Below are 243793 nucleotides of genomic sequence, written 5' to 3'. Positions count from 1 at the left end.
TTCTCCCACCCTGAACATTCCAGAGATGTATAAACCTCACTTGCCTAGTTTCAACAGGCCTCACAACCTCTGAGGATGCCTGCCACAGATGCAGGCGATATGTCAGGAAAGAATGTTTCTAGAACATGGCCATGCAGCCCAAAAAACCTACAACAACCCAGTGATTCTGTCCATAAAAGCCTTTGACAATACATTTAGATGATATTTTATCATGACAAACCAGTCTGCCTTACATTCAGAGAGCAGTAGGCAGTTTTAACAAATAATCTTTAAAAAATCAATATGAAATACAATTAATGAAACAATGCTTACAAATTAATACCACTGTAAAACGTTCCTATAATGTATATCAATGGGCACCCAGTGTTATTATCTATTTCAATCAAATGCATTATTTCATATATCACCATGAATGGTTGGTGCTTGATGGTTTTTTTGTTTTTGTTTTATTAATATAAGAAATAAATGCACACCAAGTAAAGTTACTTTTGCCCATGTCTTCATACAGTTTTTGATTCTTGGTGTTGATAGTTCCAATGGTGGTAAGCCTAAAATGTTTGCATACTATGAGACGATGCTCAGTGTTTCGTGATTTCCATGATATTAACTGTCTAGCTGCCAATAGCTTTTGATAGCTAATATGTAATAGATGAATTGTCTTATCAGTCTTCACAATACTAACATCCTTAGCTTCAGCTCCTCATTATTTACTATAGTTTAAATAGGGACAATGCTTAAGAACTTTCTATATGGACATAAATTGTCATTGAATTAATATTTAAATTATATATTTTTACTTGGTACAAATAAAACAGTTTACAGTGGTATAGTCTACATAATGTTTTCCAAAAAAGAGAATTAATCACACTCAGCAATGTAAATTAATAATGCATCACATTACCAATTCATATAGTATTGCAATATTTTATTGCAAAATTTGAAACTTTTCATAAATAATGTGTTTTTATACTTCCACATATTGAAGTCTAATAAATCCAGGACATTAGAATAAAAAAGAATACAAAATTAAGTAAATTGTTGCTTCAAATATGAATTCAGTATAAAAGTATTAAAGATAGTAACAACCTGAAGTTTCTTTCAACATTTACATAAATATATAGTTACTTTTAAACAAATCTGGTTATTCTGTGTTTTTTTGAGGTGTTACTTTATCAGTTACAGTTTGGTGCTGTTTCTTCACAGGAGATGATGAAACCCATTCTTCTGGACTACAAAGAAAATTACACAAGTCATTTAAAAATGAAAGTAATTCAAATTAGTTCTAAAGTACCATTTGCTGTTTTGCTATATACTGCACATACTGTTTATTAATAATTCAAAACAGCAATACTAACTCTTATATATAGAGAGGATTTTGAAGAACAAACAGAATATAAAGTCTGTTTGAAGATCATGGATCAAATCAAACTAACTTCTTGAAATTGGGAGGAAATTAACCAAGATTAAAGTACATATAATTGCCATCCACCATATTGTCAAAATATTGTTTTGCTTTGTATTTCGGTCTCTATCTAGAGGAAAGAAACTTTTTAAATGTGGAATTCCTTTCAGAAGCAAATGAGTCTAACAGTAATGTATCATGCAGTCCGTCCTACTTTTAACACAATCAGTTGTTTCAGAGTGTTTCCCAGATGTAACTATCTAAAGCCATTTTCTCTACACACAACTGAGATTCCTCAGAATTGCCTCCTACATGGCACGTTTTCCCTTGCATCAAAGATGGGAATCATCTGGGGGTCATTTTTTAAACCTCAGGATGATTTAAGGAGAGCTACATCAGCCCTTCCATGTGGAAAGTAAACTATTAGTGAGGCGGGAGAACCATTCTGTAAACATGTCTGTAAATATTCAAAACAAGAACAATCTGTTCAATCTACTTCAGGCATGGGCAAACTTCGGCCCACCAGGTGTTTTGGACTTCAACTCCCACAATTCCTAACAGCCGGTTGAAGTCCAAAATACCTGGAAGCCCCAAGTCCAAAATACCTGGAGGCCCAAAGCATGCCTGGTCTACTTTAATATGTATCTGAAAAACAAACCTATACAATCCTTTTGTTGCTTCTCTCCGCATTCTTTTTGGTGGACTTGGACTGTCCGTTGCATCATTTTCTTCTGGGGGAAGCGATGATGTGGTGCACTGAGCTGATGAAGTCATACCTATACAGATCATGAAAGTAATATTTCAAACACTACTCATTACAGAAAAAAAACCCCTACAACCCAACTCTGTTGCTGCTGTGTGTTTGTAAGATGCCCTGAGTCCCCTTCAGTTGTAAGTCGCCTTGAGCCCCCCTCGGGGTAGAGAAAGGCGGATATAAATAAGGTAAAGAAATAAATAATAAATAAACCGAACTTGGTTAATGTGCATCACAGTGAACATGTTTTCGGAAATAAAACTTATTCCACAATTTCTAAAAGTTAAGATTGCATGATAGCTAATGGATGTGCCACAATGGAGACAACCAATCCCTTCCAGATTTTAACCCAAATGTTTATGGCAGCTTGAAATTGAACAGGAGTTTTGGCAATGCTGACCCTAGTTTGGAACTAGCCCAATTCCTGCTCAACTCTGGTCAGTGGTAAAAGGAGTGGGATCCAAATGCACAAGCCATCATTGTTTTAATTTACCTTGCTGAATTTCTTTTAATCTGCCTTGCTGAATTTTCAATTCTGACAAAGCTCATGCTACTCTCTGCTGCCCACATGTCCTGGCAGTATGTATTATGAGGCCTTAGCACCTGCACATTTTTTAAGATCTACTAATTTCAAAACATTTCACATAATACAGTTACCTTGTTATACCATCTATTTCCAGATCTATACTCCTCCCATTCCTACCCAATCATTCACATCGTGTTATATACAATATAGCTGTCAGTTTTATTCTACTATTCTAGTTTCATCCATTACATTAATAGTTGTAATAAATTTCCTGATTGTATATCCACAGTCTTTCTTGATCATCTGGTGGTGTGAATTCATTTTACACATATAGCTAACCAATGGCTTCCATGTAATAACAAAAAGATCTTTTATTCCTCCTTTTGCTAATATTTGTTAGCTTTTCCAATAGTCTTAGAGCCCATACCCTATTTAATCAATTCTTTATTGTGAAATTCTCTAGCTTTTTCCAAGTTATGACTATTTTGAGCCTCACAGCATAAAACATGAGTGATAAAAGATTTTGGTATACCAAATCCTTATTCTTATTTTCATTTTTGAAAATGAAAATAAGCACCTGCTCATTTGTTGATGGAATTGTTCTCTCCCCATTCTTGAATATTTTTGTACATAGACAGAGGATTACCACATGTAAGGTTCTTTTGCTGCCCTGTTCTGCCTATCATTAAATCTCACACGAACAACTCACTTGAGAAATATTGGTTATGTTAGTTAGAAAAAGGTATTGATTTAATATCACAAATCAAAATATATTGAAAAAAATGTGTTGTTCAAAAAATACAACACATTAGTAATCAGCATGCAATTTAATTGCATGCTGATAACTATACCAAACAAGTATGTCTATAACAATATTTTCTTAATCACAGCAACTGCAGCTACGGATTGGATCCAGACCGGTAGGTTACATACCTGTGACCATCTTTCTTCGAGTGGTGCTCTGTGAATTCACACACGTGGAGTGTCTGTGTCTGCGTAGGCCCCAACGGAAACTTCCCAGGTGTAAAACTTTCAAGTTTTGGCGGTAACCCTGCCCAGCTCGCTGCAGGGCATAAAAGGCGCCCTGTGCGCAAACTCTGCAGTTCCTATGCCACAAGGCAGCGAGAAAGGAGGTGGTTTGTAAGAGGGGAGGCTGGGCGGGTTTGTGTGAATTCACAGAGCACCACTTGAAGAAACATGGTCACAGGTATGTAACCTAACATTTTTCTTCGTGGTTTCTGAATGTACACATGTGGAAACTAGCAAGCTAAGGTGCCGGAAGCGGGAAAGACAAACCGATCCCTTTTTGAAAAAATCAACAATAAGGACTACCAGTCCATGAAAACAGTAGATAGAAAAAAACCTCAAGCCCAAAGGGCTGTACAGTTCAAGCATGAGTGTAAGCATAAGCACACACATTACAGAACGAAGTCCAGCAACAATCCACTGGATACGGTATTGAGATATAAAGAACATCAAGAAGAACATCACAATGTCATACATAACAACATTGGGCACTCATGAGAAAAACTGTTGCATAACACAAACAGTGAAACGACCCTGAAAGAGCATAAAGCAGGCATAAGGCATAGCATTCGAGAGCAATATATGACAGAATGACGTAGTTCGCCATTCTGGCAAGAAGAAGGGCCCCAGAGTAGAGCTTTCTACCGACTGCATCAAATCTTTTTCCCTCTCGAGCAGCTGGGGTCGACGACTGTCTGCCTTAAGACTGTGCCGCTTTCACGAGCACCGAGTTTGGGTCGGGTTGGTGTTTCAGCCACTCCAAGCCTTCATCATCTGTACAATGACAGGCCTTTATTATATTAGAGGTGGGCGGTATCGATGATGGAGTTTTCCATGATGCCTGAATAACGTCGAACAAGTATGGAAGGAATGGCAAGTGAGGAGCTGGCAGAGCTTCTGACGGGACCCTTTTGAAGACAGGGTCAGTAACCACCTTTGACGTTTGTTTGATTTCAAGTCCCAGAGTGTCCGCCATGTGGACCATCTGATTGGCAAATGCCCTCACATTATCAGTTGGCAAAGGAGGGTCAGTCTCATAGGCGTCATGGGTTGGTGATAGGTCGATGCCGAGCGACAAGACCGAGCCAGAGTGAACAGATTCTGGGGCATCTTTGTCCTGTTCTTCATCCTCTGATTGAATAGGTGAAGAGAAGGACGGTGGAGGAGGTGGGCGAGGCGAAGATGGCAGTGGTGGCTGCTTTGACGCCGAGGCTCGAGCCAAACAGGCAGTCTGCCTCCCTTTTTCTGGAGTAGAGGTTGCTGGAAAGAGCTCTTGTCTGACAAAAGGTTGAGCAGACGAGAGCTGCTGTGCGACCCGGACCATGGTAGGTACCGACTGAACCGGAGATTCTGGAAGCTTCTGAAGAACAGGTTCGGCAGGGTCCTCCTCCAGAGAGGGTTGCGATGGATGAAGAGATTGAGCCGGAGGGACCAGGGAAGAATGACCGGACGAGGTGGCCGAAGAGGCTGTTGTGGTCTCTGAGGATGTTGAAGAAGATGACTGGGGAAGAGTTTTCATTTTTGCTGGAGGCTGAGAAGAGGCTGGCCCCAAGAGACTTCCCTGGAGTCGGTGGGACAAGGGGTGAGGAAGAGGCCGCTTCTGCTAGGTGGTATTCCTCATGGGCCCTTTTGAAGGCAATCTGCACGGCTGTAGAAGATGGTGGTGTTGCAATAGTCGACCTCGTGGAGCTAGCAGATGCTACCGAACTTGCAGCCGATGATTATTGAGGCTGCATGGTCGCCGTTGTAAAGAGTGCATGGCTGCTTCAACTGCCTCGTCTGCCTTGAGGATTTTGAAGTCCCTGACATCGCTGAGCGAGGTTTTGTTGGTGGCTACGCTCTCGCTGAAATTGAGGGCATAGAAGAAGAAGGCTCAATGCCGAAGGAGCCAAAGTTTGTTGGTAAAGAAGATATCTCAGACGAGCAGAAATTGATTCTTCCTAGTTTGAGCCGTCAACGATTGGCAATGACGACAGGAAGAGATGATGTGGGCTTTGCCGAGACAAGAAAGGCATTTCAAGTGCTTATCAGAGTCAGGAATCGTCTTAGAACACTGTGAGCAGAGCTTAAACCGCGTTGTAGACATAGTGAGGAAGTTCTGATGCGAGCTTTGCGGCGGAAAAACAGGAACTGCTGAGCGTGCACGCGGGGGGCGCATTTTATGCCCTGCAAGGGACTGGGCGGGGTTACCGTCAAAACTTGAACGTTTTAAACTTGGGAAGTTTCCGTTGGGGCCTGCGCAGGCGCAGACACTCCACATGTGTGCATTCACAGAGACCACGAAGAAAAACAAAACTTTACAGACCGGATGATCATTTAAGCAGAAATTGTGTGTGTTTATTAACTAATCCCACCACCTTCCTGCATCCGACATGGTCCTAAAACTGTTCGAGAGGACATTCTAAAACAGCATGGGAGACTAGGGTGGGAGGTGCCGAGAGAAAGGGAGATTGACATACTGTGAAACACCCCTTTCTGTCCTTAAGAACAACTAGTTGATGGATCGGGGGCAGGTATGTTTAAAAGCTGACATTCCATTACATTTCAAATACTGTGTTGTGCTAAAATACCAAATCAGGCAGTATATAGCTGCGTTTTTTTTTCTAAGAGCAAATGATTTTAAAGGATTCTATTGCAAATTTCTAAACTTACTGTAATGGGTTCCCCTTTTATATAGATAATTAAGATAACAATGTTGGCCTAAATCTGAATGTTAATCATAATGAGAGGAGACCCATTGAATCAATAGTGTTTAATTAAGGACTTACTTTCCAGAAATTGATTCAGTAGGTTTACTCTAGCTAAAACTAACAATAAGATTTAGCAGAGAAGTCACCCTCCAGCTGCTTGGGACTCCAAGTTTACTTATTTATTTACAGTATTTATATACCGCCTTTCTCACCCCTGGGGGGACTCAGAGTTCCAGAAGCCCTAATCAGCTTGTCTTAATCGTCATGTATTCTGGGAGCTGAAGTCCAAAACAGCCGAAGGGCCATAAGTTTGATACCACTGATTTAGGGCATTCTGATTTTATACTCTTTGCATTTATGAGATGAATATAATAATCATATACCTAATTCCTGCTCTATTGACTTGAGCTTCTTCTCTTGATCAGCAAGCTGTTCTTTCTTTCTTTGCATTTCTGGAGTATTCATGGTTTTTTCTTGTTTTTCAAGTTCTGTTTTTACTTTATGAAGTCTCAAAATAGATGTACGGTATTGCTGAAGGAGATCTAAAAAAGTAAATAAATAGAATATGGAACTAATATAAAAGGTACACATACTTTTATTCTAAAAATAGAATAATAAATATTTTATATGATATAGTTTAAAATATTACTAAAAACGACTTCAAGTGTAAACAAACAGTTAAGTTTACATCTCAGATTCCTAGAGACACATGAACTCCTGTTGAGGTCCTCCCACACATCTGTATATATTGTATGTGACCGGGCTTGAATGCAAAGCAGTGGGAGAAAGACTGGACATCAATGAAGTAATTAAACAAATCTTTGAACACACCTATATGCTCAGAGAGAGTATTGTAACGTTGTGGGAGTGGTTCTCCAAAAACCATCCCTCGAAGTTTATCCATGGGAGGGGCTTTATTTTGAAGGCCTCCAAACTTGCCATTGCTGCGAATTCTGTCTCCCTCTCTTGTCAGTAAAGTTGGGCAATGTGAAATTTTCACAACCTATATGCATAGAAATAAAATCCAATTAATCAAACAGTGACAAAAGGATGTAGATATCCTTTATAGGATTAATACTGCTTCCTGTTGAAAGGTAGTTATCTAAAGCTATTGCCTCAAATTAGTTATTAATATTTCAAATATCCCTCAAGAATATACATTTCACAGTGTTAGGGTATGATCAGGAAATGTTGCCTACTACACTGGAGAAAACAGGTAATGCATCTTTAAAAATTAATTCTGCTAGTCAAAAATGGTCACACATCCTGAAAGTATTAAACCCATTTCTTGAAATTAAAAAGATAGGAATGAAATGGAACACTGCATACCAACCATGAATTTTTATTCTAGATTGGTAGTGAGGAGGAATCAGGTTTACACAACTCATTGCTTAGTGAGTTGCCTCCTCTGGCTCCTTCTTTCAGTTTCCCTTCAAAGCTAAGCTAAAGAATTGAATAAGTAGAGAAAGTATGGGGTTGTGGGTCGGTGATCAATCGATACTGAGAGACAACACCAAGCCAGAGTAGATCAATTTTGGGGCATTTTGTCCTTTTCTTCATCTTCAGATTGAGCAGGAGAGGAAGAAGACAGTGAAGGAGGAGGCGGAGGAGGACAAGGTGAAGATGGTGGCAGCGGCGGTTGCTTCGACACTGAGGCCTGAGCTGCTCAAGCCAAATGAGCAGTCCGCCTCCCTTTCTCCGGAGTAGAAGTTGCCAGGAAGAGCTCTTGACTGGCAGAAGGTTGAGTTGGAGGCTGCTGCTCAACTTGAACCATGGTATCCACCGACAGCACCAGAGACTCCGGGAGCTCCTGGAGAACAGGCTCGGCAGAGGCTACCGCCTGGGAGACTTGCACTGGAGGAGGCGGTTGAGCAGGAGGGACCGGGGAGGAGCGGCCAGATGAGGTGGCCGAGGAGGCTGTCATGGTCTTCCTCGAGGATGTCGAGGATGAAGACTGAGGCAGGGTTTTCTTTTTTGTTGGCGGCTGAGAAGAGGCTGGCCTTGAAAGAGACTTTCCTGGTGTCGGCAAGACCGGAGGCGAAGTCGAAGCCGTTCTCGCTTGGTGGGATTTTTCATGTGCTCTCTTAAAAGCAATGTGCATAGCTGTGGAATATGGTGCCATTACAGCTGCCAATCTCTTGGAGAAAGCCGAGGGAGCAGATGCTACCAAGCTCGCGGCTGACGACTGTTGAGCCTGCATGGTTTCTGTCTTCATGGAGCAAGGCTGCTTCAATTGCCTCATCTGCCTCAAAGATTTTGAGGTCCCCGATGTCGCAGAGTGAGGTTTTGTTGGTGACTTCGCTCTTGCCGAAGTTGAGGACACAGAAGAAGGCCCCACCGAGGTCGATGCCGAAGGACCCAAAGTTTGTTGATACAGAAGATATCTCAAACAAGCAGCCCAATTCTTTTGAGACTGAGCTGTCAACGCTTGACAATGACGGCAGGAATAGGTGATATGGGTTTCACCGAGACAAAGAAGACACTTAAAGTGCTTATCAGAGTCAGGAATCTTCTTAGAACACTGCGAGCAGTGCTTAAAAAGCGTTGTGGACATAGCAAGGAAGTCCAAATGTGAGCCTTGCAGCAGAAAAACAGGAACTGTGGAGTGTACACACGGGGCGCCAGTCCAGCCAGTGGACTGGGCGGGATTACTGCCAAAACTTGGAGGTTTCCAATTTGGGAAGTTTCTGTTGGGGCCTGCGCAGGCACAGACACTCCACGTGTGTGCATCCACAGAGACCACAAAGAAAAAGCAAGCTACTCAGATGACAATAAAAGCAGGATGTTGCTCATTAAGAACTGGAACTAAATCTTGAAACTTAAATTCTGTCAAAGCAGCATCACTGACATTTACTTGTTTACTTCTTTGTGTGAATTAACTGAGCACCCTTACAAATGTTTAGCAACATTTGCAAAAACGTGTTGTAAGTATACCAAGCTATCAGACGATAAGAATGCTTTATGCTGCATAACACTGGAGAAAACAAGTGTGACATGCTCCTGTTTTCCAAATGCAAAAGACTGAATATCTCTTGTTGGAATACTTGGGACTCGAAGTGTTTTGGATTTTAGATTTATTTGGATTTTGAAATATTTGTATATACACAATGGGACTCAAATTTAATCATGAATTTAACTTGTTTTATATACAACTTATACACATAACCCGAAAGTAATTTAAACAATACTTTAAATAATTTTGTGTATGAAACGAAGTTGACACATATTGCAGAATTGTTTGATCTATTGTAGATATTTTGATTAGTGAACATAACCACAGTGAGAGGATGAGTATGGATGAATCTGACTGAATTCTATGTTGGTTCCATCTGTTGTGCGCAATAAATACATTGATCACGGTCAGACTTGATCTAATCTTCTAGAGGAAAGTGATTCCTACAGACAGCTGTAGGCCATCAAAACTGCAGCCTTCATCGGATACAACTGTGATTTTTTTACATGAGGAAATATTTTATTGGGTTAGAAGCATGACTACCTAGAATGAAACTTCTAAGATAGGAACTGAAGAAAAAAGTATTTTATAATGGGTTAAACACAAAGCTGGCCCTAATATTCAACATTTCAAAGACTCCTAGATTAGTTATTATAGTTCTCCTGTTAGTTCACTTTTTTCTAATTCATCAAAAATTCCTTACTCTGGAGACATGGCAAAGAGATCTTGCTCCTCTGTCTATATCTAGATATCTACAAGATACTGTCCAAACAGGCAAACAGCTGAATTCCCTGTTTTCTGAAGACTATCATATGGACTAGAAACTTGGTGAAAACCTTGGAAATGGTAATACCTGCTTTGTCATTAAACCATAAGACAGTAAAAAAACGGTGAATTTCTGACTGGATAAGACGTATTCTGTTGCTCCATAATTTCGTTCTGAAATGTCAAGAAGGAAATTCCAATGACTAATGATCATTGTCAATACCCATGACAAATGATCTTTGGCATTGTCAGATCTTTGGCATTGTCAGATCAATGCCAAAATGCTGCTGAAACACATTACACCACAATTAGTTTCACCCTTGCTGAATGGTACAACACAAAACACCTTATGTTGCAAATGGTTCCAAATTTGATTTTAAGTGGTCACACTGAAGATAAATCAATCTGTATATGTCTTTTTCATTCTATCCCTTAAATTGATTTTATTTACAGTATTCTTCATGTTTAAATAAGGAGTGTTCTTGGAATAAGAAGAGGAGTTCTGGTGCTAGCAACATTTTGAAAATAAATCAAGTTTCTTGTTAAGTCAAAAGTGAAATTTGATCACAACTTATAATACGCACCTCTGTTCTATAATGATTTGCAGCATCCAGATTGTCAATAATGATGGTATCTCCTAAGAGCATCCCAAACACTATAAAAGTAATGAAAGAAGGAGACTTCAAAACAAGATTCAAACCATTGTATAAATGAGTTTCTTTTGACATTCGTGCACTGTGAAGCTGAACATCAATATTAAAAGAAAAGTTGGTACTTACTATGAATAATCATTCTTGGAAGCACAGAGGAATAAATCCATGAACCCATGGATTATTTCTTGAATGAAGACTGATGATCTAGGAGTCCAGAGTTCTTTTCATTTGTTAATTTATTTATCGTGTCAGAAGCGAATTGAGAATACAATTATAATACACAAAAAACCACAAAGTAAGTTAAAAACTTGGCATTATACTAAAATTCCTTTTTACCAGAAACTGGTCACTTTGATTGCCACTGGTATTGCTGTAAGAAGGTCCTCCATTGTGCATGTGGCAGGGCAAAGACTGCACTGCAAGTGGTCGGTGGTTTTTTCTTCTCCACACTAGCATGTCGTGGACTCCACTTTGTAGCCTCATTTCTTAAGATTGGCTCTGCATCTCGTGGTACCAGAGTGCAGTCTGTTCAGTTCCTTCCAAGTTGCTCAGTCTTCTGTGGGCCCAGGAGGGAGTTTTTTTCATTCAGTATCAGCTACTGTTTGAGGTTCCAAAAGTAGCTCTCACTTTTGGACTCTCACTAGCTGAGATGTACCTGTGAGAATCTCTGTAGATGTTAGAAAACTATTTCTTGATTTAAATTGTTGGCATGCTGGCTGATATCCAAACAGGATGGGCCAGAGATATCAATGCCTTGGACCTTCCTTTACTAGCTGCTACTTCCCGGTGGACCTCAGATGGTGCAGTATCGGCTAAACAGAATAATTCCTCCAGCAGCGTAGGCCACAGACATTCTGTGATAATGTGACATGTTTCATTAAGAGCCACATCCACTGTTTTAATGTGGTGAAGTGTATTCCACACTGGGGCATGTGTATTCAGCAGCACAGTAGCAAAGTGCAAGGGAAGATGTCTTCACTGTGATTGGTTGTGATCCCCAGGTTGTGCCAGTCAACTTTCGTATGATATTATTACTAACACCCACTTTTTGCTTGACAATCAAGCAATGCTTCTTGTAAGTCAGAATACGGTCCAGAGTAACTCCCAGGTATTTTGGTGTGCTGCAATGCTCCAGTGGGATTCCTTCCCAGGTAATCCTCAGAGCTCGAGATGCTTGTCTGTTCTTAAGATGAAAAGCATACATCTGCATTTTAGATGGATTAGAAATCAGTTAGTTTTCCCTGTAATAGGCAGTAGGAGCACCCAATGCTTCAGAGAGCTTCTGTTAAACCATTTCAAAGCTCCCTGCTTGAGTGGTGATGGCACAATCATCAGCATAGATGAAACTCTCTGTCCCTTCTGGCAGTGGCTGATCATTTGTGTAAATGTTAAACACTGATGGAGCAAACACGCTCCCCGAGGCAGGACATTCTTCTGTCTTTGCCATCTGCTTCTCTGGCCCTGGAACTCAAGAAAAGAGCTCCTGTTTTGTAGCAGATTTCCTATGAAGCAGGTAAGGTGGTAATCCTTTGTTATATTATAATTTTTTCTCAGAAGGGGGTGATGGTTTACAGTATCATAAGCTGTTGACAGATCTGTGAAGAAAGCTCCTATAATCTACTGCTTTTCAAAACCATCTTCTATGTGCTGAGTCAGATTCAATACTTGTGATGTGCAGCTTTTCCCTTTCCTGAAACCAGCTTGTTGTGGAATCATAAATGGGACTATTTTTTTCATAATTCTATGCAGAATAAGTCTCTCCAGAACCTTATAAAGATGGCACAACAAGGAGGTTGGTCTATAGCCTTTTGGATCATTGCGGTCTTTGCCTGGTTTTAAAATGGCTATGAATCTTGCTTTCCTACAGATTTTAGTGATCCGACAGGATGCAATGCAGTTGTTCAGCAGCTTAAGCAGCTAGCACCTTGCTTTTGGGCCAGAGTTCTTAATTTGTTCCATCTGTAGATAATCCAGGCCAGTTGTTTTGCCATGTTTACATTTATTGAGAGCCATTTCCAATTCAGTGGATGTAAAAGGTTCATAAAAGTTATTGTTCTCATTATCTAGTTGTCTGACTATTGGTTTTCCCCCATTTGGGGTTCAAGACTAAAAAGGTTTAAGAACCACTTAGATAATATTCTTTTCCTCCCTTTTTGATGTGACAAGACTTCAATTATCTATTGCAACTAAATTTATTTTTTGAATAATGCAGCTCAATATTTTGACCACTTAGTGGTATTTACCTGTCTCGCAGTTCTCTGTGTGTTCTGGAAATGTTAGCAAGTTCCTGGCAAATACAGGTCTTCCCATAGGCCTAAAACAGTTTTTTCCATTTCGTAGGTGAGGTAAAGGCCTGGTTAGAGGATTAAAAAATAATTTCATTTCTTACATCTGTTGTTAGTTTTAAAATATGAAATAAAATCTGGTCAGCATGTGGATATCTCACTGCTGAATTTTAAGATTTCCATGACCAACCATAATTTAAACAAAAAGCATACAAAACAAAGACAAATGAAAAAGCTGAAAAAAAGGCACAAGGATTGTGATGATGCAGGCCATGGCAAGTTATTCTTGTCCAGTTCTTATTCCTTTTGAAAGAGAGAGGGACACTGGGACTGAGATATGATAAGGCTATATTATCTTAATTCTACGTTGCAAGATACCTTGAAATGCATATTGGGAGATAAATAGTATTAGAAAGCTGCTCTGAGTCCCCTTTGGGGTGAGAAGGGTGGCATATAAATGCCATAAAGAAATAATAAATAAATAGATAAGGTAAGATAAAATAAAATAAACAGTTGGTTTATTGGTGATAAAGCATTACCGGAGACACCTTTCTCCCATGATCACTCTTTCAGGAGTGAATTTTGTTGCGATAAGTCCTTGCAGGACTAAGTATATGTCTGAAGGAAAACCTCATGAGTGGTACCGTATATTCCGGGCTACAAGACGACTTTTTAAACCTTGAAAACCCTTTTAAAAGTTGGGGGTCGTCTTGTCTTCCGGATATACCAGAGGACGATGACGAATGGCAGCGACAGCAGAGCCTACAGGCGAGCCCAGACTTCGTCTTCAGTCTCTGGCAGATGAAGTATTTTAACTGGAAAGTTGGGGGTCGTCTTATATGCCCAGTCGTCTCATAAGTCGGAATATACGGTAATTATCTTGTTCAGCTGGATAAGTAGGTCAATCAGCAATCTTGTGCCACACCCAAGGGGCGATAACTGTTTGAGTTTCTTTGAATACATTCTGGTGGAGTCCTGGAATGCTGGTGGCATTCTGCAGGGGCAGCAGGAGATGCTGAAGGAGAGATCCAGAGGGAGAGCTTCTGGAGAGCCTTTTCTCTGAGGAGACCTATGGACAAAGGCTTGGCTCTGAGGAGCAGTTTGAAGAAGCTACTCCTTGGAGGCTATGGTGAAATAGCTATTTACTTCAGGTTTATTTTGATCTCTCATTTGCTGTAAGATGAAGATGCCTTATTTTATGTTTCTGACAAAGACTGTGTAAATATGTTGCACTGCTTCATATTTTTTGTATGCAACATAAAGAGTAAAGATTTTCCTGTTCACTTTTACTATTGGTTTGTGAATCTTTTGCATTTGGGCTTTGGGCGCTAGGACATATGGCTAAAACGCACGCTGCATAACAAATTTCCCTTTCTAGGGGTAGATTTCTCTTACTTCCTGATGTCTCTCTCCTGTTCTTAACTATGAGTTGCTTGTTAGTCTGATGTTTTTTTGGGTCCAAAAAATCACCCTCTAAAACCTGGGTCAACTTAGACACGGACCAATGCTGAAATAGGGACTAATTGCAAAGGCAGCAAAATGGATGCAGGGAAAAGCACTCCCACCTCCTTAGCTCTTCCTTTCCTGAATCAGAGAAAGAAAGGTGCCACTCCCTCCTTCCCAAGTTTCTTTTTCAGCCTGAATGAAATTAATTAGTAATGTGGAGTGAACACTATGGTGGCTTTATATGAAGCAGAACTCTGGCTATTTTTAATACGGGATTTCCATATAACTTTCTCTATGGACAGACTGTGGCAGCCATTTTTAATAGGACGAGACTGGCTTTTACAGTACGTACCTATTAAAAATGGCTACCATTTCTAAAAAGACTGGGCCACAAGCAATTTCAGGATTATGGGGATACTTTCTTTCAAAGGACTTCTGGTATGTTTCCATGCATATGGATTAATGTGCAAAACAAAAAGCAATACAGAGAAATAGATATTTTTGCCCAGTGTGCTTTTGCATTCAACCCAAGCCTTTTGCCATGTGACACAGGAGGTCTTCCTTAAGAGACAAGAGTTTTAGGCCTAACTAGGTTAACAGGTGAAGAGCAAAAAAAGAGGAACAGATGACAAAGATAAGTAATAATATCCAAGTTCTCAAATGGTAGCTTTTCCCACAGACTGTCTTTCATTCAGATGCTGGCTGTGAAGAGTGAGGTTTTAGAACGGCTGCATTGGACACTGTTATGGGTATGGTAGAAATGTTTTCTCCCATGTGTTGCAGTATAAATGAAAATTTACATTTACACAAGTAACTGATGTATGCATGCCAAGAGAGGTACCAAAAGGGTTGATACTGATGGTTGTATTGGAGCTGTAGGTTGTCTCAAAGCTTGTGACATTCGTGGCACAGGAATCCTTTATAAATCTGGGGTAGATGAATACCTTATTGTAGTCAGTTGTGGGTAGTCATGATATGGATTCTGAGAAATGACTACTGTTGGAACCATGCCAAACAGCAGGCCATGCTGGAAGGGGAGCTCTATGTAACTGTCTATCCCAATCCCCACTTACACTTAGGATATGGATTGTGTGATGGATAGCAAAGGCACTGCTGACGGCACAATTAGATTACTGATCTCTCCAGTGCAGGAGAGGGGTAAATATTCCTATGTTGGACAAATGGTTCTGTGTGAAGATGTTCTGGACATCCTGGAAGCCAGCAATTAATTTTTGTATCAAGATAGGTATTGCACCAAGTAAGAGCACTAAGTTGGAGATCTAGCTTTTAAACTACAAACTGCAGACTAAACATATAACTGGCTCCTTTTAGACTAAACGGTCAACATAAGTGATCAGTCTCAAGAAGTACCTCTATGGGAAGGTAAGTTACAAAAATAGACGACAATAAATCAAACATTTAAGAATAAGCACCAGCATGTTCCAGAGATTCCATGACCCTTTCAAATGTGGGCTACATTTAAGTGTTTTAGTGGCAGCCGAGACATTTCTGGATTTTTAAGAGGGGACATGTAGCCAAGCCTAAGTATTTGAAAAGTTTGAGTCCAAGGTTGATCTCAGTAATCTGGTACAAGTAACTGAATGCATTTATTTTTATAGGCAGAGATAACTGCTGTAACAGATGAAAAGTGCCTGTCAGAATAAGAGATTTTGCTTCCACAATCAATGCTCTTTTAGAAAGGTTGTTTAGAAGCCATAAAAACAGGGTTATTGGATGCCATGGGCTCACAGGCCCATAAAACCCAAGAGAGAAATAGTTTATGGTGTGAAGAAAGAAATAAAAATTAGAGGATAACCCTGCTCTAACAGGTGAACAGAGATTTTGCTTCCACAATAAGTGTAACCTAGAAGAATTCTACGGATGAAAAACATCAGGAAATTGACTGCAATATGTAGCACGAAACATCAAAGTCAAATGGATAGAGAATTTTCGGCAGTAGATGAAAAGAAAAAGAGGGTGGGAACTACTGTATTCTCACCTTCAGGTGATTTTGATAGCTATGTGGTGGCATAGAAGAAACCCATCTCTGGGTCACAGAGACTATAGATCAGGGGTCCTCAAAGTTTTTAAACAGAGAACCAGGTCATAGTCCCTCAAACCGTTGGAGGGCCGGATTATAATTTGAAAAAAGCATGAAAGAATTCCTATTCATACTGTACATATTTTATTTGTAGTGCAAAACCCCCCACTTAAAATCAATACAATAATTAAAATGAAGAACAATTTTAACAAATTTTAACTAATATAAACTTATTATTATTTCAATGGGAAGTGTGGGCCTGCTTTTGGCTGATAGGATAGGATTGTTGTTGTTGTTGTGTGCTTTCAAGTCATTTCAGACTTAGGTTGACCCTGAGTGAGGGCCGGGTAAATGACCTTGGAGGGCCATATTCGGCCCTTGGGCCTTAGTTTGAGGACCCCATCTATAGATAAAAGCTAAGATTGCAATTGTATGCACATTTGTGTGGAAATGAACATGGCACATCATTTATAGCCTGACAGGATAGAACTGTCAGTATGTAAAATAAGCAAGTGACTTTATCTGCCCTGAGTCCCTTCGGCGAGATAGGGCAGATTATAATAAAGTTTTATTATTTATTATTATTACTTTGATTTCCCAGCTACACAAAAACTGCCATATTTAAGAAAGGAACCTTAAAATATCAGAAACATAACATGACAGTGTAATTTTTGAAATTAGGAAGGAACACACAAATTTACCTGTTCCAGTCTGGCAGACTTTTCTTATAAATAGAATCAAGTGGCAATACTTGCTGCCGGCCTTGGGTTTCATCAAAGATACGGCGGGCAGCAGAAGTAGTGAGAGTGACGACACAGTCCATATCACTCGCCAGATGCCAAGAGATGACCTTTGCGACTTCATTATCTTCAATCTGCGCCAAGTGTGAAATCTGACACAAAATTCAAATAATGCATTTGAGTGGAGGGAGAGTTTAGTATCTCCTTTCCCTTAGCTCAGTGGCTCCCACCTTTTTTTTTGACCAGGAATCCCTTGACCAGGGACTACTCTCCAACATTAGTACCAAAACGGTTAGGAATCAGTTTTTGGTCAACTGTAGATTCAGTTTGATTATTTGATCCAGAAAATTGCATTGGATAGACCACATCAGTGCTAGTTTCTGATACAGAACATATGCCATCCAATAGTCACCATGTACTTGCCCACAGAAAACCATATTTAATAAACTAGAGCTGATCTGGTAGTAGTAATCTTTCGTGGGTAGTCAGCCTCTCCCTTTCCGACATCCCTGTTGCATCGACACTGTAAGAGGGTTTTGCGAGACCAGTTGTTCTTGTTGCCGCATAGTCTTGAGGCAACAGTTTAGTAATGGTGAGGCCACGGACCATAATTTCGTTCTTGTGGACCACTGGTTGGGAACCACTGCCTTAGCTGAACTGAATGTACAACCCATCTCTTCTAATCCTGAGACATAGCTATCTCCTGTAGAAGAATTATGTTTTAGGGTATTACAAACAGGAACACTGAGGCAAAATTCCATCTGAACCTGCCCTTTTCTTGTCCCCACCAGTTTTTCATGTAGATTTCCTGGGAACATAAAAGAAGGGCATTTTGTTGGCTGCTTCCGAGCTGTGGAATTCTCTTTCATGAAAGGCTAGGCTGGCTTCCTATGTAGTCTCCTGTCAGTGCAGGATGAAAATGCTTTTGTTTCAACAAGCATTTGGAAAATGGCTGCTCATGGGAAAATGCTTTTTTAAAATATGCTATTTTTTCCTTTTTCAATTGATATATTTTACATGGCTTTTAATTTTATTGCTAATGTAACTATATTTTTGTATGGTTTTGGGATGTAAACTTTTCACTTAGTCAGTTTCTTGGAAAAAAGTGGGATAACAACAGCAACACCACTTATAAAGGAAAGTAGTTGTGTGAATTAATCGAACTGGGTAGAAGAATGTAAGAGGATGCCTTGTCAGTTGCTCCTTAACACAATATTAGCAGATTATTCTTATGGAAGTTTTGATTCACAATCATCTTTTTAATCTTCTATATGCAGGCGAATGACACTTTTTCAGTATCACTAGTGTTGTCGAAAACTTTGAAAAAAGATTCTAAATAACATCGCATAGCCTAAATTTCAAGCTGTTCTGCTGCAATTACAAACTGTAGATGTCATATAAGGATAAAAAATAAAGCAGGGAAAACCACGCAAACAGAAAGGGGAAAATGGGTAAGGGAAAATACTGATCCATGATGAATAGACTTACCTTGCCCAACACATCTTGACTACTTCTGGGATAATTGCTAATTGCGCACATTCTTCTAGGTATTTTCATTATTCTTTCCTGCTCAGACCTTTTCTGCATTGTTAAAGAATCAACATATTGCAGCTGGAGAGGAATAAAGAGAGCATCACCATTATTTATTGCAGATTTCACATTTTCTTTCTTTCATTTTGGTACTGACATAAACATGACAGCTGTCCTGATTTTATCTGTAAACAATGTGATTGGGAATGCTCTCCTTTCCTATTAGCAGGCTTTATTCTAGAAAATGAAATGTAAAAACACTTCTGTTCTCTTTTCTTGGGGTAGCTAAAGGACTACAACAAAAGGTATCTCAATGGTGACAAATGAAAGAAAGCTCATACAGTATTCATTTGAGGTATGTCAATCTGACATCTTTTCAGACTGTTCTTCAGCTGAGCCTCCTTTTTTTCCGTTTCCAGGATTTGACCTATAACAATATAATAAATTAACAGAAATCAGTTAAACCTTGACTCATACTGAATTCACATGGCACCCTTATTATTCAATGAAATACCAAGTTATAATTGACATTCTAGTAAGTGTTTCAAGTCATAAAATATTCCCAGAAGAGGAATATATCAAATATTTGTGAACTAATTCATATTAGAATTTTCTAAATAGAAAAAAGCCAAGCAATACACATAACAAGACGGCTGCAAACTCCTAATTGCAGCTGCACTCTTTTCTCATCAGCTGTAATAATAAAACTATCCATCTACTGAGAAGTTGAGTATTTTGTGTGAGGAAATTTATCACAGGGAATTACTATAAGGTATATCATGTGTGGGTCCCCTGGTGGCACAGCGGGTTAAACTGCGCAGCTGCTGAACTTTCTGACTGAAAGGTTGGTGGTTCAAATCCGGGGAATGGGGTGAGCACCTGCTGTTAGGCCCACCTTCTGTCAAACTACTAGTTCGAAAACATGCAAACATGACTAGATCAATAGGCACCGCCTCTAAGGGAAGGTAACGGTGCTCCATGCAGTCAAGTTGACTACATGACCTTGGAGGTGCCTACGGACAAAGCCGGCTCTTCGTCTTAGAAATAGAGATTAGCATCAACACCCAGAGTTGCACAACTAGAGTTAATGTCAGAGGAAAGCTTTACCTTTTTATCATGTGAATGTGGCTGCATGCCACAAACAACTGATATATGATATAAGAAAGTAGCTTTCTAAGCATTTTGACATGCCAATGTTATATTCACAAGGGAATAAGAGATGTATCCATAACAGCTTTAATATCTGAACTTATTCTAATTACTAAAATTATAGCAGACATTCTAGTTTTTTAAAAAAGAACCATACATATAAAATCAAAAGATAACTTTGAAAGAAAGAGCTGAAAATTACTCCTCTAAGAAAAATTGAGTGACCAATAATGTATCTAAATCTGTATCTATCTATACATACATATGTGGCATTCTTACATTACTTACTCTTTAGTTCATCGAGAAGCTGATTAGTGGTGTCAAACCAACTTCTATATGCATGTATTGACTGAGATAGTTCGTCCCTCCTTTTAGTAAGTGTTGCCATCTGCTGTTGCTTTTTGTAACCTAAAAAAATATTTTAGTCCTATCACTTTCAATCATTCCTCAAAATGCCAGAAAATTGTAGTGAGAAATGGTATACAGATGTTTACCAAAATCAAAAGAAAACAATAAAAGTAGATGTATATGCTATATGGAGAGTATAGGTTAATAGGGGCAGCACTGAATCTTACCATCGTAAAACAAAAAAGAGAGACAGTAAGGTTTCAAAGGTCTTTTCAAAGTTGGTATTGCTGGCTCAAATTCCAGAATATATTTCGTACTGTCTCTCCCTGGACTATTTTCTGCAAGTACAAGAGCCTGAAAAACACCGAATGTATTTGTCATCTATATAATCTCTTTAATAAAGCTTTTCTTAATTGTAGTTGTGCAAAAATATTTAGCTACACCTTCATTCTATATTGATATTTTCTAACAGAACTTGAATTTTATTTTGAAGATATATTCTGTTAAAAATGCCTATTACCTCACAGGCTGTTATATGAGATTAAAAACAGCTTTAACCTTCTCAGCAATAATACTTTCAGTAACATATTTAAAAGTACAAGATATTATATTTAATTTGTATTCTATCTCTTGATTGGATTTTAATTCGTGTCCACTATTTTTCTTTATTTAAAACAGAACAATGTTCAATGAATCCAAGGTTCAGTAAACTCAAAATCAATAATTCTGAATTTCTTCAGTTGTAAAATGCCATCAATTGTAAGATGAACTCTAATTTCTATACTACTACTACCATCAAAAATACATAAGTTACAGCTATGCTTCTCAGACACGGCCCATTTTCAGAGCTGTCTATATAGGAAAAAAGTGCATCCTAGAATTGAAGAAATACAGTATGCAATAAAAGAAAGAATTTGGTTCTCCCCAAAGACTTAAATGACTTCTATTGCCATGAAAGCAGATAGGAAATTGCCATAAATTACAGGTTTTCCAGGAAACAGGAGATACAATTTTAATTACAACAGCAATGTGAAGATAACCACTGAGCATGATCAATATAAACTAATATAAAAACAGTAGAATCTCTGTATCCACAGGCTCTGGATTAAACCTACTGTAGACTGAAAATAATATTAAAATATACAGTATTTGAAGAGCAAATAATGATAAAAAATACTGTCCTCTAATTTAAAAAATAGTACTATGGGGATATTGTATCTATTTCTCTCTCGCCCTGCCCAATGGCCTGTACGAGGCCCATGGTGGAAATTCTTCTGTGATGCGCTCCTGTTGGCGGTAGGGCAAAGGGGAGGAGAGGCTGGGATAATTGCACAGTTGCCTCCAGGATTGTGCTGACCAAGAGTTTGGGTTATGATGAGGGGGTGCAGGTGGACAGGGTGGAGAGGTGAGGTTAAGGCTTGCTTGAATGCATGCACAACAGCTTTGGGATCAGCTTTCCTTCTCATCTTTTTCTATAAGGGATTTGAGCTTGTGTGTTCTTTGGTGATGGTGGTGGTGGTGGGCAGAATCAATCCTCTGCAGATAAGGAAAGCTCACTGTATAAATCAAGGTCTATTGATTTTAATAATTTCATTGAACTATCAGAACAAAAATTAGAACCACTGGAATCACGCAGTTCTTCAGATTTTGTTGGATTACAGCTTCAAACATTCCTAAACACTGGCTAAGCTAGCTAAGGCTGCAGGGAGTTGCCGTCCAACATCTGCAGGGCTATATAATTTCCATTCCCAATTATACATACTTGATTTGTTGCAGTCACACTTATAGCTAAGGGATAGAAAAAGCTCTAAAATATAAAGAATATAAAATAATAACTGATATAAGTACATAAAGATTAGAGTCCAATAGTGCGTTTTCTTTGAATCCACCTTTTTCCACTGGAAATTACCATCTAGTTCCCTTCTGTATCCTAATACCTGTTCTTAAGAAACACTATGGGACACATTTTTGATGGGAGAAACTTTCGGGTTCACTGGTATTTAATACTAAAGTATACCATTGGATTTTGGCAGTAAAACACTATTATTTTTTCAGTTGAGACATATTACTTGCAATTATACATTTATATAATTATTTTTAGAAAACTCACCTCAATTTCAACAATTCCTCTGTGAAGAGGAAATTCAACTGTATTTGTTTTTCCTTGGAACATGGGAATGTCTGTATCATTCTCAATTGAACTTTTAATTTTAGCTATGATTTTTCCATCTAAATCATTACCGGTGCAGTTTTTGTATTCATCCTTAAGTCAAGAAGACACCAAAATTAGAATAGTAATCCTTGCACATGATGTTTTCACATTGGGACCAAATTAGGTTTGTGTGTGTGTGTGTGTTAGTTCTTTTCTTTTTTTTAAGTTTTTGATATTTTGTTTCTTTTTTAAACAGGAAAGTTGAGATATAAATAAATATCAAATTTCTAGAGGTAATTGAAAATTTACAGGTACCTTTTTGGAAAATTACAATTAGGCATAAAATGTATTTGAACAATGGGGAAGAAAGGGCTTTAGGTAAAATTAAATATGGAGGTTATACAATTTTCACAGACAATGGGATTTTTATTATTACATAATTCAACTTAATTACCATCATAATGAGGGTCAAGTCCTTGACAAGAGTCCGACTGCCAACAGCCCAAACATTAGTAACAGCAGGAGTATTTGGCAAATTTCTTGGGATCAGCTGTGTTGGTTCATTAGGCACCACTTCAATTAGAATCTTGATAAAAGATCATGACAATGCATAGATAATAAATGTATAGATTGAAAGATCAAAAGCACATTGCAAATAAATATTAGGGACATATTCAATTTTTGAAGAACATTTCATATTTACTCTTGATGTCATGTTCTGCTTCCATGTAGCGGGGAGTATCTACAGTTGGCAATTTTTGTGTAATATCTAGACCTATATTACTGGCAGACTAAAGCAGAAACCAACTTGGGCCAAACTAATGTTCCTACTTTCTTGGGTCAAATTCGTCTTAGATCTGGTGCTCACATTTTTTTTTAGCCATAATTGATAGTTGGAAACAATATCAGCTGCCATAGCTAAGGTGGCAATTAAATTCAGACTGGCATTTGTTATAATGAAGCCTTTGCCAACCCACAAACTCTTGTTTGAATCAGTTTGGGTATCAGTGGCAGTAGCAGTTCTGGCAAATGATGAAGCAGCTGCCAAAGCCAGAGCAGTTGCCTCATGAGAGCTGCAGGAAAGCCTCCAAACTTATAACTTCAAAATGTTTTGGCATTTTCACTTGCATCTTTAGAGAAAATGGTTTCCAAAATGAACCCTGTCACAAGGGCATCAGTGAGAGGGCTAATTTAAATCCCTCCATGATTTCCTGAATTAAAAGAAAATAGCAATGTTTAGTGTAGACAGGGGTCACCCTAGCCACGCCTGGATTAGTTCTCTTCTTTTCCATAACATAAGCAATAACAGCTAGAAAAGGTATAACAACCCACTCCTGCTTAGTTTTAGATCTGATTTCTACTATCTCTTTTAAGAGTCACCTTGCTCTTAAAACTCAAACTCAATCGTTTCATTCACCTTCCTGAGAAAGACTGGAAACTTAACCAATTAAAAAGCAAATAGAAACATAGTACCACTGTCCCTTTCCTTTATCTGAAGCCATTGGCGAGTCTGACGACTCAAAGTCCCTCACTGAAGAGACAAGCAAAAAACACTTTCCCTTCAGAAGAAATGAAATAAAATGAAAAAAGAATCAGAATAGTGTCACTTTGCACACTTTCAAACCTAGAATGCTTAAGGAAGGAAGTTGGAAAAAAGAACAGATTTCTCTTAAAAGAGAAAAAAGGAGAAAAATCTCTTTACAAATCTCATACAAAACAGCCAACCTTCAGACTGAAACTGACTAGCCCCATTAGGGTCATTCTGCTAAGTAGTCACCCTAAAGACTTTTACTTTATTCTATTTAGCTGGAGTGTTAAAACCCTTCAACAGAGGAAGAACAGAAATGTGATGATAGGACTGGCTAGCTCCTTGGACTGGTTAAGCATGATGGACAGACTGTAAATCCTGGCTGTGAAGCACAAAGAAGCCAGACACAGCAGAAAGGACTGCTTCCCCAGAACACAGTAAGGGAGGGAAAATCTTTGCATTATGTTTCTTCAAAAACAAACCTGTTCACTGTTAAGAGTATTTGCTTTGTCGATGGCAAACAAAAACTGGATGCTGTATGTGCCCGCTTTTTCTGGAACAATTTTGTCCCTAAAGTACAAACACTGAGATTTAGTAATAATAAATAACTTAGTAATTAAAACATACAGCCTTTATATTCTCTAACAGACAGATATTCTCCTACCAGATGAATAAAATCGTTGGATTTAACCTGAAATTTCTTCTACATGAAGATTTTACCTTCATTATCTATGTGTGTATGACAGATAAAAAACATTGTTTCATGCTCAAAATTATTTAAAATATTGTCTAAAATTACTTTCAGGCTATGTGTAAAAGTAGAATATGAAGCATAATTAAATTTTGTGTTTAGACTTAGATCCCATCTCAAATATAGCTCATTGTTTATGGATGTATTTTAATTTGATTTATGTCTAACTGTAATTGTACAATTGTAATTGTTTGTGCTGGCATTGAATTTGCCATTACCTATGTGGAAACCGCTTTGAGTCCCCTTCGGGGTGAGAAAAGAGGTATACAAATACTGTAAATAAATAAATAAATAATATGAAATTACTCGTATATGCAATTTCCAAACTTTGAAAATATTCAAAATCCACTCCTGGCACCAAGACTTTCAGATAAGGAATACTAATTTCTTGATATTAAATTTGTAGTCTTTTAAAAACGCATTAATTAGAGATGGTTAAAATGGTTATATCACATATTGTTTTTGTGAAATATTAAAATTAAAAGGATAATTTTCATTTAGTGAGGGGTTGCTGCCAAGGGATTTTGACAAATAAAAGCCGTGTATTCCTTTTCTTTTCAGAACCATGTACTAAAATATTGTTTGAAATATTACAACTTAAAAATATTTTTACCTGAAGTAGAAAAAGCCTTCGTCCTTGACATCTTTTTTTTGGGAGCAGCCAAATGTTGTAATCTAAAAAAAAAAAAAAAGCTTGCTTATGACAATATTTTAAAATAATTTTGTGAAATACTGTGGCTCTGAAACGTTAACATATAAGGTAAGTAAATAGAATTGAGTCGCAAAGAAAAGCACTTCATTATTTAACAATGTACCATATATTTTAAAAAGTATTTAACACATATTCTTTTAACAATACAATAAGGTAAGACTGTAAAAAAACAACAACCATGAATTACACTAATGTATCATATCATAAAAACAAGAAAGGAGAAAACAAATATGGAGCTTGTTTCCAAAAGGTACCAAATCTATCTGAACATGTTTGACAGAACTGAAAAATGTCCTAATTATATGCATTCTTTTGCTGTAAAATGTAGTTTTCCAAGCAAAGTCTACTTCTATCCAACAATGTGCTGCTACCTGTAATTCATTTTTTAGGTTTTTTGGATTTGGTACCTTTTGGAAACAAGCTCTACAAATTATTTCCAACTTTCTCGCTAATGCTTGAAAACACTTTACAGATACCTTACTTCTTCTAAAATATATTTAAAATAAACTTACAGATTTTATTCAGCCCTAGGTAGAGGTAAAAGTTTCCCCTGACTTCAAGTCTAGTTGTGTCCAACTCTGGGGATGGTGCTCATCTCCATTTCTAAGTCGAAGAGCCAGCACCTTCAAGGTCATGTGGCCAGCATGACTGCATGAAGCATCGATACTTTCCCACAGAAGTGGTACCTATTGATCTATTCACATTTGCATGTTTTCAAACTGCTAGGTTGGCAGAAGCTGAAGCTAACAGTGGGAGCTCACACCACTCCCAGGATTTGAACTGCCAAGCTTTTGGTCAGCAAGTTCAGCAGCTCAGCGGTTTAGCCCACTGTACCACAAGGGGCCCACACATGATATACCATACAGTAATTCCCTGTGATAAATTTCCTCACATAAAATACTCAACTTCTCAGTAGACAGGTAGTTTTATTATTACAGCTGATGAAAAAATGTGCAGCTGCAATCAGGAGTTTGCAGCCACCTTGTTATGTGTATTGCCACGCTTTTTCTTATTTAGAAAATTCTAATATGAATTGTCTCAGAAATATTTGATTATTCTTAAAAGAATGTGTGATATATTCCTCTTCTTGGAATATTTGATTTACGTTTATAATAAAAAAAATTAATTTGAAACACTAAAATATCAATCATCACTTGATATTTCATTGAATAATGAGTGTGTGATGTGAATTCAGTATGAGTCAAGATTTAACTGATTTCTGCTAATTTATTATATTGTTATAAATCAAATCTCTGTCCAGCTTCTGGAGTTCCTCCAGGTCTTTTTATGCTGGAGGGTTTATATGTGCAATTCTAATGCACACCTCAATTTTGGCAATGTAATTTTGGCAAAAAAAGATGAGCATTAGTCACGAGTAAATATGGGATATATGGTAATTACTCATGGTGAGCTTTGATAGTTTCCATGCACCATAACTTAAAATGAGACAGACGTGGCAATCACATTTTCCCACTTCATCAAATATTGATTTTTTCTTCTAACTTACATTTTGCGATAAAGTTGCACTACTTTGTCCTTCCCACATTTTCATGCAAATTCTTCCTGGATTTATATTTACAATAATGTTGTTAGCTTCAGAAATAATACTAACAATGAAATCTGCATAGAAAAAAGAGAAGACACTCCACACCAAAAATGTGGAAGTAAAATATTAGTTAGAAAAATGTGTAAGCAAAAAACTGTAAGGTGCTTACAAAATTAAATGCATTTAATTTTATTTTGCATTTTTATAAATCATCCTCAACTGAAAGAGGACTATAAAGCAAATGTTTCCCCTTCGGGATAAGTGGGATATAAATAATAAAGCAATTAAAACAAATGGCAGTAAGATTACAAAACAAGAAACACCAATTAGAAACAAACAATTACATTAAGATAAATCAAATCTCTGTGCAGTTTTCTTTGCTTGCTCTGCCGGCCTAGTTGCTGAATGTGAGTCAGCTAAGTCACAGAGAACTTACAAATACAATATGTTGGCCCGAAGTGCCATGAGATTTCTCTGTTGACATGTCTTAAGAAAAACAGTTCTATTCCTCTTGGTAACTCTGGATTTTTATGTTTAATCATTATTCTATAGGGTGTTTTTTTTTTTTTTTGGCCTTAACTGCCTTTTTGAACTGTGGATCTTTTCTCCTAGGTTGCTCTTGCTGTGACTGAAATGACACTGGAAGCCCCTCTGAGTCACTTTTACTTGCAGAAATAACTTTTCAATTGTCTTCTCAATCATTTCAGAGACCAGCTAAAAACAGCTGGTCTTGTTGTAGTCATGACTCCTGATTTACTGGATGTCAGTTCGTAACGTGATACTATGAAGTGTATCTTGCACCAGAAGCAGAAAGAGTCAAGTGAACAGTTTCTGCTTTAGGTAAAAGACACTTGAACAAAATAAATGTTCATGATCTGCAGCCTACAGTGGTACAGAGTGAGCTCTTTAGTCAAGTATTTGTTCTAAAATCATGTCTTCAAATGGCAATGAGAAACTCCTGCTTGAAAAGCAAACATCAAGTATGATAATCTAATTCACTGCTTAGATTTAAAGAAGTGGTTATTAAGAAAGAATCCCCAAATGTTAATTGAACCAAAGCTCCCAGAATCCCTGACTACTACACTCACTAGTTGAAGAGGAACGAGTTATCAGGACCAAGTCTAGGAACTACTGGGTTGGACAATGTAAAAATAGAAAGAAAAGAAAAGAAAGACCTTCACATTTGCTTCATTAAAATGTCAAAAAGTACTTACCAGGAAAGGTACTTCCAGCTGTAAAGGTAGCATCCTTGTCATACTTGACATTCAAACATATAGGTTTCTCAGGATCAGGCAGAACATTTAATTTAATTACAGGGCAGTTCAATGTGTTTCTATTATACAAGGCTTTAAACTGCAACACATGCTCTCCTCTGAAACATAGAAGCATAGCCAAACCTTACTAAATCTTTCATTTAAAAACCCTCTCAAAATCTTCTAACAGAAGTATATGAAGTTACTTCTATCAGTGTTACTCAAAGCAGTGGTCTCTGTACTAGTGTCAGTCCCTGGATGATGATGATAAGAATAACAATCTTTATTTATATCTTGCCTTTCTCCCCATGGGTACTCAAGGCAGCTAACATCTATCCACACTAAACAGTCTGAAAAGAGCAATACAAAAGTTAAAAAACTATTAAATAATAATGTCACCTGGACATGCCCAGCATTTTTAGAATTTTAACCATTACATTTGGCCCTGCCACAGGTTTTTAACAGTGTCGGGCTTTTGTTATTGTTTTATTGCTTGCTTATTTATTGTTGCATTGTATTGTTGTCTATTGTGTTTTGTTAATGATGTACTTTGGGCTCGGCCTCTTGTAAGCCGCACCGAGTTCTGCGGGAGATGGTAGCGGGGTACAAATAAAGGATTATTATTATTATTATTATTATTATTATTATTATTATAGTGTAGTAAAAACAGAATAAAAATACAGCAAATGCATTAAATGGCCTTTAAAACTCCTATCTCCCCCAATACCACACATCCTTCCCAGAGCCTTCCCTTACGCTTCCCCAAAAGCCTGCTGACAGAGGAAGGTCTTGACCTGCTTGTGGAAGGCCAGCAGGGATGGGGCCATTCTGGTTTCTCTTGGGAGGAATTTCCATAGCCTGGGAGCAGCCACCAAAAAAGGCTCTTCTCTCCCATGTTCCCACCAAGCATGCTTGAATGTGTGGTGGGAAAGAGAAGGACCTCCCGAGTAGATTGTAGATGTCTCCCAGATCTGGGAAAATCCTTCAGATAACCTGGATCAGAGCCATATAGGGCTTTGTAGGTCAAAACCAGAGCTTTGAATTGTGCTTGGAAACATATTAGCAGACAGTGGAGCTGTCGCAATAGAGGGGTTCTATGCTCCCTGTAGCAAGCCCATTAGCAGTGTGGCCACTGCTCTTTAGATCAACTGCAATTTCCAAGCACTTTTCAAAGACAACCCCATGTAGAACGCATGACAGCGGTCCAACTGGAATGTACCACCATGGCTAGATCTGACTTCTAAAAGACCCCATAGGCCAATGGCCAAAGAGTCCAACGGAAGTCCTCCAGCACCATCTTCTGAGAATGTCCCTCCAGGAAGAAATGGAGCCACTGAAGAACAGTACCCCCAAGCCCCATCCCAGAAAGGTGACCCAGAAGGATACCATGGCCGATGGTATCAAAAGCCATTGAAAGGAGAAGCAATAGGGACACATTCCCTCTGTATGTCATCCACCAAGCGACCAAAGCTGTCTCTATCTTATAACCAGGCTTGAAATGAGAGTGAAATGGATATAGATAATCTGCTTCATCCAAGAACCCTGGGAGTTGTGAAGCCACCATACACTCCAGAACCTTGCCTAAAATGGGAGGTTGGAGACTGGCCTGTAGTCGTCCAGTACAGAGAGGTCTAAGGAAGGTTTTTCAAAAAATGGCTTTACTACTGCTCCTTGAGGCATGCGGGGACCCTGTCCTGATGTACGGAGACGTTAATCGCTTTCCTGACCCACTCCACCAGTTCGGATGGATTGCGTGGGGCCTGGCAGTGCCTGCAGCTGAGCACAGAGTAAGGATCAGTCCTAGGCGTTTTGGGCCTCTGGGTGCAGGCTTTGGACCTATGCACATGAGTCTGCAGTTGAGACCCAAGTAAAGATCACTCTTTACTCGGTGCTTGGTGGAGGCACCCTGGTGCTTTGGGACTACTTGCCTGGGTCTGGCAGGGTCTGCAGCCGAGTGCCGAATAAGTAGCACGTAGGCCGGGAAGCCTACACCCATAGGGCCAAAGCGTCTGGGCCTACGGGTGCAGGCTTTGGGCCTATGCATCCGGGCCTCACAGGTCCTGCAGCTTAGTGCCGAGTAAGGAGCGTTCCTTACTTGGTGCTTGGCTGCAGGCCCGGCCAGGCTTGGGTACATAGGCCCAAAGCCTGCACGTCCAGACATGGGCGCCTTAGGCCTATGGGTGAAGTCTCCCCCCACCCCAATTTAAATGAAACAAAAATGGAAAACAACTATCTGATCTCCCGATTTCAGGATGTTCAGACAAAAACGGATTAGGGCCCCCACCGAAAGCCGAACATGAAACGGATCAATGTAAGTCCCGAATGGACAAGTCTACTACTGGGCTATGACCTTGGCTATTGTCTCTTGTCTCATCATTATTGCGTTTGTGTTTTTGCAATTTTGTTTTATTGAACAGACCTTGAAAGAATTAAGATTTTAGTTTTCTTTATAAATGAAAGGTGGTCTTTGGCTCATCTCTGCTTCAGCCCTGATACCAGTACCCTTGAACAAGGAACATTAAAAAGTTATATAAATAGCATTATAATAATACCTTACATTGAATCTATCACTTTGTCTCATAATCTAAGCCCCACATTCAACTGAGAAATCCCAACCACCAGTGTGAGTCTGAGTTCTGCCTCTCTTTATCTTGATTTTATAAAGGAGAAAGCCTCGCTTCTGGTACACAGCTTCTTGGGCCTAGAAGCTAAACCTAGCAGTTTCTCATTGTTAAACTGGTATTGGCATGTGTGTCAATGGCAAGACAGCTATTTCTAAAGTTAAATATACATCAATATTTTCTATTTTATTTTAGAATAGTGTCAGAAATTTAAATGTGTATCTCTAACATATCTGATTTAAAATGAAATGTTTTAAGCACTCACCTTGGGGCATGAATAGTAACAGTTCCAAAATTTGCTCTACCATTTTCGTCTGTTTTAAGAAGCAGGTTTGAAGGTGTAATCTGTCAACAAAATTGTATTTTTCTTAATGTCAAAGAAGCATGGTAACAGTCACTGAAAAGCAGACTTTTTTCTCTGTTTTCTCAAATTAGATATTTTGCTTATCTTAGATGTTTGCCTATGTAGCTTAAGTACAAGAACTGGTAAAGTTGTAACTTTTTATATTAACATGGCACTGATCCTGGGAAAGAAATACTAGAGAATAAATGAAAAACAAATACATTTTGTTCTTTTTTTTTACTCCTGAAGCCAAACTGATGATATTTGGCTCAACATAAGCAAACAACTAAAATATTATTATTGGGTGAACGGATTCTGTATAATTTGAAGAACCTGACTTTGCATTCCCTCTATTAAGATATTGGTTCTATAATTATGTAATATATAGCTTGCAAAAAACTAGTTGTTGTCAAATCTTTCAAATGTGTACTTTGATCATCCTTTCATTATTATTCAACAATCCACATATACTCCTGATATTTTGTAAGGTTACATACAGCGGGATTGCTGTATGTAAAAAGATGAAATGTAAATATTAACAATTATATTTTTAAATGTTCATATTTTAATATAGGCTCTGCTCCTAATTTCAACATAAGCTCCATCATCCTTACTTTCAAATTTCTGTATATCTTGTCCTCCTTAATTTTCCCCTATCTGAATGTGTTCTGCTCTCTCAAAATAACCTGTCCTTTCTCCCCTATAGTATTCCCTCTCAAAATACTTCATGATACCTCCTCTCTTTCTTCGAGTCCCTCAATGTCTACCACCCTATCTGTAGATGCATCTTTTGTCTTGTGTAATAGTTTTATAAGTTTTACCTGTTTTTCCCTTGCCTTGGCTTGCCTTTTGATGGCACTACATATATCAATGGACAGTTCTAAAAATTATATATTTTGAATTCCTTAAAAAATGATACAACTACAGTTCCAAAGCATATAATATGAGATGTAATAAGGAAGTGTGTGACAGTCAGACTCAAAGTACCTTTACACTGGAAGCTTTTAAAAGGTTGATTTTGACATTAGGTTCAGAAGATGGGTTATTCCAATGATCACAGACTTGCAGTATAAAAGGTTTGTGTAGTTCTTTGCCATTAATCACTGACACAGGCTAGAAACAGAAAAAGAAACTATTTGAGCTCTGCATCCTGCAAAAAATATATTCAGCACTATGTAATCTACTATCAAACTACAGCAAAGAGACAGCTGAGAAAAGACATATACTTCCTAATCCTAATAGATATTTTGATATACATTATTCCTTTTGGACCAGTGTTTCTTTTTATGCTTTAGAATATGTTAAGTATTTCATATTAATCAAATATTAATAACTTATATTCAACATGGAGTACTAACCAAATGGTATACTTAAATCAAGCACATGACACAGACCCACCTCTTCTAAGTCTGTCCAATCTATAAGCAGCAATTTAGCTGGAGGTCCTGCCACCAAATTTAATCTCACAAAATGAGAAAATTTATGCCAAGCAAAGCACAGTTCTTTGATTCCAGGTGGACATATCTGAAATCTGATACCCGTGACACAAATAGTTTGGGCATCTTCCTACAAAGGAACATAAAATCAAGATAAGGAAAGAAAATAGCACAGAATTTTTTTCTCAGTCAAAATACGATTACAAATATTTCACAGTAATGAATAAACATATGTATCTATTTAAACAATCAGAGTTCAAAATTTTATAAATAAAAGATAATGATTCCTTAACCAAAATGCTTGGATCCAGAAGTCTATTGATTTTTTTTAAATTGGAATACCTATGGTGTATTTGCATATAAGTATACAAAGAGATATTCTGCAAATGGGACTAATCTAAAAACAAATTTCATTGAAGCTTCATATACGTTTTATATACAAAGTTTGAAGGTAATTTTATACTCAAAATTTGTAATAATTTTGTGCATGAAATAAAGCTTTCTAAACCACCAGAAACCAAAAGGGTCTTTATCCCAGTCATTCATGTGAACAATTTTGAAGGTTTTTGGAATTCGGGATAAGAGATATTCAGCCTGTATTATGTATTTTGTCGCTAAAGCAAAGCTGATCTGGGAAGGAAAGAAAAACCTTATTCTCAAAATGGAACCCTGCTTACAGAAAACAAAAATGGAGGAAATTTCCCAAATGGTTTAGAAAGTTATCTGGGAGTTTGAGGAAAAATGGATAAATATATTAACATACCGAAAATACCAAGGCATGGAAAATACCCTCAATCCTGCTTTCAATGAATAAATGTGGATTTTGGGGGCTGAAAGACCCCAGGATTCAGAATTGTGATCACTGAGAAGCAGTGAACAAAGACAACAACTGGAACAATAAAAAAGAAAGGCCATCACCACCATGATTATGAGAATAGGATAGGCAGAAAAAAGGGCAGCAACAATGCTTGAGAAGAATCCAAATAGTGGCGGGAATAGCTGGAGAGAGCATGAAAAAAGAAATAACGTGATACCTGGCCTCTTGGTAAAGAAGATGACATGAATGGCATGTAGATGCCTTTCATCTCTGTGCCTTTTTAAAACCTCTTTGCATGCCACATATCTCCTGAGAAAATGTGAGTGTGTACTTGACTGGAGAAGCACGAATCACAAAACAATACATGAATTCAGTACCGACTAAAGCCATCATGAACATGATGATTTAGAAAGTTGACAAAAGCTGGCGTCAGAAAGATAATTCTTCCTGAGAATAACAACCTGTTTTAACTTCATGTGGGATTATCTTTACAGAACTGGCTATTTTCTTAGACCGTTACTACAATAAGCTATTGTTCAAACCACATTGTGGTGTGTTCTGTAAAACTAAGACATGAGATATTTTTCATTATGTTTACATATCTCTCTATAAAGAACAAAGAGAATTTTTTTGGTCTAATTTTAGGTTCTGGAATACTTTTTCTACATTTTCTGAATCCACTTGCTGCATTCCTTGATAATGAAAAAAAAAAGTCATCTTACGTGTTTCCATATTTCTGTTTCTATATTTGCCCCTCAATTCAAATCAATACAAATCTTTTTATATACGTAAAAACTTTATTGTGATATACCTGCCAAATTGTTTTCAGATCTGACTTATCCAAATCATTCCCAGAAATTCCCAATGAAGTAACACAAGATGATGTCAGGTTTTGAACGTGATTTCCATGCTGATCTGTAATCATTACCTCTAAAAAATGAAAATTTAAACATTCTGAGTGCATACCTTGTAAAATAAAATTAAAATATAACATTATAGCAAAGGACCAGAGTTGGGCTCTACTCCCCCACAATACATTGCACTTCTGACTCTGTAGTTTCACATCAAAAGATCAAAAGAATGCACACAGAAGCATGAAAAAGTGAGAGGATATCGATACTGTAACGGCTAAAGAAATAAGTAAGGTGCAAACTCCCATAGGTTCAGAATTCCTACCATCATTTATGTCCGATACGTTCTATAGATTACAGCATTGCACTTGTATTGAACATGAATCACACCCATAACCCTTTTTGGCATTACAGTGTTCTCTCACTTATCATGGGGGTTACGTTCCAGGACCACCCATGATAAGTGAAACACCATGAAAAAGGGAGGAGGAGGAGGAGGAGGGGAGGGGGAGCCAGACGCTGAGACTTACCCTAGGGCTTGTCTCCAGGCTGGGCCTCCACTGCTCCCTGCTCCTTCCTTGGAGGCTCCTTGGGCGCTGAGGCCCAGCCGGGAGACTGCCACACTGGGCTTGAGGCCTGGTCTTCCCTCTTCATTGGCGGCCTCCTGGGCCGGGCCTCGGTGCGGCCTCTCTTGGGACCGAGCCAGGAGCCCTTTCCCATGCTGCCAACCCCTTGGAAGGCCTTCCCCAGCCGGCTTCCTAAGGGCGCCTCCTTGGGCAGTGACATGTCAAGGCCATCGGCCCAGAAGATCAGTGGCGCATCATCGGCTTGCTCACCCATGGCCAGCTATAGCGCTCAGTGAGGAGGGTGGTGCTTGGCCGGGGTGAAGGACAATGACGCCACTCCTCTCTCTTTGGCAAAGGCCTCCCGGAGACAAGCCCCAAGCCTCCGAGGAAGAGGAGGAGGAAAGCCAGGCGCTAACCCCCCCCCTGCACCTCTCCCTGAAAAGAGCCCCCTCTCACCACTCCCTTTCACAGGTTACCGTCCTTCAGCATCAGCTTGGGGAGGGGGCACAAAGGCTGAGGAGAGAGGGGGGGAAAGACATGGCAACAGCATTGCAGATGAAGGGTAGCAGGGGAAGGGCCTGAACAAACCGCCCATTTAGCGGCAACACGGCAGCTGGTGATGATGGTGGTGTGGGCTGACGGTGGGATGGTTGGGTGTGTGTGTGTGTGGGGGGGAAGGAAGTGTGCATGCGATGGTGTGCAAGTGATTGATAGGCGGAAAGAGGATGGATGCGTGTGAGAGAGGGAGTGTTGGAGTTCAGTCTGTGATTGTGTTTAAGGATCAAGGTGCTTTGGATGTGGGGAATTATGACAATGAGGTTCATGTGGGTAATGGTATTTCCAATGATATTTGTGCAGAGAATGACCAGGAGATCCCTGTTAAGAATGTATTTTCTCATGAGAATGTTCCTGAATGGTGTGGCGATGATGGTGTGCTCCCTGAATTGCTACCAGAGAATTCCCATAGTTTAGAGCCTGAGAATGGCTTGAGACCTGGCCCAGCTGCAGAAATTAATGAGCAAATAGATATATGGGATGTTATTAATCAGACCAGAAAAATAGACCAGCCGCTTAGGTGTTCTGCCAGGGTCAAAGAAAGAATGATAAGGGATTCAAGGCTAAAATGAAACCCATTTCTGGCCACTTGGGACATAGCACAATGAGGAGATAAAAGTCCCAAGTACAGGATCTGTAGTCAGATGAAGCATTGTTTAGAATCAAGTCAAGATCTCGTTCCTGTTCCTTGGAAGCCTTGCTTTGGAAATATTCATGTGCTAAGTGTCTTTGATTCATGTTTTTAATTCTTGGATTTTATGATTATGTGCCAAGTCCCTTGGATTCATGTCTCCAGTTTTATTGGATTTTACTATAGAAGTTTCTGCCTTTGTTTTTCATGAACTTTGATGGACAAACTTCCTGGACTATTTGTTCCGGCTTATCTTCATACTTAATTGGATTTACCTATTCCTTTAAAGTCAGAGGGCTTTTTCTGGTCTGGAGAGCAACAGGGAGGGCAGGAAGGAAGGAAGGAGGGAAGGGAGAGAAAAAGAGAAGGGAGCGTGTCTGCCTGCTTGTGGCACATTGGGCTCCTTTCCTCCACCACTTGGCGCCTTCGTGCTTGCCCCGTTTTAGCCTCTGCACCTGTCACAGGTGCCTCTTTGAAAGAGGGAGTGGTGAGCCCGTGGCATGGGGCCGGGTGATGTGTTGGAAGGAATGTGTCGCTGCCGTCTGGCTCCGGGAGCTGATGGGGCACCCTCCTCTTCTCCTCCCCATGCCGACAGAGCCTTTCCCCACTTCTCTCACCAGGAAGCAGCAGCAGAGCCGTGGGGACCGTCATGCCTCCTCGCCCCTGGGAGCCATGCCGACCGCCACGAGAGCCCTTCCCACCTCTAGAGTGCCCAGAAGACCTCTCTCTCCCCCTCTCGTCGCCTAGTTAGATGCAGATGCCATCGCTGTATTCGCACCTCCTCCTTCTCCTCCCTCCCCTGCAGCTCGGGGGGAGGGGGGGGAGGAAAAACCTGTGAAACAGCGAGTCCGCAATAAGTGAACCACGAAGTAGCAGGAGAACACTGTATATAGAGATAATATCTGTTTACATCTCTAGACAACATGGGTACAGACAAGATGGCTCTCACAAACCCTTCAAATTTTATTTCTCTGTCATAAACACATCTCACAATGTTTATGGAGTTGTATTTCCAGGCAAGTGAGCACAGCACCTTAATTATCAAAGGGTATCTTATGTATCTTAGCTCTAAAGGCTTCTATAGCCTTAAAATATCTTAAATCTTGGTAAGCACAATCTTAAAGTCAGCAAACCAAAGATTTTCTTCCTCATTCCTTAGTTACATTTATATCTTGCCTTTACTCCAAAGTAGCCTAGCCTTCCTATCCTCCCTCAAAACAACCATGGGTGCACCTACACTGTAGAATGACTGCTGTTTGACACCACTTTAACTGCCATGGCTGAATGCTATAGAATCCTAGGAGTTATCATTTGCTGAGGCACCAGCACACTGTGGAAGATGAGGCTAAAGACCTCATAAAACTGCAGCTGCCCTGATTCCATAGCACTGAATCACAGCAATTGAAGTGGCGTCAAACTTATTTTACAGTGTAGATGCACCTCCTGGGAGAACATGGCCAAGGCTACCCAATGATGATCTTGACCAAGCAAACCTGGATTTGCCAATCCTGACCTGACATTCTAACCACAACATCTCAAAACATAAGGTCACAGAACTAAGTATTCAACTTAAAAAAGGAAAATAATGATTCCACATCAAAATTTGTGCACATGCACCTGTTGTTCTGGTCAAACAAGAGTCCACTCCTTTTCAAACAGTTTGTTTACCATACAGTGCCTTGTCATACAACACATTGTGAAAAAAATACTACTATGAATATCAAAAATATGTCAGTTCACTTCCAAAAGCATGCAGTAACATGGTTGATGAGAACTGATAACAATTATATATACAATGGCTACACAAAATTAGTTTGTAGGAAGCCTGCTCAGACATGACCCACCAGCTCTAATGTCTTAAAAACATAGCTGTCATGAGGATCTACAATACTATTGACTTTCCATAAGCACTAAATTATGAACTATAGTAAAAGCAACATAATTCATTCTAAGCTATGTCGACATTTTCCCAAGACTTTTGTGGTGAATAAGAAAAGACAGTAGAATGAGAAACTTTTCCATTTATTGACTATACACTGTTGCTATAGCTTAGAAGCCACTCTGTGTTCCATCCAAGATATGAATATTATACAGAACTGGAAGCCACAATACAAAAAATTAAGTTACTTAGGTATGAATAATACATTTATTTAGTGCTTAAGTAAACACATTTATGTTTCCAGAAATCTATATAAACTGGAGTTTAATTCTACGGTGATAGTCATATCTTTCAAAATTTTACAATACACTTTAAACACCAATATAAAATAGGTATAATATCAAAAACTGCATAAAATGATTGACTTTTTGATAAAAGTATGTCAAATGTACAGTGGGGAAAAAGTATTTAGTCAGATAATACTTATTTTCCACTATAATTTGCAAATAAATTTGATAAGAATTAGACAATGTGATTTTATGGATGTGTTTTCTCATGTTGTCTCTCATAGTTGAAGTCTACCAATGATGTCAATTACAGGCTTCTCTCATCTTTTTAAGTGGGAGAACTTGTACAATTGGTATCTGACTAAATACCCCCCCCCCCACATGTTAAGATAGATGAGCATGGAGGATCAACAGATGGAAGGAAACGAAAGATGGAAAAACAAGGAAACAATCAAACCTACAGATTCACTCTTTCCTAATTGCAATTACTTACCTATTTGACCTTGTAATGTTTCACACATTTGTAATTTATCTGAGCCTTTGATTGTGCATTTTATATGCTTTGGTTCATCAGCATGTGGTCTAAAAGAAACAGTAAGTTCTTAATAGATATCCACCTCAGAGCAATCAGACCATCTGCTAACATTCAGCAAAGCAGTGAACTCACTTAAAAATATAATTCATTAGGCAATACGAGATATGAAAGTGTAAAACACATCCCCAGAATATATTGACTGAGAATATAGTAAGATTATATGAAAGATTGGTGTTACAATACCAACAATCTTCTATATAAGGACAATATATGGGTATGTAGTATTGATGTCTTAAACAGTTTAAGACGTAGTAATTTTATTAGACCATTTAGACAGACTTTTCTTGCAGCAGGCTAAACTCAGCTGTCACAGGTGTTCTTCATCATGTGAGAGACAACTGTGCTGAGGGATCATGACTGGAGAACTTAACAGTCCCAACCTACTTACTCCCTCCACCATGTTGCTGCTTCTGACCAGGCATGTAGCCGGGGGGGGGGGGGGGGCTCGGGGGGCTTCAGGCCTTATTGGGGCATTATTTAAACTGTTATGTTTATTCATATCATGATCTGATCACCATACTCAATATAATCCATATGCATGGGGGTATTGGGGTAATGATACAAAAAGTTTGCTAGGCTAGACCCTCTTTCACTCAGACTCAGCCCCCCCCCCCGAAACCCCCCCTGAAAAAAAATTCAGCCCCCCCCCCCCGAAATGAAATCCTGGCTACGGGCCTGCTTCTGACCTTTTTGAATGACTGGGCTTGAAATTGTTGGTGGTAACAAATCTTAGATGCTTCCCCTCAAAGGCACTTCAAGAATGTAGAGGGGGAAAGTCAGTGGTTTTTTTAGGTTCTCCTGGGAGGGACCATCAAAAAAAAAGAAAAAAAGAAAAGAAAAGAAAAGTCCCCTTATCTGAGTAGAGTGACAAGTATATGGTGCAGCAAAAGGCTATGTGCGCACAGCTGTGAGATATGAAAACCATATGGGTATGTGGTTTTAGGCTGAGCTGAGTATCATTAAATGCAGACAAGGTTCCCTCTGAATAGCTACTGAAAGTAACCTTCAGTTCATTCTTTGATGATCAACCTGACCTTGCTGTTTTTATCTTGGGATTTATGACCTGGGACTGCTCATCAACTTTTCCATTTGATCTTTGTTCTGATTTAGAGTTTCTTGACTTTGGACTTGTTATTTGTCAATCATCTTCACTATCATAAAAAGAGACCCAAAAATAAACAGTATAGCAAGCTGTGCCACTCCCTCCCACAACCGCTGGAAAATTCAAGTTATTATTTTGTTTTGTAATCATAGCTTGCTGTATTGTTTGCATTCAGAACCGTGGCTAAATTCAACCATGGATAATTTAAACAAAATGATCTTCAGTAAACAGAATTTGAAGTTGGTTTTCTTAAAAACAACTAACCATAGTTAGTGTTGGTCTGCACAACATCATAAGCTATTTTAAAGCAAAAACATCTACACTTTTCCTCTCTCCCATGGAAGACCTGAATGTAAATCCTTGCAGCTCATTGTCACTTGTTTTTGCTTGTTAAACCAACTATAGCATGATGTACAAACAGTTATTATGTTCTGCAATATACCTACTTAAATAAGTTAATGTATCATATATGCTGTATTAAGGATTTACCTACTTAAAATGTTTAAATGAAATGACAATTAAAAACGCCTTTGTCTGCTATAATCAAGAGAAACAGCTGTTGAACAATTTAAACAAACTAAACAAAAACCAATAACATTTGAATAAAAATTACAAACCTGACCGTAAAACCACTTCCCAGTGATACATGTTCATCATGGAATGTCACCTGGTAATAGTGCGGCTCTTTTACAGACATTGGCACTTTCACATCAGGTAAGAAACCATTAAGTAATTGCTCTCGATTAATTGTTGGAGTCCAGTTTACCTAAGAAATAAAATATTTTCAATTGTGACAAGTGCAATTGAAAGCAACTTCTTCTATCCACTGCCATTTGATCTATTAAAGGGGGGCAAAGGACCTCTTTAAAAATACTTGCTGGAAATTAAGTTAATGATGTATTTTGATTGCAGATTTCTAGTTTAACGTGAATAAATAGGTTTTATTGGTATCACCTTCTAGAAGTAGAGACCAATACAGAACCTTTTCAAGTACACTGCATTCAACCATCTGAACATTTCTCCCAATATAATGACTCAGTTTTGGATCCTTTGAAAAACTTAGAACATCTTTAAAAGTTAACTGAGTGACTTCATACTTTATAGACTCTCCTGAAGCCAAGTCATTTTTACAGCAGTGTCCCCCCAAGGGCTCCCTTTAAGAATGAACATGTTCAAGATTTATTTTTACATTTCACATTGAGGCAAGGATCTCAATAAGATAATGCATAATATCCACTTGAAAATCTCCCAAATATTCAGAAAGCCATTGTATTTCATGAATGTCCAAGGGTAGACCTAGCTGGATTAACCTGCTGTTGTTAATGCAAACGTTTCCTGTCATTGGGTTGACATACAATAAAAACGACATCAAGTCTCAACATAACAATGAAAAAACCTTTCAAATTTCTAATTTCTGGACTGCACACTCAGCCCAATGCTATAAACTGTACAAAGCTCCAGCAAAATACATACTGAATAAGGGCTAGACATATGAATAAAGCTTATTTTGCTACAGGTGTCTGTTCTGGAATTGTATGCATCTATTATTCTCCTGAAATTTCTGTACCCCAGGGTAACTTAGTTAATTGTCTGATGTTCTTATATTATCCCTTCTGAAAAAGCCTAGGAATATATATTACTTTCTACCAAATTAAAAATATGAAATTACCTTTGCAAGTAATTTTGCTAGTAATGTAGGCTGGACTTCTTCAGTCACCAATGGATATAAAGCAACTATTTAAAAGGCACTTCTTTTTACACATGTTTTGTACTCTCTCTAACATATTAGTGTAAAACTATCTTTACTTTAAATCAATGTTTTGGTTTACAGAAAATACCTACCTTAATCTTTTCAGCCAAATTTTGAGTTATTATAATATCTCTTTCCCCTTCATCATACATTCGGAAAATAAGATTTTGCATCACATGACCTGCAATCTGTTTAATTTCATCCTGGTCCTTAATATGAATTGCTTTTTCTCCCTCGACACTAAATATCTGTAGTTTTGCAACACGACTGCTGGGAAGTATTTCAATTGTCTTCTCCAGTGGCGGCACATTTTTACAACTCTAATAATAAAAAAGAAGAACAAACAAGTGAGAATACTAACAGTGACACTCTAAACTCACACATAATATTTACTCTAAAGCTTTGAAAACACACATTTATTAACAATTGGTACATCTTTAATAATTTTGTTTTTATTAACAGAAAAAAACATGAGTTAGAACCACAAAAGTTAATTTAAATCAAGCAACTGTGCATTCTTTCATTTTGTTCCATGCTATATAATATTTTTAAACTGGTTAAAGACCAAGAGGCTAAATAGAAGAGTAAGAAATCTTGCAGAGGCCCTCATTTGAGCAGGGGCAACCTAATTACTTGCTCTTGAAATGCCTTATTTATGGGCTAGTTGGTTGGAACATCACTATGCAAAGGATCTTATAGAACCTTAAGGATGAAATGAAAGAACCAAGATGGATAAGCCTTCATAGACTAAGTCTGCTTCCTTAGTTCATCTCTAAGGTGATACAAGATCCCTTTACATAGTGATGTTTGAGATGAACACATTGATAAGGTTAGACATGGCTCCTTTTCAACTCAAAAGACATTGCTTCTAAAAACAACCATATTTGACAAAAACATTTACTGCTTCCTCGCAACCACACAGCACAGTATCCAAGTGTCCCACACCTCTAAATGGAAAAATGAGGTACTGCTTTGAATACATAGTTAACTTACTGGTATTTCAATCTTTGCATTAATGATCTGCTCCTTCTTTATATTTTGTACATGCAGAACATTCCCAGTTAAGATATTCGAACCAGTACTGCTGCAGTCCACAGTATACACAGGAAGATCTGGAGCTCCTGAAAACTAATATGATGAAATATAATAGCAATTACTTACTGATTTACTATTAGATCCTGCCTTTCTATTAAACAGCAGCAGGAACTAAAATCAAATTTAAACATTTAAAAGTATTACAATCATCCTCATCAAACCAATTCAGAAGTCCAGACTAAAATAAAAATATGTGTTTTCATGTCCGTCTTAAAAGGAAAGCAAGAGTAGGCACTCATAAAAGTTCTGAGGCTGATGCCTTCAATAATTTGGGGCAACACAGGAGAATGGATTCTTCTGCCTGCTGATCATGTGGGCCCCTGCATTTTCAAGAGAGCCTCTCAGTATTTGGCCATAATAATACAACTGGTTCCGGAAACAACAAGAGCTTTAAAACTTTGAATGTCATAAATCCATCAACACATTGAATTGTGCTTGGAAAACAACTAGCAACCAGGGAAGTATAATTGAAGATATGCTCAAAGGTTAAACTATTAACAAGAAAAAAACTATTAATATGAATTACACTATATCTAGTAAAACATTTTGAACACAGTAATATATCATTTTAAGATATATTTTTGCATCTTCAGCAAAAATACAAAGCTAACTAGGGTCCTGTCTCAACCAAGAACAAAGCATATGTGCAAGAAAACATCACCAAGTATGTCTCAGCAAGTGCAAATTGGTGCCTCTCTAGGAGATGTATGCATACATCTTCACGAGCATCTACATTTTCACGAGGATGGCAGCAGTGAAGATGTTCAAACAGAGAACAGTCAACACGGGATACTACACACAAAGTGAGGTGTCAACGTAATTGCCAACCACAACAAGATAAAATGAAAGGTGCTGGAAATTGGGGACTCATTGATCAGTAGGAACAGAGGCACCAGTGTGCCAGCCTGACAAGATGAATTGACAAGCGTTCTGTCTTTCTGGTGCACAAATCCAGAATATCACTTATTATTTAGTAACTGGCTTGTGGTTTATGGGAGTGTTTTTGCATATGGTTTTAGATCCTTGTCATGGGCCCACACATAACTTGTTCATTGGGCAACCTTACGTCTACCCTTGAACTTCTGGATATTGAACTTGCAAATGTATTTTAAAGAAAAGTAACATAAGCCATTGACCTACCTTGCAATGGACAATTAGTTTGGGCTGTGCGGTTAGGTTTCCTGCTTTATCCAGCACTTTAACATGAAAAGGAAATGCTGCTCCATTCTCAGTTTTCAAGATGTCAGAATTTGGTTGGACTTCTAATTTACAAGGGGGACCTATTCAATTTAGAAATTAGACTTCAGTTTCTGGTTTCTGGTAAAAAATCAGACAACTACAAAGAGAACAATGAAACATCAAGAGGCACAATATTTCAAAATGTATAGGCAAGAAATTATGAAAGGGGTTTTTCACGTCTTCAATACAAATAACAAATATGGTATTACTTTTCTCTCAAGGAATTTAACTGTTAAAGAGAACAGATAAAACAACTAAAAAGAACACATAAAATTTCCAAATCACTGTAGTTTTTTTCAATAGTCTGCAAATACAAATCAGTTTAAGCTAACCATCGGTTTAAGAGAAACCAACAGTTCAGGATACACCATGAGCATAATGACCCACTTCTATTGAGATGACAATGGCAATTCATGAGATACAGTATTTCACTGCATTCTATTATGGTTTAAAATTGTATTTTTTTTAAAAAGAATCAGGCATTATAATACTTTTTCTCAGGAAATGCTTTTAAAGCATTAAAATACTTCTCTTACCTGGAAGAAGTTTAATTTTCAAAACCTGGGATTCTTCCTTCAGACCTGGAAGAGTGATCTTCAAAGAAAAGTTCTATCAAAATGCAATAATTTTGAAATTAATTACGAACAGTGATCACCGCATTAGTCATTCAGTTTTTGGAATGAAAATAATTACTATATATACTTATGCATAAGTCTAGAAATTTTAGATAAAAACCCAGTCTCAAAAACCTGGGTTGAGTTATCCATGAGTCAATGTAAGTACTATACCTTAACTCTTATTTAAAAAGGAATCATTTCCCTCTCTTATTGGTGAAAGGTGAGAGCTTGGTGCATAAAAGAAACAGAAATCCTCTCTAGTCTCTTTGCTATAGCACTACTTCTGGCCTTTCTAAATGTCTGGGTGGATAAATGGCAGTCTTGATACTTTCTCCTCTCTGCAGAATGACCCTTGATTTGTGTAATAACAAAATCCAAAATTTTGACCCCCAAACCTGCTCTTATGAAGTTGAGTATGTACAATACTTAGATAAACAATAACAGTACTTAGATAAACAATAACAAATATTTAGAAGTTTTTTTCTTGTGGAAAAGGACTTTAAATGTTCAGGTTTGTATATTTCCTTGCATAGCATTTGTCTGAACACTCTCATCTACAAAACTGTGACTTCTCAAAACATACACCTCCTCACTAATTCAATCATTACTGGGAAGTATCTGATCAACTACTACAGTATAATTAAGAATCACCAAAGAACCAACTGAACTGAGTAGGTTTACAGTTGTCTGTCAGTGCATCAATTATTATCTATATAAATAAAAATGTAATGTTAGTGGGATTAACATAACTCAAAAACCACTGGATGAATTGACACCAAATTTGGGCACAATACATGTATCAGGCCAACAAGTGACCATCACTCATAAAAACACTAAAATACAACAAAAGAAACTTAAAACGCCAAAAACCAAAAAATGTATTATTTTTAATGGTACATTTCAACCTACCTTGCCCTGCAAACTGTTTACAAGGCCGCTAGCTGTTATTCCTTTAATGGCACAGTTTGGTCCTCTTTTTACTTCTTCATAGTGTAATGTTAAACCACTATATAATCAAAAATAAAATAATTTAGCAACTGATCTGACCACCTTAGGGAAGAAAAGGTCTTAACTGTAACTATGGGTCTTCACAGAAATATAGAATATTTGCGTTGAAAGTGACTATAAGGACAGTCTCATCCAACTATCTGCCATGTAGGTATACCCACCTAAAATGCTTCTGGAAGATGTCCACCCAATTTCTATTTTAAAACCACAAAAGATGGCGAGTTTGAATCAAACCCTGCATTTGGAATGGGATCTTTGAACTATCTTTGCTTTTTAATTCTTTTATTACACCTTAAAAAAATCCTAAATCTAAATGGTCAGAAGAGATTCCACTGTCACCACAAAGTCAGATCCCATGTCTGCAACCATGCTAGAGGGAATTTTACCCTCAGAAAGTCAGAAACCTATGTTTCAGTTGCAAGGCTTGGATGTAAAAGGTTCATTTCTTTCTGAAGTCAGAGGTTTGGCGATGCCTGTCTGGTTGCCCAGCAATACACACACTTGTGGATTGAATGAATCACACTGTCCTCTCCCTTCTGTATAGAATCCTAACTCAAGATGATGCCATGAAGACGCATCCATGCTAACTTTCAGGAGATTCCTTTTCTCCTCCCGAGGAGACTGGGTTGATAAGTTTTGCCTTTACTTTTATCTATTTTAATCTTCCTAGATAAAAATTATTTAGATCTTACTGCTGCCACTTTGGGATCAAAAATTGATTCTACAGCCTGTTCTCCTTCCTCATTGGCCACAATATTTTTCTCTTCTTTCTAACTAAGTCTCCTTGGGTGCTAAGTAGCTATGCTCTATAAATGCTACCATAAATTATTGTATTGCGATGAGATAAAAATAAATAAAAAATTATCCTCAATCAGCTGACAAAGAAGGAGAACAAAACTGAAGGAAGGAGAGAAGGAAGCAATAGAAATAGCAGTTCAGAATTTGGGTTTCCTGCCTTGATTAGCTGACAGGAGTGATTAATACAATTGGTTGAGGAATCCCTCTTTTGCCTTTCTGAGTAGGAGATTTTAGAAAACTTCAGTCTTTCACTATGAATAAACATCTAAGCAAAGGTGATCCATAATGCTAGTACTTCTGTTTTTTCAAAGCCTTACAGGTAAATCCATATTTTGATTGGTATTCAGTTGCTGTAATTTTCCTTGTAAGATCCCAACTTTCAACTCCACAGTTTAGAAATGCGGCACAGAATTAAATGAAACATTGCTGTAGCGATGATGCGAATTCATGCAGCCAATACCAATGTACATGGAAAAGATTAGCAGTTGCCTTGAACATATTTCAAGGATGGGCACGTGTCTGAATTGCTGTGCTAAAATATGTATTTGTGATAAGGAACATAAATTTCAATAAACCACTGTACACATCTTTTAATAACCTCTTCAAATATAGGTTTCAACTTCATTTCTCTCTGCAACCTTATCTTAATAAAAACTATACAAAATCTGATTTCTAAATTGGAAATGGAGGCAAAAATGAAATCTGCTCAGTGGGAAAGTAGAAAATATCCAGGAGCCATTTCCCCTCCTAATGGTGTTTCCAAAAGCCTGATTTATTATTTATTTATTTAAAACTTTTATATCCCGATCTTCAATACCTCCGTAGAGGGATTCAGACCGTAGCTTGTTCACATTGCAGGATACAGATCACCTACTTTATTAAGTAAAGATCACCCAGCTGTATCCATGCATTTTAAAGTGAATGGTAGATAAACTGGCTGGTCCATAAGTCTTTCGTTTAAAAGCAATATAACGACAAAATGTAACACTGACAGTTACCTGGCCTCTAGGTTAGGGACAATATCTTCTCTCAGACACGTCGAATGACCAAATTCATCCTGGACATCTAGAGGAATGTTGAATGGAAGCCCAACTCTAAATGGAGGATCCAGAAGACCTATTGAAAACTTCTGAGGCTTACCCTCTGAGACACAGAAAAAAAAATAATTTTATGATTTTTAGAGGTATTATTTTAATTACTCTCATTTCCTGTTGTCTCACCCCCATTCTTAACAGTGATTTTGGATTTTATAAAAGTAACCAAATATGGCTGTTACAAATGATAACCTTTCCCCCTGCGAGTTCATTTAGATCATTCCCCAAATCATGAATTGGAGTATGGTAGAGAATCATGTCAGGCTTCTTGATCAGCCAGTACTTTTAATCACTGGCTGAGAATTAGCATCTTAGCATGCTGTCCATCCTCTTTATTGGGTGGTAAAGCAGCACAATGGGAAATCTCCAAAAGATAATTAATTAATTTCCCCCCACCAAGTGAAGACTTCCAGTGGGTCAGATTTTGACCTGCTCACAAGCCTCTGAATTAAAAGCATCAAGAATCAGCAACAGGCAATATATGTTTTTATGCCCCAATTTTTCTTCTTATTTTTACATAACTATGGTCTAATATAAACCATTTAGTTAGCAACCTCAATCAGATTAGATTACAGTCTATACTATAAACTGATAAGAACATAATGATTCAAGGTTTACACATAAATTGAGAAGGAAGACTGTAGTTTGAAAGACCACCTATTTTATTAATGAATTAAAGAATGCTTTCAGGTGAAATCCAATTCCAAAGAGAAAACCAACATTTTATTTTATGCATCACACTTTTATTGCATAGGCAAAACACAGGCATAAGATGCTTAGAGTAGAACCAAGCTTACCTATGATATTAAATTTAAAAGTTTTAGATGGAAGAGATCGTCCTGCGTAAATATCTGCATTGCTTTCGTTCAACACCACTTGAAGTTTCAGTGTGTAGGCCCCAAGTTTGTTAATATTTTCTGCATATAAATAAATACAAACTTTAAAATTAGATAACCAAATATTGATCAATTGTAGTATATAATTAAAGCAAAATATACTCACCCATTTTTTTGAACCAGAAAGGCCATTTATTTCCATGTTGACTAATATGAGAAATAATTTCCTTATTTCCAGTAGGAGCTTAAAAAGGGATGGGAGAAGACAACAGTTACATAAAAAATGGAGCCAGAATCTCTACAAACACATTAAAGTTCAAATAAATTATATAGAAAACTAATTAAGGATACAGTTATTTTTATGCAGACTGGAATTACATCGTCATAATTAATAAACAGTATGCTATACAAGTCTTTTAATGTATACTTTATTCTTCATATAAAGCTTTTGCCATTATAACTTAAATCTTTTTTATAGGTAAATTCGATATTTATTATTTATAATACTTCTATATCATCCTATATCCGACTAACAGGACACAGTAATAGACAATAAAACTACAGTATTAATACCATTTAAGCTACTTGAGCATTTAAACAAAATAAACCTACAAAACTGGGCACTTGGAACAAAACAAAAGGATTCACCAATTTAATTATTTTCTGTAGCTAAACAAACAATGAAGATTGCCAGGACTTGCCTTCCTCTTGATCTGGTGTAATACCACTCCAAAAAGTCAGACATTTATTTACTACTCTTTTCCCCAACTCCAGTTTTGGAACTGGGGCAAGGCAGCAAACACTGTCTCTGGTAATATGTTGCTTTCCATAGTCCAAGTCTACTTTAATGGATATCATTTACATCATGTTTTCCCAGCCCAAACAAACAAAATGAGTACTAACAAGGATAAATCAAAGGTTGATATGGTGCTTAAATAGACCATAAGAGAAACACAATTTAATAGTGAAGCAAGAAATAATGGTCAAAAAGTTAACACAATTCTAGAATGCATCAGCATGAGTATAATTTGAAGGTCAAGAAAAGTAATCCTATAAATTGTGATTTGATCAGATTTCATATGCAATACTAAATACAGTTCTGGGATACACAGATTAAGAAGCGTATTCATGACCTGAATATATGTCTGCAGAGGGGAAATTAATCTGGAAACAAAGAACTGTGAGGAATGCCTAAAGAAGGGTGGGATATGTTTAGTTTGGAAGAGGGAAGATTGGCATATTTAAATATATGATAGGATATCATGTAGAAGATAGAGCAAATTTATTTTCTACCATTCCAGAGACTAGGGCATGAATCAATGGAGACAAATTAAAAGATATCTCACTTAAACATTTGGAAAAAAAATCTGCTGTTCAGCTGTGAAAGAGAACATTCAAAAAGCAAGTGGATTTTCCATTCTCTGCATGTGGATAGCCATATCTCAAGACTGCCTTATTTTTAGATTCTTGCAGTGAAGGCTGTTGGACCAAATGTTCTTTGGGACCCATACCACTCTCATTAATCTATGATTCTGTATACATTTCACCAGTTTAAATGTTCCTCCAGCAACAGCAATAATATCCTTCTGGGCAGCAAAATCAAGCAATTCCAACTCGATGCCCCCCCCCCCCCTTGAGGGTTTTCCTCCTCGGGCAGACCAAGAATGGGCAACTTGGAAGTCCCTGAACAGACTCAGAAGCAGAGTTGACAGATAAAAAGACAACCTGGCAAAAATGGCACTACCTAGAAGAATCCTCCACCTTGTGCAACTGGAGCAAAACAAACAACTCAGTATGCTGACCCACAATGCCCTTCCTCATACACAGAGGAAGAAGTTTAAACCTACAGACAATGCAGTTGCTGTTTCCTGTTTTTGATTTAGCTGCTTGTGCTCCCTTTATTTTATAAGTTTTAAATTTATTTATTTATGCAATGCTTTTGGCATGAAATAAAAATAAATAAATAAATAAATCAGTTTCTAGGTTAAGTCCAGACCCTGTGACTTCAATACTTCTCAAAAGCAAGGAAATATGTCAACATACTTTAAAAAGATTCGGACTCTAAAACTTCAGTGTGTTCTGTCTGTGGAAAACAATTTTAATACACATATATGAAGTTTTTTAATAAGCTGGGGAAATATAGAGATACTTACAATGCAAAATAACCTTCAGTTCCACAAGCAATTTCTTCGATCCTCCGTGTCTTGAACCTGGAAGTTTTTGCATGGGCTCTCCTTTTTTATTCAAAATTTCAACTTTTAATGCACCTGCAAAAAAAAAGTCACAAAACACATCAAAACATCTACAGTTCAGTATAATTTACAAGTTAGATGCCAATCATGGAGTTTAATGCCTGTACATATTTTGAGATTTCTACATGTCCCGGAACTCTGTGGTTTGGGTTGTATAAAGCCCACCCTATATGAAGTTGCATATGTTAAATATTTATTTTTGTAGAATTTCATGCTGTATTGTAGTGATTAGGAGAAATGTACTATGCCATGGTAAGAACTACTCAGCACAAGTCTGCTCTTTGTTTGTACATTTTGATAAGCAGAGTAACAGCTGAATTGGGCTTTAAATTAAACCATGTCTGAATTTAATAAATACCTATAGTTGCCCCAGCAAGTTTTGTTTCATCTGGTAACAATTCATCTCCTTCAGGCCATGTGACTGACAACCTATCAGGAAGCCTAATAAGAGAAAGAAACTGTGATCAATTCAATCAATTGTATTAATTCAGTTCAATGAGGAAAAATCTATCATTGGTGAATCAGTTTTTTTTAAAAAAAACAACACAATTCATTTTAATATAAATGTACTCAGTTCTTGTGGGTTTTTTCGGGCTATATGGCCATGTTCTAGAGGCATTTCTCCTCTAGAAATGCCTCTAGAACATGGCCATATAGCCCGAAAAAACCCACAAGAACTGAGTGATTCCAGCCATGAAAGCCTTCGACAATACAATATAAATGTACTCAGTTCTTGTGGGTTTTTTCGGGCTATATGGCCATGTTCTAGAGGCATTTCTCCTGACGTTTCGCCTGCATCTATGGCAAGCATCCTCAGAGGTCTGTTGGAATTAGGACAAATGGGTTTATATATCTGTGGAATGGCTGGGGTGGGGCAAGGAGCTCTTCCCTGCTGCAATTAGGTGTGAGTGTTTGGCTAATCACCTTCATTAGCATTTGAAGGCCTGCTTGAACCTGGGAAAACCTGTTGCTGGGAGGTGTTAATCTGTGCCTGGTTTCTTCCTCTCTGTTGTTTAGCTGTTATAATTTTAGAGTTTTTTAATACTGGGAGCCAGATTTTGTTCATTTTCATGGTCTCTTCCTTTCTGTTGAAATTGTCCACATGCTTGTGGATTTCAATGGCTTCTCTGTGTAGTCTGACATGGTGGTTGTTGGTGTGGTCCAGCATTTCTGTGTTTTCAAATAAAACCAGCCTGGACACAGCATATTATTTGAAAACACAGAAATGCTGGACCACACCAACAACCACCATGTCAGACTACACAGAGAAGCCATTGAAATCCACAAGCATGTGGACAATTTCAACAGAAAGGAAGAGACCATGAAAATGAACAAAATCTGGCTCCCAGTATTAAAAAACTCTAAAATTATAACAACTAAACAACAGAGAGGAAGAAACCAGGCACAGATTAACACCTCCCAGCAACAGGTTTTCCCAGGTTCAAGCAGGCCTTCAAATGCTAATGAAGGTGATTAGCCAAACACTCACACCTAATTGCAGCAGGGAAGAGCTCCTTGCCCCACCCCAGCCATTCCACAGATATATAAACCCATTTGTCCTAATTCCAACAGACCTCTGAGGATGCTTGCCATAGATGCAGGCGAAACGTCAGGAGAAATGCCTCTAGAACATGGCCATATAGCCCGAAAAAACCCACAAGAACTGAGTGATTCCGGCCATGAAAGCCTTCGACAATACAATATAAATGTAGTTTAAGGACTGTAGAGGGTATCATATTTATTCAAATGTAATGCACACCTTTTGGGGTTAAATAACCAATGTCAAAATTGGGGAGTGCATTAGATTTCATGACATTACAATCGCTCGCCAAAGGGGGATTCCCAACTGGCCTCATTCAGGCTATGAGTGAGGCCAGCTGGGACGCCACACCCCTCCGGCAAGCCAAGCCTGACGAGTTCTTCAGTCTTGGCATGGGGGGAGGCACTACTTTTCCCTCAGCCAGCTTCTCCTCTCAGCTGGGAGAAGCAGCAGAAAGCCCCCTTCCCTTCCCCTGGCTATCTGGTGCTTTTCTATCTGGAAGAAATGACAGAAAGCCCCTCCTCCCTTCAAACCCTGGCTGTCACTTCTCCAAAATGGGGAAGTGCCAGAAAGCTCCCCTCTCTTCAAACCCTGGCTTTCTGTCGCTTCTCTGAATTGGGGAGGTGCCAGAAAACTCTCCTTCCTTCAAACCCTGGCTCTCTATCACTTCTCCGAACTGGGGAGATGCCAGAAAGCCCCCTTCCCTCCCATCCCCCACTTTTTGTCCCTTCTCTAGCTAGGAGAAGCATAGAAAGACCCCCTCTCTCTTCCCAGCTGGCTTCACTCTAGTCAGCTGAGAGGCAAAGAAGAAGAAGTGCCTCCCCTTCCATTCAAAAGAAGGCTGAGGAAGGATGTTATGAAAGTGGAGCTAAGGAAGGACCATATTCAAATATTATCCAGAGCAAGGACACAGTCACATAGTCCAAGTGATGTTTTTTAAGGATGTCAAGTATCCCATGCAAGGAGGTATTTGGATTTAGAACAGCAAGTGCTAGCCATCTCTCCAATTGGGATTGCATTCTTAATTCATTAATTGACTGATAAATGATTAAAACCCATGAAATTAATTCACTAATAGTGGCCTTTTAATTCCAAACTAAAGGACCTAAATTTATAAGTTGCTTACCTGTAACTGTAGTTTCCTGAGTAGTCACCTGTGAATTCATACATGTGGTATCTCTGCGCTTGCGCAGTGCAACTTACGGAACCTTCTAGAAAGTAAAAGTAACATTTAGCCCTCTGCTAGGCCCCCCCCCCGAGTATATATAGCCAGAGGGCGGGACTAGCCGTCAGTTCTCTTAGCCGCAAAAAACAGCTAAACGGCATGGCATGATACTCGAGGGGAGGAAGGGCGGGTATGTATGAATTCACAGGTGACTACTCAGGAAACTACAGTTACAGGTAAGCAACTTATAATTTCCTGTCGTAGTCACTGTGAATCATACATGTGGTAGATTAGCGAGTAATCCACTCCGGCTGGCGGGATCATGCCACCACCGAAGAGAGAACCGCTCTACCAAACTCCATCTCCCTGTTAACAACCGAATCCATCTTATAGTGGGATACAAACGTCAAGGGAGATGCCCATACAGCTGCCCGACAAATGGCTTCCAACGGCACTCCTTTCAGGAAAGCCGTAGATGTTGCCATCGACCTTGTGGAATGCCCCCTTATCTGTGCAGGTACCTCTTTGCCCACCAACCGATAACACAACCGTATAACTGAAACTATCCAAGAGGAAAATCTCTGGGACGATATAGGGAGACCCAGCTCATCATTACGATATTTGACAAACAATCTCGGCGTTTTCCTAACACACGCCGTCCTTTCAACATAAAAAGCGAGCGCCCTGCGCACATCAAGCAAATGGAGAGAGCGCTCCCTGGGTGTGCTTGGGTTTTGGAAAAAACCTGGTAATATTAACTCCTGGGACATGTGGAAACGCGTAGCGACTTTCGGCAGAAAAGCTACATCCGTCCGCAGGACTGCCCTATCTCTGTGAAATTTGAGATACGGAGGATCTACCCTAAGAGCGCACAACTCGCTCGACCGTCTGGCAGATGTTATCGCCACCAGGAAGGCAGTTTTCCAGGACAGAAAGGATAGATCAACCCTCGCCATGGGCTCGAACGGCGGTTTAGCGAGGCAGGAGAGCACAATTTCTAAACTCCACGATGGGGCAATTGGGGCCACCGACGGCCTGATGTTAGCAAAACCCCTCAGAAATGTCTTAACTAATGGGTCCGTGAAACATGAAGGTAAACCGGACTTGCGTCGAAACCACGAAATGGCAGCTAAATAACATTTTAGAGAGGAAAGGGACAAACCCTTGTCCGCTAAAGATACTAGAAAGTCCAATACAACAGATGTGGAAACAGTAACTGGGTCCAAACCCTTGGAACGCACAAAAGAACTAAATCTAGACCATTTATACAAGTAAGAACGCTTTGTCGAGTCCCTGTGGGCAGCCTCAATAATAGTCAGAACTGGGGCTGATAATGTCCCAAAAGGAGTTACGGAATCAGTCCTATTCTCCATGCCGTAAGCTTCAGCTTGTGGACCTCTGGGTATAACACCCTGTTGTCCTGTGATGTTAGTAGGTCCACTCTGTTCGGCAACCGGAAGAACACTCCTCTCGCCAATTGGTGTAGGGGAGAGAACCATGGCTGTCGAGGCCACCAGGGGGTTATTAAAATGCACCGAGCGCCTTCCCTCTGCAATTTTGCTACCACCCGTAGAAGGAGAGGGAAGGGGGGAAACGCGTACGAGGTGTGGGTCGACCAATCTTGAAGAAATGCGTCCCCCAAGCACCCTGTCTCGATGGAGGCATGGGTCCGGGCGCAAAATAGAGCGCACTTCGCATTGCTGCGAGTCGCAAACAGGTCCAGTTGTGGAAAACCCCATGCCCGAAATAGTCTCAGGACTTCCCACTGATTGAGGGCCCACTCGTGGTGTGTTAGCGGACTCCTGCTGAGTGCGTCCGCTAACTGGTTTTGCTCCCCCGGAAGATGCGTCACTAATAGGTGTACATCCCTGGCCAGGCACCAGTCCCAGATTTGAATGGTCAGGTCCAGTAGGGACCGGGAGTGAGTGCCTCCCTGCTTGTTGAGATAGTACATCACCGTGGTGTTGTCGGTGAGTACTTGCACCACTCGACCTGCGATGACTCTTTCGAAAGACATAAGGGCCCTTTGAACTGCTATGAGTTCGAGAATGTTTATGTGAAGGGCGCTTTCTTCTTCTGTCCAGATGCCCTGGGCGACAAGACCCTGGGAGTGCGCCCCCCAGCCCAAAAGGGAAGAGTCCGTGGTAACAATGCAGGTAGGGGACGGGGGATGAAATGGAAGTCCCGCACAAACCCAGCGTGCATCCTTCCAGCAGCGGAGGGATTCGCGGATATCGACAGGCAGTAGAAGCTGGGCAGAAGGGCTGTCCGTGATGGGGTTGAATACTGACACAAACCACGCCTGGAGGGGACGCATACGCAGTCTGGCATAGGGCGTGACAGCCGTGGTAGAAGCCATATGTCCCAATAGGACCTGCACCTGTCTGGCCGTCATGTACCGAGAGCGCATGGCTTGTAGGCCAAGTTCCCTCAGATTGGTAAAGCGGTCTCCCGGTAGGGAGGCCCTCTGGGCAACAGAGTCCAGCGTGGCACCGATGAAATCGATCTTCTGAGAGGGGTGTAGCGAAGACTTGTCGACGTTGACCACGAGGCCAAGGAGCTGGAGAAGGGACAGAACACAAGAAATTTGAGTCTGGAGCTGGTCGCGAGATCTCGAAACGATCAGCCAATCGTCAATGTACGGATAAACCGTCACCCCTTTTGTGCGAAGGTAGGCGGCCACCACCGACATGCACTTTGTGAAGACCCTGGGTGCTGTAGACAGCCCGAAGGGGAGGACGTTAAAACAATAAGCCTGTTCCCCTACCATAAAGGCGAGGAATCTGCGGTGATGGTGTGCAATGGACAAATGGAAATACGCATCTTTTAAGTCGATGGTAGCGAACCACGCACCTCTGAACAGAAGGGGCAGGATTGAAGCGAGAGTGACCATCCTAAACTTTTTTGGTTTGATATGTTTATTCAGGTGTCTAAGGTCGAGGATGGGGCGCAACCCACCTCCCCTTTTGGAGACCAAGAAGTAGCGGGAGAAAAAACAATAAGGAAACGTAGAAGGGTCCAATGGAGCTATTGCCCCTTTATTAAGTAACATATTAATTTCATCCAACAAAGGACCTGACGGTAGGGTACACTTGATGTGGCCCACTCTTGGTTGATCAACAAACTCAATGTTATAACCCTCAGCAACAATGGCCAACACCCACTTATCTGTCGTGATGGTAGACCAGGCTTGGTAAAAGAAGGAGAGTCTATTTTCAAACTGGGGAAAACCTGGGGTTGAACAACTTTGAAAACCAAGAGGAGTGTCCCTTGCAACAGGCAAAGGGACAGTGCGAGGCTCACATGGGCTCCCAGGGGCCTGCGCGTCAAAGACGCTTCTTGGGGCCCGTCTGGTTTTTGGTTTTGTTTCCAAAAAATTGGTTACGGGCCTTGGAAAAATAGGGAGTCCTCCTCCCACCCTGAAACCTGGAAGAGGAGTTGTTCCTATTTCGGAAGGGGCCTCCGCTGGAATTTCCATAATTCCTGCGGGAGGTGGTGTTGGGCAAGCTCCATTTTTGGCGTTGTTGTGGGTAAGGTTGCCACGAGTAGCCGAATTTCCCTGCCGCCTGTCTCACATCTTGCTTTTGTTTGAGCCTATCATCCGTCTGTGGGTTGAAAAGGCCATCCTCATGGAAGGGAAGGTCCTCCGCGAGGGCCTTCCCTTCCTCTGATAGGTTTGAGGCACGTAGCCAAGCATGCCTCCTCAGCGAGGTAGCAGCAGAGAAGAGATTGCCAGCAGCCTCGGCGAGATGCTTGGCGAAATCTTTCTGCATCTTAGATAGTATAAGGGCTTCGGTTTGTATTGCCCTAGGGAATCGTTGCTGATCTGCTGGTAGTAGCTCAATATATTCTAGCATTTTGCCCCACAGAAAAGTCTGGTATCCACTGGCGTAGGTGGCGTAGTGCGCCATCCTTGTGAATAATCCTGCTGAGAGGTGGGCCTTCCTTCCCAGAGTGTCGATCTTTCTGCCCTCTCTATCTGGGGGAGCAGTGAGAGAATTTTTGGGGCGTTTCGTCTTCGCCACTTCGGCCACCACCGTATTGGGTTTCGGTGGGGTCGTAACCCACTTAGCTGGTGAAACATCAATTTTGTAAAGCGAGTCCAAACGACGAGGAATCGCTGGGACAAAAGCAGGGGAAGAGTCTGACACCCTAGCTAGTTTGAGTAGGTATGGCAGGACGGGTAGTGGGGAAGCGGGGGTCACCACCTGCTCGTCTGAGGGGAACATGGGGTCCTCCACATGTTCGGGAGGTTTGGGGGCGGGGATGTTCAGAGCTTTTATCATCCTGTCAATAAGGGCAGCGAATTTATTGACTTCAGATGGATGGATAAATGAAGAGCCAGCGTCTTCCCCATGCTGAGCATCAGTAGGCTCTTGCTCTGAATCAGAGCTATTCAACTCTCCCACCTCACGCCCCGGATTATCATGTCCCCCAGGAGTAGAGTCACCTCGTAATTGAGTCTGAGATGCAGTCGTGACATCAGAGGTGTCAGCATGTCGGTTAGTCAGTTCATTGGCAGGCAACGCAGTCTGGCGTTGGGATGAAGAAGGCACAACAATAGAGCCACACAAGTCTGGGCTAACATTGTTCAGTGCAGTAATAGGTCCACACAAGGCAGCCCTTCCTGGAGCAACCTGGGTTGATGTGGAAGGCCCCTGGATAGATGGCAATGGAGCAGTAGCAGCAGCAGGGGCAGCTGGGGCCATGGGAGGGGGCGGGGCCGTCAGCCGGGGCATCGGTAACGCAGGCAAGGGGGCCTGTACAAAAATCATCTGGCCCGTCGGGCCCATTTGCCAGAAGCCAGGGCAGGGTGGGGGCCCCATTGGAGTGGGGTGCCATCTGGATGGTCTTGAGGATCTCGATCTCCTGCTGCGCCGGGAGTATCCCGAGGAGGAGGAGGAGGACGACGAAGAGGAGGAGGCTGAGGACGAACGTGCGCGCCTGGACGTCGATCTGCGGCTGTGGCGGCGCGACCTTCTGCTCCTCCGAGAGGGCGATCTCGAGCGCCTCCGTCTCCTGCTGCCCCCAGGTTGAGGCCATTGGCAGGGGGGAGGAGCCGGTACCGAAAGGGAGGCGTCCCCGACAGCGGGAGGCTCTCCCGTATCGCAGGGTGCTTCCTGGATGGGCGGATCGGGCTGGGCACCGCCCCCGACGTCGTCGTCAGGCTGCCTCGGCAAGGGGGTGGAGTCGGTTCCTTGAGGTCCTCCCCCTTGCGAGAGAGGAGGCATCCGTGGGGGTGCCGATGCCGAAGAGGCATCAGGCGGGTTCGCCGGCATCGGTGAGCCCCGAACCCTGCTTAAGGGTGGGGGCGAGAAGAGAGGGAAGGCCACTGGAGGCGGAGTGAGGCCGGGTGACTTCCTCGCGGGGCCAGCAGCCATCGGCGTCGATGTCGAGAGGCCCGTAGAGACAGCGCTATCAGCCTGTAGAGGGAGCACTTCCTCTGGCTGGGTGCCCGGTATCGCTAGGGAAGCGGCATTTTGGCGGGCGTCCGGGGCTCTTCCCGCCCTTTTCTCGGCCGGTTTCTCCTGAGCGGAGGCCTGGCGGCCATCTTGAGCCCCTTTTTCTTTGGGCTTCTTGGCCTTCTTTTTCGTGAGGCCTGAGGATGTCTGCAGAAAGGGTAAGTCCGGGCTTTTCGCGGGTTGCCCTGATGCGACGGGCGGGAGGAGAGCCCTTTCGTAGAGCGCTGCCCGGAGCCTAGAAATCCTGTTCTTCCTCGTCTGAGGAGTGAACGACAGGCAGACGGAACAAGACTGTGTCAAATGGGCTTCCCCCAGGCATGTAAGGCAGAGGGTATGCCCATCAGTGTCCGGTAGGATGTTAGGACACTTAGAACACTTCTTAAACGAAGTGGTCGCCATGACAGTAGGGGTCGATCGGCGAGAGTTAGTCAGGGCAGTCCGGTCAAAGTACCTCAAAATCGGTCCGATAAGAAGACCAAAGCAGTAGGATATAGCAGAGGGATCGTCAAGAATCAGTCCAATGTCAAAAACCAATATAAGCAATAATCAGTAGAGGATCGAAGTCAACAGAAGGTTCTCCAAGCTGCAAAGCATGCGAGCGGATTAAGAGAACTGACGGCTAGTCCCGCCCTCTGGCTATATATACTCGGGGGGGGGGGCGGGCCTAGCAGAGGGCTAAATGTTACTTTTACTTTCTAGAAGGTTCCGTAAGTTGCACTGCGCAAGCGCAGAGATACCACATGTATGATTCACAGTGACTACGACAGGAAATTAATTTAACAATCAACAAAAAGAAGATTTCTAAATTAGTTTGTCTAAAGAAGCTTACCTGGCCATTTCTTCTTCAATGTATTTTTTCAGTGCTGTGTCAGATGCTGAACGATCAAGTTTGTGTATTGGAATAACCTTTATTTCATCATATAGTGCTTGCGGTTCCTAAAATTTGAAACTTACTGTTTAAAATGAAGGAGGACACACATATGCTATTAAAAGTAAATATGGTATGTACATTATTTTTTATTTGCTGACACACCTCTTAATTTTTTAGATCTGTATAATTTAAATTAGAGTTGTAAATATTATATCTGTTAACTGGTTAATTAAATAAAATATGTGTCCATTAACAAGGTATTAGCTTAATAAAGGATGAGCCTGAGGAGCACACTTCTTGTTTTAAAGAAGAATCATGCCCCCGAGAAGCTATTCATCTTATAGGCAAGATGCCTACTTTCACGCACCTATTTTTTTTTTTACTGCTGTTGAATAATTCAGAGTAAGAACTACAAAAATGGTTAGGAAGGACATATGTTACCTAACTTGTTCTGCATCTGTTGCATGATTCACAGAGCAATCAAAATAGTGTTTTTTTTCTGCTCCGCTGTTAGCAGAACCACCTTTTTTCACCTGCGGCAGGCTAGACAGCTGGCCCCCTACCTGTCCAGGGACGACCTAGCTATGGTGATCCAGGCCACGGTCATCTCAAGACTGGACTACTGTAACACCCTCTACATTGGCCTTCCTCTGTCGGTGATCCGGAAGCTCAAGTTGGTACAAAATGCAGCTGCTCGGCTTCTTGCGGGAATTCCGATGAGATGCCACATAACACCAATCTTACTACAGCTGCATTGGTTACCAATTGAGCACCGGATCACTTTCAAAGTGATGGTACTCACCTTTAAGGCCTTGCATGGTCTGGGGCCGATGTACCTGAGGGACGGTCTCACCCCCTACCAACCCCAGAGATCCCTCCATTCTGAGGACCAAGATCTATTGGAAATTCCCAGTGTCAAGACCTTGTGTCTAACAGCAACCAGACGCAGAGCCTTCACAGCAGTGGCACCATCACTCTGGAATACTCTGCCACCTGAAGTCCGTGCCTTGCAGGACTTACCAGCTTTCCGCAGGGCATGTAAGACATACCTGTTTCGACAGGCTTTTAATGTTTGATATTCCTGTTTTTAAATTGTTTTAAATTGCTTTTAAATTTTGTTAGATTTTAGCCATTCTTGTAAGCCGCTCCGAGCCCCAGGGGAGTGGCGGGATATAAGTTCCAATAATAAATAAATAAATAAATAAATAAATAAAATACTTGTTAAAAAAGAACCCACAGGTGGAAAACAAAGACTTTCATATGGAAACTATATTGGGTTCAGCAAAAACAAAGTTGGGGAAATGATGGCCTGTAGGCTGTTTTGTGATTGGATCCTCCTAAGAATTCCCATGCCCTCACTTCCATTTTTTGCAAAAACCTTTTTTGTTCCATTCACAATACAACTGATAGAGTTATAGAGTGCTACTGATACTTTGCTGTGTTTTGGGGACCTGAGGATTAGAGTCTAACTGAACTTTTTTTAAACTGGACGCACAAGAAAAATTTGGAGGAAGCCCCCAAATGTGTCAGCAGAAGTACACCAGAGAATGTTGGGACACTGTAAGTCACAGGAGAGAGGAGCTGCACATGCGTCAAACAAGATAAGACAACCCCCTCCCAGAAAGTTAAGAGTTATAGCTATAGCCCATAAAAAAGTAGAAACACGAAATAAAAATAACAGATAACAAACTAATAAGCATGGCTGACCAGAACTGGAACAAAGCTCGACTGACAATCTCAGAGTGAGTATCTCTTTAAATAAATCTGGGAGGCTAAGATAAACAGTCGGATAAAAGAAAATGGAGAGAAAAAGAGCTGAAAGAAATTTTCTTTAGTATGGAAAAATATAAGGGGAGATATCAAATCTCTTCAGGAGAAGTTAAAACAAGTCTGTATTGAAATGAAATCTGTTAACAAAACTGCTGACAATGCACAAGAGAAAGAGGACACAAATGAAATGAAAATAAAGCAACTTTCCAAACAGCTAGTTCAGCAGAGTGATAGACAGAGGAGGAGGAATTTAAGATTATCAAGAATCTCGAATGAGGTCCCCTCTGCAGTCCTGGAAAAAAACTCTAATGAGCTGGCTAAGGAAAGTAACAAAATTGGAAATTTGAGATGATGATTTTGAAAGAATACACACACTGTTTAACCCTATAACCACGACTGGTACTCCCTGAGAATCAGTAATAGCTTTTGCCATGGAAAGAAAATGTCCTTAAAACATTGAAATTATAGTATATGTAATTTGGGAGGATATATAGGAGGATAAAACAGAAGAAATTAAAAATAAATGGAAGACATATATAGAATGGATAGAAAGAGCTAAAGCCAATGTAAATATTGTACAGAAATTAAGGAAACTGTGCATGGTTAAAGATAAAGATATAGGGTAAATATGTAGTCAGGAGGGAAGGGTGACCATGGGTGGGGATGAGAGGTGTTAACAATAATAATGTTATTGAAGAGAAGGATGTATTTAAAAAAGAAGGTGCAGACAAAAATTACATGAAAATGAAACGTGTATAAGCATGAGTACCAATGAAATCGAAGTGCAAGCAAGATGTTGTAACAATAATTAAAAATATTGCGCCGGGGGGGGGGGGGGGGAGTCATGAGAGAGAATGTCTTACATCCATTTTATTGGGAAATGTAAGGTGATTAAAGGGAAGGGGCAGGGCCCCATGCAGCAGTGCAATCCCTTGCCTTTGCCTAACCTTAATTTAAAATTTGAACTATTCACTTACCAAAGCTAATTGAACAAATCCTCCTGGAGCATATACATCTCCATCATGATCTCCATACAGAAAAAAGTTTTGTATACTTCCATGGTATATTGGAGCTGTTTTAATTGATTTTACCTAAGAGATTAAGACAAAAGCATCTGTAGTGGGTTTTTTTTTTTTAAAAAAAATCAATACTGGAATGTTTCAATTGACTGTAGGCCTTTAATAGTAAAAAGCAATTTTTGATAAAGTATGCAGAATTTGGCTCTCATAAGCTCTTCCCTTAATTTTAATCTTACAAAGAAATATATTAGCTCTCCTACTGGAGAACATCCTGAAGGACCTGTGGGAAGTTTCATGTATATGCCACACATACTTTATAGTTCAATTCATTGTCTGTAAAAATGTCTCTTGTCTATTGGATGAGCTGGTACAATGGCACAGAATGTCATCCCTCTTTTGGAAAAAATAGAAAAAATGTTATTCTGGCTAAAATTAAAATCTTATTCAAAACTTCACGTCATTTCTGTCCCTGCATCTACTATGGCAATGTCACAAGCAAATGCAGAGCGGAGAAATGTCACCAATAACATCGGGGCTTCATTCATCTTCTCATGTCCCAATATGATATGTGCCACCTTCTCTTATCAATACATCTTTGCATTCTACACAGGGATTAACAGGACGATTTCTATCAAAAATAATTCAGAAGCACAAATCTGAGATCAAGAATCGTATCAGAACTAGAGATTTCCATTGAACTTTGGCAATTTAGGGACACAACATTTATTTTGTACTATATGAAGTAATTATAAAATATTGTTTTGTATAAAATTAACATCTTTATCATCAGTAAAAAAATGTAACATTATTTTCCTCAACTTTTTTATAGTGTGAAGCATTAATTCCACCCAGGAGTCTATAATTTTCTTATCATTTTTGTTCTTCAGATTTAAGTGTAAATAATATAATTTTTGGTTTTTTTGATGTATAGTGAAGAAGATTTACAACACTTTTAAAGTTTACAATGATTTAAAAAATAATAAAGTGGAAAGTCGAAGTTGTTTTTTTTACACTCAGCAGATTTTGGGATCTAGTAGTGTCACGTTATCAAGTGCCTTTTTCATTATATTTCAAAATATTCTGATTTCACCTCCTTCCCACCTGATTTTTGAAACATCTTGCTTTATGAAGATCTTTGGAGATCTTTAAAATGTACACGTTTTGTTGGCCTATTAAAGTATGACTAAAAAACACAGGGTGGCCAAAAATATATGCATTCATAATGGCTCATAATTCTCAAAATGCATTGAAAAGTACATATGTTCTTAATAGGACTAAATACTTCAAGAATAGATAGATGTCACAAAATTACAAGAGAGACTTTAAGAAAAAAAAACACACACCATAATTCTGTGCTTTGTCAATGCAAAGAGTGCATTGCTCAACAGGGGTTATGGTTTGAACACTGTGATTCCAGATGGAATTTGTAACTCTAATTAATTATTATAACATTCATTCTTCAACATTCAGGTATTTACTTATCCTTCAAATACTAGCATTAGTTACTATTTGCTATTAAAAGATCCATACATCTTTGGGAAACCTTATATATTTTCAAATGGTCGCACATTGACTCTTAACCCCATTGATGTCATATGAATTTAGATTTTTACAATATATAAAATGTTCATAATTGGGAACAATCATAAATTTACTTAGCAAACTTTTTTTAACAAGATAGAATTCAACTGTATTCACCTCAAATGTTTTGACCATGCACACCTTCAAACAATGGTACATTAAGTATCTGCTTCTCCAGCAAGTTGTTAACTTGACTATAGAAATCTTCAAACAATGGTACATAGATTCATATTTGAAGTATCTACTTCTCCAGCAAACTGTTAACTTACTAGCTGTTCAACTTTATATGTTTTTCCATCCCACTCGATCGCTGAATATGTAGCCCAGGGACGCTGCATTCTTTTGGAAGTCACTTCAGGGCGTGTAATTAGTTCTTTGAAGTGAGAAAATTTTATCTGTTTGTCATACTTTTCATGGCACTCTTTGAGCCATAATGCAAATTCTCTGTCAATTTTCATTCTCTGTGCCTATGAAGAGTTTTGGAAACATATTTCAGGTTAACAATAATCAGCATTTATATTTTCTGAAAGTTTTCTCATTTTTGAATAAATAACCTTTTTCAAAAGTTTAAAATTACAAATATCATATAATAATCTATTGGTAACTTTTTAAAGTTCTAGTCTAATAGAAAAAACACAGTTTAATTTCTATTTGAATTTCCTTTAAAGGGATGCAAAACAGTTATTTTACCCTTACTGCAAAAGATGACAACATCTTTTCATGAGAATTTTTATTCTACTTCCAAGCTTTTGAAAATAACCCTATTTCCATTACACTGTTCTGGTTCTCATTTACTTATTGGCTTTAAAAATGTCTGTCGGAATTAGATTTCTAAATATTTATTTAGAATAAATACATAAGACAGGGCTTTTACAATCACTTGACATCCTGTTAGGGGCTGCTATTTATCATGTGTATAGAAAAGTGTGATCAAAATGATCAAAACCTTGGAAGCCAAGTCCTATAAGGAACAGCTGAAGGAAATGGGTATGTTTGCTTGGAGAAAAGAAGGCTGAGGGGACATGAAAGACATGTTTAAGTATTTTAAAACATGTGACATTGAGGAGGGGGCAAGATTGCTTTCTGTTGCCCTGGAGACTAGGACATGGAACAATGGATTCAAATTGCAGGAAAAGAGATTCTATCTGAACAGTGGGAAGAACTTCCTGTGGGTGAGCTGTTTTGACAGTGGAATATACTGCCCTGGAGTGTGATGAAGTCTTCTTCTCTCGGGGTTTTGAAACAGAGGCTGGATTGCTATCTGCCGGGGAGGGTGTGTGTGTGTGTGTGTACACGCGCTTTAATTGTATTCTTGAAAGAATGAGGTTGGACTGGATTGGCTCTTGGGGTCTTCTCCAACTCTATGATCATTCCCTTAATTTCCACCAACTGATTTGGTCTGGTACTGTGCCAGGTAATTGGACAGAACTATCTATCTATCTATCTATCTATCTATCTATCTATCTATCTTTGCTGTGCTCTAGAGTAACTCAGGTATAGTAGAAAACGCAAGCTTTTGCTTCAAAAGTTGTGCAGTATTGTCACTGCAGCAACTTAAGCCTGCAAGAGCTCAATAATCATCCACACACAGTGCACTGGCCAAGCAGGGGACCCACTGGAGAACATTCTGCCACCCCTAACATTAAGGCTCTATACTAGCAAATAAACTGGGATAAAATCCCTCATAAACTTTAAGAAATAAAACAATATTTTAGGGGGAAAGAACACTAATTACTTTACAATATATCTTCTAACTATACTACTGAAATTTTAGCGAATAAGTAAGTATTACCTGTCCATTGACAATTCTTGTAAAAATTGTATTTTTGTCTTTCAACCTTATCTCCAAATCCATGAAAGTCAGTTTATTGGTGCTGACTTGAAATTTGTCATTTGTAAATAATACACCAGAAATTCTCTTGTAACATTCAATGGGTGTAGGCCCTCTTTTCTTGGGAACAGCACACCATTCAAATCTTGAAGGGGAAAATACAAAGTTCAGAAACTTGTAAAATATATATCTTTAAAAATATTTGAGTTATAACAATGGCATAGACTTACTCTTCCACAGTTGTATATGGGATTAGTCTTCCATTCCAAAAACATTCAAAAATAGGTCTTTTCCCTCTAGCTCTCCTTTCCACGGCAAAACAGTCTGCTTCATCATCATCATCTTCTTCATCATCATCATCTTTTATTCCTACATAAAGTTTCAAATATTGAAAGAATGCAAACACACTGGTAAAGCATATATTATTTACTTAGAATTATATCTATCAGCTGTCCCTGCCTACCATGGCACTGCTTTTCCATGGTTATGGGATTTCATTCTTCTATGAGGCAAGAGGTCATGCTCTAGGTAAGATCTCTCACATCAAATATACTTTTGCTAAAGGTCAGCTTAAATGTACCAAACATCTACTAAGCAAATGAAGTGAGTAAAGTGATGTGTGTAATGCATACATAAAGCATTACTAGCTAGGAGATAGTGGTCCATTTTATTCATGTGAGAAAGGACCGCATTTAAACTAAATTGTTGGATAGCACAGAGACAAAGGCATGTCATTCCTCAAAACTGGGGGAAATACCCTCACTATATACATAGTGAGGCTCAGATATGAATGGTTCTGGGCAGAAGAGAAACAATGATCTTGTGCTAGAAGAACAACAGAAGTATTGCTGACTCATGTGCTAGGAAACTACCAAATGATAGTCAATATGGTAAGAATTGCTTTAATTTAATTAATAAGAATTGCTGTGAACAGCTTGAGTCCCATACTAAGAGAAAGACAGGCTATATATCAATCAATTAATTAAATAAATAAAATGAAAGTCAAATTTAAATTTGCACTTAAAAACAGGAGTGTGTCTTAACATTATAATGTCCAGGTCCACAACAACAATGCGATTCACCTCAAAACATAGAAATGTTTGAAAACAATAGTTTATCAAATTTCATCTTCATTATTCAAATACCACCAAGAAGCAAGATGAACTTTCCCCAACTTACTTGAAGGAAAGCAAGGGTCTTCAGGGTAGGTTTCTTTTTCGTACAAGAAAGGATGATAACGTATAATGCCTTCTACTATACCATCTCCTTCAACGTTAGCCTTGAACTCAAAACTATCTGCTGCAGTGTTTATATACAAAGTCTGCATGTCATCTTTGATTTCTCTAAGGTTCATAATCTTGGGTATCTTCCCTTTTTCAAACATTGAAATCTGAAACAAATAAAAGTTATTTGTGCCAACTCTGCCTGCATGTTCTTGTCATGTTTATCAACAGAACATGAAACACCAGGTTTTCCTCTTATGTATTCCTGAAAGTTCACTTATATAGTGGGGGAAAAGTATTTAGTCAGATACCAATTGTACAAGTTATCCCACTTAAAAAAATGAGAGATGCCTATAATTGACATCATAGGTAGACCTCAACTGTGAGAGACAACATGAGAAAACACATCCAGAAAATCACATTGTCTGATTTTTATCGAATTTATTTGCAGGGCTCGGGGAGTGCTAGAAGTATAGCACGGAGGAGGAGGTGAAAAAGCTAGTTCATTCAGTAGAACATTATTAATGAGTTTCTAGATTCAACCTGATGTATTAATTTCTAATGAAACTGCTTTAGCGCCTACCTCAATGTTGATATTACTAAAAGGTCTTCCTTCTTTTTTTGGCAAATTTGTTTCATTTCCCTTTGAACCATGGATATAGTAATGATATATGTGTCTGAAACAATTAACTTTAATTAGAATACATTAAAAAACCAGTAATAATGTATACCATACTATTAAAGCAAGTAGCAAACAGCCTAAGGCAGTGGTTCTCAACCTGGGGTCCCCAGATGTTTTTGGCCTACAACTCCCAGAAAACCCAGCTAGTTTGCCAGCTGTTAGGATTTCTGGGAGTTGTAGGCCAAAAACATCTGGGGACCCCAGGTTGAGAACCACTGGCCTAAGGTAAAAATAAAAGATCTGACATGTCATAACTGGAAGCCTAAAAATAGGGGTAAGCATACATTGTATACGTGCCTTCAAGCCACCTGTTGAAACCTCATGAATGTTCATAAGCAAGGAATACTGAGACGTGTTTTGCAAATGTGCAACTATAAAATTTATATACAACATCTAATATTTATTGGCAGCTCCCACCCAAGTACAAACCACACCTTAACTTCCAGGATTGGGCAAGATCTATTTTATTTAGGGTATTTAGGGATGCAATATAAATATATTTATCACCCATAATTTAATGGAAATGCATGAAGAATATTTGTGGCTGCAACTGGTTAACATTTCCAAACTTCACGTTGATTTAAAAAACAACAACATATTCCCACCTTATATCTAATATCAGTAAGTATGAATAACAAAGAGAGATTGTAAGAGTCTGCTAGGAAAAGAAATGGTTTACTACATTCCTCTCTTATAGAAAAGCAGTGCAAGGTGTTTAGGTGGCCCCAACCTGACACTAGTTCCACATTCTTCAAATTGCAAAAACATTTCTTGAAGAAAAGTAGATGCACGTTAGTTTCTCTAATCTTCAAATGTAACATATTTGAAGCAACATTTGCATTTTTGGGAAATACAGAGCTAGTTTTTAACAGACCATCTGTAAATCAATAACCTTTAAGCAAATAAAAATAAAATCAATAATCAACTCACGCCAATTGCCTTATCCAAAGATGAAAATTATTTTTTAAGTAGTGCACATGATCTGGCTGAACACCAGTAATAACTACTGTAGTGAAACATTTTTTATCTTCTTCTTCTATTATAAGATTGTGCAGAAATCTTTCATCATCAGTAACAATGTGGGAAGAGTCACATAGCTATGAGAAAGGATTTAAAAATAAAATGAAGTTATTTGAGAAGGAATACTATCAGTTAATTTCATGCATCACAGACCAAAATAGTGTAACAGAAAATCTAATGAGATTTAACGAATTTGAGAAAAAATACTTTTCAAATAGGTTTTTCTGTACAGTTTATTTGAAAAATTATTGAAACAGTTACAATAGTTAAAAATCTAGCAGGTGCTTCTCTTTTTGGTTGTGTCAGGAGTGACTTCAGAAACTGCAAGTCTTCTCTGCAGCAACAGGAATCTTGCAAGTGTTTCATACTTCTAAGTATGAACACCTGTAAACAAATTATTATCTATCTATTTTATGCTGTTCCTTAACTTAAAAGTTTTCTGGATGGCTTACAACATACATACACAAAAAGCACTAAGATACAAAATGAAAGTGAATCATATGATCAAAGGCAACACAAAACCAAAGCCCAGAGTATACCAAAATTAAACACAGATTTAATTATCATACCTTTCTGTTTCTAATGTAGCTGCTGTACACAGATTCTTTGTTTTTCTCTTTCTTTTCAAAATCTTCTTTAGAAAGAACAAGCTCATGAACATCCTGAGAATCTGCCGGTTTGCTTATCATCTGCTCAATATTTTAAGAAGTTAATGAATCAGAAAAGGCTCATATTTATACTAGACAAAATCACAGCAGCATACACAGAGCAAGATACTGGGAATCAGATTTACCCAAATTATACAGATAAACAAGTATGATTAAAAAGTCAAATAAGGAAAAAACAGTAACGTTGTCAAATATATAGGAAAACATGGCTAGAAGATTTAAAAGGAATAAATTGGTTTCATAATTGAGAAAAAATAGGATTCCTGGAAACTATGATTGCAAACAAAATATTCAATAATTCCGTAATTATTGTTCCATCACAATTATACCAAAACTTGAAACAGTACTGACCAGGATATCCAAAAATGAAGAAATTTAAAAATATCATTGATGAGAAGAATTTCAGAAATAAAAAAGTATTTTGCCTAAAAAGTTATTTTCCCCCAGATATTTTGACCAGTAATATATAATTTAAACAACAGCAAAAAGATATTTCACAGTTTATTTGGCAAAGGGAAAAACCGGGGATGTATCTACACGACAGAATTCACTAAGTTTGACACCACTTTCACTGACATGGCTCAGTGATATGGAATCATGGGAGCTGTAATTTGGTGAGGCACCAGCTCTCTTTGGCAGAGAAAGCTAAGGACCTTGTAAAATCAATTTGTCCTCTTCCTTTATAGTCTCTGTGACTCACATCAATGGGAGATTAGAAGGCTATTAAATGCAGGAGTAAGGAGTGTTATGCCCAAGAATACAGTACAGTCATCCAAAAAACACATGCAAGAGAAGAATACAGCTCAGCTCTCACATAGGAAACACAAGTCCTAAACATCATATCTTTCATGTAGTTCACAGATGTCCGCAATGTCATGTTTCCCTAAGGCACAAAGGATACTCTTAAGTCAAACAAGATACAGAAGGAAAAACCAAACCAAGGGAATCCAAAAAGCAAAATCAGAAGTCTGTCAAAAACCCACAATGAGAAAATCAAAACCTCTAGTGAACATTCCCCTTTATGCTGCAGCACCGGACAAAAAGAAACTGAGGGTTTACATGAGAAATGCAATGGACAAACATATGAAGAATTGGTGGAGTTGTTGCTAAGAAGTTTAGGTAATAGCTGTAGAAGGCTGACAATGATACACTGCACAGGTGCAGACAACTCTTTGTCTGAGTCAAAGAGACCGTGAAGAAAAACATCAATTATTTGTTATCTGCACAGGATGTTTGCTTGAACATCCTGGCAGAGAGAGATTGTATTTATCATGTGTCACCAGAGACTGTGTTAGCAGAAAAACTGCACTCTGGATCCTCTCCATACAAATAGGCTAAAACTGGCCTAATAATGACTTCTTGGTAGTTAGAACAGAGTAACACCTACTCAAATATGTACAATATATCTCATTCAAACATATACAGTACTTCAATCAAGTTTGATTCTTATGGCTCTTTTAACTTTCTTATTGTCTATTTCCCATTTATCTAATTTATTTATGGCCCACTTTTCTATGTATGGGACTCAAAGCATCTTACAACATAACAGTAATAATAAACACAGCATATATACAATTATTAATACATTTTGCTACAAACAGGACTGTTTTTTCCTATTGTTTTTCCTGCTGTTTTCCTATGATGCTCCATGTACCCAGTCCTTTTTATATTAATTAAACATAATATACAAAATGACTAATACAAATATTTACTTACTCTAGCAGATTGTCCAATAAAAAACACTGCTTGTTTACCACCAACCCCAAAATATGATATATCACTGTTTAAACTGCGATGTACTGCTGGAGGTCGTACATAGGCTGAATGATCACTAAAACCAAAAATAGATAAAAAGAAATATCAGAAAATATTAAATACACTACTAAATACACAGCAGTTAATAAAAATAAATAAAAATGAACACAGGAAAAAATCAAATTCTGAGAGGATCTAGTCAAAGTGTATACATGTATTCAAACAAACAAGTCACTTTTACCCCTATTTTATATTTATAGCAGTGCCATGGCATCTACTAGAACAGAAAATCCAAAGTCTTGAGATGCGGTCTGCAAAGTTTTTGGGATCCCATTTACTTTTCCCTTCTGGCCAAATTACTAGTTGGGTAGTAGGGGGTAGTAGTAGCCAGTGTGTTAGTAACACTAAGAACATCTCCACATTCTACAGTTATAGAAGCGATAACTTTTGAGTATCATGGTTCCAAACTCTTTATTTTATAATGAAGCTCCAGTGTATCTTCTGTACTAGAGCATTAGAGCTCGCTGGTTGTGTTTGTGCAACAAGTCTACCCAACTACCCAAATACACCATATTTACTTAAATGCAATGAACATCTTTTTTGGCTTGTTTAGCAAAATGAAGATGTGCATTACATTCAATGGCACATTACAATTGTGCACCAAAAGGTGCCTGTGCCCCTCTGTCAGGCTGAGCCTTGGCCTGCGGGTGGGGTAGCAGCTTTCTTCCTCAGCCATTTGTCCTTCGTCTCTCAGTATACCAAACGATTTTCTAAAGAAGAAACTCGCCAGTCTCCGTCTAGTAGAAGAGCCCTGTTTCTTTTTCCTTCTTTAGAAAATCATTTTTCTGGTAATGCACACCTCAAAATTGAGGTGCACATTACATTTGATTGCACACTAGACTCAAGTAAATATGGGGTATTTAATTCCACCCATTTTGTCTTTTAGATGATTCCTGTACAGAGAGCCTTTCATAATAACTATACTCGTTTCTTAGTTAATTGTATTTTAGTTACACAGTTGAATGGGAGTTAAGTTCCACTGGACCTTATTTCTCAGGAAATCTTTTGAAATTGTGCTACCACAAGATCTCCTAACTCGTTAGAAGTACAAGAATATTACAGTATTATACTAATTCGATCGAGGAAATTAATCAATAGTGCATTTCTTGATCACTGAGATTACAACTACCTAACCTTTCCATATCGCCTTGTCGTGTAAACTTTGACAATCGATACACAGCCCAATTATTAAGTTGTTTAGAAGTCATGCCTCTTCCATTATCAATCACAACGACAGCTGGTTTTCCTTGAGTGTCGTCAAACAACTATTTTGAAAAAGAAAAAAACAATGTATTAAGTTACTATGATAAATTAAACCTATTGAGACATTTAACATTAAATCTTAAGAGTCTTACCAGCTTTAACTGTATACTCCGTACGCCCGTATTTTGAGAAGTTGCTGATAATGAGTTATCAATTAATTCTGCAAGAGCAAATGCTAAATAAAAAAGAAAGACATTTATAAGAATTACCATTTACAACAAAACTTATTTTATCAGTTTTTCATATGCACCTGAGAGGAAGCAACGGAGGCAGATGTGTAATACGAATACAGGCAGTTTTTATCCAGAAAACCTGTCAGTCTCTTAATTCTTTATATCAAATTGCTGCAGGGCAAGCTACTTTTTTTTTTGGTCGTGTCAGGAGTGACTTGAGAAACTGCAAGTTGCTTCTGGTGTAAGAGAATTGGCTGTCTGCAAGGACGTTGCCCAGGGGACGTCCGGATGATTTTGATGTTTTTATCATCCTTGTGGGAGGCTTCTCTCATGTCTTCGCATGAGGAGCTGGAGTTGATAGAGGGAGCTCATCCGCCTCTCCCCGGATTCGAACCTGCGACCTGTCGGTCTTCAGTCCTGCCGGCACAGGGGTTTAACCCACTGCACCACCGGGCAAGCTACAAAAAGTAGGAATTGCAGCAAAGATTTAAGACCTTGATAGTATCTTCCTTGAATTGAGAGAGTGATTTACAGAGATCACCAGGAATATACATATTCTCAGGTGATACTGAGAACATGAGGAAGTTAATCAAGCGTGGAGTTCATTTTATTAAGCAAAGCTTGTCTGGAAGCAGCACACTGTGGAAGCTTAACAGCACAAATTACATGATATTAAGACTGCTAAAGACAGACCGTAAACCCTCTGAAAGTTGGAAACTTTTATAGAATCCCACTGAACCACTTTAAAGTGTTTGAACAGCCTAGGTCCCCTTAAACTACATTAAGGCTAAACATCTTCAGTTTCAGAGTTAGAAATACCATGTAACAATGTTGTATACAAGCATGGCCATACAGTTAGATTCCCCTCTCTTTATGACTTTATCTAACTAGTTGAAACGGAAAAGAGAACAGACAAAATAATAAAATTATTATCTCCAGGAGGAGGAACATCCATTCAAACCAGATTCATTACCCAAGAACTCTTGTAGTAGATATGCTGGTTTCCACACAAGATAACCTACATTCAATGGGAGAACAAAGAAAAGTTCTCCTTCAATGAATTAGTATAATTTAATTCTTCTAGCAATTTAATTCAACTACCAAGCTTGCAAACTTTGTGTTTTGTCCGTTTATTTGTTTTGTTAAAAATATAATACAACTGTCTGGTTGCTCCTGACATTATAAATAAATAAAAATTCTTCTGAGTACTCCCAGGCTGTAATAAACCTGAGCAAACAGCTAAATGGTTAAACAAAATGAATACATTTACATACAATCATCTAGCATCAAATATAGTAATTTGAATCTGACTGCCCATCTTTTTTTCTAAAAGGAATGACTTTCATACATACACAAGAAAAGATGAGTCAGCTCACTGTACACTTTCTCCCTTTCAATACTTTTTTCCCCAACTCCTGCTCCTGAGGTTTTCTTTATATTACTGTTTAGCTATCTTTAGTTTGCAGAAATCTTGCAGCTACTTCAATTGTAGCATTGATATTTGCTTGACACTATAAAAAATAATCTATTTGAAAGGGAACATTCATATATATTTTATTCATTGATATTTAAGCATCCAAGGCTGCATCTACACAGCCCTATATCTCAGGATCTGATCCCTGATTATCTGATTTGAACTGGATTATATGAGTCTACACTGCTAGATAATCTGGGATAAACAGAAAATTTGGGATCACATCCTGGGATATATGGCAGTGTCAAAGGGGCCCAAATGTATGGTTTCTATTCTCTCCTTTTTCTTACTGTATCTTCTGCAAGAGCTTGAAACTTCTCCCTTATCTCTTTGGTACTTGCAAGTCAATCTTACAACAGAGATGGGCAAATGTGAAAAATTATGCCCCCAGGAATTTATGGAGGGCTACACAACATAACACATTGCTCTGAAAAACCATTTAAAATTTCCTCCATTGCTCTCTAGAGCAGGGGTCCACAAACTTTTTAAACAGAGGGCCAGGTCACAGTTCCTCAAACTGTTGGAGGGCCGGATTATAATTTGAAAAAACATAAATGAATTCCTATGCATACCACATATCTTATTTGTAGTGCAAAAATCACTTAAAAACAATACAATAATTAAAATGAAGAACAATTTAAACAAATATAAACTTATTAGTATCTCAATTGGAAGTGTGGGCCTGGTTTTGGCTCAAGAGATAGAATTGTTGTCCTTGTTGTTGTGTGTTTTCAAGTCATTTCAGATTTAGGTTGACCCTGAGCGAGGGCCGGGTAAATGACCTTGGAGGGCCGCATCCGGCCCCCGGGCCTTAGTTTGAGGACCCCTGCTCTAGAGTATTGCTCCTGAAATTGTGGGTTTTGGGATTATGTAAACATTTCTCGGGCAAACAGCGCTAAGTGGAAAGTCCTGCTCTAGAAGATGTGAAAATAGGAATATTTTAAGTGCCTTTATTTGTTAAGGGACCAACAAATAAAAAGTTAAAACCATCAGGCAGCAAGCAGGAGGCTTATAGATTAGCTTAGTCAGTGTTTGTTTAGAATGTGTATAGTTGTGTGTTGTAGATAAAAATGTCTTAGTTACTTTTGTATATAATGAAAAATGTTTTTATTGTAGATTTCATTTCATTTTGTGTTGTTGCGTTTTACACGTATGGTTTTTTGTTTGTATGTATGTCTGAATAGAAGTCATTTACATAGAAGAATGTTTTTAGGTCATTTTAAGCCCAGGAGAGGCTGTTTTTAACCACAGAAAGCACGAAGTAACTTCCTGCTTCAACAAAGAACTTTCATAAGCCTCAACTAGCTGAGCCCCTCCCCATTCTATCAACCTCCTGTGTTCATTTGGAACCTATCTTGAAGATTCTTTCAAAGGGCTCTTCCACTCAGCCCTATATCCCAGAATATAAAGGCAGAAAATCCCTCATTATCTGCTTTCAACTGGGTTATCTGAGTCCACACTCAGATGATGTGGGATTTTCTGCCTTAACGTATATTCTGGGCTATAGGGCAGTGTGGAAGGGCCCTGAGTCTTCAACTGCAATATTTAGGCCTGGGCAAAGGTTTGGATGCAATTCACTAACTTATGTCTCAGATGCATATTAAGCTTATTATTGATGCTTCCCTGCCCTTCTACCTTATCTCTCAGTTCTTTTATTTCATGCCCACAAGTTGTATCTTCCACACAGTCATATAACGCAGAACATCAGGGCAGAAAATTCCACAATATCTGCTTTGAACTGGGTTATCTGAATCCACACTGCCATATATTCCAGTTCAAAGCAGATAATGTGGGATTTTATTCAGCTGTGTGAAAGAGACCTAACTCTAACAGTTTTTGTGCCTTTTTATTTATAGTTGTGCAATATCTATTTTATCAGAGCTAAACCTACAATCACACCAGTGTTCCAGGACTTTCCTTAATTGCTGTAATGCTTTACTATCTTCATTAAATTTACTATCCTCATTAAATGAGGATTCTTCCATTCTGGCCCACTCCCTGCCTTCAGCTTAACAAACACTGTACTTTTGCCTGAAGAATCACTCCAAATTTTCTGAAGAGGTATCTGCTGTTTTCACCAGCACCACACCAGAGTTCAGTAGTACTATCGAAAAATGTTTATTAAAGAAAGCAGGTAAACAGGGAAAAAAGAGCCTTTCCAAAAAAGGTCAGTAGAATAGAAAATACAAAATAGCAGTAATCCAAAAATGGCAAAGTACATAAAGTCAATGGAACCAAAATACACAGCAGCACTCTAGACATAAATCCATAAACCAGAAAACAGGAACTTTATCGAAGGCAAGCCCTTCAAGGCACACAGGCATGAACCGGAACAGGAAACTTCAGTCATGAACTTGAGAGCAGAGACAGGAAAACCATCCTTTTAACAACCTTGTCTCCTGTGCAAGCTTGAAACCCAAACCACCGAATTTAAGCCCATTCAGGTGCCCATGAGATCATGCAGAAACCCCTGAGCCTTCAAGGACTTTTCTCGGATTCTCTGAGAATATCTCCTTTGTCTATTTCTCACTCCTTGGCTTCTCAGACCTAATCTGGTTTCCTGAGGCTGATTCACAAGGGAACTTTCACTTTCCATTGCTTGGGAACAAGCACCAGAATCTAAAACATCGGCCTCATTATCTGCCTGCAATTCCCTCTGATCGCTCCCAGACTCTTTACACCAATCCCCTCATCTTCTGAAACATCAGCAAAATCCTGCCACTTGCTGAGTAGACAGTATCAATAGCATCTGTTTGATGTATATGTTTGTCTCATATTTAGATTTTAATTATTATTTTTATTTAAAAGTAAAAGATAAAAAACAAATGCAAATACAGATATTATGAGCAGCTTGTGAATAAAACTGATATATTTTGCTGGCACATTTATCTTGGCAATAACCCCTCCCCTCAAAAAAAAACCCTAGACCATTTCCAGTTCACTCCAAGATCAAAGACCAGCAAACTGGGCACACTGCTCTAGTTCTAAGGGGGGGGGGAAGCAATTTTTTGCAATTTTTAGGATATTATTTTCTACTTTAAAAGCATTTCTAATGTGAATGGAAGAGAATAAAACAGCAAACTTCACCAATGAAACAACACTCTTATTAGTAGCTTCCCCGGGGTATCCTGCACCTCACATTTAAACAAATGATTAGGATTAAACACACGGAAAAGCTATAACTGAAGAAACTCTTCCAGATAAACTGTATGTTTATGTGTGAGCAAGCATCTTTTGGGGGCATTAAGAATGGCTCTGCTATTAAATAGAAAACAGACCATCTATATATAAATAAAAATGTAATGTTCGTTTGTGGAATTAACATAAATCAAAAACCACTGGACGAATTGACACAAAATTTGGACAGTACACCCCTAACAGACCAATGAGTGACCATCACTCATAAACCCTTCCCAAAAAACAGTGGAAAGGAAACCCCAAAAAACTAAATGGCAATATAGCACATGCGCAAAACAACAGCTTCCAGCATCCCCTAGACCAGGCCCTTTAGGGGAGGAGGTTGCTCCAAATGCACTGCTTCCAAGCTGCAAGCTTTCTTCTTCTTGGATTTCTTTGAGAGCATCCCAATCCCTGCATATTTCCAATTTCCTATTTCTGGACTGCAACTCTCAGCAATCCTCCAGACAGATAAGATATATAGATAAGATATAGATATTAGGTACATAGATCAATCAGGAGGACTGCTGCTAGTTACAGTCCAAGAATAGATAGAGAATGAAGAAAGGAGAGAAAGAAAAAGGGAGGTGAAGGAAGGAAAGGGTAGAGAAGAAAGGAAGGAAGGAAGGAGAGAAAGAAAAGTAAAAGAAAAAAAGTGGGGGGGGGGGGAGAAGGAAGGAATAATAAAGAATAATAAACTTTATTTATACTCCGCCACCATCTCCCCAAAGGGGACTCAGGGTGGCTTACATGAGGCCAAGCCTAGAAATTCATAACAACAAAATAAAACCAAAACACAAATTAAACCTCGGAATAAAATAAATAAAGCATAAGAATACAATAAATTAATGCAAAATACAGTAATAGATAAGTCACAATCACAGCGAGTGGTCCACATGTACAACGTAAAATAAAAACTCTGGATGAAATAGAGATTAAATGCAAATATTTGTGAAGGAGAAACTCACTGAAAAATGGAGCAATGGAGCAATGGAGACAGACCTTCAAACAGGCAGGGGGAAGTACAGTGTGGGGACAGACATTATGGGGGAGTGAACAACAGGAGATGTAGCAGCAGAAAAAGCGCAGCAGAAAAGCCAGGTTTTGAGATCCTTCTTGAAGGCTGCTAGAGTGGGAGCTTGCATAATCTCAACGGGCAATGAATTCCAGAGACGTGGGGCCACAGTGGAGAAGGCTCTCTCCCTTGTTCCCATAAGGTGGGCCTGTGATAAAGGAAGGGGTGAAAGGAGGGCCTCTCTCGAAGATTGAAGAGAACAGGCCAGCTTGTGGAAGGAGATGCGGTCATGAAGGTAGACGGGTCCCAAACCGTTTAGGGCTTTAAAGGTGATGACCTCAACCTTGAATTGGGACCGGAAAATAAACGGCAGCCAATGGAGCTCCTTAAACAGGGGGGTTGACCGCTTCCTGTAATTCGCCCCAGTTATTAATCTGGCTGCTGAACGTTGAACCAGTTGGAGTTTCTGGGCTTTCTTCAAGGGTAGCCCCACGTAGAGTGCATTGCAATAGTCCAATCTAGAGGTCACCAAGGCGTGGACCACCGTGGTCAAGTCAGGCTTCATGAGGTATGGTCGCAGCTGGCGCACAAGTTTTAATTGTGTGAAGGCCTTCCCAGCCACTGCCAACACTGCGCATCAAGCATCAACGCTGAATCCAGGAGGACCCCCAAGCTGCGAACCTGTGACTTCAGAGGGAGTGCAACCCTGAAAGAGGTAGAAAAGGAAGGAAGAAAAGGCAGAAGGAAAGAAAAGAGTGAAGGAAGGAAGAAAAGAGGGAGGGAGAGAAGGAAGGAAGGAGAGAAAGAAAGGAGGAGAAAAAGAGGGAGGGACGGTTGGCCACAGCAATGTATGGCAGGTACAGGTAGTTTATATTAAATCTGCATTTAAAAACACCTTTAAAAGTAACATTAAATTAATAGCCCTTTATTTGTCAATACAACACTCTCATGAATTTACTGTTCAGAAAACACCTGAAATACTTACGCAGAGGATTTTGTCCTTCACTAGCATAGTATTCATATATTCCACTTTTTACAAGAGTATCGTAATGTGGTATGAAATCAATACGTTCCTTTGTTGCTGAGGGAAGCAACTGATCAATGGAGTGAAGCAAGTAACAAGTCATCTTGTCCTTAACAATTTCACCTACAAGAGATGAATAGATATGATTTTAAAAAGAAATAATTCATTCATCTACAGTAACTTTAGAATTTTTTAATCATTACATTCTTCTTCACATTTAAACACATACATGTATAACAATTGCTTATTATATTTACATTTTCCTGAAGGTACTCTTAACTTTTACTACTTTACTTATATCACATAAAAAGAATCTGTTAAATGACAGATTTTAAAATCTTAAAACATGTACAGCTATAAAAACTGTAAAAAAATGATACATAATCTTCAACTCAATTTGTGCAAACCACTTTTAAAGATTAGGTATCATATTTTTGTCACCTTGTGGATTTGGAGGCTGTTGTGGCTGAGCTATTTTCTGGCGATGAGGATGATGGGATTCAGATTCCTGCTGGGCTCTTTGTCTGTGACTCAAATCTCTGAGCCTGCTTCTGAGGCTCTCACAGACAGTGCAGTGTCAACACAGCTGTTTTCACCAGAAAGGAATTTTAACGAAAGAGATAGCGAGCAGGTGCCTTCTCACGCTGATACCGAAAGTGTAGATAGTGACTTGACCTGGGAAGCTTGCCTTGATCTCCGGGTCAGGCGGAGTTCGCGTCTGGCAAGCAGACGAGAAGCCAGCTCGGTGAAAGGTCGTCGCAATGCTTTTATGATGCTGAGAGCCTAATGTTTTGATGTCAGAAAGGTATTTAGGCCTCTTGGAAACTCTGTGAAAGCATCAGTTCAATGTAGCTTACCAGCCTGAAAGCTTCATAGAATAATCTTAGCCTGGAAAGTAGTACGCTTGGGATTTCTTGCATGGTGATTAATGGGGCAATTGTTTCATTGCTTGTACCTGGGACTCTGGTTTGAACTTTGCCAATAGGATTATGTCTCCTGTTTTTACCTGAAGATCTTTGGAACTATATTCTGCTTTTAACCTTAATCTTTGGAATTTTGCAATGCTTATTCTTTATTTTGACTTGGATTTTCTCCTCAATAAACTATAAAACTACAGCTCATGTGTGGTGGTGTTTGGCAGCAAGGTGAAGCTTACTCTGAGTTGCAACAGAGGCTCTTCATCATTTAAAAAAAAAAATCAAACAAGATTATCCAATCTGAGAATCTTTTACAAAGGTGCATAATTATGGAATAATTGTGCAAGAACTCTGTATTCTCCTGGACATTCAGAGACTCATCAATTTTTCTATGCTTGTCAGACTCATTGCTGATGCCTAACAGGTCTGCTGATATGACTTTGAAGTTAAATTTGTGTAGCTACTGGTAAAGCTGAGCTTGGATCTCTGTGATCTCACTTTACAGCACACAAATGTTCTGGTCAGACGTACTGGAGTGGTGCACTTGGTATTGATCACAATTCCAAAAAGATCCAGAGAAAAGTCACAAGATGGTAGGCAATTCTGTGATGGCAGAGCTGTAAGACTTCCCCAAATTGCAGGTGAGAGAAGTGTGAGACTGAAGACTGGGCAAGGGTTTTAATCAGATGGAAGGATTAATCAAAAAGCTTAAGTCTTCTGTAACATAATAAAATTATAACTTTTTAAACTCTATCAAGATGTTTATATGTTATCTTTCACTGTCTTGTTCTGTACAACATGCACTGATAGGATTGCAAACATCCCTGGAAAGAATGGGAGGGTTCTATGACACCTTTAAAGAAAAACAATTGGGGGAGATGGGGGAACCATGGGTTTTTATCTTTTCATCAGGTGTCATATCAGTATACAGGCAGTCCTCCAGATACAAACATCTGACTTACAAATGATTCAGTTAAGAATGAGGTTAAAACAACAGGAAGTTAGAAAAATCTACCCCTAGAAAGGGAAATTCATCCCTGAGGGAGTTATCATGGGGAAAAGGTAAAACTTTCTCACCACTCTTTGTTTCCACAATAAGCCATTTTTTCAAAAACCAATTAGCACAGGAACAGATAGAGTGGTGAAACATTCTGAATAGGGGCACAGACAGCAAAACAAACACAACAGAAGTGTTAATCCTTCTCTATGCTATCCAAAGCTATTACATATACATTTTGACTGTTCCAACTTACAAATTCAACTTAAGAACAAACCAACAGAACCTATTTTGTTTGTAACCTGGGGACTGCCTAGGGACTGCCTATACATGTGACTTGTTAACAGAAACATACTTACCAAAATTTTCTACTGTGATCTCTTTTCTGTTAGTAGTTGTGATTATAAATGTTTCTTCAGAAGAAATGCCAAACACCTAGAAGAATAAGTTAAGCATGAAATGCCATTAAGAGGACAAAAAGCTATAGAGAATATTACTATTGATTCAAGCCACTGGTATTTACTCAACTTATAAAATTTAAAAGATGCATTGTTTTGTAAAACCGTAATTATGAATAAACTGTAAAAGAAGACTACATGTGAATGTCACCATTCTAAGGTCAATGAAAGCATTTAAATCCTTAAGTTCTAGATGAGAAAAGACCTTGAGAACCTCAGTGTTTCAAAACTACATTAAAAGTTTATGAATTCATTAAGTTTATTTAGATACTGATTCCATAATTCATTTTAGTTTTCAAACATTTTATAAGGATCTTTACTCTTATGACAGTTGAATGTATACACATTTCAACTTTTATATCAACTGATTTTCTTGGTGATCAAGGATACTACTCAATTATGCTCTAATTCTTCATTCTTCAGGGTCATTTGACAGAGGCTTCAAGCTTTCAGAGGTGGCAATCTTTTTTTTTAAAGTAGCCCTGAACCACTGCTGGGAAAAAGTTGGAAATTACAGGCATATCGAAATTAACAAACTCTCAGAAAAAGAAGCTCCATTTTTACAAAGTATTTTAAAATCTGCCAGTGCCTGCTTGTTTCTGTGAAGTTGAACTTTTTAGAACAGTCTTGGTATTGGCAGGATGGTGAAGGAGGACTAGAGACATAGGCTTTCACCACTGGGTTGCAATGTGTTTGCAATAAACAATGCAATAAAAGTTGAGTTGGAAAAGAATTTATTTTATTTACAGTATTTATATACCCCTGGGGGGACTAAAAAAGAATGGAATATTCTATGCTAGCTGATCCTACTGTAGCTGTGTGTGCCTGCCTACACCAGACAAGGTAAACCAGAATACCATACTGAATAAGGATGATCAATAAAAAAGACAAAATGAAAGAGTGAGCCTATCCCACTAGCCAACCCTCAGGATGATAAAAAAAGTACTGATCCCTACATTTTGTCACCAAATGGAAATGGTAAGTGGAGAAAATTCCATTCCAGAAGGCAATTTGGAAGAAAGCCTATAATAATCTCTAAAAGGTTTAATTTTTCCCCTCTTTGCGTAAGGCAGGGGTCCTGAAACTTTTTAAACAGAGGGCCAGGTCACAGTCCCTCAAACTGTTGGAAGGCCGGATTATAATTTGAAAAAAAATATGAATGAATTCCTATGCACACTGCACAGATCTTATTTGTAGTGCAAAACCCCCCACTTAAAACACAATAATTAAAATGAAGAACAATTTTAACAAATATAAACTTATTAGTATTTCAATGGGAAGTATGAGCCTGCTTTTGGCTGATGAGATAGGATTGTTGTGTGCTTTCAAGTCATTTCAGACTTAGGTTGACTGAGTGAGGGCCGGGTAAATGACCTTGGAGGGCTGTATTCAGCCCTCGGGCCTTTGTTTGAGGACCCCTGGCGTAAGGCTTACCTGACCTTGATCTATTTCACATGTACATATACTTGGTATTCAATAGAGGTTTGCCCAAACATGTTGAACTGCTTCTTTTTTACGATATAAAACTTATAACTATTTCTTTCCATTCTTTCTGCCTCTAGTATAAATTTTCTATTACAGAAGTGAAGTTTAAGAACATACCTGCTTTATTAACTGACATATATTAATATATGTTTGTTGTCAGCATAAACATATATTTATGCTGACAACAATTATATGGCACATCATCATCATCACCAAAAGTTAATTTCACTTAATCCTTCAACTATTCCACAAAGGGAAGAACAAGCCAAACTTTATCTTGTTCTTCCTTCTGGATCTAATCTAGAATGAGTAATCAGGGTAGATGAGAAAGATACTCAATGTTCGGATAACTCATTCCCTCACACCCTGCAGGGAAGTCTTGGTTTGGCTTTTATTCATAAGACAAATAAATCAAACCAGAAAGATAATATATTCTGATTATTCTGCAGATAACTACAGTATTTTGTGTAGCTTTACTTGCAAAGTTCTAATTTAAGAAGTACAGTAGAGTACAATGTCTACAATATAGCTTAATCTAACTCTATAGAAAAATCTCCAGGCACCTAATCACTGCATTCTCCTTGTATTTGTTTTATATTTTAATTAGAAGTACGCATACCAGGAATCAGTTCTCAGATTACTTCTATACTGAACAACACGTTGAAAACAACAGTGATCACAAAGCTGTGTATGGAGATGATTCTTCCCTGAAGGGAATAACAGGAGTAAGGGAGATGGCAACTCTCTTTAGCTCTGATACTTGCACCACAAATCAAAAGTCAAGTTATGTAGACTTTTCCTTCCTTTCGTAGACTTTCAACTTAAATTTTTGTTAAAAAAAATAAAAATAAAAGAAGGATCTCTTTATTTAAACAATGAAGATTTATTATATGACAATTAAATTAAATATGAAATCTCTGTACTCTTCCCTCAATTCCTGCTCCCAAAACCTTATTGAGATCTTATTCATTCACTGGCCTTTTGGCATCTGTAGTGATACCAATTTCACTTAAAATATTTAAAGTAGTTTGTTTTAACTTTTGTGGCAGTGGTTCATTAAATAATTTCCAATCATTTAAAAGAATCACAATAGTCTTTTCTGTGTGGTCTGCTTGATATCACAGTCAATAGTATCCATGACTGTAATGATATGATGGGATCTGTATTTGAATTATTTGTTGGAGTTGTTTATTTAGCATTCAGATCATGGCATTTTTATTCATTAGAAGAAATTCAGTAACTCTCACTACTGCTAATGTGTATTACTGAGATGTTTGTGGACAAGCTAAAAAAAAGTGTAATGAAATCCTGCTCTACTCTTTTGGAGACTTGGTGAAGCCCAAATAACAGTTGGGAAAGAGACACAGAACAAGTACCTTGCAGGTGCACTGCCCTCATTTCCCCCAACAATTTATCTTCTGGAACTAATATTTATTTAGATATATGTGGCAGGACCCCCATCTAAGGTGGTCCTGCAGTTCCAAATCTTGGCCTCCTATCATGCACCCTTTACCCTTAAGATCCCTTCCTGGATCTGGTACTCAGGACTGAATGTGCTCACAATTCTGGAGAAGTGGCTGTGTTGCTCTGTCTGTTCAGTGTGGTAAAGCAGGATCAGATTGCCTTATCAATTCATAAATGAAAGCAGTAATAAAATAAAACCAATAAAGTTCAGGTGGACAGACTAATGAGCAATTAGAAGATTTACATTTTGTCAACATCTCAGGAGAAAGCCCGTAGGTCAAGACGCTTGTAAGCAAAAAGGTTATCAGTTTCTCAAGGGAAAAGGCATAATTTTTGATCTATATTAGCTAGGCCAGCAGAGTCTTTGGTCAGTGGAAGCAAAGTTGGAGTCTGAGTATAGAACTGTCAAGTCAAGGGATTTCTGATGCCAGGTTTCATGTTTCCTGTTTGTCTCTGTTTCACGTTTCCAAGTGCTGAGGACTATCCCTGAATCTCATGTTTTGGATTTATTCGGTTTTTCTATTCCTGGTTTTCGGATGCTACTCATGTGCCTTGTTTCTGTGGATTAATTCTGAATTTTGGACTTTGGGTTTTTATACTATTTTGCTGAATGGCTTTTTATATACATCCTTCAATAAACTGCTTTGCCATTTTACATTGGGTTGGAGTGTGTGTTAACAGCAGAGGTGCTTCCCAGCTTTGGAGAACAACAGTTCTGGCTGGTTGGAGCAGACGCCCCTCAGAAGGCTGAAGTGTTCGGGGAGGATTGTACAGGAGAAAGTGATTCTTTAGGTATATATACATATACATACACACACTAACACGTGCACACTAAAGATAAAAATATATATTTATATCCACACAATTTTATACTGTTTTATATTGGGCATTACATTTTATTTTATCATCAAAAAATAAAAGGAAGTAGGTAGACACACAAAACAAGAAACGGAATGCATCAACACTGCAGGACCTCAGTAAGAGATCTAGGTAGACAGCAATTGAACACAGCCTTTTATGTATTGTCAAAGGCTTTCATGACCGGAATCACTGAGTTGCTGTGAGTGTTCTGGGCTGTATGGCCATGTTCCAGAAGCATTCTTTCCTGATGTTTCTCCTGATTCGATGGCAGGCATACTCAGAGATTGTGAGGTCTGCTGGAAACTGGGAAAGTGGCGTTTATAGATCTGTGGAATGTCCAGGGTGCGACAAAGAACTCTTGTCTTCAAGCCCTTGAAACAGCAACAAAAAGTGCACTATATGGTTCAGATATGTGGATGACATCTTCACCATTTGGAGCCATGAAGAAGAAGAACTAAACAAGTTCCTGGACCACTGAAACATCCAATTCGTTATGAAAAAAGAAAATGAACAAAAGCTGCAATTTCTAGATGTCCTAGTCATCCACAATCCAGAACAACAATTGGGCCACACCGTTTACAGAAAACCTACACACAGAGATAAGATACCTAAATAAAAATTCTAACTATCACCCAAGTCAAAAAAGAAGAACAATTAAAGCCCTGGCAGACCATGCAAAAAGAATCTGCAAACCCCACCTCCTCCAAGACGAACTGAACCACCTAAATTGGGCTCTACAGGCCAATAGACACTCCACCAGAGTCTTCAGAAGAGCTACAAACTGAAATCCACAAGCATGGGGACTAATTCAACAGAAAGGAGGAAACCTTGAAATTGAACAAAATCTGGCTACAGGTATTAAAAAAACTCTAAAATTAGGACACTCAAAAAGTATGGGAATTCCACTTAAGAAACAATCTGGGCCAGCTAACACAAGGACTCCCCCAGGCAGGATGAAACTGCAAAGCCATTAAATGCTAATCAAGGCAGCCAATTGCAAAATTCACATCTGCCTCAAACAGCTTTTACCGCTTTTCTTTGGGCGACTCAAAGCGGTTTACATAGGACAAATTATCACAAGATAGCATCATAGGCAATTAAAACACATTATACATAACAATCAATATCAATAAACAATCATTATCATAATGCCTCAGCACCAAATCAGAAACCATTCTCATAATCCTTGTTCCATGTTCCTATGTTCGATTGCACCATATTCCTATAATCAATTGCACTGTTTAGCCAAACGCTTGTTCGAAGAGCCAGGTCTTCACCTTCCTCCGGAACACCAACAGTGAAGGGGCCTGTCTGATGTCTACAGGTAGGGCATTCCACAGCCGAGGGGCCACCACCGAGAAGGCCCTGTCCCTTGTCCCCGCCAGGCGCGCCTGTGATGCAGGCAGGATCAAGAGCATAATGTCCTAGTCGGTTCATAGGTGGAGATGCGTTCGGAGAGGTAAGTAGGGCCAGAACCGTTTAGGGCTTTGTAAGCTAAAGCCAGCACTCTGAATTGTGCCCAGTAGCAGATTGGCAGCCAGTGGAGTTGCTGGGATTTATAGTTCACCTACAATCAAAGAGCATTCTGAACCCTACCAATGACTGAATTGGGCCAAACTTCTCACAGAACCTCCAAGACCAACAGAAAATACTGTGTTTTCTGGTGGTCTTTAGTGAACCCTCTGACACCCCCTCGTGACCCCTCCAGGGGTCCCAACCCACAGGTTGAGAAACACTGCTCTACGCCTAGTAGACATCAGGTGAAAGGTCCTAAAATTGGGAACTTATAAATTACCATTCATAACATAAATTACAGTTATGAATCAGCAAGAAAAATAACGTTATGTTTGGGGGTCACCACAACACGAGGAACTGTTTTATGGGGTCGAGGCATTAGGAAGATTGAGAAACAGTGACTCACAACCTCTGAGAATGCATGCCATAGATGTAGGCGAAACGTCAGGAGAGGATTTATTTATTTAGAACTTTTATATACCAGTCTTCTCCACCTCTGGAGAGGGACTCAGGCCGGTTTACAACAAGATTCATAAACAGTCATTTAAAAACATCCCCCCGTAACACATTAATACATAAAATACATTAAAAACAATGTGGAGCCCCTGGTGGCGCAGTGGGTTAAAGCCCTGTGCTGGCAGGACTGAAGACCGACAGGTCACAGGTTCAAATCCGGGGAGAGGCGGATGAGCTCCCTCTATCCGCTCCAGCTCCTCATGCGGGGACATGAGAGAAGCCTCCCACAAGGATGATAAAAAAAATCAAAATCATCCAGGCGTCCCCTGGGCAATGTCCTTGCAGACGGCCAATTCTCTCACACCAGGAGTCACTCCCTGACACGAAAAAAATAAAAAGAATCATACAGTTACTTAAAACCAGGTCGTCAAAATGAGATCACAATTCACACCATCCGTCTGTGTGGTCAGAGTTATTGACTCACTCATCAAATGCTAGATTCCATAGCCAGGTTTTCACCAACTTTTTAAAAGTCAGGAGAGAAGGGGCAGTTCTAATCTCCAGTGGGAGAGCGTTCCAGAGCTGAGGGGCCACCACCGAGAAGGCCCTGTCCCTCGTTCCCGCCGGACGCACTTGTGAGGGTGGTGGGAGCAAGAGCAGGGCCCCTCCAGAAGATCTTAACAACCTTGATGGTTCATAGGGGAGAAGCTGTTTGGACAGGTAAACTGGGCCGGATGCTTCTGGAACATGGCCAGGCAGCCCGGAAAACTGACAGAAACACACAGTTTCATTTTCTCCAGGAAACAAGAATCTAAAAAAGAACGGGGTGGTGACGCTTGGTGTCACTCGCATGTTTTTTTTTTTCTGCTTCTGGTGCCAAAATAACTTGTTTGACACTGCCAGTGCCTTGGCTTAGAAGTGGGAGAGGAGGAAGAAGCAGATCATTTGCTGTCCAAGTTCAAAGACATATAAAGAAATAGGGGGTATAGCTTGAAATCAGGAATGGGCTAACTCAGACCCTCCAGGTGTTTTGGACTTCAACTCCCACCATTCCTAACAGCCTCAGGCCCTTTCCTTTTCTCCCTCAGCCGCTTAAGCGGCTGAGGGAGAAAAGGAAAGGGCCTGAGGCTGTTAGGAATGGTGGGAGTTGAAGTCCAAAAACCTGGAGGGCCTGAGTTAGCCCATTCCTGCTCTGCACCAAACTAACTATCCAGGGACACCACAACAGTTCGAGTTGCTAGGTGCTGGCTCTGCCCAGAAGGCCTTTCAACTCTCCCTCCCTCTGTTTACCTGACAGGCGGCGTCCCGGAGGCGCCCATAGTCTCCCTCAGGACAGCGAAGAACTTTCTCGCCCTCGTCCGAAGTGTCTCGGCGGCGGTCGTAGACGAAGACCGTCAGGACCGCCTTGCCCTCCGCTGCCATGTTGGGACGCGGCCCTGACAGGAGGGAAGGAGGGAGGGAGGGAGAGAGAGAGAGAACCACACCCGCCCCTTCCCTGCCGGGCCGCTGCTCTTCTTCTGAGGGACAGGGGGCGTGGCCTGACGGAGAACAGGAGGCGTGGCCAACTGGATGGGCGTGGTTTACTTATCAGAGGGAAAAATACGGCCGAGGGGGAGGAGCTATGGGGAAAGGGGCGTGGCTTACCTCTCGGAGCGGGAAAGAATGCCGCCGAGGGGGCGGAGCCAAGGGCCGAGAAGGCGCCAAAGCTGGAAGAGAGAGTGCTAGCGGGGGTTTCAACCGTCTTGGAACGCTCGCTTCCGTTTTGAAATGGTCGCTGGTGTTGTTGGGTTTTTTTTAAAGGGGCAGGGGAAGAAAAGCCAAGATGGTCTGACGCCAGGAAGCAATCATTTCCGGGCCTCTTGCTCAGGGAAACGAAACCGATCACTTCGGGGCCTCTTGTTCAGGGAAACGAAACCGCCACTAGTCATCTAGAATCATAGAATCAAAGAGTTGGAAGAGACCTCATGGGCCATCCAGTCCAACCCCCTGCCAAACAGCAGGAATGTTGCATTCAAATCACCCCTGACAGATGGCCATCCAGCCTCTGTTTAAAAGCTTCCAAAGAAGGAGCCTCCACCACACTCCCGGGCAGAGAGTTCCACTGCTGAACGGCTCTCACAGTCAGGAAGTTCTTCCTCGTGTTCAGATGGAATCTCCTCTCTTGTAGTTTGAAGCCATTGCTCCATTGCGTCCTAGTCTCCAAGGAAGCAGAAAACAAGCTTGCTCCCTCCTCCCTGTGGCTTCCTCTCACATATTTATACATAGCTATCACATCTCCTCTCAGCCTTTTCTTCAGGCTAAACATGCCCAGCTCCTTAAGCCGCTCCTCATAGGGCTTGTTCTCCAGACCCTTGATCATTTTAGTCGCCCTCCTCTGGACACATTCCAGCTTGTCAATATCTCTTGAATGGTGGTGCCCAGAATTGGACACAATATTCCAGATGTGGTCTAACCAAAGCAGAATAGAGGGGTAGCATTACTTCCTTAGATCTAGACACTATGCTCCTGTTGATGCAGGCCAAAATCCCATTGGCTTTTTTTGCCGCCACATCACATTGTTGGCTCATGTTTAACTTGTTGTCCACGAGGACTCCAAGATCTTTTTCACACGTACTGCTCTCGAGCCAGGTATTGTCCCCCATTCTGTATCTTTGTATTTTGTTTTTCCTGCCAAAGTGGAGTATCTTGCATTTGTCACTGTTGAACTTCATTTTGTTAGTTTTGGCCCATTTCTCTAATCTGTCAAGATCGTTTTGTATTCTGCTCCTGTCCTCTGGAGTACTGGCTATCCCTCTCAATTTGGTGTCTGCAAACTTGATGATCATGCCTTCTAGCCCTTCATCTAAGTCATTACTAAAGATGTTGAACAGGACCGGGCCCAGGATAGAACCCTGCGGCACTCCATCTAGTGGTGAGGCAACTGGAAAAATGCTTCTTTTTACGTTTCCTGAAGCTGAGGTGATTATAGTGCAGTTTTGTGGGGATGAGGGAGAGGGCCTTTTCGGTGGTGGCCCCTCGACTCTGGAATTCACTCTCTAAGGACATCAGGCAAGCCCCAACGCTGGCAGTCTTTAGGAGGAACTTGAAAACGTGGTTGTTCCAGTGTGTCTTCCCAGAATAAGGAAAATTCTTAGCAATATGTCCTCAAATACACTTTAATATTGATTTAGGATTGTCTGCGCGCCCTCATCTTTCTCTGAAAATCCTATCCTGGTTTTCCCCTACCTTGTTCATGCCCAGCATTTTAAATTTTAATTATTACATTTGGCCCGGCCATAGGTTTCAAATGCTGTATGTTATTGTTTTTTGCTTGTTGTGTATTTTCTGTTTTTGAGTTTATTTTAACTGTTTTGTATTGATTATTTGTTTATTGATGTGCTGTGGGCTTGGCCTCATGTAAGCCGCACCGAGTCCCTTGGGGAGATGGTAGCGGGGTACAAATAAAGTTTATTATTATTATTATTAGGCAAAATTTAGGCAAATGAGCAAACCCTCCTCTGCAACTACAGTGGAAAGGGTTGCTCCACAGTGTGCTGAGAGCCTGAACCCTGGAAGAGTCCTACCAGAAGACTTATCTTGTGGACAATTATCCACAAGATAAGTGGATAACTGTTTCAACTGTTTGTATTGATTATTTGTTATCATTTCTGTTTATTGACGTGCTGTGGGCTTGGCCTCATGTAAGCTGCACCGAGTCCCTTGGGGAGATGGTAGCAGGGTACAAATAAAGTTTATTATTATTATTATTATTATTATTATTATTTTCTTTCAAGATCTAGAGCAGGCCTGGGCAAACTTCAGTCCTCCAAGTGTTTTGGACTTCAACTCCCACAATTCCTAACAGAAAACTATTATTTGACAAAAATAAATTGCATTATATTATATTTAAGCGCCTAGAATCAGAATTTTTTTTTAAAAAAACTCACAAATCAGTAACACAGGCATAATCCCAGAGGGCTGGAAACAGAGCATACTTGTCCCCATTTAAAGGGTGATAAACAAGATCCCAACAACTATCGCCCTATTAATCTCTTAGATATTGACTCTTAAGTTATATAGTAAACACCTGTTAAACAAATAGTAAACACCTGTTAAACAAACTAGGAATTCAATAACCAAATCATTTACCCAGAACAGCCTGGTTTCAGAAAAGGACAGTGTACGATTGACCAGTGTCTGACAAAAAGAATCAGAATTTTGGATTTTAAAAAGAAACCTGACAAAAATAAATTATATTGTATTATTACATTTACGCAACCAGAATCAGGATTGTCAATTTTTTAAAAAACATTTCTACTTGACAAAAATACACTTATTATATTTTATTATATTTAACTGCCCAGAATGCTAATATATTTTAGAATATTTAGAATATTTAACTGCCCCTTTCAAAACAATCTTTTAAAAAATTACTACCTGACAAAAATGAATTTAAGCACCAAGAATCCTAAATGTCCATTAAAAAATAATGACCAGACCTAAATAAATGTTATTATATTGTATTATTATATTTAAGCACCCAGAATAATTGCCCATTTTTTAAAAAAATGATCACCTGTCAATATATATATATATATATATATATATATATATATAGGACCCCATGATGGCGCAGCTGGTTAAACTGCTGAGCTGCTCAACTTGCTGACCAAAAGGTTGGTGGTTCAAATTCGGGGTGAGTTCCTGCTGTTAAACCCAGCTTTTGCCAACCTAGCAGTTCGAAAACATTCAAATGTGAGTAGATCAATAGGTAATGTTTCTGCAGGAAGGTAACGGGTGCTCCATGTAGTCATGCTGGCACCACAACCTTGGAGGCTTCTACTGACACCACCAGTTTTTTGGCCTAGAAATAGAGATGAGCACCATTTCTCAGAGACAGACACTAGATTTAATTTCAGGGGAAACCTTTACATTTACATATAAAGCACCAAGAATCATAATTGTCAATTACAAAAAAAATTACTTATTTGTTCAGTTGCTTCTGACTCTTCATGACCTCATGGAGCAGCACACACCAAAGCTCCCTGTCGGCTGTGGCCACCCCCAGCTCCTTCAGGGTCAAGCCAGTCAATTCAAGAACATCCATCTATCTTACCCTTGGTTGGCCCCCCTTCTTTTTTTCTTCCAATTTTCCCAGCATCATTATCTTCTCCAAGCTTTGCCTCTAATCTCCTCTAGCTGGAGGAGGAAGAAGAGAAATGGCGGCGGCAGCAGCTTCTGTGCCGCTTCTTATGTTTCTCCTCTTCCTCCTCCATGGCCAGCTGGATGAAGAGGATTTGCAGGAACTGCCTTTGCGACATAGGAGCCCTGCCTGGGGCCGCCTGTGCTGCCTCTGCCGCTTGTCCTCTTCCTCCATGGCCAGCCAGCTTCGGAGCTTCGTCTCCAGGTTCCACTTCCCAGCTAGGCCCGAATATAAGCCAAGAGAGAATTTTTCAGCTCAAAAAGGGGCTGAAAAACTCGGCTTACATTCAAGTATATACAGTATATTATATAGTAGCACTATAACATCTTTAAAAGGAGCAGGCACTTCTTCATGCCATAATACGCCATAGTCTTTCTATCTTTAAAAAAATATAAATTCTTATTTACATACACTAACAGCTTACAGTGTAAACAGTACAATGGACACACCTAGCTCCAGCAGACAAAAGTCCTTTGTCCCACCCTGGTCATTCCACAGATATATAAACACTTTTTCCTAGTTCCAACAGACCTCACTACCTCTGAGGATGCTTGTCATAGATGCAGGCAAAACATCAGGAGAGAATGCCTCTAGAACATAGCCATATAGCCCGAAAAAACCCTACAGCAACCCAGTACAATGGACAGTTTGCAAATACATACCCCCACCCCCCAAGGCCTAAACAAGTATAATTTCCTTTGCCATAAATGTATGAGTCAACCAGTAAACAAATGACATATCCAAAATTCCTGATCAACAAGGTTGTATGGAGCCTTCCTATCACCCCCATGCAAAATTTTATCATTAATGATGGCAAATATTCAGCTTGCTTATGATGGAGTGACTGAAATGTCTTGTATCAATTGAAAGTAAGACCAAGAAAACTGACCAGACTACTAGACACTCACCAAGATTATAATAGCAATTGGAACCAAGTTGTACATACATGCCAGTTGCTTATTGAAAGTGCCTGGAAAATTTGTCACAGCAGGCAACTGAGGGTTCTCCATCTTTCTGAGCCTTGGTTACATTAAATTGTCACTAACCGGATTAACTGATAGTATTGCACCACAGAAGGAGTTCATCTTGTTCAAAGCACGCACCAGGAAACCAAACATGGTGATAAACAGTTTATTGATAAAACACAAAAAAGGGCTAAAGGCACCTTAAGCAAATAGTAGAATAAAAATCCAAATGTATATATAAGAAGTCCCAATAGGCAAAATATACATCTAAAAAAAAAAAGGTTAAAACTTGAATATTGATCTAGAAAACAAGGAACGAAACAAGAGCTTGAATCCATAGGTAAGTTCTCAACACAGATAGCAAAACTTGACTAGGAAACTTGGGCCTCAAGCTAGAGCATAATCAGGAACAAGGCAGGAGTATCTCACTCCATTGGCGATGTTACTTGATCTAAAAATCCTAGTAGCTTTCTCCCTAAATTAAAGACTGCAATACATGAAGGCATTCTGTTGACCTTGAGGAGCCTGTTTCCGCATCTCTTTCCCATTGCTTTGCTTGCACCTGGATGTCTTCTCACGCAGGAGTAGCCTTGTTTCTCTGTCTAGACCCGCTTCTTCTTCGGATGAGTTCATGTTATCCTCCCTTCCCTGCCTATCAGCTTCCAAAACAGTTTCATTTTCACATAGAGCAGGGGTCCTCAAACTACGGCCCGGGGGCCAAGGTCATTTACCCGGCCCTCACTAAGGGTCAACCCAAGTCTGAAACGACTTTAAAGCACACAACAACAACAGCAATCCTATCTCATCAGCCAAAAGCAGGCCCACACTTCCCAATGAAATACTAATAAGTTTATATTTGTTAAAATTGTTCTTTATTTTAATTATTGCATTGTTCTAAAGCGTTTTTTGCACTACAAATAAGATATGTGTACTGTGCATAGGAATTCATTCTTTTTTCTCTTCAAATTATAATCCAGCCCTCCAACAGTTTGAGGGACTATGACCTGGCCCTCTGTTTAAAAAGTTTGTGGACCCCTGACATAGAGGGACAACATCTTGCCCTAAAACCCCTTCTATCCTCCCAACCGGAGAACTATCCTGCTCCAATATCCCCTCTGTCTGGGTACCCACAGAACCATCCTTGACACAATTATTCCAGAGATGAGTTGCCAATGCCTTATGTTGCAACTGAGTGTAAGTCATAGCTGAGTGCTGAAACTACTATATCATTCCAATAGCTTTAATAAACGAATGCAACTGGGCATAGGTCTGATTAAATCAGATTAAGCCACAGTGTCAAACAGTGTAACTCTTGTCATCATTCAATGTTAAGAAATAAAGTAGAAGAGCTATAAGGATACTTTATTATTTTAAAAATACATATACAAAGCATTATACGAAGATGAAAATATTTATGAAAATAAAGATGAACATAGTACAGCTATACATCCTTGACATATAATATATTCAGTATCATTTGTCTGTCTCATACAAAGTATCAGTCTTCTTTTGGTAGCAGTCTACAATTTCTTTTAGGTTAGCCAATGGGTCTTCTGACATAAATTCCTGAAATTCTTGATCAATCTTTGCATTCTGTTTAGTCAGGTACGCCTAGAAGAATTATGATATATCAGACCATATTACAATATTTCAGAACATATTTATATACTAGAGGTATCAGACTTTGTCAGATTATTACTTTTTTTTGTTGTTATCTATAAATATTTTATATTTCTATCAAATATAAATATACCATGGAATTATGAAATGTGGAAAAGAAAGAGGATGTTGGGAACATGGGTTATCTACCTGCTCTGATCCAGAACTTAGTTTGTCTATTGTTACATCATTTATACAGACTGGAATCCTGTTTCTTCTGTTGGTGGGTTTGTGGAGATGTATTTTTCTTAGATGTTTGGCTCTGTGCTAGAGGACTCCTCAAGTCATAAGTGCTTGTGGGAGAGGCTTGGACAGTACATATCCCATTTTATTGGGGAATGTCCCATTCACCCACCATATAAGAGCTTGGTTCTGGGGTTGCCCTCTGTCATGCACTGGAAAAATCAAAGGCTCTGAGCCAGTAATTCTCACCATCACTAGCTCTCATCCCTGTGCTAGCCTGTAAATACTGTTCACACACAGAGACTAATATGCACATGGTGTGTGCCAGCTGGTTTCCATGTAAAGTACATTTGCACTGTTTTCCAATTAGCCCGGTGTCTGAATACTATACTTATCCACTACAGAACTAGACCTGGACTGAGATCTTGCATGGACATATGGAATGCTCCATCCAGGGATGTTGCACCAGGATGCCAAACCTAGATTGTTTTTTAATTGTTTCAGAACACATGGTTTTTATTTCTAAAATATAGTTGCGTTAAACTACAGTACCAAAATCAAAAAACTTTGGAATGTTTTCAGGACCAATAAACTCAAAATGGCACAATCAATTCCACAGTCCACATGTTTCTCTAGTATAAGCTAGAAAATGGCATGGTAGGCTTGGAAAAATACTCCAGTCTTTGTGAAACCAACCTTTAACTGGTAAATTACAAAGATTTCTTTAAAAATCTATATTATTTGATAATGATGAAACAAAGTCCATGTCATTAACTGTTGAATGTCTAATCAGATTTATGGCCCCTCTAGCCATTCTTGTCTCTTGCACTTTATTATTCTCCCTGCCCAGAAATTGTACTGTACTAATCTGACTTTGCTGTCTCAGCTTTAACTTATCACCTACCTCTCGCACTTTGCCATCAGCCCTTGTCCTGGCAATTGTATTGCTCAAGCCTTCCCTCGCCCTTAGCTCGGAAACGTTATGTTTGGCTACTGGTTGTTGTATGATGAATTATATTTTAAAAACAACAACCCAAAACCTCATCTAAAAGATTCACACATTTTAGTTTCCAGATTATGAAATATAACCTGGAAGTTTAAGCAGGAAGTAAAAGTAATGTTATTCAAACTTTCCAGTATCAAACAATGAACATCTTATATCAGGGTGAGGAACTAATCCCTCATTCTTATTCATTATTTATATTTATTTATGCCTATATAACGTTTGATATCTATCCATGGCTTTTCATTACATAAGACAAGAACTAGGGATTAGTGATCTCTGGAATTCTTCAAAAAATTAAGATAGTTTCTCCTTATTTAATATGAGTTACCTCTACAGATTGAAGGTGAGTAAAGATCCGTTCTAGATAACGTTGCAGGTTTGTTTCCACTTTCCGACTCTCTTCAGATGTTGTTTGCATGACCACTTGGTATCTAGGAAATAAATATATCAGTGGCACAAACTGAGAGGCCTGCTTTAGCAATTTGATTTCAAATAGCTTAGGCCATTTCAAAAACCTTAGTGGTGGATTATGGTCTTGTTTCTTAGGACTTTACAATGTCTGAGTCATTAAGAAAAACTACATTTGTGCAATGAATACATTATCTTGTAAACCGCATCTACTGGAAAACGTGCTTAAAACTCATGCTTATTCCTTTTTATGGTTTTGTTTATAAAAAAATGAATATGCTTTGGAACTACAAATAAAGGAATAGCAAATACGATAATGAGCTGGAAGGAAATGCGTCAATATTTTGTAAATAATTCCCCTACTGGTGAATTGCAAAATTACAACCCCAAAACGATGGTGATTGATAAAACACATATTACCAACTGTGGTTCAATCTTTAATTATATTTAAATCAGTTCTTCTATACTGCCATATAATACAGATTATTAATCCAGATTATCTGCTTTGAACTGGATTATATGATTCTACACTGCCATATAATAGAGTTCAAAGCAGATAATCTGGCAGTGTAGGAGTTTAAGACTGCTTCAAGATAATTATGTGTATATTCCTTCTGTTTTATATTATTTTTATAAATTATCCAACAATACCACGTCTATGACATAGCCTTTCAGCAAAATCTTATGAATGTTTACTTGAATCTAAAATATCCACTCAGCCTATGAAAATGAGCATATAATCACAGATTTATTCTCATCCACATGGGGAAAAAGTAGATGTGCAAATTACAGTTCTTTACACTCAACTTTTGTCACCTCTGTTCCATTGCTATTTTCTATAATGCAGAAATGTAGACAGTAAGCTACTTTTGAAAGGACAATGTTTACTGATGATGATGATTAATTTATTTGGAAAAAAGTTCCAATGATTTCTAGATAGAATCTATTTACAAGTGTATTTTGAACTACCACCATAGAAAGAATTTATTCTAAGTAGGGTTGTGTAAACTGAAGGAGAAAAAAAGTGATGAGACATGTTAAAGAGGAAAAACAAACATTAAAAACCAAATCTAGGAGGAACACAGTATAGTGCAGTATCTGAAAACTGTAGGCCATCTATCACCCAGTGTCAAGAAATGCTTTTGCACGCTGCCCCTAAATACATGCTACATATCTAAACAGAGTGATTTGTACATTGAAAACACATCTCAGACACTCCACTCATAGGTGATTCACTCTTAAACACCACTCAATTACAAAACCTGACTTTCTATCCAAACTCTTATCCTTACTGGCTTCACTTCTCCCTAACTTCCCTGATCATATTCACTAGCCTATTCAAATCAAATCAAATAACCAGTCATTCTTAATATTCCATTCTGTCATTCCCTTTCAATCACCCCAAATATCTTGTACATACAGCCATATTACAGGTATATTCCTGTATATAGCACTGGGTCTCAACCTGTGGGTCTCCAGGGGTTTTGGCCTACAACTCCCAGAAATCCCAGCCAGTTTACCAGCTGTTAGGATTTCTGGGAGTTGAGGCCCAAAACATCTGGGGACCCACAGGTTGAGAACCACTGTATTGTCATGTGTTAGCATGAGTAGCATGCAGATTGACTCTAGCCCAGTTAACTTTGTGTATGTTGAACTGGCTCATAAAAGAAAAACACATGAGACTTTGGCTTTTAGTTGAAAAGAAAATATTGTAGTATTGGCAGCATACGAAACAAAATAGCAGGATTGCTGTTTCCACAAAAGTAACACAAAATAATATCTTCTGAGAGATATTATTACTCAGCTGTGATAAGCAGGAATCCTTGTCCTCTTCACATGACTGTGTCTTCGCAGGACATCTGCAGCATAGTCCCCAGCTTACACAAGGCAAAGTGACACAAAAGCAAAAACGCGCAGAGGCATAGACACACAATGGCATAAAGGCACAATGGCCAAGAAACTAAACACACAGTAGCTATCTTTATACACATGAAAGTAATGCTCTCAATTAGCTCTTCAATTAACTGAAACAGCTGTAGCACAAACAACTTAAAGTTGTAGCACAAACAACATTGATCCTTACAACAACTTAGATAAAGTACGTTGCAACATCTTAGTAGCAACATGTATATATGGTATATACTGTAGCAATATATAAATAACATTATACATCAAAATCCATGCTATCACATGAAGCCAGTGCATCAACTCCAGCCCCTCAGTTGCTCATTCCTGCTATATTAGGTTCAGCTTACCGACATCGAGCTTCATCAAGTTCTTTTGAGGTTTCACTGAGACCTTCATTGATTCCACTAGAAAGCAAGCGCTTATGTTCCTCTAACAATTCCAACTCTTGATTAGCTTTTTGTTCTTCTTCTTCAACTTCCTGCAATCAATGCATTTCATAACTTATTGTGAATAAAATATCAATTATTCCATAAAATCTCTTACATTAATGGATCTTACTAGTATTTACAAAAAATGAACCTTTAGGGGCTTCCTGGAATGGATCCAGCTCAAATCAAAATAATGATGTAGCTTTGTTTCAGTAATGTCATACTCTGGAAAAAAATGTATATAGATGGTATCAGCTCTCATTCTGTCTGGACTGGAGGTCTATTGGATGAAGACCCTTGTGGCATTTAGTAACAGATGGGGCCGTTACTATGTAATTGACCATCTTTGTTCATTACATTTTGTTAGGGCTTGTATATTTTGAATAGCACGTTTGATTAAATTGCTAGCACAAATCTGCCTGTAAATTTTTAAACAGAGGCTAGATGGCCATCTGTCAGGGGTGCTTTGAATGCAACATTCCTGCTTCTTGGCAGGGGGTTGGACTGGATGGCCCATGAGGTCTCTTCCAACTCTTTGATTCTATGTTTCTAAGTACCTCAAGTGACAAAACAAGAAGGCATTAGGACTCTCATGAAAGTGGAAAAACCGTGAATAAAACCCCCGATAATTTTACCTGAAAGAACACCTCTCTGGAGATCTATAAATCCTCCAGCATGACTCTGTGCTTAATATATCCCAGAATTTGGCCACAGAATTGTACTGGAGGACCCAGAGATTCTTGGCGAGGTGTTCCCTCTTGGGATGTTTGGGCTTTCCAGCGTAACACTGATGATCAGTTTCTAGTGGATGCTGACCATAGATCCATATTGTGAAACCTAGGGATTCCTAGAGAAAATATCCTAATCAAACAAACCATTGAATAATCACATTTGCAAACGTCAAACCCACAAATATGAAGGGATAACTGTATTATTATACAAAATGTAAATACCATATATCTGTAATGGCTAGTTAGACCAACCAGATAGAGATTTAATTGTTTTACTACCAAATGCCTTTTGGCAATACAAAACCCACCTTCATTTTCTGCTGATAGAGACTTTCTAGTTTCTGGCCTTCTTCTTTGAGCATTTTTACAGTGCTCTTCTGGTCTGCTTCCATTTTGCTTGCCTTAGGAAGTGAAGATTAATAAAGGGCATCAGCATTTTAAAAAGGAAAACTGAAAGAAGCTCATACCTACAACTTGAGTCCTGTCTAAGTCTTTCGCTAATTCAGTGATGATAAACAAATCAGCTCTAAGAGACAAGGAAACATAACTGAAATCAAGTATCTTGTCAGATGCTCTAAAGAGTTTCCACTTTTATGTTCTTCAGTCTACATGTCAACTCTTTGATAACGTGCATGCTGCATCTATTAAGCACCTAGAAATCAGAGTACAGTTGAAAATGATTTCAAAGTCCCCAACAGTTCCCTTTCGGTTCCCATCCCTCTGTACCAGCTACCTGTCCTTACACATTTATTTAAAGTCAGAATTATTTTGCTCTTGCCCTTCTACCTTTTCCCCAACTTTGGGACTCAAAGCAGCATACAAAACAGTTAACACAATAAAATAACAATACTAAAAACACAGTTAATATAATTAAATTATCGACAGTTAAAGCATTAAAAAAACCAGACAATATAACACATAGTTAACATCCTTTCCCCATGCCTATCAAAACAAAAAAGAAGATGGATTTAGTCACTCACCTGTTCAAAGGCATCCTCTAAGCCAATTTTTGATTTAGTAATATTAGAGATTTCATCCTCAGTTTTGTTTATGAGCTGCAGAAGGGGAGCCTGCCATGATTACATCAAAAATAGGGAGGGGGAGGAATCATATTTTAGATTTCTGGTCAAGTTTTTTTAAAATCTAAAATTGATTGTATACTAAATAAAAGTAATTCCTGCAAACTAATAGAAATACTTTCATGAAACTCAGGCCCCTTCCACACAGCTGTATAGAATCCACTTTGAACTGGATTATATGACAGTGTGGACTCAGTTCAAAGCAGATATTGTGAATTATCTGCCTTAATATTCTGGGTTATATGGCTGTGTGGAAGGGCCCTCACTTATGGGTTTGATATAAAGCTACATTCAGGGAAATTCTGTTTAAATGACTGGAGAACAACTTGGGAACATCTAGTTATATTTTAATAGTTTTGAGAAAAGTTTTTAATTTATGCTCTATTGTTGACTGTGCCGTAATTGTAGCCAATCCATGCTGGATAATACAAAGGTCTGTGTTATCCTCTATCCTGTTTCCCACAACAGTCAGTCTAACTTCTATGGAAATCTTACAAGTAGATTAGAATGCAATTGCTTTATTTTTCTGCTGTTCTCCAGGAATATTCAGTAGTAACATCACACACCAGGAACAATCATGTTTGTGCTGCAACACCAGCATAATACTATTTCCCTTATTTTACAGTATTTCTATACCGCTTTTCTCACCCCTAGGGGGACTCAAAGCGGTTTACACATAACTGACAAAACTTCAGTGCTATACATTGGACACTGACGCAATGCCAAACCATAACAACCACAATAATAAAACCACAATTAAACATAAATCATAATTAGACAGTACATAAGCAATCATTAAAACCCTCCCCTTGACCCTCCTCTTCAATTTCAGAGAGAGAGAAGTAGTTCTGTCAGCAGGCATTAATTAAATTAATTAATTAAATTAATTCTAAAGTCCTAAAAAAAGAATAACTGCGCATTGGTATATACGTACATAAATATCAATTCTGTATTTGTTCAAGCAATTCTGCCCTTCATCAGGGTTAAATTTGATTTCAAAATCAATACCACCACAATTCTTCGGGTTCCTAGGAATTAATTTCAGTTTACGAGCTAATTTGTGGTAATCTCCCAATGTGGCTTCAATCTGTGAAGAAAAAAAATAAATAAAGGGTTAACCTTTTGCATCTTGCAGTGATATATTATACTAGAAGAAGAAAAGCTATCACTCCTTTAAAAAAACACTTTTGCCTTTATCCGAATATTGGTATTTTCTTCAAATTTGATAGTTTGGGGGTTCAAAATTACTTCTATTTTTGGCCATGAAAACCACTCTCTCAAGAGTATCTTTCAGGGTATAATTCAACAAATCAATCAAAACTAGTTGCGAATTAGAAGCTGTCAATTACTGCCTGTAAAGATACTTCACTACAGCAAACCCAAACAAAATATGGAATAGTTAGTTCAAGGCAGATCCTGTGAATGGCAAATTAAACTGTTGACTGACCTGATTCCTTTACAAAGGACAAGATATAAATGTTGCATTGTTACCAAATATCATGTTCTAGGCTGTTTGTGGAAACTTTAGAACAGTCAATCACTTTTCTACCACAATAATTGAAATCTCCCAGTGACTCTAATTTATGCAAAATCAGAGCCAGCATAGGGTACCAGTCTAAGCATTGGAATAGGATCCAAGGAAACAAAAGTTCAAATCTTTGCTCTGACATGGAAACCCACCAGATGACTTTGGAGAAGTTACTTTCTTCTAGCTTAAGAGGAAGGCAGCGACAAATTACTGAATAAATTTTGGCACAAAAGACAGGGTCTTCATAGGTTGGATCTGAAGGCATATAATGCATGGGAAATGAAATATACATTAAAAAAACAGTTTTAGATTAACTTACAGCCTCTTTTCCTTTAGCATATTTTAATTCCTCATTCCACAACTGATGTTGCTCTGCTTCCAGTTCTTTAGTCAGTTTGTTGACTGACTGCTCCAACTCATCTATTTCACACTTTTTTCTCTTGATATCTTCTGTGGAACACTTCTGATTATCACATATTTGCTTCAGCTTAATGTTCTCCAGTTTCAGTGCTTCAATTTGCATAACTAAATTTAAAGAAAATATACACAATAAAATTCTGTAAGGAAAAATAGAACTTAACCCAATACCAAAGTTAGAAATATTTTTCTCTGGTCCAAGTTTATTTGTTACTGAAAAAAGACCATATAGACTAGAGCTGTAAATATCTTATGCACTATTTTGAAGTATATAAAATTGAAAGAAAATATCTAGCTCTCCATCTTCCCAATTATCACAAAAAATATCTTTCCATGCTATGCTGATCTCGTTTTCCAAATGCCCTGTAACTATTTGGTAATCAGAGACAATGAAGCAATTATCATCTCTTGCTCCTCACCAGCAGCATCCTGCTCTTCATCAGTACTCTTTGATTTCTGAGTGATGCTGCTCGAATGCAATTTGAGGTCGTCCAAATAAGCTTCATATTTCTTAACATCTGTCTGTAAAGTTGATTTCACTCTTCGCAGGGTCATTAAACGGTCCTTTTTATAGGAAAAAAAAATAAGGGGACATCGCTATGTAGTTAGCATACTATAGTAAATGAGATTAAATACAGTCGGCCTTCAATTTTTGCAGAGGTTAGGTTATCTATATGTGCTTCCCCCCTAAATTAGATTTAACACACACAGTACCTGAATTAGCTAGGTGGTTGGACCCAGCTACAGGTGTATTCCTTCACAGTCACTTATTCAAGTGGGAAAGGAATGGGATAGAGGAGTCAGAGGAAGGAGATTAGATGATGTCTGGGAGGGAGGAGGAAAGAGCTAGGTGGGATGGAGGGAATGGGCAGATGGAAGATAAGGGCAGTGGGAAGGGGCTTTGGCCATTGCTCTAAAATGGTGGTGTTTCCTCTGTCCACCCAGTGATATTTAAGTCCCTATTAGGGGAGCAACAAAGAATCTATAAATAATCAAATCCGCAAAGATTAAACCTGCAAATGTGGAGTAACTACATATTCAATTTTAACACAAGTATTCCTTTCCCTGGTGCCATATAGCCATTCTCTCACCGGTTCACTTTCTCTCTCTTTTTCACGAGTTCTGATCTCTGTATTTAACCGTTCTTCTTCTGCTTCAAGTGCCTCTATACGATTTTCATGTACCGCAAATAACTCCTCTGGAGAGAAAAAACACACACGACATAAATCAACAAAAGTAGCATAACTTTTGAAGCATCCAACACATTTTACTATTATAGGAAAGCTCAGAATAAAAGCTAGAAAGCTTCAGTAAATAGTAAAAGTAGGGCACGCTACCTTAAAATAAATTTGTCATTTTTCTTTCTTCATTTAATATCTTATCAAGTTGTATAGGAAAGTTGAGTTTTCCTATAGTAGGAAAGCTCAGAATAAAAATTAGAAAGCTTCAGTAAATAGTAGTGCAGGCAAACTTATAATAAATGTCGTTTTTATTTCTTCATTTAATATCATATCAAGTTGTATCACTGCAAAGTCATTATCCTAACTATTTTACACTGAATTTTTCGTATTCTTTTTTTGAAGGACAGAGTTCTTGTCTAGTAGTAAAGGATAAAAAATAAAGTAATTCATGGATTGGGGGAGGGCTCAAGCAGAAAGTTCACAAAGCCATTTTTTTGTTCTCTTAAGCCTCATAATTTTTTCAACAATTCTGAGGCAGAAGGATCACACTGACACACAATTCCCATTCCTAACCTATAGGAAGGGTTATGTATGAACAGATAGATAGGATTTCAAGAAATAGAAAAAGGCAAATGCATGAGGGTGCCATCTGAAATAATATTCTAAATCGTAAAAATACCACCTTTGTGTAAGATCTCAGTATTAAATCTTACAACATAGCTTGGTGGCTGATAAAGTGGACTGGAACTGCCAAGTCCGTGTATTACCAAAAGGATGGGCACATTTGGCAGGTCAGAGGGCCTAACCCCCTTAGGAGTGGCTGTGGGTCATATCATCCCTCTTTACATACATCGAGAGGGAAGTAGCAATTCAATAAGAAGGCAAGGGCAAAATTAGTTTGCATTCCTTAACTGATCAATACAATCTATCAACACAATTGCAGCCCACTGGGTTTCCACAATAAATGAGACATTTTCCACAACAGACTAGTTTCTTGGCCTGGACCATAGCTGGTGTTGTATGCTCTTGGGATTAAACCAATTTTTACATTCTTTTCTGGTCTTTAAATATCAATTTTCCCATGCCCTAGAAGATGCTAACACTTTTCAGGCAAAATGAAAAGTGTCTCATCCTAACTGACAAAGGGACACTTTTTCAGGTATTCTAAGATGAAAACCTTCTTTTCTACCCTGCCAGTGTGAGCCTGCTAGACAAACTGCAGCTATTAAAAGCCCCATTATTCAATAAATAAAGCCTACTTTATTTATTACTAGTAAATGTCCAATTACTATGAAATTGATACCTTAAGCATATAAAACATGTAGAGAATGAATGCAAGCTAATTTCATTCCTTGACCATTTTTCTAGAAATTCCAAATGCTTATACCTCCAGAAAAAAAAGATTAACATTAAAAGCAATTATTGTACTAGGCTTTAAAATAAGAAATACTTACTTAATTTGGAGTGTATTTCAGCATCAAATTCTTCATATGTGTCTCCTTTCATCATAAAATGGTTATAACATTTTACAGTGTAATCGAAAAAAAGCTGAGGATAAAATCATTTGTTTTAGATATTTTAAGAAGGCACATTAGCTTGCTATTGTGAATCAGGTCTACAGGATTACAAAGAAAAACAACCAAGCTGTCTCCCAGCATTTAGTAGAAACAGATGACTTTCAGTCAGAGTTGACATTCTTTAAGAATACCAAAAGGACACGACTATGTCCCTACTGGAATACTTTAGAATTTGGTGCCATCTTCCTATATCCACATCTTATAAACGCAAAAGCACTGGGAGCTTCATTCTAGGGAACTTCATTCTATGGAGACACATGTGCAAAATTATATCTGCATATTCTCTCTGCTAATGGAGTAACCCAAATTGATTACATCAAGCCCCTTCAGTTTCTTTGAAATCTATGGCTGATTTCATATACTTGATGCTGTGAAATAAATAGGTACAAGGCATCATTGCCATGGAACTGATTACAATAGAACCGAGAAAGGGGGAGTTCTTTTCCTCCTTGTGGTCCCCTGCAAGTCTTTAAACCTTTCTCTTAGCTGCAATGGAAAGTAAAAAAGCAAGGAATTCCTATTGTTCTAGTTTTTATTGGTAATTATTAATGTTAGATTTTGTCTCCAAGGAATAACAACTCGTGTGGAATGATGCAGGTAATGTTTTGGGCTGATAGTGTTTGCTCATTTTGTAACTAGCATACTTGAGGATCCTCAGAATTCTGCTCTCCAACTAGTAGAAGTCAGTGTCATTGCTAGAGATGTGGGAGGCAGAACATCATATAACCTTGTTATAATAATGTCACCATGCAAGTTATTTGTTCAGATCTCCAGCAAACTTGGACTGGAGGCCCACCAGATAGCAGGAAGAGAAAAAAAAGTGGAAGAAAGGGAGGAGGGAATCAGGATGCAGCTCTTGACAGATGTAATGTGCACTATGTCCCTTGGCTGGAAAAAAACCTTGGTTACACAAATTTTCTTAATAGGCATGCAGAACTGACAGGCAGAAGCAGCTGAAGGTTATTAGAGTACATGTGCATTAAGAAAAAAGCCCATTAAGTTTAATAGGGCTCCCTTTTTGGTTCTTTTCCATATACAGTGAACCCAGAGTGGTTTACAGACAAGGCACGCAATGCTTTCGTAACCCTTATTAAGGAAAAAAATAGAGTAACAACTATAGAATTAAACAGAATAATTATGGTCACTAAATGCAATGTGCAATACTCTTTGGCTTTATTAGTGAGCAGCAACCACATAGTTAGCCCCCTTGAAGAGCTGTCGTAGGAGGCAAGGAGAGGTTTAAATCCCAGTCCTCTGAATTAGAACAATATACTTTCTGTATACAGTATATACATAGGTTGGCCTCTATAGGAATCACAAAATGATTCAGTACAGATTTCTGTAAAGTTGCTGATTTAATTGTTTTGACTGCTGTGGGATTGCAAATTTGTTTGGCTTCTGTGCCTTTAAGAGCAGCCAGAAATTCAGATTGGTCCCAAAGACATGCACTGAACTGCTACGTGCGCAAAAACTTAGGGGACTTGTAGTTTGGTGAGGCAGCAGGTAATAGAGTTCTATGTTGTGACAATAAGAAGAACAGAAGCAGAAAGTGTCCTTTGAAGCATTGTAGATCCAGATAGAAAAGGGCAAAACACCTTTGGCCAAGATAAAGTAACTGCACATAGCACAGCTTTAAGTACCTTATATGCTCTTGTAGAAGTCTAGAAATTTTAGTCAAAAAGTCAACCCAAAAAATCTGTGTTGAATTCTCCTTGAGTCAATATGAGTACTGTATCTAAACTTATAAAAAAAACTCCACCTCTTTCTCTGAGTAGAGTAACAAAAGGCAAGAATTTGGTCCATCCTGGGAGAACCTAAAAAGAAGCATCAACCCCTTTATTCTTTTCATCACAGAGCTGCATCTGGACTTTTTGATTGCCTTGGTGGCAAAATGGCAGTGCTGGCCAGGAGTGGAGGGCTCCTGAAACAGCATTAGTGCTTTTCCCCTTTCCATGGAATAACCCTTGACTTATCCAGGAGTCACATCAAAATATCTAATATTGGTTCCGTCCCATAATCTGTCCTCAATCGACTTCTATGAGTATATAAACAGAAATGTGATCAATCTCTGTGATATCCTCCCAAAAAGCATTGTTAAAATAAAGATAAGGATGGTATAAGCCTAGAACACTTTTTTGTTTAAGCTTATGAGTACTACACATTCTACAAAGTAGAGGGAGATTGCAAAGATACCTTATTATTCACAATTCCTTCTTCAGTCTCTCCAAAAATTTGATCTTCATCAAATGTTTGTGTATTCTCTTTCAAACAAAAAAATAACTGAAAAAATAAAGATGCATTAATTTGAATTAAAATTGCCTTTTGTTTTTAATCAGTTTTAAGGATTTAGACTGTTACTTTTTAAATTAATCCCCCATTGATCTTTAATTCTACTTTAATATTTGTATATTTTTAAATTTGTAAATTACATTTAAATGCTTTTAATGTAAGCTGTTTTGAATCTCCTTTTCAGAAAGAAAAAGTGGGTTCTGTAAAGATGAACAAGCACTATACAAATCTATACACATTTTTGTCATTAATCTTGTATTAAACAAAAATACACTAAAATGCTGCAGGAATATTATCTAAATACAATTGTTTTGTCTAAAGCTGGTGTGGCAGTCATGCGGACTTCAAGATGTTTCTGGAATCCTACTCTAAGCATTCCTCATCGTTATAGGCAGTGCTATCTGTGGCTGATGGAAACTGGAATCAAACATCTGTAGGGCACAATCCCTGATCTAAATCTTTCCCAAATAATCTAGAGGAAATTTTTAAATTGCAAAGTATTTGATTTAAACAACATGTGTCAATATTGGCATGTATTTTTTTTCCACAGGTGTGTATACGTTAAGAAACATAAAATACTAAAATTACAAGGAAATAATATATGGTTTGAAATACCTTGACACAATCTATCAGCCATACCAATGCCGCTACAATCTGAGGCCACATATGTGGTGCCCCAACTGTATACATAGAGCTTTTTGACAATGGAAAGGGATATCTAGGGAAAGGGATAAGAAATGTTACAGTGAAGCATTTAAAAATTTGCAAAATACACAGAATTAACAGTTCTAGTTTTCAAGTTTAAAGCAACAATGTTTTTTAATTAACTGTAGTTGGCTCTCTGTAGCCACAGATTTTTCATCCTAGGACTGAACCAACCATCCATACCTTAATTCAAAAAAATCCCAAACTCCTTAAAGCAAACCTTGATTTTGCCATTTTATATAAGGGACATCATTTTGGTATTTGGGTGTGTTTGTGTCCTGGAACCAAACCCAGTATATACCAATACTCTCTCTACATATCAAAATAAATAAAAAAGATATACATTTAGTACTGCAGAACTACAGTGTAGAAGAGTAGTAAGAGGAAATATCTCTCAATTTATGATGGATATCTATGATGAAATAGGCAACTGTTGAGAGGAAAATAACGCCCATTTCTGTTAGGTGGTCTGTACTGATATAATAATTCCCTTTGCAGGAATTTTTTTTGGGGGGGGGGGAAGGTTCTGAGTTGAGGGCAACACTTTGGTAATCTCTGATACAGGCTCATGGTACCTGTTTTCTCCGTTGACATGAACTGAATTAAATTAAATTCTAAAGAGTGAACCAAAAGATGATACTTCAATGCTGGATAGTCATTCCTTTTTTGCTGAAAAGAATACTTATTATCCTGGTACATACCCAAGCTCTTTAAACATCTTTGGGATTTCTTCTTCAAACTTGGAACTAGAAAACTCATATGAAGGATAAATGAACTGATAAATGAAACTGAATATTTTAGTGAACTCTCTGACAGATGGTGCCTGGAGTAACTTGACACTTGCAGATGGGCCATAGTTGTATGCTAAAAGAAACTGAGAAAACAGAAAGATTTATTCTGTTATGTTTGACAAATTATCCAAATTAGAACAATCATACAGTTCATGAAATCTTAGTCGAGTTATCATACATGTTTTAAGTGTGTATATGAATAAAATTAATACTTTCAAAGAAAGTTACCATATACAGGCAGACCCAGAGTTATGAACATCCAACTTACAAATGACTCATAGTTAAGAACAGGAGTGTAACTCTGTGGGGGCATATACATATACATGCAGTTCTTGAGTTACACACATACATACAAACAGTTTGAAAGTGAGAGAAATCTATCCCGAGGAAGGGAAATGCAGTTTTGAAAGAGTTATCATAGGGAAAAGGTGTTTCTACTTTGTAGCCCAATTTCAATGTGTTATATACTGCTGTTACTCCAGCTGTAGTTAAGAAATACAGGAATTCTACAGATGCATAAGAAGAAACTATTTACACTGACATTTATTTATCGTATCAGAAGCGAACCAAGGGTACAGTTGTAATGTATTTAAAAAACACAAAGTTTAAAGACTTGGCACTATATTAGATGTCCTTTGACCAGTAGCTGGCCACTTGAAGCACATCTGGTGTTGCTATAAGAAGGTCTTCCATTGTACATGTGGCAGTGCACAGACTGCATTGTAATAGATGGTCTGTGGTTTGCTCTTCTCCACACTTGCATGTCGTGGACTCTACTTTGTGGCCCCATTTCTTAAGGTTGCCTCTGCATCTCATGGTGTCAGTGCGCAATCTGTTCAGCGCCTTCCAAGTTGCCCAGTCTTCTGTGTGCGCTCCCCTGGTCTCTCATTCAGTATCAGCCATGGCTTGAGGTTCCGGGTTTTAGCCTGCCATTTTCGGACTCTCGCTTGCTGAGGTGTTTCTGTGAGTATCTCTGTAGATCTTAGAAAGCTGTTTCTTGATTTAAGGCATTGACATGCTGGTTAATATCCGAACAGGGAATGGGCCAGAGATGTCACTGCATTGGCCCTTTCATTATTGTCTGCTACTTCCCAGTGAATCTCTCACTCAGTATGGATTGAGGCTCCAGGTTCTAGCCTTCCTTTGGAGTCTCGCTTGCTGAGGTGTTCCCGCACATATCTCTGTAGATCTTAGAAAGCTATTTCTTGATTTAAGTTGTTGCCGTGCTGACTGATATCCGAATAGGGGATGGGCCAGAGATGTCACTATCTAATGCAGTTTTCCGAATCAGCACCCCAAATAACCAAACCAAATCTAAAGTTGACCAAATACTGATTCATAACCTTTTTGGTACTAATGTTGGAGAGTGGTGGCTGGTCAGAGTGGTCCCTGGTCAAAAAAAGGTTGGGAACCACCGTGCTACATGGAGAAACTCACTAACATTGCTACATAATATATTTTAATAATAATAACTTTATTTATACTCAGTTCTTGTGGGTTTTTTCGGGCTATATGGCCATGTTCTAGAGGCATTTCTCCTGACGTTTCGCCTGCATCTATGGCAAGCATCCTCAGAGGGTGAGGTCTCTGAGGATGCTTTATTTATACCTCACCCCATCTCCTAACAAGGGGCTCGGAGCAGCTTCCAATCATTAAATAGACACATAAAACAACTGGGTGACATAATGAATTAGAACAAGCCAAAAAACTAAGTATCAATGCATTAATGAAGGTGCTATGTCAGACCTGTAAAATGACAATGTACCTAGAATTGGTAGATTTAGCATGTGTGAACAAATATTAAATAGCTAACACATTTTGGAATTGTTTGCCTTGTTATTTATTCAAAAAGTTTATATGCTAATTAATTATCTTGCCAGTAGATTTCTCTATGGGATTGTTTGGGAAAACCATTTTAACTAAACAAAATATATTAACTAATCAATCTAACCAACTAAAAACCCATTCCAACTGCAGTTCCATTCCAACTGCAAGCCATTTATTAGTGTTGCATACTTCACTGAGCTGACGGATACACTGCTGGACAAAGGCCTTATCATGAAGTGGCCTAGGATCCTTGATCTTCTCCATGATTCCAAATGCACCATGCTGGCTTTTTCGTAAGCTTCCAGGGCCACTGCTCCTAAAATTGAATCAGTAAGAAGACGATCCCGAGATTTAATGCATTCATAATTTTCAAATATGCAAATGAAACTGTATGTTACAAGAGCAAACAAGATTTAAACTTAAAGATGCCTATCACATGTAACATTACAATAGTCTAGCTAAGTAATTAATGTGTTATTTATTAAACAAATTTGAATTGCATTTATTTTATTTTAACCTTAAACCCACACAGTACTAGCTTTTTAAAAAATGTATTTGCTTTGTTTTAAAACTATGATCAGATTGTGTGGTTGTCAGCTGCCTTGAGTCCGACGGGGAGAAAGGCAGGGTATAAATAAAGTAAATAACAAAAACAATCAATAATGTGGGGCTTTCTTGGTTTTAAGAGTCCATCGTGCCTCTTTCAGCTGAAGGAGTACTATGCTGTCTTTCTCTATCCTGAAAAAAAGATAAGGTAAAACAGAATTCTTACAGCTCTAAATGATACATATTTTCATTGCATTTCCTCTAACTGGTCCTTCCAAGCATAGACAAAAAATGGCACTGCAGTTATTGAGACTGCAATAAAAACTGCAGTTAATAAGGAGCCACAGCTGTTCAAATCCACAAGACGGGACAAGCTCCTGTCTGTCAGCTCCAGCTCTTGCCAACCCAGCAAAAACATGCAAATGTGAGTAGATAAATAGGTGCTGCTTCAGCGGGAAAAGGCAAAGAGATGCTCCAAGCAATCTTGCCGGCCACACAACCAGGTGACAACGCAAGGCTCCTCGGCTTGAAAATAGTGAAAAAGCACCTTCCTGAGCCAGAGATGAGCACCACCTCCAGAAACCGGAAATGAAAGGAGAAGCCTCAACCTTTGTTTGTGTTCGTATGTCTCATTGTATATTATTGTAAAGGCACTGAATGTTTTGTCTATATATGTAAATGCTGTAATCCACTGAGTCTCCTAGGGGAGAAGTGCAGAATATAAATAAAGAGTAAATAGCAAAATATAAATAATTTGTCAAGGTCTGTGAGGTATATGCATTTTATGTATTACAGTTAATGTACTAAATTACCTTTTGCCAAAAGCACTAGTTCTCCTTTCTGATGTAGGTAGGGTACTCTGCCCAACACTGTACTTGCCAAAGGTTGTCCTCCTTTCTTGCCTTGAAAATAATAGAAATTATAAAATGAACAACACAAATTAAATGTTATTTATAGATCCATCTGCTACTTCTGTCTATCTCTAACAAAGATATTATTGCTGGTATATATGCATCCATTTATTTTTCCTTTTGCTATTACCTATTCCCATTATATACATGCATGCGCATACTTCATTCCCACAATACAAGGTCTGTTTTAAAACTTGGTGATATATAAAATGTCTTTAAAAATCACAGCAGCAGCAAAGCTGTCCTCTTTTTCTTCAAAATCTATACTTTTGAAGATGGAATATAAAGTCCTCTAGAACATTTAAGACTTTTGTATCTTTTGTGGACTAAGCATCACAATATCATTAAATTGTCAGTCCTACATGTGTCCCCGGACTTTGCTTTTGCTTGATACAACTACCGCTTAGGAAAAATAAAGTATATTACATTTGGGGTGTATGAAGTCCTGCCTTATTGGCATCTGGCACCCTGTGAGGCTGGATGGACTGCCGGGAGCTGGTGCGGCGTGTACTAGCGCTACTCTTCATTGTTGATGGGGTGAACTGCAAGGATGCCTTCTGTCAGCAGCTGGTGTAGAGGAAGCAGAGAAGCTTGCTCTGGCACTTCCTCCTCGAACCCACGGACACTAAACTTGATGAACCATTGAAGCAAATTGAGCTGCTAGACAACCTGGGGGTGAGAGAAGAAAAAGGCTTGAAACACCTGAGGGAGAGTGAACCAGGGAACAATCAGTAATGTCTGAGGTCTTGAGAAGTTGGGGCTCCATCCTACTCACACTTTGGGACCAAGAAGGGTTTCTACGAGGGGCATTGCTCAGTTTTGTCAGACAATGAGGGAACAACTTTCTTTGAAGCTATAACCCTATTTAATGGAATTATAAAGTTAGAAGAGACTACAAAAAGTCCAACCCTCTGACATGCAGCAATACACAATCAAAACACTCCCAACAGATGACCTTCCAGTCTCTACTTTAAAAACTCCAGAGACAGAGATTCCACCACACTCTGAAACAGCATATTCCATTCCTACTGTTTCAGAGGAATCTTTTTCCTGCCATTTGACCCCATTGCTCTGTTGTGTCCTAGTCTCACGAGGAGCAGAAAACAAGCTTGTCCACTCCACAATATGACATCCTCCCAGATAACATAGCTATCATATCTCCTCTTGGCTTTCTTTTTTCTAAGTTAAACATACACAACTTCCTCAGCAACTCCTCCTATTTGATCACAGTGAGACTTTTGACAAGCTGGAATAGCTTGTCCATGACCCACAGAAGAAAAATCCTGGGCCAATAAGCAATCCCTCCTCAAACGCCTGCTCCACATTTGATGTGCTTTCAGAACCCTACTTTACCTACTATTTTAGTCCAGGGTGGGGCCTTCTTTCCTAGCTGTAAGTTATGGCCCAGTGCCCCCATGGGGAAGGAAGTGGGTAACAACATTGCTGGGTTGGAAATATGAAATTTGCTGAATGTCTTTGATAGCTGAAACCAGAATAGGAAGACCAGCTCCCTCACTTCCATGCATAATCTAGCAGCCAAAAGAACCAAACTAAAGTGGAAGGCATAAAAGAGTTCTTACTCACAGCTTGCACATAATCAGACACAGGTTCAGCTTCTTAAGGTAAGGTGACAGAAAAACAGAGCTCTTTATATTGTATTTCTTTAGTTGTAAGACTCATTTTCTTCTCCATATAAACATCTCTAAAAATGGGGTGTGCCTCTATGGAGACATACAGGCAGTCCCCGAGTTACATCTGGCGTACAAATGACTCATGGTTAAGAATGGGGGTGAGACAACAGGAAATGAGAGAAATTCACTCCCGAAAGAGTTTATCATGGGTAAAAGCAGTCTCCACTTTGTCACCAATCCTTGTTTCCAAAACAAGCCACATTTTCCAAAATCCAATTCTCAAAGGGTGTTGAATCTCAGCTAGAGTTCACTTTGCTCAAGCACTCACCAGGAAGCCAAGTGTAGTAATAAACAGATAAAGCACACATAGTAAAAGAAATAAAAAAATCCAAATATATAAAGGGAGAAAGAGTCCCAAAAACCAGAGATAAATCTCCAATGCAAAGGTTAAAGCATGAATATGAATCCAAGGTGCATGGAACAAACATGAGCTTGATTAATACAACAGACAAGGAATAAAACATGAGATTGAGTAGTTCAAAAAACAAAGAACAAAACATGAGTTTGAGTCCATGGTAAAATCTCCAAGACTGGTAGCAAAACTTGACTAGGAAATTTGGCTTAAAGCTAAGATAGGACCAGGAACAAGGCAGGAGCTTCTTGCTCTATTTGATATGTTGCTTGATCTGAGAGCTATTCTTTCCCTAGCACCGGGATTGTAGCACAGCTGGCTGAGTGTCAGCTGCATTAAGATCACTCTGACCAAAAGGTCATGAGTTCGAAGCCAGCCCGGGCTGGAGTGGGTGTCCAGCTATTGTGTAGCCCGTTGTCGACCTTTGCAACCCGAAAGACAGTTGCATCTGTCAAGTAGGAAAATAAGGCACCACCTTGTGTGGGAGGCTAAATTTAACTAATTTATGAGGCCATAAAGAAAGAAGACTCCGGGGAATGTGGAATGCGGAAGAACTTCATCGGTGTCGTTGATGGACGATGAAAAGCAGCAGCTCCCCTGGCGGCCAGAAAAAAAAAAGTTAAATAGCCTTTGTCTGTTAAATGTTGTTTGTCAAACTGGCATTGAATGTTTGCCATATATGTGTTTACTGTAATCCGCCCTGAGTCCCCTGCGGGGTGAGAAGGGCGGAATATAAGAACTGTAAATAAATAAATAAATAATTAAGGACAACAATGTACGAAATAATTCCGTTGGCCTTGAGAAGTCTCTCTTGGCCTCTGCCTCCCTTTCCCATTGCTCAGCTTGCAAGGAGCAGCCTTGATTCTCTGTCCAGTCCCACTTCCTCGCGTGAGCTCATGTGTCCTCCTCCCTTCTCTGCCTGTCAGCTTCTAAAAGTTTTGTTTTCACACAGAGAATTAACCAAATCCCCCTCCATTCTCCCAACCAGGAAATCACCGTTCTGTTCCAACATCCCATCTGTCTGAGCACCTCCATAAGCATCAGGCCTCACAGGCCCTGCAGCCTCAAACCCCTCATCATCATCCTCAGCTGGCTGAACTACAACTCAGGGACAGAAAGTGAAGTGAAATCTTCTGAACATGGGCACAGACAGAACGGGGGTGTTAACCGTTTCCTATGCTATCCAAAGGTAACTACAGTAGAGTCTCGCTTATCCAACATAAGTGGGCTGGCAGAATGTTGAATAAATGAAAATGTTGGATAATAAGGAGGGATTAAGGAAAAGCCTATAAAATGTCAAATTACGTTATGATTTTACAAATTAAGCATCAACGCATCATGTTTTACAACAAATTGACAGAAAAAGCAGTTCAATACACAGTAATGTTATGTAGTAATAACTGCATTTACAAATTTAGCACCAAAACATTGCAATGCATTGAAACAGCTGTGGATCTGGGCGGGAGGCAGACTGCTTTGGATAACACAGAATGTTGGAGCAGTGACTCTACTGTGTGTGTACACACGTATACATATATACACATATATATGACTGGAGTTACACTTTAAAATGTCCCTGTTCTGACGAACAAACAAACACATTCAGTTTAAGAACAAACCTACAAAGCCTATCTTGTTTGTAACTGGGGTCTGCCTGTAGTTATCAAGGGAAGGGTGTATCATGGAAGAGGGTGAAAGAAACACAAAGATGAGCAGGCAAGCCCGTGAAGCCCCAGGAAAAAAGGGTGGATAGAATAACAGAGTTGGAAGAGACCTCGTGGGCCATCCAATCCAACCCTCTGACAAGAAGCAGGAAAATCACATTCAAAGTACGCCCGACAGATCCAGCCTCTGGTTAAAAGCCTCCAAAGAAGCATCCTCCACCACACTCTGGGGCAGAGAGTTCCACTGCTGAACAACTCTCACTGTGAGGAAGTTCTTCCTAATGTTCAGGTGGAATAACCTCTCCTGTAGTTTGAAGCCACTGTTCCGCGTCCTAGTCTCCAGGGCAGCAGAAAACAAGCTTGTTCCCTCCTCCCTATGACTTCCCCTCACATATTTATACATGGGTTATTGTAGGTTTTTTCGGACTATATGGCCATGTTCTAGAGGCATTCAGCAGAGAATGCCTCTAGAACATGGCCATATAGCCTGAAAAAATCTACAACAACCCAGTGATTCCGGCCATGAAAGTCCTCGATTTATACATGGCCATCATGCCTCCTCTCAGCCTTCTGATATGCAGGCTAAACATGGCCAGCTCTTTCAGCCGCTCCTCATAAGGCTTGTTCTCCAGACCCTTGATCATTTAGTCGCCCTCCTCTGGACACATTCCAGCTTATCAACATCTCTCTTCCATTGTGGTGGAAGGAAGGGAAGGAGGAAGGAAAGAGAGAAGGAAGGATGGGATGGTGAGAGAGAGGAGGGCCTGAGAAAAGAGCCCAAGGAGCCGCATCTGTCCCCGGTCCTGGGGTTGCCCATTCCTGTTCTATAGCATGGCTGTGAAGAAGAGAAAGAGCCCCAACCTTTGAAACTGGGAATAGGGAACGCAGCGAGGAAGGGGGAGGCCAGGCATTACAACAGCGATCAGCCACTATCACCTTTTTTTCTTTCCTGCGGAGGTAGAACTGAGGAGGAAAAGGAGGCCTCTCCTCGAGAGCTTCGCTTCTTTTCAAAGTCGCCCGCCAACAGACGTCACTGGTCACGCCCCCTCGCCAACAGAAACCCAGCGACTATACTACTTCCGCCAGAGACAGGAAGTTCGCCCACATTAAAACCTGGGGAACTCTATGATCACCTCAGTTTAGCGATCGAAGGGGAGCGATGACGCGTCCGGGGCACGTGACACGGCGCACGACTGACGTAAGGTACAACCAGATGCCATGTGCAGACTCTCCGGCCAAGGAGGCGCCAAGAGTCTTCTGTCAGCTCTCTGATCTAGGAAGCTAAGTGGGGTCAGCCCTGGTTAGGACTCGGGTGGGAGACCTCCGGCAAACATCATAGTTCTGCAAGCTGTATTTTAGGGAGGCAAAGCCACACCCCCGAGTCTTCGTTGCCTAAGGAAACCCTATGAATGAAATTCAGGGGATAAAAGTAAGTTGGCAGCTAAGCAAAGCTAAATGGGGTAATTCCAAATAAAAGTAAAGAGTGACTGACATTTAATCTAGTCGTGTCTGACTCTGGGGGGCTGTGCCCATCTCCATTTCTAAGCCGAAGAGCCGGCGTTGTCTGTAGACACCTCCAAGATCATGTGGCCAGCATGACTGCACAGAGTGCCATTACTTTCCCTCAGAAGCGGATCTACTCACATTTGTATGTTTTCCAACTTCTATGTTGGCAAAAGCTGGGCCTAACAACGGAGGTCACCCCACTCCCTGCATTCGAACCACCACCGCCACCAATAATAATAATAATACCACTTTATTTATATTCCGCTCTTCTCGCCCCAAAGGGGACTCAGGGCGGATCACAGTACACATACACGGCAATGCCGCTTTGTATAGACAACACACCGACAGACAGAACAGAAGGAGGTGCCATGGAAGGATGGGCTTGAGTTCAGGGGGTGTTGTTGCTCCATCCTCCATGACGAAGAGCCGTCAGGACTTCCTCCTTCCTTTTGGTCGCCCAGCATTTTCTGATCTTCTTTCTTTATGGCGTCGTAAAACACCTCCCCCACTTTTAGCGGTACCTAATTTCTCTAATCACAGCTAAAGCTGTTTTAGAATTACTTAGGTAAACAATGAGCTAGGCTGGCAGTTGGCAGCTCATGCCAACTCGGGGCTTCGAACTTGCAACCTTTTAGTTGATAGATCTTATAATTGCTGATGGTTTACCAGCTGTGCTAAACCTCCAGCCCTTTCAGTCAGCAAGTTCAGGAGCTCAGCAGTTTAATCCGCTGCACCACCGGGGGCTTTAAATAAAGGCATAGCAACACATTTTGCTGCAACAAACTAACACTGCTATCTTTTTTTGTAATAAATGTTGCAGCAGAATAATTTGTAATTTACAAGATACAATGTATTGTCGAAGGAACAGTTTCTCCCCGTAGATACACCTGAAACACTTAAATCTGCGCTATCTTTATATATCTTCGGGCTTGAGATACAGCGGTATAGAAGCAAAGTAAATAAAATAAATAAATAATAACGACCCTTCCACACAGCCCCATATCTCAGAATATCAAGGCATAAAATCCCACATTATCTGCGTGTGGACTCAGATAACCCAGTTCAAAGCAGATATTTTAGGATTTACTGCTTTGACATTCTGGGATGTAGGTCTGTGTGGAAGGGCTCTGATTTGCTTTTGGTAAAGAGATAGTGTGGAAAGGCACCTTAGGGGCCTTCCCCACAGCCATATAACCCAGAATATCAAGGCAGAAAATCCCACAATATCTGCTTTGAACTGGGTTATCTGAGTCCACACTGCCATATATTCCAGTTCAAAGCAAATAATGTGGGATTTTATTCAGCTGTGTGGAAGACGTCTCAGAGACCAACAGGAGCAAAAACTGTGGGTACCAATTGGAGAGCAGTTCAAACCATATCTGACTAATCAGTAAAGTCTGGAAAGGATTTAAGACAGTGGTTCTCAACCTGTGAATCCTCAGATGTTTTGGCTTTCAACTCCCAGAAATCCTAACATCTGGTAAACTGGCTGTTATTTCTGGGAGTTGTAGGCCAAAACACCTGGGGACCCAAAGGTTGGAACCACTGATTTAAGATGACAGGTTTAGATTTAAAATGGTTCCTGTATAGACAGGATTGGGAATTACGGGTCCTCTGAATGTTGCTGAACTATATACACTATCCCTGACCATTGGTGGTTTTGATTTTGAAAGATGCGATTTGAAACCGGCAACATTCTCCAGGTGACAGGTTTTCACTCTACCGTGAAAATGTAGGAAGAGCTTATGTAATGGCATTACATTAAGCCTAGGATATTAAAATGAATGCCTGCTATCAGTTTCCTGGAAGAGATCCCAAGGGTCATCCAGTTCAACCCCCTGCCATTCAGGAAAAACACAATCAAAGCACCCCCAATAGATGGCGATCCAACCTCTGATTAAAACCTCCAGAGGAGATTCCACACTGCTGTGGGCTAGCATAAGTGAATCAACTACAGTTTCAAAGATTTTAAAATTAAAGTGTTTCAACATTTTTCAACAATACATTGTGACTTTATCTGTTTTGAGCTGCATTCATAACCATAAGACATGGGTCCCATTGGACATTGTGGGATGGGGGTGATGAACTTTAAATGTAATTTTAATTTAATGTATTGTATTTTAACTGTGTTTTAACTTTATATCCACCCACAAATATTTAATTTTTGATAATTTTTTTTGTAGTTCTCTTATTTGAAATGTTATTGGATTGTTACGTGAGTGTTAGCTGCCTCGGGTCCCTGTGAGGAGAAAAGCAGGATAGAAATAAAATCTTTTTTGTGTGTGTCAGGAGTGAGTTTTTGAGATAACAATACATGTTGGTCAAAATCATGATAAACTACTACAGTGCTGTAACACTTGTTTTTGTTTGTTTTCAGGAGAATATTGACTTAATCATATTTTACACCAAGTTGGAATAATGTCTTGAAAAACAGACAATGTCCATTGTGTGTAGTCTGCCAGCAGGGTGGTTATTGGACCACCTCTCCTTCATAAACAAGTCTGGCTACCAATTGAGTCATTCCCAAGACTCTTCTGGCTGGGTCTCTTCAAATGATGCATTCAGTGCTGCTTCCACAGATGCGGATGTTACTGGGACCACAAACCTGGATATTGCAAGTTCTAGTAGAAAATATCCTGTTTCTGAGATGAAGGCTTTGGGCAAAGAAGCATCTCAAAAGACATATGTGTTCCGGGAAGAATTATTTAATGTGCTGAAGCCCCATATATCTGTCCTTCAAACAGAATTGCAGCAAAGGATTTGTGAGGCCAATCTAGAAAATGATGGATCAGTACCACATGAAAAAGCCAAGAATGAGGAATCCCAAGTCTTTACAATTAAAGCTAAAAAGGTACAGATTGAGAGAGACATTGCTGCAATCTTTTCTTGTGGAGTTCTGTCACTAATTTATTTTTGAAAGAAAAATAACATTTCTTACAAATTTTAATGAATTAGGTATAGACTATTTGTGGATCTCTGTGGCCTACCTTTACTTGGCCATTCTGCTGGTATATGCTGGCAGAATGTATTAAACAATACACCAAATAACACAGCTTCCTACTAATATGGATGTATATTTTCTTATTTTTGGAGAACTCCAAAATATTTTTGGCTTCTATTCTCCCATGCTATTCTAACAGTCACTAGCCTTACTTTAAAAATTACTGTGTTTGTGAGCTTATTATCCTGCTGGTCCACTGATGTTACCAAATGGCAATTTTGGAAGGAAATTTAAATACAAAGATTTGACACACAATGTTGTATTAATGTTTCCATGACAACTGTAAAGTGTTAGCACTTTGCAGGCACAATAGTTACAAGGCTAATTCATTTTTAGTGTTTACATTTAATGCTTATTTATTTTAATAGAGTTATTGCTTTTGGTTAATAGCATTTATTCTAGCACAAAAACAAAGAGGATATGTAAGCTATATGGACATTACTGTTATAAGAGCTCCACTGAAATGAAGGTCACGCAACTGTTCTTTTTCAGTAAAAGTCATACTTAATTATGAAAATAGATGTAACAAAAGTGAATCATGCTTTCCACTCATGGCTTTAAAACCCCATTTTTCCTGCCACAACAATAAGAATGTGAAGTGGCACTTGAGCAAGAAATTCAGAACAACCTTCATAAGAAGTCTTTATCACAAAATGCTATAAGCTGTCTTTTTATTATTATTTTTAAAGGAGAAATGGATATTTTACTAAGTTGTTATATACTTTTCCTTTAACATTTATCATTATTGAAATGTAAATAGAAGCTCTTAGGCTTTGGTCTTACTTCTCCCTTCTTGATATTTCCAATTTTTTAAAAAACTGTTTAAAATCTGAGGACAGGGAATATTTTTTTCTGAATCTTATTCTTGTAAAGCACCCTTTATAGTGATGATGTTTTATAAATTGGATGATAATAACTATGATGGCACACCAGGAAGATCTAATGAGAAACCTAAATATGTCTGGCTATTTTCCCAGTGACCATCGGTATGCCCTAATTACTTTAATAACTCAAAATAAAACTCTACAAACAAGATAAAGTTCAACAATTGTTTACTGAATAATCAAGGTATAAAAGTACAGTTTGATTATGAAGGTGTTAGAACAGTGAAATATAAACTCTGGGGTAACAAACTATAATTTCTATGAGGTAAGTATAACTACTAACTATGGCATATTCTATAATCTATAAACACTAATGCATGTATGGCTATATCTATTCTTTATTACAAATACTATAAACTCTAAGGCAAATATAACTGTTAACTATTATATGTATATGAACTATCTATCTATAATCTATGAACTTTGGCAAATATGTGATAAGGATGGCCTGTTCAAATTGCTAGGCCAGACCAGACACTATCTGGCAACTATCTAAAAGCTATGACCAACAAAGAATGCCCTAAGAAGTTCTGAGTCAGAATGGGCTGCACCAACTGAGCTCGGCCTCTAGGGGGAACCTAAGCTTCTCCCCTAAACTTATCAAAATGGAACAGTCCAACAGGCAACAAGGAAATAATACTAGGCCGAGACATCACAATAACACTAATAACATTCAGGCAGCTTTACCCATTTCATTTTCCTGTTTACATTGTGTAATCAAAAATAAAATCCAAATCCCATATTGCTGTTTTACCTTTCTCCTCATTTTCCCTTTCTACCAGCTATAATTCACCTTTTTTTCTCCTGATGACCATTTTAGTGTTGCACCAGTGTACAAAAAACACCCATATTATGCTTAAGACCCATCTAATTCAGCCTTCCTCGTCTATGGTTTATCCCATGTTAGCTTGGACTATATATAGCCCAGAACCCTTGGAGGGCAACAGGTTAAAGAAGCCTGTTTTAACCCAGCATCCTCTTCTGCAGCAATTGCCTGCCTGTGGTGAAGAACATGATAACCTGCCTTTGCTGTTGCTCCCAGCATTTCACATACTGCCTCTCAACATGGTTGCTTCATAACGAACAAAGACTCTATCTCCTCATTACTTTGTATAAAACATACTTTAAAAGGTTATATATGCTAGTAGCCACCACCCTTGTGTGTCATAGTGAATATAAAAAACTATGCTTTTCAAAAACTAGAATTTTCAGTATCCAGAAATTACAACTGGTCCATTTCATTGAATAGCTCAAGGTTGTGGTATTTGAGAGGGAATGAAAATGTTCTATTCATAGAATAATAGTGTTGGACAGGCCCGTAGCCAGGATTTTGATTCGGGGGGGTGGGGGGTGGGTGGGCTGAGGATCTACCCTAGCAAACCTTTTGTATCGTTATCCCAATAGCCCCATGCATATGGGATATATTGAGCATGGTGATCAGATCATGATATGAATAAACATAACAGTTTAAATAATGTACCAATAAGGCCTTCCCGCGGACCACCCTGAGCAGAGATTGGAATTCTGGTCTTCTGAAGTTGAGTTGAACATTCAAACCAACATTCTCAGATCTCAATTTTTATATGTTTTTTTCTTTAGAAACGGAAAAGAAGCAGTGAATTGAACCATGGTGAGCGTGATGCTTTGGAATACCATTTAAAGGTAACTCTGAAGAATAACTTCTGCCAACCTAGCAGTTCAAAAACATGTAAAGTGTGAGTAGATCAATAGGTACCACTTCTGTGGCAAGGTAACGGCGCTCCATGCAGTCGTGCTGGCCACATGACCTTGGAGGTGTCTACAGACAATGCCAGTTCTTTGGCTTAGAAAGCGAGATGAGCACACACCCCCTCCCCCGAGTCAGACACAACTAGACTTAATGTCAGGGAAAACTTTTACCTTTACTACTAAAGAAAAAGTGAGGGCTGAGACTAAATTACCCATACCTCATTGCATAATGGTCACCACGGCATACAAGTCACACCCCTATTTCGGAGGTGACAAAATTTGGTATTTTTGCTGTTCCTTGCATAATAGTCACAACCTGTATTCACTAGCCTGTGAGCCTTCCTCACATAACTGGGTTTTTTTCACCACCTAATAGGTGCCACCAAAAAAGGGAGTGTGACTGTTACACAGTGAAATACAGTACTTCACTTCAAGTCCTCTCATGTCATAGAATTGCATTGGAGAACTTTTTTCTTTCTCTAGGTTTCCTGTTTAAGAGCTCATCTACACTGCCATATAATACAATCTGAGACTCATATAATACATTTTAATGGAATTATGTATTGCATTATGAGTTTGTACCAGGAGTCCCTAAACTAAGGATGCAGCCCTCCAAGGTCATTTCCGTGTCTCCCGCCCTACACCTCTAGACTTAGGTTTGCCCTAAGTCTGAAAGGACTTGAAGGTGCACAACAAAAACAATCCTAATTAAGTTGATTATCTCATCAACCAAAAGCAGACCCCCTTGAAATTTCCCCTTGAAATACTGGTAAGCTTGTGTTAATTAAAATTGTTCTTCATTTTAAATACCACTCTTTCTTTTTTTTTGCACTACAAACAAGATACATGCAGTGTGCATAGAAATTGGTTCATTTTTTTTTCAAACTATAGTCTGCCTTCCTCCCAGGGGCCCTCAGCTTTAAAAGTTTGATGACCCCTGGTCTATGCTAAATATATAATGCAGTTTTATGTATTGTCGAAGGCTTTCATGGCCGGAATCACTGGGTTGTTGTAGGTTTTTTTGGGCTATATGGCCATGTTCTAGTGGCATTTCGCCTAACGTTTCACCTGCATCTATGGCAAGCATCCTCACTACGTCTGAGGATGCTTGCCATAGATGCAGGCGAAACATTAGGAAAGAATGCCTCTAGATCATGGCCACATAGCCCAAAAAAACCTACAACAAACCAATGCAGTTTTAATTTGCATTATAAGGCAGGATAGATGGGCACCCAAGAACTTGTTAGGTCCTCCAACACAACTCTATTGTAACATATGGGTGAAACACACCATAGAATTTTCGGGGACCTAGAAAATACCTAGAGAGACCAATTTCCCCATGGCACTGGCAACTGTGGATATAGATTTCGTTGTTATTTGGGAGCGGGGTGTGTGCCTTACTGTAATGTGTATAGGTAAAGCCTGTAATCTTTTCTGAAACAATTAACTATTTTACCTAGGGAGAAATAAGTATGCATGTTTGTGAATTGTACTAATTTCTTCTTCGATTTTTTAAAAAATCGAATCTTAGAACAAATTACTGAATGGAAGTAGTTGGCCACTGTAACTCTCCAGGGATTTTTGGCTTCCATCTTCCATCAGCCTTCAGCTGGTGGTGAGGAATTGTTGGAAGTGAAGTCCAAGAGCCTTTGATGGGCTACCATTGCTTACCCCTATTGAATGTGCTGTCTGTAATTAAATACAGTTGTCTTATATACAAATTGCATATCCAAAAATATGCAAATATTTCTAGAATTGAATTTTTTACAGACAATTTGCTTCCTCTATTTTCCTTTCCCCTCTTTTCATACTATACAGATCAGTGGTGTGATTTTGGATGGTACAAAGAGTTTGGTTCAGGAGGCTCTCAGAAGTGGCTTCCTGTGGTCTGCTTCCAGACAACAGTTTCATGCCAAGACTCTTGTTGCAGGACACCACGACTGTAGTTTAGCTGAATTATGTGAGATGGCAAAGCAGTTTCATCCAGTGAATGAAGATGAGCAAAGAACTCAATGCAGAATCAATGCCGGAGGCTGTCTTCCACAAGTTCAGCTTTCCTATGTTACAGAAAATACCACAAACTATGCAAAGATTATAACGCTAATGGGCGAGAAGTATCTGTTTCCTCCCAAAAGTGCATTTCTTTTGTCTGATGTTTCCGTTATGCAGCCTCTTTTGGACTGTAAGTACATTTCCTATTAACATTGTACAATGTTCTCTGATTCATTAATGACTCATTAGTACACTGACAGAGCAAATTTGTGTACCCTTTTTGAAGACTTCTTGATGAGATTTAAGGAGAATTTGACAGTCAGCTACCATTCCTGGAGCTGAATGTGGATTTTATTTATATTTTATTTGAAGTCCATCTTATATGGCAGTCTTTTAACTTCTGCTGTCTCTGTTGCTGCCACATGCAATGTAAGATATTGAAAAAAATCTTAATAAACCAGATGTAGTACACGGTGAATCTGAAAATTAAACAACATCAGTTTAATTAAAAAAGGTATATTTTTATGTATAATGAGATTCCTTAGTATACATTTAAGTAGAGAAATTGTAGTAGTGAAGGGGGGTAATCAGATTTGGTATTTTAAGATTTGACAAGTAACTGCACAAATTTAAATATAGTGGTTTCTGAAAAATATTTCTCTTGTTGTTTCCTTTCTAGATAAAAAAAAGTTTGGCATCATTGTGATTGATCCGCCATGGGAGAATAAATCTGTTAAAAGAAGTAATAGGTAGGCTTCAGTATTAAAAATTGAAACAAAACATACATATGTATATGTTCAGCATTTTCCTTCAGATATTAATGATGTAACTTTGTGTTATTTCTATACAGACTGACAATTTGTGACTCTAATAATGAAATAAAGGAGTTATAGACTTTTTAAAATCAAGGTCATTCCATGCCAAGTGGTCTAAACCTTCCCACCATCACGTCTCCAATTTTGTTCAAATTTTAGCTGTAGCGCCAGTCATGTGTTATACTAGGTTTCCCAGAATTTGAGGTCTTTGACTGCTGTAGTTGCTGATCTAGTCCATATCTTTGTTTGCATTGAAATTGTTTCAGTCTGAATATTGGTCAAAATTTGTTGTGACACATTTTGATGCACACTTTGAGTTAACTTGTTTGAATGGATTTTACATCCATAATGTTAGAATTAATTCCATCAGAATCAGCAGAAAAACCATACAGGATTGCAATTTACTAGTCATTCTTATGCATTTAGTTTCAGTTTTAACAACATTTAACAAAAATCTCATTTTGTTAAATGTTGTGCACATGCTGACTGACTACCCTTTAGATAAGGGGGTCTAGATCAGCAACTATTGCAGTTAGAATCCTCAAATTTTGGGAAACTTAGTTTAACACCTAACTGGCACTACAGCCAAAATTTGAACAAAATTGGAGAACATGATGGTGGGAACTTTAAATTTTTTTAGACCACTTGGCATGGAATGACCCAAACTGGAGACCATTGCAGTCTTGAGATGAGTCCAAAAGGAACATCTTACAATGTTTTTGTTTGATTTCCTCTTTTCCTGCTAGAATTCTTAAATCTAATGAGTTGTGATGCTTAATGTTCTGTTAAGTGGAAATCCTACATTAGAATGCATGGATTTAATTCTCCAGTGGTTCACCACAATTTTAAATCAACAGAACCTCTATGAAATGTAATCATTTTAACATGAACACTTTAAAATGCATCGGGGATCTGATCTTAAACCTTTCTACAATAGAAACATAGTTATGCCAGGGTTTAGCAGAGTTAGTTGAGATGAGATTATATCCTTTAAAAACAGAAGTGTATTTAGAGATTATAAGATGAAACTGTTTTACTGAAAATATTTTGTAAATAAAAATAGAAACCTGCATGCAATCTTATTTTTAGAATGGGCCAGTCTGGGGAGCATGCTTCTAACTCATGATTTACAAAAGATGGCAGGTAGTGTTTAAGGAGTAAATTCAGGAAACAATTTAGATTATTTAAAATCATGTTTTATCATATTTGTATTTGGTTATTTTCTTCTTTAAAGTAAATGATGTTGAGCAAAGTTAAATCAATGTCATGTCAATGTCCATTTAAAGCAGGGGTAGAAATAGTACAGCCCATAGACTGCATGTGTCTTCCAGGGTCTTCTGTTTTGTTTCCTCTGAATATTAAACATTTTTATTGTTGAAAAAAAATGAGAATCATACCTCCAAGTGGCATGATTGTGGATTTAACTGTTATGTTCTTAGATTATAAGTCAGAAATAGTTTGTTTAGAAAAGTAGGTGTTCACTCATCTACTTTTCTAGGCTTTTAGAAAAATGGATTTGTAGATCTTGGTGTTAATGAAGCATGTTGTCTGTGACACATAGCTCTTTTCTCAGTCTCTAAACCACAGCAAACTGTCTTGAGTTAGTTCTGCTAGCGATGTGTGCAGACAGTCTGTGGAGCAATCTGAAGCCATAATTACTTCAAAGCCAGAAGGGAGATAAGGCATCATTACTTTCTTGTACTGAGAGTGAAGGAAGAGATTACCTAGAGGAGAAGAAGGCGGCTCATCATGTTATAGAAGATGTAAAATAAAGACCTTTTCTGGGATGTCATAGCTATAAATCCTTCTATGCCATATATATTGGTTAGGATTTTCCATTGCTTAATTGAAAAAGGGCAAACATGTGGAACAGAACAACCATTTCAACCACTGAAAATTACTATATTGGCCACAAAACAAAAGCTTTGTTTAAAAGAAAGCTGTTCATTTGACATTATAAAGGTTCCAGAGCCTATGCATATTTAATATATAGCTTGCTGTTATGCAGAAACAGACATATCTAAACCTACTGATATCAATGGGGTTAAACAAGCTTAATTCTCTACTGATTCCAGGCATAATCATATTTGAATTCTTATTCCTTAAGGTCCAGAATATCTCTCAACCTTGTTGTTTATTTATTTGTAATTTTACCCTGTTGCTTAACTCCAAAAATGCTGTCACATAATCACTGAAAAAATAAAAATAACTCAGTCACTGAATGTGGCCTCACAATCTAAAAATGAAGCAACCCAAAAGGAAAACAGTGTGGGGGAGTTAAGTACTGCTTAGGGGTTGGAAGCCCAGATCATCTCTTTCCATTACAGCCGCCTGGAAAGGAGGATGTGATCATTGTGGATGTAATCCTTCACCAGGACTAGTGAAATGGCAGGCCCTTTTTCATTTATATCCCAGTTTTTAGTCCAGAAATAGGACTCAATAAATCTTACAAATAGTTAAAACCAAGTGATTAAATCCGGAGTAAACAAAACATGTACAATATCAGTAAAATATAAATACAAAAGTAATGTAAAAACAATTATTGTATATATAAGCCAAGTTTTTCTGCCCCCTTTTTAGGCTGAAAAGCCCCCTTCTTTCAGCCCCATGCCTTCCTGCCTCACCTCTCTGCACAGCAACCCAGCTCGCCTTCCTTTCCTCCCCTCTCGTGCAGCGCACACCTTTCTCTCCTTTTTTCTCACGCAGTGCGCACCTTCCTCTCCTCCTCTCAGCGCAGCACACCTTCCTCTCCTCCTCTCAGCACAGCACACCTTCCTCTCCTCTCAGTGCAGCACACACCTTCATCTTCTCCTCTCTTGGCACCAGTTTTTCCCATTTTTCTTTATTCATATACACACAGCATTTCCCCCAAAATGTATAGTTAAAGTAAACTATGATGATTATTGGAAGAATACGTAAGCACCTTTACATTGTAGAAGGTTAGAATAATGATTTAATCAGAGTTGGATAGTCTAATCTTAAATTACAGTTTTATGTAAATATTCAAAACATTTAACCTACTGGTGCCTCAATGTAATTTCATTGGTATCTATTTTTATTTTGAAATTTACCAGTAGCTGCTGCATTTCTCACGCTCGGCTTATAGACAAGTCAATACGTTTTCCCAGTTTTTTGTGGTAAAATTAGGTGCCTCGATTTATATTCAGGTCGCCGTATATGGTACCATTTTTGGGGCACTTGCATTCTTATATAAATATCTGTATTATGGCAGTTTTAAGAACATAATTGCCCTGCTGATTGCAAAAGTCCATATTGGCTAGAAAGCTGCAGTCTACAAGTAGGGGATATTTTCTAGTAAGCAGTATTAACAGGCGTGTCTTCTGCTTCTGGAGATGGCATTCAACCATTGATAGCTTTTTTCTCTTTTAGATAGTCTAATGCCCTTTTTAAAATGTCATAGCTCATTGCTAGTACCAGAGCTCGTTGGAGAAAATTCCACATTATGACATTATGCTGACTGAATACTTATCCTGTATCCTTGAATACACTAGGGTAGATTATTTTCCAAGAAGATTAGTATAAACCAGATATGAGGAACTTGAATCCTCTAGACCAATATTATTAAAAGTGGTGGTCTGTCGCTGAACTCTGAACCATCCGCAGCAGCTTCCTGGAAAAATAAACAGTCTCAGCTAATGCTAAAATGTAGTGGCAGTCTTTGGTAGACTGGGGGCAAATTACTTGTCTGCCATCTCTAGTAGCCTGATAAGCACTGCTATACATGATATTAAACTCCAGTGCCCATCATCCCTGAATATTGGTAATTCTGGGTGGGAATGATATAAATTTGAGCCCAAGAGCATTTGTAGTTTTCTCATCCTTGACTTAAGCTGTTTCCAGGTTTCAGAAACAAGATTTGATAAAATATAAAATTTAAAGAGATTGTTCAAAAGTTCATTCTCTGTGCACAACTGATTTTAGAAAATAGTTTTAATTTGTATTGCTGCAGTTGGCCAGAGCATAAACAGGCATTCAGTTTTCATGCCATCAGATTTCACCACTGGATGTCACTGTTGACTCAGATTTAATATCTAAATGGTATCACAAGAAAAAAAGTTTGCAGAAGATTACCAGACTTTTGAGGAGTCTGTTTTCCTCTCAAGCTTTCAGCCATATCACACTTTCTCAATATATTTACATGTAGGTACAGTTATTTGTCTCATTGGCAAATAAAGCAAATTCCTGTGCCAGCCCTGGCAGCTCCAGATTGTCTTGTGGTGACCTGGGTGACTAACAGACAAAAACACCTGCGTTTTGTGAAAAATGAACTTTATCCCTACTGGTCTGTGCATGGAGTGGTAGAATGGTTCTGGGTGAAAGTAAGTTGGAGGATGTTTTTTTTCCCATTTGCAATTGGTTATGCTTTATTTTTGGTTCTTAACACCTCTTCATTAATCTCTTCATGTAATCAAATATCCATTTTATATATAGCTTTTTTCATATTTATTTTGACTTGACTTTTGACAGATCTTACCTATTTTCCTTTATGAACAAGTTAAAATTAGGAATGCCATCTAAATTAAAGAATCATTACAGTGAAGTACATTAGAATGGATCAGGCCTCTGGGTTGCAGGATTTGTTTTCTTTTTTAAAACTCGGAGATCCATTAGTTGGAACCAGGTTCCAATAGCAACTTAGGCAAGCAGATATATGCTAAGAATTAAGGAACATTGTGCCATGTAATGCAAGTTTGATAAAATATAAAATTTTATCAAATGTAATGCAAGTTTTGCCTGAGAATTTGTGATCAATCCCAGTTCACAAAGAATTTTGCATAAAACTCCAACCATTATTTTTCTCAAAGGTGGCCTAGTACAATGGACACAGCTATTGTGGTCTAATGGAGGCACAAATCCTTGTCTATTGAAAAACAACCAAATATATTATGTCACTATGTCCTGATTTAACTTTTTCCCGCCCCTGCTTTACCTACCTATTTGGAAATACATTTCTCTGAATTCTGTGACAATTACCAGGTTGCAGCCTTAATCCATGACTGCTCATTTATTTAAACATATACTTCTGCATATGTCTAAAAAGAGGAAGTATTATTTCTTTATTTTGGAGGATGTATAAAATTTCATAGCAGTCTCTTCTGAGTGAAAAGGAGTAATTAATGCCTGTTCAAAGATGACACATACCATCCACAGCTTTTGAAAAAAAAATTGAAATACTATTTCATTATCAGGATAATTTTTAAAAGCTTATCGAAAGAATATTGTTCTAAATTTAAATCAGCCTTGGGTCCCAAATTAGCAAGACAGCATGATAAAAATTATAAAAACAATCTGCTTAACCATAAAGTATATTCAAGGAAGCAGTTGATACCTATCAGTCAGTCTGTGGCTGGTTTGTAGTGCATCTTCAAGAGTCTCTGACTTATTTCACTTATGTCCTCGAAGAAATCCCTGCATATATTCTCTTTTTTTCTACTTGCCCTGTTCCCATAGATTTTACCATGAATGGATATAAATTGATGGGAAGATCTGCTGGGATTTCTTTTCTTCCATTTACTTTCGGTTGCTTTCCATTCATTTTCTGCCCATGCTGAAGATAAATGTGCTTCCAGTCATGCAGTTTTCAGTGCTCTATGTTTTCTTTTCCATGGCTTGATTATTTTCCTTCATTGCACCCACTATATTTTGTTCTTATTAAATCTTTATTGCTGGCCGGAGCCATGGGGATAAACATTTGCCATCCCCCAAACCTTATGTCAAGCCTGCATTTTTAAAAAAATAGCTCTTTAAACTCTGGTAATTTTCATTAAATACTATTGAATTGGGTATTATCACTCCCACTAATTGTGACGGTTTCATTTTTTTCTTAATTTTGAAGGCTACAGATACACATGGGAAAAGGCCTGTGGAAGTCTATGCTTTGTTTCTGAGTAAATGTGGCTCGGTAAATATCTGTATAATCTAGATTTACTTACTGTAGATACATAACATTGATTTTCCATTCCTTTCTATCAGATTACACGGTCTGGAGAGTTTGTATTTCCATTAGATTCTTTTCACAAGAAGCCTTATGAGGTTCTTATACTGGGTCGAGTCCAGGGAAGTACAGATAGGCCATTAAGGTACGAGTTCATTGATTTCTCTATATTGTTAATAGGATTTATTATTATATGGTGCTCATTAGGAATGCTCAGCTGAAGTTACAAACAAGCTTCAAATAGTGTGAAATGGCCTTTCTTAACAACATAATTCGAAGACTGAAGTATACTTGTGCTCCAGCCTCTATAAAACACTGGCTAGTTGTCAAACACTCCTGTCTTTTTATTTCAATCGTGCTTTAGCTTCCTGACTTATTTGCTTGTTTCCTCATGATGCTGCAAAATTCAGGTTTTTTTTTCTCTTCAAAATATGACTTTTGGCAAGTCTTGTGAGCAGATGCCTTTAACTGATGGGCCAATTAGCACTAAATAGTTGGGTGGGATGTCATTGCCAGGCCAAGATCATTAGATGCCTTGAGTGTTCTTTTAATTGGAAAGCAAGAGGGAGGAGGGGAGATACTGACATATTTGGTTCCCTTACCTTTTCAAATCTTTGTGAACATAAGAGCTGGACTTCAAATAGCAATTTAAGCTGATAGGAAGATCTTACTCTATTCTGGTGAATATTTCACTATTTATTCTCCATGAGCATGCAGTCTACATACCATATCACCACCAGCTTTGCAACTCCACATTTTTTCCATTTTATTTGAGGAAGGGACACTGCAAACTTTACTATAGAAGTAGCCGCAACAGCAACAACCATCTAACAAGATTAAAATCTGTTTAGATTCATATAAGTTATTTCACAGTCCTTTGGCTCCTGGCCAGGATTGGTTGTTTGATGAGGCAGGAAATTGGTGGTTTAGTAAAGCTACTTGGTTTAATGTGGAAGTGGATGAAATACCATGGAGTGAGATGAGAAAAGATCACTGCAGCAAAACAGGCACTCGCCTGGTGCTGTTATATAAACTGGTTAACTTTTATACCTTCTTCATTTAGCTAAGCAAAACCCACAACTATTTCTTCCCTGTGTTGTCTCCTGTTAGCCCTGCGGGGCTGTTGGTAGTTGCTGCCAGATGAATCTTCTGTTCCTCTGAATTAAATATAGATCTGTTTGTTAAAAGCAGGCAATATTCTACAGTTGAAACACATATTGGTTGTAGTGCATTTGTCTTTTTCCTGTTGTCTTGTTTCTTTATTGGCTTTGCTTTTGCAAAAGCTTAAGAAATTTCATAAGCTGCCCTTTATCTTTCAAGAAAACAAATATACTTAACATTTAGATATTTAGCTTCCTTGTGACTTCTGGTCCAGTGTGACAATGAAGTAATGTTTTCTTTCAGCATCATCATTTTAATCTTGTTTTTTTGTTGGAGGTTAGGGGCAGAAAATTGACCTATGGAAGTATAAGTATTTTATTATGGTATTTGTGTTTCTTAGTAGAGGCTCTCACATTTGTTTTTTTATTTATGCTACAGGATTTCAGAAGATATAGTGCTTCCAGCAATTCCAGATCAAAAATTAATTGTCAGTGTGCCTTGCACCCTTCACTCACATAAGCCTCCTCTTGCAGGTATGTTCTTCAAATAGCTCTGTAAACTAGCATATTTTTGTAGAAGTGGATACTTTCTGTAATGGATAACATGGAAGTATAGGGGTTAGGTTCTTGAGTATTTTTGTTCATTTATGTTTCTTATTGAGAGGAACTTGCCTCTGTCATTAGAGGAAACTTGCTACAGAGTTGAATTTGCATTTCAATCTTCCCTAGCTGGATTACATGGATCGCAGAGGCTATCTAGTTCACTGCTTTATGCTTCCCAGTTGCTATAGATACTTTAAAAAGGAGTTTGATGTTCAAGAATCAATTGACTGGAAGATCATTACCAGTATGTTTTCTGGGAAAACACATTTCAAGAGTGTTTCAGCTATAGACTTAAGCATGTTGTTTACAGTTACAGAAATACCGACAGGTAGCATTTGGTTAAGATGCTGATCCAGACCAGTATTTCAATATGGAGATTAGTTTTTAGAAGACTATCACTTCAGTCATGATGAATAAGTTTAGATTGAACAGAGACATTGCTTATTGTGCTCTCATGTTATTGGGCAGAAGGAGCGGCAGTTCCTTGAAGTATAAATATGAAGAGGTAGGTCAGAATGGCAAATAAAGGAGTGGAAAAATATTTGAAAAATATTTCAGAAGTGGTTGAAAAAATGTTTTTGAATTTGAGAATCACTGATGAGATTGACAATAATCTTTGCAATTCAGGACTCTGTCCAAAATTCACACCATGTTGATTAACATAAAAAACATTTTCTGTGTAGGAAACAGCATTTTCTGTGGAAGAAATGATATTTATGCAGAAAAATAGTTTTACCAGTAATTGTGTCTTGCAGTGTCATCAGACAGTGACGAGGACTATGTTACTGAACTCCAACTTGTATCATGTCCAACAGTGACACACTGGTTGGAATTGAGAGAAGTTGAAAGTTCAAGAACATCATGGGGCCCAAAGATTTCCCACCTCTAATTTGAAATGTTATAAGCTGTACATCAGCACCCCTTCTAAATAACATACTATTTAAAATATAATTGAACTTTGTAGAAATATAAGAGTATGGGAAGGGAGAGAAATACAGAATCAAGATTTTTTATTCCTATAGTTAAAATTGCTGGAAGAAGCATTAACAACGTTAGATATGCAGATGATACCACTTGGATGGCTGAAAGCGAGGTGGAGTTGAGAAGCCTTATAACCAAGGTGAAAGAAGAAAGTGCAAAAGCTGGGTTGCAGTTAAACATTAAAAAGAAACAAGATGAAGGCAACCAGACTGATTGATAACTGGCAAATCGAGGGAGAAAACATGGAGGCAGTGACAGACTTGGTATTTTTAGGTGCAAAGATTACAGTAGATGTAGATTGCAGCCAGGAAATCAGAAGATGTTTACTTCTTGAGAGGAGAGCAACGACCAATCTTGATAAAATAGTGAAGAGTAGAGACATTACACTGGCAACGAAGATCCGCATAGTTAAGGCAATAGTATTCCCCATAGTAATCTATGGCTGTGAGAGGTGGACCATAAGGAGGACTGAGCAAACGAAGATAGATGTTTTTGAACTGTGGTGTTGGAGGAAAATTCTGAGAGTGCCTTGGACCATGAAAAGATCCAACCAGTCCATACTTCAAGAAATAAAGCCCAACTGCTCATTGGAGGGAAGGATATTAGAGGCAGAGATGAAGTACTTTGGCCACATAATGAGAAGATAGGAGAACTTGGAGAAGAAAGATAATGATGCTGGGGAAAATGGAAGGAAAAAGGAAGAGGGTCCGACCAAAGACAAGATGGATGGATGGTATCCTTGCAGTGATTGGCTTGACCTTGAAGGAGCTGGGGGTGGCGACGGCTGACAGGGAGGTCTGGCATGGCCTGGTCCATGAAGTCACGAAGACGAATAAACAAAAACAAAAACCCATACAGATGACCTTGAAAAGAACAGCCTCAGTTATGCTTTCTTATCCAGTGTACGTGGTCATGAGACATCTTTTCAGTTATTTCTTTTAAGAACAAGATCTTTTTGAGCTGCAGCTTTTGAAGAAAGTGAACAAATAGAGGATAATGCACAAAATATCATAATGTCTACAGTCTAGCATAAAAATATATCCAAAAGAACAAGGAAAGTTGAAAAGAAACTGTCAAACTGTTGAGGGCAAGAAGTGTCTTTCATAAGCTGAAATTATTATGGTTGCATTTCTATACTTAAGCCATAACTAACTGTTTAGAACAAACTTCATGACTGTCAAGGTTATAAAAGAGGAACTGGAGACAAAATAAAAACAACTAAGCAAAACAAAATATTGTTAATGGAGAAACACTATGATGATTACTGAATTAGCAAGATTAGATTACATCCACAAGAACTGGGCTTATGTGCCTTCCTCTCTCTCTCTTTTAAAAAGAACTGACCATTTTGAAAATTTAATGAGCACAATCTTTGTATTATTGGAAAAAGAAGTGGATGGGTGCTATAGTTTCCTTTCACAATCCTTATATCAAAATCTGGCAGGTTTGTGAATTTGAATGAAAGAAAGCTGTTTTAATGGGTGTTTCGAAACTATAGAGAAAATTAGGCAACAATGTTAAAACCAATAAACTCCAGAGTGGAGTATGTGAGTATCTAGTTCAAAATCATGCCTGTTCCTATAAAAAGTATGTGTCATCATAATACACACACACATCAGCACTACTTTGCAACTATAACAAGAAATAAAGCATTCAGGGAAAATTATAATATCATTGTGTGTGTACATATATATTTCTATTTCTATTTCCTATTAGGCAATCCCTCATTGTCCGAGTATGATGGTCCTCCAAGGGTTGTGTTTTGGTAGGGGTCTGTAGGTGACTGTAGAGCCCTATTCTTAACCTGCATGTTCTTCCACAGCGAGGGCATCAGTTTCCAGGTGGAAGGCGGTCCCAGTCAGGGTTGGCTTGACACGCCTTCCTCTTGGCACGTTTCTCCCCTTTGCCCTTCATTTGTGCCTCTTCCAATTCCATAGCACTGTTGGTCACGGCTGACCTCCAATTAGAGAACTCAAGGCCAGGGCTTCTTAGTTCTTGGTTTCTATGCCACAGTTTTAAAAGTTATCTTTAAGCCCATCTTTAAATCTCTTTTCCTGTCCACCAACATTCCATTTTCTGTTCTTGAGTTGGGAATAGAGTAACTGCTTTGGGAGACGATGATTGGGCATTCAGACAATGTGGCCAGCCCAGCAGAGTTGATGATGTAGGAGCATCGCTTCAATGCTAGTGATCTTTGCTTCTTCCAGCACGCTGACATTTGTCCACCTGCCTTCCCAAGGGTTTTGCCAGTAGAGGGAAGTGGTTCCAAATTCCACCCCTACTTTGAACAATACATCAAGGGGCAAAAAGTTGGAATCAAGCACAGGAAATCCCATTCAGCTGCATACATTCATACTTTGTTTTTAAAAAGCTACCAGCATAATAACATTAGCATTTCCCCCTGCATGCTTTATTTCTTTCTACAGTTGCAAAGTAGTGCTGATGTGCATGTAGGCATTTAATGACTGATTATAACAATTTATTTCTCTGCAATAAGAGGAATTTGCAAATTAAAGTAAGTCATCAAAAAGAGATGTTTTGTTTCCTGCAGTGCACTTAACTCTGAACTCATTACTCCGGACGTTTCTAATGATACACGTTCTGTGTTTAATGCTCACAATTTTGATGTGTCATTCTTACTGTATTTAAGCTATTCTCTGTAAATATGGAAATCAAAATTCAGTTAAGATTACAGCAGTTTTGTCCCCTGCTGGTGCTATTTCATGTCAGAAAAAGAAAACACACTTTGCATAGAAACATGTAGCTTGGGATTATATTTCATATATCTCATGAAGTGGATGATGGCCTGTGGAAGCTCCTGTTATAATGAATTTGTCAGTCTTTTATCAAAATTTTAGTGGTGCTTTTATCTTTGGGACTCTTTGTAAAGTTTCTAGCCCTAACTCAGCAGACAGAGACACCTGGCATTGAGTGGCATTGGTGCTTTCCCTTCTCTTACAAGATGACTCTCGACGTATCCATGGGTCATATCAAGATCCATAATTTTGGCCCCTCAAAAGATGCAAATTGATCTACAATATAGTCTTAAATGTGTCCTTTAGGAATGTTGCCCATAATACAGAGTAAAAAAGGATGACTTACTTTACAAAAATATTCTCAACCTTGTTATTTCTCTATTCTTTGCTTGCCTTGTTAAATAGCAATATAGCAATATAGAAACTGTGTGGTACTTTGTGTATATGAACGGCTGTTTGTTTTTCCAATGGAAGGAATCACAGCAGTATGTAAGAAACATCTGGCTGCTCTGCATAACCTGCCACTAGTTCTCTTTCAGTCTTTCTCTTTCTCTCTTCACCTCTGACTTTCATTTCAAAAGTCTAGCAGGCCTGTAGAGCTTGAAGAGTTGGGACAACATGAGAAATAGCAGCATCTCAGAACAAGGGTGGGCAGCTACCTCTGAAGTTATTATGTGCAAGTTGTTCTAAGGCTGCTAAGACTTGTGCAAATGCTACATTTTATTAAATTGTCTAGCCTTCCTGCTTAAGAGATTCCCCTTTCCAGCACAAGATAAATGAGCAATAGGCAATAGCTTGGTAGCAAGGAAGACTAAACATATTGATTTTTTACTGATGAAAGTGTCAACATTTGGGTGATGAAAAAGCAACATTTTAGGAAAGCAAGTATGTGGACATAGTAGTAGCAGTGTTGAAACCAACAGAACTTTTAGATGTTCTTCTAGTAGGGAAAAAAAATGCAAGACTGAATATAGGGCTCTTTTCCCACCTCCTAGTAATTCCCTGGTTAAGTCTGAAGTTGGCAACCACAGTTGCATTATTTTGCACATATATTTCTAACTCATTTTATGTTTACCACATGCATTTCTTGTTAAGCTTTCTTGCAGTGATGCAGCAACCGATAAGCAAAGGTGTTTAGAACAAAAGGTCATATCTAACATTTGTGGGGTGGCACTAATTTACATGCTGAACAAAATTTAATTGGCGCCTTGTAAACAGTGGGTAGGCATGCTAAGTTTGAGCGAAAGCATTACAGTTTTGAAATAGTTGAATTTCCATGTAAACCAAAATAATTTTTGGATTTCAAAAGACATGCATTTTCATATATATAAACAATGGGATATCTTGGAGATGGGGTGAAAGCCATTTATGTTGTGTATAAACATTTTATACACAATGTTTTAAATACTTTTGTGCATGCAGCAAAAGCATTTAAAAGTAACTGAGCAGCAAAAAAGCAAAGGTGTCACCATATCAGCCACTCATATGGACAATTTCATATTTTGGAGTTTTGCCCAGTTCTGGATAAAGAATGCTCAACTTATATTGTTCGATAAGAAATTAATTATTCTTTCAAGCTCTGAAGTCCATTTCTTAAAACTCTCATGATTTGCACAACGGCATATTTCGAACATTCTAGGAAGCAGAAGTCTATGAAGGAAGTATTGCCATATGCTGAATGAATGGCAGTCATCACTGATAGCAAGAAATAAACTATAACTTTGTGGTGACATGTCCAATACCTCTAAGACTGAAAGTCTGAAGTTGTTGTCTTGAACACAGTGTCAGATAGATTCCCATTTAAGGGAGTGGTACTTATTTTCTGAGTAAGCATCCATGGGCCGTAAGCATTATTTACAATAAAGTCAGTTGGTACCTGACTTCTTGGCACTGTCATTTTTAAGCATGTGGCTTATTTGTTCTATGCAAAAGTTATGCAGGTTTGCACTTCATCCCATGTCCTCTTCCCATGGTTTCAGTTCTGCACTTACCCCATTCCCTTGTCCTATTGTTTATAGCCTGGCCATGTTTACAGTAGCTCACTTTCATTGGTTGATGAGTGCTGTTTTAATTGAGTTGTTGTTTCTATGTCTATATATTTTATTATTATGTTTTATTTTATGTACTGTTTTAGGCACATTGTTCTGTGTGTAAGCTGCCCCGAGCCCCTTTGGTAAGATGGTGGCAAGATACAACAATAACGTTGTTGTTGTTGTTGTTGTTATTGTTATTATTATTAAAACATTATTTAATTATAACTGTCCACAAATTTACTAATCCTCATTAAGAGATGTCATGATGACAATACTGAGAACTCAAAAGATCATCTGTGGTCAGGGCTGGAGGTGCTGAAATTCTCATTCCCTGGCTCCAAAAACTTTCCAATAAATCAGAGTGACTGAAAGCTTTGACGTTATGTTCATACTCTCAAGATAATTTTTTCATATCCTTTTCAGACTATAAATAGTATAACTAGCTGATGAAATCCTTGAAATTAATTTATTGACTCTTCTTTTTTAATGAAATATTTGGGTTTTTTCTCATTTTCCAGTAGCTTAGAGGAAATTGATTTTTGAAACAACAACACTTTCTATTTCTTTGCAACTATATTCATTGTTAATATTTTCTCTTTCCCCTCCCTCCCTTCCTTTCAGATGTTTTGAAAGAATATGCGAAGCCAGAGGTCAACTGTTTGGAACTGTTTGCTCGGAATTTGCAGCCGGGGTGGACCAGTTGGGGCAATGAAGTTCTCAAATTTCAGCATATAGATTACTTCACTGCTTTGCAGGATAAGACTGACTAATTGTGCATAAATTAATCTTTGGATGGGGGGCGGGGGGACATGTTTATCTTCCATGACTTTATCTTTTTCATTACTGTTTCATTTGGAAAATATTATGAAAGAACCAGAAATTAGCATGATACTTTTGAACATTTGTGTTACCTTCATATATTTTCTGCATCTTGATCCTTATATCTCTTCTCCTTGACATTTGACGTCCTTGCGTGGAAACCAGCTATTTCAAGTCATCACGTGGAAACCACTGCATAAATCCTCAGAAATGGATCGTGTCCTCTGAAATACATTGCTTATCTGTGAATTAGAGCATATCATGTATGGATTTTTCCATAGAGTGGTCATAAAATAATTTGTAGAGGAATGTAAATTAGATGTGGATTTATTTCAAGTCATCACGTGGAAACCACTGCATAAATCCTCAGAAATGGATCGTGTCCTCTGAAATACATTGCTTATCTGTGAATTGGAGCATATCATGTATGGATTTTTCCATAGAGTGGTCATAAAATAATTTGTAGAGGAATGTAAATTAGATGTGGATTTATATGATGAATAATAATGTTTTAAATGTTTTAAATGTATTTTATTTTAATGTTTTGTCTTTTGTACAGCGTTGTTTATAATATGTTTTTGTATGCTATCGACATCAAATTGCTGCCATTGTAAGCCGCCCTTGGGGTTGAGAAGGACAGCGTAGAAATGTTGGAAATAAATAAATGTTGGAAATATTTTTGAATGTGTAAGCCATGTTTAAATATGATGTACTGATACCTTCTTACTAACTCTTAGCTGCATTCTAAATTTTCTGAAAGGTATTGCACATGTATATGTTTGAATAATAACTATGTACAGTGGCCTAGGACAGCTGGTGGTGAACCACAAGACAGAAAGTGCCATGTAAAGTCTTGGAGAGAAAGCTACCCATGTACTGAGCAACCACAAAATCCAGTCTGTGCTGTACACATTATTCTAAATTCAGTATTTGAAGTTACACAGGCAATTTTAACCTCCAAATTACAAACAGTATATTATATCTGTTCATTTGTAATACCTAGGGTGTACTCAGAATTGGAAGTTGCATCACTGCCCTTTCAGAAGTCTACTTTTGTCATTAGTCTCACTATCACATTATTATTATTATTATTATTATTATTATTATTATTATTATTAAACTTTATTTGTACCCCGCTAGCATCTCCCGAAGGATTCGATGCGGCTTACACAGGCCGAGGCCTCAACACACAACACAACAATACAATCTAAGCAAATCAAACAATTAAAAACAGAATAAAGCAAAATAAACAACAGGCACAATACACTAAGCACAATAAAACTGGGCCGGGCCAGAGTAAAGGGTACAAGAATTAAAAGTGCTGATGTGACAGGAGGTGTATATAGGGCTTCCAGGGCAAGTGCGATGTGCAATGTGCAGCAATCATTGGTTCTGATAAAGTGCTTATGGGACTTGGTAGTGGAGATTTCCTAATCTGGGAAGGCGCATCGGAAAAGCCAGGTCTTCATTATTCTATCTGCAAACGTTCTGTTGGGAGTTGTTGCTTATAAGATATCAAATAATTGCTTACTACTTTACAAGGATTTCAAAGTATCTGAAAAAAAGATTATGACTAATTTAACTAATGTCAGTCATGAGAATGTCACATTGAAAACAATAGTCATAAAAATTAGGTTTCTTAGTTGCAATGGGATATCATCATGATTAAATCCAACTGGATTTATATTCAGACGAACACTTATATTTGAATAATCTTTACCTTACTAATACACAGGAGTTTAATTTCAGAGTGTATGTTTTTCTGATGTTTGTGTGTGTTGTTTTTTTAAAAAAAGATTTTTTTACAATGGTTACTCCTGTAATTAAATTATTTTTCAAAATGATAAACTATGTATGTTCTCTCCCCTCAGGGTTTTCTTTAAAAATGCTCTAATTAAAATTGCCATGTGTTTGCATGCGCAACTGAAAGACCAGAGATATTTGAAGAAACAACCATTATTTAACAGAGTGCAGAATAAATCTTGCTGTGCTACAAATTAGATAAACTCTGTATTGCCTGGTGTGCTGTTAAATTTTTAAATAAGCCTTGGATGCTCACAAATAGACTTTTTTGAAAAAAAACTTTAATATTAAAAAAATCATTTCAAAAATATTTTCTCTTGATAAATTATTTATAAGCCTCTTGTTTTTTCTAGTTGCATGTTTGATTTAAAGTGGGGTTTTCTCCACTTTCCTCCTGTTTTGTTCTGTTAGAATAACAAAGCAAAAATAATGCATTTTTCATTTTGTTTAGGTTCTCAACCACCACCTTCTCCCACTAAATAGAAAGAAATTGTCTGCTGAACATGTCCTTGAAGAAGTGAATCCCACTGAATTAAGTGGTGACTATTGCATTTGTAGGCAGCTACTTTCTTCCCTTGGCAGCCTGAATATATGCCATTATAGTCACCATTCTTTGATCATCACCCAATACTACATTACTAATTTAAGAGCTACACTTGATCAAACTGTCTGTTCACATAGTGAGCAATCCGTTTCCTATGAGAAGCAACTATTAGGACACAAGTGCAATTGCATCCTTCATCTTGGGTTTTCCATCAACTTATGTTAAAGCAACAGTTTTCCTCTGATACTGAAGGTGATAATAGCCAACCAGATGAGTATCCTTCAAATTTATCCAGCCCCTGTGTAAAGCCATTAAAGACAGCAGTTATAACTATATCTTTTAGCAGTGATTCCCACAGTTTATGTGTTGATAACACAGCATGAAAGAATGCTCTCCTTTTCTGTCCTGGTTCTCCCACCATTCAGTTTCAGTGGCTAATCTCAGATTCTAAGATTACGAAAGATGACACCTTTTCCCATACTGTACATAAATTTAAGCATGTCTGTTATGGCACGTTTTGTAATTCCTTGAAACGTAACAATTCCTGAAAAGGGGGATAAGAAGCAGAAGAAGACTGTGGCACAAGCCAGTAAAGGTGGTCCCAGTGGTGATCGGCACACGGTGCAGTGCCTAAAGATCTTGGCCTGCACTTAAACACAATCAGTGCTGACAAGATTACCATCTGCCAGCTGCAAAAGGCCACCTTACTGGGATCTGCATGCATTATTCGCCGATACATCACACAGTCCTAGACACTTGGGAAGTGTCCGATGTGTGATCCAATTCAACAGCCAGCAGAGTGTCTGCTGTGGACTCATCTTGTGGTGTTTCAAATAGTAATAATAATAATCTTTATTCTTGTACCCAGCCTCCATCTCCCCAAGGGGACTTGGGGTGGCTTACAGATGGCACAAGTGCCTAAAACAGTCTCTTGATTATTCTAGTGATTTTTTTCTGCACCTTTTCTCGTTCTGCAATATCCTTTTATACATAGTGACCAGACTTGGGCAGTGTATTTCAGATGTGGTATTGATTTGTATAAAAGCACAATGGCATTGGTAGTTTCATTTTTCAGTTTGTTTTCAAATGTCATTCAACATAGAATTTGGTTTGGTTTTTTTTTGCCCCCTTCCCCCCAGGAATCCATAGATTGGATAGACATTTTCATCAAGCGACCTACCATAATGGCCAGCTCAGATCCTATCATGAAGTTGAGATTTTGGGGGCTCAGGAAGAATCACTTTATGCTATTATTTGCCACTTTACTGCTTGTTCTCCCTTTATAAAAAGATCCTTTGGGAGCTTCTTGCAATCCATTTTGTTCTCACTGCTCTAAATAATTTAGTGTTGTCAGGAAACTTGGGCACCTCAGTACTCATCCCTAACTCCAAAATGTTTACAAGCAAGTTAAAATGCAATGGTCCCCTGATAGATCCCTGAAGGACCCCACCGTCCACATCCCTTTTTGTGAGAACCGACCATGCATTCTGCTAATGAGCAACTTAATGGCTCTCTGTTCATGCTTCTGGAAGTTATGGCACCAACCTGCATATGTGAGGACATTTGTTTTATTTTGCATTCTTCCATACCTTTTTAATGTAATGCACATTGTAGGCTTGTAGTAGATGGAAAATTCTTGCTTGTCATAACTCTGCATCTTAGTTCTGTGCATGTTTCTCTAAATGTAGATCCCATCAGTTAAATGGAACTTTTTCTCATGAGTGTGTTAGATGAGGTTGCTCTTAGAGCCACAACTTGCTTCTGGCAATTCTGTAATAAATCCGTACATTTTCTTTAATATTCTATCCCTCTCTCAAATACTTCTGGATCATCCTGTTGTACTTATAATAATTTTTCTCACACTATATTTTTCCTAAATTCTTTGAAAGGAAAAAAAGTATTCTGTCAAACCAAAAGGTTTTGAAACTGCAAGGTCTTATGAAAAACTGTGTTTGCATCCATTTCAATTTTAGTGAGAGCCATGTTCTTTTGGCATTGTTTTGGACAACACGTCATCATAGAAATTAATGCTGAAGCCTCAGAAGTCCAAATAGGATGAGTGCTGTTAAAAGTTGCACCCCCCTCCCCAAAATCCCACTGCTTACAGTGGGTGATCTGTTTACTCAGTGTAGAGAAATTTCCACCTAGCAATTTACTAAGATGTCATTTCCTCACTTCATAAATAAGAAGATTAAATAAGAAAATTATGGAGATTGTGTTAAAAAGTGGAGAATTTTTAACAGCTTCCCAAATGCAGAACTTCACCCACTGTAAATAATCTTTTTGTTTACTAGAAGTCCCCAGCATGACATAAGTTAACAATTCCTTCCCCTGATTCTCTTTCCTTCCATCTGCCATCCTGTGCAATCATCTTCTACTCACTCCAACCATCTTTCCCATGGAGCTCAGTGCTCTTTCTTCTTACTCAACCAAGTGCCCTTTTTCTCGCTTCATCCATTTAGATGAAAAGAAAATTGTAGGGAAGGGAATCGTTCAGAACCCCCATCCTAGTGCTCTTTTTGTTTTCCGACTTGTCTTTATTAATTGTTTTCCTTTCTGGTTTTATGCTACTTCAGCCTGTTTGTCAGTTCATGGCTCTATCTGGAATGGGACAGTATGGTGAATCATCCCCTTCAAGCTGTGCTACATACACTGATTTTTTTATTATTATATTAGAAAATTAAAAATATGATGGCAGCCCTTATTTAAAGAATATAATTTTGTGGAACCCTTTGAAAAATTATGTGACGCAGGCAGAACATGTGCACAAGAAAAGTACACTTTTGTTAGTTTGAGACCTGCCATGACTTACCATTATCATATCATAATCATACAAGACTCTTAATGGTAGAGAGGGGCTGACTGTGTACTAAGACGCTCCTAGAAGAGTTAAATGACATTTAATTTTATGGCCTACTAGTCGTCCCCTGCCACACGTTGCTGTGGCCCAGTCGGTGTATATGTACTTTATGTGTGTATATGTGTGTGTATATGTGTGTGTATATATTTGTGTGTATATATATATATATATATATATATATATATATATATATATATATATATGGTTTTACACATGTGCTGTAATGTATTTTTTAATTTTTGGCTTTTTAAGTCTCTTCTGCTGTGCTTCTCAGTGTTTTTATGAGTGATGGTCACTCGTTGGCCTGATAGGTGTACTGTGTCCAAATTTGGTGTCAATTCGTCCAGTGGTTTTTTAGTTATGCTAATCCCACAAACAAACATTACATTTTTATTTATATAGATAGCAGAACTGCATTCCTTGGCTTTTCATTCATTCTGAGTTTCAGTTTCAGTTGTGTTTTGTATCCAACCAGGAAGACAGAAGCATGTCTGTGACCTTACAAATATGTATACCAGTCTCTTGATCCTGCGGACAACTGCATTCATGGACGCATACTCTCTTTGATTAGGATGGGTTTAAAATAAATTATATTCATATATTAAATTATACTCAGATGATTATATTAAATTATATCCAGATGAGTGTATTAAATTATACTCATAGGTATAAAATATTAAATTATATCAACATGCTGATTTATAAATAAAAATTTGCAAAAATTACTATTATACCTGATAGGAGCCAGTGTGGTACAGTGATTTCAGGGTTAACTTAGGAGTCCAGGAAACCAGAGCTTGAATCAGCTATAGAACCTCACTGGGTGACCTTGAGCAAGTCATATTCTCTGTTTCACGAGAAGAATAAATTTTGCCCCCAAACCCTATGACAAATCAGTTAACTTGAAGACACATAATATGCTGCATTAGAGAACACAATCTACTTCCAGGTAAACCTGCACAGGAATATTTTTTCAAATGCGAACATAGGACCAGTTAAACCAACATCTACAATTAGTAAAACATAGTTATAAAAACAGAGTTATTAAGATTGCAATTCTATAGATGTCCGAGAATGACTTTTGCTGGATGTAGTGGGAGTTACTTTTGGTTAGAAATGTTTAGATATGTTTGTACCTAAGAAGAACAGTGTTTTCCATGACTCAGTCAAATGGGATCTAGTACAATGGATGGGCAAAACAATATTACATCAGGGGGAAAATATCCTGTTGAATAATATTGTCACCTACATTATTTCAGAAGTTGAGGGTATGCCAAAAAAGTTTATTGTGGATTGAATCAAGGTTTCCTAACAGAGCTGTGTATGCTTGCTGTGCCAAGGTCAGTCTCACAGCAGCTTTACCCCCCAGTATTTATAACTTCCCAGAGTATTACTTGTTTTGTTTCTACATGAAGTAGAACCCTTTGTAGTATCAGGAATTCAATGGGATTCAACTTGTGTGTCCCCTGTAGATTGCACAAGCACAATAGGTATCTTAAGGAGAGGCAGGTAGTCAAGCATGACTTCATAGTCCTTATATGTGCTCGTGTATCCTATCTGGACAGAACACCTCTGCAGAGCCCTATCTTGGAGCATGTTTCTATGGAAGAGCAGGATATTATAAAGACCGAGTATATTCTTCAGTCACAGGAGCATGTGGGGAATGAGAACTATGGAACCAATCTTTCCTTCTGTTCAGCAGGGTAAAAAGACAGTGAATCTTAAGAAATATAATTTGGCAATGCACAAACGTCCTCCTATTTTCACAAATGTACCTAAGTACATAATTTGTGGTTTTATTTAATAGCTGCCTCTAGAAATTATGGAGTCAAGTCAGGTGAGAACTTTGTCTTCTGGTCTGGAATTTTTCACTGTTTAAATACAGATATGTGCCTGTTGTTCCTGATCACAGAAAAATCCCACTTGTATATTCCATATACTCTTTATCATTATTAGAAGAGACAACTTATTCTTTGAGTGTATTCCAATCTCATATTAAGCCTATTTCAATGAATGTTATAATCAAACTTTTAAACGTGAAAGGACTGAGTTTGATTTCAAAATGTCAAATTAGCATATGACCTTTACTTATTTTTATAGTCTAATAAGCAAAACTATGGCTGGTAGTGCTTTCTTGAGATATTTTTGGAACTGATAAATTAATTGAGGCAAACAAATTAAACTTGCAAAAAAAATCTTCCAGCCACCCCAAGAGGCTCACTAGTTTGAGAAGGTTAAATTGCATTCAAAAAAGAGAGAGAAACTACCTGGATATGATGATCAGTTGTCCTTATGTGACCACCTTGCCTCCAGTATGAAGAGCAGATTTTTAGAAAGAGAAGAAAAACTTTCCCAAAGCCTTTACAGCATATAACAAAGATATTACTTTTTCATTGCCCTCCATTTTGAGACAGATATTAAATACATATTGGGGGCTTCTACCAAAAAACCCCCACACCTATTAATAGTTGGAATGCTGGAAGAAGTGTAGCTGTGGTTATTATCATAGTTCTAAAAGGAGAGTTGTAATGATGACTCATTTGAATGATCTTTTAGCTTGTGTGCATAGCCTTCTTTAACTTTCCCTAAGGTGACTTTCAATACAGAAGGAATCCACATAGTTAGCTTATCCTCTCTAGAACATTGCAAGGTCTTATTGGGTCTCTGTATACTAATCATTGGAAGACAGAAAGGTGAAGTTGCACTCATGTCCTACTAGCGAGTCCCTACAAGAAACTGCTGGCCACTGTGGAAACAGAGTGTTGGACAAGGTAAGCCTGTGGGCTGATCTTTGCATGGCTTTTTTTTTTTTTTTTTTTTTTTGCTGAAAATGGGCTAAAAGCTGATGTGAGTGGGGTGGAGGTTATATCTTCCCTTTTTACAGGATTCCAAATTCTCCACTCTGGTTCACTGAAAAAATATGTGGTGAGGATGACTAGCTTTTGCTAGTCCTGTCTCCAAGACATGTATTTTTACAATCTGTGTGTTCAGCTAGCAAGTGAACAGACTTTACTTGTAGAATCCCTCCCCAAACTAGCGAGCTGAATGCTTGGATAGCATGAATTGTTATGTAATAAATGTTATTTCAATGGGTATGGGAGGGTACTCAGAATCTTTTCCATTCCAGCCATTGGTAGGGGAAAGTATATTTCTACTATTCCTTTTCAGTTATTCATGTGTCCGCTATGAGCTCACATTGTAAGATATCTGCTCTGATAGGTTTCATCCATACACAAGGCCACTCTGGTCATTTGCCCTTCCTTTTAGGAAGCACATATGGGCAATAGCTTCCAAAGTTTTACTAGGTCAACATGTTTTTAATAGGTTAGATCTTTGGGATCAACTGTCGGAAACTTCAAGCAGCACGGACAGATAGTTTAAGAGTTGACGTCCAAAACACCTGGAGAGTCAAATAATAAGAATTACTACACAAAGGCAACCTCCTCTGGTTGCAGACTGTTGTATTTCAGCATGGAACTGCAGACTATATTTATGCTTAAGAAGAGGAATCAGGGAAGATCCAAAAAAAAAAAAACAAACCCAACATCTTTTTAAACAACACACGTATATACTTTGATGATCAAAACAACCCTGTGAAATAGATGAGCTTGAGATAGAATGATTGCCTCAATGTCTCCACAAGACCTTCATGATGGAACAAGGAATGAACCCAGATCTCTTTAGCAAAGTCTAATATTCTGCCTGAAAGTAGTACTATAAGCATTAATATTGTCTATTTAACAATCCAGCAGTCTCTAATCTCTTTTATTAACTTGGATTTACAAATTAAAATACATTTTCAAAGTATGCAATATATTTGCTGAACTTATATTAAACAGATATACTTATTAATTTCCAATGAATGTGTTTAGAGCCAATCCCAAAAAGAGAAGGAAAAAGTACTGTGGTTCTGGCAGCACACTTTACGCTCATTTTCTGCAGGTGCAGATTTTGGGAGGAGGGGTATACAAGCAGAGTGCGTCCTCACTTTTGACTTATTAAAGTGACGGATGCATTGGGGAAACATTGTAAAAGATCACATCCCTAGTAAGATCCTCTTCTCCTGTTGCACCAGCTGGCAACAACTGAAGTTGTCTGAAGGGTAGGGCCAGACAACCTCATCAGATGCAGTTTTCTCAGCATTTTCTCCCCATTTTTCTATGCTGCTGAAATGCAGTCCCATTGAGTCCATCACATGATAGCAGCATAGAGAAATGAAGCCCGGAGTGGCCTTTGGAGGAATCAGTGGTTACCCGATTCCTAATGGCACAAAGTGAGAAACAGTGGTGGAAAGACAGATCTGAAGAGGGAGAGGATGTGGGATGGCAGAAAACAGATCTCGATGGGAGGGAACCGAGTAAGATGATTCCCGCCATTGTCCCCACTGTCCCAAGCTTTCTCCCTGCCTTCTGATGGATCAGAGATATTGGTCCTCACTCTTTGTGCAACTGCAGCTTTGTCACAATCACAGGCAATACCACAGGCTGTAGTTTGAAATTGGAAACATAATTTTGGCCACTGGTCCCCCATTTCATTATAGAACCAATCACAATTCTCTGCACTCATATTCCTCCAGGTGAATTTTCACCAACACCAATCTCTGTGGTTTGTATAATTATCACCCAGGTCTCAAACTGGTGCCAGGATTTCCTATCTAAACATCTTCTCAGCAAAACCACTTCCTTCAAGACCAATTTGGAACTGACTTAAGTGGTCAGTTTAGACTGCCTTTCCTTTTCAGTCTACCTTCTTCAATTTCGATTTGGCCTGTTTCCCAATACAGATGAAATTTCTACCAGTGTGCCCTTCAAGAAAAACTGGTGGAGACCAAGGGTGTCCATTCCCACCCAGGTTTCCAAAGCCAAACATCCTCTAGGTAAAAAATGGGAATCAAGATCTTTCAGATGTCATTGATCTGCAAATCTCAGGATTTCTCAGTGATGCTGCCTAGGGCTAATGGAAATTTTAGTACAACAACATTTGAAAGACTACACTATTACAGCATTTGCACTAGCTGCAGGCCACCAAGAAGAACATCTTTCACCTAAATGTTTAAACCTGAAGCCAGATACCCCACAGAGTAAGAGGTGATAGGTCTTGTGCAAGATAGTTGATACATAAAGAACCTCTCCCCTTCTCCAATACATTTACCAGTCAGTTTTTGAAATCAAATATAGATTCAACATCCCTTATTCAGAATTCTGAAATCTGAAGTATTCAAAATCCAAAATTGTTCACATGAGTTGACTGGAATAGTGACACTTTTGCTTTCTGATTCTTCAGTGTACACAAAGTTTGTTTAATCCAAAAAGTTATTTTAAAAATACTATATAAAATTTCCTTCGGGCTGTGTGTATATATGAAACATAAATGAATTTAATGTTTAGACCTGGGCCCCATCTGTAATATATCTTATTATTTATGAACATGCAAATACAGGTATTATGAAATCCCTACAAAAATCCCAAATCCAAAACACTCTGGTTCCAAGCATTCCGCATAAGGGATACATAAGCATTTCTCCTGAATCATGGAATGTACCATTTTCTGAACTCTTCTAAAGCCCATTCTTGTCATTTCCTGAGTGCTCTAAAAATCCAGTTGCATCATGTAAAGGAGGGGCAGACAAGCAAAACCAATTCAATAGACTGATGTCATTTTTTAGTCCTTAAAATTTCATTGGCAGAGCAATTTGTAGCAACAAGTACACCATTTGGAAAGGTTACATGAGTAACAGATGTTGGGGCTTCCGTTAAAATGGAGAACCTGTCTGTTTCTCATTCCTGAAATGTCATCATTGGCTCTTTACAGGCAACCTAATTAGGTGTCTGATTCTTAAGGAGCTCTTTGTTGCAGATAAACCTCTTTGGATAAAAAATATGAAAGACAAATAATTGTAAATAAATTCAAATGCAATGCAGATGCTATGACTCCCTCTAGAAGGATGACAGAATGTTATCCGTTGCTTAGATCATTTTTACTGTCCAGTAATTTATAACATTTTCCCAGTGAAGATATAATTGTTTTCATTTAAAAATCATGGCACAAGACATCGAGTCTGAAACCAGCTGTGGCACTTAAGTATTTCCTACTCTGATGAACCAGACAATCAAATAATCTAATTAGTCTCCCCATGAGAAGCAGTCAGAAGTCTGATAGCTTCCCTATTTAAGAATCAATAAAATGGCAATGTAGTAAAATGTGTCCAGGCCTCGGCAAAATAAATGCATAACTACAAAGAAAAAAATTAGAAGCAACATAAAAGCCTGATTATCTACATCTTCATTAGCAACGGGCAGCGATTAGCAAACGGCACTTAGCATTTTTCATGGTATTAACATCTGAAAATGAAGGCAAACAGTAGTTACATTAACATCTATGTGGGAAGAATGCATTATTGGCTTCTTCCTGGTCTTACAGAATTAAAACTATTGAGACCTCCTTCTAAATTGATGTTACGGGACAAGACAATCTAGCCTATGCAATCCCTGAAACGTTATTGTAAGAGTCTTCCAATTACACACTTCAATACTCGACCCTTCCTAGATAAGATATAGATGTAAGGACAACCTGAAAACATATTATCATTATATGCTTTCCCCCCACTTTATTAGATGAGTACTTTAAAAAGATACCTTTTTGGTGTATAACACTCCAAACCATTCAGCCAGAATTCACAGCTTTGTTTTAGGGGGAATTCTGGAAACTATGATTCTCCAAAGTACCATATCCAACTTCTGCTTGATATCTTCTGAAATACTAGCCCTCTTGTTGCGTTTTCTCCAGAAACAGATGGTTAGATTTTTGTTGTCATCTAGTTATGAGTGCTTCTCTGCCTGCAAAAAAACTGAATCATAGTGTTTGCTTTCTTAGCCTGCCTGTGATGTTCTTCTTTGATTATTTTTCCCTGCTGTACTATACACTTTTGGATGACAACTACTTTTCCTAGAGAGTCGTGAGCTATCATCTTTTACCTTTTCTCTGCCTCAAAGTGGCTTCCAAACGATTTCTGTTGTATACAGATGTCATTATATCTACTTAATATACAGATGGACATCCCAAAGAGACATGTATTAAAGCAGTGTTTTATAAACATTTCACGTTGGTGGCATACCTTTTTAACATGCATTATTTTACAACACAGTAATTCAATTTTACTAGCAAAGCAGAGGCTAAACCAAGCATGGGCAAGCTTCGGCCCTCCACATATTTTGGACTTCAACTCCCACAATTCCTAACAGCCAGTAGCTATTAGGAATTGTGGGAGTTGAAGTCTAAAACACCTAGAGGGCTAAAGTTTTCCCATGCCTGGGCCAAGTTAATCCCTTATAAGAGATATGAACACATAAATACAAAAATTATAATAATAAAATCTAGGGGGACACAACATAAATTTGTAATAGAAGTTTGTAAAAAGTACTCAGATGTGCAAAAAAGAGAGACTTATCTGAATACTACAATCAATTAGCCTGTGGTAGGAAAATGCATTGCACGCCTATCCACTTTCTCAGTCACCACATTACCCAAAACAGACCATAAGGCGCCAGCCCTTAAGCCATGAAATAGTTCTCCTTTTCCATTTAGCAAGGCCATACTCTTGTTGCTATAAAAGAAATTACAAGTCAATTACATCAGAAAAGTGTGTTGTTATATCTTAAGTCTTTGATCCTCCAGATGTTTTAGATTTCAACTCCCAGAAATCTTTGCCAGTTTACCAGTTGTTAGGAATTGTGGGTGCTGAAGTCCAAAACACCAGGAGGACCAAAGATTGGGAACCACTGTCTTAAGCTATAACATAGTGGAATTATTTTTATGGTAATGGGAAAAGGAAGCAACAACAAGAAGCACTGCTTATAACTGATTTCTTTCCATTTCTGATTCAGCGGTTTTCAGTATCACATATCTTGAATGTTTGGATAGAATATTTTACTTTACTATATTTCATATTATTTGTTCCAAGTTTGACCCATGGAAACTTGCTGCAAGACATCTTGTATCATCGGTGACTGAATACCAGGAAGTTGCTGTGGTCTATGTGTGCGTATGTATGTAGCACACCTGTGTGCAGCATACCAGCTGAACTTTCAGCCCAAAGCAATTCACTATTTAGACCAGTAAGGCAAATTCTAAGTGTAGATGTATATAAATTGTCTTGGCTTGAAGGTTCAGATTGATATTATGTTTTGTTTGGTGGTTGAGTTACACATTAATAATTTTTGCCCTCTTGGCCACACTGTGACGTTGCCACATATCTCTTGGTTTTCATCTGTGAAATATTGGAAGGTATGAAATGCCAAGATCAAGACACATACAGGGGTCTGCATAGCTTGCTTGGTTTTTATTCTTGTTTGTCTTCAATTATATATCTTAAAACATTTTTTTTCTGCCTGATATTGACATACTATTTATTTCCCTTCTGTTATTGCAAAACTGTGTGGCTTACTGCACGCTGAGATGGCAGGCAGTTTTTCTGCTTCATCTCCAGCTTGATTGCCCCAGAAATATTGTTCCATGATGTTAGAACAGTTTATCTTTTATTTATATAACTTCATGCTGGTCATTGTGAATTATATCCTTGGAAAGCATAATATTTTTACTCTGTCAGGAAAGCCAGAGTTGTAAATGCACACTAGATTTTTCTGTTTTTATGGGTATGTGTACATCGGTGTTATCATACATGTTAATCCCAGAATGCAATAAAGATTTTGGTTCCTTCTACACTGCCACATAGAATCCAGATTATCTGCTTTGAACAGGAACATACGATAATGCAGACAAATATAATCTAGTTCAAAAAGATAAACTGGGTTTTTTATGGCGGTGTAGATGGGGCCTTAGTGAAGAGTACAGATCAATTGAAGAGTGGGAAACACATCTTCAGGATTTAAGAATAGTTTTTGTTCATTCAGTCGCTGTCGCCACCCACAACTCTTTCAAGGTCAGGCCAGTCACTCCAAGGATACCATCGATCCATCGTGCCCTTGGTCAGCCCCTCTTCCTTTTCCCTTCCATTTTCCCCAGCATTGTTGTCTTCTCCAGGCTATCCTGCCTTCTCATGATGTGGCCAAAGTACTTCATCTTTGCCTCTAATATCCTTCCCTCCAGTGAGCAGTCGGGTTTTATTTCTTGGAATATGGACTTGTTTGATCTTCTCGCAGTCCAAGGCACTCTCAGAATTTCCCCCCAGCACCACAGTTCAAAAGTGTCTATCTTCCTTTGCTCAGCCTTCTTTATGCAATATTAAATGGAAATTGCTTGAAAAAACTGGAAGGCAAGGAAGGCTACACATGGCGTAAAGAAGGCTATAAGATAACTCAATACTATCCTGTTTTAGTTTTGCCTAAGTGTACTGATCTCTGTGGGTCTTGTATCTAACTTTCCATAGAGCCTAACTGTGGGTCTGGTATCTAACTTTCCATAGAACCCGGCTGTTCACTGGAGGAATCACACTCCAGGCTAAAGCTGATAAAAGAGATTTGCATTTATTTTGATATCATTGTTATGGCCTACAGCCAAGACAAGTAAAGTTTTTTAATGCTAACAAATGTTTTCCTCACCCTATGAATGCATACAAATAAATAGCTTTGCAAAAAGTCTCGGCTTACACTAAAATTCATATAAATAGCTTGGCATATTTGCAATTTGCATGAGTAATATAACGAAGAAATGTTTTCTGTAGGCTATTTCTAAGAGTTCACCCAACATGCATCATACTTATTTAAAATTATATCATAAAACACAATAAATGAGAAAATGTTTTGTATGCAGTGGGCCCAACTTAATACAAAACAATGAGAAGTACTTTTTAGACTTTTAACTGAGCTTGTCATAATGCTTTTAATTAACATTAGGATGAAGAAAGGTTGTCCTAAATCACAGGACCTCATCAAACTTATTTAGTTAAGTTTTGCCATTGATTTGTATCTTTCTTTTCCTCTTTCTACCCCTCACCAGTATGAGTCACATTTCAAACACCTTGGTTGGATGAAGGTTAACAAAGAGTTACATTAAAAGTTGATAAGCTGGAGGATACTAATACATTGTAAGTGTATAATCTCCCCCTCCTTATTCTCAATCAAGACATTTGGCCTGCAAAGATCACCATTAGAATACAAAATACATTTTGCATCCCAGTTTTTCAAATTCAATTTATGGTGTCTGAAGTGTAAAAGAACAGGTGTTAGACAAACCTACTATTCACTAAAACCATCTATTTTTAATATAGGAATGTAATTTATTGACTACTTTGTTGTAGGCTGTATGGTTAAAGTAGTTTTTTCCTTCTATTTCTCTACAGCAGTCTACCCATGTTTCAGCGTGATGTCAAGAAATTATTCTATGTAAAAAAAAACCCTCTTTCCACTCAAAAACTTCCGTTTTCTGCACAGAAATGAGGTTTCTGATACAAGACATTTGTGTCTTCTTATTCTACTTCTAAAGAAAGCAATCAGTTGGGATCAAGAAGGCTGATTGCATCCTGAAAACATAATAAAATAAAGTAACAAAGTAATTGGTTTCATCCAAGTGTGCTTGCAATTGAAACATCACAACTCTCTTAAGCTCCATGCCCAAACAAACTTTGGGTCCTAGTTCTGGAGAAGGAAGAGGAAGAGGAAAAAGAGGCCACACAAATATCTAAGTTAAAGAAGGATTTCACAATTTCTTGTCCCATCCATTCAACCCTACCTTTGTAGTTAGTTGAAGGAAGTCATGATGGATAATTGTTGGAGAAGGCCACTAGGATGTATCTTGAATGCCCAGGCTCTTTCACACGGCTATATATGTTGAGATGGAATTGCTCATCACATTACTATATTTTAGTTTGTGCGGAAGTTTGAATGACACTTCTCTTGTCTTGAATAACTAAGAGCCTAAGAAATCACTATAATAAATGTTGCCCCAAACACTAATAGCCTTCCTCATTCTATAACTCATTTTCATGCTGCCAGACGAAGAATGTATTAGGTAAGGACATTTTTAATGAAATATTTGACTCTAGGATCCTCTTTTAGTGACAATAACACAATGCAGACTCTATCAGAAGTTGTCATGGCAACAAAGTTCAGCAAGGGTTTTCTGCAAAACCCGAATAACAGTTACAAAGGTAATGTATTCGAATCAGAATGGTCCTTATGCAATTTACTGTCCTGAAATGGATACATTTTTTTCTTGTCCTGTACATGATATTCCATAATAAAAATAAAAGCCTTTTTTGGGGGGAGGGAGCGGAGGCTGATTGCTAATATTCTTTTGTAAACAGAAGAAAGACACCGGCTGTAGCTTTCAGATTGTTGCCTCTTCCTTGGTTTTTCCCACTCTAAAAGATGTACAGAAGGACAGTCTTACTAAGAATCACATCCATCAGTTATAATTCTAAAGCTCACTTTTTTAACTGGATTGATCTTATATGTCTGTAAAAGGGATTTTCCCTTTCCCCCCTTTTATTATGATAGGTAACATTTTGCTGCAGCAATTTCTTTAGTCCCTGTAGCAGCATATATTGACCGATTTCCATCACCCATCCTTCTTAAAGTATTGTATTTTAGCTCTCTATGTTATATGTATCACCATAACTTCTCATTGCAGCTTTTCCTTCCACTTTAATAGGAACAATTTATCTGTCACTTTTATTTGCACTATTATGAGCCTTTGCAATATTCGTAATATATCCTCTGCATTCTAAAACTATCGGAGCTCCATGGAATAGTACACATGCTCTGGATTTTTAGTTCATAATTTATTTAGGATCAGCAATACCCCTGAGTTCATTAGCAAATACATTTTATATCTCTTAAGGCAGAGAAGACCCTTGGGTCATACCAGATATAAAATGCAACAGACATTTCTAGCATTTTTTTCATCTCTTTCTTCCCTTCAGAATGACTGCCCATTTTTCATGGGTAAAATAAAACCCATAAAAGCATTACCAATATAGAGTGTATGAACAGCTCAAATAAAATAGTTCAGTATTGTAAAGGATTAAAAGACTGAAATAGCAGGATCATGTGCTATTTAATGACCAGATTTCTTTGGATTTATCTTCTTTTAATTGCACTATAATCTTTACGAAAAGATCTAGACTGAAACGTTAAAAAAAAGGAAGAGGGTTCATTTGCTGTGCTAGGTGCCCACTGGGAGAAAGTGCAAAAGCTGGATTGCAGTTAAACATAAAAAACCCCAAGATTATGGCAACCAGACTGATGGATAACTGGCAAATAGAGAGAGAAAACATGGAGATAGTGACAGACTTTGTACTTCTAGGTGCAAAGATTACTGCAGACGCAGACTGCAGCCAGGAAATCAGAAGTCGTTTACTCCATGAGAGTAGAGCAATGACTAATCTCGATAAAATAGTGAAGAGTAGAGACATCACACTGGCAATCAAGATCCGCATAGTTAAAGCAATAGTATTCCCCAAAATAATCTATCAGTGTGAGAGCTGGACCATAAGGAAGGCTGAGTGAAGGAAGATAGACGCTCACTGGAGAGAAGGATATTAAAGACAAAGATGAAGTACTTTGGCCACATCATGAGAAGACAGGAAAGCTTAGAGAAGATAATGATGCTGGGGAAAAAAGGAAGGAAAAAGAAAGAGGGGCTAACCAAGGGCAAGATGGAAGGATGGTATCCTTGAAGTGACTGGCTTGACCTTGAAGGAGCTGGGGGTGGCCATGGTCAACTGGGAGCTCTAGTGTGGGCTGGTCCATGAGGTCATGAAGAGTTGGAAGTGACTGAATGAATAAGCAACAACAAAACTGCTTGCCAGGGAGATCTACATTACTGGGTAAGATCTACTGGCAGATGGGCCCTAAGGGCAAAGAGTAGCAACGTAATATTTTTGTACAGCTACCAGAATCACACAGCCAGTTTAACTATCTATCATATTGGTTGGAAGTTTTTCTGAAGTGTAGTCCAAAAAGTAACATTCCAAAGCTCTTCAAAAGCTCTTCAAAAGAGAGTGTGGCATGGGCTGAGGACACTCCTATTTGGGCAACACCTTCCATCTCAAAGATATATTCACACTGAAGACATATGTTAACATGGCCATGAACTTTGGTAATATGTATGAATCTTATGTTTCCTGAAGTGTTTGTAAAGAAATGGGGTTACTTCTAGTCCTGACCTGTTCATGTGTGAACATAAAGATGACATCACAATTGATAGGACTGAACAACAGCTTGTCTTCAAAAGCAGTGCTATCTATGTTTATAGAAGTGGATACTGATTGACAGGAAAATGAGATTGGAAAGGAAAGCAGGAAGATTTGAATAATGGCAGTAAAAAAATAAGGATATCTGAGTAAAAGCCTAACATCTATTTTGATGGATGCAATGGGATCAAACCAATCTTCTCCACATCTCTAGTTCTATGCTTTTGCAGTTCACTTGAATGAATGCCATTAAGTCAATGAAATCATATTTTTCTTACATAAGGCACAGATAAGAAGACCAAAATTCAAAAATTTCTAATATAACCATGTTCCCCTGCACAACACATATAACTGTTCCTTCATTTTACAATGCAAGAAGAAAAGAGAGTTTAAAATGAGTTTAGGATGATAGGTCTGAATAATCCGTAATGTGGGGGGAAAGTTGTCACATTGTTACTGCCCTGTTGTGGTTATGGCATGGTTTTATAGATGTACAGCTTTTAGTTATACATAATGGAATAGCCTTGAATACTTCAGCACAGTCAATTACCTAGTTATAACCGAAAACATACTCATCTATCTCTAGCCAACTGTTTCTTTTTTATTGTGTTTTTCATTCCTTTTGTACTTCTCATTCAGTAGATTCAAGGCTATAGGTTCAACTATCTACTCGCATTTATAGTCCTTGGAAAGAAGTACATAAATGTCCTGTGCATTGCTGTTCATGAATCCCACTGTTGAATATGACACATTCTCATTTCTTAAGTACTTTGAAAACACTGAGCTGTTTAAAATTTTCCATGTGAGATATTTCTGACGTGAATTTGTGAGTTCACTATTCACAAATAGTATATATAATTTGCACCTCATCCTGAATTATGCCCTTAATTAATGCATTAATCAGAAACACTTTATATAAACCACTGCAACAAGGGGAACTCATTCAAAAAGTACTAATATTCCTTCGGTATTTAAAGAATTATCACATAATGACCCACATCCTAGCTGTTGTCTGATGTCCTTCACCTGTATGCTACATGAAAGGAGAAATGGAAGCACACTGCTCAAAAGGATTAAGCTGGACATGATTATTGTGTGTTCTTCGAATTAATGTGTTTGAGGGGGAATGGTGGTTATGTGCTACTTTAACCCTATGAGGCTACAGCCCTCCCTTTTGCGCACATTTGCTCAAAATGTGGGATGGCACTGCTGGCCAATATAGTCAAATAAATTGTTGACTTCTCCCAAGAAAATTTGCATGAAAGAATATTAGTTATTATAGCACTACTGTGGTTTATTTATTTATTTTTGGAGTCTTCTCGAGAGACGTCCATGGCATCATATGTAGATTGCTACATGTTTATTTTGAAAACAATCCAGTGTAGTAAACTAGGTTAAAAGACAATGGTTGGGTCAAGCTCATCCCGTGAACCTCATGGCAAAGTAGATATTTGAATCCAGCTTCCCTTGGCTCTAGTTGGACACTCTTACCACCACACTATCCTGACTCTCACAAGGGAAGGGAAGAGAATATGTTATTAGCTGACACATGGTTCACTCCACATTTTGGATAGGTATAGGGACCAACTCTTATTTCATATAAGCTACAATTTTGTACCTAACCCAATAATGTTCTTCAGGGAGTACAACTGAGGAAATAACATATGTCTTCCATTTTAACCTGAAAGAAATAGTATTCTAGAATAAAGGCTGGATATATTGTTGTTCTGTATTGTCGAAGGCTTTCATGGCTTGAATCACTGGGTTGTTGTAGGTTTTTCAGGCTGTATGGTGATGTTCCAGAATCATTCTCTCCTGACATTTTGCCTGCATCTATGGTAGGCATCCTCAGATGCAGGCGAAACATCAGGAGAGAATGTTTCTAGAACATGGCCAAACAGCCCAAAAAACCAAGAACAACCTATTGTTGCTCTGTTTGACTTTTAGAACTGAAGTAAAGTTACTGTTACTCATTCCTTAAATCTGAGTGACACATTATTATACTGCAGGGTATATTTTGGTTCAGAAACAGCGGTAGAGCTTCTGCTTATTTACATTTCCAACTCTCAACACTCTGGAACTGAAAACTGTCATTTCCCTCTTCTCCTTCAAGAAGTTGTTAAAAAAAATAATTGTGTACTCAAGCATACAAGGATTAGCACTTTATTTAAATTCTGACTCAGCTCATGGATATTGACCTTTGTCTGAGTGGTTTATTGTTAACTGTTTGATATGTTTAAAATGTGTTTTAAATTAGAAAAACGTGTCCTGATTATTTATTTTGTATATTTAAATCCCTCACCGTTGTGGTTTTATCTTCATATTCTGATGTCCTCTATATTATTGATTATTTGAAGTGCTTTATGTTATGTGCTCCATGCAGTCATGACAGCCACATGATCTTGGAGGTGTCTATGGACAACGCCGGCTCTTCAGCTAAGAAATGGAGATGAGCACCACACCCCAGAGTCATACATGACTGGACTTAATGTCAGGGGACAACCTTTACCTTTACCTATGTTATGTTTTATAGGCATTGAATGTTTACCATTTTTTGTTGTACAGCACCCTGAGTCCCTTTTGGGAGATACGGTGTTATAGAAATAAATTATTATTATTATTATTATTATTATTATTATTATTATTATTATTATTTCATAGCACATTTCCTACTGCTTTTTGGAATGTTCTTTTTTTTGTAAATAAACTACTGTAGTTAGTTACTACTGGACCCTGTGTAGTGCTAGGTGAAAAGGTTTCCAAGGCTAGACTAGTGCAACAATTTATTTTTATTTTTGTTTAAATAGCGGGCATATTTTAATCCACTTGGTTTTATTATATTAACCGGAGTTTTAGGTATAATCAGTGGCTCTGAGTTGAATGGAATAGGTTGGAAAATATCATCAAAAGTATCTTACTATATCAAAATAAAAAATGAATACACCCTTTTCTTAACAACAGTAAGATATATAGTTCATTTTTGTGTAGACATCTTGTTGATTTATTTGCTTATTTGTTTTAGAAGTTTGCACTTTGTTCTGCAAAAAACAAAGGCTTTTGGAGTGGCTTATGTTCAACTAAAAATGAAGACAGCTCATGGCTGAAAATGTGCAATCAAAAAAATGAAAAAAGTGTGGAAATGAAAAAGCAAACCAAGGCATCAGTTGTTAAAGTTACATAATACTTATAATGACCAGCTGGAATGGAAACTTTTTAGGGAGGATAAAAGCAGATGGACTGAGGAGTAAGTTAAACATTAACAAAATTGTGTTATTCCCTTCTATTATAAGGTTTCTTTAAACTCTATGCTTGACCAATCTACTTTCAAATGAAAGCCTGTGTATACTCCACCTCGCTTCTAAGGCAAACCATATCACTTAATTTGGATATGAATTTCCAGCAGGCTTGATAGAATGACTTGGATTCCCAATTGTTGCATCCTAATTGGCTGCTGGAAAGTGCAAGTTTAGAATGCTGTTTTTAAATTTTAATATGTTGATATTACTGTTACTGTTAAAGATTGCTACTTTTACAAAAAGAGCAAGTCATCATCATCTTATCCATCTGTCCTTAATGTTTGAGGTAGGGCGCAACAGTTAAAATACACAGATAAAACCACTAAAAACACATACAGTAAAATACATCAACATAATATTACACCACAATAAAATCATGTGATATGCTTCTAAAACAACACTTTAAGATTGCTTTGAAAACAAAATTACCCAAAATGATGAAAAATGTGACAGATAAAAATAATGAAACATGCTTTTTGTTTCACAAGTTTAACATTAATCCTAAAACAAATTATTGAACATCTTTACTCTCTTATTATCCCCCCCCCCCCCGAAGGAACACATTATAGGTAATGTTGTTATTTGAAATGCATTACTTTCAAGCTTCGGTCAAATGACAACTAAAGAAGATGATCTTTCAGCAAAATAACCCTGATCTCCATCTCTCTTCATAATGTTTACACCTTGAAAACATCTAATGTATGGCAGGTCAGTGACTAGCAGCCATTAAAGTTTTACCTCTCATTAATTTATCCAGACTTTTACTGTTGACTATGCTGGGAGCTATCACAATAACCTATGAGCAAATTCTACAGTTTAACTGCAGCATGCTATGTGAAGAAGCATTTCTTTATAAAAAGAAAATATTGAATGTTTTCAATTTCTCATTACTCAAATTTAGTAGATGACTTTGGTTCTAGTACAGGTTGAATATCCTTTATCCAAATTGCTTGGAGCTACAAATACCTATAATTTGGATTTGGATTTTTTTTTTAGATTTTGGAATACCTGCATTTGCATGCATGTACATAATGAAATATCTTGAAGATGGGATTCAAGTCAATTCATTTCTGTTTCATATACACCTTATACACAGAACCTGAAGATGATTTTATACAAAACATTTTAAATACTTTTGTGTATGAACCAATGAACCAAAGGACAGTAAAGTTAACTTCGACCTGGGTTTAAAAAACCTGGGTCGGGGCAGACTGCAGTCTATACACCGCCAAAGGAGCCTGTGCTTTCTGTGGGTGCTGCCTACATGTTCTTACAGTACCTACTGGGAGAACAGGGAGATAGCTCACCCTCCCCATCTCATGTTTTCTGGGATGAATCAGACTAAGGAAACGTGAGAGGGCTCTAATTTCCTCCCTAACCCCCCCCCCCAATCCCTTCAAAAATTAGCTTTCCTGGCTTCCTTTAGCATGATGCCAGAGTTCTCCTGGCACATAAGAATGATGCGCCAGGAGAGCTCTGGCACCATGTTAATGTAGGCTGATAAGTACTTTTATTTTTAGAAGGGGTTTTTTTTGGGGGGGGGGGGAGTTGGGGACGGGATTAGTGCCCTCTCACGTTTCCTGGCTCTCATTTAGCTCAGAAAACATGAAACGGCTATGTGAACAGCCCCTTCAGAAGTCCAGAACTTCTGAGGGAGCAGTCCTGACAACGGAAATAGTGGGTTTCAAGACAGCATGGAACAAACCCACTAATAAATTAATTCACTACAAAGTAGAGTTTTCCTGCTTTGTGGCAAATGCAATCACTTTTCTTTTGGACATTATCTGGACACCCCACTTTAAAATGAAGAGCTCCCGCTTTTAAAGGACTGTCTGGATGTGCCCAAAGATTCTGGACTCTTAACCATAAAAAAATTCAAAAGTGTCATTATCTCTGCTATCTATGTGAACAATTTCATATTTTTTTAATATTTCAGATTGTAGAAATTTCAAAGTGGGACGCTAAGCCTGTATTATGAGAGAAAGGAAAAGCTCTTTTTTATTCAGATTCTCTACACTTTAAATACTAGTAAATTTATCTCTCTCTATCACATTGTCCCTTGTTCCTTCTTTTTTAGTATTCCCCACAACCACAACCTGGAAAAATTATTTTTGTTCCTGGATAAAGCTCACAGAAACCCAGTGATTATGCAGCTGAAGGATCTGAGGAGTTTTGGATGGAAAAGGGGGACTTTCTCAAGTTCTTTCCACAGCATTCAGGGCAACATCAATGAGGAACACTGTGGCAGCTTTCAGATGGTCTTTTAAGAAGTACCAGAGCAGCAGTATCTTCAAAAGCAGTCTCCTACAGCTGCCTCAGAATCTGTAGTTTGGTTAACAACTAGTTGTATGGAGATTGTACCCTGACTAAAGGAAAGTTATAAACAATGTTTCCATCTTTATTTATTTTGTGCTTAGCTGTATGCATCTACCTAAGATAAATACCAGGCTAAGTTAGTCATGCTTAAGTCCAATCAATATAAAGGGGAATCAAAGTTAGTAATAGCTGACTTGTCTCACTGATTTCTGGATCCAATTATCTGTGAAGCGTGTTTGTATAAAAGTTTTAAAAGAAGTTTCCTACATTAAAAATGCTAAAATTATTGGGTTTGTTGAATGCTGTTGATTCTCTCCTGTTCCTAGTTCAATTGAATTATATTCTTTTTTTTAAAGGACTAGACGTTTGTATTCCAATTCTCAGATCTATTTAATAGCATTTGGTACAGCTGCTCAATTGCACATTAAACAAAATGCACTTTAATTAGGTTTGTAGTGGATTCCCCATGTTGTTATTCAAGGTTTCTTGCCATGTTTTCTCTTATGCCTTTGCTAAATAGTAAAGCTTTCATGAAAAGTTTGTGTATTGTAAAATAAATCATAATTCAAAAATGCAATATTCTTTTTCTAGTACTGATAGACTTTGCTACTTTTTTGATGTTCTATCTAAGGAGAATAAATATGCAAGAAGAAATAATTGAGATTCAATTGAGATTCAGACTTGGAAACAAAGGTGGATCTGTGGGCAAATGCTCTCTGTTGAACTTGTCACTTGTGTCACCAAAGGAGTCCTGGATCGCTTTGTCCTACCAGCGGTTTCACAAGGGTGTGGGGACCCACCTTCCCACTCTCCATTTCATTGCCACTTCTGCCCTTCCTCATTACATGGGAGGAAGCACTTTTTCTGTGGCTGGGCCCATCTTTTCTTATGGAAAGACAGGGAGGCTGTCGTTGTCTGTCATCACCATTTTTCAGCGGCAGCAGCACTCCAGCCACAGAGCCATTCTGGAAGTAGTTAGCTGGAGTGTGATGGGAGCCATTGGCCTTCATAGCCAAAGTTCAAAAATGCCATAAAGCTGCATAAAAATAAGGTACATGTGAAGAGGTCCCATTTTTCCTCTATTAATGAAGGACTTCTGTTGGGGAGTGCTTTGATTGTGCTTTTCCTTCATGGCAGAGGGTTGGACTGGATGTGTGGTCTCTTCTGACTCTATGATTCTATGATAACGTGGCCACCTTGGGGAACCAAGCATAGGATCAGTGCTCCTAGGGATATCCTCTTGGAGGACACCAGCTTCTGCTTTGCTCCTGTTATGTGTTCCTAAATTGTCCCACCCCTGTTCTTTTCTCCTCCAAGACTCTGCCATGTCACTCTGTTTCCCTTTGAACTTTGTTGCTACTTCTTTTGCCTCCTGCCCTCAACCTGTGACACCACATCTCTCCTTTGCTCATTGTCTTCCCTAATGCCTTTCTTATACCTTGCTACTGTAACTCCCATCTCCTTCCTTCCTTCTTTCATCTCCATCCATCACCTCATTCTCCCTAGTTTTCTACTCACTCTCTTGGCTTACCTTTCCTTGTTGCAAAGTCTCCCTCACTCCTCTGATCATGCTGCATCCTCTTCCTTCCTTCCTACTCATTTCCCCGACCTCACCTTGCATCCTTTTAGTGTATGAATGCATCTTGCATTCAGCTAGTCACACTGCTTCCTCATCCATTTATCCTACTCCTTTCCCCTCCCTCCAGTTATGTCATACCCTTGTAGTGTGCCCCTATTTTTTATTGCACTCTTACTTTTTAAAATGAAAAAGAAATGGAATCTGGGATAGATAAAGGTTTAGACAAGCAGTACATGTAATGCCTTGAGCCTGGCTAAAAGCAGGACAATCTGGGCATATGACAACTCTATTCTAAGGAGACTTCTTATGCAAAAACACCTCTTTGTCCTGTCCTTTCCCATGAGCCGCTTCATACTACATAATAATAGCAGTATGAGTGCACATAAACTGCCATCCCATTCAATTCTAGTGTTTGTAGTTTGGTGAGGCACCAGAGCTCTATGATTCAGAATTCTTAATATGCCACACTAAACTTCAAATCACATCATTCCATAGAAATTTGTCATACCAGTTAAAGTAGAATCATAGTAATATTACTCTACATTGTGTGAGGGACATCCACATGGGACACCAACTTGCTAAGTTTGGAGAGTTATCTTCATTATTAATTTTGTTGGGAACCTTACTACAACAAATCAGAAAGATAAAGGTTGGGCATGAAGAGAGTGAAAAGGAGTTTGGATTTTGATTCAAGTTGAAGTGATTTCAGTTAGGACTGTTCCGTCTCCCAGGAGCATGGGTTTTGCATTACCTTTTAGTTGCTGGAAACAGCCTCTCCTTGTGTTTATCCCAGGCTGCTGCAGCCTTTGCAAGGCCTAAAAGGTTAGCAGCCAGAGGCAGGAAGGCCAGTTTGCAGGCTCCCTGCAATGATTGGCCAAAGAGTAGCTCTTTGGGCCCGCCCCTGCTTCCAGGGTAGAAGCATCCATTTTGGAGGTCTCCCTGCCCCTTCAGTCTTAAGGAAGAATCCATGATGTGCTGTTTGGCAGACAGGTACCTCTGAAGATATCATTGTAAAAACAATTGAGTCATAGATTGAAAACAATTGAGTTTGATTGAGTTATTTAGTTAGAGATAGATCAAAAGAGAACTATTTAGATAGTTATGGAAGATTATCTAGATAGTTATAGAGAAGTTAATGGAATATTGACTTCATTGAGCGATAGCTAGTATTGAGCAGTTGCCTCCAAAGCTAATCCAGGACTATAGATAGAGGAAAAGCCTGTCCTTTTCTGACCATACGGGCTCAGGGTTTGAGAAAAGGAGCCCAGAATTCATTTTACCCTTTTTGGAGAAAGATTGCCTCAACTACTGAACCCCAATTGACTGTTTGTTTTGTAATATTGATAAGCTGAGCCAAGTCTACCAGGACTTCGTGAATAAATACCCTGTTTGATGCTTCAAACTTGAAGTGGACTCAGCTATTCAAGAAAGCTCAATCTTCTAAAGAAAGACCCCAGCAGTTCGCCCAGACCTAGATAGCAGCACGTCAAAGTTTTATTTTAAAGAGTCTGGGCATAATGGCACAAGGACTGGGGATAAAGAGGTCCATGCTTCTGCCGAACCAGATCAGCCAGAACAGTGAACAAGCACTCCATGTTGAAGGCAAACTACTGAGGTTTTTACAGTTTGGCCAAAGGAGATGCCAGCCAGCCCTCAAAATATACAAGCATAACTCCAGAGAAATATACAAGACATTTTATGCAGTTCTGATAGCTATTCAGACTACCTGTTCCCCCCTCGCCCCCGACTGGCTGAGAAAGCGTGCCAGGTAGGATCCACACAGGGATTGGTCAGAGGTTTCTCTGGCAGGAGGAGGGGATCCCCATGGTGGAAAGAAAAATAGCTGATCATTAGTAGGTTTAAAGGTCCAGTCCATTGCAAGATGCCCTTTTAATTATATAGTTAACTTTGTCCCCAGGAACTTATGGGGAAGCAGATGCTTTCAGGATAAATTTGATACAAGTTTATACATTTAGAATTTGATACAATACACAAGCAATAAAAGTTACACAAGAAATATTATTTTTATACATTTTAGAGGGTTTAGCTTTGGTATAGTTTGGGGTACAGTTGCTGCTGGGTCCTCCCAGAACATCCAGTGGCTTCAAAATTGCAGAACTTTGAAAGATTGGAAAATATTTAAAAAATAAAGGGAAAAGTTTATCTCTTGCTTGAAGTCTTATTGAAGTTCATAAATGATTGTGGGTGTGGGTGTGCCATGGCTTGACAACAAAGTAACAGTGAAAGAATGACTTTGAGTGGCTAGCTTGTTTCAAAAGGCAAATGTGTATAATGTGTACAATAAGAAAAAAATGACCAAACGTACTCCTCCCTGCCCATTTATTTTATTAAAAAGACTGATGTGTACAATTAGATACCTATGGGAAACATTTACTCTGAAATACAAGTTACTACTACTTGAATAATGGAGTCTGATGAAGCATATATTACATGATTAAGTTATCAACAGAATGCAGGTTTTTGCCTTCACAGACAATATCTGTGGTCTGATTTTTTACTTCATTTTATAAAAAACCTAGGCCTAAAATAATATTTGAGTATCCAGGCTGAAGATGTACGCTTCTTTTCTCAAGTTCTTATCCAAGTACATTATTGTCAGAAGTAGTGGAGTGTGCTATATCTATATAACACATGAAGTTTAGTGGAATGCACCCAGGCTTTGAAACAACATCCTTAGGCACATTAATCATACATCTTATTTTACCATGTTTTGAGCACATAAAGAAATATTTTACTCGGCACCTAGCAATGTGTAGCTTTTGGCTACATGCAATTTTTGGATTTTTTTTCTACGAAATATTTGTTTTTGTATTTTAAAAAAATGACTGTTGTTTTTATTGTCCTCTTCACAGCTTTCAAATACCTGCCGTAAACTATCTTGGGTGATAACACTGAAGACAAGGAAGGATATAAAATTAGCCATATTACATTTAATGTTGAAAGTGGAGATGTGAACTAGTTCAACTACTGATGGATCATCTCAATGTCCAACGCCTTCTTACAAAATCTGGAACTGAGCTGTGTGCTTTGTCACTTACTGGAGTTGAATTGTAATTATTTTGTGTACCATTTTAACAACATAATACATAAGCCAAAGAAGCTCCTATCGGTAACTTTGCCCTTTTACCCTCAAGATCCTTTCCTGGATCTGATAGTCCTCAAGGTGATCCCCCTTAAGGACAAATGTCTGTATTGATCAATGGGTTCAGTTACTTCAGTGTGACCAATCTCGTTGATTGACTACCTTCAGACATACTTGCCTAGCTTTTCTCTTCACAATTGGATTTTCAGGTTTTTTTGTATAGACATTTCTCTCTTTCTAAAATCTAAAAAGTACAGGGGAGAAATAAAATGTTGAATGAAATATTTCCCCTTTATTGTAGTAATGCTTTTAGTGTATTGGAACATATGTGGAATGCCAATTTAAAACTCATATAATTGTTAAAAGTCCTTTCCTTTCTGTGTAAATGCTATCAAATCAGCTATTTCAGCAAATAAACAATTAACATGCACTTTCCCAATAGCCCTCCCATTTTTGTCTCCTTCATCCTGATAATTGACCTCTCCCCTAAAATAGCATCCTTTCAACATTCTCCATGGACCCTTCAATAATTTATTTGATGGGAGGAGGAAAATGGGGATTCGAAATCTTGTAATTTTGACTGCTCCAAGAAACACTCCCATAGCATTAGAGTGATTAATTAATTGTAAGACAACAGTGACAACAATGACAATCCTGAAGGGAGAAAAAAACTAGAGATAATGAGCTGAATAGGTATAGAAAATATGCAGCTGTTAACACCATGGCCAAGCAGAAACCACAGTGAAGAGAAATGTTACAGACAGGCCTTTCTATTCTTAGATGGATGGCACAGATCCAAATATATGTGCCAAATAGATTCATCCTTTTAATGTATTGTGATTAAATAAAGGGAGTCTTTCATCGAAGATTTGAATAAAAGCTTTATATTTGGCTAGAAGGGATTTTCCAGCTAATGAATGAGTTGTTGAAACCGAAAGGTAAGCAAGCAAGCAAGCAGATAGGTAGATTTATAGAAAACACTTTAAAATCCAAATTCATATTAGGAAAGATTCTGCAGAGGGGGAAAGCTGGTTGATATTGATGTTGTGGTGTCTGTCTTGTTATGGTATTAAAATGGATTGTTGGAAGAAGTATTAGAGATTCAGATCAGGGTCTATAGGTAAGGTAAAAGTTTCCCCTTGACATTAAGTCCAATCGTGTCAGACTCTGGCGGTTGGTACTTCTCTCCATTTCTAAGTAGAAGAGCTAGCGTTGTCTGTAGACATTTCCAAGGTCATGTAGCCAACATGACTGCATGGAACGCCCTTACCTTCCCGCCAGAGTGGTACCTATTGGTCTTCTCACATTTTCAAACTGCTAGGTTGGCAGAAGCTGGGCCTAACAGTGGGAGCTCACCCTGCTCCCCAGATTTGAACTGGTGACCTTTTGGTCAGCAAGTTCAGCAGCTCAGTGGTTTAACTCACTGCACCACTGGAGGCTCCGGTGGCCTAAATTTGTGTCTAAAAACTGAAGTATGATTGAGGCTTTGGACAAGTGTTATCACAGGTACTCTTTTTGTACTCTTTTTGTAAAAGTAGTATAATTTCTTTTCAAACTGCAACCCACCAACATTAATATAAAACATTTACATTCTGGGAGGAGGAAGGGTGAGGACAAAGAAGAGATGCATTTAGATGTAGATGTATTTGCCATACAGCAAGTACAACAAAATCAAAATTCAAAAAACAACAAAAGCTTTATTAGCTATCCAAAATGCACAAAATATATCATGCAAGTTTCCAAAGCTGCTTTGCCCTATTCATTCGTCAAATATGTTAAAAATTGTACATTATATCAATGCATTGCAACTTCAGTAGCAAGGGAAGTAACTTTTCTGTGGCTTATCGAGTTGAATTTTTATTACCTGTCTTGTATTGCCCTTTGTCCCCATATGGCAAGAAAGGGAGTGGCTCCACCTGCATTGAGTGTTGCACTCTAGCACTGAAACACCCTTTCACCCAACACACACCAGAGACCAGTAATCCAATAAAATGTTTATTAAAGAAACTATATAAAAAGGGAAAAGGGCAAATCCAAAAGAGTCAGTAAAGGTATAAAATGCAATACACAAAAGAAGCCAGAGTACACTATCAGCAACCCAAAAATGCCAGATTAGAACACGAGATCAAGGAATCCAAAATCACAGAATTAATCCAAAGGTATATCCATGAACATAAAAACAGGGACTTCTCAAAGGTAAATTCTTCAAAGATACATAGGCATAAGCAAGAACATGAAATAGGAATCCTGACAATAAAGAACCATGAACTTGGAATCATAAACAGGAGACCAATCTCCTGTAGCAACGTTGTCTCCTCTGAAAGGCCTGAAAGCAAACCACTTAATTTAAGGCCCCCAAACCACCCATGACATCATGTCTCACACATTTGGACTTCAGGGTTTTATCTCGATCCTGAAGTCCAGATGAGAATATCTAGTTTGCTGGCTTTTCACACCCTGTGTTCTTAGGTTTAATCTATTCTTCCCTGAAAACTCATCTTCCCAATGCCTTTTCTTAAGGGAACTGTTGCTTTCATTTTCCCCTGTTGCCTGGGAACAAGCTGAAAGAATCCAAAACATCAGCCTCGTCTGCTTGCAATTCCCTCCGAACACTTACGGATTCCTCACTTTGAAACTCATCATCCCCCTCATCCTCTGAACATTCAGAAAAATCCTGTTGTTTGCCACACTACAACACTGAGATTCCTCCACACCTGTTTAACTGGCAACAGAAGTAACATCTGAGACAAAATATAGGACAGTGACTCAAACATTGCCACTTTTCATCTCCCACATTTGATTTGTTCTGTGCATTTTGTTTGACTGGATGGTCCCGGGGTCTTCCACTGAAATAATGTTAAATTTATGGTGGTTAAAATTGTTCTTCATTTAAAAAAGACAACAGGGGTCTCAAATAAGTAAGGGGGAAACTTTGGTAAAATACCCCTACCCCATCCTCAAGAGCAGGGGTGAGAACCTACAAACCAGTGCTATTTTTCCTTCTTGTGCCCACTCAATAGATGACAGCAGTGCATTTCAGTGCAGCCAAAGAGAAATGATGTTAAGTCTGGATGCCATTTTGGTTACTTTTTCATACCCCTTTTTCTGTTTTGGGAAGAGGATTAGGAGAGAACACCTTATTGTAGTTAGTTTTAGAAGATTTGTGGTGGTTTGGGGCAAAATCCACCCCAATCAGTCCTTTAAAAACATTCTGGAGAGGTCTGGGGGCTTTGAGGGGCTTTTGCGGGGGGAGGGGGATCCCATGATCTCAAGGATGAGGGAAGCTGTATGTAGCCCACTGGCCAGATTTCCTCTGTCCTTGTTTTAGCTACATGCAATTATTTCAGAAGGTTTTGGCTAGCAATAGACCAGGCCGTTCCCTTCAGAGTTCTGTAATAGCCTAAATGTCATGGAAGCAATCTTGTCATTTATCATGATAATGCAATATAACAAACAGTACCTTATGGGGATGAAGATGGAAAAGGCATTTATATGATTACATCACATCATGATAAATGCTAACAATTTATGTTCATTATGAAAGCAGCATTCCAAGGGAAACATTGCTATAAATTTTACCACTTGCAAGAAATTTATATATATTATAAGGTTAGGAATCAACGAGAAAGCTAAATACACCAGCCTCAAAGAGGATATTGGAATTTGTGAATTAAAGACTGTATCTCATTCAGCTGAAAAGCTTCCAATTAGAACATAAAGAAAAGGGTAAGAGGAAAATACCAGCACAATTACTGTAAGACACTTACTTTCCATTTCTTTTTATGGCCAACAATATTGTTCCTCAATTATCATTTAAAGTGCTGTATCACGAAGGTAAAGATGATTTCCCTGTTGCTCCTTTATATTCATGGCGATGGCAATGTTGTATAGTAATTGAGTGGTCAGGATAACAACCACCTGCAAGGATACTTTATGGATTATTTCATAGATGTGTTACTCACTAGTGGGTACAATGCTGAGTGTTCTTCAGCATTCTGGCAAGACAGCCTTGCCCTCTTCATCTAAAATAGTCTACTCCATTTCTCCTCCTATCCAGGTTTCCCAGTCATCTTCCTCAACTGCCAGTCATGTTCTCATTATCAAGAAACAGAGCTGGTCAGTTGAAAGGCCGAACAGGGTATAGGGTTACAGCCTGTGCTGGATGGGGTTACACTCCCCTTGAAGGTGCAGGTTCACAGCTTGGGAGTGATCTTGGACTCATTGCTGAGCTTGGGACCCCAGGGGAACTTTTGCACAATTAAAGCTTGTGTACCAGTTGCACCCATACCTTGGGAAGTCTGACTTGGCCACTGTGGTCCACACTCTTGTTACATCGAGAATAGATTACTTCAACACACTATGTGGGGTTTCCTTTGAAGACTGTTTAGAAGCTTCAAATGGTCCAACAGGAGGCAGCCAGGTTTCTCACTGGAGCAGCATACATGGAGCACACAACTCCCCTCTTACGCCAGCTCCACTGGCTGCCAGTCACCTACTGAACACAATTCAAAGTGCTGGCTTTAGCCTATAAAGCACTAAATGGTTTCGGTCCAGCTTACCTGTCTGAACGTATTTCCCTCTATGAACCATCAAAGAGGTTAAGATCTTCTGGGGAGGCCCTGTTCCTGGTCCCACCTGCTTTGCAAGTGTGGTTGGTGGGAGCAAGAGACTGGGCCTTCTCAGTGGTGGCTCCTCGGCTCTGGAACTCTCTCCCCAGTGAGGTTAGATCAGTGCCTCCCCTCCTGACCTTTAGAAAGAGAACAAAGACATGGTTATGGAACCAAGCTTTTGGTTAGTAAAGTAACATAGTACCAGAAGCAAATATGGAATATGTACAATAGACATTTGGAATGGCCCGGTCTATGTGCTTGGATCATGTGATTTTAATGTTTTTTATTAGGTGTTTCAATTGTTATGTTTCATGTTTTAAATTTTCTTTTATCTTATCTTATTATGTATTGTCCTATTGATATTATGCTTTGTTATATGTTGTTGATTGTAATTTGGTGTACGTATGTAAGGCATTGAATTTTGCCACTATTTCTGTGTAAACTGCTTTGAGTCACTCCAAGGGTGAGAAAAGTGGTATATAAATACTGCAAATAAATAAGTACATAAAGCTGTTGGACACCTTTATATAGGTTTCTGCAAAAGCTTTTTTGCACTTCTTGGGTGTTTCCCCTGCCTCAAGACTTCTGATCCCATGGGAGAGTCTCTATTGGCTAAATAAGACCTGCACTTGAGGATTGAGTTCATTACTAGTATTCATATATGAACTGAGGGCAGGTTTAGGGGCTAAAATTATGGATTTTGAGTTGACCTGAGGATAAGTTGGAAGGGAAAGCACGAATGGCACCTCAGGAGCCAAGCCATCCCTAACTGCCTCCACCATTTTCCTGCCTAAATATTTTAAAAGGCCAGAATTAGAGTCACAGTGGAGAGAATAGAGGGGTGTGTGTGTGTCAATGTTTCCTTTAGTTTCTCCTGAGACAGATTAAGAACCTTATCACATGTCGTTTTGCCAGCTGAATATAAAGAACTGTTTGTTTTAATAGATACAAACATGTTATGAAAGGCTTAGGAGGTGTGATCCCCCAAGTATCTCTAAGAGTAGAAATTTAGTAACAATAAACTAAATAATGAACAAAATATTGACCTCTCATGATATTTCAAAACCAGCTGCCAGATGCAGTTTCTTCACTGTGTAGAGCTTGCCCTGTGGAACCACTGATTACATTCCGATTTTATGTATGTGTATGCATTTATGGATAAAAATTATTCCCACATTACTCAGTGTAACTGAGATGAGTGTCATTGCTTTGTTTATATGTCTCTTACAATTTCATTTTAGATAACAGTTTAATATGGCATCAAGTGAATTATATTGTCTGGCAAGCTGATGGCTAACTTGTAGGAGATCTGCACATTGGTGGATTGCCTTCATTTCAGACCATGCTTCATTCCTTGGTCATAATGTCACTTTCCCCTCACTTATGGCAATATTTGTAACAGGTATGGGTTATGCTGAATGAGACAACTAACATCGGGCAGAGATTACCTACTGTGGCTGTGAATTTATTCAATAGTCATTTTTGACACATAGGCTCTGACCTTTATTGTGATTTTATGTATTGCAGAAGGCGGAGAAAGGGTTGAATTGTTTAACATACATTAGGGAGAAGAATAGCGTCTGGAAAATTGTTGGGCTTTAACTGAGATGCAGAATGTGTTTCTGCCAGTTCCAGGCTGGGAGCAAATTGAAATAAATTACTTTGCTACCAAAATGTACAGTTGTGGAATCAAATCATGAAACATTTGAATTAAGGAACCTCTCCTTGTTGAAAAACTATACATTCACTCTTTTGTAATGCAGTTTTTGGTGTCCATTTGTTCTTAAATAGAACCTGTAATAACACTCTATGACTTCTATAAGAAAATAACAACAGGCTCATGACATATCAAAAGATATTAATTTCAGCCAAAGTTACATGGAGATTTCTAGCTCTGTTGGTTGATCCCAAAATCTATATCTATATCTATATATATAATAAAGAAGAGTGTTTGTATGGGAAGGACAGAGGTGCGGAGGGCAGAAGGGGTATGTGCCAGCGTTCTGATTGGCTGCCGCTCTGGTGCTATTTGCATATGGTCTCTGATTGGGCAGCTTCAATAGGAGCCCCTGGTGGAGAAGAGGGCTCATGGCAGAAACGGGGCATGACAGAAGGAAATTTGCATTTGTTCTCTGATTGGCCAGCCTCAAATCCAACATTCTGAGATGACAAAGAGAGGAAAGGAAAGGCCAAAGGGGGCTGGGTCAGAACACTCCTAATACAGACCGAAATAGGCACACAGAGCCCCCATCACCCACTCGACATCCTACTGCAGTTTGGAGGAGGATGAACCATGGATGATGGGACTTGCAGTACCACCACTCACATTCTGAGACCGCTGTTAACCTTATCCAATGACTGATCAGGACCAAACTTCGCACATAGACCTCTCATGACCCACTTTACGTCCTGGTGTGGTTTGGCCAGGGATGGCCCGTGGATTATGGGACTTGCAGTACAATTGCTCAATTCTTCAGACTACTGCAACCCTCATCCAATTACCAATAAATGCCAAACTTGGCACACTGAGTCTCCATGACGCACTCTACATCCAGGTACAGTTTGAAGGAGGATGCACCATGGACGATGGGACTTGCAATACCTGCACTCCCTTCCTAAGACCATAACTGCCAACAATGATGGATCAGGACCACAATTTACACAGAGAGCCCGCATAACTCACTCTACATCTTGGTGCGGTTTGGAAGAATTTGACAATGGATGATGGGACTTGCAGTCATTTCACTCACTTCCTGAGACCACTGAGACCCAAGCCAATGACTCATCAAGACTAAACTTGGCACATGGAGCTTCAATGACCCACTCTACATCCTGGAGCAGTTTGGAGGACGACAGACCATGGATGATGGGACTTCAAGTACCTCCACTCCCCAAGACTGCTGCAAAACTCATCTAATGACCAATCAAGACCAAAGTTGGCACACAGAGCCCCCATGACCCACTCTACATCCTGCTGCAGTTTTGGAGAAGGGTGGACCATGGATGATGGAACTTCCAGTACCTTCACTCACATTCTGAGACCTCTGAAAACCTCATCCAATGACGGATCAACACCAAACTTGGCACATAGACCTCTCATGACCCACTTTACATCCTGGTGTTATTTGGAAAACTTTGGAGATGGATGATGGGACTTGCAGTACCTTTGCTCACTTCCTGAGACCACTGAGACCCTCGCCAATGACTAATCAAGACTAAACTTGGCACATGGAGCTCCAATGACCCACTCTACATCCTGCTGCAGTTTGGAGGAGGACAGACCATGGATGATGGGACTTCAAGTACCTCCACTCCCTTCCAAAGATTGCTGCAACCCTCTTCTAATGACCAATCAAGACCACACTTGGCACACAGAGCCCCCATGATCCACTCTACATCCTGCTGCAATTTGAAAGGGGATGGACTTTGGATGATGGGACTTGCAGTACACTTACTGACACCACTGCCACCCTCATCTAATGACTGATAAAGACCAAACTTGGCACACAGAGCCCCCATAACCCACTCTATATCCTGCTGCTGTTTGTAGGAGGATGGGCCATGGATGATGGGACTTCAAGTACCTTCACTCACTTCCTGAAAATAATGCAGCCGTTATCCAAAGACCAATAAAGACCAAACTTGGCATACAGAACCACCATTACCCACTTTCTCTAATAACCCGGGCAACGCCGGGTCCCCAAGCTAGTATAAAATAAAGCTAGCTATTACTTTCATGTATAATACTCCAGACATTGGCTCCATGGCCCAATGGAAAAAAAAAGAAAAGAATTTAGTTCCAACCATCTCATCAGTAATGTTAGTAGATTTTCATAGCTGACAGAGGAATAAAACTCAGGTCTCAGAGTCATAGACCAACAAACAACCATGCTGTATCTCTATCATTTTGTAACCTCAATATCTCTAACGTTACAAAAAGAAAAATAGAGAAAGGTTTCAAAAAGGGAAAATGCTTAGGTTACGAAAAGGAAAAATAAAAGCCGGGGCTTTAGCACAGCTGGTAAAATTGTCAGCAATGATAAGATCTACCAACCAAAAGGTTGCAAGTTCGAAGCCCCGGATCAGTGTGAGCACCCGATTGTCAACCCTGCTCACTGTTTACCTAAGCAGTTTGAAAACAGCTTACAGCTGTGATTAGAGAAATTAGGTACCACTAACGCAGGGAGGTATTTTACAACACCATAAAGAAAAAGATCAAAGAATGTTGGTGAGCAAAAGGAAGGAGGAAGTCATGATGCCTCCTTGTCATAGAGGATGGTGGTTGGCAACTTCCAAAAGGGTTTGAAAAGATGTCATAAGGAAGAGGGGACAAGATTTTTTGCTGCCCTGGAGACTAGAACTAAGAGCAATGGGTTCAAATTCAGGAAAGGAGATTCCACCTGAACATTAGGAATAACTCCCTGACCATGAGAGCTGTTCAACCATGGAACTCTCTGCCTCGGAGTGTGGTGGAAGCTTTTTCTTTGGCGGCTTTTAAACAGAGGCTGGATGGGTGTGTGTGTGTGCTTTGATTGTTCTTTTCCTGCATGGCAGGGGGCTGGATTGGATGGCCCCTGTGGTCTTTTCCAACTTTTGTGATTCTTTGAAAACGCAATACGGTATTATAAATGAGACGTACCTAGGACGCAAATGACCATGACCAACAGTGAAAGAAATGTCAGGACTGGTGCACTCACCTAGTTTTTACAAAAGTGGCCCTCAATACTGATATCACTGGGGGTCCAGAATCAGCACAGAGGTAAGCAATAGTCCAAGCCTATAAACCTGACCATGTGTGTGTGTGTGTGTGTGTGTGTGTGAGGCGGGTATATTCCCTTCCAGAACAGAAGGGTGAAATGGGTATGAAGTAAGAGAAAGGATGAATACTTATGACAAGATAAGTATCAGTATAATGATCTCATCTCCCTAGCTGCAATACCAAGTTAAACTGTTAAATCATTATGGTAAGTGCACTGGTAGCTATTTAAAGATATGTAGGATTGATCTGTATTGATCCACCCATCTCAGCCTTCAGCTATAGGAGATGAGCAGGTAAAGGCAGATATAGGATTTGGTTGTCCAAAAAGCCCAGGAATAATCTGAGCACCAGTTAGTGCTCAAATGCTAGGGTCTGGGGGATGGGAAAAAAGTCAATAGAGTGTGCAATTGCAGAAGTTAAATTTCCTAGAGTTTAATGCCTCTTTTTAAGGTTAGAGTTACATTTTGTGGCTTGAAAGCATTTATATCTGGAAGAAAAAGGTCTTCCTTAATTCTTTGCTTCTAAAGGAAGATGAAATAAAACTGCAAGCGCCTAATGTATTCTTTTAAAGAACAGGAGCAAAGATTCTTTTTAAAAACGAAGCTCTTTTTCTTGACTCTGTCTCTATGAGAAAAAGAATACACATTGTTCTGATCCATTGCAACTGTTAATTAAGGTCCTTTCAGTTTTAATCCCTAAAATCCAGAGGTCTTCTCATTAGCCATCTGTTATAACTCAGATGGCATCCTTGTTATAGCTTGAAAGCAGAAAAAAAATGTTATTCTTTATACCAGCCAACATCATAATCGAATACTAAATGTGATGGCTTCTTGCCAGAAGGTAGGACATTGAAAACAGGGCTACCCACATACAATGTAGCCATTTCTACATGTTCAGAAAGTATATATGCAGTAGAAAAACATTACTTTGCAAAATAAAAACAAAGATCCATTTTAACTACCCTGGCTCAGTGCTATGGGGTCATGAATACTGCCAAAGAATGCTGAGGCCCTACCAAACTACACATTCCACTAAGCACTAAAATAGCCTAATTTTGGGGAGGTAATTTAGCTTAAAAATGAAAAGTAATGCCTCCGCCTTTGTAACTTCTCAACAGATGGCAGTACGGGTATGCGGAAGGTACTGGTTTGTTTAGTAGATTCTCATCTGCAGTTCCATTTTGACAGGAAGCCTTAGCATTGAACAGTTGTGTTGTTAAAGTGCAAAGTATGAAACCCCGTGCAGTTGGTTGGTCAATGCGACTTAAGCAACGTACAGTCATTGAATTCTTGACAGATGAAGGTCTCACCCCAAAACAGATTCATCAGAGAATGCAAGCTGTTTATGGTGATTGTGTTGATGTTAGTACTGTGCATCGTTGGGTGAGAAAGTTTAAAGATGTTGAGGTGGGAACATCTGACTTGCATGACAAACAAAGAGTTGGACATCCTGTGACAACAACCACAGAGTTTCACAAGCAAAACGTCGACATTGATTCAGGACGATCGTTGTATCATTCAGAGAGAAATTTCAAGAATAATCGGCATTTCAGAAGAATGTGTGGGTCACATTATTGCTTTGCTTGGCTATTGGAATATCTGTGAATGATGGGTATCAAGGATGCTGATGCCTGAAATGAAAGCACACAGACTTGAAACTTCGGAGACTGGATCTCACCACCATACGACATCCTCCATACAGTCTAGATTTAGCACTATCTGACTTCCATCTGTTCCCGATAATGAAAGAAGATCTGCGAGGACATCATTATGCTTCTGATGAAGACGTTGAGAGAACTTTGAGATGCTGGTTGCGGAAACAGAGTGTCGACTTCTTCAGTGCTGGCTTCAGAAAACTTGTTAGTTGTTGGCAGAAATGTATCCAATTGTCTGGTGATTATGTGGAAAAGTGAATAGTGGTAGTTAAAGAGCACATTCTAAGGATTATTTCTGTGTTTGATTTATTAAAATATTCCCATCCAAACCCAAGTAACGAAGGTGGAGGCTTTACATTTCATTCAACCCTCGTATATAATATACACATTTATTGGGGCTCCACAATAAACTTTTGGTTCAAAAAAGGGTCAGTGGCTGAAAATGTTAGAGAACCTCTGTCTTAGATTGTACAAGACTGTGTAGGCAAAAATGATAATAAAAGTAGGGCATACTTTATAAAAAGTTTTTTCTGGGATAACATATATATGTGTGAATTTACATCTACAGATTTATTCAACTGACATGGAAATACAGGTTTAGCATCCCTTATTCAAAATTCTGAAATTCAAAATGCTTCAAAACTGAAATTGTTCACATGGGGTGCTGACACAATGACGTCTTTGCTTCTGAAGTTTCAATATACACTAGCTTTTTTCCATGCACAAAACTATTTAATATATAGCATAAAATTATATCTAGGATATGTTTGTAGGATGTATATGAAACATACATTTATTTCATATTTAGATTTAGGGCTTATCCTCAAGATATCACATTATGTGTGTATAAAAGTATTCCAAAATCTGAAAAAATCCAAAATCCCAAACACTTTAGATAAAGAGTACTCAAATTGTACATTGCTTAACACATATCATATAAGGAGCATATACTATATAACCCAATAAGTAATTCAGAATTCCTTCTCTATTGCCAACATTGTAAGATATGGTGCAGAGCCCCGGGAAGAGTCATAAAAGATATCTATGTAAAGAAGCAATTGGAAGCAGTCATGAATCTGCATGAATTCTATTTGAATTCCATTTAATAGCCAGTTCTCCTGCCAAATTCTTTTCCAATTAGCTAACAGTCTGGGCAGTCACTTCATGTGGGCCATTTCGCACTACACAATAATAGCATGATCACAGATTTATAGAGTTGGAAGAGACCACAAAGACCATCCATTCCAACTCCCTGGCATGCAGGAAAATCACAATCAAATGTAGATAGCCATCCAGCCTCTGGTTAAAAACCTCCACAGAGGATTATGATTCGCTGTTAACTGATATGGCAATAATTCTATGGAATTCTGGAGTCTGCAGTTTGGTGAGGTGCCATTATTTTCTGGTTGGTTTCGAGGCTGATCAGCTAAGGTTTTTCTTCTAAGCTGGCTTCTTCATCCAAGGGGATAAGGTGATAATCTTGGTCAAACCTTGATTGATTCAGCATTTCCCCCTCTTGTATTGACCAATGAATGGCTTTATCTTCTGCATTGTAACACCTCTGTTATAAGGGCAGGAGATGGTGAGTGCCTCCTAACTTTGGCTTGGCTGTTGACTTTCTGCTCCTCCTCCTAATCCTCAACTCAGAGCGATTTCACTACTCAGGATTTGGGATGCAGTATAAACCACCTCTGGGCCTGACACTAAGGATCATGCAGTTTCATTTCTGCTTCTTCCAATCTGCCCCTGCCCCATTCTGTTGCTTCTGAAGCTTTTATTTCTCCCTGCCCTCTTACCCTGAGCAGAGGCTTCGTTCCTTTGTTAGGCAACCAGTTGCTTGGTAGCTGCAGCTCTCTACAACTGAAGGTGCTGGTCCAGCTGTTTCAGCCTATGACACCCTTCTACATGACCCAATGAATATTGCATAGTTTAGATCCTCTCTGTCTTTATAAACACTCAAGAAATAATTGGATTGGTAACCAAGCTCTTGCATTTAAAACTTAATAGCAATCAAAACAGCCATTCATCTATAGACAAAATTTCACCTCACTTCTAAGTGTTCTCTTTTGTTGACTAGCCATACTATAGTTTCTCTCTGTGTATGCATGCACCTTGTTTGTTTATTTATTTGCAATATTTCTATCCCATACAATCAGGCAGCCATTTGCATGAGCCCTGAGAGATAAGTAGCATGAGAAATGGTAGGTAACATTTGGCAAACCCAACCAAAATCATGATTTCCTGAAGTGTCGGTGTGGCAGAATGTATATTAAAATTCTGTACATTTAAAACTCTGTGTATATTAAAATTCTGTACATTTAAAACAGAATTTAAAAGTACATAAACAAGACCTTTAAAAATATATACAACCAATAAGAAGATGCTGATGATTATATGTTTTTAATGGTTTTTGTATAGTTTTTATATTATGTGCTAAATATTTTAAACTGTATTTTATGTTTGTTGTGGCAATGAATTGCTGCCAACTTGTAAGCCGCCTTGAGTTGCCTTCAGGCTGAGAAAGGTGGGATATAAATACTCTCTCTCTCTCTCTCTCTCTCTCTCTCTCTGTGTGTGTGTGTAACCAATACATTCACTGTTATCCTTTTTGTCCACCTTCAAGTTACCACTTGATTTATAGTGTCCACATGAAGCTCATAGGATTTTCTTAGGCAACAAATATTCAGAGTTGGTTTTGCCAGTTTCTTCCTCTCAAAGATACCCAATTGCACTTGGTATTCATTGGTGATCTTCCACCCAAGTACTAACCAGTACTGGCCCTGTTTTATATCCAAGATCAGACTTGATCTGGTAGCTTTAGGGTACTTTCCAAAAATTAATATACACATACTAATATATTCTGCCACACTGACACTTCAGGAAATCATGATTTTGGTTGGGTTTGCCAAATGTTACCAAGCATTTCCCATGCTACTTATCTTTCAGGACTCATGCAAATTGTATTCTCAGTACTACAGAATAGACACTGCAGCGCCATTAGCTTTTTATTGGGATAAATTATAGCTCAGGTTTCTATTGCAAAAGTAAGCTCAGGTAGGCTTAGTTTCAAGACATTTAAGATATTCATTAAAACCACACCATGGTACAAAAATATTCCATTCCAAACTTACTAATTTTGTATTTCCATCTATATACTTTCCTATACTTTAATTTCTAACTTTGAATAAGATAAGAAACTGTTAAGTAACAGGATTCCCCTGAAATGAATGTTCCCGTGATATAGACCTCGCATGACAAATATCTTTAGAGTTATGTAAAAGCCAACTTCTGTCAGAGTGAAAAAGGAAGCAAACTTCAGAAGCAGCAGCAAAAATGGGACAGATCACAATTGTTTAAAACTTTGCAAAGAAAGAAGCACAGCTATGAATGGATACATCTTTTCATAGAACTGTGAGGAAAAATTCCATATCTCTCAAAGGATAATGCCACTGAAAAAAAAAGAAAATATGGCTGAAATGAATTCAAAATGAATTGTTTAAACTGAAATCTGGAGGCAGTATGTCTCTACAGGATCCATTTGCTTATGTCTTCTCTTCTAGATATAGTACATTCTTTGAGTTGTACTGTCATCTTGTTCTTTGAAATCCAATCCCTGAGCAAATTCACTGAGAAGACCCAAGAATTATAAATGTGATCCCTGAAGCCCGTTAGTGTCCACATCTAGCACTTTGTCAGAAAAACAGCAAAAGTTCACCAGGCTGACCTTAAATGAAAAAGGCCAGGTCCCTATTTGGTGTCTAATCTTCTTGAATGACAGACCGGAGATATAAGAAGAGCCATCATAGCTGAGCCTCTTAACTGCTTTTCAGCATATAATAATTCATTTTGCACTCTCTTTGAGCTCTATGCCCCTAACTGACTTTATAAAAGTCATTGATTTCCTCTGCCTGAAGAATTGAGAGTCTTTATTAAAGATAGGCATATATATAATTCTCCATCTTCCTGGGCTCGGCTTTTTTTTTGCTGTGCGCATTTTCTAATAGATTTGCCGAATCTTGCATGGAATCAACACTTGCCTTTCTGCTGCATTAAAACAGACCTTTTGGAAGAATGTCGAAGGAACTCCAGTTTCTGTAATTTTTGAGGATCTCATGCCAAATTAAGGAAGCTTTTACACTTAAACATGAATGGAAATTAGAACAAGAATATATTATTTCTATATTTCTATACTGTTTCAGCAGCATTCTTAGAATTCTGCCCCTTCGCTTATTGGTGACAATTGCTTTTCAAAACACCATGAGTTCTTTCAGACCTTGCTGACATGTCTACATTCCTCTTATTACTCTGCCCTTTGAAAAGTAGATTTGTTCTTCCAATGTAACAGCAGATGTTTTGCAGCATAGCTCCTATTACACCCATCTTTAGTATTGAGTGCTCATACACATTACAAGGAACAACTAACACTGCCCCTCATTGCCACGATCTTTCCTTCTGTAAATGAATTGCATTAGTGGTAAACATTAATGAAAGCATCATGGTCTTTGTATTAGAGAAATAAAACTGGAAAATACCCTGGCAATATAGACAAATAATGTGTCATAACTGACAGCTAGCATAGTTTCACTTGTGATAGAGAAAGAACTATGCATGAAGATAAAGAACTTTTATTGACTTGTAAGGCTTCTGTGGGAATCAGTCACACTGTAAAACATGACTTGAAATGTAATTTGTTTCATTGCTTGTTATGAGCCCCAGACTAACTTGATGCCTACATTTTAGGAGCGCTATGGGGAATTAAGCAGAGCCTGGAATATTACTGGAAAGGGACAACCCATCAGATTTCTTGCTTCAGCTAACTGAGTTGAGCCTTGCTATTCCTTCCTTCCTTCATTTATTTCCTACCCTGCCTTTTGCATGTTATGTGGTACAAGGCAGCTCATAATATACTCAAAGTAATTTTCATAGGAATAACAAATTACATTGCATGTTACTATTGCATTGATTCTATATTATACTACCCTGCCTTACAAAGTCCTTTTCCCAAGGATTTCCAATAGGAGGATTGCGCCATCCTAAATGCATAGCCCCAAATTTAACAAAACTTAGCATTTGTAAAATGTTGCCTAGAGAGTGCTGTTAGATTTGTGAAGAAGCGACATATGTCCCATCTGAAGAAAGAAATCACTCAAAATATTTTTTAAAAGGGGATGGTTTGGGATTGGTATGGTTGGCAGTTGAATTTGCACAATGAAATGTATACAAGCATGGATAAAGATATATAACATCTGGGATCCTTGTTTCCTAAATCCCCAAAACAATAGTAGTGAGTGTTCATACTCACTACAAGGAACAACTAACAGATAATGTGTTCTGCTGTAATTTAGGTATTTCCTCAGAATTGTGGAGCTCCAATTATTTATTTATTTCTTATTTATTTATTTTGGTCATTTCTACCCCACCCTTCTCACCCCCTAGGGAGGACTCAAGGCGACTTACATCCGGCACAATTCGATGCCAACAGTTACAATAAAATGCAATAGCAATAACACAATAGATTAAAAACAAACAATTAATACAGTACAATACAACACAATACAATATCAACTAAAACCGCTCTATAGCCTGCATTCATCAAGTTCTAAAATCCGTCAATCCATTTAGCATTGCCATAGTCGACGACCTGATTTCCCCGGGGAGTTTTTACCTGTTTCTTGGATCATTGTTTCCTGGGCTTTGCATGTATTGTAACTATTTTAATTGATAAAGTGCATTGGAAGATGAAAGTGCCAAAGGAAACCACCAACTTGTGAAGGAAATGAAAAGATCAGATGCATTTCTATGTTTTCTTGGCTTTGTGTGGTTGTTGCAGTGCTGAAATGGTTTTCACAATTCAGATCTCTCTTTCTATCAGGTTAGGAGTCAATGATTCAGAACTCTGTTGGTGACGACAGAGAGAACAGGAACATAGGTGGGGATGACATCTTTTCATGTACTATCTTAAAAAAAACAAACTCTAGGGAAAAAGGGAATATGTGGTTGGCATGAATTCAATCAAATTCCAGGTAGCTAAACTACTACAAGATGCTAATTGAGAAACAGCCAGCTAGATGATAACAAGACTCTTTTTGTAAAGCAGATACTGCCATGCTACGTCCTTTGAAGCTAGGAGTATTTCTTAACAGATATTTTCAACTCAGGTTCCTAAGCAGATTACAGGGTAGTTGAGACTTTAAGAATTTACCATTTCAAACTTTATCTAGTTTCTCTCATAAAGCAAGGCCAGATGTTTGGATAAGATATGTACATTTATAAATGCCTCACATGAATGATTTCAAGCCCAAGGAAAGTAGTTAATTGACACTGAGCAGGATATGTTTACAAACCAAAGAAATCATGTATGATGCATCAGCTTGTCCCTACGGAGGTAGGTTAGATTTGTAAGGAACACAATACATCAAAGAAAGGATGTCATAAATGAAGATAAATTCTTTAACATTTCTAAAGGGTGGGGGTGCAGGGGACGAGATGGACTTTCATGTCATTTGAGTGCCCAAAAATGATTTTGATTTTCCTTCTATAACAAATAGTTTCCTTGGCTGTGTTTTCTATTGCCAAAAAAGAGTGTTTATTTATTTATTTATTTATTACTGTGCTTATATACCGCCGTTTCTCAGCCTAAATCGGCGACTCAACGCGGTTTACAACACAACGACAAGCAGCAATATTCCATTAAAAAGCATAAAAACACATACACAATACACAATATTATTGGGCCACCAATAATAATCCAATGCATCTCTTAATTATAGTCGCAATCCAATTTCGTCGTCTGTAATTAACCAATCCTTGTTCATCAGTTTCGTTGCACCAGATTAATCGAATGTTGCAGCCAAAATGTGCCTTTCATTGTTTTGAAATTTCTTGGACTACTAGTGAAGATTATCAGATTATGTTGAATATTTCACGATTAATTCAGAGTATTTGCAAGATAATGAACATTAGCTGTGATTAAAAAAACATTCCTGTAAAATGCACACATATCTTCTACTCTAGTGTTGGGTGAGAAATATTTACTGTTTTTCGGATAATTATGAGGATTCTGCTTACAAGCACGAACCTATTGTAATTTATTCAATTTCTAATTTTCAGTCTTAGTGTTCAGGAAAAGTAGGGTGAAAAAACCTGAAAATCCTCCATTTATTGATAGTTTATATACCATTTCTAGTATTGTTCTATTCTCCTGGTGTTCAAATCAAATTGATTTAGAAGGGAAGACTTGATTCCTGAGGTTGCGTGTTAAAGCCATTTACCAACAGCCTGGGAGCTACTTAAAAGGGCTGCTGCAGGACTATTTATGAGAATTAATTCTCCTTTTTCTGCCTAGGATCCTCCAGACCATAAACACTCAAAATTTTCAGTCAGCAAGCCATTCGGCATTCTATCTAGAGTTGATGAGAGTCGTAACTTACATATCAGGAGGGTCCTGTGGAAGATTTATTTACTTTTTTTATTACAGAAATCACTGTAAAAATGTATCTCTCTTTATCCAATATCTTATATGAATGATGCTTGCATCACCTCTCAGCAACAGGCATAGTACTATTCACAAAGCTTTGAGAAACCGCTTTTTAAAATTTCAGGTCCCAGATTACATATTGTCTGAACTCAATACATTTTATGTCAAAATACTGGGATTAGTGAGCTGAAAAATCTTACTATTTGAGAATTGTCATGAATAAACACCTTAAATAGGGATTTTATGTATTATAGTAGCAGGGTTTTGATCCTCAATTAGTATTTCCTTTTTTAATCATAGCTTCTTCTTTAAGTTGTCACAAATGTACTATAATAAACAGTAAAGGAATGACAGGACTATGTGGGTGGAGGCAGAGTGTGGTCTAAAAATGGCTGACACACAAGTAATAAGACTCAACTGAGAAATGAATGCGTCACCAACTGATGCATTAGTCATCCTGTTACGATCCATTGTGAAACTTAATGTCTTCTGAGTAATGCAAATAGACATAATGGGATTCATCTTGGGAAATTAAGTTATTTGTTTTGAGGAAAACACTTCCTTGCCTAACTGCTTCCCCAATAATTAGTACAGTAGCAACCACCTACTTTACCAGGCCTTCACAATTTAAAGGATAACCTAATAATGCTGATTTGTTCAGCACATTCTTAAGGTCTGTATTCAGGGTTGAAATAACTTTAGTTCTTTCAGCTAGTTCAGGAAACTGTTTAAAGCAGTTACATGGAAAACATATCTTCATAAGGTCCAAAACAGAGCTCCTCATTTTCACAAAAATGATTAAAATAATTGGGAGAGAGAACTCTAAGTAACACCCCCACCATTTCTCAAATGTTCATGCCCAAAGGGTTCCTATTGGACTTCTAGGAGAAATAGCAGAGATGAATGTTTTAAAGTGAACATGTAGGCACATCTAACTGTAGCCTGGTTCTATTTCAGGACTGCATTGTCCAGAAAATTTGACTCATTAGAGATTTGGTTTGTACATTGAGTGGTGTAAAGCATCACATTTATCTAAAATACCATGTGTTGTAGTTGGGCATGGATGGTCAGAGGTGTGGAAGGTGGGCATTAAATCAAATGAGACAACTGAAGAATGAACTGAATCTCCTAAGGAAGAAAGGTCCACAACTTGGGAGCAGCACTGAGAAGATTCTGTCCCATGTCCTCATCAAACATGCCTATGATTGTGGTGGGACTAAGAAAAAGACGTATCCTTCATATTGTGAAGCTTGACCTTTGTGATATAGGGCAATATGATTTCTCCCCCTCCCCCTCAAAATGAGGGCAGAAGAGTGCTTTGCTCCCTTCCAGTGAAGGGAGATGTGTAAAATAGTCCCAGCCAGGACTTGTTGTGGGTGGAGCCATCATGCTCAGTCCCCCACCCTTCTCATCATTCAGGAATTTTCCTTGACCCACTCTCCTGTCCTCTAACAGTTTACTTATAAGGGTCGTCAATTGGGGCCAGATAGGAATCCCCCCTTATATTCTAGGGATTTTTTTCATCTACCCTCCCTACTGGGGAGCCCCCGGTGGCGCAGTGGGTTAAAGCACTGAGCTGCTGAGCTTGTTGATCGAAAGGTCGCAGGTTCGATTCCGGGGAGCGCCGTGAGCTTCTGCTGTCAGCCCTAGCTTCTGCCAACCTAGCAGTTCGAAAACATGCAAATGTGAGTAGATCAATAGGTACCGCTCCGGCGGGAAGGTAACGGTGCTCCATGCAGTCATGCCGGCCACATGACCTTGGAGGTGTCTATGGACGGCGCTGGCTCTTTGGCTTAGAAATGGAGATGAGCACCACACCCCAGAGTCAGACATGACTGGACTTAATGTCAGGGGACTACCTTTACCTTTTTACCCTACACTGTTCAATCCAAGGCAAATTGGGTGAGTGGGCTTTAAATAGACTATCATGCAAGAAAAACAGGGATAGGTTACATCTTGATGTGCACCTAAGACACCCCTTTGTGGTGTAGGCCATGAATGGGAACCCTCACCTGCACTTAAAAGAGCCAAAGGGAAGGTGAACACTAGTGGCCTTGAGCGGGGAGAGTTCTAGTCTTAATATTCTTCATCCATTTCCTGAATGGTCACCTTTGAAGCAACAGCTGGTTTCAGCCATGGACCATGATGTCTTGCCCTTGATTTATGAGGGGTAGGTCTTGGATTGCCACTACCTTGGTTTCATTACACACCAAGTTAATGCCCTTAAATTAGTTGGCAGGTCACATAGAGATTGATTGATAACATATAATAAAAGTTGCTCATAGTTTAGCCCATATTGTTGTGTTGATTTGTTATTTCACTGGTTGGGGAGCAATGTCAGTTTTGACTTACCACATTTGTATGAATTCATTGGATTCAGGCTAGAAGTTGCTAGTTGTGGAATGGGGATTGCTAAAAAAAGAAATGAGAGGTGCAAGGATGCTAGGTACATGGACTGTAAATGGAGGCACCACCAGTCAGTGATTCTTTCAGCTCATGGCAGGTAGGGCATAGATCTAATCCATTAAATTTTTAAACATTGTTTTCAGAAGTTAATATTAATGGAATATTTAGAATAATAATAAAATCTGTACTCTAGAATAATATTCTAAATGTTAATGTTCTATATTTAGAAATGTTTGGGCATTTTAGTCCTACAATATAACCCTGAATACAAACTGTACTGTAAAATTTCCATGGTTTGCATAACATTCCAAGCTTTTTTGAAACAAACAAACAAACAAACAAACAGTTACCTTGATTTATCACCTTATGTATCTGCCTGTTGATAAGTGTATTGCAACTGTGGTGATAACTCAAATGGTAATTAAAATTCACTTTGAGGATGTGTAGTGATCTGAAAGAGATGATACACAGGCAGCCTTTGGACGTGCCAGAAAAGATTGATGGAGAAAATGTTTTCAGTCCCCAGAGCATCATGAGCCTTGTTCAAAGAGTGGTCTGCCTTTCATCTAAGAAAAAGAAAAGCATGTTACCGTTCCTGAATTTGTTTCTTATAACCTCTCTAATTCATGGAAGATCTAGTTCAAACCTGAGATCTAATATTAGAAGCTGCCTTATTTTATCAAAGAAAAGGATTTGTCAGATGCCAGTAGAATAGAACACTTCCATTTCAAACTATTCTTTTGTTTGCTCACTAAAAATGTAGATTTCTAGTTTTGGTTCTTGAAATATATTTCTCAGTTGTCTTTGGGCTGAAATGAAGACAACTGCATGGGATCAAGGATGCTTGTTTTATGCAAGAGAATGAATAGCCTTTATATCACAACAGGGAAATTAAAGGACACTTGAAATAAATTTTCTAAGGGAAAATTGTTATTCAGCACAACATTAGCTAAGCACTGAATACCAGGCTCGCTGGAGAAAAGTCTTAGGTGGGGATATAGTTCTGTGAAGAGAGAGAAAGTGGTAGACAATTGTCTCAACTTTTCCTTTGACTTCAATGGGAGCATTTAAGGTGCACCATTTTCTTTTCTGGTATCAATGCCAGGGGGTTGGTTAAGGCTAGAAACAACCACCAATTTCCAATTAAATATCGCTTTCCCCTCTTTTTGAAAAGAGCCTATTTTTCCTTCTGTTCTGTTGGAATTACAGTAACTGAAGGTTATGGCTGAATGTGAAGCATACAAATGCCCAATTTAATCAGATTTTTTTCTAAATACATATAAATTAGTAAATTATATTGGTTTAACTGAAGGTTATGCCAGTGTAATGACCTTTCCAGATCTTGAATAAGGAGATATCCAGCATCCTATTGTGCAAATGACTGTGCAACTGCAATTAGATGATACTTGGCTAAACATCTGTCTTCTTGATTCAAACAGCCATTGATTCACCCTTTCACATCTCCACGGTAAATGGAATGAATGATTTTATGCTCCATCAGCATCAACTGGGATTTTGGCAATGGTCAACTTAAATTAATATATATGCTTCTTCTATGGCCCACTCTACATTGAGATGTTGCCAGATGTACAAGCTAGGTTTAGAAAAGGCAGAGGAATGAGAGACCAAATTGCCAATATCTGCTGGATAATGGAGAAAGGCAGGGAGTTTCAGAAAAAAAAGATCTATTTCTGTTTTATTGACTATTCTAAAGCCTTTGACTGTGTGGATCATAATAAATTGTGGCAAGCTCTTGGTGGTATGGGCATACCAAATCACCTTGTCTCTCTCCTGAGGAATCTGTATAATGACCAAGTAGCAAAAGTGAGAACTGACCATGGAACAACAGACGTGTTCAAGATTAGGAAAGGCGTATGGCAGGGTTCTATACTCTGACCCAACCTATTCAACTTGTATGCAGAACACATCATGTGATGTGCAGGGCTTGACGAATGCAAGGCTGGAGTTAAAATTGCTGGAAGAAACATTAACAACCTTAGATATGCGGATGATACCACTTTGATGGCCGAAAATGAGGAGGAGCTGAGGAGCCTTCTAAGCAAGGTGAAAGAAGACAGTGCAAAAGCTGGGTTGCAGTTAAACATAAAAAACCAAGATTATGGCAACAAGACTGATTGATAACTGGCAAATAGAGGGAGAAAACATGAAGGAAGTGACAGGTGCAAAGATTACTGCAGGCGCAGACTGCAGCCAGGAAATCAGGAGACGTTCACTTCTTGGGAGGAGAGCAATGACCAATATTGATAAAATAGTGAAGAGTAGGGCCATCACACTGGCAACGAAGATCCACATACTCAAAGCAATGGTATTCCCCGTAGTAACCTATGGATATGAGAGCTGGACCATAAGGGAGGCTGAGCGAAGGAAGGTAAACGCTTTTGAACTGTGGTGCTGGAGGAAAATTCTGAGAGTGCCTTGGACCACAAGAAGATCCAACCACTCCATACTACAGGAAATAAAGCCTGACTGCTCACTGGAGGGAAGGATAGTAGAGGCAAAGATGAAGTACTTTGGTAACATAATGAGAAGATTGGAAAGCTTAGAGAAGACAATGATGCTGGGGAAAAAGGAAGGAAAAAGGAAGAGGGGCTGACTAACGGCAAGATGGATGGATGGTATCCTTGAAGTGACTGGCTTGACTCTGAAGGACCTGGGGGTGGTGACGGCCGATGGGGAGCTCTGGTGTGGGCTGGTCAATGAGGTCACGTAGAGTTGGAAGAGACTGAATGAATAAACAACAACACATTGCGATATAATCCAGATTATCAAAGCAGATAATCCAATTATCTACTTTTAACTGGATTATATTAGTCCACACTGCCATATAATCCAGTTCAAAGCAGATAATCTGTATTTTATTTGGCAGTGTAGAAGGGGCCAAACTCTATGAATCTATGTCTGGTTTATAGCACTGTTTTATGTAACTCTCCTTTTCTTTGCTTTCATTCTCTTTTGCATTTTCAGTCAAAATTACAAAAAAACATTATGCTTTTGGGGACATAATGTTTTGCAGGTGCAGCTGCAACTCACATAATTTGCTTAAATCCCTGATCATCAGTGAGACAAGAGACATTAGTATTCTGGATCCCTACAACAGACGTAAAGGTAGAATAAGAATGTGCTGTTGGTATCAATCTTATCTTCACCAATCAGAGTAAGACCACACATTTAATCACCTTGGAATACACTTAGCATGATGTTTATTTTTTTTCCTGATTGCCCAAGTAGCATAGAACATTGTAGAATATGGTATTTTAGTGTGTAACTATGATGATGAAAGGCGAATGATAGCAAGTCAACACTGGACATAAAAATGAAGCAGTGAAAGTGCATGGAAGTGGAAAGAATGGCAAAGTGTACAAGTCTCAAAAGGCTTGTCCAATGTCTTAGGTAACTCTATGATTCGACTTTTAGAGCTCACTAAGTATTTTATGGAATTAATTTTGGTGCTGGTTGGGAAGTGGTACTGAATAAGATGCAGAACATATCCAGGGTAACTCTGCATATTTATAGCTGTCATATTTTTTCCTCTGTTGTCATCTAGAAGAGTTTACACTTGACAAAGATATGAATATAATGAGAACTATTTCAAGCTTTTCACCTTGTTAACAATTCCATTCTCTTTGCAAAATCTTGCCCATAATGCTTTATTGATGATACATTGTTTGAAGCTTCTGAATTATATTCGTATGCTTTCAGGAGCATTTTAATTTCAATATCTTGTGATAAGTTTTAAAAGGCACATAAAAGAACAGATATTCTTCCTTGGATGAAGCAGAAGCATTGTTTAAAAAACCAACTGCACCAAGCTAGCAAATACATAGAGAGAACTGTATTCAGTTTTCTCAAATGACCATTTTCACTATTAAATGAGAGCTTGCAAAGGGCATTCTGTTGACAGCAAATCCACAACCTGATAAGCTGCTCTTTGTGACCAATAATTTTTTTCCTGAGAATAATGATATTTTTGTGTGGGTATTACATCTGGCCACATAATGATGTCATCTGAGGACAAATACAACTAATTGAGAGTAAGAGTCATGTTCTCCGCATCACACCTTTACATGGTTCAGAGAACAAGGAAAGGAAAGTCAAAAGAAGAAGGGAAATGCAAAAGAAATACCACCACAGCTGGGAGATTGCATATATAGTTTTCATCAGGCACTCTGCCTATCAGCCATGCCTGACACAGTAAGAATATACTTATTCCCCCTTCTCTACAACCCCCAGCTATAGTTTCCGTTGTTCTGCTGAGATAATTTTAGATAAAATTGTGTCCTGTTCCTGTTATGTGCTTTCAACAAAGTAAGTGTTGACATGTGGCAATCCCATCATAGGATTTTCATGACAAGATTTATTTAGAAGAAGTTTGGTCTCAGGCCAAGAGTATATGACTTGTCCAATGTCACACAGTGAGACATGGGACCTTGAAATCATCAGGGCAAGTTATTTGCATGTTTTGGTGTAGGGGTGCAGGCAGGAGGAATCATTATTTTGGTGGTATGGTGAGTGATTGGAAATCAGTCCAAACAGCCTTCTTGAAATGCTTTCTCTGGACTTGCTAAAAGAATGGCAAGTTCAACCATCCAGGGAGTGAGGCATCCTGGACAACTCAGAAGGCATATAATGTAAACTTCTCTGCTGTACTTTATTAACTTTTGTTCAAAGAACTGGATGTTCCACTGGTTCAGCACAAGACTGAGAGTCCTGCTACCAAGCAGATATACTGAGAATCTATTGAGGATAACTGTTCTAGTTCTAGGTGCCACATATACCATTTGGACCTGAGCAATTCTTCCATATTTGGGGCCTCTTTGGTGTCTTCTTTTCCAATTCGGAAATGACTGGAAGTCACCTCTGGTTTTGGAAAAAGAATTCAATGGATGTGAAACAATTTGTGGGGAACTCTATTGTTATTTTAAAAATTGAGTAGGATTGGAGAGGTGGGAAGTCACACTGGGAGCTCTGAATAGAGGTTTTAGGCTGTCAGGGCTGTAGAGCCCTGATGAACTTTTTTGACTGTTGGTCAAGGGACCGCCCACCTACAGCTCACTTTCTAGGCCCTAATCTTTTAGATTATTACCTATAGCTAATGTACTCTCAAGAACTTGTTCAAGTACTTCAAATTTGTGTGTAGAATAGGTTTTTCTTCATACCTTAAACCATGTGAACTTCTTTTTCACCCCACTATGTCTGGAAGACACAGTACAAAATGGAAACCTGAAGTTCTTCTTCCTGTCTCACTACAGCAGTTGCTATTTAGGTAAGACACCCTAGGTGAGAGTCTGACCTTTAAGGTCTAATCTGACAATATCAGATTTAAAGGATGCTTTGAGGAGCACTGATGCACCAGGCCTTGGTATTCTTGTTTGACACTTTTTTTCTTATTTTTTCATTTCTGGCAACAGCAATACATGAACAAGAAATGTTGATTCACATGTGACCATTAGTTAATGGTTTCAGTTGCTAACTAGCAAACTTCATGGTCAGAGAGGTTCATGCACTTGGTGCGCAGTTTTGACTTGATTTGCCAGTGTCCACTAACATAGCCTTTTCACTTTCTATCGTGTTCCAGATATATCGAAACAGACACACACTCTCCCACTTTGAGAAGGGGAAATTCTTTGCCTTGCCATCTAATGGATCTTGTTCATGGAAAGTTGAGTCTTAAGAGGCCTAGCATGGGATATAATCATCCATTCCTGGAACTCTTAACTCTGCTGCATTAATTATTCCCTTAGGGTTTATCTACCTCAATCACATGAGTTCAGTTGAAAAGATTAGAGCCCCCAGTGGCACAATGGGTTCGAATCTGAGTAGAGTGGGTTGAGCTCCCTCTGTCACCTCTAGCTCCTCATGCGGGGACATAAGAGAAGTCTCCCACAAGGATGGTAAAACATCAAACATCTGGGCATCCCCTGGGCAATGTCCTTGCAGATGGTCAATTCTCTTACACCAGAAATGACTTGCAACTTTTCAAGTCACCCCTGACATGAAAAAAACCCCATCCATGTTTCATTCTATCTTTGGAGCTATGCATGCCAGACTCTAAACCCATAGTTCCTTGTGGAGCTGAAAGCACATAACAGTCAATTGCACGGATGCACTTTTAGCTGTATCTGTTTAAACTTTCGTACATTAGGGAGAATGGGGATTTTTTTGCTATGTTTTTAGACTCCTGGGACCATTTAATGAGAAGCCATTTGGCTTTTTAAAAAAAAAAATATGTGAAGAGGGGGCAAAATGTTCCATACCCCTTAGAGGGTATTTGGGAGCCAATTTCTGCATTTTATTCCTGGGGGCTTTGGTGGCACAAAAATGCCCTACCCTGGGCTACATGTGGCTCATAGACTGCACCTTGCCCATCCCTGCCATAAAGGACCTTGAATGTTTTCACAGACATACCTGGTCTGGGAGAATCTGCATTTGCTTTATACACAGACAATCAGGGAACAACCCAGTGGATACTGCTTTGTGCAATCCTGTCTATAGTCTTCACATCTTTTCTTCGCCAACTATCTACTTTTCCAGATGCGCTTCCAGATTACAGACACCCAACTATTGACTCTTCCAGATTAGTATAAGCAAGAGATGTTATGTGCTTCCTTGATCACCTATGCCTTGATCCATCATTTTGCACTAGGTTGGCAACTGCACTGGAAACAAGAGCTGAATTCCCTGGCTCTGATCCCTCAAAAATGCCCCCAAGCTTAATGTAGGAAATGACAGGGATTCTACTTCTGATCTGAATCAGTGTAGAGGAAGAGGGTAGCAATCTAGATAAAGAGTGACTTAAGAGCTTCAAGAGGGAAATTATCCTTTGAAGAGGCAGAAAGAGAGCAGTCAGATAGTCCAAAGGGATGAAGTGCTGCCAAAACAGCTTTGCTTCCCCATCACACAACTCCAAGGCTATTCTGTTGGAACCAATCAAATTTATCCTTTGTTACCAGTAAATTACCTTGTGCATTTTGTACTCAAGCTTTGCTCCCTCCTCTTCCACTGGAACTAAAACAACAATTTTGTCCTGGTAAAGATTAAATCCATTTTTCTGAATAGATGTTTAAAATTAAAGCTATATTTTTAACGCTAAAAATATAGCTTTATATTTTCCCCAATCTTTCCCCCCACCTTTTCCCAATCTGTACATGTGTGTCATAGTCGATGTTGTGCATAGGTCTAAGGAGGAATTCAGTGGAAGTTTTTTTTACTTCAGCACTTGGCAAAACTAATAAAAACTAATAACCAGCTCCACAGTGAAATTCTAGTGGATCATTAACTAGAGATTTGTTGCCTTGGATACTGAGTCAGGTAGATATTATAACTTTTGTTTCTTTTTTCCCTAAAAAAAATAGCATTTGACTAGTGTTAAAAAAATAGAAGCAATGTATTTGCTTCTCAGTATGAAATGTATTCTGGGATAATAGCATTGTTGCTGCAAAAGAGGAAAGCATCCCATTGTTATTGAGGGAGGGGAGTTTCATTCAATTAGTATCATTATCATTATTCAAGAATGTCAGTATAGCATCTCTGTAGTTTTGAGAAACCTCTGCTCAAGAATATTAAATACTTTGTATATTTCTGCATATTTCTTAACCCATGCAAATGATTTTTATAAAGATTAACAGTCAAATCATGGGAGAGTTTGCACATGTCACACACAAGAATCATTAACATGATTCTTAAAGGTCTGTCATGTCTATTTAGAGCTTTAATTACAATCCTTTCAATCTAGCCGCAGTGTAGTAATGTTTTCAACATTCTTAAAGCATTACAAGTAGGACCTGTGTCAAAATGTTGCAGTGCATTGGGCTTAATGCTTTCTCACTCTCTGTCCAAATAAAAATATTTCTATCCAGGATTACAGACAGCCAATTATGTGCTCTTCCAGATTAGTATAAGCAAGAGATGAGGAACTTCCTCTAGAACTGCTAAACTACAGGTCCCAGCATATTTGATGTTTGGCCATAGTGGACAAAGCTTATGGGAGCTGCCCTGTTCTACTATAATCTGTAAGAGACTAAATAAGACTGATGTGTGATATCAGCTCTGTAAAAACTGTGGATTCAGGGTCCCATTGTGCCTAGGCTCTGAAGATCAAATGAGACACAAGCAGGTTGAAAGAAAGGATCAGAGGCTTTTATTCACTTGGCCAAAGTGGATGTCAGGAGAGTCTGCACTCTTGAATCAGACATAAAAGCAATGCATTAGTGCAAAGAGGTTTGACAACTATTCAAACAATTGACTTTTGCCACCCTGAGTCTACTATTTTTTGGCAGCATACTTGGTGGAAGCATGAAGGCAATCATAGAATACAATGACAGATCCATATTGTCCAAAATAATACAGTTTCCAGAAGGTCTCCACCATAGCATGATATAGTTAAAGGTTTCTTTTTGTTAATTGAAAGTCAGTAACACTGGAAGCAGAACAAATAGTGTTACATAAAGTAACTTTACTTTCTTTGTTTGGAGAAGAGATGAGGTTGACATCATATCTGCCCTGAATATGCTATTGCAGTTCTTTTCCATTTCCTGAATCCTGTACCTGCTATAACAGGATTCCAGCTCATGTGTGTTTTATTTTAATGTGCCTTTATATTTCTTATAGATTACAATGTTTATGCTTAATTTTTAAACATGAAAATAAACACACAGACACACAAATGTATGTGGTGGGAAAGGGGAAAGTTTATTTACTTGCTGTCATTTTTTGAGTAGTATGTAATTACTACAAGAAAAGTGAAAAACCATTTACGTTACTCCCAGTAACATACAATATCACCCTTTTGTCACCAGGAATGATCGATGAGTGTGATAATTTTGTGACTTTTTCTGAGAATAGGGGATCTTTAGATAATTCTATCTATGTAAAAATGATAACTATCTATGAGTTTTGTATTGTACAAATAGACCCTTCGGCTTTACACTAACACACCCAGCACATTGTGGCTTGGGGGAGGAAGACATTATTTTCCAGCTCTGCAAAGAAATAAATGACATATATATGTAATTATCTATTATATACTTCCTGTGTTTATATTGTGGCCTCCTTGAATATCTATTTATTTATTAGTTTGCAAATATTTACTTGTTGCTTAATTTATAAAAACATTTATGTATTTACTTATTTGAAAATACTTATATACTGCTTAGATCCATTTTTTTAAAAAGGGTTTATATCATTAAAAAAAGGAAAATATAAAATATACACAAAACATAAATTAGTATACACTATTTAGATTACTCATGAAATAAATACCATGTTAGACTAAATAAAGAAAGCTTGTATAAGAAAAAGTTGAAGTAATAAAGTAGAAGTAATAAGTAGAGAAATCTTATTGGATTTCTACAGTGCATTGCATAAAATATATGACATGGAATGCTTATTAAATTTTCCCAATTTGGAGCTGTCCAGATGCAGTGGACTGCAAATCCCAAAATCCCTTGGTCCAGTATATTTGGAGGACTGGGGGAGGCTGCCTGTAAAATTATTATTATTATTATTATTATTATTATTATTTTACTGACACGAAAACACAGTATGTCACAGCAAACAAGATATATATGCTGGATTTTGTATCACAAAATCACAAGTCAAACACTTCCCAAGTGTCTAGGACTGTGTGAAGTATTTTCAAATGATGCACGCAGATCCAAGTAAGGTGGCCTTTTGCAGTTGACAGAATGTGATTTTGTCAAAGTTTATTGTTTCCAAATGCCAGCTGAGATCTTTTGGCATGGCACTCAGTGTGCTTATTATTATCATCCCTCCAATGGGTGCCACCTTGTCATGGTGGGGGGCTTAACTGCTCCAAGGATGCTGAGAGCTGTGCTGGAGGTAGTGTAACTACCAGCAGGTTCAACCAAGCCAGAGAGGTCTCAGCTGAGGAGTGGAACTAAGAGCACCTAACCATTAGCACTATGGAGAAGCAAACCAAAACAAAGTCTATACTGGCCCAGTTGACACCCAGGACAAAAAGGACCGCAGTGGATGCTGCTGATTCTGGACATCCATTAACAAGTGGGCTACAGAATAAAAATACAAATGAACAATCACAGAAGTGGCAGAAATATACAATGCCAGTAAACTGCACAGTTATGAAATAATAATAATAATAATAATAATAATAATAATAATAACAACAATAACCTAGCTTTATTTCCCCTGAATGGTACTCAAAGTGGCTTAACACAAAAACATCAGTGTCAGTTTCCATTATAACCCAGAGCACATTGTCATACCTCCCATCTGAATAATTGAACCATGTTTAAGGTTTTCAGTGCATATTATGGAAAGAAAGTTTTACTGAGCATGGTGATTTTGATGGGCAAGTGAGGTATTTCAGAAGAGAATTTCGACACAGTGGTTTGTAATATTAGGCCATATTCTTTATTTGATTGTGAAGCAGGTTCATGCTGAAAATTAGTATATTATGAATTAAACTTGTGGGAAAGTATTTTCACATTTTATATCTCACTACATGTGTTCAGATGCATGTGGAATTGACAGCTTTTTGGGAAGTCTCATGTTAGGAGTGACTGCAAGTCGCTTCTGGTGTGAGAGAACTGGCTGTCTGCAAGGATGTTGCCCAGGGGACACCTGGATGTTTCGATGTTTTACCATCCTTGTGCGAGTCTTCTCTCATGCCCCTGTATGGGAAGCGGGAGCTGACAGAGGGAGCTCATCTGTGCTCTCCCTGGATTCAAACCTCCGACCTGTTGGTCTTTAGTCCTGCTGGCACAAGGGTTTAACCCATTGCGACACCGAGTGCCAATACCTGAACAACTTTAACATTTAACAAATTAAAAACAAAATTTTTCCCACTCATTCCCCAGTTCTGCCTGCTAGTTTATAGTTCTGCTCTCAACAGGCTGGGGAAAAAAAACAGTTGAGAAGTTCATGTTAGAAGTCATAGTAGCATACAGTCCATTTGGACATGAACTTGAAGCAATTGGAAATCTAAGTGTGAACAGGAGTAGAAATTCAACTTTAGTGAGTCATATATAGATCTAATTTTTCCACTCTATTTTAGTATCAACTTTCAGATTGGGTTGTTGTAGGATTTTCTGGGCGATATGGCCATGTTCTAGAGGCATTCTCTCCTGATGTTTCGCCTGTATCTATGGCAAGCATCCTCAGAGATTGTGAGGTCTGTTGGAACTAGGAAAGTTGGGTTTATATATCTGTGGAATGACCAGGGTGGGACAAAGAACTCTTGTCTGTTGGAGCTAGGTGTGAATGTTTCAACTGACCACGATGATTAGCATTTGATAGCTGGCAGCTTTTTGGTGTGGCTTGTTAGTGCCTGGGGAAATCTTTTGTTGAGAGGTGATTAGCTGTCCCTGATTGTTTCCTCTCTGGAGTTTCTCTCTGTTTGAGTGTTGTTTTGCTATTATAATTTTAGAGTTTTTTTAGTACGGGTAGCCAGATTTTATTCATTTTCATGGTTTCCTCCATTCTGTTGAAATTGTCCACATGCTTGTGGTTTGCAATGGCTTCTCTGTGTAGCCTGACATGGTGGTTGTTAGAGTGGTCCAGCATTTCTGTTTTCTCAAATAATATGCTATGTCCTGGTTGGTTCATCAGATGCTCTGCTATGGCTGACTTTTCTGGTTGAAGTAGTCTGCAGGCCCTTGCATGTTCCTTGATTCATGTTTGGGCACTGTGTTTGGTGGTCCCTATGTAGACTTGTCCACAGCTGCATGGTACGTGATAGACTCCTGCAGAGGTGAGAGGATCAGGAGAGAATGCCTCCAGAACATGGCCATATAGCCCGAAAAAACCTACAACAACCCAGTGATTCCAGCCATGAAAGCCTTCGACAATACAACTTCCAAATTGTTTTGATGAGTGCAGACACCCAAGTAATATGCATTTCTTTTAATTATTCAGCTTTTAAAATGGTGATGTTCAGTACTCATAACAGAAATACTCTGAGAACAAATTATTCTCCTGGGTAACCAACAGACCAAATATATGAGTTTTTGAGAGCTAAATATGAATTTGTTATTCATTTGCTATGCCGGCATTCAGGTGCTCCATGCCAGTAGTGAATAAAGAAACACACAATAATGTCACACTACAGGATAAAAAGGTGACCTTCAACAAGATTAGATTCATTCAGCTTCAGTTTAATAGATCCTCTCTCTCCTCTTTAGCAGATGTTGTTATTATGTGGCTTATGAAACAATATTTCCCTTGCCCACTTAAGGAAAAAAGTATTCTTTATAATACATGTGGAAGAAGGAAATGTGTGTGTGTGTGTGTGTGGAAAGAAAATGACTAAAGTCTTCCAACTAGGTTTCAGTGAATATAACAACAAGGTCACTGCCTTTGTGATATAAGAGAAGAATTTTATTATATGTCATAAATGAGTTGTGTCCTTGAAAAAGCACATTTCCAGATAAAACCCAAGGTTATATTTTGAGATACTAAGTGGAATAGATGTTTGAAAAAAAGCTTTGTCTTTTAAAGGGCTTGTTACTGGGTTGTTGTGAGTTTTCAGGCTATATGACCATGTTCCAGAAGCATTCTCTCCTGACGTTTTGCCTGCATCTATGGCAGGTATCCTCAGAGTTTGTGAGGTCTGTTGGAAACTCGGAAAATTGGGTTTATATATCTGTGGAATGCCCAGGGTGGGAGAAAGAATTTTTGTCTGTTTGAGGTAGATGTGAATGTTTCAATTGGCCATCTTGATTAGCATTTCATAGAATCATAGAACCATAGAATCAAAGAGTTGGAAGAGACCTCATGGGCCATCCAGTCCAACCCCCTGCCAAGAAGCAGGAATATTGCATTCAAATCACCCCTGACAGATGGCCATCCAGCCTCTGTTAAAAGCTTCCAAAGAAGGAGCCTCCACCACACTCCGGGGCAGGGAGTTCCACTGCTGAACGGCTCTCACAGTCAGGAAACTGGCCTACCAGTTCAAGGTCTGGCTTCTTACTGCTTGTGAAATCAACTTCAGAATGCTGCATCCTCATCTTTTAAAACTCCAAATAATTTTTCCTCTCCAGAAGCCATAAAAATTATTTTATTAAATTTGCGAGGAACTCAATTTATTTGAGATGGCAGACAAGTTGAAAAAGGGGGAGGCGATCCTTTCCAATTGTTACTTGCAATCAGACATGCAAAGCAAGCCAACATTTACCTTACAACGACCAATAATAAATAGAGCACATATCTTTTCAAAATAAGAACTGAGTAAAAGTACATTCTAGGGCAAAAAATATGGCCTAAATACCATGAAGGCATTAGATCCTGCTTGATTTTTAATATTAAGCAGGGTTAACCCTATTTAGTTCTTTGACTAACAAATGCAAGTGCTGTAGGGTTAACCCTATTTAGTTCTTTGCAAACAAAAAAGGTGCTGTAGACTATATTTCAGAGGAAGAAACTGGCAAAATCACATTTGAGTAATTCCAAGAAAACCATATGAAATTAATGAAGTTGCCATAAGTTGGCAGGAAGCTTAAACACATATACACACATAGATCAAAAATGGATCTTCCACAACTCAAGGTAGAGCTGTTTTGAAATATGGATTAAATACACCATATTTCTTTGATTCAATTGAATGACATTCACTAATTTCACTACCATATCCATCCATCCACCCACCCATCTATATATCTACCTCTTTATCTACCTATTGACAGTATTTCCCGAGGTTCTAAGGGCCCTTCCAAGAGCCATATAACCCAGAATATTAGGGCAAAAAAAAATATCCCACAATATCTGCTTTGCACTGGGTTATTTGAGTCCACACTGCCATATAGTCCAGTTCAAAGCAGAAAATGTGGGATTTTATTCAGATGCAGAAGAGACCTCAGATGCACACTGTTTTAGAGATCTTTATGTGGGGGGAAAGTGCATTTTAGAATCAAAGAAATGTGGTATTTTCTTATATGACTCTATGTCCTGGTGGACAAAAGGAATTCTACTCTACACCAATTGCAATACAGTAAATCAGTGAGAATATATTCATTCTTAAATTCATATTTTTTCAATTTCTCGTGATTTTCCATCTGTAAAATTAATCCCCAATAAGCTATCTCTTTAACAGCAAGTGTGAGACCTCAAAACTATTCAGAGAGGAACCCGTTGAAAGCACTAATAAAATAATATATTTGAAAAAGGCAAAGCAGCACTGCTATTACATACACAAACAGCAGAGTTGTTGAGCAGATTTCTGTTTATAATCATGTAAATGTACTAGACATTTCAGCGGCCTTGTGGTTTAGGGTGCTTGTTTATAAAGCCATTGTCTTCCCAACCCTGCTATATGGTTGCAAAACGTGGACTGTCTAAAGATGTTACACTCAACTCCTGGAAGAATTCCATCAGCGTTGCCTATGAAAAATCCTGCAAATTCCTCGGAAAGACAGGTGGACAAAATGTCAGTGTGCTGGAAGAAGCAAAGATCACCAGCACTGAAGTGATGGTCCTCCGCCATCAACTCTGCTGGATCGGCTACGTTGTCCGAATGCCCGATCAACATCTTCCAAAGCAGTTGCTATTTTCCCAACCCAAGAATGGGAATTGCAATGTTGGTGGAGAGGAAAAGAGATTTAAAGATGACCTTAAAGCCAACCTTAAAAACCGTGGCATAGACACCGAGAATTGGGAAGCCCTGGCCCTTGAGCGCTCTAGCTGGAGGTCAGATGTGATCAGCAGTGCTGTAGAATTTGAACAGGCATGAACGGAGGGCAAAAGGGAGAAGTGTGCCAAGAGGAAGGTGCAACAAGCCAACCCTGATGGGGACTGTCTTCCACCTGGAAACCGATGTCCTCACTGTGGGAGAACATGCGGGTCAAAAATAGGGCTCCACAGCCACCTAAAGACCCACCACCAAGACACCACATCTGGAAGACCATCATCCTTGAGGTACGAGGGATCGCCTAAGTAAGTAAATAATGTTTAGGGACATAGAAAATGGTTAATGTATGATGTGATTCAATTTTTGAAATCAGGAGGCTGCTTTGAAAAAGCCAGAGTTTTTAAAGAAAAATGTCTTGCAACATTGTTCATAAATTTATCTAACTTACCATAAAACCAACATTATTTCAACCAGGGGGGAAAGATAGTAACTGCTATAGAATTCACTCTAGTCTCCATAGGCTATAGAGCTGTCAAAGAAACTACTCGCTTTCAAGAAATTAGTGTGACATTGGAAAAGTTCACCTTGAGAAACAAGGAGCCAATTAGATGTACAGGAAGGGGTGATTGCACCAGGGAGGAGATCGATCTGACTGGGGAACTCCGAAAAGAGCAAGATCTCTACTCAAAATCTTTAAAGGCTACATGTTGGGGAAGCTGCATAGCTGGTCAAGACATCAATCAGGTAACCATCTGAACTCTTGATACGACAGCTATAATGAAAGAAGTAGTAAAATGCCATTATCAGATAGCACAAAATATGAATTAGTTCCAATGGAATCCTAGTAAAGGGGGGAGCAGATGGCATTGCTAGGGAAGAGCATTTGGAAGGTCTTTTATAAAGGTTGAAAATGCAGGTTGCATAAGCAAAGTTCACAACAAATATACAAATATATGAAACAAAAAAGGAGATAATAACAAGAAATGTTTATGTGACCCCAGGTTAAAAAAAATGTATGTATGTATATGGCACAGGTGTCCATTTACACAGACAGGCTCCCACCTCCACAAACAGCTACAACTATCAGTGTTGAGGAGCCACCAATGGCCCTCACTACAAGGAACATTTCAGGTTATAGCGGGCACCATGAACATGTCCAAGAGCTCTGCCAATGCCATCCACAAACATCATCCCGTCCACCACCCAAGTGAAGTATTAATGTTCAGGAAAAATAGGGTGAAAAAACCTGAAAAATCCTCCATATAATGATAATTCAGTTATACCATTTCTAGTATTGCTCCATTCTCCTGGTGTTCAAATAGATAAGTTACAAAGTGTTTGCTATGCCGAGGAAATGATTGAGCAGGGAGCACTCTATGGTTAATGAAGACAAGCTCACCAATCTCTTTATCTTAAGCCGGACTTCTAGGGCAAGGGTACATGCATTCAAGAGCTTCAAAAGGCAATGCATCCATTCATGAATGAACATTTTCCTTTCTACTTGAAATACTACACCGTGTTCATAGAATGCTTGCCCATTATGCATACAGATTTCTATCATAGTTATTATCTAATTTAATATAATCTGCTCCTAACAATGTTTCTCTGAAGGCACTGGGATGTCTAAAGAAACATTGTTAGAAGCAGATTACATTAAATTATCTAATAACTCTGGTAGAAATTTGTATGTGTGCTGGGGGATTATTCTTACCTCTGCCATTCTAGACTTAATTCTAGAATTGCAGCCTAATGATGCTGTACAAGAGGATGATGGATTTCCTGAACTAAATGGATAGCATTCAGTGGTGACCCTCTGCACAAATAAACAAATAAATGCTTCTGACTCATTGACCTTGGCATTTATGATGGTTGGGGGTGGGGGAGTGGGGGTGGAGGAAAGATATTTCTTGAGTCTCCAGCAGTTTCCTTCTTTCTTCAAAAAGTTGTTAGATTTCCATAACTGTGTAGCAGATGATTGAAAGCAGAGCAAATTTCTAACCCACATCCTTTGGAGAATGACTAATTTTCTGGGCATGACTTTATGAACATCTGTAAGTTAAAAGGAACTGGAAAATTATTACTATCAATACAGTGTTCCCTCACTTATCATGGGTGTTTTGTTCCAGGACCACCGCGAAGTAAGGATGCTATATATGTACTGCCTCCTTCCCCACCCCCCTCACTCACACTCACTCAATTGACTCTTCCCTCCGGGGGCTCCCTTCGGCAGGTTGGGGAGGTGGCTGAGGCCCAGGTGGTGGCAAGGTGCCTCCTCCACCAGGACTATCTGCTCTGGACTCCATCGGGATTATCTGCTTCTGAAGCAGCAGCAGCCGCGGTGCCCACCTCTCCTCCAAGTGAGGAGGTGGCGGAGGTGTCGTGGGGCCCAGGCAGCAGAGGGAATAATGGGCCTGGCCTGTTGGTGGGAAGGGAGGCGCCAAGGAGGATGAGGAGGAAGGTAAAGAGGGCGAGGAGGCTGAGCCTACACTGCTACTGCTACCACCACCACCACCACCCTGACTTTGCAAGGTATCCCAGCTCTGCATCCAGAGTGCATTGGCTGGCAGGGCCTTTCTGCTCAGTGTTCCTGCACTATTTGTAGTGTATATTTTAAATTCATATTTTTTTTAAACCGCAAAACAGCAAGTCTGTGAAAAGTGAACTGCAAAGTAGCAAGGGGACACTCTATTACTGGTACTACTAGACCTAGAACCTCTTCGCTGGATTGCCACCTTGTTGTGGTGAGCAGGCTTGTGTGATCCTGTGAACCACATTGCCTGGAGGTCATTTTATTCAACATTTTACATAATTTTGTGCACAAAACAAAGTTTTTCTACATTAAGCCTCCATGAAGCAAAAGTGTCACTATATCAACCATCCATGTGGACACATTTGGATTATGGAGTATTTTGGATTTCAGAATTCCAGAGAAGGGATGCTCAACCTGTATTCATCTTTTTCTACTGCCAATCTTTTTAACAAGCATTATCATCTTTCCTAATGAATCATGTTGTTTCATGATATGACCAATGTACAACAGCATCAGTTGGATCATTTTGGCTTCTATAGATAATTAGGTCTGTATTTGATGAAGGACTAATTCACTGCTCATTTTGGTAACCCAGAAACTGTTTACTATCTCAGGCCACTGGTTGCTTATTTGATTGTTGCTTTTTTATTATGTTATGTTATTGTCTGTTTTATATTGTTTTATAATGTTGTTTTATGAATTTTAGTGTTTTATATTTCGGGGAAATAGAGGTGGGATACAAATAATAATAAAGTTGTTATTATTATTATTATTATTATTATTATTATTATTATTATTATTATTATGCTGTCTGTAGAACCGCCATTTCAAATAAGTTGATTCTTTTCACATTCGCTTTTTTCACTGTCTAGCTTTCACAATCATATGTAGAAACATTATAGTATAGATAATCTTGATTTTACTCTTAAATTGCTCTTAGACAACTGACCTTACTTGACAGAACAGTTTATCTGAACCTTGTTATATAAATAGAGAAATTAGCCTATAGCTTTTAACCTTACAAACCAACAATGGGATGCGGTAATCAATACCTATCAAGTTGTTAGAAGCCATTCATTAAACTTTGAACTTCTATAAATAAGTCATTTCTTACCACATTACTTCAGACTCACCACATATAATTCCCACACTGACATATTTTACACTGACAAGTTACAGATCAATCAACATAATAGGTTTTGTCATATAGGTATATCATGTAGAAATTATTTGCATCTCTTTGATTTCTGACTGTCATGGTAGAAAAGGTTTCATCCAACTTAGTTTAAGTCATGACTGCTCTACTTTGGTAAAACTTGTTTTGCTTTCAGAGGCTACTACTACTAATATGCAACTAATAATATGCAACTATAATGGAGACTCCAATAAATGATGCATGGATCAGAAGTTTTTGTTTTTGGGAAATTAGTTCATTTTCCAATGTTGAATCAAATAAATAAGTCAGTACACCAGGAGTGTGTTACTTTTTTGAGTCTAGGGGCCAGTCTTCTATCTCAAAGGCCTCCTAAAGGTACACATGGACTGGGAAAAACCAAGAGTACAATATGAAAACAACAAAAACCAATACTTGTTGCCCCATAAGCATCCAGAACAGTTTGTGGTAGAATATTCCCAAAACTTTTGGTTTTCAGTACCCTAAATCTTGTAACTAATAGATAACATTTGAAAATGCATTCTGATATAGTTAATATCTTCACATGGGCTTGGACAGGAATAGAAATACTTCCTAGGAGGCTGTTATCTTGTGGTGTGCTTGATTAATTACATAATTATATTTTCAGTAAACACTCGATAAATGATTATATTCTCAGACACCTAATTGCTACATATATTTTTGCCATATATTTGAAGATATTGAGTTTATAAAACCTTGCAACCATTGTATGTAGTGTGTATATTAGCATAATATGAATATTAATATTTTGGGTTTTAAGATATATGTCTTGAACTACTCTTTGAAGACATATAGCACCTCTAACTTTACTTCAATAATGGTATTATTTCATGCAGAATACAGGAACCCCCGGTGGTGCAATGGGTTAAACCCTTGTGTCAACAGGTTTCAAGACTGACAGGTTGGAGTTTTGAATCCGGAGAGTGCATGGGTGAGTTCCCTCTGTCAGCTCCAGCTCCCCATGCAGGGACATGAAAAAAGCCTCCCACCAGGATGGTAAAACATCCAAACATTTGGACATTCCCTGGACAGCCAATTTTCTCATAGCAGAAGTGACTTGCAGTTTCTCAAGTTGCTCCTAAGATGGAAAAAAATTTCATACAATATCATGCCATGCAAAATACATAAACTATTTTTTTTACCTCTAGCATATTATTTTGGGAATCTCACCTCTGTGATATCAGCCAACATGTACTTTGTTTCTTCAATGCAGGCACTGATAAAAAAAATGGATTTCAGTATCAGTGACCATCAAGTCAAAGTAGGCTTGATATCATACAGTACATACTCACTCATCCTGCTCTTGCAATCACAGACAGGAACTCATGTTGGCTGTCATGAAAGTTTGATATGGTGTGCTGGTTTATTGTTCCCAGTTTTTCACACTCAACCTTTTGTTCTTCCTAGCAATTGACTTTGATGTATTATCACGTTAGAACACATCCTTCCCTTTACGAACAAGTAGCTCTCCATCTTTTGGTTAATATGCATATGATGTTCACTCTTTTTCTAGCCTTCTTGTCCTAACCTGTATTTACAACTTAATATTATTGAACTGCAGAGATTGAGAAGGGATGGTATACCCTCTTGTGGTTGTCTTTAATGATTATGAATGCCATAAAAATCTGAAGAGAATTTGGTTGACATTGGAATTCTGATGTTTTGATATAAGGAAAGCAGATGGATTTAATCACCCACACAGTGAAACTTACACATTCACTTCTGTAGATGCAAAAATCATGGTGCTTTTTGAAATTCACTGTACAATGGTGTGAATTCTTTCATTCAGCCTTGTCTTGCCAATGAATTAACTTATTATCCTGCTCTATTCCTGTTTCTTTCTTTCTTCTCATTGAGGATTTCCCCATTGCCCAACAGTTCTGGGAAATGTTAAGACATTCTCTTTTTTTATTCCTTGATTAGCAACACATTTTTGGTCCTGTATATACTCTGCCCCCAATGTGCTCTTTTCTCTTCAACTACTCATCTTTTTTTCAGTCTCTTTTCCTCTCCCCTCTCCTTGTCACCTTCTCCTTGAAAGCCTGCTCTTCTTATTCTCTACACCATGTGTCCATATGTCCTGACTCACACATTTTCCACTGTGTATAAGTCTATACCACTTCAAAGAAGGAAAAAAAATCAGTCTAGGAAATATAAATGTAATGATGGGCTGAAAATCAGCAGAAATGTCTTAATGGCAAAGATCACACTGACATTGAAAATATCATCAAAACTGCAGCAGAAGAAACTGAAACATTAGGTACAGTTGTGTGACACCTATTCCAGTCTTGATCGGAAAGTCTACATGAAAAAGTCTACACTGTATGAGAATAAAAGAACCTGTGATTCGTTTCAGAAATTCACAAGGCAAAAATCTAGACAAGATGAGCATTATATGGATATGAGACAACCCCCATAGCCAGAATGAGCTCAATGGGTTTCACTTCTGAACAAGCAAACATAAACAGATGATATGTATCTCTCTGTATGTTTTTGTGACTTGAAGTTGTCTGTCAACCTATGGTGACCCATGAATTTCACAGGGTTTTCTTAGGCAAGGAATACTCAGAGATGTTTTACCCATTCTTTGTCATTGGCAGTCTCCCATATGGAACCATGGCAGACCTTACTGAGTTTCTATGAGATTCCTTTAAGATATTTTGACCATGTGTGTATTTGCATAGTGGATGTGAGATTCTGCATCAACACTATATGCGTTTGTTTGTGTACACCAATGTATTGCTTTTTAGTCCGCAGTCTGTTGCTAGAAACATGCAAACAGAAATACTTAGAAAAGAGCATTTATCTATATGGAAATTTAAAGAGTCGAAGTGTATACTGCTGCCTGCCTGCCACTGATTGCCAAGGGAAAGATTTCTTAAAATGCCGGTGGGTGACAGTTCAATGTTAAAGTGGAATGTGTTTCTGGCTCTACAATATGATAGTTTCTGTGTTTTCCAATAAACTGCTTCACTGGGAAGTGTCAGGCTCATCTGTTTCAGATTAGGATTCTGATAAAAAGAAACTTTTCACACTTCAATCATGCTGGTAATTCTGTATCAAAAACAATGCTTCTCTACTCACTTCTGTAACCCTGTCACCTCCCTCCCCCATATATCTTTATATGCAATGTGTGTATCTGATTCTAAGGTCATCACATCCTTCCCAGCTGACCCCTTCTCCCAACCTTGTCAGTAAAGCAGCCTTTATTATTTCTTCTCATTAGTCTGCTGCCTTTTTCACAGAGCCATTTCAGCCTCCAACCCACTTGCCATTATGCCATCACGACTGATTCAAAACAAATCCAGCACTTACTTGCAATACTTGCTTCCTTCCCAAAAATATCAAGGGAGAAGGACTGTTAGTCTCAGACACAAAATATTTTTATTATTTCACTGCTCTGTCACCTCACCAGTCAACTACCATGAACTCAAGGAGTACTTGAGGTTGGCTTTCCATGCAAAAATCCTAAAATGGTAATAGTGATGGAGGACAGAGGTGACTGATGGGTAGATGTTACAGTGCTTGTGTTATGTTTCCTGTGTAGGAAGGTAAGAGGCAGGCAACTGGGGATATTTACCTTTTACATACCTTTTAGTATACACAAGGACACGAAATACAAGTTTACACACACACACATTTTATATGTGTAGTCTTCATGAGTCCACATGCAAAAATATGTATAAGAATTAAAAAAATTGCAGGTAAAATCTGTAGCTGGAAAAAACAGAAGTCAGCAAAACTAAACGGTGGAGTAGATGAAGGTAAAAGATCTGCAGTATAGATTAGGGGTGATGCGTACATTTCTGTTAATAATGAAAAGTACCATATGCACCCATGTGTAAGTTGACCTCATGAATAAATTAAGGACAGGTTTGGAGGCCAAAACCATGGATTTTGATATGACCCATTGATGGGTTGATTATTATTCTAGGTGGAGGGAAAAATGCCAACACCCCCTTGGAGGCCAGCCACTACAATTTCCCTCCTATGCAGAAAAAAGACCAGACATGATGCTGTGATGGAGAGAGTGGAAGGTTTCAATGCTTCTTTTAGGCTGGATCTACACTGCCCTAGATCCCAGGATCTGATCCCAGGTTATCTGATTTGAACTGGATTATATGAGTGTAGACTTCTAGATTATCTGGGATAAGCAGATGGTTCCTTAACTTTTTAAGTAAGAGTTATGGTATAGTACTCACATTGACCAGTAGATAAATTAACCCAGGTTTTTAGGATTGATTTTTTTTTATAAAAAGGTTTAGATTTATACAAGAATACATACAGTAATCAATTCTAGTTTTACATGCTGCCTTCACAGTTGCTGATATTTTTCCAGCTATAGACAATTTGAAAAACGCACAGATTCTGCAGACAAAACAGAACATTTGAAGTGAGGATAATTCACATTAGAATTTTTAACAGTTTCATTATTAAAGCTTATGGAAAGCCTCTTACAAACAGCTTATAGTTAAGAACGGAGGTGAGAAAACAGGAAGTGAGAGCAATCTACCCCCAGGAAGAGCAATTCACTCCTGAAAGAGTTATCATGGCGAAAAGGTGTCTCAATTGCAGTGTTATCACCAATCCTTGTTTCCACAATAAGCCATTTTTTTCCAAAATCCAGTTTTTATAGCTACAGAAATTGAGGTGAAATCTTCTGAACAGGGGCACTGACACCAAAACAAACACCACAGGGGTGTTAACTCTTCCCTATATTATGCAAAGCGCTCTCTCTCTCTCTCTCTCTCTCTCTCTCTATATATATATATATTTGGCTGGAGTTCCACTTAAAAATGTACCTGTTCCAACTTACATACAAATTCAACTTCAGAACAATTTGAATATGAAATCATTTCTTGGGAAAAGATCAGCATTCCATACACACACACACACACACACACACTTTTATATGGATATTAAGACATACTGTGACACTTGCTGAAGAAGTAATTGATTAAATGACACTGAAATTTCTTTCAGCTACTTTCATTACCCTTGTCCAACTTTTCTTCCAGATTCAGAATTACTTTCTACTTGATGATTTTTTTGAAGAAAAAAAAACCTCATTAATTCTTTGCCATTAATGAAAGAGAAGACTTTATAAGAACTAAAAACAACAGGAAAGTATTTTATAGGACATCTTTGAAATAATATGATTCATTAATATATTTCTCCAAAATGACTTATCCTGGACTAAAGCAGAGCAATCTTTATCCAGTTGTAAATTATCTATAATTACACACATGATTGACCTGTATGGATTCAGCTATCCGAAGAGGTGATTTGAGCGGAAACTGTAAATATTGTTTTCTTTTATATATAATACATAACTTGTCCCTGTTTGGATGTATTAGAAAATGTAGAGTGAAGATATATGTGGAGGGTTGGGATTCACCCTTGCTGTTCCTGCCTTGACTTCACCATGCCATTTGAAAGGTATGAGGTAGGGATTACCAAAGTGTTTCCTTTGAGCCACATAGTGTCCTCCCAAGCAGTTTTTGTGGCCACCTCCAAAATCTCCAGACTGACCATTTTCTCAATTAGTCTTTCTGAAAGCCTCTAGGTGCAAAAATGCACTATTTAAGGTATCCCCCATTAATGTCAAAGTAGCCATTTTTGGAAACTAATAAAAACACTTTGGTTTTTATTAATTCATATAGCTCCTGGAGCATCCATTGGCATAAAAGTGGTCTCAGGCCCTACCACAATCCTGCAAGAAGCGTTAAATTGTAGGAAATCTCTAGTCTTTCTTTCTTTCTTTCTTTCTTTCTTTCTTTTTTGTTTCTCTGAATCCCACCTACATTTGCTTCCTGTTGTTTATCCTGTGTTGAATTTCATTAGCATTTATTTATGCACATTTATTTATGTATTTTATTAAATGTGTATCATAATGTAATAATAATAATACATTTTATTTAGTACCCACCTCTCCTGATGGCTTGAGTTGGGGTACAACAAATTCAAAAACAAACTAACATGACAATACAATAAATTACTAAATTTCATAGATAAAATGCACACACACACATATAAAACACACAACTATACACACACATACACATACCAAACACAGCTACAGAATTGGTAACAGAATGCAAATCAAAACTCATGATTGAAAGTTGACTGGGTAGGGCTGCTGGGAGAGATGAATCTTCCATTGTATTTTAAAATTTGACAACTTGTTTAGTTGTCAGAACTCTTTTGGCAGGTCACTCCACAGTCTTGGGACAATTGATGAAAAGGTCCTTTGGGTGACAGTTGCAAGTTGGATTCGGACTGATTGGAGTAGCTGCTTACCAGAGGACCTGAGTATCCTAAAGGGTGGATTGTGCAGGAGAAGGCAAATCTGTAGGTAACTTGGACCCAAACCATGTAGGGCTTTAAAGGTCAAAACCAACACTTTGTCCTTTTCCCATAATATAATATCCCACCCTCTGGGCCAGGCATGTAGTCGGGGGGGGGGGGGCTTGGGGGGCTTAAGCCCCCCCCCGAAATTGATCTGATCACCATACTCAATATATCTCATATGCATGGGGGTTTTGGGGTAACAATGCAAAAGGTTTGCTAGGGTAGACCCTCTTTCACTCAGACTCAGCCCCCTCCCCCCCCCCGAAACAAAATCCTGGCTACGGGCCTGCTCTGGGCTTTATCAGGACACGCTAATAAAAGTAGATAATTTCAGAGTTTTGCTCTGTTTTTCAAAAGGGAAAAAATGCAGAAGATAAAAAACCCCACATTGGTTACTGTTTTGATCATGTGACTATTTTTACAGTGCTTCCTGATAATGTAATACTATTCAATTATTATGCAACAACTAATTAGTTGAGGAAATAGATTTCCTGTTAGTGATCATATCAATGTGACACTTAGATTGAATAATGAGACAGTCTGTGTCTATGTCTGTTCTTGGTGACAAGGTGTACAAAATTGCATTTGGATATGAAGATCATACATGTGTCAAATAATCAGGTACAAAAAAACACTGACTCAAATGAGGAACTGAGTATAAATTATAGTTACTGACCAATATAGGACAAATAGCTTAACCTTTCAATGGAAAAGGGAAAGAATCAAATTAACCTTGCTCTAATATGTCTCTTGCTTCAGACAGCAACTTGTAGTGTTCTCCTCCATCAGATATAAAGAGGTGCCATTCCCTAGCAACTACAAACACTAATTCATTACTTTGATTAAAGTGTCTAGCTAAGCTAATCTAGGTCTCAAAACAGCCTTCTAATGCCTTGGATTTATTTCTTCAGCAAGAGCCGTATAAATAGGTTAACCCTGCAGTTTAGACAGCTCACCAAATAGGTAAGACAGGAGAAATGTAAATGAAAGAAGAAAGGTGAAAAAAATCACAGTCCACTCATATGTAATATACTCAGTCACTGCATCATAAAGAAAAGTGTGGGTTCACAAAGTGTGGGTGAAGCAATAGTAACTATATCCTATGACTCTCAATGGAAACTATATTGTAAAATTTTGTTTAAAATTTAGCATGGTTTGTCTTAATTTTTTGGATTGCTTGTTTATCCCTTTGTTATCTCAACCATCTATCAGAGTTTTTAATTAATTTACATTAGTTGTAATGAAAAAAATGCCCTGAGAAATGGAGAAAATATATTTATTTTTTTTAAAAGCTAAATATTAAAAGAAATATAAGTCTGAAATCTACTGCTATATTCTTTCTTCTGCCTTTTTTCCATTTAGGCTGCAGTAAAAGAACACAGGATGAATCTACACTGTAGAATTAATGCAGTTTGACACTACTTTACCTGCCATGACTACGGGATCATGGAAGTTGTAGTTTTACAAGATCTTTTGTATTCTCTGCCAAAGAGTCCTGGTGCCTCATCAAGCTACATATCCCAGGATTCCATAACACTGAGCCATGGCAATTAAAGTGGAGTCAAACTTCATTTATTCTATAATTTACTTCCAAAAGCATGATAAAAATAAAAAAGGATGTGTTCCAATGACTATGATGTTATATGGGCTAAAATCCTGTAGACATTTGTTGTTATTCAAATAATTTCTAACTTATGATATCCCTAAGATAAACTTTTCATGGAGTTTGCCTTTGTCTTTCTCTGAGGTTGAGAATGAGTTGCTCAAGGTGTCCCAGTGGGTTTCCATAGCTGAGTGGGAATTGGAAACCTGGTCTCCAGAGTCATAGTCCTGTAGTTGCGAACATGGCGGGACGGAAAGAAAAGCTACTCTTGTGGATCCCAGGATCCAGGCAAGATCATACAGGGAGAATGAGATGTCAGATAGCCTGGACTTGTGCTGTATAGAGTTTATGTAAAATCTTTTCAACACAGACTACATTGCAAATAGAACAACATTCAGATGAGATCTATGTAGACAAGAAGAAAAACTATCATTTTTTGATGGTTTAATGGGATAGAACAAAGGGATACAATGGTGGAGTGTAAAAGTCAGCTTTTCATCCCTGGGAGATTGAAATAGGACAGCCAAAGGACATAGAAAAAGCTCATTAAGCTTGTGTAATTCAGCCAAAAGGCATGCTGTTTCAGGGTCCATTTTTTTTTGCTAACCCTTCATTCTGTTTACCAAGAAGTTACTCAAATTGGGAGGAGTGTTGTCGTTTTCATTTGGCAAAGGTTCAGTCAATTGGTTACAATGGGAAGTTTTAAAGGCTTGATCCCCAGTCATTTTAAAGTCTCTCTGCACCTCATTTTTAGACCCCATTTACAACTGCTGGTCTGCCAAGTTTCAGAACAATTCACCAATCTACTGATTTTTTTAGAATCATTTTAAATTTTCACCATAACATTTTAAAAAATAGAACACACCGCAAAGAGAGTTCTGGGAATCGTAGTCACTGGTTGTGTGCATTCTCAGCCAATCAGAGCATAGACACAACCAGGACTTTTATTGGTTGAGAAACACAGAGAGAGAAAACTTCAACTCCCATCATGCTCCAAGAGGAACTTTGAGACTTTCAATGCCTGCCTCCTGCAAGTGCTGCTGGTAAAGCAAGTTCCCAGCAGGGCCCTCTCTGGAGGAGGAACCTAGGGAACTTTTCACATTCCCAAAGAAATGGACACTTCACTGTTGGGGAGGGAGAAAAGACACTGCAGATAATCTCTTCTTCTCCACAAGCCCCGTGGCAGACCCCTACCTCAGGTATAACACAGACCTAGCTCCATCCTCTCCAGTAGCAGATAAATCCGGCAGTCTTGATCCATTTTGCCCAGGTTTTTGGTTCCCTCCTACCTGTTCTGTTTTTGGGGGATTACATGAAACGTGGAGGCAGTGACAGACTTTGTATTTCTAGGTGCAAAGATTACTGCAGATGCAACTGCAGCCAGGAAATCAGAAGACGCTTACTTCTTGGGAGGAGAGCAATGTCCAATCTCGATAAAATAGTGAATAGTAGAGACATCACACTGGCAACAAAGATCCGCATAGTCAAAGCAATGGTATTCCCTGTAGTAACCTATGGATGTGAGGGAAGGCTGAGTGAAGGAAGATAGATGCTTTTGAACTGTGGTGCTGGAGGAAAGTTCTGAGAGTGCCTTGGATTGCGAGAAGATACAACTAGTCCATACTTCAGGAAATAAAGCCCGACTGCTCATTGGAGGAAAGGATATTAGAGGCAAAGATGAAGTCCTTTGGCCACATAATGAGAAGAAAGGAAAGCTTAGAGAAGACAATGATGCTGGGGAAAAAGGAAGGAAAAAGGAAGAGGGGCCGACCAAGGGCAAGGTGGATGGATGGAATTCTTGAAGTGACTGGCTTGACTCTGAAGGAACTGGGCGAGGTGACGGCCGACAGGGAGCTCTGGTGTGGGCTGGTCCATGAGGTCACGAAGAGTCAGAAGTGACTGGACAAATGAACAACAACAACATGAAACGGACCACCGAATAACACAAATCAATTTCAGTCAAACTGATCTGGGTCCAAGCCTAAAGCTCACCCTTCAAGTGTCCTGCTAGTGCCATTCATTTCAGGGAGAAATATACACACATTTGAAGGCTGAGCTGAAAGTTTGAACTTTGATTGTGAAACTGAAGCCGGGGTAAGCAGAATTGGGACATCAGGCGCTTGAAGGTGGGAGGTGTTGGGGGTAGAGTGGGGAAAGACTTCTTTCAAAGGATTTGTCTAGAGGTTTATTGTAGTCTTCTTTCACTGCCAATGGCAGCACATAGAAATAATCTTACTTCCCCTGCCTTTTCAATGGATAAGTATAGGTAAAGTGAGTCTTTACTACACTTTTGTATAATCAAGATGGTACTGAGGTGTGTCTGCATGTGTCAAAGTTTTTGGTTTAATTAATGCAGAGGGTAGAAATATGATATTGCCTACTCGGAATTTGATGAGGTACATATGGAAAGATCAAATATGAATTCTAGTTCATTGCCATTTTCCTCTTGAAGGAGTGTATTAATTACAGGATTTGTGTTGAAAGAAAATGTTCTAAAATGCATGAAATGAAACCAATGTATCATATTTGGTTAGTTATCAGGAGCTGCCAACTACTTTGGCTGGTTAATTGGAATATGTCTAAGGTTTGTCTGCTGTGACTGTTCTAAATTTCAGTGTAAGTGTTTTGTAAGCTTCAAAAGTGTCTCTCATTAAATCATTACTTGGCTAGCAATTAGTTTGACACTTCACATACAACAAAGTGAATGGCAGTGTTTTAATAAGGAGGATACAGTTAGTAGAGATAGAGAGATAATGCTATCCTTTGCAGGAAGACATTTATGGGTGACTTGCTGCCTGCTGACCTATTCTGAATTAGTTGAGTAGAGTTCAGATTTATCTAGATGGTTGCTTTTTTCCTTTCTTCTTTGGTAAAAAAAAAATCATTTATGAAAAAAAAATCCCCCCTGTCCTTGAAAAGTTCGTCACTAGGTGTTCAAGACAACGAACACCTAGTTCAAGACAATGAACATCAGAGGCTTAGCACAGCTAATAAATTACCAGCAACTATAAGATCTATCAACTGAAAGGTTGCAAGTTCGAAGCCCCAGCTTGGCATGAGCGGCTGACTGTCAACCCTGCTCACTGTTTACCTAGGCAGTTTGCAAACAGCTTTAGCTGTAATTAGAGAAATTAGGTACCGCTAAAAGCGGGGGAGACCAAAAGGAAGCAGGAAGTCCTGACGGCTCTTCGTCATAGAGGATGAAGCGACAGCACCCCCTGTGGCTGGACTTGAGCCCAATCTTCCATGGAACCAAAACAGCTGCACACTGAGTCAAAACAAACCACCTCCTTCTCTTCTCTCTGTCTGTGAATTGTCTATACAAAGCGGCATTGAATGTTTGCTGTGTATGTGTACTGTGATCCGTCCTGAGTCCCCTTTGGGGTGAGAAGGGCGGTATATAAATAAAGTGATTATTATTATTATTATTATTATTATTATTATTATTATTTTACTAATACTTTCTTTTTGAACCTATATCTTTATTGGTTTGATTGATCTGCAAAAACCCTTTTCATGAAATAAGAATATTGAATGTGCATGACTAAGGAACTGAAAAACCTATTTCAAGATGTTAGACCCCACTAACTATATACAGCAAGATACCTCAAATCTGCTCATACATTTGCAGACCTTGTAAAAGCAAGAAGGACACTATCCAAAAGAAAAGAAGGAAACTCCTTGATTTCACCATGTTTGTGAGTTGACACACTGAATTGACAGAATACCTGCTTTATATGTTAGAAGGGATTGTGTTGTCAAAGGCTTTAATTGCTGGAGTCACTGGGTTGGTGTGAGTTTTTCAGGCTGTATGGCCATGTTCCAGCAGCATTCTCTCCTGATGTTTTGCCTGCACCTGAGGCTGGTATCTTTAGAGGTTCTGTTGGCAGCGAAGCTTTGGTGGTCCCTATGTAGACTTGTCAACAGCTGCATTGTATACGGTAGACTTCTGGGCTTTAATTGTGTAGGTATCTATCAGTGTGCGTAGGTTTTCTGTAAACTGTATGGCCTAATTTCTGGTGATTGTGTTGGTTGGGTCCTGTTTTAGTTTTTTGTATGTTGTGGGATCCAGGAGTTTTCTGATTTTTAATTTGTATTGTTCTGTTTCATTATTATCATGACATTCCCCTTGTCTGCTGATGATGATTCTGATGATGAGAATGATGATTTTTGGATCTGAACTGAGGTCTTTGATAGTTTTTCTTTCTTTCTTTGTTATGTTGCTGGGGAGAAGCTTTGCCTTTCTCAGGATCCTTGCTGTTTCCTTTCTTGTTTCATCTGCTTCTTCCTTAGGGAGACAATAAATTGCTGATTTAACATTGGCGTTGATGTTTTCTACTGGGATCCTTGTGGTGGTATCAGTTGCCTATTGGTCAGATTGATGGTGGTGCATGATGTATCCAGTTCTGACTTCAGCTGATGCTTTTGGCATTTGTAGAAGTCTTGTTTCTGTCTTTTGGTGTGGTAAGCCATGTCTTACTCCTTTTTTTTCCTGTAGTTGAGGTTGTCTACTTTATCCCAGACTTGGGTATTCATCTTTTCACTGGTGTTGATATGGAGGAACAATAGCTCCTTGTCTGTGTTTATAAGTTCGGTGAAAGTATGATAGCTGGGACCCAGTGCTGGTAGCGCTACACTGGTTGTGTAACTTGGCTCTGAATTAGAGAAGGGAACCACAGCACCACATGCACAAGAGACGATGCAGTGAGAGATGTAGCTCTAACAGAGTCGACAAGGTAGTTCGGTAGAAAGGGGGAGGGGAAACAGGGAAGCATAGTGATGTAGGCTATCCGTACATCCTAGGCAAACACGTTCAAAAACATAGTTGCAATGGAAGGAAGGATAAAAAGGGGAGAAATAGGAGAAGTGGTGAAAAATGAATCAAATGCAGTAACTGTTACTTCACTGTTACCCTGCCCCACCTGCGTTTCATTACTTCACTGGTATCCTGCTGGAGCTACATCTCTCACTTGGTACTCTGTCTTGTGAGAACCACGTTGTGCAACCAAAATAGCGCTACCAGCACTGGGTCCCAGCTATCATACTTTTACTGTAAGTTCTTTGTTGGTGGTGTGGATTCTCTCACATAAAAGTTTATTTTTCAGGCCATCATGAATAGAAGGGATTGTAAGGGTTAACTAATCTGGAATGCAGGACACATATATAGAGCACTACTGTAAAATGATAATCCACCACAGTGAAGTACTATTGAACAGCTCTTACATCCAAGAAATTCTTCCTAATATTTGCATGGAATTGCTTGTCTTATACTTTGAATCCATTGGAACATATTCTGGAGTGGCAGAAAGCAAACCCATACCATCTTCTACCAGACATCCCCTGTGCTATTTAAAGATGACTCTCCTAACACCTCTCAATCTTCCCCTTTAAACTAAATGCACTCAGCAATCTAGGCCGTTCTCATAAGACTTGGTTTGCTGATCTCTTACCATAATATCCGCTCTTCTCATTTGTCACCCTAAATGTATTTGTATTTGTGGAAAAAAAAAGCTTTGTGACATTTTGTCTTGTCACTAAGCCTTGACAATGAAATGGTGGGGGAATGTTTCCCATTTATAGGACAAAATTTAGTCCATAAATAGGCAATATGGCACCTTAGATGTTTTGGGTAACATAATTTCAGGGCGAATATATTAAACCAAAATACTTGGAATAATCCTGGATTATTCTGATTATTTCAAGATAAACACTTTCAAATATAATTTATTTATATTAATTGTAGCAGAACAGCTAAGTATATGAAGTAAAATTGCTATGACACACTTTTGACCTCATCACAAAGCCGCTCTGAGTCGTCCCGTCGTCCCGTCCCCCCCCCCCCCCGGGGCTGTGTGAGAAAGGCGGGGTAAAAATGCTGTAAATAAATAAAATAAATAAGGTGAAGCATCCTGCTTTGTCACTGGACAGTGGGAAGAATCTTTAACCCTGTGTGCTTCTCCCTCATGGAGATGCTTTCCTTATCACACATGATAAGCATTACCCTCCTGAGGAGGATCCATGCTGGCTCCATGGGCCTCTGCTGGAAGGCACACAACATCATGTGATGGCCAGCATGGGACTCCGTCCCCAAAACAGGGTGGAAATATCCTAGGGTGCTATAATTGCCTCATCTGATGAGGTCCTTAATTTTGGCTTAGTTGTGCCCATAGGTTTTAGTGGGCCTAATTTCCTGTGCATGTAAGCAATTAATTGGCAAACTAAGAAAATGCTAATTAACCTATTCAAAATTTTCTGTCTGATTGTTTTTCATTTTATTTAAACAAGCAAAATTAAAAGGTAATGAATGGTGCCCTCTAGCTCCTTTGGTCCTCTACTGTCTTCATTTCATGGTGGAGATCTTCATGCCACTGATCTCTTTCTTTGACAATCATAACCAGATGTATTTAAATGTTGCGAGGCACAGGAGACAGAGAGAGAATCTTCTAGAAGAATTTGGATTTATCTTTGTTTACATAAGTGTTATCTTTAATGCACCTTAACTGGATAGATTTACAGCCTGATGCTTGAAGATATAGGACTATAGCCTTAAGCACATTCATGTTACATTAGCTGCTTCAAGGCAACTTGTCACATTGTAATGGGCCAAGAAAGGGAGTTTATTTAGGAGTCCCTTTCTGAAAACTTCAGTTAGTAAAACTTAACCCACATTTGTTCTTTGGATCTTCTGAATTATATTTTCCCTTAGAGAAAATTGTATCATAATGAGTCAATATACTTAAAGTCAAACCTGTATTTTCTGGATTTATTCTATTTGATACTGTTGTCATATGCTTCTGTTTTGGTTTAATGGGATCTGCACAAATCTCTTAGCATGAATAGCACCAAAGCAATTCATTACCTAAAGATCCCATAGACCAGATGTATCAGTTGTTGTCATGCCATAGTGAACAATGGAAAAAGAGAGTTGTGATTCTGTTTTCCACTTATATCATTGTTAAAGCAGAATAGCAGTTGCATAGAATTCTACTGCTGTGTATCAATCATGACACTGACATTCAAAACACCCCCATATTATCATTCAGACTTGTTTTTGTAAGGCCTACCATTGAAGTAAGCAATAGTTTTAGAAATCCACTCTAAAAAGAAGTGTAGAATTAGAAACTCTAATTAAATTATGTAGTTTAGCCCTGCTCCATTTTAGCACCAATTCAAATCTATTAACTTTAGATATTCTAAAATTAAGACTTAGCACTTTTATGGCTACTTGAATTACATCAGCAATAGGTGGCAATGCATTAAAAACACACATGAGTCATGAGTTGGATCCTGTAGTTCAAGCTTAGACAATGTACTCTTTGATCTCAATGGGTGATTTGCTTTCGTAACAACTGCAGGATGAAGCCCATTATGGATTGTGAGTCATCCTAAGATTATTTAAAAAACCAACCAATGTACAAGAAGGATATGTGATTCTTCTCCGTATCTGGTTGCTTCTAATAGCATATTTCATAATCCTTATTTATAGGATGTCAGCAAAACTAATTAAAGATGGGTAATATCGCCAAATATCTTCTCAGATTATTCTGAAATGACTCAATTTTTTTCTTGGGAAAATGCAGAAAAACTCATTGCTTTGAACCAGGAAAACTAAATATTCATTTTCGGCCAGTTCCCCAAATCTTCTGAGCCAGTGACCATGTTAGTTGTACAAGTCTGGGAAGTATAGTCCTAAAAGGAATTTTTCCAAGCTCTTTTCCAACCTACCTTCACATAGTTGCCAAGCAATGGCAGCTTGCAGGGAGGGAAAATGAATGTATCTCTTCCATTGATTGTATGGAAAGGATATACAGAAAGAAAACTGTTCATGCTTAATATGAAAATTGCAACCATTATCTTTACAATATAGGCATGTCATAAATTCACACATTTACACACTTTAAGAATGATTGATGCAAAAATAAAGTGTCAGTTTGGACACATTTAAACAGAAGACAATTACCTTGTTGTGTTTAATGTAACTAGGAATCCCCCCTGAGGTGTTTTCATAGGCTTATTACATTATGTCAATAATACTTTATAATATTTGCATTTGGATTTATATAAAAAAGTTCTAAATAAACATTTGCACACATTTCCAAATAAATGCAGTTACTATATAGACAAAGTATTGTTCAAGGCTTTCATGGCCGGAATCACTGGGTTTTTTTGGGCTATATGGCCATGGTCTAGAGACATTCTCTCCTGACGTTTCGCCTGCATCTATGGCAAGCATCCTCAGAGGTAGTGAGGTCTGTTGGAACTAGGAAAAAGGGTGTATATATATATATATATATATATATATATATATATATATATATATCTGTGGAATGACCAAGGTGGGACAAAGGACTCCTGTCTGCTAGAGGTGCTAGAACATGACCCATGTTAATGTATATATAATGTTCCATATGAGAACAATGAAAATTAATGAAATTGATCCAATGAAATGTAATATTGGCAAAATAGAAAATTTTTGAAAATTTTGAAAATATGTACAATTCTTAATAATTTAAAATATTTTAAAACTATTTAAAATCAGTTTCCAAGGGTTTTGGAAAAAAGAAGGCTCCAAACTGTACAAATAATATTACATAGTGTTCAAAATCAGAAATGAAATTTTACACTCTTACAGTCTTTTCCTCATTTCTATTGGAGACAGAAGAAAACAAAAGATACTGTTCCATTATCTGGTTGGAGACAACTAGGGGGTTGGAGACAACTAAGAGAGAGAAGGATAGTCCATTTTATGTGACCGGGGGGGGGGGATTGAAGGAGGAAAATCATTTCCCCTGGTTTAGCTGATTATTTCCCCTCTCCACTTCCTATTTCATAAATGATGGTTGTTTCCAGGACATGGACATGGGTGGAGGGAATAACAGGAAAATGGGGGGAAATGGTTTTACTCCTTCAGCCCACACTCCACCCCCATAAAATGGACTATGGAACAGTACCGAATAAAAATTAGGGAGTGTGTAAAAAATCAGAATCTTGAAGAATATAAATAAAATCCTAATTTTTGAGGTCAATGATCCAGCTTTCCTCATCCAATTCATTTCTGCAGGGATAAGAAAGGGGAAAGAATTGAACATATATAGAGTGGAGAGCAACAGTTCCTTGTAGAGACCACAGCATAATGGCAATCTATACAGTATGAATCTTATATTTGTGGGACCAGTGTCATTTCATTTCTCTTCATTTCTCAGTTTCATTTCTCTACATCTGACAAAATATATAATTTCTAGGCATTTTCTAGATCTAAGATTTTTGGGCAGGAAATCCTTCATTTCAAAGGTGTTCCCTATTATCCACGGTATTGGGTATCCATGTGATATCAGGATACATATCCCCTGTGGATATTGGGAGCGGTGGTGGGGTGGAGTGGACAGAGCATACTGTTTCTTAAAGTGATTAAAGATCAGTCAGGGATTCCATTCATCTAATTCTTCTTCCCAGTGGTGAGGATCAGTGTGAAAGAAGAAATTAGTGACTGTCTTTTGCGCATAGAGATGTGGAATTGTGTACCACTTCCCGCACTGGGAATTCTGAGATGAGGATTGGAAGTGGGGACAGAGGAGGTCAGAAGAATAGATAGGTGGGGAGGGTGGACCTCTGTTCTTTATCATCTTCACCTCTGCTATCATGGTCCCAAAGAACAACATGGTCTCACTGTGAAAGGAATCCTCAATCCCTGGTTGACAGTTTTATTTTATTTTACATGGAGGTTCAACTATGCTCAAAACTGTAGTGCTGGTTCCATGACATTTAAAAGATGTTCTGCTGATGAGATGCGTTAACACTTTGGCAGATGCAGCGACTACTGATGAATGGCTTTGGCATTCATTGCAAGAACATTAACTAGATGAACCCATTTTGGTGACAAAGTAATTCCTTGACCTTGGGGAATTCTGTTGCAGTTTCACATTTATAAAGAAGAATGCTCTCTACAAGACATTTCCACTGCTACATTTAGACATATATAATAATATAGTGTGTGCATGCATGCACATTCTCACTCACTCATTCAGTCAGCCAGCCATTTATCTTGTCCTAAATGAATTAGGTTGAAATCTGACCAATCCTTGATAACAAATAGACTATTTCTGAAAAAATAGAGCTGAAAATTGAGAATTTTTTTAAACTCCTTTCCTGATTATGTTTCTTTAAATATATAAGGTATAGCTCCCTTATCTAAAAATTCAATATCCATTGTTTCATTTACTTATTATTATTTCTTTACAGTATTTATATTTATGTTTCATTTACCCTCTCTCCAAAGAAGTGTTTATGGCCCTCACAAGGCCCTCCAGTCTCATTCTATTCAAAATATAGTACTTACAATTATCCATGATTTCAGGTTCCCATTTTGTTTTAATGGATTAGTAACACAATTTAGATGCCAATATGGGTGGTGATTGGCACCTTCTGGAACTATTTCCATGCTTGGAATCAATTCTACATTTAAGCAATCAATGAATCTTAAAAATAAACAAACATCTGCTCTGAAGAGCTGGGAAAGATACTAAAAGATAGTTTCCAAGTGGTTATAAGGCACTGGGGGTTGGGACTCCTGAGGGGGGGGGGAGGTCATGAGAGGATGTTAGAGGGGTCACCAAAGACCATCGGAAAACAGAGTATTTTCTGTTGGTCATGGGGGTTCTGTGTGGGAAGTTTGGCCAAATTCTATTGGTGGTGGGGTTCAGAATGTTCTGTGATTGTAGGTGAACTATAAATCCCAGCAGCTACAACTCCCAATTGTCAATGTCTATTTTCCCCAAACTCCACCAGTGTTCACATTTGGGCATATTGAGTATTTGTGTCAAGTTTGGTCAAGACCCATCATTGTTTGAGTCCACAGTGCTCTCTGGATATAGGTGAACGACAACTCTAAAACTCGTAAATGAATTCCCAGATGACAAAATCAATCCACCAAATCAATCCCCAACCCTACCAGTATTCAAATTTGGGTGATCTATCTGAATGCATCTCTTCCTACGAACCCTCCAGGAATTTGAGATCGTCCGAGGAGGCCCTGCTCTCGATCCCGCCTGCTTCACAAGCATGTCTGGCGGGGACGAGAGACAGGGCCTTCTCTGTGGTGGCCCCTCGGCTGTGGAACTCCCTGCCTAGGGATATTAGATCAGCCCCCTCCCGCCTGACCTTTCAGAAAAGAGTAAAAACTTGGCTCTTCGAGCAAGCATTTGGAACCTCCGAATAAATAGACAAAACTTGAATTGGAAAATGACCCAGGAATGGCCCAAGACAATGGAACAGATAAGGAATTGAATGAGAGGATATAGTTTTTAGTTTTTAATATTGTTATTATGCACTGTCTTATGTCTAATTGCACTATAATGGTTCTTTTTGTTTATCAATGTATGTATTTTTATGGCATCGAATTGTGCTGATTGTGTACAATTGGCACAGTCGCCTTTGGGCTGATATGAGCGGGGTAGAAATAATGCAAATAAATAAATAAATAAATATTTGTGCCCAATGTGATCCAGTGAATGAAAATAGATCCTGCATATCAGATATTTACATTACGATTCATAACAGTAGAAAAATTACGGTTTTGAAATAGCAATGAAAATAATTTTATGGTTGGGGATCACCAGAACATGAGGTACTGCATAAAGGGGTTGCAGCATTAGGAAGGTTGAGAAACACTGCTTTAAAGGATGCAGAGGAGATACCACTTTATTAGTGCCGCAGCACTTATCTATGCAGTGCTGGTTTTCAGCTTTACACAATAGCCCAAATGATTAACAAACAGATTACACATGAATATCATTCCCTACTAAATCCAGGGTCAATGATGTGGAGATGAAATGTATTTCAATTGCAAATGTGTAATTTGCAACCATTTATAGTTATTTCATTTATTTGCAAACATTTCTGGCTCAAAAAAGGCAAACAGTGTACTGATTGTAAATCATTTCCTGAGAGTTATTCATGATACAGAGATAAGAATAAGTCTGGGGTGGTGAAAACACTCATGTCAAAATATGCCTTGAGACAGCTTTGTATAAGAAGATTATAAATGTTCCTGAACGGAGGCAGAATCCTCAAAGTAATATTTGTTCTATTCCTGGAGGTTATCACAAAGATAAACTATCTTCTTGTCTGGTGTAAATGATCTCACTCCTTCATTCTGATTTCTCAGAAAGTATATAACATTTTTTAAAGCCATGGAGTACTGGCAGGGAAAATTTCCCAAGTGTATTTAAAAATAGCACTGTGATAAAGATAGGTGTTGCAATGTGGTTTTACTATATGACATTGAAATAAAGCAGAATCCTGTGTATGTCTAAGATAATATAATCTCCATTGGGATCAACAGGACTTACTTCTAAATCAGAGTGTATAGATGGTGGCAACAGTGTCAATTTCTAGAGCACTTCATATCAGTCAGAAGAGGAAAAATGTTTTAGGCTACAATTCCAAGAATTTTTCTCACAACAGCTTTCAGTTTTCATGGGTCAGACTGTTGCTGTAACAGGTTGGATCACTCTCCACCATTCTGTTGACAACCACTTGCCTATGGGGATTCAATATGCAGGATACAAACACAACATTGCAGTACATAAATTGTTATTTCTTATATTAAATCTATATATATAATAAAGAAGAGTGTTTGTATGGGAAGGACAGAGGTGCGGAGGGCAGAAGGGGTATGTGCCAGCGTTCTGATTGGCTGCCGCTCTGGTGCTATTTGCATATGGTCTCTGATTGGGCAGCTTCAATAGGAGCCCCTGGTGGAGAAGAGGGCTCATGGCAGAAACGGGGCATGACAGAAGGAAATTTGCATTTGTTCTCTGATTGGCCAGCCTCAAATCCAACATTCTGAGATGACAAAGAGAGGAAAGGAAAGGCCAAAGGGGGCTGGGTCAGAACACTCCTAATACAGACCGAAATAGGCACACAGAGCCCCCATCACCCACTCGACATCCTACTGCAGTTTGGAGGAGGATGAACCATGGATGATGGGACTTGCAGTACCACCACTCACATTCTGAGACCGCTGTTAACCTTATCCAATGACTGATCAGGACCAAACTTCGCACATAGACCTCTCATGACCCACTTTACGTCCTGGTGTGGTTTGGCCAGGGATGGCCCGTGGATTATGGGACTTGCAGTACAATTGCTCAATTCTTCAGACTACTGCAACCCTCATCCAATTACCAATAAATGCCAAACTTGGCACACTGAGTCTCCATGACGCACTCTACATCCAGGTACAGTTTGAAGGAGGATGCACCATGGACGATGGGACTTGCAATACCTGCACTCCCTTCCTAAGACCATAACTGCCAACAATGATGGATCAGGACCACAATTTACACAGAGAGCCCGCATAACTCACTCTACATCTTGGTGCGGTTTGGAAGAATTTGACAATGGATGATGGGACTTGCAGTCATTTCACTCACTTCCTGAGACCACTGAGACCCAAGCCAATGACTCATCAAGACTAAACTTGGCACATGGAGCTTCAATGACCCACTCTACATCCTGGAGCAGTTTGGAGGACGACAGACCATGGATGATGGGACTTCAAGTACCTCCACTCCCCAAGACTGCTGCAAAACTCATCTAATGACCAATCAAGACCAAAGTTGGCACACAGAGCCCCCATGACCCACTCTACATCCTGCTGCAGTTTTGGAGAAGGGTGGACCATGGATGATGGAACTTCCAGTACCTTCACTCACATTCTGAGACCTCTGAAAACCTCATCCAATGACGGATCAACACCAAACTTGGCACATAGACCTCTCATGACCCACTTTACATCCTGGTGTTATTTGGAAAACTTTGGAGATGGATGATGGGACTTGCAGTACCTTTGCTCACTTCCTGAGACCACTGAGACCCTCGCCAATGACTAATCAAGACTAAACTTGGCACATGGAGCTCCAATGACCCACTCTACATCCTGCTGCAGTTTGGAGGAGGACAGACCATGGATGATGGGACTTCAAGTACCTCCACTCCCTTCCAAAGATTGCTGCAACCCTCTTCTAATGACCAATCAAGACCACACTTGGCACACAGAGCCCCCATGATCCACTCTACATCCTGCTGCAATTTGAAAGGGGATGGACTTTGGATGATGGGACTTGCAGTACACTTACTGACACCACTGCCACCCTCATCTAATGACTGATAAAGACCAAACTTGGCACACAGAGCCCCCATGACCCACTCTATATCCTGCTGCTGTTTGTAGGAGGATGGGCCATGGATGATGGGACTTCAAGTACCTTCACTCACTTCCTGAAAATAATGCAGCCGTTATCCAAAGACCAATAAAGACCAAACTTGGCATACAGAACCACCATTACCCACTTTCTCTAATAACCCGGGCAACGCCGGGTCCCCAAGCTAGTATTAAATAAAGAGCAAAACTAGATTAGTTTTACAGATAGCTAAATGCCAAGAATATGCAGAAGTGGCAAGTATATTGGGACAATAACTCAACCTCCCCTCTGATTACTGTTGTTTGTACCTTCAGTTTGATTCTGACTTACAGTGACCGTATCGTACAATAGTTTTGGCTAAAGTTATACAGAGGACATTTGAAATTTCCTTCCTCTCAGGCGGAGAGAATTTGATTTGCTCAAGATCGCCAGTGGGTCCCCATAGCTGAGAAGGAATTTAAATGCTGGTCTCCCGGACTTCTTTCATGCAACACAATTATAGTACTTTAAAGGTCATGGCACCATCCTGTGGAATCCTGGATTTGTGATTTAAGAAGAGTTATTTATTATTCTTAGCCCGAGAGTTCTAGTGCTGAAATGTTGCAACATGATAGGAGAGATAATATCAAGAGAGATCCTTTCTGGAGAAAGAAAAGTATGACTTTATTTCCAGCTGGGACTCTGGTGAGGAGTTGTGTCCAAAAGCAAACCAGAGTGCCCCATAAAGGTGTTGTCTGTGCCTTTTATAACTCTACAAATGCAGGTAAACAAAGAAACATGCTTCTACATACATTAACATCATTCTCTGCATCACTTTAGCATAATAGAAATATCAAATTCTGTCTTCCAACATGCGAAAGGCATGTCTCTGTATTTCTTTCTAAAGAGCAGCTTACAGCTTACATCCATCAATCAAGTTGCCTACTTTGACCTGTCAGGAGAGAGAGAGAGATAGGCTCCTTACTTAGCTATAGCTTGGGCTATGTTGTACCAGTCTCTGTATAGATAACATGTCCACCCCCCCCCCCCGCTCTTCAATATTCCTTCTCTGTCCTGCTGGCTTTCTTACACAGAGAGAACCTGATTTTTCTATACATTTCAGTTCTTGTAAGATACAAGTTAAACATGAGCCAACAATGTGATGTGGCGGCAAAAAAAGCCAATGGGATTTTGGCCGGCATCAATAGGAGCATACTGTCTAGATCTAAGGAAGTAATGCTACCCCTCTATTCTGCTTTGGTTAGACCACATCTGGAATATTGTGTCCAATTCTGGGCACCACAATTCAAGAGAGATATTGACAAGCTGGAATGTGTCCAGAGGAGGGCGACTAAAATGATCAAGGGTCTGGAGAACAAGCCCTATGAGGAGCGGCTTAGGGAACTGGGCATGTTTAGCCTGAAGAAGAGAAGGCTGAGAGGAGATATGATAGCCATGTATAAATATGTGAGAGGAAGCCACAGGGAGGAGGGAGCAAGCTTGTTTTCTGCTTCCTTGGAGACTAGGACGCGGAACAATGGCTTCAAACTACAAGAGAGGAGATTCCATCTGAACATTAGGAAGAACTTCCTGACCATGAGAGCCATTCAGCAGTGGAACTCTCTGCCCCAGAATGTGGTGGAGGCTCCTTCTTTGGAAGCTTTTAAGCAGAGGCTGGATGGCCATTTGTCAGGGGTGATTTGAATGCAATATTCCTGCTTCTTGGCAGGGGTTTGGACTGGATGGCCCATGAGGTCTCTTCCAACTCTTTGATTCTATGATTCTATGATAGAATTTATGGATAAATAAATATCTCTTTTTCCAATATCTCCCCATCAACACCAAATTGCGAGTTTCATGATTCCGTGTGATGGACTTACGGTGTTAAAGGGGAACCATTGTGTTGCTGTAAGTGTGTAGTTTAAAAGTCAGCCTTCTTACAACAGGTAAAAGTATTTGCTGTAAAGCAGGCCTGTTCAACATGCGACCCCCCCATTGTATCTCCTGCACCATTTGCACACACCACTTGCCCCTGCTCCACCATTTGTGCACACCCCTGCTGCTGCTAGACATGCCCTGCCACTTCCCCTGTGCCACCCTGTACATCCGCTCTCAGAAAGGAAGAAAGGAGAAAGGGAAAAAAGAAAGGGAGAAATAAATAAATGAATAAATTTAAAAAAATAGAAAAAATGGAGGTAAAGAGAAAAAAAGGGAAGTGGGAAAGGAGAGAGGGAAGGAAGGAGGGAGGGAGAACAGGAAGAAAGCAGGGTGCAGTGGTTTTAGCCTCAGACTATGGCTCTGACTGGTAACTTGAGGTCGGTCACACTCTCTCAGCCTCAGAGTAAGACAAAGACAAATCCCCTCTGAATAAATCCTTACAAGAAAACTTTGTGATAGGGTCACCTTAGGGTCGCCCTAAGTCCGAAATGACTTGAAAGCATGCAACAACAATCCTAATTAATCATTAATGATACCTTACTTGGAAAGTGAAGTGCTAAAAGCCTATTTGTGGACTCAAGAGGATTAGCCAATTTAATTTTGGCCCCTTACTACTAACTAGTTGTGCAGGCTTGCTGAGTGTTGAGATCCCTTTCCCAGAGAGACTCTGCCCCTGTGACTCGGGTCATGTAGAAACAATAGAACATGTGCTCCTTCAGTGCCCGTTCTACAGGGTTATCTGTGCCAGGCTTATCTTACCTCTGATATACAGAGGCCATTCAGGACAATTTTATACCTCCCTGCTACTTGCAGATACTAATTCAGCCACAATCTACAATGTTGCAAAGTTCTGTGCAGCAGCCTACAAAATCCGTCAGGGGATGACTAGTCCCAAAGGTTAACTGTGTGTTCAGTAATTATCTTTCCTGAATCTACAATATGGTGATGGATCTGTGAATTGTATGTTTTTACTCTGTTTCCCCTTCCGCTCCCTCACCCACATTGTGCTTCAGTAGTTATACTTATATTTTTAATGTACTAAACGTACCAAGTTTGTATGAAAACGTGATTTCTTTTTCCTGTGCTGGTCTATGACCGAAATAAATGATTTGATTTGATTTGAGTGTTCTTCTATGTAAAAAGGATAGAACAACTACTCTCCGAAACCCAGTAGGAGACCTCATTCCTAAGTGTATAGGGAGAAGTCTTATATTTGCTGACCAACCATGGAAATAATAAGGCCACACCACAATGACTGAAAAGACCACTTTATTTTAACAATTAACCTACTATTTAACCTTTAATATTTAACTCTGAGAGATGCAAACAGGTTTGGGGCAGGGGCTGGGCAACCTAGCATGGCTAGTGATCTCATCCAAATATAATTCCCATCTTCCTCTGGGTGAAGCCCCTGAGCCCCAAGGAGAAACCAAATGCTAGTGTGTTCCTTGGAAGGTCACCCTGACAATTCCTCCTCCAAGTCACATGAAGCCTTTTCCCACTTTTTCCACTATCTAGAATCATAGAATAATAGAGTTGGAAGAGACCACATCGGCCATCAAGTCCAATCCACTGCCATGCAGGAAAAGCACCCCCGACAGATGACCATACCTGGCCCAAATAAGGAGCAATAATTGCTTGGCCTCTACCACCCACCAGAACCCCAAACCTTGTAACTCTCCCAGGAATAGTATATTACCTGCCTCAGATAAATGAATGCCATCAGCTCTGTATAGAGTTTCAACTTCTGAAAACTTATCTGAGGATATAGCAAAAATGCTCCAACCTTTTCCATAAAGCATTTCAGACTTCCCAATTCATCTTTCCCTGGGCTTAGTCAATATACACAGAACTCCACTCCAACAAAAGTCTCATCTCTGCCACTGCACTCCGAAGAACAGCCTAAGAGATGAATTATTGAGACAGTTGGTTTGTCTCATGCATTATAGTTTATGTTGATTGACAACTGATCTATGGAATGTCAGACAGGAATTGAAATTGTTATTTTTTATATTAGAGTGGCAAGATTGCCAGGTTGACATAGCAGTATACACCACATCTCATGAACAGTTCCAGATATTTTAAGAACAATGTTATTTGTACTGAAATCAATCTCAAGTAGGACTGTTCACGAGGAACAGGAAATATTTTTGAACTAATTGGCTTTCCAGGCTAATTTATGTTTAATTTATAGGTTTTCAAAGTATTTCTCCCATTATTTCTGGGATAAATACTTTTAGACATTTGTACATATGTACAAGAAAATAATTAATTCTTTGATATCTACTCAGATGTAAGTACTTACTTACATAAATTCTCTCTTAAGAGAGAAAAAGGGTTAGATAAACAAAGATAACAACAATAATTTACAACCTAAAATACTGAGATTTATTCAAAGGCATTTGGAAGGGATGATAGATTTTCATGCAAGTATGATTAGAAAGTGTTGGTATAAAACACAGCTGTCCAAGCATTTATTCCTTTTGTTTATTTGAGGTATTCATGTGTGGCAAGGATTATTTTTCACCTCAGCTATCTTTGTGTGTGTATGTGAAAATCAGATAGTGAGAACTGAAAACAATTCACTTACTTCAAGACCTAGAAAAAACATGATTTATTATGACTTTACTGGCAGCTGCCTCTCTGAATTATTTTGCTTCTGAAATTTAACCTGGATAGTATGCCTAGTCTTAAACATCCACAAATCTTAGATGACACATGTAAAACATTATCTTTTTCATAATCAAGGAAGCAATAAAAGGAATTGGCGATCATTCCTTTTCTTCTGCCCAACATTGGATGCTAAACATAGCTCTCAGTTTCCAGTGAATATGCCATATCCCTGTTGAGAGAAACTGGAGAAAACTGTCTGAAGGACAACTTTCTTACTGAGGTGATAATAGCTACTTGGAAAAAACACAGAGGACTAGCAGGAGATAGGATAACATTACTGAAAGAAAACAGAGCTTGTTCCAAGTATGTGAATAACACAAGAGATGTGTTTTGTTCATAGAGGGCTGTATCAAACAAGGTGTTGTTGTTTCAAAAAACAAGCATTCCTGAGCAAAGACCTTCTACCTAGCACTTCAGAGGTGTTTACATTGCAAGAAAAGATAAAGGATTTGTGGAGTAGGTTATGAGATTTCCAGTGGAAGTCATCACTGGTCTAAAGATTAAATCTGTCAAAATGGCCTGTAGTTATTTTCAGAAGATACTATTAAACCACAGTCCAGTCTAAGTAAGAATAAAAAGTACTTTCGAAATACGAACAAGTTACAAACAAGATAGGTTTTGTAGGTTTGTTATTAAGTTGAATTTGTTTATAAGTTGAAACAATTAAATGTTTAAAATGTAACTCCAGCCAAATATGTATTATGTATGTATGTATGTATGTATGTTTGTATGTATCTGTTTCTATATCTGTATCTGTATCTCTTTGGATAGCATAGGGAAGGGTTCGGGTCCCTGTGGGGTTTGTTTTGTTCTCTGTACCCCTGTTCAGGAGATTTCACTTTCTGATAATTGGATTTTGAAAAAAAATGTGGCTTGTTGTGGAAACAATGATTGGCGAGAAAGCTTCAGTGGAGATACCTTTCCCCCATGTTAACTCTTCCAGGAGTGAATTTCCCTTTCTAGGGGTAAATTACTCTCACTTTCTATTGTCTCACCCCTGTTCTTAACTATCAGTCATTTGTAAGTTGGATGGTTGTAACTTCGGGACTGCATTTACATCTAACTAGCAGTTCACCAAACTATAGTCTAAAACAGTGGTTCTCAACTTGTGGGTCCCCAGATGTTTTGGCCTTCAACTCCCAGAAATACTAAGAGCTGGTAAACAAGCTGGGATTTCTGGGAGTTGTAGACCAAAACACCTGGACACCCGCTGGTTGAGAACCACTGGTCTAAAATAATGTTTTCATATTACAATATATTCTACATACGTGAATACCAAATTACAATTCAATCTGTTTATTACATGTATATCATGTCCTTTTTCCATTCTGAAATCCACAGTGGCATGCACAAATGAAAATGGCTAGCAATGCCTGCTGAAATTTCTTCTTGGAGGTACATTATTGTTTTACCTTCAACCGCAGCTGAGATCATATGTGAACTCTATGTAGCATAAGGGTTTCTAGCTATGTGGGTAAAAAAGGTTTTCATAAAATTTGTGCAGCTTATTGAATCTCAAAATAACTATGCAAAGGTGTGGTATGAGGAGCAAAATAAAGGATTGGCCATTTCATCTTTATTCTAGTAAAGGTTAGTACACATTTAGATGAAGAAAAATAAAGAAATTGTTAAATGTCCCTTTATTAAGGATGTTGTTGTATTTTTTTTAAAAAGCTTCTTAATTATTAATTTAACTTGCTAACCCTAAACCAATAACTTTTCCTTCTCTGTTGCTTTTACTCTCTCTAGTTCAGTGGTTCTCAACCTTTTTTTGACCAGGGACCACTCTCCAACATTAGTACCAAAAAGGTTACGAATCAGTTTTTGGTCAACGAAACTTTAGATTCGGTTGCTTCTTTGGGATGCTGATTCCGAAACTTGCATTGGATAGACCACATCAGCCCTAGTTTCTGATACAGAACATATGCCATCCAGTAGTCGCCATGTGCTTGCCCACAGAAAAAATCGAGCTGATGTGGTCTATCCAATGCAATTTTCTAAATCAGCACCCCAAATCACCCCAGGAACAGGCCTAAAAATGAAGTCACCAATGTGCCCCCGCTTCCAGGCACTACATGGAATGGCTCCACTCAGGGGAAGGGAGAAGGAGAAGCAGCAGTCAGGAGGCTTGTTGTTGCACCTTTCGTGGGTAGTCAGCCTCTCCTCTCCCAATATCCCCATTGCCTGATCACTATAAGAGGATTTTGTGAGACCAGTAACTCTCTTTACAGTGGTGTAGTAATGGTGAGGCTGCGGACCATATTTTAGTTCTTGGGGACCACTTGTGGTCCATGGACCACAAGTTGGGAACCACTCCTCTAGTTTGACATTGTCTACACCAGAGTTTCAGGCATGGGTCTTTCCTAGTATTACCAACAGATGCCAAGAATTAAAATTGAATGTGTTGGCACAGGAAACATACAGCTGAGCTGTGGTACTTCTCCATCTAAGCAAATAATCATTGTTTTATGCAATATGTTTTGCCTAGAGGCACCAGATCCTACTTGAAGGGGAGTGTGTGTGCATGTGACATGGTTTTATCTTTGTTATACAAGTACCATTGTTCTGATCTGTGAATTTTATTGTACCTAGTTCATATTAGTTGCACTGTTGTTATGTATAGGATGTTTTTAAGCATAATGTAACTAAATACATTATGCTTATATACTTTATGTTTATATGTTTTCTATAACCAAACACAAAATGAACATATGCATGTAAGTAAATGAATGATAATATTTATTTTAGGATAATTTTACTCTTAGCTGATCCATACTATTGGCATTAGCTTCCATGTAATAGTTGTAGAGACTATATTGCCCTTTCTGATATGTACACACAAAAATGCATGTCCTTTTTGGTTTTAGACTTTGTTTTTGCCTGTAGTAATTGCTCTTTTTAATAGTATTCTATAGGGCTTTTCAAAGTTAGGCTTGACTGACATTTAGTTAAATGAATAGGAACAGGTAAATTCTGGGTTGAATTAAGTATTGATTAAAAGAATTAACAGGTTTTCCTGCAATCGATACTGATATTTACCACAGACAGTGGCTGAAAAGGGCAGAAAGAGATGGCAACTAACATTCTCCAATTTTTTTTCCAAAAAAGGTACAAAGAAAGAAGTAACACACTGTTTTAATTCATCATTGTAAAAGCCATACTACTACGGAAACGAATAGGAGCCCCTGGTGGCGCAATGGGTTAAACCCTTGTGCTGGCAGGACTGAAGACCATCAGGTTGGAGTTCAAATCCAAGGAGAGCACGTATGAGCTTCCTCTGTCAGATCCAGCTCTCCATGCCAGGACATGGGGAGCTGGTAAAACATCAAAATATCTGGGCGTCCCCTGGGCAGTGTTCTTGCAGACAGCCAATTTTCTCACACCAGAAGTGACTTGCAGTTTCTCAAGTCACTCTTGACATGAAAAAACTGAAACAAATTATTTGTAGTCCTAAGATTTTAAGGAGGGTCTTATATATTTTTTTATTTTTAAGGAAACTTTTTAATAAGTTTATCTTCAAAGCATCTCTCACATCACATTCCTCTGATGTTTGTAGATGTAGCACATGCAGTTTTTGATTTGATCCAAGACAGAGACACTCAGGTCCATGTGTGGGTGTCTAGCCATGGCTATTTTCTTCTTTTGATGCAGCAATTCTGAATACTGTGGGTGGTGGCAGCTCCTAATTGCACCGAGATCTACTTTCTCTTTGGCAATGTGAAAAAACATACTGCTCTCACACATGTACATAGAACTTCTGTAGATTCTGTTCAAGATGTTAAAGGTCATGATATTATACTCATTAGTTGATTAAATAAACTATAAATAATATGATTTATTTAAAAATTAACCGATTAAGTGTAACTGAGTTCCAGATATGAATGTAAATGGCCTTAGAAAAACAATTGCATGAAGATCAATGAGGGACCAGGGACTGAGCTTGGACATCTTTGTGTTGTTCCGGATATCTGCAGGGAGGAGAACATAGAACTGCTTGAACATTATATTCCACACATTGGGAATTCGCAACTGCATGAAAGGTCCTGAGTGTGTGGAACAGGAGATTCTGCATAACTGTCTCCACTTAAAATATCTCTACCAAATAGGCACATACATATTGATTATATTTTCCATGGGTGGAAAGGGGAGCTTGAGACTGCTAAGATTAGGCTAAGCAGAATGACCCCCCTCCCCCCAAACAACCAGGGACTGAGCCTGGACATCTTTGTGTTGGTCCAGATATCTGTAAGGAGGAGAACATGGAACTGCTTGCACATTATATTCCACACATTATATTCCTAAGACTCCAGTGTAGTACAGCTTCCTTAATAATTATCCATCTCAGGTGGACTAAATGATCAAGCTTTAAGAAATATTAAGACAGTGGTAAAAGCCTTCTAAAAATAACAATGGCTATATGCTATAGGATACTACATACATGCTTTTATCGTGTCAGAAGCGACTTGAGAAATTGCAAGTTGCTTCTGGTGTGAGAGAATTGGCCTTCTGCAGAGACGTTGCCCAGGGGATGCCTGGATGTGTTACCTTCTGTCCCCGAATGGGAAGCTGGAGGTGACAGACAGGAGCTCACCCCATCTCACGGATTTGAACTGCTGACCTTCAGGTCAGCAGTTCAGCCAGCACAAGGATTTAATGCGTTGCACCATCATGGCTCCCTATCCTGCATACATGTGACTTGAGAGTAAGCTACACTTATACATACATATTGTACTTATAAGAGTCTCTATATTTAAAGACACCTTAGGAAGGATGCATGGTGGAAGTAATTTGCTCTCTGTGTTATTGAACATTGCTACCCTCACCTCTAATAAAAAGGGGTTTATAGTTAAGAATTTATAGTTTCCTGAAGGATATCAAGCCAGAACGAGATAAAGTGGCATCCTCTCTTTTGCATGAAGTTTTCCCAGCCCCACAGTGGACCAGCAACAGCTAATATTCCCAAAGAAGTCAATTTCCCTCCACTTTACACTTTTACAGTTTTTGACACAGTTATTTAATCTGCACTGGTTTGAATTAGATAAGTTGCATCTTTTTGCCCTCCAAAATATCCTTTTAAGTACATTCCTTGCCTTTCTCTATCTTTGGATAAACCTTGCTGACTTTAAAAGCAGAAAATGTAACCCCCCCATATGAACTGCTCAACCAATGTGCCACAGTTTTTATACATATATATTTTATAGGACTTATCCTTGAATGTAGTAGAAGGCAAATGACATAAACTATTTCTCCATCCCTGCCCAAGCAGGGCAGAGATGACTCAGAAAGCAATTCTCACTTGTCAATACACCTTCCTGAAGGATTTATGCCATCACACACCCAGGACATTATGCAAAGAGAACTCTGTTTGTTTGATGGTCTCGAATAGACATCTCAGGACCTTCCCATTGTTTGTCCAGTATGAAAGCAGACAGCAAAGATCTACATTGTTCACAGAAAAGCTGGACCTAACCCCATCATCGGGTCCCTGCTGCGAGTATAATCAAATATGCCAAATATGGATCGGGCTTCCTGTGGGCCCCTCTTTGCCCAGGGCCAGCTGATTGGCAGCCTCAGGACTGCCCAGCCTAGCTGGGAGGAGAACTCTGGCTGTGCCATCAAGCCTTGTTCCAATTTCAGGTAAAGCCTGCCAAAGCTCACCTCCTGATCAATTGCGGGTGGAGGCAGAGCTGGCTAGCCTCAGCTCTTGGCCTATCAGAGACTTGGGTAGAAAAACTTGAGCCCAGATAATATTAATACATGAGATTTCTACTGTATAAGAATGGTTTCATGTTCCATAATCCCCCAAGCTTGGACATTTTGGGTACCCATTGCTATAAATGTGTCCCTTCTACAGATTGAATAAAGCTTTTGTCAGTTTGCTTTCAACTGGTGAGTTCGATCTGCCAAGAACATTGAATTTGCTGGGCTTGCCAGACACAGACTCTTGGAATTGGTTTCTGCTGTCTATAGAACCAGTAACCATGGTCTATAGGATTCAAATTCTAATATCATCCACCGTGCAAGATCCTACATGTAAAAAAAAAAGAATAATGTTGCGTCGAGTTGCCATAAGACTTGTTCTGGCATCCTTGCCAGAATGCCCCAGTGCATCAAGCCACCAACCTAATTTCTATTGTCCCAACCAGCGAAGGCGCATTGTGTCAGAGGGATTTACCTACTCACCACTTAGTACTTGATCCCATGGATCTACTCTGTGACTGGGAGAAACCAATTGCATTCAGGCCATTATGTCAAGAAATTACAAACTGCTGTTAGGTTTTTGTCTTACTACTCAAGTGCTAAATAAGTGGTGCTTGTTTTCCATCAGTTTCTATATAGCTTGCGGAAGAAGCCTCTACACATATCTAGCAACTTAACGCTGTTTCAGTCAGGTCAGAGAAGTATGGATTTGCAGGGTGGCTACTGTTACATAATCTCTTGGATAATTGCAGTGGAATCATTGTTGGTAAAATCAAGGCAAAAAAGCACTCCAGAAATGTAAAACCAGTGCTTAACAAGAAGAAGCTTTTATCTGAGAGTTCATTGTTTACAGTCATTTCAATCTGACTTCACCCTGAGAGTACTTTCAGGAAGATTAGAAGAACCATCGCATCCCAGAAGATGGCTTAAGTGCATAAACTAACAAAGATCATTTGTCTTTAGGGACAGTTATGATGAATTTTTGATACACATGGAAGAAAAAGCAAATGAATGAAGAAATGACTTTTTGTGATCTGGTAAAACACAAAAGAATTCTTCTTTTGGGGGAGGAGACAGGTATTCCCTAAAAAAATCCTAAATATCTTCAGCTGATGCCTTTTTAGATAGGCATAAGCTATACTTTATGCTTTCTTATTTGGTGTATTTATATACACATGCCTTATGTGCAAAATCAGATAAAAGGCTTTCTCTCCTATTGATTCCTTTCAAAATATAATTGTTTTTCTTACAAAACAAGAATGACTAAGAGCCAGCATCAATTTCTTAAAAGGAAGTCATGCCAAACTAATGTTATCACTTTTTTTCATATATTTATAAGCTTGATAGATCAGTGGATTTTTGTGGATGTGCTATATCGTGATTTCAATAAGGTCTTTGAAAATTCTTCCACACTATTCTTGCAGACAAGCTGGTAAGATGTAGGCTAGACATTACTACTGTTGGGTGACTTTGTAGCTTGATCATCAATCAGTTTCTGAGGAATGCTTTAGGATATGTAGATGTCTTTATAATAGGGGGTTGGACTATGTCTCTTGTAAAATTCCAGGTATTCATAGGTTACAGCCATAGCAGTTTAAATGAAATCAAAACAATGTCATGTAAACAAGCCCCTGGAGAGCCAGGATGTTAAACCTGACTTATAAAGTGTTAAAAGTAGTTCCCCGAGTTGTATTCCTAAAGACTGCAAGGTTCAGAGGGACAAGGACTGAGAAAATGTAAGTTTGCTAGCACCTATGCAAAACTGGGAATGAGTGGTTGTAGTGGCACAACCAAAGGTGAAAGCCTGAAAGATGTGACCTAGATGGGTCTCTCTTAGCACAGGATTGGATGTGCAGTCCATTTGAAGTTATGAATGTGAATACATGGCATGTGTTCTTCAGTTGAAAGAAGTCTTTTAGACTATGATTTGCCAAAGTCTTAACCAGTCGGCACAACCAATAAATTGGAATTATGGCACCTGTTGAACTGAAGGGTCCTTGTGGTCTCTTTCAACTCTATGAGTCTATGCAGGGTATGAGGTTGTCTACTCCTGATCTATGTATCAGACAATTCACCTTTCTAATTTTCCCACCTATTTCAGGTGATGTTGTAATCTGGAACCAAGAACAAAATGAAAAAAGAGAAGAAGGAGGCAGTCTTATGTCCAAGGAAATATGTTTTATGGTAGCTAGTCAATCCCATGTTGCTACCACCAGAAAAGGTGGGCATTTTCTGACTTTGTGAAGCCTGGAATGAAATAATGGGTATTTTAGCTTTATAGTCAGCCAGCTGGCTGGCACTGTCTCCTTGACTGACTTATTCCAGTCTTGTGCATTTCCTACCGCTTTCCCTTGTTTTCAGCATGTGGGTTTTGCACAAAGCTTTCACCTGTCCACCACAGCTCAGAGGGTCAGCAAGGATAAGGTTCTGATTCTCAAGTGTAAAATCAAAGCAAAGCATAGAATAAGTTCTACTGTGTGTTTTTGTTTGAAAGAGTGAAGGAAATTTTCAATTGGAACCTCTCATGAGCTAACAAGGCCAACCTTTTCTCCATGAACACCCTGGGAAAGTATTGGCCTTCAACATTCTAAGAATCAAGGAACCATCTGCTCTGAAGCAACAGCCACAGCTGTTATCAGCATTCAGGAATATTATCTATTCAAACGTAGTGCTTGATTACATTTTCTTTTTGC

At 38.7% G+C, this 243793-nt stretch overlaps 3 protein-coding genes across 6 annotated transcripts; 1 reads left to right on the top strand and 2 right to left on the bottom strand.

Annotated features, from left to right (window-relative positions):
- Window positions 1–910: 910 nt before the first annotated feature.
- Window positions 911–89075, bottom strand: SMCHD1 (structural maintenance of chromosomes flexible hinge domain containing 1). The gene is made up of 48 exons (XM_060775124.2): window positions 88839–89075; window positions 81669–81744; window positions 79357–79518; window positions 72625–72707; window positions 72404–72534; window positions 71171–71285; window positions 69356–69475; window positions 68697–68863; window positions 67668–67761; window positions 67041–67251; window positions 66092–66230; window positions 65823–66006; window positions 64300–64497; window positions 62408–62521; window positions 59619–59725; window positions 50981–51063; window positions 50524–50637; window positions 48537–48614; window positions 48332–48451; window positions 47439–47583; window positions 45544–45640; window positions 44554–44626; window positions 43919–44058; window positions 42677–42811; window positions 41776–42003; window positions 40551–40699; window positions 38730–38818; window positions 34279–34397; window positions 32613–32780; window positions 32202–32327; window positions 31137–31216; window positions 28212–28369; window positions 26959–27071; window positions 25353–25414; window positions 24471–24558; window positions 22915–23046; window positions 22419–22571; window positions 20536–20662; window positions 20249–20368; window positions 19153–19238; window positions 18770–18892; window positions 17243–17433; window positions 13013–13122; window positions 10701–10771; window positions 7230–7401; window positions 6782–6940; window positions 2061–2178; window positions 911–1229 (listed from the first exon to the last, which is right to left on the bottom strand). Exons 1-48 carry the CDS (start codon window positions 88968–88970, stop codon window positions 1142–1144), a joined length of 6048 nt encoding a protein of 2015 aa, XP_060631107.2. The 5' UTR covers window positions 88971–89075; the 3' UTR covers window positions 911–1141.
- Window positions 89076–93847: 4772 nt separating this feature from the next.
- NDC80 (NDC80 kinetochore complex component) lies at window positions 93848–117638 on the bottom strand. Of its 2 annotated transcripts, none has more exons than XM_060775127.2 (17): window positions 117513–117638; window positions 113296–113538; window positions 112771–112860; window positions 111602–111728; window positions 109496–109668; window positions 108705–108807; window positions 107994–108080; window positions 105678–105771; window positions 104134–104240; window positions 103462–103606; window positions 102945–103150; window positions 102032–102184; window positions 100999–101088; window positions 100327–100419; window positions 99207–99337; window positions 96872–96974; window positions 93848–95306 (listed from the first exon to the last, which is right to left on the bottom strand). In XM_060775127.2, the coding sequence occupies exons 2-17, from the start codon at window positions 113394–113396 to the stop codon at window positions 95169–95171; spliced, it is 1941 nt and encodes a 646-aa protein (XP_060631110.2). In that variant the 5' UTR covers window positions 113397–113538; window positions 117513–117638; the 3' UTR covers window positions 93848–95168. The 2 variants fall into 2 exon arrangements, with proteins under 2 accessions (XP_060631110.2, XP_060631111.2); XM_060775128.2 differs by lacking the exon at window positions 117513–117638 and adding an exon at window positions 117438–117506.
- Window positions 117639–117672: 34 nt separating this feature from the next.
- METTL4 (methyltransferase 4, N6-adenosine) lies at window positions 117673–141428 on the top strand. 3 transcript variants are annotated; one of them, XM_067467458.1, is made up of 9 exons: window positions 117673–117774; window positions 120460–120933; window positions 123567–123629; window positions 125514–125877; window positions 126367–126436; window positions 130668–130842; window positions 132497–132603; window positions 133998–134092; window positions 140553–141428. In XM_067467458.1, exons 2-9 carry the CDS (start codon window positions 120520–120522, stop codon window positions 140699–140701), a joined length of 1437 nt encoding a protein of 478 aa, XP_067323559.1. In that variant the 5' UTR covers window positions 117673–117774; window positions 120460–120519; the 3' UTR covers window positions 140702–141428. The 3 variants fall into 3 exon arrangements, with proteins under 3 accessions (XP_067323559.1, XP_067323557.1, XP_067323558.1); XM_067467456.1 differs by having other exon boundaries at window positions 117673–117779; XM_067467457.1 differs by lacking the exon at window positions 117673–117774 and adding an exon at window positions 117786–118005.
- Window positions 141429–243793: the final 102365 nt, after the last annotated feature.

The sequence above is a fragment of the Anolis sagrei genome, chromosome 4 (genome assembly GCF_037176765.1).
Source record: "Anolis sagrei isolate rAnoSag1 chromosome 4, rAnoSag1.mat, whole genome shotgun sequence".
In the NCBI taxonomy this organism is placed as follows: Eukaryota; Metazoa; Chordata; class Lepidosauria; order Squamata; family Dactyloidae; genus Anolis; species Anolis sagrei.
This window is presented reverse-complemented; position numbering and strand designations above follow the sequence as displayed.

Coding starts and splice junctions, on each gene's coding strand:
- SMCHD1 (XM_060775124.2), bottom strand. CDS start 88,970: ATGGCAGCGGAGGGCAAGGCGGTCCTGACGGTCTTCGTCTACGACCGC. Junction 79,519..81,668: donor GATCACAGTAGAAAATTTTG/GTAAGTATGTTT, acceptor CATCTCTTGTAG/GTGAAATTGTTAAGGACAAG. Junction 28,370..31,136: donor GTTACTATTCATGCCCCAAG/GTGAGTGCTTAA, acceptor TCTATGTTTCAG/AGGAGAGCATGTGTTGCAGT.
- NDC80 (XM_060775127.2), bottom strand. CDS start 113,396: ATGAAGAGTAGCGCTAGTACACGCCGCACCAGCTCCCGGCAGTCCATC. Junction 108,808..109,495: donor AAGATGTTTAAAGAGCTTGG/GTATGTACCAGG, acceptor CCCTTTCCCTAG/ATATCCCTTTCCATTGTCAA. Junction 99,338..100,326: donor TCTATCAGCAGAAAATGAAG/GTGGGTTTTGTA, acceptor CATTGATTGCAG/GAAGTTGAAGAAGAAGAACA.
- METTL4 (XM_067467458.1), top strand. CDS start 120,520: ATGTCCATTGTGTGTAGTCTGCCAGCAGGGTGGTTATTGGACCACCTC. Junction 120,934..123,566: donor TTACAATTAAAGCTAAAAAG/GTACAGATTGAG, acceptor TTTTTTCTTTAG/AAACGGAAAAGAAGCAGTGA. Junction 130,843..132,496: donor TAGAATGGTTCTGGGTGAAA/GTAAGTTGGAGG, acceptor CCTTTCTATCAG/ATTACACGGTCTGGAGAGTT.